This window comes from Stenella coeruleoalba (assembly GCF_951394435.1).
Source record: "Stenella coeruleoalba genome assembly, chromosome: 3".
NCBI classification, from domain to species: Eukaryota; Metazoa; Chordata; class Mammalia; order Artiodactyla; family Delphinidae; genus Stenella; species Stenella coeruleoalba.
In genome coordinates, this window is record NC_137148.1 from 166700826 (window position 1) to 166981491 (window position 280666).

General features: G+C 52.8%; 10 protein-coding genes across 33 annotated transcripts; 2 read left to right on the forward strand and 8 right to left on the reverse strand.

The window, feature by feature from the left end:
* Positions 1–19533: 19533 nt before the first annotated feature.
* LOC307183302 (GTPase HRas-like) lies at positions 19534–20973 on the reverse strand (the record flags this gene model as incomplete). The annotated part of the gene is made up of 4 exons (XM_079915641.1): positions 19534–19764; positions 20241–20400; positions 20506–20696; positions 20863–20973. The coding sequence occupies 4 exons, from the start codon at positions 20971–20973 to the stop codon at positions 19564–19566; spliced, it is 663 nt and encodes a 220-aa protein (XP_079771767.1). The 3' UTR covers positions 19534–19563.
* An 899-nt stretch (positions 20974–21872) lies between these two features.
* TIMM29 (translocase of inner mitochondrial membrane 29) lies at positions 21873–23925 on the reverse strand. The gene is made up of 2 exons (XM_079915642.1): positions 23730–23925; positions 21873–23653 (listed from the first exon to the last, which is right to left on the reverse strand). The coding sequence occupies exons 1-2, from the start codon at positions 23821–23823 to the stop codon at positions 22965–22967; spliced, it is 783 nt and encodes a 260-aa protein (XP_079771768.1). The 5' UTR covers positions 23824–23925; the 3' UTR covers positions 21873–22964.
* A 49-nt stretch (positions 23926–23974) lies between these two features.
* Positions 23975–29647, forward strand: YIPF2 (Yip1 domain family member 2). 6 transcript variants are annotated; one of them, XM_079915619.1, is made up of 10 exons: positions 23975–24061; positions 24217–24277; positions 25049–25203; positions 25292–25372; positions 26302–26389; positions 27650–27766; positions 27855–28021; positions 28099–28281; positions 28369–28500; positions 28597–29614. In XM_079915619.1, exons 2-9 carry the CDS (start codon positions 24247–24249, stop codon positions 28480–28482), a joined length of 936 nt encoding a protein of 311 aa, XP_079771745.1. In that variant the 5' UTR covers positions 23975–24061; positions 24217–24246; the 3' UTR covers positions 28483–28500; positions 28597–29614. The 6 variants fall into 6 exon arrangements, with proteins under 6 accessions (XP_079771745.1, XP_079771747.1, XP_079771749.1 ...); XM_079915621.1 differs by having other exon boundaries at positions 24010–24051; positions 28597–29619; XM_079915623.1 differs by having other exon boundaries at positions 24023–24277; positions 28099–28276; positions 28580–29647.
* A 181-nt stretch (positions 29648–29828) lies between these two features.
* On the reverse strand, positions 29829–70150 carry CARM1 (coactivator associated arginine methyltransferase 1). Of its 5 annotated transcripts, XM_079915568.1 has the most exons (16): positions 69906–70150; positions 45628–45753; positions 43225–43331; positions 42172–42276; positions 40198–40308; positions 38950–39127; positions 36697–36787; positions 36434–36515; positions 32175–32260; positions 31886–31975; positions 31303–31440; positions 31123–31212; positions 30914–31026; positions 30683–30760; positions 30377–30445; positions 29829–30214 (listed from the first exon to the last, which is right to left on the reverse strand). In XM_079915568.1, the coding sequence occupies exons 1-16, from the start codon at positions 70129–70131 to the stop codon at positions 30072–30074; spliced, it is 1833 nt and encodes a 610-aa protein (XP_079771694.1). In that variant the 5' UTR covers positions 70132–70150; the 3' UTR covers positions 29829–30071. The 5 variants fall into 5 exon arrangements, with proteins under 5 accessions (XP_079771694.1, XP_079771695.1, XP_079771692.1 ...); XM_079915569.1 differs by lacking the exon at positions 30377–30445; XM_079915566.1 differs by having other exon boundaries at positions 30683–31026.
* A 1614-nt stretch (positions 70151–71764) lies between these two features.
* On the reverse strand, positions 71765–82077 carry LOC307183300 (protein HIDE1; the record flags this gene model as incomplete). Its single annotated transcript, XM_079915639.1, has 7 exons — positions 71765–72399; positions 75338–75372; positions 76578–76621; positions 77359–77386; positions 78370–78462; positions 80655–80963; positions 82047–82077. The coding sequence occupies 7 exons, from the start codon at positions 82075–82077 to the stop codon at positions 72253–72255; spliced, it is 687 nt and encodes a 228-aa protein (XP_079771765.1). The 3' UTR covers positions 71765–72252.
* A 5779-nt stretch (positions 82078–87856) lies between these two features.
* Positions 87857–90616, forward strand: TMED1 (transmembrane p24 trafficking protein 1). The gene is made up of 4 exons (XM_079915637.1): positions 87857–88524; positions 89218–89315; positions 89455–89638; positions 90387–90616. The coding sequence occupies exons 1-4, from the start codon at positions 88342–88344 to the stop codon at positions 90603–90605; spliced, it is 684 nt and encodes a 227-aa protein (XP_079771763.1). The 5' UTR covers positions 87857–88341; the 3' UTR covers positions 90606–90616.
* Positions 90617–91448: 832 nt separating this feature from the next.
* Positions 91449–184667, reverse strand: DNM2 (dynamin 2). 9 transcript variants are annotated; one of them, XM_079915532.1, is made up of 21 exons: positions 184386–184667; positions 150808–150881; positions 138045–138194; positions 136478–136681; positions 133958–134056; positions 132186–132346; positions 128627–128769; positions 123923–124058; positions 122629–122696; positions 121879–122017; positions 119410–119496; positions 117103–117173; positions 113207–113258; positions 112253–112264; positions 108325–108438; positions 102569–102678; positions 99684–99795; positions 98974–99138; positions 94852–95084; positions 93503–93757; positions 91449–91541 (listed from the first exon to the last, which is right to left on the reverse strand). In XM_079915532.1, the coding sequence occupies exons 1-21, from the start codon at positions 184544–184546 to the stop codon at positions 91502–91504; spliced, it is 2586 nt and encodes an 861-aa protein (XP_079771658.1). In that variant the 5' UTR covers positions 184547–184667; the 3' UTR covers positions 91449–91501. The 9 variants fall into 9 exon arrangements, with proteins under 9 accessions (XP_079771658.1, XP_079771660.1, XP_079771659.1 ...); XM_079915535.1 differs by lacking the exons at positions 91449–91541; positions 121879–122017 and adding exons at positions 91998–92914; positions 120643–120781; XM_079915529.1 differs by lacking the exon at positions 91449–91541 and adding an exon at positions 91998–92914.
* Positions 184668–187054: 2387 nt separating this feature from the next.
* QTRT1 (queuine tRNA-ribosyltransferase catalytic subunit 1) lies at positions 187055–199063 on the reverse strand. The gene is made up of 10 exons (XM_079915638.1): positions 198795–199063; positions 198484–198552; positions 198250–198388; positions 191814–191892; positions 191552–191667; positions 188261–188399; positions 187952–188027; positions 187740–187849; positions 187565–187652; positions 187055–187475 (listed from the first exon to the last, which is right to left on the reverse strand). The coding sequence occupies exons 1-10, from the start codon at positions 199035–199037 to the stop codon at positions 187323–187325; spliced, it is 1212 nt and encodes a 403-aa protein (XP_079771764.1). The 5' UTR covers positions 199038–199063; the 3' UTR covers positions 187055–187322.
* Positions 199064–208709: 9646 nt separating this feature from the next.
* ILF3 (interleukin enhancer binding factor 3) lies at positions 208710–243077 on the reverse strand. 4 transcript variants are annotated; one of them, XM_079915523.1, is made up of 21 exons: positions 242360–243077; positions 241060–242325; positions 228767–228864; positions 227976–228205; positions 227604–227781; positions 225590–225737; positions 224077–224168; positions 223592–223687; positions 222861–222972; positions 222341–222438; positions 221679–221790; positions 221464–221574; positions 220900–221099; positions 220375–220542; positions 219818–219955; positions 219533–219709; positions 219282–219435; positions 219080–219133; positions 215294–215662; positions 214375–214503; positions 208710–213489 (listed from the first exon to the last, which is right to left on the reverse strand). In XM_079915523.1, the coding sequence occupies exons 3-21, from the start codon at positions 228767–228769 to the stop codon at positions 213353–213355; spliced, it is 2706 nt and encodes a 901-aa protein (XP_079771649.1). In that variant the 5' UTR covers positions 228770–228864; positions 241060–242325; positions 242360–243077; the 3' UTR covers positions 208710–213352. The 4 variants fall into 4 exon arrangements, with proteins under 4 accessions (XP_079771649.1, XP_079771650.1, XP_079771652.1 ...); XM_079915524.1 differs by having other exon boundaries at positions 219818–219943; positions 241060–243077; XM_079915526.1 differs by lacking the exons at positions 208710–213489; positions 214375–214503; positions 215294–215662 and adding an exon at positions 217182–218623 and having other exon boundaries at positions 219818–219943; positions 241060–243071.
* A 7305-nt stretch (positions 243078–250382) lies between these two features.
* SLC44A2 (solute carrier family 44 member 2 (CTL2 blood group)) lies at positions 250383–278509 on the reverse strand. Of its 4 annotated transcripts, none has more exons than XM_079915559.1 (22): positions 278388–278509; positions 264153–264201; positions 260895–260968; positions 260687–260771; positions 260025–260109; positions 259717–259827; positions 259577–259637; positions 259366–259489; positions 259163–259246; positions 258957–259069; positions 257224–257355; positions 257020–257119; positions 256843–256935; positions 256582–256666; positions 255709–255971; positions 255529–255623; positions 254873–254976; positions 254694–254767; positions 254535–254605; positions 254282–254370; positions 252536–252620; positions 250383–251659 (listed from the first exon to the last, which is right to left on the reverse strand). In XM_079915559.1, the coding sequence occupies exons 1-22, from the start codon at positions 278416–278418 to the stop codon at positions 251553–251555; spliced, it is 2115 nt and encodes a 704-aa protein (XP_079771685.1). In that variant the 5' UTR covers positions 278419–278509; the 3' UTR covers positions 250383–251552. The 4 variants fall into 4 exon arrangements, with proteins under 4 accessions (XP_079771685.1, XP_079771684.1, XP_079771683.1 ...); XM_079915558.1 differs by lacking the exon at positions 278388–278509 and adding an exon at positions 264672–264880; XM_079915557.1 differs by lacking the exon at positions 250383–251659 and adding an exon at positions 251675–252074.
* Between the last annotated feature and the right edge of the window lie 2157 nt (positions 278510–280666).

Here is a 280666-nt window from a genome sequence, read left to right on the forward strand (position 1 = left end):
GAAGAACAAAAAACCCCCAAAGTTAGCAGAAGGAAAGAAATCGTAAAGATCAGATCAGAAATAAATGAAAAAGAAATGAAAGAAACAATAGCAAAGATCAATAAAACTAAAAGCTGGTTCTTTGAGAAGATAAACAAAATTGATAAACCATTAGCTAGACTCATCAAGAAAAAAAGGGAGAAGACTCAAATCAACAGAATTAGAAATGAAAAAGAAGTAACAACTGACACTGCATAAATACAAAGAATCATGAGAGATTACTACAAGCAACTCTATGCCAATAAAATGAACAACCTGGAAGAAATGGACAAATTCTTAGAAAAGCACAACCTTCCAAGACTGAATCAGGAAGAAATAGAAAATATAAACAGACCAATCACAAGCACTGAAATTGAAACTGTGATTAAAAATCTTCCAACAAACCAAAGCCCAGAACCAAATGGCTTCACAGGTGAATTCTATCAAACATTTAGAGGGCTTCCCTGGTGGCCCAGTGGTTGAGAGTCCGCTTGCCGATGCAGGGGACACGGGTTCGTGCCCTGGTCTGGGAAGATCCCACATGCCGCGGAGTGGCTGGGCCCGTGAGCCATGGCCGCTGAGCGTGTGTGTCCGGAGCCTGTGCTCCGCAACGGGAGAGGCCACAACAGTGAGAGGCCCGCGTACCGCCAAAAAAACAAAAAACATTTAGAGAAGAGCTAACGCCCATCCTTCTCAAACTCTTCCAAAATATAGCAGTGGGAGGAACACTCCCAAACTCATTCTACGAGGCCACCATCACCCTGATACCAAAACCAGACAAAGATGTCACAAAAAAGGAAAACTACAGGCCAATGTCTCTGATGAACATAGATGCAAAAATTCTCAATAAAATACTAGCAAACAGAATCCAACAGCACATTAAAAGGATCATACAACATGATCAGGTGGGGTTTATCCCAGGAATGCAAGGATTCCTCAATATACACGAATCAATCAATGTGATACACCATATTAACAAATTGAAGGATAAAAACCATATGATAATTTAAATAGATGCAGAAAAAGCTTTTGACAAAATTCAACACCTATTTATGATAAACACTCTCCAGAAAGTAAGCATAGAGGGAATCTACCTGAACATAATAAAGGCCATATAGGACAAACCCACAGCCAACATTGTTCTCAATGGTGAAAAACTGAAACCATTTCCTCTAAGATCAGGAACAAGACAAGGTTGCCCACTCTCACCACTATTATTCAACATAGTTTTGGAAGTTTTAGCCACAGCAATCAGAGAAGAAAAAGAAATAAAAGGAATCCAAATCGGAAAAGAAGAAGTAAAACTGTCACTGTTTGCAGTTGACATGATACAATACATAGAGAATCCTAAAGATACTACCAGAAAACTACTAGAGCTAATCAATGAATTTGGTAGAGTAGCAAGATACAAAATTAATGCACAGAAATCTCTTGCATTCCTATACACTAATGATGAAAAATCTGAAAGAGAAATTAGGGAAACACTCTCATTTACCATCGCAACAAAAAGAATAAAATACCTAGGAATAAACCTACCTAAGGAGACATAAGAGCTGTATGCAGAAAACTATAAGACACTGATGAAAAAAATTAGAGATGATACAAACAGATGGAGAGATATACCATGTTCTTGGATTGGAAGAATCAACATTGTGAAAATGACTACAGATTCAGTGCAATCCTTATCAAACTACCAATGGCATTTTTCACAGAACTAGAACAAAAAAATTCACAATTTGTGTGGAGACACAAAAGACCCCGAATAGCCAAGGCAATCTTGAGAAAGAAAAACAGAGCTGGAGGAATCAGGCTCCCTGACTTCAGACTATACTACAAAGCTACAGTAATCAATACAGTATGGTACTGGCACAAAAACAGAAATATAGATCAATGGAACAGGATAGAAAGCCCAGAGATAAGCTCATGCACATATGGTCACCTTATCTTTGATAAAGGTGGCAAGAGTATACAATGGAGAAAAGACAACCTCTTCAATAAGTGGTGCTGGGAAAACTGGACAGCTATATGTAAAAGAATGAAATTAGAACACTCCCTAACACCATACACAAAAATAAACTCAAAATGGATTAAAGACCTAAATGTAACGCCAGACACTATAAAACTCTTAGAGGAAAACATAGGCAGAACACTCTATGACATAAATCACAGCAAGACGTTTTGTGACCCACCTCCTAGAGTAATGGAAATAAAAATAAAAATAAGCAAATGGGACCTAATGAAACTTAAAAGCTTCTGTACAGCAAAGGAAACCATAAAAAAGATGAAAAGGCAACCCTCAGAATGGGAGAAAATATTTGCAAATAAAGCAACTAACAAAGGATTAATCTCCAAAATATACAAGCAGCTCATGCAGCTCAATATCAGAAAAACAAACAACCCAATCCAAAAATGGGCAGAAGACCTAAACAGACATTTCTCCAAAGAAGAGAAATACAGATTGCCAACACACACATGAAAAGATGCTCAACATCACTAACCACTAGAGAAATGCAAATCAAAACTACAATGAGGTATGACCCCACACCAGTCAGAATGGCCATCATCAAAAAATCTACAAACAATAAATACTGGAAAGGATGTGGAGAAAAGGGAACCCTCCTGCACTGTTGGTGGGTATGTAAATTGATACAGCCACTATGGAGAACAGTATGGAGGGTCCTTAAAAAACTACAAATAGAACTACCATATGACCCAGCAATCCCACTACTGGGCATATGCCCTGAGAAAACCATAATTCAAAAAAAGACATGTACCAAATTGTTCATTGCAGCTCTATTTACAATAGCCAGGACATGGAAGCAAACAAAGTGTCCATTGACAGATGAATGGATAAAGAAGATGTGGCACATATATACAATGGAATATTACTGAGCCATAAAAAGAAATGAAATTGAGGTATTTGTAGTGAGGTGGATAGACCTAGGGTCTGTCATACAGAGTGACGTAAGTCAGAAAGAGAAAAACTACCACCATATGCTAACACATATATATGGAATTAATTTTAAAAAATGGTTCTAAAGAGCCCAGGGGCCGGACAGAAACGAAGACGCAGATGTAGAGAATGGACTTGAGGACACGGGGAGGGGGGAAGGGTAAGCTGGGATGAAGTGAGAGAGTGGCATGGACATATATACACTACCAAACGTAGAATAGCTAGTGGGAAGCAGCTGCATAGCACAGGGAGATCAGCTCAGTGCTTTGCGACCACCTAGAGGGGTGGGATAGGGAGGGTGGGAGGGAGATCCAAGAGGGAGGGGATATGTGGATATACGTATGCATATAGCTGATTCACTTTGTTATACAGCAGAAACTAACACAAAATTGTAAAGCAATTATACTCCAATAATGATGTTAAAAATAAATGAATGGACCCTGGGGCTTCCCTGGTGGCACAGTGGATAAGAATCCGCCGGCCAATGCAGGGAACGCGGGTTCAATCCCTGGTCAGGGAAGATCCCATATGCCGCGGAGCAACTAAGCCCGTGCGCCACAACTACTGAGCCTGTGCTCTAGAGCCCGAGAGCCACAACTACTGAGCCTGCGTGCTGCAACTACTGAAGCCCACATGCCTAGAGCCAGTGCTGCGCAACAAGAGAAGCCACCACAATGAGAAAGCCCGCACACCACAACAAAGAGTAGCCCTGCTCGCCGCAACTTAGAGAAAGCCCGTGCGCAGCAACGAAGACCCAACACAGCAAAAAAAAAAAAAAAAAAAGCCATATGGAGACATAAAGAGCCCAATAAAGGTAAATACATGGGCAATTATAAAAGCTATTGTTATCGTAATAATATTGTAAATAATGGTTTGTAACTCCACTATTTGCTTTCTATGTGATTTAAGAGATTGATACACTTTTTAAAAATAAATCAATTACTAGTCTAAAAGCCAGTTTATATATAATTTAAGAAACTAATGTACTTTAAAAATTATTTGTTGATGTTTTTGGTCACACTATGTATGCAGATACGATTTTGTGACAGCAACAACTGAAAAAAGTGGGATGGAGCTGTAAAGGAGCAGTTTGGTGTGTTATTGACATTAAGCTGGTATAAATCCAAATTAGAGTGTTATAACTTTAGGATGTTGAATGCAATCCCATGGCAACCACAAAGAAAATAGCTGTAGAATATACACAAAAGGAAACGGGAGAGGCATTTAAACGTTTTACTTAAAAAAATAAAAACTAAACAGAAGAAAACTGTAATGCAGGAAATGAGGGACAAAAAAGCTATACAGGGGCTTCCCTGGTGGCGCAGTGGTTGAGAGTCCGCCTGCTGATGCAGAGGACACGGGTTCGTGCCCCGGTCCGGGAAGATCCCACAAACCGCGGAGGGGCTGGGCCCGTGAGCCATGTCCGCTGAGCCTGCGCGTCCGGAGCCTGTGCTCCACAACGGGAGAGCCACAACAGTGAGAGGCCCGCGTACCACAAAAAAAAAAAAAAAAAAAAGTTCCAGCTTCAGGAATTCCCTGGCGGTCCAGTGGTTAGGACTCCCCGCTTCCACTGCAGGGGGCACAGGTTCCACCCCTGGTCGAGGAACTGAGATCCCTCATGCCTTGAGACACTGATAAATAAATAATAGAAGTTCCAGCTTCACTCAAGTTTTCATGGGAACACTTACATGGCTTTAAATGCATAATCGTCCCTCAATACGATTCAGTGTGTAATAAGTTATCATGAATTAATTAAAAACTTATTTGTAGGCATAAGATTCCTTATTCTGAGCCCTTAATAATACATTCTGAAAAAATCGATCTGTGTTTCTGGAACAGGCACTATCTTCCCTAAAGAGCCATAACTGAGAACACAGGGTGAAGACAAGGCACGCATCACCTGCCCTGAATCCACGCGGGGAACCCTGCACACACCCGGGAAGGCAGCTCTGTCTGCAGCCAGCAACAGCAGTTTAACGTAATCAATAGATAGAGGAACGGGGGGTGTCCCTCGGACCAAAGATTCCAGGCCATCACCCCTTCTGCTGGGCCCCTGATTTCTCATCCAACCAGATGCAAGCAGCCTTGGGCAAGGGGTTGCTGGCACTGCAGTCATGGGAAATCAGGCTCGGGGCTGCTTTTCCTCCCCCCTCCCCCGCCCCCGAACAGCTAAGTTCATCTCTACAGAGGGCAGATCCAGCTGACTCTTCAGTTAACTTCTTTGGGGGAGAGATTCTGGACAAGCCCCCATAAATGCTCAACAAAGTACCACCCCTTCCCCGCCCCCTGTCATGCATCTAGTCATGAAACCTTGGTTTTTAATCCGAAGGAAACAAGTCCAACTTAATTTTTCCCACAAGTGGTTTCCAGATCAACCCTAGTTCAAGGAAAAGACCCGATCAACCCTAGCACAGGGAACAGTGGGGTTAGGACAGGGGGGAAATTGCTGGTGCCGTCCTGGTGAGAGAGAAGGGGGGATCTGGCGCCCTCTGGTGGTCACCACGCGCCACAACTCGTCCTGCTGTGCCGCTCCGTGGTGTCTGCCGTAACCTGCCCAGTCAGCTCTGAGGATGTCTTTCAATAGGTGAGCGGATACACACACGATGGTACATCCAGACAATGGCATATATTCAATGATAAAAATAAACGAGCCATGGTGGAGGGATGGATTGGGAGTTTGGGATAAGCAGATGCAAACTATTATGTAAAGAATGGATAAACAACAAGGTCCTACTGTGTAGCACAGGGAACTATATTCAATATCCTGTGATAAACCATAATGAAAAAGAATATGAAAAAGAATGTATTAGAATATATATTTGTAACTGAATCACTTTGCTGTACACCAGAAACTAACACAACATTGTAAATCAACTATACTTTTATATATATATATATATATATATATATATATATATATATCTGTTTGTAGGTTCATTAATTGTAACAAATGTTCCTGACTAAAGCAAAATGTTAATAATAGGGGAAACTACTGGGTGGGGGAACGGGGGCTGGCAGGGAGTCTGTGGAGACTTTCATTACTGTATGCTTAGTTTTTCTGTAAACCTAAAACTGAAGCCTATTAATTTTATTTAAAACAGCTTTATTGAGGTACAGTTGACATACAGTAAACTGTGTATACTTAAGGTGCACAGTTTGATTCATTGTGACGTGTGTATATACCCATGAAGCATCTGTGACCCACACTCCCCTCTCCCTCCAGACAACCACTGATGTGCTCTCTGTCACTAAAACCGGCTGCGTTTTCTAGACTTTTAAATAGCTGGGAATCATCCACTATGTACCGTTTTCTTCCGGCTTCTTTCACTCCACCATGTTACTCAGACAGGTGGCAGCTTGGATCAGGAGTTGGTTTCTTTTCACTGCCACGTGGTATGCCCCTGCGGGGACATCCTCCCCTGTGTTCACGCATTCCCTGCGAGGGCCACTCGGGTGGTGTCTGCCTGCCCTGGTCTGCTTGGACTCTCAGCTCCCTGGGCGCTCAGGGAGAGAGTGGTGCATAGGCTCAGTAGCTGTGACGCACGGGCTCCGAAGCACGTGGTCCCCAGCACCACAGCCTGGAACTTTCTCAAGCAGCACACTGGTGCGGTCACGTGGGTCTCAGGAGCCACTGTCCCTCCAAGACATGTCCAGTGTCTTGAAAACCTTCTTTCATACATCTTGCCCAAGTTGGGAGTTGTGTCAGATGGGAGAGGAAATCTGGTCCCTGTCACTCCCCTGGCTGGAGCAGAAGCTTCATCCCTCAGCTCTGGACCCTTCTCCTCCCCTTCCACCTTCCATCCTGTCCACTGTACCTCTGTGTCCCCAGCCCCCTCCCTTGTTACCAAAGCATCCTCTAGTCTACTGCCAGCTCTTTAATATTTATTTAACTTGAATTATAGAATTACATATTTAATGTAAAATACTTAGGAGATACTGGTAAGCAACAAGGATATTGGTAAGCAACAAGGAAAAAAATCCTAATTCATTCTCCCACCACAGGCAAAGGACCGCTGTTAGCTTTGGTTCCCATCCCCCCAGATGTGCTGTCCTTTCTGTGAGGGTGTCTGACTGCCTTGATACTCTGCAAGGCAAGTGTTATATCATCCTGGTGTCCCCAAGATCTAACATACAGTCTGGCCTGACCCGGCACAAGTGGATGGTGACTGACTCAATCCCCTGCTCTCCTTTTCACACGCTTTATTTTGTTTTTTAAATAAATTTAGTTTTTGGCTGCGTTGGGTCTTCATTGCTGTGCGCGAGCTTTCTCTAGTTGTGGTGAGCGGGGGCTACTCTTCGTTGCGGTGTGTGGGCTTCTCATTGTGGTGGCTTCTCTTGTTGCAGAGTATGGCCTCTAGGTACGTGTACTTCAGTAGTTGCGGTGCATAGGCTCAGTAGCTGTGACACATGGGCTTAGCTGCTCCGAAGCATGTGGGATCTTCCCAGACCAGGCCGTGTCCCCTGTATTGGCAGGCGGATTCTTTTTTTTTTTTTGGCCCCGCTGCGTGGCACGTGGGGATCTTAGTTCCCTGACCAGGGATCAAACCCGTGCCCCCCGCAGTGGAGGCGTGGAGTCTCGGAGTCTCAACCAATGGACCACCAGGGAAGTCCCGGCAGGCGGATTCTTAATCACTGCGCCACCAAGGAAGTCCCCCACACACTTTAAATACAAGGGAGAGGGACTTCCCTGGCGGTCCAGTGGTTAAGACCCTAGGCTTCCACTGTAGGGAGTGCAGGTTCAATCCATGGTCGGGGAACTAAGAGCGCATAAGCCGCATGGAGCCAAAATACATACATGCAAGGGAGAATCATGTCATTGCCTCCTTTCTGTGACTTGTAGAGTTCAATCAGTAGAGTATCTTGGAGAATTTAGTGAGAGAGAAACCCAAGGCATCCTTAGCTGAACGGCAGAGAGGAGTGTTGGATTTTTCACTTAGGATGAGCCTGGGTCGTAGGGCAGGGGGATTAAAAGGTCAGTATGTGTTTAAATTACACCAGTGTTTGCAGCAAGATGGGTGGAACTAGAGATTATCATACTAAGTGAAGTGAGTCAGAAAGAGAAAGACAAATACCATATGATATCACTTATATGTGGAATCTAAAATATGACACAAATGAACCTATCTACGAAACAGAAACAGACTCACAGACATAGAGAACAGACTTGTGGTTGCCAAGGGGGAGGGGGAGGGGGAGGGATGGATTGGGAGTTTGGGATTAGCAGATGCAAACTATTATAGAATGGATAAACAACAAGGTCCTACTGTATAGCACCGGAAACTATATTCAATACCTTGTGATAAACCATAATGGACATATATATAAACTGAATCATTTTGCTGTACAGCATAAATTAACACAACATTGTAAGTCAACTACACTTCAATAAAAAATTAAAAATTAAAAAAAATTACACCAGTTGGGTCCTTTGTGGAGACGTGGATGGATCTAGAGACTGTCATACAGAGTGAAGTTAAGTCAGAAAGAGAAAAACAAATATCGTACACTAACGCATATATGTGGAACCTAGAAAAATGGTACAGATGAACGGGTTTGCAGGGCAGAAACAGAGACATAGATGTAAAGAACAAACATATGGCCACCAGCGGGGGAAAGCGGCGGGGGGTGGGGAGGGATGAATTGGGAGATTGGGTTGACATGTATACACTAATATGTATAAAATGGATAACTAATAAGAACCTGCTGTATAAAAAAATAAATAAAATAAAATTCAAAAAAAAAAAAGATTACACCAGTGTTTAACGCAGTGTGGAAAGATTTCCCTAAATTGCTGCATGATGCTTCAGGACCTGAGGGGTAGAAAAACCCAGTACAGTTACTGCTTGGTATCCAGGGGGATTGGTTCCAGGACAACCCCCCCTGCCCACGACCTGGGGATACCAGAATCCATAGATGCTCAGGACTCTGATATAAAATGGCACAGTGTTTGCATATAACCTACACACATCCTGTCATAAACTTTATTTTTTTATTTTTATTATAAATTTATTTTTATTTATTTTTGGCTGCATTGGACCTTTTTTGCTGAGTGCAGGCTTTCTCTAGTTGCGGCGAGCGGGGCTACTCTTTGTTGCGGTGTGTGGGCTTCTCATTGCGGTGGCTTCTCTTGTTGCGGAGCACGGGCTCTAGGCGTGTGGGCTTCAGTAGTTGTGGCGTGCAGGCTTCAGCAGTTGTGGCTCACGGGCTCTAGAGTGCAGGCTGAGTAGTTGTGGCGCATGGGCTTAGGTGCTCCGCGGCATGTGGGATCTTCCCGGACAAGGGCTTGAACCTGTGTCCCCTGCATTGGCAGGCGGATTCTTAACCACTGTGCCACCAGGGAAGCCCTCTCCCATATACTTTCCTTTTTTTTTTTTTTTTTTTTTTTTGCGGTACACGGGCCTCTCGCTGTCGTGGCCTCTCCCGTTGCGGAGCACAGGCTTCAGACACGCAGGCTCAGCAGCCATGGCTCACAGGCCTAGCCGCTCCGCAGCATGTGGGATCCTCCCAGACCGGGGCACGAACCCGTGTCCCCTGCATCGTTAGGCGAACTCCCAACCACTGTGCCACCAGGGAAGCCCTCCCATATACTTTAAATCATCTCTAGATTACTTACAACAGCTAATACAGTAGAAGTTCTATGTAAATAGTTGTAAATGCAATGTAAATGATATGTAAATAGTTATAAATTCAAGTTTTGCTTTTTGGAACTTTCTGGAATTTTTTTTCTCCTGAGTATTTTCCATCCATGGTTGGTTGCAAGGCAGGAGATAGATGGGTCCCAGGCTGGGCTGGTGGAGTTTGTCCCCTGTGGACAGACACTCCAAAATAGCAGGAGGGAGGAGAAGCTAAGCACTGCCCAGATAAGAGACCACATATTTCTCATTCTCGAGGTCAAGAATACCTTCCTGACTACACACGCACAGAAACGCTCCTTGAAGGTCAAAAAGGGAGGGAGTGCCACCGATATAGTAGGTGATGTCAACCTACCCATAGGCCACTTAGCCAGAATCCATCTGGCCTAAGATGTGCGCCCACGCATGGGAGGACCCTGAGATAAACCAAATTTGGACTCAGAACCAGGCAAAGCAAGATGACGGGCCAAAGGAGACCCAGAAGAAATGCCCCATATGAGTGATTCAAACTACCACTAGGGCGCGACTTTTGCTCTGAGCCCGCCCATGTGTCTATCCACACATACCCTTTTTCCTCCTAATAAACACTTTACTTGCTTCACTACTTTCCGTCTCTAGGTGGAAATTCATTTCTACACAGCGGATGGGCCAGGGCCTTGCCACCGGCCACTGGTCTAGTGGCTAGGATTCAGCGCTGTCCCTGCTGTGGCCTGACTTCAATCTCTGGCCTGGAACCGAAATCCTGCTTCAAGCCTCTGCAGGCTGAGGCCACCCGAGATCAGTTGGATCCCAGCATGTGGAACCCGTGGATACCCAAGGCTGACTCTAGTGCCAAGCCCCTCATCCTGCCACCCCTGTGGCTCTCTAGTTCTGGCCAGAATCTTTGCTCTCACACCTCCTGAGTCTTAAACACCTTGTAGGTGAAGCCTTTCCTGAGGGGAGAGGGCTGTTACCACTTTGCCTTCAGACAAGAAGTCCTTGAAATTTGGCAATAATGCATCAAATGTCTTAAAAGAATGCAGAGCCATAGGACATAAATCCCTCAAGTCATGTGTCATTTACAACCCCAGCTATCTTTTTTCCCTGTTTAATTTTGGTTTTTTTTTTCTGGCTGTGCCATGCGGCTTGTGGGATCTTAGTTCCCCCATCAGGGATAGAACCCGGGCCCTTGGCAGTGAGAGCATGGAGTCCGAACCACTGGGCCGCCAGGGAATTCCCTCCCTGTTTTAAATTTCTGAGCTTCTTAAGCCTACACGCTTTCACTGGCTTCAGGCTAAATAAAGGAATTTCATGTTTGGGCCTTAAAATACCATCTCCAAACTGCTAGTAACAGAACTCCTAGCAAGATAAGGAGACAATTGTCTCTCTCACTATCCCTTTTTTTCACAGCTGTAGAAAAGCAGGCTGCCTCGGAAATATGAATTTGCAAATGTATCTTACAAAGGGAGGCCTGTAAGACACCCATACCACAAAGATTATTTCTACGTCCCATGAAAGTATCTTTAATCACTTAACAAAAAAATTTAATTCAGACTATTTATCTTTTTAAGTTGTTGTCCTGGTCATATTAAAACCATCAGGTAGCTTCAGAAGTGTTTAAATACTCCTGAGTTTTCTTTGCTAAACCTTAAGATGATTCTCGATGTTTCCCTTTTCCCGTTTGGAATTGAAAGCAAACAGAACTGAAGACTCTGCTAGATTTTTTTGTTTAAATCAATTTCCAAAGTCACCCCATTTAAACGAGCAATTCTAGGTGGACCGGGGGGGGGGGCGGGGGGGGGCGGGAAGCAAAGATATATGTACAAGAATATTCATTATAGCTTTCTCTAGAAAGAATTAGCCGATAACAGATTAAGTAAATTGTAATGTAAAACTCACTTTGTAATACAGGTATTTAATAGATCATCAAGACGGCATCTCAACTGTAAATCAACTATACTTCAATAAAATAAATTTTCTTTTAAAAAGACGGTATCAGGAATTCCCTGGTGGTCCAGTGCTTAGGACTCTGCACTTTCACTGCTGAGGGGGTGGGTTTGATCCCCGGTTGGGGGACCTGCATGCCGCACAGTGCGGCCAAAAAAAAAAGAAAAAAAAAAGACAGCATCTCAAAACTCTGGAGAAAGGACAGAGGGTTCAATAAATGGTGTTGGCATACGTGAAATAACAGAAAATATATTGGTCTCTTGCTCTGGCTCCTGAACCTGTTGTCATTTCCTGGGTGACAGGAGTCCCTTTTGTTCTAATGAGGCGACTGGGGTGAGGCCCTGGATAGTTTCAGGATGGGGGCTGGGCGCCAGTAGGATCAAGCCATGGTGAGAAGCTTGGAACTTCAGCCCCACCCCCATCCTCTGGGAAGGGGAGAGAGGCTGGAGATTGAGCTAATGATCCATCTTGCCTTCGTGATGAAGCGCCATAAAAATCCCAAAGGTTTGGAGTTCAGGGAGCTTCTGGGTTGGTGAACACGTCCACGTGCCAGGAGGGTGGTGCACCCCAACTTCATGGGGACAGAAGCTCCTGTGCTCGGGACCCTTCCGGACCTCACCCTATGTATGTCTTCATCTGGCTGTTCATCTGTATCCCTTATTATATAATAAACTCGTAGGCATGAGTAAGTGTTTCCCTGAGTTCTGTGAACTGTTCTAGCAAATTATCAAACTTGAGGAGAGGTCGTGGAAACCCCTTCTTCTTTTTTTTTTTTTTTTTTTTGCGGTACGTGGACCTCTCACTGTTGTAGCCTCTCCCGTTGCGGAGCACAGGCTCCGGACAGGCTCCGGACGCGCAGGCTCAGCGGCATGTGGGATCTTCCCAGACCGGGGCACGAACCCGTGTCCCCTGCATCGGCAGGCGGACTCCCAACCACTGCGCCACCAGGGAAGCCCGAAACCCTTTCTTTAGCCACTGAGTCAGAAGTACCAGGGGCAGCCTGGGACTTGCAGTTGGCATCTGAAGTGGGGACAACCTCGTGGGACTGAGCCCTGAACCTGTGGGATCTGGGATGTGAATATTTTTTCCTAGTAAGTTTTTGACTTTGGCCACAAAGAAGTTTATTTTATGGAGTCGATTATCCGTGTTTCATCTTCTGGCTTTAGAGCCATACTTAGGAAGGCTTTTCCTAAGAAAAGCTTAGAAAGGGATAATCCCATGGTTTCCTCAAATAACTGTATGATTTCCTTTTTTCCTCTAAGTAGCTTGTGTGTAGGGCTTCCCTGGTGGCGCAGTGGTTGAGAATCTGCCTGCTAACGCAGGGGACACGGGTTCGAGCCCTGGTCTGGACGGATCCCACATGCCGCGGAGCAACTAGGTCCGTGAGCCACAACTACTGAGCCTGCGCGTCTGAAGCCTGTGCTCCGCAACAAGCGAGGCCACCATAGTGAGGGGCCCGCGCGCCGCGATGAAGAGTGGACCCCGCTTGCCACAACTAGAGAAAGCCCTCGCACAGAAACGAAGACCCAACACAGCCAAAAATAAATTAAAAAAAAAAAAATAAGTAGCTTGTGTGTGTGTGATAAAATACGCATAACATAAAACTTAACATCTTCACCATTTTTAAGCTGCCAGTTCAGTGGCATTAAGTACATGCGCATTGTTGTGCAACCATCACCACCATCCATCCTCAGGTCCCTTTTCACCTTGCAAAAGGGCAACTCTGTCCCCATTAAACACTAACTCCTCATCCCCCCCCCCCCCCGGAAACCTCTAATCTACATTCTGTCTCTATGACTCTGATTACGCTAGGGACCTCATATAAATGCAATCATACCGTATTTTTCCTTTTGTGACCAGTTTCTTTCACTCAGCATATCTTCAGGTTTCATCCACGGTGTAGCAGGTGTCAGAATGTCCTTCCTTTTTAAGGCTGAATAGTATTCCATTGTATGGATGGACCACGTACATCTGAGGATGGACACGAGGGTTGTTTTTACCTTTTGGCTATTGTGAATGGTGCTGCAATGGACATGGTTGGATGAGTATCTGTTGGATTCCCTGCTATCAGTTCTTTTGGATACACACCTAGGAGTGGAATTGCTGGCTCATACAGTAATTCTACACTTAGCTTTCTGACACTTAGCTTTCATTTTACATTCCCACCAACAGTGCATTTTGTTGGGTTGCATTTTCTCCACACCCTTGTCTACACTTGTTATTTTCAAGCTTTTTTTTAAATTGTAGCCACCCAAACAAGTGTGAATGCACACATCTTTTAACCCAGCAATTCTACTTTGGGGAATTTAAACTCTTCCAAACTTGCTTTTGTTAGTTCATGACATAACCTGGCCATCCTTCCATGTCGTGCATATAATTCTCGCCCTCCTGTTGATGACTGTGCTATTTCCTAAGAAGGATGGGCCTGGGGTTAACTACTGTTTCCTCCTGGACATTTACACTGATTTCAATTTTTAGACACTGCCACACTGCAACAAATATACACTTTATGGGACTACTCCAAGAAATACAGTCCTTAAAACCTACTTCCAAAAACCCAGCTTTCACTCCTTAATTTGCTAAGCACCCCTGAAAGACTGGAGTCTGTGGGCTGTTTGCTTTCAGACCGTGCTTACAAGAGAGCTCCCGTACAGTCGGTACGTCTCTGCAAACTCTTCCCCCAAGTAATAGAGCTTTGGTGCCTGGGCCCAAACTTCTGCTGAACATTTTGGAAAAGGGAATAGAGGTAGTTTCACGCTCATCTTTAATTCCAAACTGTGATTTCCCAGAGACCCTATGCCTGGGCAGTACTGAGCAGGCAGCAGGTGACCTCATCCGGTGAAAAATGAAAGACCAGCCAGCTACTCGGCTGCTGTTCCCTTGACCCACTCCCAGTTTCATCCGATGTTCCACATTTCACTATGCAAAATTTAAGAGATGCAAAACTATGAAGACTCACACAACAGACATCCACATACCCAGCCCCCCAAGCTTTTCCAAGAGAGCTCAAGTCTCCAGCCCGCCCCTCCCCAAAGGCCAGAGACAGTGGCTGTCTGTCATGAATCACACCAGTGTTTAGTATGCCCTGACTCCCTGTATATCACCACAGAGAATTGGGTTTTGCCGGCTTTTAGATTTGTTTTTTTTTTTTGCTCTTATTTAAAAATTGAAGTATAGTTGATTTACAATGTTTCAGGTATACATCAAAGTGATTCGGTTATATGTATATATCAATATCTTATTTTCCGGGGAGTGACTGTAGCCGGTACGGTGTCTTTGGTTTCCACGCCATTGATCCTTGTCAGCAGGGAGGCACCGGTTGACACATATATGGGTTTGCTGAGCCCTCTCTGTCTTTCTACACGTGTTTTTGTCGATATCCTGTAATTTTCTGAAGTCAACCATGTCCTATGCAAACAGGGAGTTTTATTTCTCCTTCCCTCCAGGGAGGAGGCTTAGACGCCCAGAGGTGGGACAGGATGGACGGGGTCCATGGCCCGTGGGGTCTCCAGGCCAGGGTGGCTGCTGTGCTGGGGCCGGGGTTCAAGGGCGGGAGCAGGGGGCAGGAGAGGGCCGGCTGAGCAGGGTCCGGGCCCTGGGGGTGCCGCCCCTCGTCCCTGCCCCTGGGGAGTGAGGGCCTGGGCTGTCACTGCCTGTCCCATCCCTGTGGGTCGGGGGCTGCACAGAGGGAGGGCCGTGGGCGCAGAACCGGCTGAGGCCACAGTCATTTCCAATTCTGTCCTGTTTCATGTCCTATGGGGCCCCACCTGACACCCTGACTGTGGGGCAGAAGCTGACAGCGAGTGGTGAGTTCACATCCCCGGTCCCCAGCCACCTCGACCGCTGGGACTGGTCAGGGGCGCCTGGCACGGAGGGTCCACCCAGTCCTGTTGGCTTGGGCTCCGGCCCTTCCTGTCATGAGGACGGAAGGCAGGGGTGACGGATGGGAAAGTCTGCTGATTCCTGCCCTTCTGGGCAGTCCTGGAGCCCGTGCCCCCGCCCCTCAGTCTGTACCCCCAGCCACTCCTAGACGGAGTTGGGGGACAAATCTGGGGAGCACCCATCTGCTCCAGCTCCTCTGGGTGCAGAGGAGGAGTGGGACGCCCCCCACCCCACCCCAGGCACGCACAGGCCTCCTCGGGAGCCAGAGCTGGAGGGGGACACCGGCGCCAGGTGACGTGGTGGAACCAGGCCGACAGCACAGGGAGGCTGGTGTGGTGCCCACGCAGGGCCTTATTCACGTTGCTGTGCTTTAGTGGGGTCTTAGTTCTGAGAAGTTACAGACCCCCGAGGGCCCTCCTTGCAGGAACTTGACCACGTGCCCAGCCTGCCGACCCCTCCCCACGACCGGGTGTGGGGGGGAGTCAGAGACCACACGGGGTGCCGTGCCCTGAGGACGTGCACGACCTGAGTTGGTGACATGGAGGAGCCCCAAGAAGATGTCGTGCCAGCTGTTTCGGGACTTAGAGGAGCTGATTCGAAAGTTCACATGCAGAGTAACTAAGCGAGAACTGCTGGGAAAACCCTGTAAAAGCATGCAAGAGGGACTAGGCACGCCAGCTACAAGACATAGATAAAGGTTACACTAATGCTACCGTAATTACCAAAAGCCTTTCTAAGTCAGACAAAATCCTAGATTCCACTTTAAAAACTGGCTGATTCAACCACATGAAAATCAAGTATCTGCATGGGGGAAAATCCCTAATCAAACTCAAAGAAACTGTGAAACTGGGGAAAAATATTTACAGTTCTAATGCCCTTAATGGATGAGGACTTTCTACAAATCAATTTCTTACAAGGCAAAAATATGAGAAATGATAAGGGAGAGTTCACAAAAAAAAGGAAGGAATGATAAAATATGCTTGTTCACCTCGCTCCTAAGAGATGTGCACATTGGCACCAAATCAACGTCACCGTGTCCGTCTCACCTCAGCAGGGAGGTCACAGCTATGAGGGAAGGTCGAGGAATCTCAGGGGGTTCTGGCTGGGGGTCATCAGGTACCATGAACACACTGTTAAAGCTAAGAGCATGGAGGTGACAGACAGCATCCTCTACAGGTGGGAAGAGCATGAGCTTGGAGCCCTCCGTTGGCCCTTGTGCATTTGCCAGATCAGAAAAACACGAGTGCCCATCAGTAAGGAACTTCAATAAAATCATGATGGAAAGCAGCGACAAGTACAACCGTATCTAAATGTAAAACTGTCATTCTGCAAAAGGCACAGTTAAGAAAATGAAAAAGCTACAGAGTGGGAGAAAAGATTTGCTAATCGTATACCTAATGAAAGCCTCGTGCAGAATAAGAAGCAAAGCGCTGGCGAGGACGTGGAGCAACAGGAACTCCCGTCCAGCACCGGTGGGGATGCATATGGTGCAGCCACCGTGGGAGACAGCTTGACCGTTTCTTACAAAACCGCACACACCCTCACCATGTGCTCAGCAATCATGCTCCTTCAGATTTACCCAAAGGACTAGAAAACATACACCCACATAAAACCTGCATGCAATCTTCACTGCTCTGCTCATGATCGTTAACAACTGGAAGCAACCAAGATGATCTTCAAAGAGGGAATGGAAAAACCGTGGGATTCCATGAAACGGACTACGATTCAGGGACACAAGGGAACCAGCTATTGATTCACTCAAAGCACGGGTGAGTCTTAGACTTGTTTTGCTCAGTGAAAGAATCCAGACCCATGTATGACTCCATTCACAGGACGTTCTGGAAAAGGCGCAACCCCGGGAGGATAAGGAGCAGTGGCTGCCGGGGCTGCGAGGCTGGGGGCTGACGCTGGAGGGCGGATGCAGCGGCCCCACCCTGTGTGAAAACCCACAGGCCGTGCATCCCAGAGACTGAGCTGTTACGTGTGCAAACTGAAAAAATAAAGAAAATCAAAGCTCATCACACGGTACACCTGGAATCTATGCGTTTCCTTACATGTACACTTTACCCATGAAAAATGTTTCACACTGAGGTGTCCTGAAGAGTTCACTGCTTTTTTTCCTTATTTCTTAAGCACACCTGTTTTGTCATGAGGGTTTGTCAGACAATATGAAACCAAGAGCATCAGCATGAAACAAGCACCCCTGTGTGCCCTTCCCCAGGCAGCAAGCCCTGTTCCACGTGCTGGCAGCCTACTCCGTGTATGACACCGTGAGTATCCCCGCGCCCAGGCCCTGCCCCTTCCAGGGGGTTCTACGCGATGGTAAGGATGCAGGCGCACAGGGTCACAGAGATGATGTAGGGGGCTCCCCAATCTTAGACTGAGCAGAAAGGCTGGGGTGCAGACTCCACGTTTCAGGACAGAAACAGCACCTAATTCCTGGGTTGATGAGACCCGCACTTGATGGGGCTGCCAGGTGCTCGCCGCAGCGGAAAGATTTTTTAACAATTAGCTCGAGGCCTAACAAGCATTGCTGTTGTCATGAAACTTGAGTTTTGATCCTGAAGATGCCACATTATTAATCGAAATCTTAGCAGGGATGAACGTTTCCAGTAACCCAGACTCCTGTGGGGCCCCAAGGGAGGTAGCCCCCACCCCATCTGCTCTTTCCAGAACATTCCCTCAAGGAACATCAGCTCCACATCTGGCCTGCCGGTCCACAGCCCGGGACAGCCCTCAGGATTGGCTGTTGCCACGGCGATGGAATTCCCTCCCAAACCTCCCAGTGAACCATGAGGCCACAGGCAAGTGGCCCGCGGACATCAGCTTTCAGCCAGAAGGCTGGGTCCCTTCCCCTGCAGCGCCTGGCCGGACCACCCCCAGGGCCGTACGACAGGCCTGGCCCTGCAACCCCACTGAGGCCCCCTGCCACTGGCTCTGCCCAGCCTGCTGAAGACAGCGCTGCCAGGCCCAGGACGCTCCTCCTGCCCTGTGGCACCTGCAGCCAGCGCCCCTCCCGGGGCAGTGACCAGCACGGCCACAGCGGAGCCAGGGCAGCGCCCCAAGAGCTGCCCCAAGGCCGCGCACGTGCCTACAAACCCCTGACGTCTGTGTCCCCAGAGAAGCTGGACACACAGGGGCCTCCAGAAGACAAGGTGACTGTGAGTACAGTGACCCCGAGGCCCCGGGAAGCCAGCGACACGCCCTGCTGCTTCACGCTGGCCTTCCCGCGGGACGGTGCCCCCCTTGCACGGCACAAGGTCCTGACCCTGAAGGGCTTGGCCTGGCCTGCATTTGGGCCCCGGGAGGGCAGGCGCGCCATGAGCACCCCGCCAGCCAGAATGGTGCCTAAAGGGGCCACCCGGGCCAGTCCAGAATTCTGGCCCAACGCTAGGCGGGCCCTCTCGGAGCCGCACATGACCAGCTGGGGCCTAGACATGCCCCACAAGGACACTTCGGTGACCTGACGTGGCTCTGGGAGCAACAGGCCACCTCCACCGAGGGGGTGGCAGGGGCAGGTGGGCCGACCGCACCCCCATACACATAAGGAGGCAGGGCTGGCCCGATACCAGAGCCCACGGAGCCATCTGGGCCCCACAAGGCAGAGCAGAGGGCACTCTGGGCGGGCTGGACCCAACAGGCTGCACCCTTGCCTTTGCCAAAGTCAGTTACTGCCTTTCAGGGTCCCCAAAACTCAGGAGATACGACCCCAGCCGGAGTCCAAATGAGCTCCCCGCCCCCAGAGCCCTTCCCTATGAAAGCCTCCCTCCCAGAGGAAGGGACACCCTTTGTCTTAGTTTCCCCCTTTGCTGGTTGAAGGTGAATAAAGTTTCATGTGTTACGTGCTAGACTGGCCCATTCTTGCAGCACCCAGGGGGTCTCTGCAGGACGCACCCGGGGCCCCCAGAGACAGAGGGGCCACCAGCAGGACCAAGCTGAGGTTCCCACATGCCTCCTGGGGGGCCACACGCACAACGGCCTCCCAGACTCAGCTCAACACCAGGGTCAAGCCCATCAGATTCTCTACAGTGACTCAGCATGTGCCCAGTGGGCCAGTATGGGGCTGAGAAGAGTGATAGCTGGGGGGCCAGTGGCATCAGTTCACGACAGTCTGCGCAAGGGGTCCCGGCAGACCCATGGTCCCTCCGTCACCTACCTGGGCGGGCCGGAGCTTCCTTCCCTGCATCCTCCCTGCGGGTGCCTCTTCCACGCCTGTCGCCTGTGCCTCAGTTGGGAGAGCAGGCCCTGCAGCTCAGGCAGCCCAGGCCACCCCTGTGGGGTGGGTGGGCCCAGCTTGCTCACCTTGTGCTGCCGGTTCTTGTGCTCCAGCTTGTAGATGGCATCCTCCACGCCCTGGCAAGAGGGGGCCAGCTCGTTGTGGGGACCACCGCCTTGGCCTCAAGTGGAACCCCAGCCCCTTCCTCACCCCGCCCCGCAAACGGGGAGCTGGGCCCTGCCCGTCTTGATCCCCAGGGCCACCCTGTTGGGAGGCTTGTCCTCAGCAACTCCCCCACGGCCTCCTGGGGGGTTGGGCCGATTGGGACCTCCTTGCTGCTCTGGGGGTACAGGGGTTGGGGCCCCAGGGTCACCGCTCCAGCCTGGTCAGGGCAGCTCTCTCTAGGGACCTCCACATCCCCCGGGAGCTGTGTCGGCCCAGACCCAGACGCTGGCCTTCCTCGCTGTCCTGACGTCCAGGGAGACTTACAGCATGAGGGGCTGCTGGGCAACAGAGGGTCCCAGAGGGTCCTGGAGCTACAGCCAGAGCCAGAGCGGCTGCTCTGCATCGAGGGAGCTGCCCCTGGGCGGGGCGGGGGGTAGCTCCGGCTCACCTGGCCCTTCTTGGCCGAAGTCTCCATGTAGGGGATGCCATAGCTGCGGGCCAGGTCCTGGGCCTGCCAACACTCCACGGTACACGTGGCCAGGTCACACTTGTTCCTCAACAGCACCCTGGGCATGTCGTCCGAGTCCTTCAACCACTCAATCTGCTCCCTGCAAGGGGGAAGGTGTGAGTTGGCCGGTGGGCTGTGGGCTCGGCTGCACCCGGGACACGCAGAGAGCGGACGGGAGGCCCCCGAGGGTTGCCGGGCAGCTCACCTGTACTGGTGGATGTCCTCGAAGGATCTGGCCCTTGAAGGACTTGGCGTCGTTGACGGCAAACAGAGGAAGCCCTCCCGGGTGCACGTGTACTGGGCCCGCATAGCGCTGTACTCCTCCCGGCCCACTGTGTCCAGCATGCCCAGCAGGCACATCTCCCCATCGATGACCACTTGCTTCCGGTGGGAGTCCTGGGGAGGACACTGCTTAGAGACAGCCGGCCCTCCAGGGCTGGGACCCTCCCTCGCTCCTCTCATGGCCCCCAGGACCAATGACAAGGAGACCCCTCCTGCAGTGTGGGTGGGAGACAAGCCCGTGTCAGGAGCTGGGCTGTGGACGGGAGCCGGGTCGGCTCACCTCTATGGTGGGAAAGTACTCATCCACAGAGTGGTTCTGGACGCGCTGGATGGTCAGGGCACTCTTCCCCACGCCTCTGGCACCCACCACCGTGAGCTCATACTCCGTCATCAGTCCTCAAGGGACCACAGCACAAGGCACTGCAGTGGTCTCCTGTCCCGCCCGCCAAGGAAGCCTCACGCACCACGGCCTGACCACACAGGGCACACCCACTGAGTTCCCTGCGCCAGCATGCCCAGGCCTGGCCTGCCCTCTGTGCCCAGACAGGTAACAGGGGCCCCAGCCAGAAGGGTGGCCCAGACGCTCATCTGTGGCACCTCCAGCCCAGAGGTGGGGGGGGTGGTCCTACCTCCAGCTACACTTAATGACTGTGTGAGAGAAGCAGGGAGCCGGCCCCCCCAAACACAGGGCAGACAGCCGAGAGCATCTCCCAAGCAAGCACCTGAATTAGAAGCTGCTGGGTAGGCAAAAAGCCTGAACTGGAGGTGCCGCGGGCTGAGGATACCAGTGTCCCCACGAGAACAGGCCTTGCCACAGTGGAGGGCACAGCAGTGTGCCGGGACTGGCAAGTGGCAGCCGACAAGCAGCTGCAGCCACCCCCCACCTGGCATGCTGGTGCATCTGACAAGTATTCACTGAGCGCCTACTGCACGCCAGGTGCTGCTCCAGGCAGAGGGCGACAGGCAGACAGAAAGAATCCCTGCCCTGGCAGGATGGGGCTCTGCTCCAAGGAAAAGATCTACATAAAGGGGAAATAAAGGGAAACCCACGAGGCCCCAGTGCCAGAAGAAGTTTGGAAAACATAAGGCAGGTGACGAGGTGGGCAGGCGGGGGCCAGAGCTCCAGGAAGCAGAAGGTGATCACAGGAAAAGACTCAAAGGAGGTGTGGCAACAGGGGACAGGTAAGAAAGGAAAAGGGCCTGGGGCCAACGCTCCTAGCTGGGGTGTCCCCATTCTGTGATACTTAAAGAAGGAGGTCCCTTGCAGGGTCAGTGGGCAGTGATTTTCTAAACTCCAGGCCCGCCTGGTGTGTGTCATGGCCATGCGGTGCCCGAGCTCTTCGCAGGGGTCCATGGGGCTCTGGCGGGTGGGAGGCCTGCCTTGCCCCATGATCACGGGCGGGCCTCCTCTCGGGGGCACCCAGCACACTTGTGGGGTCCCGGAAGACAGGGCCAGGGACACACAGCCAGAGGGGCTGGCCTGGGTGAGGCAGACCAGAGCACCTCTGCCCGTGTCTCACCTGTGCCCCCGCGTGCCTGGCGAGGACAGTAGGCACCTCGCCCGGCCCGGCTCCTGCAGCCCCTGAGGACATCTAGAGGCCAACTCCTGGACTGGCCTGGAAAGCTGAAGTGATTCAAGCTACTTAAGTATGAAAAGAAAAAGAGAGAACTGGAAAACGTTCCTGTTATAGCCAAGCATCCTTTTGTTCTGAGAGAGAAGCGAACCCAGGCTCCCAGCTCTGTGGGCCTCCGTTTACTGAGCACTTCCCGGGGCGGCCCTGCGGGGCTGCAGGTGAAGCTGGGGAGCTGTGCTCCCTTCCCAGGGGCAGGCAGGAAGGGTGTGGAGTCAGAGCTGCAATCCTCCCCACTCAGCCCCACTGCACACCGCGAGGGCCTGCTAGGTACCAAGTGCATTCTGGTGGTCTCTGATTTTGCTAACACCCCGAGCAGATTGTGCTCCCGTTTACAGAAAAAGAATCTGAGGTGTGGAGAGGGCACTTGACCTATCCCAGGTCAGTCTCAAAGTTCTTCGTAGAACTTGGGAGTTACCTAACACCTGTGATACCTCAGGCTGTGAAGCCCAGTGAAAAAAGGCTTATTTCAGTCTAATGCTCCTTGCTAACTCTGGCAGTGCTGAACATGACGTGGCATGCCGCTCTGCTCTCCCCAACTCCTAGACCAAGGAGGCTCTGAATTAGCGTCAGCTCACAATCAACAGGTGAGAGGGAGGCCCCCGATTTTGTGAAAACGCAGGGAGAGAACAGTGCAAATAATTTATTTCCGTCACTCCGCGTTTGAGGCTCACTCGCACCAACTGCACAATCCCGGGCCAACAGTCTGCCGGGGCTCAGAGCCCGATCGGGACCCAGGCTGGTCTGGGTTTCATCTCGCGACTTCCGACGGCACCAGCGGGTCGGCCTGGCTCAGGGCGAGCTGGTCCTTCTTCTCCTTCTGCAAGACCTGCTCCTCCCACAGCGCCTGGTCCACCTGATCGTCGGTGAGCACCACGGGCTTGAACTTCTCGTCGAAGAGCCGCTCGTTGGCCTCCGAGTGCAGCTGGTGGGGCCCGACGACGCGCAGATGTGCCGGCAGGTGCAGAAACTCGTCGTCATTGATGTCGCAGTCGCGCATCCGGGTCCCCAGAACCCACCAGCGGCCCACGAAGCCCACATCCAGGATCCGGTCCGGGAAGTCGACCCAGCGGGGCTGCAGGTAGCGGCAGCGGGCCTGGTAGAGGCTGGCCTGGGCGTCGAAGGGCGCCTCGTACACCAGCGAGCAGAGACCCAGGCTCACGTGGCGCAGGCAGCCGCGACCCCGCAGCCAGAGCAGCCGTTGCACGAACGCCTCCGAGTCGCGGTTGCGCGTGGCGGGCGCCAGCAACAAGAGGGTCCCCGACGCGTCGAGCAGCGCCTCCTCAAAGGCCGCCTCGCTCGGCGCGAGGGCGCAGCAGGCCGCCGCACCACCCAGCAGCCCCACGTACACGGCCGCCCGCACGGGTCGGGCCCTCGCCGCCGCCGCCGCATCCCCGCAGGCCTCAGCGTAGTCCCGGAGCAGCGCGCGGGCCCAGGCGCCTGAGGGGAGAGAAGCGCGGTGAGGGCGGTGCGGCCGCTGCGGCCGCCCACCCCGCCGCCTCCCGCCGCTACTCACCCAACCGTGCCCACACGCCGGGCTTTGCGGCCGCAGTGTCACCAGTCTCTGCACGGCTTCGGGGCCAAAATCTCTTCCGAACGGCCGCCGCCATTGTCTTCCGGCTTTGCGTCCGTACTCCGAAGAGAAACGCCAGGTAGGCGAAGCAGAAGGCCCGGGGAGTCTCTTCTGCGCAAGCGTCAACACTGCCGGAAGTGGATTCCCATCGGAAGAGGGTAGAATACGGACCGACGCCGGATGTTCCTGTCAGATCGGAGTACGGTCGTCTGTGGCTGGCAGGCGGGTTGCGCAGGCGCAGAGAGCCGGGGCCCCGCCGGTTGAGGTAGCCGAAGGTGAGGGGGCTGTGGGTGCACCTGTGGGGCAGGAGCGGCGAGTTCACGCCCCGGTGGGTGCGGTTAGCCGCCAGACCGGGCTCGGGGCTGAGGCTAGCCTCCAGGAGGGGCCCCGAGAGAGGTCGGGGGCGGGCCTGATTGGCCTCTGTCCTCAGAGCGGGATGCGGTGACGGCCCTGAGCGACCATGGCAGCGGCAGACGAGCTGGCCTTCCACGGTGAGTGCATCCGCGACCGGGCCCGACTCCTGCCCCCTCCGCTGGCCTGAACCTCCCATCCAGGTTCCAACTCAGATCTAACCCGAACCCCAGTCAGCTGTGAACCCCGGCCCAGGCATGAAACCCATCCCTAACTCGAATCCCGCTCCCGCCCTAAACTCAGGCCTCAAACCCGAGCCGCCACCTCATTCCAGGACCAGCCCTCAATTGCGGGCCCATGTTAGAAGGGAGGGGACACACCTCTTTCCCACTCACCAGAGTTGAGGAAGACGTGCCCTGAGTTGGGGGTGAACACCCAGGTGGTTACGGTTAGCGTTGGCCCCTAGATGAGCAGTGGGCAAAACCAAATTGTTTTGTTTGCTTTTGATATATTTATTTATTTATTTAGTTTTGGCTGTGTTGGGTCTTCGTTGCTGTGTGCGGGCTTTCTCTCGTTGCGGCGAGCGGGGGCTACTCTTCGCTGCAGAGCGCAGGCTTCTCATTGCGGTGGCTTCTCTTGTTGCAGAGCACGGGCTCTAGGCACGTGGGCTTCGGTAGTTGTGGCGCATGGGCTCAGTAGTTGTGGCTCGCGGGCTCTAGAGCGCAGGCTCAGTAGTTGTGGCGCACAGGCATAGTTGCTCCGCGGCATGTGGGATCTTCGCAGACCAGGGATCGAACCCATGTCCCCTGTATTGTCAGGCGGATTCTTAACCACTGCACCACCAGGGAAGCCCCGAAACCAAATTGTCTTGACTCCCAAATATGCCTGTGTCCCGTATGCCTTCTTGACAGAGTTCGAGGAAGCTACTAATCTGCTGGCCCAGACCCCAAATGAGGCCACCACCAGAGGTGATCAGCTGGTTCCCCAGCAGCACGTGGCTGTGGCCATGGACTCAGGTGGCAGCTACGGAGCTGAGGACGAGGTGGAGGAGAGTGACAAGACCGCGGTGAGTCCCATAAGTCCCCGTGCCCTGCCCCTTGTCCCAGCCACCCACCCCTGCCACCCCCCAAGTGCTGAAAGCCTGCACTGTGCAGCTCCTACAGGAGGAGAAGCAGCAGCCTGGTTTCTGGACCTTTAGCTACTATCAGAGCTTCTTTGACGTGGACACCTCACAGGTCAGGCCGGGAAAGCTGGTGGGATGGGACTTGGAGTCACGCTTGGGGTTCAGCCACTAGTCACTGAGCACTTCTTGTGCACCAGGCCCTGGGCAAGTGCTGGCAATATGCACCTGGGAGAACAAGAGCTCCTACCCAGGCTGGTAGGTGTGACTGTGTGTGCTGCAAGGACGTGGCATGACCAGGACTCTTGGGAACATGGGGGACACAAGTGATATGGTGGGTTAGGGAAGGGCCCACTGGAGGAGGTGAGGAATTTGCTGAGACTTAGAGGAGAAGGCAGACCTAGCCAGGAAGAGTGGAGGGAAGCATAAGTATGTTCCAGGCACAGGGAACGGCACATGCGGAGGACCAAAGGTGAGAGAAGGCACACACTACTGCAGAGGCTACCTGTCACTCAGGCTGGAGAGTGAGGTGGGGGACTGGCGGAGAGAAGCCAGATCACCAAGGGCCTCATGAGCTATGTTAAGGAGTCTGGGTTTTATCCTAAGGGTGCTGGGGAGTCATGGAAGGGTTTAGAGCAGGAGACGCTTGAGTAGCATGGAACATGGATCGGAGGCCCCAGGCCAGGGTGGGAGATGGTAATAAACCAGGGCTGCGGAGTAGGGAACACGTTGGGAGAGATGGGGGAAGGAGAACGCCCAGGACTAGGACTTGTTGACGACTGTTAATGGGGAGGGGGGAAAGAGCCAAAAGGGGAGTCCGGGGCAGCCAAGCTGGAGGCAGAGGAAGCAAAGAAGAAGATGGCAGGCCCTGAAGCGTCCTTTAGAGTGGTGGGACACTGGGCTATTGAGTGGGGGCTGCCCGGGGAAGGGGCGGGCTCCAGGCCATAGGAAGACAGGAGCCCCTGAGGAGCTTGACCCCTTTCCTCCTGGGTGGTGAAGAGCCCCAGGCGGGCTTCCATCCTAGGCCCCGGCCTTGCTCCCCAGGTCCTGGACCGGATCAAAGGCTCGCTGCTGCCCCGGCCCGGCCACAACTTTGTACGGCACCATCTGCGGAATCGGCCAGACCTGTATGGTGAGTGAGGTTGTGCATTCAGTTCATTTGATTATTCATTGGGCAAATGTGGACTGAGTGCCAGGCCCCAGTATACAGCTGAGAACAAAGCAGAATCACTCACGGAGAGCGTGAAAGTTACACTCTGTTCAGGGAGATAGAGCCAAATGAGGCTGCAGAGGGCGTTGGGGCTAGGGAGAGCAGCACAGGGTTTAGAGGATGGGAACTGTGATTTCGCACGGGTTGGTCAGGGAAGACCCCTCTGAGGAGGGTGAGAGAATGAGCCTGGTTGGTGTCAGGGCGGGGTGTGGGGAGACCCCGGGGAAGAATTACAGAAGTGGGATGTGGTGGAAACAGGCCTGCACTGCAGGGCAGCACTGTCATTGGACTGGAGTGAGCTGCCAGGAGGCCACAGAGGTGACAGGACAGATCACACAGGCCTCCTATGCTGTGGTGAGAAGGGATCTTAGTTAAGTGTCCTTAGGTGCTCTGGGCCCGGGGCGGGGGCGGAGTGGGGGGAGGGCAGAAGCTGGGAGACCAGGGAGGAGGCGACTGCTGAGGTCCAGCGTGGGATGATGGGCCTGGCCTGGGGTGGAGAGCGCCGGGTGTTGGATTCTGGCACACGTCAAAGATGAAGCCAGCACGTCAGATGTGGGGTGGAAGGAGAGGAGATAAGGAGGCTCCAGAGTTTTTGGCTGGACTACCAGAAAGCGGGAGTTGCTATTTACTGATGCGGAAAGGCGTGCGACTCGGGGGGAAAGGGTGAGTGTGGTGGGGTGGAGTGGGAACGTTGAATAGGAGCTGCAGGTTCAGGGCAGATGCCCAGACTTGAGACATTTGGGGGTCGTCGGCACAGAGGTGGCATAAGGCCCTGAGGCTGAACGAGATCACACAAGGGGTGAATGAATGCAGAGAAGAGGTTTGAAGACTGGGCCCCAGGCCGGCTCCCCGCTGTTAAAGAGCTCAGGGAGTCAAAAAGGTTGAGGAGCTGCCAGTGAGATGAGACAAAAGCAAAAACGTAAAGTCCTGGGAACCACATGGAGAGTGTTTCCAGAAGGAGGGCGTCAGCTATGTCAAAGGCCATCGATGAGTGCTGGGCGCCAGCACTGGATTCAGCTGCCAGTTTGTTGCTGGTGTGACGCCGGGTCGATGAGTCGGGTCGATGGGGGGGCGGAGGGGGTGGAGGCAGCCCGGAGCTTGGGAAGAGGCTGGGACAAGATGGGACGAGTCACCTGTCCTGGGAGGTCCCACCCTGGGACCCTGAGCATGCCCCGCCCGCAGGCCCCTTCTGGATCTGTGCCACACTGGCCTTTGTCTTGGCCGTCACCGGCAACCTGACCCTGGTACTGGCCCAGAGGAGGGACCCCTCCATCCACTACAGCCCCCAGTTCCACAAAGGTAAGTGAAGTGGGCAAGGCCTGGTACCGGGCGGGGGGGGGGGGGGGCGGTGCCGTGGCCCAGGGGCGATTACCTGCCTTGCCCGCAGTGACCGTGGCCGGCACCGCCATCTACTGCTACGCGTGGCTCGTGCCGCTGGCGCTGTGGGGCTTCCTGCAGTGGCGCAAGGGTGTCCGGGAGCGCATGGGGCCTTACACCTTCCTGGAGACGGTGTGCGTCTATGGCTACTCCCTCTTTGTCTTCATCCCCACTGTGGTGAGTGGGGCTCAGGGACGGGTGGGCCCCAGGCACCACGGGGACAACCTAGTAGCAGCTGCCTGTGTCGTCCCCAGGTCCTGTGGCTCATCCCTGTCCCATGGCTGCAGTGGCTCTCCGGGGCCCTGGCCCTGGCCCTGTCAGCCGCGGGCCTGGTGTTCACCCTCTGGCCCGTTGTCCGTGAGGACACCCGGTGGGCGGCTGTGCTGCTGCTCTCCGTGGTGGTGCTGCTCCACGCCCTCCTGGCCACGGGCTGTAAGGTACCGGGCTGGGGTGGGCACAGGCTGGGCCTGGGGTAGGGGTTGGCTTGCTGGCTCTGATGCTCACCCAGGCTTCTCTCGGTTCAGTTTTACTTCTTCCAGCCGCTACCTCTGGAGCCCGCAGCACCTCCCCACCAGGCCACATCTCAGCCCCCAACCGTACTACTGTCACCGCCCCCACCAAGGTCCGCAGCAGCCTAGGAAGACTGGAGCCCGCAGGTGAGGAACCGTTTCCAGCTGTGGCTGAGGGGGTCTCCGGCCCCCATCCCAAGGTTAGAAGTCATGGGGCCACTCCTAGGAGTTTCTCTCTTTCAGGCCCAACATAAGGGGGTGCCTCTGCCTGCCCTGCCCCCCAGACGGTGACTGAAGGCTCCCCTGAGACCTCGAGATGATTTTGCTACTTTCCAGACTTTTCTTACAAAGCAAACACTTTTATTTTCTATGCAAAGGTGATTCAAAGAATTTATATAAAGGCGGGAGAGGGGCAGAACAGGGAGCTTCCAGGGCAGCCATTGCCCCACAGGCCACCTGCCAGGATGGGTGGGCAGCACAGGGGGCCACCCCAGCCACGGCTGTGCCTGCTCTTCCTGGGGGGCCCAGTTAGTGGGCCTTGGGCCTAGCCTGAGCTCCACCACATCCGAGTTTTGGGGTGTTAGAAACGGGGAGCAGAAGTAGAAGAAAATTGCCTGTGCTGAAACATACATTTCCTTGTTTATTAGGTTTTTTTTTCTTTTCTTTTTTTTGGAGAGGTCCCTGCAAGGCCCCTTCCCAGGCTGGGGAGGGGCCAAAATGCCATCATAGTAGTAGGGACTGGAGCATCTACAAATACTGGAGGGGATACACAGGCCTAACGTTAGCTACAAGGAAAAAGGATGCCTTCCACGACAGACCCTTGAGGTTTCTGTGTCTGCTCAAGCGGCTGACAGTGACCCTTCCCCCCAGGGCCCACGAGGCCACCTGTTCTAGCTCTTGGTGTGGGTGTGGGACCTGCAGGGGCTCAGGGACAGGACAGCAGCAAGTGGCAGGGGCCGAGGACGGAGGGCCTTCCCGACAGCCGGGTGGGTTGTACATTCAAGTGTGAGGTGAACCCTTTGGTGGGAGGGGGCCGAGGGGCTCCAGAGGCCCGGCCCCGCCCCATCCTGAAGACTCGGCAGGGCTGCCCCTCGCCACTGAGCCTCTGAGTCGGGGAGAGGGGCTGCTGGCTCGGCTCGGCCGGCCTGATGTCTCGGAGGGTCTGTGGATTGACACTGGTTCTTTTCGTAAAAAAATAAAATTAAAAAAAGCAGCATGTCACGCCCATTGTGACCAAGGCCTGGTAGTTGAAGGGGAGGCCCCGCCTGGCCAGGACTGCCTTCCCACTGGAGACAGGCAGGGGGCAGGCCTGAGGGGCCGGGGGATGGCGGGGGGTAGGGGGGGCGCGGGCGGCAGCTGCTCCCCTCCCTCCCTGCCAGGCCTGCAGCTGTCAGGCCCGGACACACCTGTTACAGAAGATTTCAAACCCAGGTCAGGGTGGAGAGGGCAGGAGCGGGTAACAGGGCTCCCACGACACGATCGTGTGTAAAATATGGCAGCGACACGCGCTCAGGGCCAAGATGATGTGGGCGGGCAGCGGGCTGGGGGCGGCGGCAACATCGTGTAAAAAAGTGTTCAAGTTCCCATAGCAAAGAGGGCTGTGAGCGGGTGTTTGGGCTTCTCCGGTACAAGGGTGAGAGCCACCCGGGTGGAGGGGGGGTGGGCAGGGTCTTCATTTGGTTTCCTGGTGCTGTCAGTCCGTTCCACTCCGGAGGGCCCTAGCTCCCGTAGTGCATGGTGTTGGTTGGGATGGACATGGGCGAGGCCATTGATATGGCGGGGCCGCCCATGGTGAACTGGCTGTTGACCGCGTAGTGGGCGCTGGAGCTGCCGCCGCTGCTGCCCTGGGCACCGGAGGACCCTGTGGGGCGGGGTGTGGGCACTGAGGAGCCAGCTCTGCCCCCTCGCCCGCCCAGACCCACGGCAGAGTCAGAGAGAGAGAGCGCAGGCGAGAGGGCAGGCGGGCGCCCGGCGGTGGGCACCCTCACACCCGCGGGACCCTGCTCCCCCCGCCCACCATTACCTTGGACAATCCCCGTGCTCATTATGGAGCCCATCCGGGAGTGGGTGTGATTGACAATCCCCGTGTTGGCTGCGCAGCAAGAGGAAGGAAGGAAGGAAAGGAGATGGTGTCACCGCCCCCAGCCCGCCCGGCCCACGTGCCTGGCGTAGTGGGTGCTCACACTCGGATGTGGGGAGTGTGGGCGCGGTGCTGGCAGAGCGAGGCAGAGAGGAACGGCGCGGGGGACCTCAGCCCCCGGGAAGAAGAAAAGGGGGTGAGGCCGAAGGCCTGAGCTCGCCCCAGCGCGCCCACCCCCCATGCGCTCACCTAAAGGAATCAGGTTGTTGTGCCCCACGCTGGAGCCGCCGGCAATAACACTGCTCAGGTCGTAGGCGGTCGGCATCCCTGTGCCGGGGAGGGACATGTCAGGGGCGGGGGACAGTGTCCTGGGCAGGGATTCGAGGGGCCAGAACTGCCAGCGTTCACTCAGGAAGCACCGGCAGGTGTGTCCAGGAAGTGACACTGGCACCTGCCCCACCCACACACGGGCCTGCTCACCAGCCACGGCCATCCCGCTGCTGAGGTTGTAGGTGCTGCCGGTGTTCCACATGTTCTCCGAAGGGGACGTGTAGTGGGAGCCAGGCGGCGGGGAGGGCGTCGTGCCTGTGTATCTGTGGCAGAGACGGACCGGTCGACAGGGCTGAGGGGCTGCAGGCGAGGAGGGGCACGCCCCCTCCCACCACGTGCAGGCCAAGGGCCCATCCTACCTGAAGAAGGGGTTTTTCAGATCCAGGAGGTTACTGGATTTGGAGCCTGTCTGGTCTACCTGGGCCACAATACTGATGTCGTAGCTCTGTCTGTAGAGAAGGCAGGAGGGGCCGGCCATGAGCCGGCTGCATGGATGGACTGGAGCCCTGCCTCCCCTAGCCCCGGCCAGCAGCTCACACCTTTTGTTGGCAATAAGCAGACATGTCCCTGAGAGCGTGTCCCCGGCCTTGGCGAACAGTGGTGACTGGAACAGGCACCGGACCTGGTACCAGTGGGTCAGGGGCTCCGTCGGGGCCGTGGACAGCCACACGGTCATTCTGCCAAGCAGGAAGAGGCATGCGTTTGCCCGGGCTGCAGCCCCCACCTTGTGCACCCTGAGCTCTCCCCAGGCATCTGTGCCCTGCCACCCAGGGGTCCCCTGGGGCCCTGGAGCCGAGACAGGTTGGCTGTCCAGGAAGTTAACACACAGCCCCACAGCTATGGGGCACCCACTCACCCTGACATACATGCCAAGAGACACAGTCAGGTCCCATGAAGAACAGTCACTCAGAACAGGGTAGACACCCACCCTGCCACAACAGCCTACTGCTTGAAGGCCAGCGCCTGCTGCCTTTGGAAGAAACAGTGGAACCCAGAGGAGTCGGGTCCTGCCCTCGCAGCCCCCAGTTCATCATCTGAGCCAGCCAGGCCTGGGCTTCCCAACTGCAGGCAAGTCCCTGGGGCCAGGGGCAGGGGCCACCTGCTCTGCCCTGTTACACTCACATGGAGCCAATGAAAGCGACGTCAAACCAGAAGGCCAGACCGTGAACCAGCCCGGAATGCAGCATGTGGAATTTGAATGGGATTTCTATCCTGAAAGGCAAAGGGCAGTGATTGCTGGGGAAGCTAGCTGAACAGGGGCTGCCAGGAGAGAAGAGGGGTACTCGGGTGTTGAGTCTCGAGGGCCCTGCCCGCCTGCCCTGGGGAGGAGAATTCTGCCTGAGGGAGCCGGCTGCGGCCTTGACCTCCAGCAGGAGCCAGACCCAGGAGGACAGGGCATGGGTGCCAGTACCTGTGCAAATCTCCTTCTTTGGCTTCTAAGAAGTTCACCGTGTACTTGACAGACTTGGCCATCAGGATCCGGATGTCAAATGTGTCCTGGGAGAGATCAGAGGTGTGACCTGACTTCAGGCACGGGGTGAAGTCCTGAGTCTGGCCATGGCGCCTAGGCCACTCAGCTAAAACCAGTTTGCCCTTCTCAGACATGCTAGGGGGAGGGGGAATTAGTACAACACAATGGAAGGAAATTAGGTGACAGCTCGCAAAATGACAACCATTCATCTGCATTAAAGACTTGGCAGTTCCACTTCTGGGATTTTAACCTACGGATCTACGTGCACATGTACAAACTTACACATGCAGTTACAGATTGCCTATAGCAGCGACACGCTGGAAACCATCTAATGAAACAAGTAATGGCCCAACAATAAAAGATTATGTACATGAAAAAGAATGAAGAGGCTGTTTATGATGGGGAAAGATCTCTAAGGTAAACTGTTAAACAAGTTCACAAAAAAAAGAAAAAGAAAAAGTTAGAGAACTGTGCACTGACGTCCACTCCCAGCCATGACGGAGATTTCTTATCAGACTAACACTGCTGCCAAGAACTATACGAACTGAATAAAAAACAAAGGAAAAAAACCCCAGTTGTCTGAAATCACTGGAGAGCGACCACAGCAGCTACAGCTTTGGGGCCAAGATCCTAGAGAGAGGAGAGATGCTTTTCGGCCTGTGCCTTTCCCCTTGGGACGGGGCCTTTCAGCAGCCTCCCTGGGTGGGGAAAGCAAAATGGGGGTTCGGGATTACCAAGGCAGCTAGCACTCAAGGGGCCAAGATGCTAAAGAAAACGGAAATGTGGAAATTTGAGGTGGACAGTCTGCCCGTGATTTCACTTCGTGGCATTTGCCAATTCCTGAGCTACATGTGGGATGGGGGTAGGGAAATCAAGCAGAAAGCTACTTCTATGAGATTAAAAAGCTAATGAAAGGTTCAGCACCATGTTGGTGCTCGGAGTATGGAACAAGGGGCCCTGTGAACCACCAGGCTCACCGAGACCATGAAGACTATGCCCTAAAGCAGTGGTTCTCAAAATGAGGTCCCTTCCAGAGCACCCTCAAGGTCAAAACTATTTTCACCATATAACACTGTTTTCTGCCCTTTTCATTCATTCACTCACCTGTGATACCACAACAGATTGAATGCAAAAGCAGAATCCAACTGTCTTCTGCTAAGCCAGCCATTAAAAAGATTTGCAAATTTAAAATGTCGCTAATTCTTGCTGGAAAGTTTTGCAGTATAGTTTTCTTTTTAAAAATGCTATTTATGTTAACACGTAATGGGTTTTTATTGTTATCCTTAAATTAACTAATGTGTATTTTTAAATTTCTTGGGTTTAGTTTTCAATGTCAATAGATATTGACGGTACATCAATCAATACAATGCACACAAAACTTCTTTGGGATCCTACATTTTTGAGAATGTAAAAGGGTCCTGAGACGAAAATGTTTGAGAACTGCTGCCTTACAGGGAAACCGGGCGATATGCCAGTTAAGCAGAGTCTGAAAAGCAACCTCCAAATGTCTTAAATGCCTCATAGGACCAAGGTAATCTGTCATTATGGCTTCTTGCCTGAACAAAAACGAATCCTTGGAAAGAAAAACATCATCCAGAGCCTCTATAATTTTTCATTCTGGCATTCAATGACCAGGCATACCAAGAGACAGAACCAAAGTACCAAAAACCAGGAGAAGAAAAAACAGAAATACACTTACCACTTATCCAGATACTAAAAGTGATCAGAGACTTAGAATTAACATGTTTAAGGAAAAAAGGTGAACAAATTTCACAGAGAACTGAAATAATAAAAAAAAAAAATAAGCAAAATGAAACTCTAGAACTGAAATTTTAGAAAACCATGGGGGAGGAGGAGTTGGATGGGCAGTCAAAAGGAACTACAAGCTTCTAGTTATAAGTACTAGGGATGGAATGTACACCATGATAAATATAATTACCTCTGCTGTACGTTATACATGCAAGTTGTTAGGAGAGTAAATCCTAAAAGTTCTCATCACACACAAAATTTTTTTTTCCAAAAACAACAAAAAAAATTCAGATTAGACATAGTGATGAGAGGATTGGAACTGGGAGATGGATAAGGAGAAAACATGAAAATTATGCAATTGGGATAGAAAAGTATAAGTATAGAAAAGAGTATAAGAATCATCTGAGAAATGGTGAAAAGGTCTAATGTATACATAATCAGAGTTCCAAAAGAAGAAAGAGAATGGGACAGAGGTAGTGTTTAAAGAGATGCTGGGCTTCCCTGGTGGCGCAGCGGTTAAGAGTCCTCCTGCCAATGCAGGGGACATGGGTTCGAGCCCTGGTCTGGGAGGATCCCACATGCCACGGAGCAACTAAGCCCGTGTGCCACAACTACTGAGCCCGCGAGCCACAACTACTGAAACCCCGTGCACCTAGAGTCCGTGGTCTGCAACGAGAGAAGCCAGCACACCGCAATGAAGAGTAGCCCCCGCTCACTGCAACTACAGAAAGCCTGCGCGCAGCAACAAAGATCCAACGCAGCCAAAAATAAATAAATTAATTAAATTAATTAAAAAAAAAAAGAGAGATGCTGCCCTAGAGTCTCCCAAAACTAGTGAAAGACAATCAAGAGGGGGATAAATAATATATACCTTATTAAAACAAAAGAAAGCAAGAAAAGAGTTAAAAAGAAACAACAGGATAAATAGAAAAATAGTAAAATGATAGATTTATAGCCATAAAGAGCTGTAATCACATTAAATACAAATGGTCTAAATATTCTAATTAAAAGACAAAAACCTGTCAATCTGGTTAAAAAACAAAACCCAAATATATGATATTTACATGAGGTAAACCTTAAGTAATAGGTTATAAGAAGGCTGAAAGAAGAAGGATGAAAAGTATGTATCCTATAAAGATTAACCAAAGAAAGCCTGAGTAGCTAAACTATTGTCAGAAAAAAATAGACTGTAAGGATTTCCATGGTGGTACGGTGGTTAAGAATCTGCCTGCCAGCGCAGCAAACACGGGTTCGAGCCCTGGGCTGGGAAGATCCCACATGCCGCAGAGCAACTAAGCCCGTGCGCCACAACTACTGAGCCCGTGCGCTCTAGAGCCCGTGCTCTGCAACAAGAGAAGCCACCACAGTGAGAAGCCCGCGCACCGCAACGAAGAGTAGTCCCCGCTCGCTGCAACTAGAGAAAGCCCGCACACAGCAACAAAGACCCAATGCGGCCATAAATAAATAAATAAATAAACTAAAAAAAAAAAAAGACTGTAAGGCAAGAAGTACTACTAGAGATAAGAAAAGACACTTGTTATAGTGACAAAAGGATCAATCCAACAGGAAGATATAAAAATAATCCTAAACCTGAATGCACCTAATAACAGTAATGTCAAAAAAAATAAGGCAAAAACTATCAGAACTAAATGGAAAAATAAATCTACAATCAGTAGTAGATAGGAGAAGCAGACCAAAAAAAACAGTAGAGAGGGAGAAGACTTGACCAACATGATTAACCAATGTGACCGAACTGATATTAATATAACAATGTACACAACAAGTGATTGGTATACAGTTTTCTCAAGCACAGAGGGAACATAAACCAAGAGAGACCACATACTGGGCATAAAGCAGCTCTCAACAAATTTCGAAGGACCAAAATCATACAGTGTATATCCTCTGAACACAGACAAACTAAGGCAGAACAATATGTTGGTTATGCTATACTTTGAAAGGAGAAAAGGTTAAATATATGTATATTTGTATACGCACATTTAGATATAAGACTTCTAGAAAAACACACAACAAAGACTGTTTGCCTATAGGAAAAAGAACTGTGGCTGGAGATGGACGTAGGGAGGCTTTCCACTTTTATACTTCTTTGATTTTTGAACCATGGGTCTATACATCAGTTCAAAAATCTCAATAATTAAAATCAATCAAATAAAATCAGTTCACCAAGGATCAATTCATCTAATGACAGTAAACACGTTACTGCGTGCTTACTATGCGCTAAGCACTCTACATGCTTTGCTACTTAACTCCCAACATCCCTGTGTGAGAGCTCCGTGCAGGGGCAGAAGCTCAGAGAGCAACGGTGGCCTGCCTAGTGCTGCACAGCTTGCATAAGGCCTTACAGGAAAGCCCATGCCCCTCTCCTGTCCCCCCAGAGGAGGGCCATGCCCAGTGCTACTGTGGTAGTGAGTGCCCTGGGTGCCCCCACTCACCACCACAGGCTGCCGGAAATACTCGTCCACCGCAGCACCTCGAAGAGCTGACAGGTCCACTCCGTGGAAGGATGGCTGGTACCTGCAGAAAGCCCCCGCCCCCCATGGCAAGGTCACCAGCAGCAGGACACAGTTGGGGCAGCCTGCCTTCTCTCCCAGCTGGCCCTCATCCAGCCCAAGTCTTTTAAGTCCTACTGAGGATAAGGAATAAGAGAAAGGTGGGGCCATCCCTGAGAAGGCAGGACACCCAGGGGCACACTCACCAGAAGTTGGCCTTGGTGAACTGCTCCATGTAGAGCTGTTCATCCGTGAAGGGTGCGAGGTGGACATCACCAATGGTGGGGAACATGTTTCCTGGGAGTGGGGGCAGGGAGGGGTGCTGGCGTCAGGGTGGGACATTCAGCAGGACCTGGCAGAGCCTCCAAAGGGCCCCAGGACCCCAGCTCTGGGCCTTCCCAGCCTCTCACTCATCATTCACTCATTCATGCACTCAGGCAATGAAGAGATACTGAGCACCTACTCTGCCAGCGGCCACTGAATACTTGACGTACACCTCCTCACTAAACCTGTACAGCTAGCCAGGGAGGCAGGGGGGCCTGGCCTCAAGTCCCATTACAAGGGCTGGGAGACAGGAAAGCACCTGCCAGAGCCTCAGGGGTAAGTAAGCAGTGTCTGGGGTGTGGCCAGGCCTCCAGGGGCCCTGCTCCGTCAGCCAGACCGTGTCTCTTGGAAAGGCGTGCAGCAGGGAAGGCAAAGGAAAGTGCTGTGGACAGAGCAAGGGTGAGCCCCAGGCTATGGCATCATGGGCCCCAGCTGAATCCCCACCGCAGGACTGCCCAGGCTCTGGCAGGCAGGGTGGACCACTTGCATGGCCTGAAATGAGAGGGGGACTCAAGGAACAGACAGATGAGTCAGAGCCAGTGACAAGGAGAGCCAGGGCTCAGGAGGCCCCGCCTACTTCTAGAGTCTAGGGCCCCAAGTCACCTGGCCTCCAGATGTGGGCCTCCCTCCCTCCTCTTATTCCAGGGAAGAGTACCTGAGGTGCTGCAAATCTGCCTTCTCAAGCCTTCCTTCAGCTGTAGCCACTGGGGTGGGGAAGGGAGGGGCTCACTGGCCCAGAGGCCACAAGCCAGGCCCCCTGCCCAGGAGGAGCCCATCAGCCCCCCAGAGCATCATGGAAAAGCGCCCCCAGCCCTGAAGGCACCTAAAACTGTGCAGCTGCGGGGAGGGTTCCCTTAATCCCCCAAAAGAGCTTCCTGAGATGGAATGAAGCCACACTCATGCAGGCTGAAGGGGAAGAGGTTAGCCCCAGGCCTCATCCCGGACAGGCTGCTTGACCAGTGGGATGAGTATGCAGCTGCCCACTGGAGCCTGACTCCTGTCTGTCCTTCCGTCCCATAAGGAGGAGTCCACATCCTGCTAGGGCTGCTGCTCCCCACCCCCCCCGACTCCCACCCCCCCCCAATTCCCCCCCACCCCACCCCCGGCTAGCTTGGCCCATCAACAGGGCAGAGCATGAGAGCAGGTCTAGGACAAGCCTTGGGGCAGCCTGGCTTCCCACACACCTGGATCGCAGGACAGAGCTGTGGGGAATGGCAGCCACCTCCTACCTCCCACCTCTCGGAGTGGAGCCTGAGGCAGGTCCTTCCCCACAGACCAACTCCTCCCCTGCCCTCCATGGGGCCGCAAGTGCACGGACCTCCCGTGCTCTGCCCTGGCGGGGGTCGTCTTATACCACACGCACACACACACACAGCCCCTTTCCTGTACAGAACTACTCAGAACGTGCCCAGAACTGAGCAGAGAAACGGACACATTGGCAGATGTTCAGGGCCACGCACAGAGCAGACCATCAGTGACACAGATGAGCAGGTGTCAACAGTGACCCAATGACCCCAGAGCACAGACAGGCAGGTAGTGACACAGACAGGAGACCACAGCCATCAGCTGCCCCCCAACACACAACCCCCATTCCCACTCTCTCTCTCTTACACACACACACACACACACACACACACACACACACACAACCCCACCCCATGGTGATGAGTGCAGGAGTCTGTCAGGCTGAGGGCAGGGTCTACAACGCTAGGAATGAAGACGACAGGGCAGTTCCTCGGGGAAGGTGCCGGCCACAGAACATGTCCTGCTCCGACCACAGCCCAGCCAGATACTGTCCCCCATGGGCCATGAGATGCCAGAGGCAGCCCAGTGGCTCTCTGCGGGCCTGAGGGAAGCCCCTCCGTACCCTGACCGAGCAGACCGGGCAAGTGGACACGTGGCCTCGTTTGGGGCCCAGCCAGCTGAGATCAGGTCTGGGTAGGGAGCAGGGGTGAAGGCCCAGATGCCCTCTGTACCCCAGGCCGCCAGCTCAGGCCAGTGGGGAGCTGAACCACACCCGTGCTGACTAAGCGGCAGCCAGGGGCTCTCTGAAGGGGCCCCCAGGTGCGCACCCCTGGCCTCGGGCCCAGGGAACGCCCACCCGGGCAGTGGCCCGCACCAGCAGGGACACTCACCCCCAGGCCTCAGGTACTTCTTGGCATGGAGGTAGCTCTCGAGCATGCGCTCGTTGAAGAGCATGTAGCCCATGGGCTCCGAGATGATGATGTCCACCTGCTCGGGGAGTGAGACCTCCTCCACCTTCCCGGGGATGACCACGATGCGGTCCGTGAGGTTGTTACTTTTCACCAAGACCTGAGGGCGGGCGAGCCACAGGGGTCATGGGGGTCCTCGCGGGGGAGGGCCTCCGTCCACACTCGGCCACCAGATTCCCCTCTGCCTCCCTGTCAGGTCGCCCCTCCTGCAGCTCCGCAGCCTCCTGATGTCACCTTGGGGACGAGGACAAGTAGGCCTTGCTACAGCCGCCAAAGCTAAAGCTGGACACACCTTCCGACCCAGCGATTCCAATGCTAGGAATCTGCCCTACAGACGTGACCTCACACGGAGAGGGGACACGCGTACAGGGGATTCGGTGCAGCGTTCGTGCTACGGACTGAGAAGCAGCCTCAGTGTCAGTTACAGCCTGTGTCTCCACACACAATGGTTCGTCCAGGCAGAGGGATGCTCTGCAGCCACTCGAAAGAGTGAGGAAGCTCTTTACACGATGACACAGACGTATCATAAAGAGAGCAGAGCCAGGTGCAAGACGGTGGCGTGTACATTCGTGTGGGAGCTGGCGGGTGGAGAAGCCCATGGGGGCTCATGGAGCGGCTCTGGGGAGCTTCTGCATACATCTCTCTCCCTCCAGTGGGGGGGATCTAGGTGGTTGGGAGCCAGAGGTCAGGGAGGGAAGCATCCTCACTGTTTACCTTTGTAGCTTTTAGGTTTTCAACTTTGTGAATGAGGGCTTCAGTGCCAAAAAAGCATCAACTGACAGAATGAAATCCTGTTGTCATCACCTCTCAGGTGGGGCTCAGAGAGGTGGGGGGCTTGCCCCGGGCCGAGATCCCACCCTGGTCTGTGTGACTGCACAGTCCACCCCTGAAGCACCAGTCCATCAAGCTCCTGAAGGCCCCGAATCACCCCTGAACCCGGTGGGCCGCCATCTGTCACGGAAGGGAGACTACCTCAGGCCCAGCAAGCCCCTCCCCCCGAAACCACTCAGTTTCGGGGACAAGAGACCAAAGTAGAGAATGATATTCCCAGGCTCCCCTGGACCCGGGGGTCAGGTCTCCTGGGGGCTCCCAGCAGGGCTGGCTTCCCCAGGCTGGAGCAGGCACAGAGCTGGGGCACAGAGACAGGTTGGGACCCCGAGGGCCACGGACCTCGGCGTGCTGGGCCATGGTGCTGGCTTCCACCGCGTAGATCTTCCTCGCTCCAGCCTGGGCGGCGAAGAACGACAGGATCCCAGAGCCGCAGCCGACGTCAAGAACAATCTGAGGGAGGAGGGGGCAGTGAGGACAAATTAGTGGTAAAGTGACGTGATCGTAAAGATGTGCGTGTCACGGGGCGCTCCCTCCCCGCAGACCCACCCACGGAGCACGCTCTCCGGCCTGCGGCCTGCTTCCCCTCTACACCAACAGCTGCCCACGAGGGTGCTTTCTGAGAGCCACAGGAGCCTGCAGTTTGGATCCGAAGGTGGTAGAGTGGGACTTCTGAGGACAGCTAGGATGTTAAGACCAGTACACACTCTCAGACCCGATTCAAGAAGGAATGGGCTGTCTATGCAGCACGTGGGAATGAGTGCTCACTGGGTAAGGACACCTCTGAGCCCCGTAGCAGAACCACTGAGACGCAGGGCTGACTGGCCAGGGCCACGCGGCCAGCAGGAGGAGGGCAGCCTCCCACCCCAGGCCCCACAGGGCAACCCCGCAACCTGGGAAGAGCCCCGGGGAAAGCTCCCACTCGGGTGCCCTCTCCAGGGCTGCTGGGCCCCAGAGCACAGGCTCTGGGAGGAGTCCCGGCTAGTGTGTGGTAGACTGTCCCACAGTCTGGATTCGTCTGACTGCTTCTGCACACAAGCGGAATCAGGATAAACATTTCTGGTGCGCACGCGCTAAAGGAGGCCTGCTCTGGGCGCGGTGGTGGGGCACAGGGCGAGCGCCCAGCAGGGGGGCTGGTGCTGTCGGGTGGGAGGGCCTCGGGTGCCTCTCAGAGCTCTGGATGAACTAGGAAATGGATCTGCGTCCTGGGAGAGCTGGAAGAGGCCGTGCTGAAGGGACACGGGCTTCCCGGGCCCCAAACACTGCCCCAGTGCTGCCCACGCCAGCCGCCAGGGCATAGGGATGGCCGCTGTGTCGAGGATGACTCCTCCCCAGCCTGTGGGGCTCAGGCCCTGGGACCGGGAGGCTCAGTCACCTGAGGGGATTCTCAGCAATGCTGGGGGAGTGTATCACCAAGGCGCCGGATGACATAGATCCACGTGGATCATGTGGAGAGTCCCCTAGATATGTCGAGAAAACCACAAGCTTTCATGTGGTTAAAAGGGAAAAACAAACTCTAGGCCGTGAGAAGAGAACAGAATAAAATTTCACCTCCGAATATATATACTCTAGTCTCTTTTTAATCACGAGTATATAGTTGATCCTTGAACAATGCGGGAGTCGGGGACGACGCGAACCCCACCACCCAGTAGAAAATCTGAGTATAACCATACGGTTGGCCCGCCATATCTACGGGTCTGCAGCCGCAGATGCAACCAACTGTGGACCGTGTAGCACAGTTGCTCCTATCTATCGAAAACAGTCTGCATATAAGTGGACCAGTGCAGTTCAAACCCATGCTGTTCAAGGGTCAACTGCTCACTACTTGGTAACAGTAAAAAGATTTAAATATATTTTAAATATATTTAGGGAAGTGACTTCACCTAGGGAAGTGACTAGATTACACTACCTCCACGTAACTTAACAGTACATGCCACGACACAACATTAAGTGGGGGAAAAGTATTTTGCAGGAAGCGAATGTAGAATAATCCTATTTTGTATATCTGTATTTTAAAAAGACTATAACCCTAAAATATATATGCTGGTATACGCATGGGGAAAATTTTGGAAGAAGAGAGCTTTACTGTTGGCAGTGGTCATTCTGGAGGGAAATGACAGAGGCCTTTCACGCCCATCTGATACACACTGGGCTTCTACAAAAAGTAGATTTTGCTTTTGCAATCTGAAAAAATTAAAGATAAAATCAATGAACAAAGGGGGGAAAAAAATAGAGGCTACTGAGCCAGTGAGGTGGGCACGGAGCCTGAGGGAGAGGGAGGAAGGCAGCAGGGTGGATGCAGCCGGCCCCGCTCACCTTGTCCTTGAAGTCCGTGTGGTTCTGCAGGATTGCGCGCTGGTAGGTGCCTGTCCGCACGTAGTCCTGCATCATGTTCTGCTGCTGGGACAGGTAGCCATAAAACTGGAACAGAGACATGCCAATGGCACAGGGCACGCAGCAGACAGACGGCCGAGGCCCTGGCCGACGCTGTGACAGAGGAGGGTCCACTTCGGGCAGAGATCTCCCTGGGGAGGCCACACCCCCTTTGCTGGCCTGGACTCCCCGGCTACCTGCTCCAGTAGAGGGAGCTGGAAGCTAGAGGCAGCCCCCAGGGAGGACACCACCACCGTCACTGTGGCCAAAGGACACAGTTGGTTGATACCTGGTCCTGGAAGCCACCCAGGAGAACTCAGGATATGCCACACGCAGGGTTCTGGGATCAAGGGCCACCTGCCCCATCTTAGGGGCCCCAAAGAAGTGGAGGAGTGGGTCAAACAGAACCCTAGAACTCAGAGCGCCAGGCAGGTGAGGTGCTGTGGGGTCTCTTTGTAAGACAACAGGCGATCGGGAGGCAGCGTGGCACCTGGGCAGGGGCACAGGCTTTGGCATCAGGCAGACCTGGCTTCCCATCTTGGCTCTGTTGCATAATAGCTGTGTGACTTGGAGCAAGTCACTTAACCTCTCTGAGCCTCAGTTTTCTCATCTGTAAAATGGGGACAACAATAGTACTTACCTCCTAGAGTTGTTGGGAGGGTTCAAGTACTTCTGTACGTGTCAAAGCGCTGGGGCCAGTGGCTGGCATGCCCTACGTGTTCAGGACATTGTAACTATGCTATCATTACTCAAAATGCCTGTGGACCTGAGCTTCACCTGCACTCAAATCTTTCCAGCAACCCTCGTAGGCAGGCACTGGCATCTCTGTTTCACAGATGAGGAAACTGAGGCCCAGCAAGCGGAGGAAACCTGCCCAAGGTTACTCAGCGAGTAAGGGGCAGAGCCAGGACATGAACCCGGGTGGGCCTGCCCTGTGCCGCATGGCCTCTGGGGGCCACCGGGGGCAGTAGCCTGGCCCAGGCAGTATGTACCCACCTGGAAATACTGCACAGCAGAGGACTCCTCCGTGCGCTCACTGAACACCGACCGCTCCAGGGTGTGGCCCCGGCAGGTTTTCAGGATGTTATAGAAGGAACAGAAATCTGGAAGGGGGAAGCCGGCTCAGGGGTGGCGGGCTCTGCCTAGGCGTGCACCCCGACTTTTCTACCTTGAGCACGAGTGATCTGAAACCGCCTCCCCGACACACACATACACACAAATGTTGAAGTTGAAGGAAAAGAAGAAGGGCAGCCAAGCCTGCCCTTGGTGACTGGCACGGGAGAAGGCAGGTGTCAGGGGCGAGCGTGCTCCACGCGGCTGGCGCTGCTTCGCCAGAGGGCAGCTTGGCCAAAGCCTTCAAAGGATGACCCGGGCATCAAGTCTCTGGGACTCACCCCAGCAGACACCCGCGGGTCCACCCACAGCTCACGGCAGTGTCTGTGGGTGGCAAGTGGACACAGGGACACTACCCCAGTGTCCGGTCAGAGGGGACTGGATGGACCCCAGTGGACACTGAGAAGCACATGACAGAACCAGTCAGCAGGGGTCTGCAGGACCAGGTGTTACGTGGCAAATGAACTATGTTTATGAACACAGACCACTAAATAGCATCAAGAAAAAGAAGCAAACAAAATCATGAAGACAGATAGGATGGTGGGGGCCAGGGGCTGGAGGGGAGGGGGGAGGGGAGGGGAAGTTAGTGTTTAATGGGAACAGAGTTTCAGTTTAGAAAGATGAAAATGGGCGATGGAGATGCGTGGAGATGGTTGCACAACAACGTGAATGTGCTTTAATATCTCTGGAACCTGGACACTTGAAAATGGTTGATGGTAAATTTTACGTTAGGCGTATTTTAACACAATTAACTAAAAGACAGGACTTCCCTGGTGGCGCAGTAGTTAAGAATCCGCCTGCCAATGCAGGGGACACAGGTTCGATCCGTGATCTGGGAAGATCCCACGTGTCGTGGAGCAACTAAGCCCATGCGCCACACCTACTGAGCCTGCGTGCCACAACTACTGAGTCCTCACGCCACAACTACTGAGCCCGCACACCTAGAGCCCGTGCTCTGCAACAAGAGAAGCCACCGCAATGAGAAGCCCGCGCACCTCAACGAAGAGCAGCCCCTGCACACCACAACTACAGAAAGCCCACGTGAAGCAATGAAGACCCAATGCAGCCAAAAATAAATTTAAAAAAAAAAACACCTAAAAGACAATATCTTAAAAATATACAGTTTGGGAAGATAAAACAGTTCTGGAGCTGGATGGTGGGGATGGTTGCACAATGTGCATGATGAATATACTTAATACCACTTAATACCACTGAAATGTACACTCAAAAAGGGTTATTAACATGGTAGAATTGTTGCTATGTATACTTGACCATAATTTAAGAAACTGATAGGATTGAAAGGAAAAAAATCAGAATATAACTATCCATGAAGCAGAAAAAGACTAGGCGGATCTAAAACATCAACTCTTAATGACAACCCTGGTGGTGTTTCTGTAACTTATTTTTTTAAACATTGAATTGGGATTGATTTTGGATAAAAAAGGAAATGGAATGTGGAGCTCTGGCAGGAGGTGGTCAGCCACCTGGCTGCTTTCTCCCAGCCCGGCCTTCTCTCAGCTCTGAAGCCAGGCCACCTGAGGGCGGGTAGTCCTGAGGGTCTGGGCTGGGGGAGCCTCCTCTCTCCAACGGGGGCACTGAGACAAGTAAGAGGGCTCTGGGGAAGCTGGGGGCAGCCGTGGGCAGGCGGCCTCTCCATCCTGGGCTCTCCTGCCCCAGCCCCTGCGCCGACCACCAGGCCCACTGACTTCGGCTCTGCAGGGACCAAGCCCGGTTGCTGGACCCTTTGAGGGGTCTCCAGCCCAGGGCGGCTCACCACCTCCACTGCTGACCCCCACCCAGAGCCACCAGCAGCACTCGCCTGGGGCTCCGCAAGCCCTGTTCATGTGTCCCCCAGATGGGTCTGCTTAGAACCCTCCAGAGTCTCCTCTGCGCTCGGAACAAAGCCTCTGCCAACCTCGGGACCTTGTCTCACCCCATCCACTGCTGCGGGAGGGCTGGGCCCCTGACTCCCATGTGACCGGCTCCTCCAAGAGGCCTGGGGTGTGGGCAGGTCAGGACAGGCCTCTCAGAGGAGGGGACATATAAGCAGAGCCCAGAAGGACCCAAAGGAGCCAGCTAGGCCTGGGGCAGAGTCCAGGCAGCGAGCACGTACTCTTACCGTGGACATATTTCTACTTGGGAATATTTCTGATGTTGGTGGGGCATTCGCTGGGTCAGATGAATGGGCTTTACCCGGGCTCCAGGCCCCCCGCCCGCCACGGCTGAGAGCCTAAGCCCCCTGGCTCTGGGCGCTCTGTGTGCTGCTGGGACAGAAGGGAGACGTACCGCTGGGCGTGGCGAACTGGATGAGGACGCTGTTGCAGCCCAGGGTGATGATGAAGGACTGCTTGCCCACACGGCTGCACTCCGTCTCCCGGGACACCGAGCACTTGAACACACAGACGTCTTCATCTGCGAGAGGAGGGAGGCGGGCGTGAGCCGCCAGGTCCTGGGGCCACCTTCCCCCCCCCTCACGGCACCCCAGATTCTTCCAGGGTGCCACAACACCCGCCCCACAAGCGCTGCCATGTGCCCTGCCTGCCCAGCCTACGCTGAGGACGAGGCGCTGGCTGGTCAGCATCCCCAGCGGGGACACAGGATGCAGTCTGTCCAGCAGGAGAGGACAGGTGTCCACAGGGCAACCGGGGCTGAGGGGAGGGGACGGGGAGTTGCAAGGCACTGGGGGGCCCAGGGGGCACGTTCCCTCACGGAGCACCTGCTGGTGCCAGCCCCATGTCACTCCTGGGCACTGAGGTGGGAAGACACAGGGGAGAGAAGGCCAAGCCTGGCAGGGTCAGAGGGTCACGGGAACCCAGCAGGCAGCCCAGGCCCAGCTGAGGGAGTCGGGCCTTCAGCCACCAGCCCCTCCGTGTCACATGGGGGCGTCGCTGGCCTTCAGAGCTGAGCAGGGGTGGGCGGGGGTCAAGAAAGAAATGCCAGTGGCGCCTCTGCTTCCTCCCGCTGAGCCCCTTCCTTCTTGCATGTATTGTGAGTGTGGCCACAGGACCCAGACGGTCTGTGTTCACACCCCACCTACTCCACTTAGTGTGTCACCAGGGCAGGTCTGAGTCCTCAGTTTTCTCATCTGTCAAGCGGGACTAACGGTGGGGCAGGGGTCAGGCCTAACACACGCATACAGGAAGCACTGCATCCCCGCACCCGCCACTACTACTGTTACTAGTCATTCACTCAACAAGCATGGGGCACCCCACCTCAGCCGAACCGTGAGACACGGCATCACCAGGAGACAAACCGACCCGAAGCTGTAGCCCTGACGTGGGGCAGCGGGACAGACACCCTGGTCCCATCACGAGGGGACAACAGACAGTGCCAGATCACAGGGCAGTCTGCAAGACAACCTCCCTGGTTGCCTCAAAACGGCCAAAGTCAGGAAAGGCAAAAATTGCTGGGAAGTATTCCAGAGTGAAGGAGGCTAAAGAGACGTGACCATCAGATGCCAGGTGTGGTCCTGGACTGCAGCCTAATGAACGCTGTTCAACAGCTACAAAGGCCAAGTGGGGAAATGTGTGGACTGCAGGAGCCATAACTTCAAATGATCTGGATGTGACAGGAGCATTATTCTGCAGAAGAATGTTCGTATTATTGAAAGATACATATGGAAGGAAAGTGAATTGTTGTGATGTCTGCAACTTGCTTTCAAGTGGTTCACCAAATCAACAACAACGACAAAATATATTTATAGAGAGAAGCATGAGTACAAATGTGCGAAGTGTTCCCAATCACCCTCACAACAGCCAAAACAATCTTGAAAAACAAAACCAAAGCTGGAAGACTCACACTCCCCGATTTCAAAACGCACTACGAAGGTATGGTAATCAAAACAGAATAGTATTGGCAAATGGAGAGACACATACATCAATAGAATTAGAGTCCAGAATAAACCCTATGTTTATAGTCAATTGATTTCTTTGTTTGTTTGTTTTTTATTTTTTGGCCATGCCTCATGTGGGCCATGGCTCACGGGCCCAGCCGCTACACGGCATGTGGGATCTTCATTCCCCGACCAGGGATCGAACCCATGCCCCCTGCCTTGGAAGCACAGATTCTTAAACACTGGACCGCCAGGGAAGTCCCGTATAGCCCACTGATTTTTAACAAGTGTCCTGAGAACATTCAAGGGGCAGAAAATAGTCTCTTCAACAAATGGTGCTGGGACAGCTGGGTCTCCCTGTACAAGAGAATGAAGCTGGACTCCTACCCTCACACCATATATAAAACCTGACTCAAATTAATCAATGACCTAAACGTAAGAGTGAAAACTATAAAACTCCTAGGAGAAAACAGAGGGGTAAATCTCTGAGACCTTGGGTTTGGCAATGGATTCCTAGATATGACACCAAAAGCAAGAGTATCAAAAGAAAAACTATGTAAACTGGACTTCATCAAAATTATAAACTTTTGGGGGAATTCCCTGGCGGTCCAGTGGTTAGGACTCGGTGCTTTCACTGCCAAGGGCCCAGGTTCGCTCCCTGGTTGGGGAACTAAGATACTGAGAGCCATGCAGCACGGCCAAAAAAAAAAAAAAAAATTTTAAATAAACTTTTTGCATCAAAGGACAGTATCAAAAAAGCGAAACGGGGGCTTCCCTGGTGGCGCAGTGGTTGAGAGTCCCCGTCTGCCGATGCAGGGGACACGGGTTCGTGTCCCGGTCCGGGAGGATCCCACATGCCGCGGAGCAGCTGGGCCCGTGAGCCATGGCCGCTGAGCCTGCGCGTCCGGAGCCTGTGCTCCGCAACGGGAGAGGCCACAACGGTGAGAGGCCCACATACCACACACACACAAAAAAAAGCGAAACGACAACCTACAGAATGGAAGAAGATATTTACAAATCATATACCTGATAAGGATCTATTGTCCAGAATATATAAAGAACTCTTAACAACAAAAATATAACCCAATTCAAAAACGGGCAAAGGACTTGAAGAGATGTTTCTCCAAAGGTATACAAATGACCAGCATGTGAAAAGGTGCACATCATCAGGGACCTGCAACTCAAAACCACAATTAGATACCACTGCACACCCAGCAGGACGGCTGTAATTTTAAACAAAAAAGGGGGAAATAACACGTGTTGGCAAGAAATTGAATCCCTCAGACCCTGCTGGTGGGAACTTAAAATGGTACAGCCGCACAGAATTACCATTTGACTCAGCGATCCCACTCGTTAGGTATATACCCCAAAGAATTGAAAGCTGGTATTCAAATGAATACTTGATGCAAATATTCAAAGTGTTACTATTCAAAACAGCCGAAAAGTAGAAACAACTCAGATGTCCATCAACTGATGACTGGATGAACAAAATGTGGTCCATCCATACAATGGGATATCACTCAGCCATAAAAAGAAATAAGGTCCCAACCCACGGAGGAGCCTCAGAAACATTGTGCTGAGTGACGGAAGCCAGACAGAAAAGCTCACAGGTAATATGATCCCATATATATGGAACATCCAGAACCAGTAAGTTCATAGAGACCGAAAGTAAAATTCGTGGTTGCCAGGGGCTGAGGGTGGGAGAATGGGGAATGACTGCTTAATGGAAACAAGGTTTTTCTCTTTGGACGATGAAAATATTTTGGAAATAGAGGTGATGGTTACCTGATACTGTGAGTGCACTAAATGCAACTCAATTGTTTTACGCTATGTGAATTTCATCTCAATAGAACAAGAAAAATGTTCCCAATGGGTGAATCTGGATGTGAAGGGCCTACGGGTGTCCGCTGAGCCCCTTGCTCTCCTCTTGTTTAGTGTGAGCCCTAAGCCTGGGCCACAGCCTGGAGGAGGCTCCTGGGGCCACAGCCTGGGTTTCTGCCAGATGACCTCCCACCTCTGGAGCCAGGTACCCCTCCTGGAGGGAGCGGGGAGCAGGGCACAGGCAGCCTCCTGACAGCGGGCAGGAGGGAAGAACGGATTGGGAGGCCAGCCCCAGGCTCACAGCCACGCCGCACCCACAGGGGACCCAAGACGAGGTGCTCCCAAGTCCAGCTATAAATGGGTCTCAGGAAGGGACCCGAAACCTTGACGTGGTACCCATGCCCACTCCTGGGGCAGAAAATAAAGCCGATCTGTCAGCTACTCCTGTGTGGCAGCGAGCAGACCAGGGAGGGCCTGTTTACAAAGCAGCCTGGCAACCCGACCAGCTGCCCTAGGCAGCCCCTGCAACCTGGCGCCAGGCAGGCGACCACAGGGACCTGTGGCTAAGGGAAGCTTGGCCGCATCCAGAGGCTCGGGCCAGGGAAGCCAGGGCTAAGGGCAACCTGAACTGTCCCATCACAGGTGGGACCACCAAAGCCCATGGTGCCAGCATTTTGTATAAGTCACAGCTATACACCCACAGGCCTGTCCCTGGCACACAGGGGATGCCAGGTAAATATATGACAAACCAAAAAATAATTTTAAAAAGCCGGACCAGGCGCCTACCTCTTTTAAAGTCTCAGGAGAAGTCCAAGCTCTCGGACTGGCAGTCAAGGACCTCCCCTCCCCAGCCCCTTCCCATGGCCACGCTCAGCGCCCCAGTCCCCAGTGGGCAGGGCTCTGCACCTTTGGTCGATCGCTGTTCCCCTCCCCGCCCCCTCACTGGGAGGGGGCCCCCAGGACAGTGGGCAGAAGTGGTGGCGCTGGGCCTATCCCAGCCAGGTGGTGAAGCCTGCCTCCTGGGCCCCGGGGGAGGGGTTCCTGGGGGAGGGCTTCTCCCCCCAGGAAAGGGGCCCGGAGCCCACAGGGCCCAGACCCAGCAGTGGGCATGTGGTGCAAGAGGCAGAACTGCTCTGTGCCCTGCCTCCAGAAACGAAGCCAGAAAGCGCCACCCTGGTCACACCAGCCGGCACATTCGGGGGCTGTTGCATGTACGCGGCCCCGGAGAGGTGGAGACAGGAAGTGGGAGAGGGGCTGGCAGACTGCCGCGTCGCTCTAACTGGGGGTGACCACAAAGGGGGCTGCAGACCAGGAGGCTGTGCTGGGTTCCCCCCGCAGCCAGGTCAGGCAGAGCCGGTGTCCCTCTTCCCTGAAGTGATGGGACGGGAGGGCTGAGCGGTGAACAGGCTCCGCAGAGGCTCACCCAAGACGTGCTCTGAACGGGAAACGAACTCGGCCCAAGGAGTATTAGTCATGCCGCAGCCATCACAAACGTGTCCACCCTGCTCCTGGACCCGGCCTGCCACCCCGGGCTGGCCTCCCAGCCACCACACTGCAGTCTGTCCCGCCCAGGCTCTGGGGCCAGGGGACGAGGGGCCGGAATAGCCAGGGACAAATCCACAGGCAATGCAGCGCTCAGGGTGCAGTGGGGGGAGCTAGGAAAACCACCCCACCTGTCCTGCTCCCTGGGGAGCAAGGCCCCTGAATATCCAAGTCACAAACACTGAGCTTCCACAGGCGGCGTGGCCCAGCACCCACCCACTCACACCCTGCTGAGACCACGATGGGGCTGGGAGGCCAGACTGTGAGTAATAACTTCCCAGGTGCCAGGCTCTGTTCCTGCGCTATCCACGGACCCCTCACAGCACCCCTGTATCTACTGCTACCACCCCCACTGGCTCCGATGAGAAAAGGGGGCTCAGACAGGTTAGGTATCTCGCTCAAGGTCACAGGGCGAGGGGCTGAGCCGACTGGCTCCAGGTCTGTGCTCCTAGCCAGTGTGCGCACCACCCCTCTGGGCTTCTTTCTGTAAAGGACCAGAACATAGATACTTTCAGCTTTTCAGGCCATTTAATCTCTGCTACTGTGACTCAACTCCACTGCAGAAAATATGTAAAGGAACATGGCTATGTGCCAATAAAACTTTATTACAAACCCGGCAGTGGCGTGAGAGGAGACACCCTCCCCATCCCAGAGCGGGTGAGGAGAGCCAGGCGGCCAGAGTGACGAGGACCCCCAGGTGCTGGGCACTGAGGCCAGGGGCACAGGGGCACTGTGGGAGGCTAGAGATGGCACCTGACCAGCCAGGGAAAGAGATTGGGAACAAATGCTCCAGCGAGAGGAAACAGCATGTGGGAAAGCAGAGAGGAAGGGGGGTGGTAATACGGTGATCTATAATACGTATGTTATTTGGTCCTTGTTCCTGGCACAGAGCTCCTAAAACTCTTGGAGTTTCCCAAGTGATAAGAGCGATAAAGGTGTCTTTTATGATTCATGTGAAGCCCCCTTCAACCACCCCAGGATATAGAACTTAGAAAGGCATATGGGGACCAACCAAGTAATTAGAGGGTTGGAACTTTCAGTGCCCCCCTTCTCAGCCTCCAAAAAACCCCAAAAGGACAGGGTTCAGGAGAGCTTCCAGGTTGGTGAGCACGTGGAGGTGCTGGGAGGTTGGCGCCCCCGAAAAGGGCACGGAAGCCCTGCACTGCTTCCCACACGCCTCGCCCTGTTCAGCTCTTCCATCTGGCTGTTCCTGAGTTGCATCTTTCTGTATTAACCAGTCATCTAGTAAGTAAACTGTTTTCCTGAGCTCTGCGGGAGCAAATTAATCGAACCTGAGGAAGAGGTCCTAGGAACCTCTGATTTATAGCAGGTTGATGGAAAGCACAGATGACCCAAGCCGAACTTGTGACTGGCGTCTGAAGTGGGGTGTGTACAGTCTTGTAGGACTGAGCCCTCAACCTGTGGGATCTGACACTACCTCCAGGTAGACAGTTTCAGAATTGAGTTGAATTGTCAGACAGCCGGCTGGTGTTGGAGAATTGCTGGGTGTGTGGGGACACCTGCCCAACACCTGGGGATCAGAAGTGTTCAGTGTGAGTGCTGAGAGCAGGGGACACACACAGGCGCAGTGTTTTTCCTTGCAGGGGCCCAGCAGGGAGAATGGGGGCGACTGGGACTTCCTGGCTGCAGCCCAGAGAGGTTGCAGAGGCTCCCAGGCAAGACGGGCAATTTGTAGGAAGGCGGTGGCGGAGGTGAGAGAGGCCCCGGTGGACCTGGGGCTCAGAAGTCTGGCTCCCCCAGAGCCACGGGCAGTACCGAGAGGGACCCCGTGCCGAGAGAGGGCCAGGGCTGGAGGGCAGCTGCCGTTCCGGCAGGAGACGACAGAGGCTGGGAAGCAGGCGGCTCTCGGGGACAGGCTGCCTGCCCCCACCCAGCACAGCGCCACCTGATGTCCCTCCCAGTCGGTTCCCTGGACAGCACCGTGGGACCCAGGGCAGCAGAATCTGGCAGACACTGAGGCACAGGGGCTCCCCGGTCCCAGGCCTGAAGGCAACACCTTGCTCCCCACCCTCACTCCTGGGCCCAAAGCGGGGCCTGGCACCCAGGAGGGCCTCAAAAGAGCTGGCGGCCTCAGGGAGGGGTAGGCATCCTCTCTCGGGGACACTGACCAGAAGACCCCGGGGGACGTGCTCAGCCTCCAGGCATGTCCCAGTCACAGCATCTAACGCGGCTGATTTGCTGTGTTCTCTTCCCTGCTTGCACCCCTCAGTGGTTCCCCGGAGCCCTCTGGAACAAGTCCAAACTCCTTATGGGGCTCGTGAGCCCCTGCTAACACAGACGACCTCAACAGAGCCCCTCCGCCGCCCTGTCAAGCCACGCTGACCTCACCACCCTCCAGACCATGGGCAGAAGGCCTTCTCTCCAGCCTCCGTGGCTCCGCAGACCCTCCCTGGCACCCTGCCTCTCTTCCCCTGCATCCCTGTCACCTCCTCCAGGTGGAGGAAGACCAGGAAGGTTCTCCAGCACTTCCTGGACGAGCCCTGATCGCAGGCTGACTCCTTATTGAATCCAGGGCTCCGCACGTGGCTGGCCCAGTGCCCAGTCCAGCACCTGGGGATGCTGACCTGCACGGCCCCCACCCCGGGGCCTGGGGTCAGGGAGACTGGGCCCCTTCCCTACATGCAGGAGGCAGCCAGAATGGGGGTCCACTTGCCCAGGCCGAGGGCGTGTGTGGCCTGGGGAAGGTCACTTAACTACTGGAAGACGCTGGGCACTGGGCAGCCCCACGGTAACCTCTGCTCTGGAGGTTCCCCTTCCCCTTTGCTCTGGAACAAGCAGGGGGTCCTTGAGCCCTTCAGGCTGGACAAACTTGTGTCAGAGGGACCCAGTGGAATGGAGATAAATGCCTGGAGTCAAGCTCTCTCCTCCCGTAGAACCTTCCATCCTCGTGTGAGATGAGAGCATCTCTTTGCCTCTTGGACAACAGAGAGGTGGAGGGCAAGACGGGAGAGCAGCCACCAGCTCAGGGGGAAAAGAAAAGCAACCAACCCAAAAAAGGGCCACATTTCAAGTCCTTGCCTTTCTAGCAGAAAAACTATTACAGCCACAAGCAAGGCATAATTAAAGCTATTTACCTTGGCAGACTTGGGGGTGGGGGGACGCCTGTCCATATGTGAGGTCTTTTATTAAATCACCTCCTACTGCCAAATAAAACGCAGGCTGTTCACCTTCCAGAGGAAAATATTCCACAGGAGAGAGGAGGGTTGGGTGAAGAGGAGGACGAGGCGTGGAGAAATCAGGGTGCTCTCCTCGGCCCACCCTCTGCTCGGGGCCATCGGCTCACTGGGTGGCTCGGCCTGCAGCCCGCTCGGTGCCAAGCACGGGCACGAGGGCACCACAGTGAACAGGCCAGCCAGGTCCTGCCTTCCCACGCTCCCGGGCACCACAGGAAGGCAGGTGACACCAGTGAGAAGGCCGGGTAAGAGGGGCTGGAGGGACTCGGGGGTCTGATACGCACGATGCCCTGTGCAATACAGATTGCAGGCTGCCTAGGCGGCGACATCCAGGCCGAGTCAGGTCCCGGGGGGATGCAGGGCTCGCCTTCCTCAAAGGGCCTCCCGTCTTCCAGAGGCACCAGGCCCCACTGCCCCGCTTCCGCAGCAGGGAAGGCCAGGAGGGCAGTGGTCAAAATGAATGGGCATCCAGGGAGACCTGGGCTCAGGGCCAACCGTGCCGCCCTCCAGATGTGACTGCAGGCCTCAGTCTCCTCATCTGTCCAAAGGTGATCGTGGCACAGCCTGCAGGGTGAGAGGACACAGCCCACTTGGAGGGCCCCACCACCTGCCTTCACCCCGAACCTCAGGAGCCCCATCTGTGCAATGGGGATAAAGTGAGGATAAAACCCTCCCTGCCGTGAGGATTCCATGAGATAAGGGAGGCATTAGTAAGTGTCCTATGCACTGCATAATCAGGAGCAGCCATGGTTACGGTCTCGGAAGAGAATCCCACCCCGGGGAATCCTAGCCCGGCTTGGCCTCCCTCTCTGGCTGTAACCTAAGCCGGCTGCTCCAGTGCTGTCCTCGCAGACGCTCCGAGCAGCTGCTGCCGCACTGCCCAGCCCTGGGGTATTTGAGAACCATGAGGTCACCCTGGGCTCCTCTGGCCTGGCCCTGTCCCGGGGTGAATCCCAACCCCTCCCCCAAGCACCCCGGCGCACTGGGCCAGCCCCCATCTGGGCATCTCTGTCAAAGACTTCTGACCCAGAAGTCCCCTTGCGGGGCCTTATCCTACAGTTCTACTTCTGAATGTCTGCAAGGATACACCTAGATACAGCACTGTCCAAAGCAGCAGAAAACCTAAAGAGCCACTGAATGAGTGAAGGAAGGTACAGACGATGGAAAGGCATAGATTTCTGTCTGCAGACGCTGACATGTTAAGATGACCAAGCCGCACTGTTAGGGGCAGATGGTGTAAAATACACACACACCACAGGTGCAAAAATGAGCGGGGGGCCGGGGAGGGGGAGGGGCCAGGCGTGCTGCCTGCCTGGGGCTTGTCTAGAAAGAAACACCACGAAATGACTGCATGGTTTAAACCTGCAGAACCTTGAGCCCAGTGGGTTCCTGGGGAGATGTGTGCACGTGAGCCCGTGTGTGCCTGAAACACCGCGCAGCAAGGGCGCACCAGAAGACGAGCAGCGGCGCGGGGGGCAGGCCAGGATCAGGCAGGACGAAGAGACGGGCTTTTCATGTTACACCCTCCTGAGCGGTTTGAATTTCTACCACGTTCCTGAAGGATAAGCAGACAAAAGGCAATCGTGACAGCCGGGGAGGCCTGGTGCCCACTCAAGTCGCCTGGGCCCTCTCCGAAGTGAGCAGGTCAGACCCTGCTGGTATGGGGGGAGGGTAGTGGGAATGGCTCTGATCCCTCCTCTGCAGCCTCAGGTCCTGTGACCCAAGTGACCTCTAGGGCTGGAGGATGGAGGACACTGGCTTCTCAGCCGGTGACCGTCTTGCCTAGCACAGGCCTGCACCCAACCCTCCCCCCCTTACTGGGTGTGATGGAGGCAAAGCAGCAGGCGGGGCCAGGCTGGGGTGCCCGGGGCCACTAGAGACTTGGGTTTCCTGAAGCCTCCCTGCCAGGGAGGCCACGGCACGTGCAGATCCCAGAACTCCAGCTTTGGAGTCCGTTAGACCCAGCTTTGAATCTGGGCTCTGCCACCTGGGCCTCCACCCCCCACCCCCCACCTTTCAGGTCGAGGAAAATAAAATAATAATGCATCGCTCAGCACCGTCATGAGGACCAACACACCCTGTGCCCAGCCCAAGACCCACAGGCACATAGCAGGGGTTCTGAGCACAAAACATCCACCTCGGGGCCCCATATCCCCATGGCACTCTGACCAGACGCAAAGACTGGAGAGAAGGAATCCCAGAGAGAATTCTGGACACAAGGCCACACTGGGCCCAGACCAGGCATCTGGCCACTGGACCAGCCCGACTGGGCACCCAGCCAGGCTTGGTGCAGGCCACTCAGACCCAGAGCAGCCATCTGGCCGAGGCTGAGAGGCACCAGCTTCATGCCGTGATTGGAGGAGTCTTGCTCCTAGGTTTCCGAGGTGCCAGCTTGGGTCTTTAGGCCACGTCAAAGTGGCCTCGTGTGAAGGCTGACCACCGGTGTTGGCTGAACAGGAGGTTACCTCCCTGGGAGGAGACAAGTTAGGGGGCCCTTTGCTCTATGGGCAACGTTTTATCTCTTAAGGTGGCAGTGACTGCTCTTGGTGTTGGCTGTATTCTTCGAAAATATTTCACAATATAATAGCCACCCACCTCTGCTGGCCCGCCCCTTGTCACCTCTCCCCGCCTTCCAGTGGGGCTGACCACAGGCTGGAGAAGAGGCCCCGCACTGGAGACACCCAAACCTCCTAAGTCAGCTCTGGCTTCAGGGGGTCAGGGGCCGGGGAGGGCGTGTCAGCAGGGACTCCTCTCAAACGGCTGGTCCGTGGGGGCTGGGGGGCGATATCTGCCTTTAGGGGTTGGAGGCTTTGGTCCTGCAGGCCTGGTCTGGAGGGGCCCAAAGATGAGTCTAACTGTGGGGTGTGTGGAAGGGCAACCCCAAGAGAAGAAGGACCAAAGAAAGGGCTTGGCTTTTCTGAAAAGAATACTAGGGGCTCCGACTGGGCAGGAGCCATTACATGCAAATGTCTGCCCCCTCCATGCTAATCAGCCTGCAGCCCTGGGCTTTGTGAGCTACAAAAGGAACAGCAGATGTGCGCCTGTTCCTTGGCCCATGAAAGCACGGGGGCTTAGCGGATAACTGGGGGCGGGGGGGCGGGGGGGTGGAGGCAACTAAACCAGCAGCCCAGCCCCTCACTCCATGCGCTGGGCTGCCGGCCTCCTCTGCCAGCCTCCTCTGCTGGGCCTTTCTTCTCTGGCCATGACTTTGAAGCTGTTGCTATATGTGGTACCAGGCAAACACCTAACGCAGTGCAGCAGCTCAGCTAATGCTCCCACCCACCTGCCTGGGCACACTTAGCTCACTTTCAAGAGGGGAAACCAAGGCACAGAGAACTGACATGCTGGGAGCGGCTCAGCCTGGGGACTCAGCAGCTCATGAAAGAGAGCCGAAGCCCATCCCAGCCTCTGGGAGGAGAGTTGGCCCTGGGGGGCTGTGGGGACCACGCTCAAGGCCCTGGGAAGGACATGGGCCCTGGGCCCGGGCAGAGCCAGGCCTGGCTGGTTGACCATGGCTGGCAGGCACCACCCCGCTGAGCCCGCTGGAGCCTGCCTCCCAGGGCTGGAAGGGATCACTGAGGGCGGCCACCACCTGTGCCGGCAGGAGCTGGGCTGGCAGTGCTCCGTGAGGACGGAGGTGGGCCGGCGAGCTCTGTCAAGGGCAGCTGCAGGACCCCCTCAGAGCGGCTGGTACGCTCCACGCTCTGGCTCCCGCAGCTGCCGGGGACGCTGCGCCAGCATAGGCAGCTGAGCCAGTCGCTGTCTGGGGAACTCAAACATGTCCCTCCTCTGGCCAGCTGAGGGGCCTCAACCCTCAGGTCAGGGTGGCTCCAGGGAGGCCAAACCGGAAGAGGCCGGAGGACGGGGCAGAGGCAGCCTCGGCGGCGGAGTGATGGAGGAAACCAGCTCAGGGGGCTGAGGCCCACTTGCAGTCCCAGTGGAGGGCCCATCGACAAAGAAAAAGGTGAAACAGAATGTCCTGGGGCCTCACGGCTGCCGGAAGGGCCTCCGCCAGGCCCCCGGAGCTCCGGGAGCCCCTCCGGCCTCAGACAACAGGATGTTTGAGGTAGGAGGGCCCCTTCCCGCCCACCCGAGGCTGCCTCACCAGATGCTGACTCCAGATGTGGCCCAGGCGAGAGGGGACAGAGGCTGCCTGACACCATGACGGAATCGGCAACGAGGCAGGAATGAGGCAAGACTGGCTTCAGGCTCCAGAAGAATCCACCGGGGCCACTGCCCCGACACAGGACAGAAACCACAAGGGCCAGGTGCTACCTCTCCTTTACGGCATTGACTCCTCACCTGCGCCCAAGGGGTGGCAGGGCTGAGTCGAGACGTCAGGGCCAAAGCTGGGTTGGCATCCGACTGCCGCCCACCACTGAGTGCCTCAGTTTCCTCCCTTAGGAAACGGGGATGAGCTGTGGCTCCGGTGGCTCCCCAAGGGTCTGTTCTGACGGCGAGGCAAGTCAGTGAACGTAAAGTGCCTGGCACGGCGCCCGCCCGCCACATGTTTGGGCTCAGCCCACGTCAGCCACGGTAGGGCCTCAAAGCGGCAATAGGCAGGGCACGGGGGTGGCGTGGCGGTGGAAGGGAGTCAAGGCCAGGTGACCCGTCAGCATCCCCCACCCAGGGCTCATCCATCCCTAGGGACGCCAACCTCCGGTCACACAGAGGGCTCAGAGCAGAGCCAGGCTGTGCGGAGGTGGCCTCCAGGACACACAACAGAAGTCTGGGAGCCCCAGCCTGCCTTTGCTTTCCCCTCCAGCTCAGAGAAGAATGTGGCAAGCTCCTGGAATGTCCCTCTTGGGTCTGCAGGACGCCCCCCAGTCTGCCTTTGATTGTATTTACTCACGTGCCCCCTGTGGGGGGATTAAAAGAGCATCCTTTTTTCATTAGAGCACGGATCTGCCAGGGTCCCTGCGGCCGACCCGGCCAGAATCTCACCAGTTCCTGTGTTGGCAGGCAGGTTTCTACACACAAAACCGTTACACGAGTAACACATCCAGCCAAAAGGAACCCCAGCCACGGGAACACAATTCGCGGGGGAGCAAATACGCCAAACAATCTTAAAGGAAAACAGCTCAGACCCGCTCTTACCGAAGCTGTGGGCGATGAATCAATTGAAAGAGACAGACAAAAAGAGGGAAGCAAAGGGGTTCTCCTCTCACTACGCAAGGAATGGGGGGTGGTAGGAGACGGAGCACACCCGCCGGCCCCCCCCCCGCCCCACCCCACCAGTCTGGACCTGTTTTCAAGTATGCACTGCCTGGCGTCAGGGGACAGACCCACCTGACCAAACAAAACCCACCCAGAGGCTGGGGGACAAGTTCTAGGTCTGGCTTTGGGTGGCGGTTACGTGGATGCACACACTGTCAAGTGCACCTAAGGCCCAGGCGTCTGTGTGTGTTGATTAAACAACCATTAAAGTAAGTGATCTAAAGAATAACCACCAGGGGAGACGCACGAGGGCCACAGAGCCTCCATGTCCAACTCCTGCAGGCGTGGGTGAAGCCTGGTCTCAACTTCCTTCACAGAACTGGTTTTCAGGGAACAAAAGAGGTGGGTGTGGGAGAAGTCAGGGACTCGGGGTTCTTAAACCAAAGGTCGGAGCTGTGTAGCGTAACGAGCGTCAGGGCAAGTGCCATGGTTTCTCCGGGCAGACGTGAAGGGTGCCAACAGCCCCGGCCGGCACTGTTCCTGGGACCCCGAATCCTGAAGCTTCCCAAGCAAGTCCCGGAAGTGAGAAAACAGGAGGGTGAACGCACAGAGTGAGTCATTCGGGACCTGGAGGAGCTTGGGCGGGATCTCCAAGGCCACCTCCTTGTGCCCTTCCCAGCTCCTCCTGTACCTGTCTGGGGGTTTCACCATCACCTCTTCCAGACCACACAGCAGGTTTAGGAGACCAATGATATCTTACACCATGTCATTCACCTGCTGTGTGTGTGGGGCTAATACCAGCCCCCAAGACCACTCTCCATGCTCCAGGAAGAAACGAGCGAGAACTAGGGTCACTTGGCCAGGGTCACAAGGTCAAGTCAGATAAGGCTCCACGGCCTATGCTAATCATGACCTCCAGCTGCTTCTGACGCTCAAGAGGACTGCTGCAGACCAGGAGGGAGAAGGGCGGGCATTCCAACCCAGGAATGCAAAGCAGGCCCGTCCCTTGGCCTGGCCGAGAGACAGGGACCCAGGAGAGCAGGACTGACCCAGAGATACAGCAGACCCCAGCTAAGCCACCGCCCCCTGCCCCGGGACTTGCCTCCTTCCCACCTCAACTCTCTCCGGTTGGTGGCCTCCTGCCCCACTCTCTTCAGACTGGCTCCTGGGCCACTTCCCCCCCGCAACAATGAGAGGAGTTCTTACTCCGCCTTTTCTCTGCTCCCCGAAACTAGGAGCGTGCCTACAGTCCGAGCACAGGTGATCACCTGGCACCAGCCAAGCCCCTCAGTGGAACCTCCCCACCGACAAGGAAGCTGAGATCTGTGAGGCTGAGTCATTCGCCCAGGATCACCCTGCCAGGAAAGGACAGGGGACAGAACTGGGCTTGAGCCCAGACACAACCACAGGTGTCGCTTCCCTCCCCAACACTCTGGGAATAAACGCCAAGCCCCTTGCTGGGGCCCGGCCCTCCCCCTACGCACCCTGCTCCAGCCACACTGGCCCCCGGCTGTCCTTGGCCATGCGGGCCCACAGGCTCACTCCCCAGCAGCTCTTCCTGCCTGCTGAGCAGCAGACACTATTTTAAGCACTTCTTCTATTAGCTCACAACTCATAACAACCCTCCAAGGTAGAGGATACCAAGATTCCCGTTTTACAGCCGAGGAAACTGAGGCACAGAGCAGTCATGCCGATGGTGAGGCACTGCCTCACCTGCGCTTCTCCTGGTGGCGTTAACGCCCCATTTTGAGCAGGGACCATCTGTGGCCAACCCCTTCCTGCCCCTCACTCTGAGCAGCCCCGCCCCGAGCACTCGCAAGCCTCAGTGCCTTTTACCTCCTCCAAGGCGCTGACCACTAGCGGGTGCCTGCTGACTTAATGCCTGTCACACACACCCCCCAAGACCCACAGGTGTGGGCCCACGTGCTTAACCCCAGCTCCTAAAACAGAACCTGGCACACAACGGATGCTCAGTAAAGCTCTGCTGTTTAAAGTTAGACAAATGGTAACGACCACAATGCGACAGCAAGTCCACTCTGAATACGCTTCTGGTTGAAAGAATGAAAGTTCAGGTCTCCCCATTTTCAGAGAACTGCTGGTGGGCCCTGCTGTCCCGGGTCGCCCTCCCACTCTCCACCCAGCCTTCCCCAGACCTGCCATCTGCCTGGGTTCCCTCCCCCACCCCAGCCCTTGGATGGGGCTGCCCCTCCTGAAATCCAGTGACCTGCCCTTGGCATTCCTGCCTTTCAAAGTCACTCCCCCTGTCTGAGGACGGGACACACACACACACACACGCACACACACACACCGCTTCTCCCACTGACCATCCCTTACAAGCCAGGGGCATCCACTTCACTCCCCAATCTGCTGCTGAACTCAGTGGCTGTCAGCCTTTCTTGGGTCACAGATCCCTTTGAGGAGGATCAAAAGCAAGGGAGCCTCTCCCCCCAAAAATGCACAGAGAACCAACTACAGCGTCACAGCCACAGTCTACCAGGAGCACACAGACCTAATAGGCATTTTAGAAGTGTTGCCTCTGGCGAGGCTCCTCTGAGGTCCCAGCTATGGACTCTTGTTCCTCTACCCTTATGCAAGCGGCATATAATTTCAAGGGATCATGGGACAACCCCCTCCCAGGGGCCATCCAAGGACTTCGGGTTGAGAGCCTCAGCTCTGAGCTGCCTGAAGCCCCTCCCAGCCTCCACTCTCCATGGGAGCAGCCAAGTCTGGCCCAGGTCTGGCCCTCCAACCCCCCCTCCCCCCATCTGGGATGGGTATTTCTCCCGACGTCCTGGCAAACACACCACCTCCTCAGGTGCCTCCTCAGGCTCCCCAGGCAAGGAGCCTTGCCTGCCGCCAAGGGTTCTCTTGCCTCCCCCATTCTGCTAGATATGACCTGCTCCCAGAAGGCAGCACAGAATCACCTGAGTTCACACCATACTCCTCCTTCTGCCAAAAGGCCCTGCACGCCCACCTCACGCAGGCCCCCACACCTTATGCCTGTGCTTCCTGCCAGGTGCTGCTCACGACGCCGGCCACTTTCCACCCGTGATCTCACGTATGGGCCCAAACAACCCCAACGGGGGTACCAGGTCCTTAGTCCCTGCCTGAAACACGTGCGGCCCGGTGTGTTTCAGATTACAAACTCTTCAGATCTGAAGAAAGCTAACAAGGTTCAGATAACATGGATTATCCCCAGCAAACTATAGGAAACGTCCAGAACCGAGCACAGTCTTGCAGCCAAAAGCGGGAACGGTCATTCTAAACTGGATACCCAGAGATTACAGGGAGCCCCACATGGCAGCTCAGGGGGGAATTGTGCCCCAGTTTGGGTCAGGTTAGAGCTTGCTGTCAAATGAGTAAGAAGTTAGGTTTTCATACCTTTTAGACTTCCAAATTGCCAGTGAGGGCCTGTGGGCTACACAGGTGCAGGGAGAGGTGAGGAAGGGGAGGGGCTTCGGAGGTGGGCAGTGGGCGGGGCTCGGGACTGGAAGCCAGGTCAACTTGGACTGGGGTAACAAGCCCCCAGCTCCACGGGGCTCCAACTCAGCGGCCTAGAGAAAGGGATGGGGGACGAAGAAGGGTGTGGGCTAAGGGTAAGAAACATTTTCCCACCCCCGATGGAAACCTGGGTTCAGAGAAATGCCTCTCTATTTTAAGAAACAAACCACTGCACAGATCCCACATCCCGCAGAGCAACTAAACCCGTGCACCACAACTACTGCGCCTGCGCTCCAGAGCCCATGAGCCACAACTACTGAGTCTGCATGCCTTGAGCCCATGCTCCACAACAAGAGAATCCACTGCAATGAGAAGCCCGCGCACCGCAACGAAGAGTAGCCCCCACTCATCGCAACTAGAGAAAGGCTGCGCACAGCAACAAAGACCCAACGCAGCCAGAAATGAAATTAAAAAAAAAGAAAAGAAAGGAGACAAAGCGCTGCGAGTGAGAGGGCAAATGGCTCCTGGTGCGAGGCCTGTGCTGCAAGCAGCAAGCAGGGAAGGGACTCTAGCCATGTGGGGTGCCTGCCCCTTCTGAAGGCGGCACTGCCATCCAACTCAGCCTCGGGGTGTGAAGGCCCAGGACTGCCAGCCTTTCTGCTTTTTCAGAAGTACAAAGCCAGATTTTGATGTGAAATCCTCTGATTTTTAAAATACTGGGAGTCTCCTTTTAACCACACAGTGGAGCTAACCCTACAGGCAGGTCACTCACGACCCCTGGCCATGGGTCATGGCCTCTGCCATCTGCCCTTTGCCTTTGCCCTGGGCAGAATTCACCTTTTGTTCCATAACATGATTCCTGGCCTCTGACACGCTTCAGGGGCAGACTAAGGTGAAACTATTCGGTTACATTTCTGTTGCATTCTCTCGCCTGGAAGCTTCTGCAGGCTTCTCTCTCCTTGCTCCCGTCTACAGCGTAACCTGCTGCCAGAGTAATCTTCAGAAATACCATTCTTATCATGTTAGGCCCCCGTGAAAAATGGCAGGCCGCTCCTGACCGCATAAGGGAAAAGGCCCTGTCACTCGGGAAAGTGACCTGGGCCCAACCTTGTGACCCATCCTTTAGCTCCTCCAAGGGACCCTTTTGCTCCACACCAGGCTACTGTCCCCACCCCCCACTTGAGCATCTTTCCACAATCCAGGAGTATCCTTCCCAACACTGGTGGCTACATCCACATCCTACCTACTGTGGCCAAGGTGACTGTCTCCCAATGTCTGTTTTCCCTTTCTCCCACTGAAAGAGAAACCCCGAAATTAGCTGAGTACAGGGCTGCTCAGACTAAAGACTACATTTCCCAGGCTCCCTTGCAGCTAGTGGTGGCCATGTGACTGCATTCTAGCCAATGGGATGCAAGCAGAAGCACAGCCCTGGGAACCTTCCCTAACAGACACCTGGCAATGCTCTTGGCATCCTTTGTCCCTTTCTTTATCCTGCTGTCTGAAAACCAGGGTGTAATAGCTGGACTCCAGCCGCCATGTTGATCCATGATGACAAGACCCAAACCCCGGATGTGGGAGAGGGGTTAGCTGGAAGGACCTGGGTCCAAGGACGTCCTGGAGCAGAGCTTCCACACCAGCCCTGGTCTGCCAGCCTCCAAGGCTTCAGGACGAAAGCACAAGAAATGAATTGCCATCTTGTTTAAGCCATTGCCACTTTGGGTTTCTGTTATGCACAGATAAACTGAATCCTGACCACCCTTTTCCACTGAACCACTCTGCAGTGAGCAGAGGGTCCAACAGCTGTGAACTCCAAAGCCAGCTCTGCTGCCTGCCAGCCATGTTATTTGGTCAAGCCCTTTCACCCCTGCTTTTCCAGCAGTAAAATGGGAGTGGTGTGCCGACCTCCCAGAACTGTTCTAAAGACCAGTGGTAACACACAGCAAGGGCCACACCTATTAGTCTAACTGACCCACACAGTCCAGAAAGTGTACTCTATCTGGCCTGAGCAATCAGGACACTTCACAATCAAAACAAACAGATCTACACAAAGAAGGGCTTTTCAGTTTCTCTTAAGCTGTGGCAGATCTGCCAACCCTGGCTGGGGCTGAGTCCCCAAGTCCCCCCTCCTCCTGCCTGTTTCATTCATTTATCCCAGGGGTCTGCAAGCTTTTTCTGTCATGGGCCAGTAAGTAAACATCTTAGGTTTTGCAGGACTCTATGGTCTTGGTTGAATATTCTTCCTTGGGTTGTTTTTTTCTTTTTAATCAACACTTCAAAAATGTACAAACCGGGACTTCCCTGGTGGCTCAGTGGTTAAGAATCCACCTGCAGGCTTCCCTGGTGGTGCAGTGGTTGAGAGTCCGCCTGCCGATGAAGGGGACACGGGTTCGTGCCCCGGTCCGGGAAGATCCCACATGCTGCGGAGCAGCTGGGCCTGTGAGCCATGGCTGCTGAGCCTGTGTGTCCGGAGCCTGTGCTCCGCAACGGGAGAGGCCACAACAGTGAGAGGCCCGCATACCGCAAAAAAAGAATCTGCCTGCCAATGCAGGGGACACGGGTTCGAGCCCTGGTCCGGGAAGATCCCACATGCCACGGAGCAACTAAGCCCGTGCACCACAACTACTGGAGCCCACGCGCCTAGAGCCCGTGTTCCGCAACAGGAGAAGCCACCGCAATGAGAAGCCCGCGCACCGCAACGAAGAGTAGCCCCCACTCGCCGCAATTAGAGAAAGCCCGGGCACAGCAACGAAGACCCAACACAGCCAAAAATTAATTAATTAATTAATTAATTATTTTTAAAATGTACAAACCGCCCTTAGCTATCACCGGTTAAAAAATTGGCCACAGGCCCGATCAGGTCCACGGGCCATAGCTTGCCCACAGGCCCTGCTTTATATTATTATCCTTTCCCCAGCTGCCCCCAAAGTCAAGCATTTGAGTCTGTCAACACTGGTTTAAGCAGGGCCTGGCACACAGTAAGTGCTCAATAAATGACTGCAGCCAGCAGCAACTAGCAGGCACCACTGAAACGTGAATGCCTTTTGGTGTAACTTTCTGGGTCTTCCCCCCAGCTTGACACTGAATGTCCTCAAGGCTGGGTGGAGGACAAACTCTTCCAAACCCTCTCACTACCACCCCCCTGCCGCAGCTACCGGGGGTGTGGGCTACCAGGAGGGTGACTGAAGGAAGTCACAGGGTCCTGATTCCAGAACAGCAGGTCATGCTTCACCTTGCTTTTATAGAGGGTTTTTCTCTGGGGTTTCCACCCCTGGCACGTCCCCCACGAACTGAAATTTAGCCCTTCAGAGCCAGCCCTGCCGTACATCCCTTCCTAGCCAATGCAGCGGGGACAGGTCAGAGGACTGAAAGAGAAAAGCAGCACAGTCAGCTCCAGAAAGGCCGCCACGGGGCTGAGGAACTGAGAGTCTGTTCTGCTCGCCGCCCCACCGCCCCACGATGGGCTTTCCGAGGAGCTGCCTCCCTCCAAGGGGATGGCAGCCCATGTCCAAGGGCTCCAGAGCCTGTGCCAAAGCTTCCTCAAGGCCCGGGAAGCCAGCAACTCTGCCCAAGGAAAACGGCCCAGTTTCGGTAGTTGCCATTTAGCCAATCTCATGGACGCGGGCCAGGTTGACATCAACTGGCAAGAAGGGGTGGGGAGGGAATTCCCTGGTGGTCCAGAGGTTAGGACTCTGCACTTTCACTGCCGGGGGCCCAGGTTCGAACCCTGGTCAGGGAACTAAGATCCTGCAAGCCACGAGGCCAAAAAAAAAAAAAAAAAAGAAGGGGTGGGGGGGGTCACCATTCACTGCAGGGTGACTGGGACAGGATCTTCCTCAGCTGTCCTCTTTCCCACAGGGAGGGGGCAAACGTCAAGGAAAGGGGCTGGCTGTCCTGCTACCCACACCCATCTCCCAGTCCTGCTGCCTGAGACAGAGGTGGCAGCCCAGGGGCCCCCCTCCCATCTGCTGGGGGTGCAAGGCAGCTGGGCAGCCCCACAGCATAAGGGACTCCCTCCTAGAAAAGCCAGCTCTTCACCATTCCACGCCAGTAGCACCACGACTGATAACATCTATAGACAGATCTACCCTTCACCGCCGGACACCCTGCTCCACAACCCCGTGCTGCACCTCCCCCACATGCCCGGGACCCCAGTGGCACTATTCCCATCGCAGGTGAGGAAACGGAAGACGTGTACAGGTGTCGCTACAGGGCTGCTACAGGTGAAATGGCTAGTTCAAGGCCGCGTAGTTGGTGACTCACACCAGTCACACTCCACGTTCAGGACCCTCAGCTCCCAGATGTGAGACACTGGGAGGTTCGGGCGGATGTCTCGGTCGACCGCCCACCCGCCCCCACCCCAGCTCCACCCACAGAGGCGAATGCCCGGGATCTGGAATCACCAGTGGCTCGCAAGACCTCGCCTCACGAGGGACAGGTGAGCACAACAGGGTTCCTGAAGCCTTCTCACCTGGCCAAAGCATTCGGGTCCCAGAAGGGTCCAGGTTGGGAAATGCTGAAGCCAGGGACGAAGTTCATCCCGAGAGAAAGCCTAAAGCTCCCAGCAGCAGCGTGGTTCACCCCTAAGTCCCCCCAGTGGCTGGACCATCTCTGCCTTTTTCCAGGGGACCATCAGCCAGCCCTCCACACCCAGCAGGCCGGGCCTGATCTCTGATCCAGGACTTTGCACTCCCCCCGCAGACTTCTGAGAAGTTCTTCCCTGGAGGCCCGTGCTCCCCAGGCGGAGCTGGCTCAGGAACCAGGGCTGCCCCGCCCTGAGCAGTAACCCGACCAACTCTGAGGCCATCACCAGGCCTTTACCGGAGCAGGTGCTGCTTCCAAAGAAGAAGTGTTCGTTCATAGAGCAAACACGCTGTGCCACAGTCCTGTCATCACCTCCATTCTACCGTCGAGGAAACTGAGGCACAGAGACCCACAACTACCCTCAGGGCACCAGTCTAGCCCACGTAGTGGATGCCCCCCAAAATATGTCCAAGCCCTAACCCCCGGAACCTATGGATATGACTTTACTTAGAAAAAGGGTCTTTACAGACATAATTAAGGATCTAAGATAATCCTGGATTTAGGGTGGGCCCTAAATCCAGCAACAGGTGACCTTACAGGAAAAGGCACAGAGACACAGGGGAACAGCCATGTGAAGACAGAGGCAGAGACTGGATTTCTGTGGCCTCCAGCCAACCAACGCCTGGAGTCACTGGAAGCTGGAAGAGGCAAGAAAGGATCCTCCTCTAGAGCCTGTGGAGCTAGTGTGGCCCAGCCGACACCTTGATTTTGGACTTCTGCCCGTGAGCTATGAGAGAATACATTCCCGTTGGTTTAAGCCACCAAGTTTGTTACGGCAACCCTGGAAAACGAATACAACCAGCTGTGGCCAACTCCAGAACCCATACTTTCACACTCATACCTCACACTAATGTTACTTGAGCCTAAAGAGGAAAAAATTATTTCAGACCTCTGAGACTTTATCATCAGGGGTCTGAAATAATTTCAGACTGAGGCTCTCAGTTTGAGAAACATGGACTTTCTCCTCTTGACGATCGCTTCAGTTATGAATGACCTCTAAAAAGGGAAGTGTTCCCTTTGTAACTAGCAACAATTCCAAGTAGATCCACAAAACAAAAACACAGAAGTAAAAACTCTCCTGGAGAAACATGTAAAGAGAGACTATGTGTAGAGTACATGAGAACGCTCTGTATTATCTTCCTAGTAATTCTATCAATCTAAAACTGTTCTAAAATCAAGTTTATTTACCAAAGATAAACCACCTCCCCTGGAACTCCTTTGCGGATCAGCCCTGGAACCCTAGTTTGAGAAACACTGCCCTTCTTTGTTCTGTATCCCATTAATGCGAGTTGAATGAATGGCCATGCTTGTGATCTGGGGGATCCTGCTGAGCTTAAGTGTCTTTCCTGAGCTCCGATGCCCACCGAGGATACCCTTCTTTCTCCTCATCTGATCCAAGAAGACCCAGCTCTGCCCCAGCAAAAAGAGGTGCGACGCTGGGGACAGACGCACAGCTCCTTTATTTTGGGTTTTCCAAGTAGAGGTGTGGAGAGAATCCTGTGTGGGAACCAACTGCTCCACACACTTCCCTTCAGAAAATCCCCGTTCCCGAAGTGGCAAAAAACTCACACAGGCCAAAGCCAGTAGAGGCCCCCTCAGTGACTCCACAGAGCATCAGTGCAAGAAACCCGGAGAGACCAAGCTGAGTGTAACAGAATAACAAAATGTGAAGGAGGAGGTACTTCCCTGGTGGGGCAGTGGTTAAGAATCTGCCTGCCAACGCGAGGGACACGGGTTCGATCCCTGGTCTGGGAAGATCCCACATGCCGAGGAGCAACTAAGCCCATGCGCTACAACTACTGAGCCTGTGCTCTAGAGTCGGCGAGCCACAACTGCTGAGCCCACGTGCCACAACTACTGAAGCCCGCGCGCCTAGAGCCCAGCACTCTGCAACAAGAGAAGCCACCACAATGAGAAGCCCGCGCACCGAAACTAAGAGTAGCCCCCGCTCACCACAACTAGAGAAACCCCACGCGTAGCAATGAAGACCCAACACTGCCAACAATTAATTAATTAATTAATTAATTTTTAAATGTGAAGGAGGAATCGTGACCAGACAGAACTGATAAGAAAGAGTAACAAGAGAAAGAAAAAGGATGAACTACAAAGACGCGAGGTCCTTGGCAAACACATTTGTGATTTTTTTTTTTCCCACCTTAATGTCAGTTTTGAAACTAGCTTCAGAAAATGTAACCAGCTTCTCACATCCCCAGAAAGGAAGATCGGAGGTCCGTGGCCAGGGAGGAGTCCGTGTTACCTCTTACTTCGGAGCTGGGCATCCAGATAAGGGCCCTCCCCGTCCACGTTTCCACGAGGCGCACACACAGCAGCTCGCACCACCCTCGCAGGACCCCTCTCCCCAGATCTAGAAGTTTCCCACTCGGGGGTCCGGAACGCCAAGCCCTCCAGATGAGTGGCACAGGGTGCTCCAGGTCCCTCCAGACTGGGCACCACTTTCCAACCGTCCTTGGCAGTCCATAGGGTCCCCTGAGATAGCCAGAGGCTGCCCTCACTCCTCCCTCCTCCCCGCTAGAGCGGCCACACCCGCACACAGACTCCCACCTCTCCCACGCCCAGGCCCCCTCCCCTCCCACCCAGCCCCCCCCACCCCCGGCTTCCTCCGAATTCTTACTTTGCACTCTCGGCCCCCCACTTCCTGCCCACCCCCTCCCAATCTCAGGGCCCTCACTACTCCCCCATTTCCCGCTCGGGGCACCTCACCTCTGGCCACCACTCACGCCCTCTTTTCTCTTTCTGCCTCTTTGACACCGTTCCTCCACACCCCTCACTCGGGGGCCCCTCACATCCAGCTCCCTCGGCCCGGCCCCACGGAGCCCATACCAGGCCCCCAAGGATCAGGGCCCCTCACCCTCGGGACCCCGGTCCCCTCACCGCGGCTGCGTCCGGTCCACCCCGGGCCCCCCGCCCGTCCGGCCTCGTGCGCAGCCCCCGCGCGCAGCCCGGCCCTCGGCCCGGCCCTGGGGCCCCGCACTCACGGCTGTAGAGGGCGATGCCCGCCGCGTCCGGGCCGGCGCGCACCTCGAGGCGCAGCGCCTGCTGCTCCGCGTGCCGCTGGATCTCGCCGTTCGCGTCGCCGATGGTGAGGAGGCGGGCGCCGGGGAACACGGACACTGCCCCGCAGGGCCCCGTGACACCCGGGCCGGCCGCCCCTGCGCCGCCCACGCCCGGCCCCGCCGCCGCCGCCGCCGCCGTTCCTGCCATCTTAGATCCGGCTCCAGGCCCCGCCGCCGCCGCCGCCGCCGCCGCCGCGCCCGGGCCCAGGCCGCCGCCGCTGCCACCGCCGCCGCCGCCGCCGCCGCCGCCGCCGCCGCACAGGCCGAGGCCGAGGCCGAGCCAGGTAGCGCCGCCTGATGGCCACGCGCCGCCTCGCCGCCACCGCCGCTGCGGTCCAGCCCCGTGACGCAGCGCCCCCTGCCGGCGGCCCTGGGCTCTGGGAGGAAGCACGCTGGGGGGCGGGGCCGGCCCGGCCCCGCCTCGCCCCGCCCCGCCCCGCGCTAGCGGTCGCAGCTTTGTGAGGTGACTCCTTGGCCCAGGAACAGCGAGGGCGGGAGCGTACGTCAGAAGTGGTGCTCGGCCGCGCGGACACGCCCCTAGGGCTGGGCCCCGCCTCCAGCCCGGCGCGGCCCGAATGGCCGCGCTTTGTAAGGCGGTGCGGCTGCCCAGCTCGGAGCGCGCGTCAAAGGGCGGTGCTCGGCCGTGCGGACACACGCTGGAGCCCCGCCCCGCGCAAGCGGCCGTGCTGTGTGAGGTGGCTCCCCCAGCCAGGGGAACGGTGGCGGCGGGCCTGACGCCCGACAGTCTCTAACACGCCCCTGAGGGTGTGCTCTTCCCCTGGTCCCGCCCGGCTTTGTACGGCGGCTCACTGAGGGGCGGGGTCCAGCTGCGAAGAGGCCCCGCCCCTATACCGGTCCTGCTCCCCACCCCACCACTGGTCTCGCTTTGTGAATCTCTGGGTTCTTGGGGAGGGCCGGAGTGAGGGGCGGGGACAGGACGTAGGGACACGCCCCAGCCTGTGGCTCCACCCCCAGCGCGCCCTCTGGGAAAGCAGTTTGAGCATGGACTTGGCCTCTGCACGCCACATTTGCCCCCTCTCGGAGCACTCAACCTCTCCTTCTCTCTTCCCCATCATCTCCAGCCGCTTCCCCCAGTGCCCTCCTCCTCCATCCTTGGCCCTTCACTGTCTTCGCCCCCACAAAAAAATTCTTAGACCTCTCTTTTAGCCCCTTCCCCCCCACCCCAACTCACTCACCCTTCCCGCAGTGATGGCTGACCAGTGAATCCAGCAGATTAGGGCCTAGTGCCCCTTTCAATACACAGATACACACACCCATCTTCCCTCCAAGTCCCACCTCCACTGCTCCAAGGCCCCCATTCTCCTCCTCTTTGGTGGCTTCCAAAGGTGCTTGCTGCCGCCCGCTATCTCCAGCTGCCACTCTTCCCGGTACCTGCTTTTTTTTTTTTTAAGGCCCCACCGTGCCGCTTGCGGGATCTTAGTTTCTCGACCAGGGATCTAACACGTGCCGCCTGCATTGGGAAGGAGGAGTCTTAACCACTAATCCGGCGGGGAAGTCCCTGGACCTGCTCATTTACTACTCATTCTCCTCAAGCATTCCATCATTCCACCTCCTGTATTCACCAATGCAAGGACTTTAGCAGAGACCCCACATGGCACTGCCCCCTCCCTACACCCCCATGGGCCTCCCAATACACCACCCTGACTGCATGCAGTTGAGGGGTACTGCCCCCTCCCCCCCCACCCTGCAATCAGTGATTGGACCCCAGAGGTCCTGAGCTTGAAGGATTACACTCCACAGAGGCCTTGGGAACAGCTCCAAGCATTATAATTAATAACTTAGGCATGCCAGCAGGGCACATAGAATATAACCCCCAGGTACCCTATGCTCCAAAAACCCAAGTCAGGTGTAATTGGGTTTTTGCATGGGACAGTGTGCATGGTGTCCACACCATGCATGGGACGAAGGAAAGCGGAGGGGTGTGTGGAGAGCTCAGACTTCATAATGGCCTGGCTGAGGGATCCTAACAGCTCCTTCCGTGGTGGTCTGAAAAGCTGGCAATCCAGAGAGGCTTCCTGCTTTCTGTCCAGCCTCCAGGCAGATGCTTGCATCCCCTCTCCCACTCCTGCTCCTCTGCAAGGAAGGTCCCAAGGCCAGGGGGTCCCCTTCATTTCCTCTGTTCACTGCCCTGAGGAAGCAGCAGCGAGAAGTCCCCAACGTAGCTGGAGGGAACTGAGACCCTGCAAAGCCCAGCCAGCTCAAGGGGGAGGGCTGAACGGAGGGCACGCAGACAGAGGGAAGGGCTCCCCTAGCAGGCCCGGAATGTGCTGAATTCTGGGGGCTCAGGTGAGGATGACGTGGAGGTGGGCCTCTTCCGGGTCCCAGAGTTGCCAGGTGTCGCAGCAGAGCCTGAGGGAGCATCCTGGGTGGCTGCGTCTTCTTCTGAAGTCATTTTCTTTGTCCGTGGAGGAAAAATAGAGAACCGGGTGATTTGGGGTTTCAGGATCTCGGGTTGCCCCATGTTCTGAGCCCGAGACTCCCCCAGTCCATTGGGTCTCACCTCACCCCACACACACACAGCTTCAGCGCCCTGATCCTGCTGTCTGTCCTGCCTTCCTCTCTGCTGAATAGGGAACCAGACAGCCTGGGATCGAATCGCAGCTCCCCCTCTCCCTGATGAGGTGTGATGGCCCCCTTTGTGCCTCAGTTTCCCCTTTTGTACAATGGGGGAGAATGCCAACACCCCCCCCCGGGGGTGGCTACGACTCATAAATATGAACACTGTATGGCATAATTTCTTTGTAAAATCCGGAATAGGCAAATCCATCAAAGCAACAGAAAGTAGAATGGTGGGTGCCAGGGCCTGCAGTGGGGGTGAAACAGGGAGTTGGTGTTTAATAGGGACAGAGTTTTATTTTTTCTGGCCACACCATGCGGCTTGTGGAATCTTAGTTCCCCAACCAGGGACTGAACCCAGGCCACTGCAGTGAAAGTGCTGAGTCTTAACCACTGGACTGCCAGGGAAGTCCCGGGACAGGATTTGTTTTGCGAGATAATGTTCTGGGGATGATGGTGGTGACGGTTGTACAACAATATGAATACACTTAATGCCACAGAACTGTACACTGAAAAATGACTAAAATGGTAAATTTTATGTCTATTTTACAATGATTCTTTTTAAAAACTAGCAAAGATCACTAGAATTTACTGTTAAGGAAAAGAAGCATCGTTCATAACAGTGTGGCTAGCATGCTGTCATTTGTGTTAAAAAGAGTGAGGATATAGACTTGCTATTTTTGCCTTTGCTTGTATGTGCAGGAAGCTCCTAATGGTGATTTACCTGTACGTCTGTGTGCAGAGGGGGAGACCAGTGGGTGGAGAGGGATTAAGAAAGAGAAGAGAATTTTACTATGTATATAATTTTTACATTTGGATGTATTTCATAGTCAAAAAAAATTTAACTAAAAAAAATATATTTTTAAAGTCACCAGGACGGAAATAAGTTATTTTTCTCCTTCCTTTTCTCTGTTTTCCACCGTTTCATTTTAAATGCCTTAAAAAAAAAAAAAAAAAAAAAAAAGGGTGCGGGAGGGGGCGGGGGAGGCAGTAATCACCAGGCTAGTGCCTTGAGCGGTGTGACTTCTCACAGAAGGTTTCAGAACTTGCCCCGCCTGCCAGGCTTTTCTTAACAGCTCAGGATTTGTTCCCTGAGCTGCGATCTCAGAGGGCTGAACAGGCCGGTGCCAAGCCCCTTCCTTCCCACCATCTGTATACCAGTGACTGGGGTCCAGTCTCCATCTGCTCTGTGGCAGCACTGAGTGAGGTGACCTGTCTCTTGTCTCTCCGGAACTCCGCCACGCCTCCTTCTCCCTCGGCCCACTCATCCACTCCAAAATCAGTGCCGTGTTTCCCATCCCCTGAATCTACCTGACCTGCATCTGTTCGCTTCTTCCACCTCCGCTGCCAACACACTGGCCCAAACTACCCGCCACGTCTGGCGCCTGAACCATTGCCGGGTCCCCCAGCTCCCGTCCGTCCACGGTCCCCCACAGTCTATCCTTCACGAAGCCGCCAGAGGGCGCCCGTGAGCACATAGAGCACGTCAAGTCCCACCTCTGCCCTGAACCTTTCATGGCACACCCTTCACTTGGGGTCAAAGTCAAAGTTCCGCGCGGCGCCCCTCTCTACTCCTCACTCCGCTGCACCCCTACTGGGCCGTGCCAAGAACGTGTCCTGAGCCTGGATCAATCCTCCGCAGCTACCTCCTGCTTGTCGCTAATCCCAGAGACCTCCCGGATCTCCCACCTAAGTGAGCTTCCTGGTCACTCCTACCCCACATGGCATTGTCTGTCTCCCCCTGTAGAATTAAGAAGCTCTGAGGGATGAAGGGCCTCATCTTGTTCTTGTCCAGATGCCCAGGAAGGCTATGTTGAACCCATCCAAACCTCCCCCCACCCCCCTCCCCACCATGGTGCCCCGAGCAGACTGACTCCACCCCAGGCTCCCTGACTGAAGTCCCAAAGCGTCCACTTACACAGATGGAACTTCTGAGGCCGCCTCAAGGGGGACCACCTGCACCCCAGACCTGTACCCCTCTCTGCATGGAGAAGAGCTAGCTGCACATTTTCTTTTCTTTTTGTTTTTTTGGCCGGGCCATGCCGCACCAGGGATCAAACCTGGGCCCCCTGCAGTGCAAGTGTGGAGTCCCAACCACTGGACCACCAGGGAATTCCCCTAGCTGGACATTTTCTTGATCCATCGTGTCCAGGGGTCGGATATCTCTAATTTAGTAAACTAATAATAATAAGTACCCCAAGGCCATCACAAGATGCAGCTGTGTAGAAGAGTCCCATAGACCTGGGTGCAAATCCCAGCCAGGACACTGTGTGATCTGGCGGAGCAACACCCCTTGCTAAGCAGGGGGTGGGGAGTGGGGATGGGAATGAGGGTTGAGACCCTCCCCCTCGAAAGGGAGACGCATGTCTGGGACAGCTAAGCTGAAGTTCCCGAAACTGAACACAAAAGTAGGCTTTTCTTTATACCGGGAGCGAACCACAGTGTGCACCAGATTGTCACAAGGCTCCATGACCCCAAAGAAGCCACCAGGTCACCCTGAGTCCCTTGTCACCATTCTGAGTGCAAAGGCAGTGCTGACAACCAGGGGCCCGCCCACTGCCCCACGAAGGCCTGGACAACATGCCTACCTCCAATCCCCTGGCATCTTCCAGTGCCAACTCTCAGCTCACAAACAATCCCTGCTCAGTGATTCTGGGCTTTTCCCAGACCCCAGAAGCTCAGAGACAAACAGGTCAACCCAGCCTGGTGGTAGCCCCAAACCTCCCACGGTCATGACAGTCAGTAGAAAATCGGGACCGAGAAACAGGACGACTTACGGAGATGGTGAACAGGGAGTTATCGAAGGACATGTCTGCAACAGAAAGAGAAGACCAGGATGGGGGCCGGTTCAGATTTCCTGCTCACCGCCCTCCCCAGGCCCTCCCCGCAAGCCCACAGGCCCCAAGTCAACCATGAGGAAGGGCGTAAGGTCCATCACCCCTCATCCTCTTTGCCCCCTTCCAGCCCATTCTACAGGGTGCACTGTGCACAGCTACAAACTGAACTGTGTCCCTCCACTGCTCAGAACCCTCCCTCAGGGACCTCTGGCTGACCTCTGGGAAAATGGTGCCTTGTCTCACTTCCACTTTCCAGAACACCTCTCAGCTCCTCCCCCACCCTGGGTTGCCCGCTCTTCACCCAGCTACTCCCTGCTCGCCCCTATAGGTCTCTGATTCAACACCACTTCCTCTGGGGACTAGCTTCCTAGCCCAGACAGGGTCCGGCCCGCCATGGGCTGTTTCCCCACCGGAGTATGGGCTTGTGGACAGAAACCACCTCTGTCTTGGTTATCTTGGGAGACCCCAGACCTTAGCACATAGTCGGGATGCTCAATAAATACGTGAGACAGTGAAAGAAGTACAGAGAATGGAGTTTTCTCTGCTTGGAGCCCCTTCCTGGGCATCGCACTTCACAGGCTGGGTCCCTCTCCCCCCCCCCCAGCAGAACAGCACATTCTGGACCACAAGTGGGGCTCCATTTAAGGACGGTGCCAGGCACTGTGAAAGCCGGGTGCCCTGATGGTGGACAAGACAGATGCAGTTCCCCACCCCCTTGGAGCTGATGGTCCAGTGGTGGAGGCGAGTGTCACACACCCAAGCACGCAATGATTACTTAATTGTGTTTCTACTGAGGGGGTAAGAAGAACGACAGGGCTCTGGGGGCATGTAAGTAGAAAGAGTAGATCCTGCCTAGGAAGTCAGGGAAGGCTTCCCGAAGGAGGCGACCTTTAGACAGACCACAGGGAGGAAAAGTATTCTAGGCAGAGGGCAGAATGAGTGAAAGGCATGAGGATGGGGCAAGGAGAGGTAAGAGGTGAAAGATGTTCACACCAAAAAAAAAAAGGTGAACCTGGTCGGGAAACGGCAGGGGATGGGGGAGAAAGAGGGGAGCGTGTGTTCTCAACTCTAAGGGAAGTGAGCAGCTATAGAAGGGGCTCAGTAGCGAGTAGTGAGACCCGATGGCATTTTGAGGCAGTGACCCTACCCCGGTGAGGGACGGGAACAGGGAGGCACAGACCTGTGGTGGCGAAGTTAACCTGGGCCCAGAAGGATTCTCGCTCCCTGCAGAGGGTTTCAGGAGAAAGTGATGACTTGTCTCAGGCAGGAGGCTCGTTCCAGGTAGCCCTGGTCAAACTTGGCCCTTCCTCCCCACCCCACCTCCGCATCCTCCCTGAATCCCCTCAGATGGAAATTCTCTCGCAGGAGCCCCACAGCCAGGTGAAGTCAGGATTCCATCACCGGGGCTACTGCTAGTTCTCTGCCACTAGGCAGCACGGTGTCCACCCCTCTCTCAGAGGGGAGAAACCGAGGCTGGAGCCAGTAGATTCTGATGCCCAGGAACCAGGGCCACTGTCTACAGGCTACAAGTTGGGTGCTGCACAACCCCAGGGGGCGCCACTCGCCTCTCCCACAATTGTGGATTTCTAGAATGATTACTTAGCAAATTTTGGCAAATGGCCGTAAAGGGATGCGAGGAAGCCTCAGCTTCCTCATCTGTAAAATGGGGCCATTCCTAGGGCCTGCTTCCAGCGCTGCCACAAGGATCACGTGAGCTCAGGGTCCAGAGTCCCGCAGCACAATGCTGGGCACACCGTAGGCGCTTCCTGAATAGCACCTGTTTCTATTAAGCCAGCCTCCCACCAGAAGACGCTGTTTGGGGTGGAGCCCTGGAAGGACCCTTCTTCCCCCAGAACCCGGCCAGCTATCAGAGTCTTTAATGGCCATCAGGAACTCCTGCCTTGGGACTAAGTTTTCTTTCCCCAAAACCACCCTCTGAGGGTCTCCAGGGATGGTCTCACCGTTTCTTCTGCAAGTTTTTTACTTTAACTGGGAGAGAAAAAAAAGCGTTTGTTAGATTTTGGTCCTGGTTGCATCCTGGTTGCAAAAAGCCAAGAAACCAAAAGGCCCACATACATTTGTAGCCCAGCCTTTCCTTCTTCGCTGGCAAATTTCCCACTCAACAGGGGAGCTACTGAAGACACTTTTTCCCCCCCAATTTCATGATCAATGTAGGTTGGTAAAAACTTCAAACAAGGTATGAGCATGTAACATTGTTGGGTTTTTTGTTGTTGTTTTTTTAAGTCCACGCCATGTGGCTTGCAGGGTCTTAGTTCCCCGAGCAGTGATAGAACCCATGGCCCCTGCAGTGAAAGCACAGAGTCCAAACCACTGGACCACCAGGGGATTCCCGCTTAATTTTGTTTTTAAAGACTGAGTTCAGTGGTGCCAGGGGCTGTGGGAAGGGGGAACGGGGAGTCGGTGTTTAAAGGGGACAGTTACAGTTTGGGAAGATGAAAGAGTTCTGGAGATGGATGGTGGCGACGGTTGTACAACCAAGTGAATATACTTAGTGGTGCTGAACTGGACACTTAAAAAGGGTTAAAATGAAAAAAATTAAAAATTTAAAAATAATTTTTTTAAAAAAAGGAATTCCCAGGCGATCCACTTTCACTGCCAGGGCCCGGGTTTGATGCCTGGTCAGGGAACTAAGATCCCACGAGCTGCGCAGCGTGGCCAAAAAAATAATAATTTTTTAAAAAGGGTTAAAATGGTAAATTTTATGCCATGTATATTTTACAACAATTTATATATATATATATATATATATATATATATATATATATACACACATATACATGTATATATACATATATAAATTGCCCTTGCCCACCACCATCATTGAAATTCTGGAAGGTTCTTCACTGCTAGACCTTTGTAGTAAGGACTCCCAACCGTGCTCCTAAAAATGGGTATGAGTGGGAGTGCATACACAAGTTCTGGTGGGCCATGCTTTCTCTGCCTGCCGTTACCTTTCCTGACGACCAACGCAGTGGTCACCAGCCCAGCGAGGAGGAGGAAGGCTCCAGCCAGGCTCAAGGAGAGTGCCAGGATCCAGGTGGGCACTAGAGGAAGATGGGAAAAGAGAGATTGGGCAGGTCATGGAACTGTGGGGTTGCAGGGAGAAGGTGGGACTCCTGTCATTCCTCCATTTGGTTTGGGTGTTGCTAGACCCTGGGGATCTAGCAAACCTGTTTCTGGCCAATTAGCATATTCCCTCCCCCTGGCCAACCTGATTGGTTCAGGGAGGGGTATGTTGCCCAAGCTGAGCCAATGAAAGTAATTTCTGGACTTTGGCTAGACCACTGGGAAGAGAGGTTTACTCCTCAGGCCAGCGTTACAAAGCTGGTAGGATATACACCTGGGGCTCCAAGGTACAATTTTGACACCCTGAGAGGGAGGGCCTGCCTGAGAATAAGACACAGAAGAAAGCGGAGCTGAGAAGTGGCACATGATTCCTGACATCAGTGAGCACCTGGATCCAGCCATGCCTGAAGTCAGTGCTGTTCAGTGACCCAACAAATCCCCTTTTGTCGCTGAAGCCAATTTGAGTCAAGTTTTCAGTTACTTGTGGCCTGAAGAGTCCTGCTGGCTGGGTAATAGTGAGTCAGACAACATCCACTCCCAGCCACATGGTGGACCCTGAGGCCCACGTAGAGGTCAGCCACAAAAGCATGAAGCCCCAGCTCCAGTTAATGTCTCTGCAGAAGATTCGGCTGCCCCTCCCTGGAGAGAGAGGGAAGCCAGCAGGAGATGCCCTGATCCCAGTGGAGGTCAGGAACTAGCCCAGAGGGGAGGAGAGGCACACACTTAGTGTTCTCAGTGTTAGCCCTTGTCCATTCATTCACCTGGGGCAGGAGGGGTGTCACTTCCCCACTCTGAGACCACAGGACCAAGGTGAGAGAAGGGGGCCTTTGATTGTGGAACTTGAGGCCGGGGAAGGACACAGAGACTGTTCTGTCATCACAGCCGGTGGGCCTCTGCTGGCAACAAAGTTCTCTTTGCAGCAGGAAAATTCTGACTGATGGTGAAGCAGAGACTCCACCCAGAGGCTCCTCCTTCCCTCCGGCTCCTTGATCCAGAGCCCAGGCCCAGCCCCCTCTCCTGGAAAGACCAGAGGAAGACATCAGCCTTCCCAGGGCTTCTGTCTCAGACGAAAAGCCAGAGCCCTTGCTGCAGCCACAAAACCCTGCACAGTCCTCGTCGCCTCCCCCCTGCCCTCATCTCCCCCACCTTTCCCCCTTGCTCATTATGCTTCAGCCGTATGGGGCGCCTCTATGTCTCTCAAACACACCAGGCACGCTCCAGTCCCAGGGCCTTTGCACAGCCTGCTTCCTCTGCCTGGAACACTCCTGCCCCCGACACTCACGTGGCTGACTCTTCATCCTTCAGGTCTTTGCTCAAACGTTTCCTCCTCAGAGAGACCTTCCTTGGCCACTCTCCTCTCTATTTAAAATGACACCCTTGGGGGGCTTCCCTGGTGGCGCAGTGGTTGAGAGTCCGCCTGCCGATGCAGGGAACACGGGTTCGTGCCCCGGTCCGGGAAGATCCCACATGCCGCGGAGCGGCTGGGCCCGTGAGCCATGGCCGCTGAGCCTGCGCGTCCGGAGCCTGTGCTCCGCAGCGGGAGAGGCCACAACAGTGAGAGGCCCGCGTACCACAAAAAAAAAAAAAATGACACCCTTGGGAATTCCCTGGCAGTCCAGTGGTTAGGACTTGGCGCTTTCACTGCCAGGGCTATATTTCATCCCTGCCACTTTCCTTGTCCCCTGTTGGCAGACTGAATGTTTGCCAAACTCCTTATTTATTGTTTGTCCCCATCCCTCGGAATGTCAACTGTGAGACATCAGGGACTTTGTTTCATTCACTGCTGAACCTGCAGTGCCAAGGACAGTGCCTGGTACATAGCAGGGGCTCAAGGGAGGGTGCAGGAGAGCATGCAGGTTTAACGCCTGGATTTCAGGGAGGGTGAACGCATGCCAGGTTTAACGCTCTGCCACCTGCTGGCTGGGTGACCTGGGCCAGTCTCTTCATCTCTTGTGCCTCAGTTTCCTTATCTGGAAAATGGGGAGAATGGCTGTACCCATTGCATGGGGGTGACTGTGAGGATTAAACAAGGAAAAGTGAGAAAGTCCTGGCAAGTTGCAAGAGGTGGCTCGTCCTGTGATGACTTCCAGGTGGAGGGAACAGCACCTACAAAGCCTCGGAGGTGAGAAAATGGAGCCCGGGGCAGTGAGGAATGATGGAAGGGCCTTACCTGGGAAGGAGACGTGCATGGGCTCACTGAGGTTCGACAGTTGAGGCTGCCTGAGCTCGCCGAGCACGCCATACTGGCAGCGGAATGGTCCCCCTGGAACCTCCCTGCTGCCACCACTCAGGTTGAAGATGACCTCGAGCTGGTCCACGGGGGCCTGCAGGAGCTGCACCACCTCCTCCCCTTGATACAGTGTGAAATTCGCCCCCGGGAAATCCCTGGGGGCCATGCATGCGATGTGGATGGGGTCCTTCTGGCTGCTGGGATGTGGGGGCACCAGCATGATGGATGGCGCCGGGATAGCCAAGGAGCCTGCGAAGCAAGATAGGGGAGGCTGTCTGGGTGGTTAGAGCAGAGGTCAGCCTGGCTGTGTAGCCTTGGGCAAGTGGCTCACCCTATCTGGGCCTTGGCTTTCATGTACAACCGGAGGCTAGTCTTCCCTACCCTACTGTGATGTTGAAGGGGTAGAGTGCCCAGCACATGGTGAGAGATCGCTGCATTTGAGTCATTTTATTATAATAGCCGTGGATGTTACAGCAGCGCAATTATACTCGTACTGCTTCGATCAACAGAATTGACTACGTGCCAGGCCCTGTTTAGGTGCTGGGGATAGAGCAGCAGACGAGATAGACAGATAGAGGGACAGATAAGGTATGCGGACAGATAAGGTATGCCTGCCCCGGGGAGGGGTGGGGGCTGACTTTCTCAGGGAGACAAGGGTGGTAGGGTAGCCACAGAAGGCTTCCATGGAGACACGGCACAGGAAGAACTGGGGGCGAGCATTCCAGGCAGAGGGACAGTCTGGGGCAAAGGCCACAGGCTGGAAGGGATGCGGTGTGTTCAAGGAGCCTGGGTGGCAGGAGGGAGGGTGACCGAGGGGAGAAGGGGAGGGCAGAGGGGTTCTATCTTGTTTTCCAGGCTGTGGTGAAGAATATGATTTTGGGGCACGACTTCCTGCAGGAGGGACCAGTGTCTCCCCAGCTGCTCACAGGCTCCCGGGCAGAGTGCCTGGCTCAGGTGAGGTCGACACAAGCCTTCCCTTATCTAGCTTCCCTGCCCCACCCTCTGAGCCCCCAGCAGATCCTCCTGTTGCCCCAGCCCTGGAGGTAGGAGCCTGCAGAGGTCAAGTAGGGCTGAGTCATGGGGCATGGGCACTGCTGTCTCTGGTGGGCTGGCATTTCTGGTACCCTTGATGTGGGTGGGGATAATGAGACCTGACAAGAGAAATCCGTGCTCCTGGGGCATTTCCAAGGCTCTGGGGCAAATCGGTCAGGGCTCAGCTTCTCCAGCACCTGGTTTCTGCACACACACACCCTCCCTGCCACCCCCCAGCAGAGGCAAGGTTGGGGAGGTGGAGGGAGCGGAGCAGGGGTGGCACAGGGGCACCAGGCTCACCGGCTGCAAAGAGCAGGACGGTCCAGGGCATCTCTCCTCGCGCGTTTGGCCAGGAAATCTGGCTGAGACCAGCGCGGCCCACGGCTCACTGCCAGCTCCTCCTGTGAGGCCAGAGCAAGGAAAGAAGAACCAGGGCTGATTTAAGCCGAGTGTTTCCTCATTGGCAGGAAGTTGCACACACACACTTGGGCGCTGAAAGGGACTCTCTCCCCTCCCCACCCCTTCCATGCACGCACATCAGACCCTGGCACCTCACTGTTCCTTAGGGGCCAAGGTTCGGCAGATGGGAGGGGAAAAATGAATGAGATGGTCCAGTGCGTGGTTTTTTTTGTTTTTTGTTTTTCCCCTGAGAACTCCTGGGCATGAGGAAGCACAAGGAACATAGGTTTTTTGGGAAACCCAGGCCCAAGTCACAAAATGTGGCCCAACCAGTGCTGAAGTTGAAACATGTGGGGTGGAAGTTGGTAGGGCATGGTGGTTAGGGCTTGGCCTCTGTGACCTCAGGCAAGACAAGGTCCTTCTTGGAAGCCTCAGCTTGCTGCTCTGAAGAATGGGGCTAAGAGTAGTGGACACTAGCTCCAAAGAATTCATGTCATGAAGTGCAATGCCTAGTGTAGTGTGAGCGTTCCCAGTGTGAGGCCACAGGGGAGGAAAGCCTCAGGGGCTTCACCAACCAGGTGGAAGGAAACACTAGCTGCAGAACTGAGGAAATGACATTGTTTGCAGCATAAATTGCCTCCCGTTGATAGCCCAGAAACTTCCAAAGGTCTGTCTTACCAGATTTGCTTTGGTCTCCAAACATTTCTGGTCAAGTCCAGCAGGTAGGTCCACCTGGAGGTTTACACCCAGGAAGGATGTAAGCATGTAGTTGCCAAATACGAAAAAGGGCCATTAGCGTGGACTTTTTTTCTTTGGATACACAAAGCTCATTTCAACCTCAGGGCCTTTGCATGTGTTCCATCATCGCTGCCTGGAACACAATTCTATAGACCTGGTCAAATCCCACTTCTGCTTCAGGTCTCAGTTTAAGTGCCATTTTTAGGAAATCTTTCCAGATTCCTCTGGACTTAGAAAAATGCCTTTGCTGAAGCCTGCCATAGTACCTTGTAATTTTCTTTGATTCCAACTAGCATGCTTGTATTTTCATGTTTGTCCATTTCATCTAACTTATCAAACGTATTGCTATAAGCCTGTTCACTCTCCCTTGTTAGGCTTTTAATATCTGTGGGGTTTGTAGTGATGTCTCCTCTTTCATCCCTGATGATAGATATTTGTGTTTTTTCTCTTTTTTTCTTGATTAGCTTTGCTAGGGGTTAATCAGTTTTATTAATCTTTTCCAAGTACCAACTTTTGGCTTTGTTGTTTTCTCTATCTTCAGTTTTCTATTTCATTATTTTGTTCTTTCTTCCAGTTACCATGTGTTTAATTGGCTCTTCTTTTCCTAGCTTCTTTTTTTTAAAATTTATTATTTATTTTTTTGGCTGCATTGGGTCTTCACTGCTGCACGTGGGCTTTCTCTAGTTGCGGCGAGCGGGGGCTACTCTTCGTTGTGGTGCGCGGGCTTCTCATTGCAGTGGCTTCTCTTGTTGCGGAGCACGCGCTCTAGGCGTGCGGGCGTCAGTAGTTGTAGAGCACGGGCTCAGTAGTTGTGGCTTGCGGGCTCTAGAGCGCAGGCTCAGTAGTTGAGGCGCACAGGCTTAGTTGCTCTGCAGCATGTGGGATCTTCCTGGACCAGGGCTCAAATCCGTGTCCCCTGCATTGGCAGGCGGATTCTTAACCACTGCGCCACCAGGGAAGTCCCTATAACCTGGAATTTTGAATTCAGAAATAGCCACACATACCTGTATTGGTCAGCTGACACACAGATTATGCCCTTAAGAGACAGGACTGAGGAGTCATGGGCAGGGTGAAGGGAAAGCAATGACGGATGGTGACTCCCTGGGGTCAGGGAACTGTTAGCAGCCAGTTGTTGGGTTGCTGAAGTTGCTGGGGAGAAAACAGTTCTGGAACTTGGAGAGAGCTGGAGTTACAAGCTTTGGTGGAAAGATGCAGACCAACAGGGTAGGAGCCAGGGAATAGATACCTAGACCTTCCTTTCCTTCGGCCCTCAGATATCCTACCAGGGCTGAACCCAACTGGAAATAAGAGGAAAAGGAAGCCAAGTTGACCCGGTGCGTAGATATCAGCTCCCTGCCTCCCACTGCGAAGCAGTACAGGGAATGGTAGAGAACAGCTCTGGTGGGGCAAACAAACACAACTACTTCAAAATGTCCAAGTAGTGAGTCTGCCCAGCACATGGTCTTGTAATCTTTTGGTTATAATTTCAGGGGATTCCTGACCTCCAGAAGCCAGTCTGCTAACTCCCCATGGTTATAAGAACCCCAGGCTAAGATCCTAGGCCAACATTACAAACGGAAGAGGGACTCTGTATGATGTGGCCTCTGCCGAAGGCTCCCATCTCTTCTCTGGCTACTTCTCTCACCCACCCCACCCTCATCTCCCTTCTGCCTCTTGAAGTCTCTGAGAGCCTTTGACCTCAGAGCACTGTTCTTTTCTGCTTGCCTCTTCTCCCTTCTATTTCAAACCTGAGCTTCAATGCCACCTTCTTGGGGAATCTCTCCGACTCCATCCAGGTGAGATGAACCATCCCCACCTACCCACCTAGCATTTACTTCTCAGTGCCTCTGACTTCCTGAAATCATTTAGTGGAGGAGCACTGGGATGACAGCTCCATGAGGACATTGTCTGTTTTATTCAGTGTCACTCAGTAAATTTTATTGAATACTTGGGGAGGGGGATGGTTTTGTTTAATTGAGGGAAACAAGAATCACCCACTCACCCCAGACAACAGTGAAAATGGCAGAGCTCGTAGCTCCATGGGCCTCTACCTCCACCGAAACATCGACCAACTGAGCAGAAGTGGTAAGAATTAACTTTATCCAAACTCTGGAAAACAGCTCAATGTTGATGCCAACCAAGGAAATGCTGAATCAAGAAGAGGCAACTTGATCATGGCAGGAAAGCTTTTTATGGTGTTTTCCCTGCCCTTCCTCATCTCCTTTCCCAGCACAGTGGAGGACTTGAAGACAGCAGCCTGTGTCTTCAAGTGAAGTATAGGGCCCTGGTCCCCAGTTTCTAAGGGAGCAGAGCAGCCCTCGTTCTCACAGTATTGTGTGTGTCTGTTCTAAGATGTCTGGGGGTTACCTGAGGGACTGCCTCAAGGTGCTTGTCTGTTTAACTCAGAACACATTCTTGGAAAACACAGTTCTCTGGGGCACAAGATTACAACTGACTTACCAAAAGCTGGGAGGAAAAGCTGGGGCGAGAGTTTCTTTGGGTAATTAAGGCATTCAAAAGTACCCATACACACTGGGTAACTTAGAGAGCAATGTGCATGCCCAGGGCAGGACAAATGCTCAGAAAAGACCTGAGAAGACCCTACCCTTTCATCTCTGGCTGATTTCTAAACTTGGTGCAAACAGGAAGAGAAGACTAAGGCAGAGTTATAAACAGGTGAAGTATGGATGTGCCCCAGCAGAGACTGGCAAAGAGTGGGAGAGGTTTTTCATTGTTTTTCTTTCTTCCTTTTCCATTCCATAATATATGAATCAACACCACCCCAATTTAAAAATGTACAAAAGACTTGAACAAACATTTTTCCAAAGAAGATATACAAGTGGCCAATGAGCACATGAAAGGATGCTCAATATCATTAGGAAAATGCAAATCAAAACCACCATGAGCTTTCGGGAGTTCCCCGGTGGCCTAGTGGTTAGGATTCCGGGCTTTCCCTGTTGTTGCCAGGGTTCAATTCCTGGTCGGGGAACTGAGATCCCACAAGCTGTTTGGCACAGCCAAAAAACCCAAAAAACCAAAATCACTATGAGCTTTCAGAGACTGTGAAGCTGAGAAGATCCCAGGGCCGGGAGAAGGATGTCAGATATCACTGTCCTCCCAGCTCTAAGGCCCTCTCCCGATGCCCCTCAATAAAATGGCTTGATCCCCCAAAAAGAAACAAACAAACCACTATGAGATACCACTTCACATCCATTAGGAGGGACATACTAAAAATAAAATAGAAAATAACAAGTGTTGATGAGGATGTGGAAAAATTGGGACCCTCGTACATGGTTGGTGGGAATGTAAAACGGTGCAGCCACTGTGGGAAAGTTCGGCAGTTCCTCAAACAGTTAAGCATAGAATTACCATATGACCCAGCAATTTCACTCCTAGGAATACACCATAAAGAACTGAAGGTAGATACTCAAAATACCATGTTCTTAGCAGCACTACTCACGACAGCCAAAAGGTGGAAACAACCCAAGTGTCCAACAGATACCCACACAATGGAATACTACTCAGCTATAAAAAGGAATTAAATACTGATATTATGAACATTAAAAACATGCTAAGTGAAAGAAGCCAGACACATCCCATTTATATGAAATACCCAGAATTGCTAATTCCATAGAGGAAGATTGGTTGCCAGAAGCTGGGGTGAAGGGGGAATGAGGAATAATTGCTTAATGGGTACAGGGTCTCCTTCTAGGCTGATGAAATGTTTTGGAAGTGGGTAGAAGTAGTGGCTGCACAACATTGTGAACATACTAAATGCCACTCCACTGGGTTGTTCACTTAAAATTATTAATCTAATGCAATGTGAAATTCATCTCATTAAAAAAAAAAGTTATCACTCGTTCTCCACAACTACTTCAAAATGTCCAAGTAGTGAGTCTGAATGATAGACAAACTTGGAACGAAAAGGAGTACGAAGCGTGATCATACATAAACTTTGACATTACAAAGTGTTACTTCCCCAAGCTCTCCAAACGCCAAAAACAGTTGACAGCCACCAGCTGTATTCGAAGAGTAATTACCACCACCTGCCAACCTCTCTCAGGCCTATCTTGAAAGACTCAGAATTTCCATCTGAGCATTTTTCTTATGTTTAGATGGAATCACCAGAGTCCACTTCTCCAGCGACATCTTTGATTATCTGCTTAGGTCGCCTCCAAATCATCTAAGCCAGACTGAGGGAGAGGTTAATTGGCGGCATGCCCAAGGAAGGGCGATAAACCTGGAATATAACGGATAATATTTACTAAGGGCCTATGATATGCCATGCACTAAACAAGCATCTCACTTAATCTTCACAACAGCCCAGTGAAGGAGGACTAGTATCACCCGCCCCCGCCTTTTCTTTAAATATGTATTTGGTTGCGCCAGGTCTTAGTTGCGGCAGGTGGGCTCCTTAGTTGCGGCACGCAAACTCTTAGTTGCAGCATGCACGTGGGATCTAGTTCCCTGACCAGGGATGGAACCCGGGCCCCCTGCACTGGGAGCGCCGAGTCTTAACCACTGAGCCACCAGGGAAGTCCCCACACCCCTTTTATGGATGTGAAAAGTGAGGCTCAGCAGAGTGATGCCTCAAGTAAAGCGTGAGGCGTGCTTTGAACTAGGCAACCTGCCTCCCAAACCCACAGTCTCTTCTCCTCTCTTCTCTTCTGACGCTAAGCACCTCGGCTGTTATTCTTCTTACCCTGGGCCACTTCAATCACTGTTTACCTTCTAGCCCTCGAGTTTGAGGCCATTGGGGTGCAGGGCGGGGCCAAGCCGCCGTGCTAACTATATGCAAGAAATGCGGGGCGCTCACTATAGACCAGGTCTCATCTCAATTCTCATCACCTCTAATTCACAAACGAGGAAACTGATAAAGTGACGGTTCTAAGGCGCCAAGGAATGAGTGGTTAGGCATCCGACCCGGGACCAAACTCACAGACCTGGCACGAGTCGCCCCCCACGTTAACATAAAAGGGTCTCCGCCCACCCTAGCTGACCCTTTCTAGACGAGCCCTACGGGTCGCGTGCAGGGCCATGCCCTATCTCTATTTCCGATCCGCTACACCCAGGCTGGATCGCACAATCCTCGTCGCGCGCGGGGTACTCTGGGAAAACCGCAGGAAAGACCCGGCCACCTCCACTACAGTTGTCTTAACTTTTGCCTGAGAAGAATGTACCATCGTGTCTTACTTTTGTACTTTTGCCCCCCCCACCAGCATTTGAGACTAGAAGTGGAGACTTTGCAAAGAAAACGTCTGTAGAAAGTCGAGTGTTTTCAGGCGCATCAGTCATTCATTCGGGCAGCTATGCTCTCAGGGGGTCCTTCACTCCTGGCTCCGCGGGCTTCGGACAACGGGCAGAAGCGGCTGCCAATGAGTCCCGCCGAGTAGCAGAGGGGGCAGGGCTAACTCTTTAAAGGAACCGCGACCTATTAGCAGACCAGAGGGTGACCCGGATGATGGCGGCCGGCGCGGCCTTAGCCTTGGCCCTGTGGCTACTATTGCCGCCAGTGGGGGTGGGAGGGGCAGGGCCCCCGCCGATCCAGGACGGCGAGTTCACGTTCCTACTGCCTGCGGGGCGGAAGCAATGTTTCTATCAGTCCGCGCCGGCCAATGCAAGCCTTGAGATTGAGTACCAGGTAGAGTGTCCCGGGCCGTAGAGCGAGCGGAGCCAGGGAGAGAGGGCGTGGCCATACAGACCAAGCAATGCATGCATTGAAGAGGGAAGGAGGAGGAGCCCGTGCGTAGGAGCGCGGGGGCGGAGCCAGGGAGAGCTAAGCGGAGGGGGCGGGGACAGCGCGTGGGAGCGGAAGAGATGGGAATGGAAGAAGGCGGGGCTAGAGTGGGGCAGCGGAGAGGAGGGGCCATCGGGAGAACGAGGGAGCCCTTCAGAAGGCAGGACCCTCAAGGGTGGGCGTGGCCAAAAGGGTTTGGTCGATTGCGGGAGTTGCAAGGCGAGACCAGAATGCTGTACAAGAAAGGGCGTGGCCAACCTGAGAATTTCTCGGGGGTTGGGCTAAGAGAAGAAGGCTGGGCTCCGTCATCTCATTTGGGGTGTGGCCAAGCCGGGACGTGGTCTCTAGGGGGGGCGTGACCAGATAAAAGAGCCGGTCCTGAGGCCATCAAATCAATGGGGGCGGAGCCAAGGCAAGGGGCGCGGCCAGAGGCACGGGAGAGGGGCGGGACTGGCTTGCAGGTGTAGGTGTCGGAGCTCAGGTAGGCCCCTGGTGGTGGTCGGTACGGGTCTGTGCGGGTCGGCCGAGCCCTGGCCTTCTCTGGCAGGTGCCCTTGGCCTACCCCTAGCCCTCCACCCGCTCTTACCTGCCCCCCAGGTGATCGGAGGTGCTGGGCTGGACGTGGATTTCACTCTGGAGAGCCCTCAGGGAGTGCTGCTGGTCAGTGAGTCCCGCAAGGCAGACGGTGTGCACACGTGAGTTAAGTCCTGCTGGCTGCCCAGGTTCAGTTACAGCCCTGCCCCTCACCAGCGGCCTCGGGTTACCACCCTGCCTGCCTTGAAAAGTCTGGCTGGCCGGCCACTCAGGGTCATGTCTGTGTGTCTGTCTGCCCAGGGTGGAGCCCACGGAGGCCGGGGATTACAAGCTGTGCTTTGACAACTCCTTCAGCACCATCTCAGAGAAGCTGGTGTTCTTTGAACTCATCTTTGACAGCCTGCAGGATGATGAGGAGGTGGAGGGTTGGGCAGAGGCTGTGGAGCCCGAGGAGATGCTGGATGTCAAGATGGAGGACATCAAGGTGCGCCCAGGCCAAGCTGGGGCCACTCCTCCCAGATCTCTGGCATTGGACCCTACCCTCTCACCTTGACTGGGGTCCGCCTTGGCCTGACCCTGCCTTTCCTACATACTGGTGCCCCCAACCTAGTAACAGAACATTTCTAGGTGTAAACCTTGTTCTAAGGGCTTAAATAACTTATTAAATCTCCATAACCACCTTATATGTAGGGAGTGTGCTCTAATTATCCCCCATTTTACAGTTGGGGAAACTGATGCACAAGAGGGCTAAGTAACTCTTCTAAGGCCACACAGCCAGCAACTGACAGAGCCAATATCTGAACCCAAGCAGTCTGGCTTCACCTACTGCTATTTATTAACCACTAATATGTTCTCTATACTTAATTAGGCACTCAGGAATTTCCCTGGCAGTCCAGTGGTTAGGACTCCAAGCTTCCACTGCCAGGGGCCGGGGTTTGATCCCTGGTTGGGGAACCGAGGTCCCGCAAGCCATGCGGTATGGCCAAAAACAAAATTAGGCCTTCAATTCTCATGGCAACTCTGAGGTTTAATTCTGAGGAGGAAACTGAGGCCCAGAGAGGTTATTTACTTGCTTATGGTCACACAGCCATTGAGTGGCAGAGGGATTTAGACTCAGGCAGCCTGGCCACTGAGTCTGTGCTCTCAGCTGCCTCTCCCTCTCCCCCCAAACATGAACTCTCACCCCGTTCTGCAGGACAAAACCTTGACCTCCTTCTCCTTCTGTGCCATAGGAGTCCATCGAGACCATGAGGATCCGGCTTGAGCGCAGCATCCAAATGCTGACTCTGCTGCGGGCCTTTGAGGCACGTGACCGCAACCTGCAAGAGGGCAACCTGGAGCGGGTCAACTTCTGGTCTGCTGTGAACGTGGCTGTGTTGCTGCTCGTGGCTGTGCTGCAAGTCTGCACGCTCAAGCGCTTCTTTCAAGACAAGCGGCCCGTGCCTACGTAGCCCACTGCCGTGGAAGAACAGGCGAAAGGAAGAGCAGCAAGGCGCATGCGTGTGAGACTTAGTCGGGGGTGGGGTCCCTTCCCCAGCTTAGTTTTCTACGGGAGGGGAGGTTGTGCAGTTCGGGCCTGAGGTGTGGGTCCCCCTGCATCTCCTCCCTTCAGGGGCTGGGTAGGGAATACCAGCTGGCTTGCAGACATGGACGCTCCAGGAGGGGTGGCTTAGCACCCGGAAATTGTGCATGGGGGGGCACTGCAGCGTTCGAATGCAACCCTTGCGTTTTCTGGCCCTGCCTCTGTCCCCTACTGTAAAACGTGCCTTAGCCGGAGCCTTCCAGCCTGCGCCAGCCCTACGCGGTACGGACGGGGCCCAGGAAGCAAACTCCCCCTTCCCTCCCCACTGGCCCTCCAAGCCAGGTCCCGGTAGGAAGGGGCTTGCTGTGGGATGCCATGCCTCCCTTCTTCTCCTTGTGGCTCCGCCTGAGGGCTGTGCTACTGCTAGGGGTGGCCTGCTCGTGCTAGGGGCCGGGAAGGAGACGTGGCCGCAGTGTTCTTGCGAGAACAGTCACTTTATTGACAGGAAGGGGCCCGGCCCCTCGGCCCAGCTGGGGGCAGGCTGGGTGTGAGGTCTGGTAACAGAACTCCAGGAGCGGGGCCTCCAAGACCACCTGCCCCTCCCGCTGTCCCTGCAGGGGCCCCAGACAGGGCTGAGGGGTGGCCTCGGCCAAGGCCCGCACAGGAGCCTCATGGAACAAAGGGCAGTCTGGCCTGGGCACCAGAGTCAATAAATTATGGTCAGAAAAATCACAGAGCCTGGTGATTGGGGCTCAGGGACACCAGCCGGGACAGACCTGCCCCCAAGGGGGCAGCCAGGCAGGCGGGAGGGGTCTCCCACGAAGCTCAGAAGAAAGGTCGGGCAGGAGCCGATGGAGGTGGTCGCCTGGGCACAAGAGAAAAATCAGAAAAAGCAAAGCTTAACTGTGTCCCCGGCTGGGCTGGAAGGCCTGTGCCCCGAAGAGGGCGAAGGGGGCCTCTGGGGAAAGTCCTCAGGAGACTGCGGGTGGGGAGGGGGCCTGACTGCGGCACAGTCTGGGGCGCAGGGCCAGGAGGCCCTCTCCCCTCAGTAACTGCAACGCCTGCCGCAGGCCCCCGTCCTGGCCTCTGTAACCAGTGCCGTCTGGGGTGCAGGTGGGGGGACAGCCAGGCCTGTGTGTGTGGCTGTGTGAATGTCTGCTCCTACTCCTGAAGTGTTAAGGCAAGTAAAAGCTCTCCCCTCCAGAAGTGAACCCTCTCCCCAAGAGCAGTGCCGTTGGGGGTGCAGGGGGAAGGGGGAAGGCCAGCAGCCCCCGTCCTCAGCCTGAAGGTCAACACAAAAGGCCCACACAGCAGCCACCAGAAGCGTCTTCCCTTTATTTTAGTTTATTAATAGGATACAGAGTGCAGGCACTTACAGTGGTCAAACCGAGCGAGCGAGAAGGTCTGCTCACAGAGAGGCCACCTGGGCCCGACCCGTGGGGGAGGCCTGAGTGGGAGCCCAGAGGCCCCCGAAGCTTCCCCACCCACTCAGCCCTGAGCCCAGGCTGCCCCGGGGACCCAGGAGGAGGAGATGGCCCAGGGAGGAGAGAGCGAGGTTGGCCGGGCCGAGTGTTCCGGACCTGGGAAAGGCACCTCCGGCAGCCGAGGCTGGGCCGTGCAGTTAATACGGCCAAGGAAGGAATATGTACAACTTGGGCGGGCGGGTAGCGCTGGGCCCACTGGGCCTGGCTCGCCGCTGGGAGCTCCCACTGCTGAGAAGCAGACACACTCCTTGTGCCCCAGCAAGGACTGGGGGTATGGACACCCTCGGTGCCGTTTCTAGAAAGCCTGGCCTACTCAGGCTTTCCTGGCCAGAGAAGCCCCTGGGTGAGCACCGCCACCCCAGCCTGGACCCCTCATTCAAGATGGCACTCAGGACGCAGCTGCCTCCTCTGCTACCTGAGACCCCATCCCCCAAAGTGCAACACCCCGGCTCCCCTCATCCTGGGGCTCCAGGGCCCCTCCATTCAGTGCTGTGTCCAGCTGGGGATGGGGGCCAGGCCAGCCCCTGACTGGGGCCAGGGTTAGGGAAGAGTCAGGGGCTGCCTGCAGGGAGCCTGGTCCCGCGTGGGGACTGGAAGGCCAGGGGTGGCGGTGGATGGGCCCGGACCACCGAAGCTCCTGCACCGAGGGTCCTGCTCGAGGACCCCCGAGAACATGCTGCCCGCAGCCTAGTCGAGCAGGGATGGCTCGGCTGGGCGGATAATGGTAGGCCGGCTGGGCGCAGCAGGGGGTCTTCTGCTGCAAAGAGAATAGAGATAGACGGGGAAGGGGAGAGGGCAGTGAGGCCGGAAGCAGGGCAAGGAGGAGGACCCAGGCCCCACCACCGCTGCCCCAGGCTGCTGCCCGAAGCTGGCTGCTCCTCTAAAGGCTGCTCGGGTGCTGGAAAGGAGTGTGCCAAGCCTGGACATCAGTACCCCTGCCATTACTCCCTTACTCTGTGACCCTGGGCAAGTCCCCCGCCCGCCCTGGACCTCAGGTTACTCACAGGAGAAGTAGGGAGGAAAGACCCTGGCCTGCAGGGTGGGGAGAGGCAGGGCTGGGGCGGGCGCAGTGACTGACGTGCGTATCCTCAGAAAGGGGACAGGTGAAAACCGGAAGGGGCCCCGTGGGAGGGGACCCAAGCTACGTGGTGGGCCCATTTGCTCACAAAGAGGACAGGCCCGAGAGCCTGGGAGTCACCCTGACTCCACCACTCCGTGAATTTGGCCTCTCTGAGTCTCAGTTTCCCCACCAGCCCAATGGGGATGCCAGTGACTCCTCTGCTCCCTGCAGGGCACAGGCTGGTGGCTCTAGGTGGCAGGCAGCGAGGGGGTCCAGCCTTACCTGGGCACTCCAGGGGGGATGCCGGGTGGAATCCGAGCTGGCCGAGATGGGATCTGAGGCGGGGCTGAGAAGGGGTCATTGTTGGCAAACACGCTGGGGTGGGGTCCGGGCCGGGATGGGATGGGGGGCGCTGAGAAGGAGGCTGCTGCCCCCACCGGCACAGGAATCAGGGGGGGCCCCGGGGTGGGGCCCCTCACTGCTGGGGGCCGGCCTGGGGGGTGCATGCTGGACACAGGCCGGCGCTGCGGAGTGGGGCTGTGGAGGAAGGAGAGGGTGTGAGCTGAAGATGGGGGGTGGCAGCACTGGCCGCATCCGTGTGGCCGCAGAAGCCCGAGGCGGGGCGTGGGGTGCTGGCCACGGTGGCCTCCTCTGTAACATGGGCTGGCACCAGCTACCACCCAGCCAGATGCAGGTGACTGCCCGGTCCTGGGTGTGGGGCAGCGCAGATACACTGGGCCCCTCCGTCCAGCCCCAAGACCTGAGCCAGGGCGCAGCACCTGTCCTCAGCTGCGAAGGGCTCCTGCTTCCCTCTGGCCTCGTTCCCGTGGGCATTCCCCTCTCACTGGCCCCATTCGGGCCTCCCCCGCTCCTCTAATCCCCCCTCTATAGCCAAAGATCCTTTCAGAGCCCAGCCCTGCCCTTCAGATCAGGTCCAAATGCCTCCAGAGGCTGCAGGGCCCAAAGGCCTCTGTCCCAGGTGCCCCCCCCCACCCTGCCCAAGGCTCCCCTCTGGGGCCAAGCACTTGATGCCCCTCAGGCTGGTTGCTGTGCCCTCTCCCCGAGGAACTCCAAGGCTCCCCAAGGGCTCAGGAGGGCTGGCACCTTCTGAGATTTCCCTGACCAATCCTCTCTCCTCCCACTATCTGTCCTGTCACTGGTTAGATGTCCCTGCCCAATGCTCTGACTTGCCCATGCCAGGGCCTTATTTCCATCTCAGCTCCAGGGTGGACAGGGCGGGGGATGCTGGTTACACCCTCCACGTGTCCCTCCAGTTCCCCCCCGCCCGCCATTCTCAGCTATGCTCTATGCCCCAGGAGGCTCACCCGTATGGCCGGGGTTGCCCAGGCCCCTTGCCCTCTCTGGCTTCTGTTTGGGGCTTAACCAATGGAAGGCACCAGGAGACAGGCAGGCCTTTAACCCTCTGTCTCCAGTCCCTTCAGGCCTAGGCGAGGAGGCAGTCCCACACTGTGGCTAGCCCTGGGTGCTGAGCCATCGGTGGTCGGGGGCCCCCGCACCCCGCCCACCCGTGGGTTGTGCCCTGATGGACACATGGGGGCGTGGCAGGGGGTGGAGCTGGGATCCCGCAGGCAGCAGCCTCTGCAGCCTGCAGGCGACCAGGCCTCGCAGACCTGTGGCTGCTGGTGCTCTGGAGCCAGGTGTCATCAACGGGCGGGGGCACGGGTGTGGACACTGTGCTGGTGCTGATGTCCCCGATGATGCTGAGCGCCTCCTTGAGCGCGTGGTACATGCGCAGCATGTCGTCCCGCCGCTGGGCCTGGTCAGCCGACTCCTCCATGAGGCTGCTCTGGTCCGCCGATGAGTACAGGTACGCCAGCAGCTCATGGTGGATGAAGGCCTTCGTCTGAGGACAAGGGTTGGAGAGGTCAGGGCTTCCCACCACACCAGCCAAGAGCTCAGCCAGCCTTGCGAAGGGCCAGAAGAGCACCCAGCATGCTGGGCGGGGCTTCGTCTTTCACCTGACTGCAGAACGTGGGAGATACTTACAAGGAGGTGAGCTCTCCACTCAGTTGTCTCCCGAGTCCCTCAGGGGTGCTTGCAAGTGTTCTTCCAACCCATTTCATCAGATTCTTGTGAAACTTATTCCTAAAATCTTATCTTTTTTCTTTTTTTCCTTCCACATGGCTTGCGGGATCTTGGTCCCTGGACCAGGTATTGAACCCAGGTCCTTGGCAGTGAAAATGCGGAGTCCTAACCACTAGAATGCCAGGGAATTCCTGAATCTTATCTCTTTTATTGCTATCTTTTCTCCCATTATATCTTTTTTTTTTGGCTGCATTGGGTCTTCGTCACTGTGTGTGGGCTTTTCCCTAGTTGTGGCGAGCAGGGGCTACGCTTTGTTGAGGTGCGTGGGCTTCTCATTGCGGTGGCTTCTCTAATGGAGCACGGGCTCTAGTAGTTGTGGCTCGCGGGCTCTAGAGATCAGGCTCAGAAGTTGTGATGCACGGGCTTAGTTGCTCCAGAGCATGTGGGATCTTCCCGGACCAAGGCTCGAACCAACGTCCCCTGCATTGGCAGGCGGATTCTTATCCACTGTGCCACCAGGGAAATCCCTTAGTTACTTTTCTTGGGGTTTCTAAGTATACATGTTCATGTTTACATACAAACAGTTTTTCCTATTCTTTTTGACGTTCACAGCTTTAAATTATTTTTCTTGGGATTTCCCTGGTGGCGCAGTGGTTAAGAATCCGCCTGCCAATGCAGGGGACATGGGTTTGATCCCTGGTCCGGGAAGATCCCACATGCCGCAGAGCAGCTGGGCTCCTGCACTACAATTACTGAGCCTGCACTCTAGAGTCTGCGAGCCACAACTATTGAGACTGCGTGCCACAACTAACGAAGCCCGCACGCCTAGAGCCCGTGCTCTGCAACGAAGAGAAGCCACTGCAATGAGAAGCCCGTGCACTGTAACCAAGACCCAACACAGCCATAAATAAATAAATAATTTTTCTTGTCTAACTTCATTGCCTAGTCACCCTACAAGAAGATTAAATAAAAGTGGAAATAGCCAACTTGTTCTTGATTTTGGAGGGGATGCTTCCAGAGCTTCCCCGTTAAGGGCAAGAGTGGTTTTGAGACTGAAATATCAATTCAATGGATGTATGAGATCTCATAAGAGAAGTCTCCTTCTACAATTGTCCTTTTAAGAATGGATGTCGGGGACTTCCCTGGTGGCGCAGTGGTTAAGAATCTGCCTGCCAATGCAGGGCACATGGGTTCAAGCCCTTGTCAGGAATATCCCACATGCTGCGGAGCAACTAAGCCTGTGTGCCACGACTACTGAGCCTGCATTCTAGAGCCTGCGAGCCACAACTACTGAAGCCCGCGTGCCTGGAGCCTGTGCTCCGCAACAAGAGAAGCCACCGCAATGAGAAGCATGCGCACCGCAATGAAGAGCAGCCCCCACTCGCTGCAACTAGAGAAAGCCCACACGCAGCAACAAAGACCCAACGCAGCCAAAAATAAATAAATAAATTAATTTTAAAAAATGGATGTTGATCGCTAATTATAAGAGAAGTGCAAATTAAGACTACAATGAAGTATACCTCACACCAGTCAGAATGGCCATCATCAAAACGTCTACAAATAATAAATGCTAGAGAGAGTGTGGAGAAAAAGAACCCTCCTACACTGTGGGTGGGAATGTAAATTGGTGCAGCCACTATGGAAAACAGTATGGAAGTTCCTTAAAAAACTAAAAATGGAATTACCATATGACCCAGCAATCCCACTCCTGGGCATATGCCCAGACAAAACTATAACTGGAAAAGATACATGCACCCCTATGTTCACAGCAGCACTATTTACAATAGCCAAGACATGGAAGGAACCCAAGTGCCCATCGAGAGATGAATGGATAAAGAAAATGTGGTACATATATACAATGGAACACTACTCAGCCATAAAGAAGAATGGATATGATATCACTTATATGTGGAATCTAAAATATGATACTGGGCTTCCCTGGTGGCGCAGTGGTTGAGAGTCCGCCTGCCGATGCAGGGGACACGGGTTCGTGCCCCAGTCCGGGAAGATCCCACATGCCGCAGGGCGGCTGGGCCCGTGAGCCATGGCCGCTGAGCCTGCGCGTCCGGAGCCTGTGCTCCGCAACGGGAGAGGCCACAACAGTGAGAGGCCCACGTACCACAAAAAAAAAACAAAAAACAATAAAATATGATACAAATGAATTCATTTATAAGACAGAAACAGACTCATAGACACAGAAAACAAACTTATGGTTACCAAAGGGGGAAAGGGTGGAGGGATGGATAAATTAGGAGTTTGGGATTAGCAGACACAAACTACTATATATAAAATAAACAACAATGTTCTACTGTATACTGCAGGGAACTATATTAAATATCCTATAATAAACTATAATGGAAAAGAACATGAAAAAAATACATATATGGATGGATGAATTTTCTCGAACTTTCAACACATACAAAGATGACAGTGCTGGATAGTTTTTCATTTGCGAACCACGTAAATACACTAGCTAGTCAAACATTTAAATTCTGAAAAATGAGTAAAAGGGAAAATAAAATATAACCTAAAGATACAGTGAAAACTCCTTTGTCCACTCTGGCCTCCTTAGGCCCCCTGAGTTCTCCCTCTAGGGAGCAACTGGTCACTAGGTCCTTGTACAAACTTCCAGATTTCTAGGCATATTACAGATAGACAGATAATTTCCCTTCCGTTTTTACAAGGAGAACTGCTGGGTCAAAGCATACATGAATTTAAAAGTTCATAGCTGCAGCAAATCCCATCTATACGTGAACAAGGTACTAGGACACCCATGAAACTTAACACTGACCACCACTGAAGAAGAGACTGGGAAGAACGGAGTGAAAGGGAAGGGACATGGGATTTTTGCTTTAGACTCTGTCGTATTTAGAGGTTTTACAGTCACAACATAAACTGAACCTGGGTTACATAGCTTTCTGAGTGCCTAGTGCTGAGCCCAAGGCCTGAACCCTCCCAGCAGCCTGGAGCAGGAGACATCAGTACAGCTGCATTTCACCGAAGAGAAGCCTGATACCCTGAGAGGTTCAGGAGCCCCGGAGGTAGCAGGTAACACCCTGGGATGAAGGCAGGCCGGGCTGCAGGCCACCAGGAGGTCACAGCTGGGGACAGACTCAGCCTGGGTTTGAATCCCACCCCTCACTCTTCTGAGTGACTTGGGTCAGGCTTCTTGACCTCTCTGGGCCTCTGTTTTCCTGTCTATAAAATGGGGATGATAGCAGGCCCTCTCCCAGGGTTACTGTAAGGCTGGAAAACTTTAGAGCAAATGCACAAGCGTGGTGATAGCTTCAATGACCCGATTAAACGGGGGTGTGAGCCCCATGTGTCTGTACCTTCTCATTTCCCAAGAGAGGCTGAGGATCCTGACTGTGATGTTTAAAAGGTGGTGAGACTCACTCTCATTTTTTTTTTTTTTGTGGTATGTGGACCTCTCACTTTTGTGGCCTCTCCCGTTGCAGACCACAGGCTCTGGACGCGCAGGCTCAGCGGCCATGGCTCACGGGCCCAGCCGCTCCGCGGCATGTGAGAACTTCCCAGACCGGGGCACGAACCCGTGTCCCCTGCATCGGCAGGCGGACTCTCAACCACTGCGCCACCAGGGAAGCCCTCACTCTCATTTCTGATTTTATACAGACTGTGATCAGCCCAAATCTGGCTGTGGCCGCCCCGTCTTGGGGGAAGGGGGACCTGGAGGGGCAGGCACTCACATTGTTGATCATGAGGTGCATGATGGTCTTTGGCATGAGGTCACGGATGGACTTGTTGATGATGGCCACATAGGAGTCCACCAGGTTGCGAATGGTCTCCACCTGCCGCTCCAGCTGCGGGTCCATGGAGAAGGTGTTCTCCTGGGCTCCGTCCTCATTTTCTGCCTGCAAGCGGGGAGGGGAGGCCATGAGGGGTGACTGCAGCCTGAGTCCAGCGTGGGGAGCACCCCTCCTCTGGGGATTGCTTGCCCTACCCCACCCGCAGCTGACCCTCTGGGGCTGGCCCCTCATGGCCGCGTTGGCACCACGTGGCCCTGCCTGCCCCTGGGCTGAGCTGCCCGGACCTGGGGGTGACCACAGTCCAAAGATGGGCTAGTGCCTCTCACCTGGGGATTGGAACATGTTAATTTGGGGGCCATGTTCACTCCGCCTCAAGGACAGGAAAAAAGGAGAGAGAACAAAGCAGACAGGATCCTGGTCCACGTGTGTCCCTGTCCTTGACTTTAGTTGGAGAACCTTCTGGGCGCCGATGACAGAACCCTCCCCAGCCCTTTCTGCTTTGTCTGCTCAAGAGGGTATGGGCTACATGCCCTCAGAGAGTGCTGGCAAACACAGCCTGAAATGACCCATCCCGTGAGATGCTGGCCGCCCTTCTCCCAGGTGGGGTCAGCTCAGCCCAAGGTGTGCCGGCCGGGCAGGGCGCTCCTCACCTGGTCCTTCTCAGGGTAGACCCCGGCTCGGAGGAATGAGGCCTTCCAGCTGTCCACGTCCTCCTGGGAGTCACAGGCCAGCTCAATCTGCCGCAGGTCCTTGTAGACGTTCCTGCGGTGAGAGGGAGGGAGGGAAAGGCGCATGCTTGACCCTGCCCGTGGGCCCGGTGGGTGCAGTGAGCTGGAGCTCAGGCCCTGGGGTTGGCCTGACTGACCAGGATTCACCCCTGACCGGGGGCACTCGTGACCAGAGGCCCCAGGATGGCAGCAGCCCCTGCACCCCGTTGGGCTGATGGAGGTACCGTGAATTCGTGCCTGTAACACCCAAAACCGTGCCGAGAGCAGGGCGTGTGCTCAGCAAGAGTCTGCATCTAGCGGCATCTGCAGTGTTTTGTTTGTGGGCTCAGCTACTCCTCTCCTTCCCCTGGGAACTGCCCATCCCCTCCTTTATGCTCTCCTGGGGGAGCCAAAGGCTGCCAACGACCCCTCCAGAAGTGGGCAGTGACCCACGACACCCTCCGCCAGTTGGGGAGCTCCCGTCAAGGTGTTTTCTAGAGAAGCTACAGCCGCATCATCCAAAAGAACGTTCTGGCCTGACGCAGCAGCCACGAGCCACAGGTGGCTTCTTTCTGAGCGTCAGGAATGGGGCCAGCGTGGCCGAGAAAGTGAATGTAAATTTTTATTTTATTTCCATCAATTTACATTTAAATAGTCACATGTGGAAATCCAAAAAAGAGGGAATATATGTATACGTATAGCTGATTCACTCTGCTGTAGAGCAGAAACTAACACAACATTGTGAAACAACTAAACTCCAATAAAAATTAATAAAAATAAATAAACAGTCACATGTGGCCAGTGGCTGCTGCCTTGGACAGTAAAGGTCCAGCATGTGCCCCGATTCCTGGGAGGGAGGTGGAACTGGCCAGGGCAGGACTGAAACTCCCAGCAAAGGCTTGTGAACTGCTGGGCAAATGTGGGTCTGTGAGCGGAAGGTGCAGAGCCAAAAGGCTGGGGGAACAACGGACAGACACTAACCAGTGTTTATCGGCAGTGTTCTCCATATATAGGCCAGGATCCATGCTACACGCATGCCATCCTGTCCCACAGGGCAGGTGTGACTGAGACGGCCAAGCTGTCCCAAAGTCTTCGAGTGAGATCTGGGTCTGAGGTTAGGCACGGATGGCCTCACAACAGTGCTCAGGCCAACCAGCAGTCAGTGAGTGGCTGCCCTGAGACTTCTGGAAGGAGCTGAGAGCAGGGAAAGGGAGCATGTCTTTGTTGCTCCTCCTCCTTCCTGCTGCCTGGAACATCATCATGATGGCTGGAGTTTGAGCAGCCATCTTGGACAAAGAGGAGGAGAGCTGAGAAATAAGAAGGAGGGCCTGGGCCTGGATGCCTGTGGGGTTGTCCAACCTGCACCAGATGGTAAAGTCTGGACTTGATTTACATAAAAAACCCCAACTTCTATCTTGTTTCTGCTACTATCAATCTGGGTTTCCCGAACTCACCACTAAATGATACATTAGGTAATATCTTCACCGCCCCCCCCCGCCACCGCCCGCTGCACAGGGGATCACAGGGCCAGGGAGGTGGGATGGCTGTCTGGCGTTACACAGCCAGGAAGAGCTTCCCAGCAGGCCTGTCCCATCGCAGAACCCAGGGTCTCCCACACACCCTAGGGTTTCTTAGGCAGGGGAGGTGGGGGGTAGGGAGAGATGAGCCTAAAAGGGTTATAAAGGTTTTTGGAGCCAGCTGATGGTCAAAGTGGGTCTCAAGAGTTTTAGGCCAGCCCAGAGCAAAGCAGGATAGAACGATTCTTGCACAAAACAGGTGGCTCAGCTGGATCTGGTGCGTGTGGATGGGCAGTGGGGAAGGTGGTCCTGGGGCCAAGAGGGAGGATGTCACTGCCTGCTGGCCAGTCATGAAGAACCATCAGGCCCTGGCTGACAGCTGACCCCTGACTTGGGGGTTCCCTGGATGAGGGTGTGAGTCTGGGCAGGGGCCCTCCTGGGTCCATGCTCAGCCCTTCCGCCTGCTCTCAGACCTCCTGCCAACTGGGTCTCTTCCTGAGCTGAGAGAAGTATCTTTGCTTTTGCTAAAGTCTCCCACCAACGCCCCTTGGCGTGGGTTTACTGAGAGCCTCCTGGGCCCTTCTCTTCTCTGTTATACTGGCCCAGGGAATCTCATCCCATTAGACTTGAAACACCTCCACACAACAACAACTCCCCAAATTCACGTTCCTGCCCGGAGCGCACTCCTGAACACCAGTCTCTCATACTTACCCAGCTGGCTCCCCTGTGCCCCACGTGGTGTCTCACAGGCCCCTCTCCCTCAGCATCACCCCAACCCAGACTCCGACTGGCCCCGAGCCTACTCTGCCTCTGCCTTCCCCATGTCAGCCAATGGCAGCTCAGTCCCTCAGCGACACCTTTCTTGCTCTCATACCCACACCCGCCAGGAGTTCAGTCGCTCTACTGGAATCCACCCCTTCCTCCTCTATGTCCTCAGCCCCACTTGGGTCCAGCCCCACCATCTCCCACCTGGGCCAGTGCAGGCGTCTCCTCCCTCGTCTCCCACGCTCGCCTCCTCAGCCTGTTCCCCTCGTGGCCACCAGGGGGCGCCGGTGAGCACCAGAGCCAGGTCCCATCCCTCCTCTGCTCAGAACCCTCCACGGCTCTTGCATTGTTTCAGCCTCCCCACCCCGCTGACCACCCCACAGAAGCACTTTTCTGTTTCTTGACTGACACCCTTTCTGGAATGTGAGACCCCAGGGTAGGGACTGTTCACAGCAAGTGCTCGGTGGACACTGAAGAATGATTGAACGAGGGCCATTGGTCTCCCTGGGACCTTGGGGGATGGGGGTCGGGGTCGGGGGCACTCACCTCTGCTCCGTGTTGAAGATGGCGAAGACGTGCTTGTTGGACATGAAGCCCTTCTCCACGTCGCGGATTTTGAGGTTGTCCAGAGGCAGCATGTACTTCTTCTCTTTCTCCTGAGGGTGAAAGGGGAGGGGTCACCCTGGGCTGTTTAACTGAGGCCCTGAGGCTGCCCTGGGCTGGACTCTACCAGGAGGACCACCGCCAACACCTGACGCCTCCCATGCTGCTTTTCCTCGGGTGAGCTAGTCTGGCACCGCCCTCTCCCTCGCTTACCTGCCCCAGCCACGCTAGCCTCTGAACATCCCAAGCGGGCTCCTACCCCAGGGCCTTTGCACCTAGCATGCCCCCCCCACCCCCGCCAACACCGGCCTGGTGCCCTCCTTGCCTCTTTTGTACAGAGGGACCCTCCAGGAGAGGCCTGCCCTGACCCCACCCCAAACTCTCCCCCTACTTTTCCCCTTGGCGCTTCCCCTCATGTAACACAACACACCACGTATCTTTTTTTTTTTTTTTTTGGCTGTGCTGCGCGGCTTACGGGGTCTTAGTTCCCTGACCAGGGATCAAACCCACGTCCTCGGCAGTGAGAGCACGGAGTCCCAACCACTGGACCAGAGAAGTCTCCCCCGCCACCCCGCATTTCTTGCTTATTGACCTAGGGTCACCTAGACCGACTCATTGGGTCCTCGGGGGGTGGAGACTCCTGTCTGTTTGGTTTACTGCTGACACACAGTGGATGCTCAAAACTGGCCAACTCTGACTCTACCCAGATTCCAACCACTGAGTGAATGAAACCATTAACATGACTACTTCTTCACGACGAGCCTGCAAGTGAGTTACCAATATGATCCCATTTTCGAGAGAAAGAGACAGACAGAGGCACAGAGGGGCAGGCAGTGGGGGCGGGGGAGGGAGCTGGAAAGCGAGGCCCCCCGTGAGCTGATGGCCGGGGTGGCCCTGTTCAGAAAGTGCCAACCGAGTGCTGGGCATGGCAGTCCTGACGGCTGCTGGGGAAAGCAGCTCAGAGAGGACGCGTCCCTTGGTCAAGGGCACGGGCCTGGTGAGTCTCCGAGCTGGGAGTCCCACTCCGCAGCCCACCTCCTGTTAGCTAAGCACCTACGATACGCCTAGGCCCGTGCAGATGCATTGCTATTAACCTTTACTGGGGGCGGGGGGAGGAGGTGGCAGTGCATTCACTGGGTTTTCTACACCAGGAAACCAAAGCACAGCATCAGGGTACCCCCCCGCCCCTCCCCGACTCCCACTCGACCCACAGCAGCTCTCAAGGGCTGATGGGAAATGCTGCTTATCCAGCAGCTCATGGAGCCCTCTCACGCATCCCTGCCAGGGAAGCATCGCGCTCAGAGAGGGAAGTGGGCCGCCCTGGGCCACGCAGCGGGTGGACTGGGCCGCGGTGGGACTTCAGAAGCCAGGTTCTCCCCACGGCCCTCCTGGTCTTTGACCTCCTGGGCATCTCTGGAGAAGAGAGACCTGCCCCCCTCACACAGCAGCTCACTTCCTTTCACCCATCCTACCCCTGACCTCCGGAAGGCCTCAGAACAAAACCCAACGTGGCGGTTCCTCCCCAAATCAACAGCAGCCACAGTGGTGGCGGGGAAGGGGCCCAGGGGCCCTCCCAGAGGGTGGAGGGCCACTTGGAGTTTCAGGACTACTCAACGGGAGGCAGGAGCGAGTGGCAGGCTCGGTGCGTGGGCTCAGTCCTGACTGAGGCGAGAAGCTCAGCTGGGCCTGGCCCCTCCCCAGCCATGTGCCCTTGGGCAAGTCACTGCCCCTGTCTGCCTCAGTTTCCTCAGCTGTCAAAGATGGGTAGGAGTCTCGTCCTCCTGGTGCAAGGTGAGGACGGACACTGTGAAAGTCCCCAGCACATGCCCACCCCAGAGCTGGTGCTTGCGAGGCACCAGGGGTTTTCTTTTGTCTGTCTGTCTGTCACTCTTATGCTCCAGGGTCAGTCAGTCCACCGGGTTCTGGGCAAGGAGAGGAGCCAAGGAGGTGGGAACCCCATTCATGCTGGAAGCCAGGGCAGGGGAGGAGGGTACAGGCAGGCCAGGGAATGCGGAGCCCGGGGCCCTCCAACCTCTCAGGGAAGAATTTGGGCGGGGGGCTTTAGAAAGGGCCAGGGCAGGAGTTCCCGGCCCGGAAGTTTGTGAAGAGCCTCTGCTGCTCCCACCCTATCATGTCATGAGGCAGGAAGCTTCCAGTTGGCCGGCTAAGGCCAAGTAACTGAGTCACAGTCCTTTTGGGCCCCGAGTGAGACACCACATCTGGAAGTGTTTATAGCGTGATTCCGCCCAGAGCACAGAGGCTGCCTTCCTGATGCTGCCCGCACGCACGCATACACACTCTCTCTCTCTACACACACACACATACACACACACACACACACACACACACACACACACGCACGACACAAACACACACCACACAGACACGGAGGCGTGCATGTACCCCGCCCCCACCCCCAAAGAGACCTTCTCCTGCACACAGAGGCCACGGACCCAAACCCTCCCTCCCAACCCCCCCGCCCTCCCCCCCGCCCCCCCACCCCGCCTCCTTAGGATTTCCTGAAAACCCACAACTTTCTCCAGATGCGCGCTGGCCCCGGCCGTGCCACGTCAGAAGAGACGAAGCAGATCGTCGCGGGCGGACCAGTGGCTTCCTCGCCTGCTCGGAGGTGCTGGGGCGCTGTGGCCCTGCTGCTGCCCAGGGGGCCCGCAGGACAGACAGCCGGCCCCGCCAACCCAGTGTTCAGACTACCTGTTCAGGGGGCTCTGAATGTGTACAGTAGTCTGCACATTGGTTAGGCTGGGCTCGGGCGAGCGGCGCGTCAGGATGGGCCCCCCACCCAAACTTGCTGCCACCCACGCAGCGAGGCAGACCAGGAGGTGAGTGCCACTGCCCACCGCCCTCCTCCCCACAGGCTGGAGGCCTGGACAGAAGATTCTGGAATAAAGAAGAAGGGCTTGGGCGGGGGCGGGCGCCGGGGAGGAAAAGAGGCGCCGGGCAGAGGCAAAGAGAGCCCCGACACCGGCTGAGGGGTCGGGGGCTCTGGTGGAATCAGTCTCCTATTCCTACCCTCCAGTAACCACCTCCTCTTGTTTATTTTTTTTAATAAAGAAATATGGTGTCTTGCCTCTCTCTGAGGCTTCTCTACGATGGTGGCCTGACCCCGGGGGTGGCCACCCTGTTGTGTGATTTTCAGGGCCCTTGCTGGGATCCTAACTTGGCGGGGAGGGGGGAGGGCGGGGGACGGACAGACAGACAGACAGGATTTCGCGACTGCCCCTCCCCAATCTCAGGCAGCTCTGTGTCTGGGGTGTACACAGGGCCCCATTCACAGGTCTGCTGGTTCTCATTACCGCCGGCGGCGCTCGACCCTCCTCCCAGCACTGCCCCTGCCTCTGCTCTGGGGCCCCGAGGGAGGGTCTGGGGCTCCTGCTTTCAACCCCTAGATGAAGAAGAAACGAAGGGCCCCTCCTTAAGTCAAAAACTGAGCTCCCGATGATGCCATACAGCGAATCGCCAGGCTAGGGTTTGGGCCCAGAAGCCCCCTCTCCAACCGCCCGAGGCCCGGCATTCCTGCCCCGGAGACCCCCAAAGCCCAAAGGTGCGAACCAGCTCTCAGCTTATCTGACAGCTGATGCAGCACAGAGCAGACTGAGCTTCAGACTGCGGGGGAGGAAAGAGAGGGAGAAAAAGTGCAAGCGTCATCCCCACCCACACTGCACCCCGGCCATTTTGAGGAGCGGATCTGGCCACGCAGGTTCCTTGAGAAATGCCCAGTCCCACCCACCCTCCCTCTGCATCTCGACCCAGGAAGGCGCCAGGGTCCTGGACAACCCCAGTTTAGAAGCAGCCACCCAGACAAGGTCCCTTGGGGGACTCGGGGCTCCCAAGCCTTCACGACATTCCAGCGGTGAGCTCTGGCCTCACGGGGAGTGGGATGATGACATTCTACTCTTAAACACCCGCCACTTGTGGGAACCGCTTCCTGCCTGGGCAGTGGGGAGTGGTCCAGGTGTGGGGCTGAGGTGCCTCGGGTCAGGGAGCCTGTGTTCTGTACCCACCGCATGGGGACACTTCCCCACGCCGTGACATGGGGGCAAGTCACTGCTCAGAACCTCAGTTTCCTTCCCTGACAAAAGGAATGTGAGTGTCTACTGAGGAGGAGGAAGAAGACAATGCTCTCCGTGTGGGACCACGGCAGGCTCTCCCAGCCAGTGAGCCTGGCACAGGGCAGGGGCTTCATAAACAAGACAGGGCTACCCAGGGGCGCCAACAGAGTTCTACCTGTCTTGTCTCTGAGCCTGGGTGGAAATACACATGGTTGGGCACAGGCCTGCCTGTCCCGGGATGGGGTCAGCTGCCAGTGAAGCCCCAGGTGTGGGGGTCACCCCAAAACCCCAAGGGGGGAGAGCCAGGTAGGGCAGCTCCAGGGGCGACCAGAGAAGCCCGGCCTCTCCTCTGGGGGCACCTGGGCCGGGCTGGAGGCTGTGCCATCCCATGTGGGCAAAGCACAGAGTGGAAGCAAAGATCCCGGAGCATGTGTGCAGAGGGATGCGTGTGCCTTCCTTGTCAGGCACCTCCTTCCCTCCTGTGGCCACGTGGTGATGGGCACGGGGCAGCCATCCTGGACCACGAGGAGGAGCTATGTGTTACGATGGCCATGGGGGAGGCGGAGCCAGGGCCCTGGCCAGCCTCACGGCACAGGGCTGCCAAGCTCGCCGGGCGGGCAAGAAACAGACCACCTCTGTAAGTGCCTTCATTTGGGACCTCTGTCACAGACGCAAATCGAGAGCCACCTAACACCACCTTGACGACAGGGAGTGCCTGTGTTATCTCTCACAGGGCAACCCAGAGAAATACACTGGCCCTCGCTGGTGGCCCCTGGAAGCCTGTGTCAGAGTGGCAACAGACAGTCACACCAGAGGAGTGGCTTCACTCCCAGGCCACTAAGCCACAGTACTGTCGTTCTGTTAAGAGAACTAAGCCACGAAATGGGCCACTCAGGACGGGAGGATGGGCCGAGGCGGAGGAGGGACCTGCACGGCAGCACCCGGTGGGGCTGCCCGCTGGGCCAGGGAACAGGGGTGCACTCACTCACAGCCCCGTCCACAGGCTCAGGGAGACCATGGCACGAGGCAACGTGCAACACCACGCCCTGTGCTTATTATTCCTGGTGCTGTTCCCAGAGGCCTCCCTCATCCCTCTGAGGAGGCCAAGCACATGTGGAATGATCTCAAGACAGACACCGTGACGGAGCACCTCAAAGATGCAAGGGCCGTTCTACCTCACTTCACGGATGGGGAAACTGAGGCCCAGAGAGGCTAAGGGCCTGGCTGAGCCTGGGTTAGCTGTAGAAAATGGAACCCCAGCAGCCTCAGCGTGAACCTGAGTCCCCGACCCCCGGCCGTGCCCCCTCTGAAAGCCTCCACCTTGCCATGATTTTGAAGGGTGGGATCAGTTTGGAGCCTCCCCCGTGCCCCTTTCCTCCTCAGGGAGCCCAGCCCCCACGAGGCACGACCGCACGGGGGGCCGTGAGGGGCTCGGATATGATGCACAGTGCCTTTGGACACCCTGCGGCCCTGGCTGATACCATCCTAATGGTAAGCTTCGGGGTATGGTGGCGCTCAGGGAGCCTTTCCCGAACGAGCAGTAAGTTGAGGGAGCGCCACCCAGAGGAGGGAGGTGTGGAGAGCACGACCCACCATTGCCCAACCGTCCCACCCCTGCCAGCCACTCACCTCCTCATCCTTGTACCAGGACAGTGACTCGGCCGTCAGCACAAACCAGTACTCCTTGGAGCCGCCCTTCATCAGGCTGATGTTGTTGATGGTCAGCCAGCCCCTGCGGATCACCTGGGGGGGGAGGGCGGGGCTCAGCAGGGGACAGCGGCCACCACCCAGCCCGGCCTGCCCCAGCGCGGTGGCCAGCACCCTCGCCCCTAGCAAGGCGGGAAAACGGGGACCACGGCAGAGACACCTCCAGCCCAAAGCCAGGCACCCCGATTCCAGGCCACCTTGCCCCAAGCACTTCCCAACGGAGACCAACGTGGGGCCCTCGGGTGGGCAGACGTGGACTCACTCACAGTCCCCAGGGTGATTGGGAACTGGGTCCCTGGGGAGCCCCTCTGCGCTTGGTGTTAGGTTGAATTAGCACAGGTGGCAAAAGGTACTCCCAGCTGGAAGGGGCCCAGAGGAGGGCATCCCAGGCTTGTGGGGGGGGGGGCATGTCACGTTGGATGTGACTGAAGGAATCACACTTGTCTTGGTGAGACGCGGTACCAGCGACACCCTTGGGCCCTGCCCCTCGTGCCCTGTGGAAGGCGGCTGTGGATGTAGAGCTGGAGGAGTCGCCCAGGCAACGGGCAGAGGCTTGATTCTGCTGCCCGGCTCACCCAGGCAGGCGCTCGGTGGGCACAGGGACCTGCTCTGACCAGGAGTCGAGGCCAGCCCCCGCCCCAGGGCTCCCCTCCCCACAGGCTCTTTTCAGAATACGAGGATGAAGAGACTCCTCCACCCAGAGGGCTGGGGACAAAAGTTTGAGCCCAGGGGACCCGCCAAGGATCATGCCCCACTCTGGCTTTTTCTCTGACTGGCACATCCGGGTTCTGGGCTGTGAGACCCCCTATATGGGGCTCGTCTGGCCACTGCTGTCATCTGAGCAGGAGACGGAACCCAGGCCTGCGTGGGGGACTCACCTGACAGCTAAACGCAGGTAGCCTGGGGGAGGCCACACTCCCATGTTCCCCGGGCCATGGAGGCGCTTGTGGGATGGAGCCTCCCACCACTCTGGACTGGGGATCCCGGGGTGGCGGGAAGCACGAGTCTGCGCAGGCAGGGACACCCGGGGCCAAGGCAGCGACAAACTGGGCTAAGCTGCAGGAGGTGGGCTGCCAGTGGCCATGGACAGCGGGGAAGGGCTGGCGCTGTACCCCCAGGGTGGGGTAGGGCTTTGGGGCTGCCTCTGGGGCCCACATGCCTCCCTAGTGGATGCGGCTCAAGAGGGCCTTCATCCTGTCTACTCTGTCCTGCCCCCGGGCACACCAAATCTTCACAGGGCCACCACCTGCCTGTGGCTGGAAATGAGCTCTTAAGTCTCAGAGACCAGGAAGGCAGAGACGGCCACAGAGCGGCCAGGGACCTCTGCACCACATAGAAGTCCCTGCCCAGGCTGTGCCACCGTTGAAATGCCACCTGGCAGCCCGTGCTAAGGCTTCTCCCTCCCTGAGATGACGAGACAGCACCTGGGAGTCTTGTGGCCGTCAGGCAGCAGGCAGAGACTGTCAGCCCCAACGAGGTCATGGTCTCAGTCCTGGCAGCAGGGTGACCGACCCGCCCTGGCTTGTCCAGGAGGTCCCTAGGCTTAGTCCTCAAAGTCCTGGGAATGCCCTCAGTCCCGGGCAAAGTGGGACGGGTGGTCAGGCCGGGGGCGGAAGGAGCCCCTGCATCTCCAGAGCTGCGTGGGTGCCTGTCCCCGCCTGTTCCTCGCTCCCCCAGGGGCAGGGTAGGGCCTGCCTTGTCTTAGTCCAGGTCTAAAGTGGGTGCTTCTAAACTTCAGTCATTGATCGACAGCCAGGGGCAGGGGGGAGGCTGTGTGTGTTGAGTGCTCCCCAGAGAAGAAGTCCTCACATGGCAAGGCCTCCACGCTTCCAGGCCCAGCCTCGTTCCCAAGGGGGCAGATGTGCCCCCCACCGCCACCCCTTGGTGGCCGAGCTGGCTCGCCTGCCTCCACCCTGGGTCAGGTAGAGGTCAAAGCTAGCAGATGGGGCCCTTGTCATGCTCCAGGGCATGCGGCCCTGCTGGAAATGGCACCTCTGAGCCTTGGGGCAGGAGGTTGCTAGCTAGGCCTGGAGAAGCACTGCCCCCCTCAGGTCCCTCTGCCCTTGAGCCACCCAGAGAGCTGCCTGTATGGGAGCCCAAGGGGATTCAGAGACAAAATCCCGCCCTGGGGAGGGGCAAGCTGCCGGTGGCAGACACAGGCGCTGAGTCTAGAGGAAAAGGAGTGGTCGGGCCTTCTCATCCAAAAGCCAGATTTGTGCCCAAGGGACTGGGCTTAGAAAAGGCGGGCAGGGGCGGCGGGAATAGGGTCAGCTGGGGAGATAGAAGAGGCAGGCGGAGTTCCCGTGCTCCGGGGGGGCAGGCATGCTGGGGGAGGGAGGAAGGGCTGCCAGGAGAAGTGACGCAGCTGGGGCCCACCTCCTCCTCCCTGGGTGAGTCGCCTGGGCAGGGATGGAAACCATGGCTGGAAGACCCAGGAGCCACAGCCACGCACACGGCAGGGCTGGGCTTCGTGGCTAGGGGTGTGGAATCTGGCAGGAAAAGAATGACTAAACTTCTCAGGGTGTGGGTGTGGGGAGAAACATGCCTCTGGGCTGTTTGGAGGAAAGAAACCATTCAAAGGGGATTGGGGTGACACATGGGAAAGTGGGAACCATGGGCCCAAGGACGATCCATTCCTCCCGCAACCGCCCCCAACCATGGCAAGCTTTGGCCTCTTCTGCATCTTCCAGGTCCTGTTAGGGGTTCAGCTCAGCTACTGGAAAGATCCCGGGGTCACCAGAAGATCCCTGCCAGAGGGCAGCAGTAGGGCCCGCCCAGTGTGGGGGGAGAGAACCCGGGAGAAGGAGGCCTCGGTTAGGGCTGGTGGCGCAGGCCATGGTCTCCAAGGTGGAGAGCTGGGGCGGAAGCCAGCTGCCCAAAGGCAATCACCTTGAAAAGAGCTCAACTCTCAGAAGTGAGCATTGCCTGCTCCCTGCCGGGCTGGGCTGGGCCACACACAGAGAGGAGGTGTTACCTAAAACAGGGATGGCAAATACCATTCGCCAATCAATGGATAGCACTGTGGTGAGAATTCTGGGCACTGTGGGAAAGGACACTAGGATCAATTAGTGACGTTTGCCATTGGCAAAGGGACGGGGCAAGTGCAACAGAACAGCCTAATCAATCATCGTATCTGCTATGGAGGCAGGAGGATAGTGGCAGCATCCAGGAGAGAGTCTCCTGATCAATGTCTGTCACGGGTACAGGAGGGGTATCACGTGCAAAGCTATCACATGGGGGAAAAAATTCCTTGACCAGTTAGTCACATCTGCCACGGAATGGGGAGTAGTGACATGCTTAGGAAACAAAAATGCCAGGATCAATTAGTGATGTCTGCCAGGGGCACAGGACAGGAGAGAGGTACAAGGAAAAGAGTGCTGGATCAATTAAGAATGTCTGCCTTGAGTGCAGGAGGGGAAAATTTCTGCATGGTGTTGTCTGGAGACAGAGTGGTGGCAGTGGCAAGAATAAGCTCTTGCAGGGCTTGAGCAAAATCATCCCCGGCCAGGGAGGTGAAGGGAGAAAGGCCTGGGGTGTTAGCTGAGTATTTGCCATCCCTGACCTACAGGAAACTAGGAAACCGTGTCAGGAATGGGCTGGAGGGGTGGGCGCCAGATGGGAGCAGTGGTCAGGTTAGTGTCTGTGTGAGTCAGCTTAGCCCAGGGCAACACGAAGCCTGGCAGGCGGCAGCCACGGCAGAGGTTTTTAAAGGTTAGCTGGATTTTTAGTTGTTCTGTTATTTATTTATTTATTTTTGGCGGGGGCGGGGGGAGGGGATATTATGGGGTGGCATGGTCTCCACCACTACCAAGTTCTCTAATGTTTGCTACCACACTAAGTGAGTACTTACCAAGATCTCCCCCTTTGAAAATGCAAAGTTAGGGTTGTGGGGAAATCAAAGAAGAGCAGGCGGAGGAAAAGAGACGTAAGGGACATGAGGGGATGGAGAAAAAGCAGGAAAGGCACAAAAATGAGGAGAGAGAAGAGCAGGGGGAGAAAACAGCAAAAGAAAAAAAAATTACATGCTATTAATTATATTCATGGTGTTAATATTTAATTCATTATCATCTCCCGAAATGAAAAAGCAACAATATATGTATTACCTATGGCAAGCGCAAAAAAAAATCATGCAGTGGTTACACCCTTCTTTTCCAGAGGGCTCTGTCATCGTGCAAGATAAAGAGCAGAGCCCCCATCCCCACCCCCGCCCGATGTGGAGAAGGCAGGGGACACCGGCAGAAATTTTTGCAAAGATGATGTGTTTTCTTAAGCAGGAAAAAAAAAAAAAGGGCACCTAATACTGGCCTATATAAAGCTGTTCTTACTTCACAAGGCCTCTGGCTGGGGCATGACATCAAGGTGGAGAACCCCCCATACAGCTCTGGGTTTCCCCAGGTATGGGGATCAAAGCACCCCCAGGCTCCCCAGACCTGCCTGTCACAACCAGCCTCCCCCCAGGCTCCGAGTCTCCAGGGCTGGGCCCGGGAACCCAATGTGGCTGCAGACACCAGAGGGACTGGGCTGCCCCCCTCCTTAGTGTCAAGTTCTAGCCGTGGCCTTGGATGTCAGACAGGGTCTTCTGCAAATCTGCCCCCTAGGCCCTGCCAGAGCTGCCGCTCAAAGACCGGTTTCCCAAAATATTAAAACCTAAGTGGATTTGAGAGGCTGGAGGGGTGGGGGTGGGGGTTTCTGGCGGGACATGCTATGAGCCAGGTGCCATCGCTGGGCTTGGTGGTCCCTTAGTGCCCTCCCACCCCCGAGGGTGGAGCTGCGGGCCGCGGAGGGTGCAGGGGTGGGCAGTTACCTGGTTGGGGATGGCTCTCTTCTTGTTCAGCTGGGTGCTCCTCTGCTGGGCGCTGAAACCAAAGCACAGAGAGAGCTCATGCGGCAGGAAGCCCATGAGGGACGAGGAGCAAGAGGCCCTCGTGGCCCAGGTGGGGTTCTCTCCTGAGTGGGGGCCAAGGGCAGAGGCAGAGAGAAGCCCCCCGTGTACGAAGGGCTGCCCAAGGGAAAGAGAGCGGGCTCATGGAACGAACGAGATACCAAATTAAACCCTGACTTCTCATCCCTGATCTCGGCCACTCCTGAGAGCGCCAGCTATTTCTAGGAGTCACTGGGTCCTGGTACTTCCAAGAGGGGGCATGGGAAGCTGGATTCCCAAGTGGCTGGGAGGTAGCCATGCTGGCTTCAGAGTAACCTTCAGTGTTTGGGGGCTCAAACTTGAGGCTTCTTCCCGCTTTCTCCTCCCATCCTGGCCCGGGCACGAGGCCCAGAGCGGCTCTGACCACAGGGCCATCCAGACTGGGAGATGAGGCTATGGGACAGCTGCTCGCCATGAAAACGCTACTCATCTTGGATGGCTCCTGACCCAAGTCAGAGGACAGTCAAGGTCAATGTGTTTCTGCAAGGCCCCTTATTTACCTATAGTCCCAGATCTCTTTACTTCTTCATCTATGTTGTTTCCTGGCTAGTTCACAACAGACAGACGAAGTCTCCTTTATTTTGTACGTGGGCACCTACTCAGCTCCCTTGTTTGTCCTAATATATTTTCTACTCGGACCATCATTATCACCACCGGCAACCAACTGTTAACTCCTGTTACTTAGGGGTCATATTGTCTTTTCTTATCATATTGTTTTAGCTGGAACTTTTGAAACAACATGAAAAGGCAAAACATCTTGTTTAATCCCTTTACTGAATGCCTCTGGGATTTTACCTTAAAGTTCAAGCTGGTTGTTGGATAAGGTTGTGTGTGTGTGTGTGTGTGTGTGTGTGTGTGTGTGTGTGTGTGTGTGTGTGTGTGTGTGTGTGTGTGTGTGTGTGTGTGTGTATGTTAAGGAAGTAGGCTTCGGTTCCTAGATCAGTAAACGGTGGAACATTAAGAATGGAAATGAGGGACTTCCCTGCCGGTCCAGTGGCTAAGATTCCGCGCATCCACTGCAGGGGGCATGGGTTCAATCTCTGGTCAGGGAACTAAGATTCCCACATGCCGTGTGGCTCAGAAAAAAAAGAAAAGAATGGAAGTGGAATTTATCCACTGATTTCCCTAAGATCAATATATTCACTACAAGGACTTTTTCTCTGGGCCTTGTTTTTAGTGTTTTGAGGGCAGTGAGAAAACACCCCAGAACTTCTATGCACAGCAAGGAGGTGGATCAATAGTGTCTGAAGGACACAGAGCTAAGCCACTCACAGTGATGTCTGGGTGCTGGTGAGGTCCCAGATGCTCTACCTCCTAAGGGCTTCCTGGGTCTCACACATGACTCGCAGCCCCTCTTTCCCTTGCCTCCTTTGTGTGTGTGTGTGTGTGTGTGTGTGTGTGTGTGTCTGTGTGTGTGTGGTGTACGCATGTGTATGTGTGTCTGTGTGTGGTGTGCGCGTGTGTATGTCTGTGTCCGTGTGTGTGGTGTGTCTGTGTCTATGTGTGTGGTGTGTGTGGTGTGTGTATGTGTGTCTGTGTATGTGTGTGTGTGTGTGTGGTGTGTGTGTGGTGTGTGTATGTGGTGTGTGTGTGTGGTGTACGCATGTGTCTGTCTGTGTGTGTGTGTGTGTGGTGTGCGCATGTGTGTGGGGGTGGTGGTGTGTGTGTGTGGGGTGCGCGCGTGTGTGTGTGTCTGTGTGAGTATGGTGTGCCCATGTGTGTGTGTGTCTGTGTCTCTGTGTGTGTGGTGTGTGTGTGTGTCTGTCTGTGTGGTGTGTGTGTGGTGTGTGTGTGTGTGTGTGTGTGTGTGTGTGTGTGTGGTGTGTGCTGGGGGGAAAATCCAAAGTGCTCCCCTTGGCCTGAGGCCCTCCTGTGACGAGGCCGTGACCTCACCCCTCCACCTTGCCTTGGCCTTCATGCTCCGGCTTCTCAGCCTTCCTTCCCTGTCTCCAGTGCTCTCTGACCCCGCTCCGCTCCGGCCCCACCGCCTGGCTGTCATGACTTCCTTGGGAAGGTCTCTCCAAGCCTCATCCCTCACTGCCCTCTCCCACAGCCCCTCCACCTGCCTTCCTTTCCCACTGTCATCCTCCTTATGAGAACTGGCTTAACGACAGCGTGTGGGTTCTCAGCCTCGGGGTTCTGAAAAGGCAAGGCCCAAGTCTGGCTTGTTCACCGTCCTAGGACAAAGGCAGTGCTCCGTGGCTATTCCGGGGGCCCCTGCGACATCCCACCCAGGGCCGGGGCCTGGGCCTGGGCCTGGGCCTGGGCCGGGTGGAGCCTGGCACCCTGGGCCCCGCCCCCAGCCAGGGCGTCCCCCGTTCACACACTAGGGAAAAGGCACACAGCAGGCAATACCCACCCGGTCACCAGCTGCTCAGTATAGTAACAGCTGGGGGAAGTGGGAAGGCCCAGGAATCCAGAGGAAAGAGTGGAGTGGTCAAAGGAAAAACAGGAGAGATTGTGAGAAGGAACTGTGGATGAAGTGTGAGAAGCAGAGACATCAAGGTGAGGAAAACAGCAGCAACGTGAAAAGGGGGACCGGCGTTTCCAGGCCCCACACACCCGGCTGCTGGGGGAGCAGGAGCAAGTGGGGCTGCGAGCCCAGCCTGAGGGGCAGTGCCCGGCCAGGGCCCCTCAGCCTTCCCCACAGCAGGGACAGTCCGGCCGGGGCCCTCAGCTCACCTGGGCTGGGGCAGCAGCTTCTAATCATGCCCCCCATTCATTCGCTCACTCATTCATTCATTCCACTCACCAACCACGTGTCCAGCACAGAAGAGCTGAGTACTCAGCCAGCAGAGACCCTGGACGGGAAGACCCTCATGCCCAGCCTGCTAGCCCCTTCCTCCCTGCACCCCCAAGGCCAGGCCACAAGGCCACCCTCCGGACTCCCACGGGCGGTGGACAGCCCCACCCCGGCACTGACCACACTGTGTCTTAACTGCCTGAGGGCAGCTCTGTCCCTGGCGCAGGACCTTCCTTTCAGGGTGGGGACCTGGGTCTGGGCCTGCTCACTGCTGTTATCACAGGGCCTGGTGCAATGAAAGCACACCAGCGATACCGGCTAAACAAATACAAGGACGCTGGCTACCAACCGCCTGTTATTCTATCAGGCTCCGGAAAGAGGACCTTCGCGAGCCATCAGAACAATCTGTGTGATACTCACCGAGGCGGGGGGCTGATGGCATCAGCGGGTGACACTGGAGGCCACCAGCATTTATATTTATATCCTGCTGAAATCAGCGCCCTGCTCTTCTGGCCCCTTATCCGGGTGCCGTGGAAGGTTCTAGTTTTAAATCTACAGCATATGGACAGAAGCCATGCAAATCCTGGCAGCACTTCCCCAAGAGCAGCCCCTGGAGCCCTGAGCCCCTGAGAGGCTCAGTGAAAGGGCCCAGTGCACGTGGGGGAGACTGGGAAAGCTGCACTGAGTCTACGAAAGGCTCTGAGAAGCCCTGCAGGAAAGGAAGCAGTGAACGCTAGTTAGCCTTGCCCTTTCTTGAAGTCTCTGACCACTGGACCGCCCTTTCCTCCTTAAACTAACCATGGGGGTGCCCCACAGGAGGTGCATTGGGGACAAGGAGGCTGGGGGGTCGCTGCTACCCAGCAAAGCTTCCAGATGCTCTCCGATGGCCCCGTGCTTCACCTGGGGACCCATGACAGAGAGACCTTCGTGCCCCGGCCCAGCAGCGGAATCCCAACTTGACCGCCTTTCTCAAGGAGTGGCTCTGAGGGTGGACACTCATGCCACCCCACCAGCCGCTATCTTGAAAAGTACATACTTGGCAAATCCAATGAAGTCTTCGTGGTTCGTGTTGATGTAGGACTGCTCGATGTCGATCAGAAGAAGAATCTGGGGGAAAGCGGGGGTCATGGTGAGAACAGAGCCCAGCGTGGCAGGGAGGGGCTGCTGCCAGAGCACTTCCCGCACCCGCCAGCAGGGGGTGCCCCGGAACAACCACACTGTTTCCCAGTTAGAAGAGGGATCACCCACCCACTCCTTCCCATATCCTGGGGTCCATCTGCAGGGGGAAGGGGGCGTGGGTGCTTCCAGACACCAAGGCCTCACAAGTGAGAAAGACTGGGCCAAAAGAGCAGAGTGAGGCAGCCCAATGTGGTAGCCACAAGTGCGGCCTCCGAGGCCTGGAGTAGGGCAGTAAGGCCTCACTGCAAAGGCTTACGTAGGTCACAATATGTCCCGTTGAGAGTAGTGCCTGGCATGCTATAAGTGCCTCATTAAAACGGCAAAGGTGGAAACTATTGAATATCCTGTGATAAACCATAACAGAAAAGAATATGAAAAAGAACGTATATACATGGAGAACTGAATCACTTTCCTGTACAGCAGAAATTAAACAACATTGTAAATCAACTATACTTCAGTGAAGGACTTCCCTAGTGGCGCAGTGGTTAAGAATCCACCTGCCAATGCAGGGGACACGGGTTCGAGCCCTAGTCTGGGAAGATCCCACATGCTGCAGAGCAACTAAGCCCGTGCACCACAACTACTGAGCCTGCTCTAGAGCCCGCGAGCCACAACTACTGAGCCCATGTGCCTACAGCCCATGCTCTGCAACAAGAGAAGCCACCACAATAAGAAGCCCGCGCACCGCAACGAAGAGTAACGCCCGCTCGCCGCAACTAGAGAAAGTCCGCACGCAGCAACCAAGACCCAACGCAGCCAAAAATAAATAAAATTAAAAAAAAAAAACAGAAAAACTATACTTAGGTAAAATTAAAAACAAACAAAAAACTGGCAAAAGTAATTTGGCCAGGTAAGGACATTAAAATGAAACACACGGGCACAAAGGCACACACCAGCCAGCCAGGATGTCGTCTCAGATAAGACACGGGCCCTTAAACAGCCCTGTCACTTCACTGTGCCTCTGAACCCTCAAGCATAAAGCGGGCCAGGCACTCGGATCTTGGGGGGCTGTTGGAAAATGCTGGGGTGCTCCGTCCACGGGAGACACTGTCACTGGTTTAAAAGGTCTGAGTCCTGTTGCCCCAGAGCCCAGCCATGACAACAGTGGGGCAACCGGGGGCTCTGGTGTGTATGGAAGGGACAGTAGCATTCTTGCCAACCATGACAACAAAACAAATTAGAATCTCTCAAGCTTTTCACAAAACTTCCAGGTTACAGAAGCTTCGAGGGAATGGGGGACCCTGTGAAGGACAAATGAGTAAGTTTCTTCTCCGTCAATGTCAAGGGGAGAGGAGCTGTTCTAAACAAGGTGATCTCACAACCAAATACAACAGGTGGGCTTGTTTCGGTTCCGGTTTGAATAAACAGTGGCCAATCTCCTGGGATAAACCACAATGGAAAATAATATATATATATATATAAAACAAATCTATATGTGCATAACTGAGTCTCTTTGCTGTACTGCAGAGATTGGCACACACTGGAAATCAACTATACTTCAATTTAAAAAAAAAAAAAAGAGAGAGAGAGAGAGAGAGAACACAGTGGACCACCGTGGGGGAAATAACCCAAACCAGGTGTCGGGCCACATGAAGGCAGGATGACAGCCCTGGGCTGAGCAGGTGACAGGTGAGACTTGAACTGTGGCTGTGTGGGGCATCTCACTCTCTACCTTTGGGTATGCTTATGCAGTCTTCGTAAGACAGTGTGAAAACACAGAGAGCACTCAAACATGTTCTGGTGGGTGAATGGATAAGCAGGCTGTGGTCCACGTGCACCATGAAACACTACTTGGCAGTCCTAAGAGACACACTTTGGCTACACCACAAACAACAGGATGAGTCCTGAATGCATGGGACACAGGATCAAAAGGCTACCACAGGGCTTCCCTGGTGGCGCAGTGGTTGAGAGTCCGCCTGCCGTATGATACAGGGGACACGGGTTCGCGCCCCGGTCCGGGAAGATCCCACATGCCGCGGAGCGGCTGGGCCCGTGAGCCATGGCCGCTGAGCCTGCGCGTCCGGAGCCGGTGCTCCACAACAGGAGAGGCCACAACGGTGAGAGGCCCGCGTACCGCAAAAAACAAACAAACAAAACTCACACTGCACGACCAAGATCTACTGCACATAAACTGTATCTGAAGAATGAAACAAAAAGCCAGTACCTGGTCCTTGGTCCTCCCCTCCCGTTCCCGGATGTAAGTGGTGACGATTCGTTCAGTCTCCTCTCGCAACCGGGGGTAGGAGCTGAGCTGGAGGGAGAGCAGAGTGGCGGCGTCGGCTGGGTCCTCGTGGCTTGGGCAGCAAAGTGAGCCAAACGGAGAACATGGGAGGAGGGGGGGTGGCGTGGAGTGTGCCCACCGGTTCCCCACCCCGCTCCTGTCTCAGAGCTGCTCCAGCCGGGAGACAGGAAGGGGACGGTGAGGGGACGGTGGGCCGGAGAGACCGAGAGGGTGTCCGCACACAAGCAGAGGTGCTTTTCGAGAATGCGTCTCGGAGGTGGAAAGTGGCAGAAAGTGGAGAAAGCGGGTGACAGCCACCCCCCTCCCTTGAAGTGCTGGGTGAGAGCAAGGACACAGTGTAATTAAAGCCCCTGGGCCGCCAGGGCGAGGGCCTGAGCACAGCTCAGGAGTGCGCAGCAACGCCCGTTCTAGCATAGGGGGAGGGCCAGCATCTGGGCCATCGACCTCGGAGGGACTCCCTTGCGGGGGGGTGGGAAACTGCTCCTAATCATCTCACCTTTGGGATCCACTCCTCTGGCACCCCCACTGCCCCAGCCTTTGCAGCAGCAACCAACCCAACGCACAGAAGCCCACCTTCCATGGTTTGGGGAAAGACCACGAGTTGGGAAAAATTGAGCCAATGGTCAAAATCACTAGAGGAAAAATTCCATTTTCTTTTTTGGCTACACCACACGGCTTGTGAGATCTTAGTTCCCCGACCAGGGGTCAAAACCTGAACTGCAGAGTCCTAACCACTGGACCGCCAAGGAACTCTGAAAAATTCTCAGATGCCTTGTGATGTAAGAACACGCAGACCAGCACACGGGCGAAGCGTTTCACCGCGTTGGTGGCAGTTTGGAAACCACCTTTCTCAAAGCGTTCCAGGGATGGGCATGGACACTCATCCCTGCTGCCTGCTTAGTAAGTGCATCTGGCGACATCAAAGGCCTTCCATCCCCGTCAGAGGCCCAAGATGCAAAGGTGGAACCCAAGTGCGACTGGCCCACCCCCTTGTGTCAGCCAAGGCAAAGTTGAGATGTCTCCAAGCGACCACTGGCCCACGGAAGGGGGTTCCTGCCGAGGCAGAGTTTCCCAGATGCTTGGGTTAAGACTCACGATGGGAAAGAGGAGATGGGGGACAGAGGCATAGGTGATAATAATGAAACCTTCTGTTACCTTCTCAGCACACTTTTTAATGACCGTGGCCAGTTCTGAGACCACGAGATCAACACACTTCAAACTCGGCTCTTTGAGTTTTACAATCTGTTTTTTCACAATGGCTTCAAAGGCCATGTCGGGGGTGAAGAGCCCCGTCCTGGGTCATGCGGAGGGCGGGATGAGGTAAAAAGACACCCAGGGGGCAGTGCAGGCCACACACGCGGGACGGGAGACAGAGAAAGAAGAAACGAGAGTCAGCTGGTTAGTGACATGCATGGAGGAGCCTGCGCCCGCATTTGCCCCGGAAGCTGCTTCGGATCAAGAGGCGACCTGGGTCCAAGGGGTGGGCTCAGTCTGGGGTTTAATTACAAAAGTGCTACGGGTGGGAGTCAGCCTACGAACAGCTAAAGGTTTGGGGAGGCCTTGCCTTTTCGTATCTGTGACAATGGGCTCTAGGACGAACATCTCCAAACCACCTGGGTTTCTTTCCCTTCCCTTTTCCAATCGAAGAAGCTTAAGAAGCAAATGTGGGCTTTTCCAGACTGAGAACAGAAGGATGAAGCAGAAACTCCTGCCTTGGAAGGCCGACCCAGAGCTCCACGGCCATGGGGGACGTGCAAGCACAAACTGGCCACTAGGAAGCGCTTCAGCACCTTGGCCAACACGTGCTGCCCCGGGAACCAGGCCGGGGGTCGAGGGCCACTGCCTGGGGACAGCACTGCTCCTGCGGGAGCTGGTGGAGGCGGTTAGGGGCGAGCCCAGGGCCGAGCACTCCTCAGGCCGTTGGCGTTTGGGCCTTTCACGGCGCCTTGGGGACAGAGAAGTGGCTGGCTCCGGGACAGCCTGAGGGTGCCAGGCATTTGTCAAGAAGGCATTTGTGAGGGGCAGGGAGGTTCAGGGAGCTTGGCCTCCAGCAGGTGACGCGAGGTCCCTCTCTGCTTCCCAGAAGACAGCAAAGCGACAGCCCAGCAAGACCCCCATCAGACACATGCTAAGCTTGGTATCAGGGTCCCAGGGAGCCCTGCCCACCAGTCTGGAATCTGGAGGCCTGGCACCCCCAGGCTGCACCCAGGCCAAAACGCTTCTGCCCCAGCCTCTGGGTAGAGGCCACGTTCTTGGAAACTGAGGCAATCTGGGAAGGGGAGGGAGGGGGACCAGCGGGGCAAAGGCCAAGCAGCCATCGGGAGCCTGATACCAAACTCCCACAGCCCCGTTTCCACAAGGCCAGGAGTCACCCTGCCGAGGGTCCAATACCTTACTGGTACACTGCCTAACTGTATTGATTAGCTCCTGGATAACCAGGTCGACACATTTCAGACAGGGCTCTTTCAGCTTGACGACCTGCTTTTTCACAATGGCCTCGAATGCCAAGTCCGGGGTGAAGAGCCCGGTCCTAAAACCATCCGTACCCGGGGAGGGGGCAGGGAGATAAGTCAGAGAGAAACAAAGCACGGTCAGCGATTTCATAGGCACGGGCTGGGTTCCCGAGAGAGCCAAGGTTGCAGCAAGTCTGGGGGTCGGACGCCCGCGTCCGCTACCTGGAACCCCCCCAGGGCGATGTGAGGATCCCACGGCGACACAAGCGTGGAGGGCGGGAGCAAAACGGTGGGGACCCAGGAGGAGTCCGGGGCACCCATGACGGGGACAAACGCTGGGGCTCCTGCAATCGTGCCTTGGGTCTGACTTCCTCCCCACCCCCCAGGGCAAATCTGCAGTGAGCTTTCTGACTTGGCTGACCACGGTAACTGGGCCCTTTAACCCGTGTTTAACCCAAGGGCAGCGGACAGCCGCAGGGCTTACGACAGATCCACACAGAACTAAGCACATCCACCCTCGAGTGCCTTTGGAGACCCAGAGGGAGAGACTGACAGCTACTGCAAACCATCCCAGAGCCCTCTCCAGGCCCCCCCAGTTGGGGCACCCCAAGGATTGTGGGGACTGACTCGCTGCAGGGTGGCACCATGGAGGTGAAGGGAACACGGCGCCTCCCCCCGTGGAACTTGCCTGACTCCGTGGATATTCTTAATGGCGTAGCTGATCTCCCGTCTTAAGTCCTTCTCGTCGAACTCCATCTGAGAAGAGACAAACCAAACACATGCAAGGAGGTGCCTGAGGCACCGCCACATCAGGTCTGTAGCGAGGGAATGTCACCTCCTGTGTACCATTTACATTCACAGGGCAGAATGTTTAATTGGTCAGAATTTTCAAGAACATTGAAACTCCGTTTCAGCAAGGATGCTCTGAAACTAACACTCTTGCTCTCTTGGAAGGAAAATCAACTCAAACTTTCTTCCGGGCTATGTGACAGTAAAAATCAAAACATACCTATACTGTCACAAGGTCGTTTTTAAGAGCTCTAGGAATTTATCTTGAGGAATTAATCAAGGATTAGCTACATTCACAAAACCAGCCATAACTGCTGAAAAATGTGCAAAGAACCTAAATGCCGCGAAATGGGAGACTGGTTAAATGAACGATGGGACAGTCATAAAATAAGATAGTGCTCTGCCATTGACAACGCATGAAATGTATCTACTAGTTTGGAAAGATGGCAAATCATTTGAAAAAAAAAAAAGAATACAAAGGTGCATAATTAATTTTTTTAAAAATACATATGCACACACTGGTGTGGATGAATATATGTATTGTGTTTGTGGACGCAGGGAGGCTTTTTGCCTGCATTTGCACAGAAATAATTCTCAAAGGACACACATCCAGGGGCTAAGAGGCGTTGTCTGTAGGTGTTAGGATTATGGGTGTTTTTTTCCTTTTAGCTGTTGCTCTTCTATTGAAAAGAACATGACTGGTTTTTACAAAGATGGCACGTGCTCACTGTAAAAAAGTATAAAACTTCAAGCAATTAAAACAAAAAGAAAACCTCCAATCCCAGCACCCAGAGCTGACATTTTGTGAATATTCTTGCAGGTCTGTCTCTGCAAAAAGACACACATCTAGACATGCGTGTATGATTTCATATGAAGGATGTTGTAACTATCATCTGTATGTTCTGTTGTACATGCTGGCTCCATAATCTGCTTTCTCCCTTTCAACCACATGCTGGGGACATTTTCCCGTGTGAGTTTACCTATATTTTCTATGTACTTTGCAAAGAACATGTATTCAGAGGAAGAAAATGGAACTTTTCCTACAGCTCTGCTGGAAATCTCTAAGCTCAGGGAAGGAGGCCCGGGCCTGGAAGTGGGAGCTCGAGACCTCGTGGCCTGGGAGGAGGCCGGGTTCAAGGTGGACTGAGCAGAAGGGTCAAGGCTGACCAGAGGGCCTGGCCGGGCAGCGCTACCTTCACCAGCTCGAAGGGAAACCGCTCGTGGAAGATGCGATTGATCCGGGCACCCCCGGAGAGCTCTAGCGTGTCCACTTGGTCTCCGGAGCCCTCGATCCTCTTTTCGAAGTCCACCCCAAACTGCTGGACCATCCTATGAGGAAACAGAAGACCCAAAGGTCAAAGCAGAGGTTTTAACACAGCTCCGGAATTACGTCCCTGGTCAAGCCGTGGCTTACTTTCCTCCGCAGTGAAAGCACTGTATCCTAACCACTAGGCCACCAGGGAACGCCCATCTTTTTATTTTTTAGCAGCAAAACCAGACAAAATCCAGGAGCAGCCAGTGGCAAGCACTTGCTACACACCAGGCCCGCTCTATAGGCCTGCTACGACTATTCATTCATTGAGTTGGGGGCTCGGGGGGGGGCAGTTATTACTCCCATTTTGCAGATGGCAAGAGGGAGGTGCGGGGTGTGTGTCGGGGGTCACAGTTTAGCAATCTCTGCCCTGAGGTTTGGCCTGATCCAGCAGGACCATAACGTGAAAAGGGAGCCCCTGCACACAATTCAGGTGGCTTCCACTGGTTCCCGCCACCTCCCAGTCTGTTTGGGTCAGGACTCCACCACTGATGGGCTGAGAGGCCTTGGACAGGTGGCTCTGCCCTCTGAGCCTCAGTTTCTTCATCTGCAAAGTGGGTTGGTTGTAACAGCACTTCCACACAGGGTCACTGTAATAAGGATTTAAGGAGTTTCTAGATTTCATCAACTCAAAGCAGGCATTGGTCCCCAAATGCACTAATGGCCCTGGACACCCGCCAAAAAGAAAAATGTTGCCAATTAATGGTAACTCATCTGAATCATCTGGTTTGAGAAGTTAAAAAAAAATTTTTTTAAGTGCACACCTAATTGATGAAATGTGGTAAACGCCACGCGTGGCCCCTTAGAATCCAGCCCAGCCCTTAAAAAAAAAGTGTCTCAGAGTATTGCTGATTAGTGCTGTGAAGAAGTGAACAGTAAAGAACCAAGATATTTATCAGTGTTTTGGTCTTCTTTAGCATTTCTAATTGTTTTCCCCAGTCCCTTGCACTGTCTGTCTGAATCATTTCCTCATTTCCATTCCCCCAATTCTGGATCTCCTCAAGTACTGTGTGGAGGTTCCCCAGAAGAGGAGCTGCTCCAATCGGGACCAGCCCCGCACTGGGCTGGCAGCAGGGAGCTGGCAGTTCCCTGGCACAGAGAAGCCCGGCTCTTACGGGCAAATACAGCTGATGCCTGCAAGCTGCCAGGGCGGCCAGCCTCGGCCACCAATGGATGGGGTTCTTCCAGAACACCCAGGGGGTCACGCACAGGGCGTCCCAGATCCCCAGAAGCTCTCTGCCCACGTGAAGCAGACAGCGCCCACGCTTGACTTCCTTCCCAGAGACACAAAAAGGCCTACGTTAATGCTGCACCTGGAATGGGGACCTTGAACGGTGGCCAAATCAGGGCCAAGGTCGTAAAAGGCTGAGCACTACAGCAAGGACAGAGTACGGAGCAGGGAGTGGTTTAGGCAGCGGGATGAAGACCACGCCAGCTGCCGCCAGACTCGGAAGGGAAAAGACGCAGCATGCGTGAGCATCAGCCTCCCAGGGGCCCTGGAGTCCGCGCTGCACGCAGAGAGCATACTTACCAAGTGTCATGAGTTAAATTGTGTCCCCCCCAAAATTCATGTTGATGTCCTGACCTCCAGGACCTCAGAATGTGATCTTATTTGGAAACAAGAGTCTTTGCAGATGTCATTAGTTAAGATGGGGTCATACTGGAGAAGGGTGGGCCCCTAAGCCACTGTGACTGGTGTCCTTAGAAAAAGGGGAAATTTGGACACACAACACAGGGAGAACGGCATGTGAAGATAAGACAGAGATTGGGAACCCCAAAGTTGCCAGCAAGCCACTCGAAGTCCACAGAAGAAAGCAACCCTGCCAACACCCTGATTTTGGACACTCAGTGTACATAACTATGAGACGATACATTTCTTTTTCTTTCTTTCTTTTTTTTTTTTTTTTTTGGACACACTGCGGGGCTTGTGGGATCTTACTTCTCTGACCAGGGATTGAACCCAAGCCCTCGGCAGTGAGAGCACAGAGTCCTAACCACTGGACCGCCAGGGAATTCCCAATAAACTTCTATTTCAGTTTAAGCCACCCAGTTCGTGGTACTTTGCTGCAGCCACAGCAAATAAATACACCAAGGTACAGGGCAGGTAAGATATCTAAAACTGACCAGCGGTCCCTAGAGATGAATGGTCCTGAGTTTAGAGCCACAACTGCACGTCTAGGGAACGTGCATTCCTGATCCTAGTTCTAGAAGGAGAGAGATCCAGGCACAAAACACAAAAGCTGAGGGACAAGGGCTGGTTTGAAAAATGTCCCCGATCACCTCTGCTTGGGGAAAAAAACCTGCCAGGGTTTTAAGTGATCTGTGTTCTATGCACAGGATGGAGCTGAGGTGAAGGTCATTGTATAACTTGGTTCCCCGACATGGAGCAAGGACCAAGCTGTGCCTGGGAGGAAAAAGCTCGACCCAGAACAATCGATCATGGTAACGAGGATGATTAAAGTAGACAGTTAGCTTTCCTATCACTGGTTCCAAGTGAGCCACATACCATATATACCTGTGTGGGACCTGAGGGGGTGCCCAGAACGAGGCCGGGAGGGCCAGCGGGCATGGGGCCCCCTGGAGGCCACGGAAGCGCTACTGATTCAAATTCAAGTTCTCCTCAAGCTAGTGATCCCTCTTTTAGGAGTCTGCCTGCGGGAATCCTCGCTTGTGAGCTCAACAATGAATTTGAGAAGCATCTATCGAAGAAGCAAAAAAATACCCGAATGTCCCCTATGGGCATGGGGTCACGGGAAGAGCGTATGGGATACTCCAGGCGGCCGTGGGAAATGGAAGGCTCTCGATGCCACTTCCATCAGCTGCGAGAGAGCAGAACTGGGGGCTAGTCTGATGCCACTGTTCTCATTCTCTGGTAAGACAAGAGCCTGGAGACAGGAACCGTGGTGCAGAGGAGGGAGGGGAAGTTTTCACCCTCTGTACACGTGAAGGCAGTCAATTTTATAATAAAGGCCGAGGAGGAGGTCACGCAACAAGCCATTCAAAGGGACGCCCGCCAGCAGGGAAGGAAGAAGCAAGGGCCTCTGCTGACTGCTGGTCTGTGTGGCCCACAGCCTGCAGGAGGATCTGGGATTGCAGATAAGACGCTAAAGAAGGAACACCAGCCCTCGCTGAGGGGCCGCAGATGATAGCAGTGCACCTCGGCTGTGATGTCAAAACCACCCGGGCCCGGGCCGGGCCTCAGGGCACTGGTGAAAGATGACACGAACCTTGGGGGATGGGTGCTGTCGTGGAGGGTGTCCCCTGGCCCGCCCCGCCAAGGGCCCCAAAAGCGTCTTCACAAGATTCCCCAATGGCCACGTGACGTTGAGAGCCGCTGCGGGCTGCGGTCATCATTTTAGGGGCGAAGAAAATGAGGCTCAGAGGGGTGTGGCCACCTGCCTGTGGTTGCCCATCAGGCCCAGGTTTAGCCCCAGGCCGTGGCCTCTGCAGCACGCGCTACACCAGATCTCCTAAAGCCTGCAAGGGGCCAGCGCTGGCGCTGCAGAAAGCTTTTCGGAATGGGCTGAGGCCGTCTGATGTTAAAAGCATTCTCACCCCCGATCCAACCAGTGTGCAGTGCCACTTGGCAGAGAGGGTAGGGGGACGTCAGGGCTATAACGGCCACACAGGACAGTGTCCCTCTGGGAGGGGCCTTGTACGCGGCACCATCTGCCATCTGAGGTGCCAAGGAGCTTCTGGATCCCATTCTAGCCAAGCCAGCTAAGGGTCCCCGGCAGGGCAGACACCTGGAGTGCGGAGGCAGGAGAAGACCCGGGTGAGAAGCTGAGATCACGGGGCACACCCACTCCTCCGACTCACAGCTGGGTGGCTGCCGGGAGCACCTTCTTAGAGTCAGGGTGAGGATTCCAAGAAAGCAAGCAGAAGTAGCTGACGCATGGCTCGGCTCCCTCCCCCCATGTCTGTCCTCCCTGCAGCCGCCAGAGGGCGCCCGTGAATTCCTGAGTCAGGCCACGTCCTGCCAATGCTCAGAACCCTCCATGGCTCCCACCTCAGAGCAAAAACCAAAGCCCTCCCCATGGTCTACAAGGCCCTGTAGGCTCTACCCTGTTCCCTCCCCGCCCTCCCTTCCTCCCACTCTCCCCTCGCTCACTCTGCTCCAGCCATATGGGCCTTCTCCGACATGCTGGATGAAATCCTGCCTCAGGGCCTTTGCACTGGCCGGGCCCCCAACCCCAGGACTCTGCGTGGCCCCCTTCCTCACCTCTTCAGGTCTCTTCCCGACTCTCACTGTCTCAGGGGGGCCTTCACTGGCCACTTTATTTTAAATGGCACCTCTATAACTACCCTGGCACTCTCTAGCCCCTTCCCTACTTCGATACTTGGCCATTTCACAGAGTACACATGTTCTCATCTATTTATCTTGCCTCATCCTTTCCCCCCTCCCCGTTCTGAGCATATGGTGTGTCTGCCCAGCACACTGGGGAGACCCCAGTGCTCAAGACACGGCCTAGCACACAGGGGGCTCTGGCCAAGTGTTTGTTGAACGAACAGACGGACGGATGAGTGGGGGAGCCTGAGGCCAGGTGGAGGCCCCGGAGCGCCAGGCGGGGGGAGGGGCACATACTGCAGCAGGGCTTTGGTCTTGCGCGTGGGGTCGTCGGGCCGGAAGTTCTTGTACTCCTCCACCTCCTTCTCCAGGGACAGCAGCTGGCTCTGCAGCTTGCTACGCAGGGCCGGCAGTGACTCCCGGATGTGGTTGGTCAGTTGCTGCAGGAGAGAGGCTAGAGGTCAGAGGTCAGCACAGGCAGGATGCTGAGAAGGGGCGGGCCCGCTCCACCCCCAGCCTCGAGGGTCCAACAGAAACATCCAGCTGGAGTCACACTGGCGTGAGAGGCAGGGAGAGGTGGCACAGCTCCGTCCACAGCTCGAGATGCTGCAAAAAGCCCACGGGGCCTTGGGAGGGCAGATCAACCAGGCTGTCACACCAAAGAGTACACGCAACTGTTCGCAAGGACCAGGCAGCAGGACCCAAGTGCTGACTGGGAACAGCCTCCCACAAGTGCCGCTCGGTGGGGGGGGGGGGGGGGGGGGGGGGAAGCCTAGAAGCCAACGCAGGACCCAGGTACAGAAGGACTGTCAGACGGGCGATGGTGCATCCACACTGCAGAATGCTGGGGGAACGTACAGATACGGGGACGGGCCCTACAAACTACAACAGAAACAGTTTGCCAAAAAAGGCACGGAAGACACCTATGATGTGCTCCCCTCTGTAAAGACGGGGAGAAAGTAAGAACACATTTTCATTTGCACGAACAGAGTGAAGGATGGTTCACAAGAGAAGGGCAGAATGGACCAGGTGGGTGGAAGGACCCTTCCCTGCAGCCCCCTTTTCCTCTATTGTTCTGCCCTTTGTTTTTGTTTTGTTTTGTTTTGTTTTTTGCGGTACGCGGACCTCTCACTGTTGTGGCCTCTCCCATTGCGGAGCACAGGCTCCGGACGCGCAGGCTCAGCGGCCACGGCTCACGGGCCCAGCCGCTCCGCGGCACGTGGGATCTTCCTGGACCGGGGCACAAACCCGTGTCTCCTGCATCGGCAGGCGGACTCTCAACCACTGCGCCACCAGGGAAGCCCTATTGTTCTGCCTTTGAACCACGGGGATTTGTTCCTTATTCACAAATTTTAAAAGGGGGCAGCAGTGCAGAAAAAGTTAGGCAATGAGCCTCAAGATGGGTCGTTCAAGAAAAAGCTAGTTACAGAGCAGTGGGTAAATATCTTAACTGTTCAGGTGGTGAAAAGGAAGGCGGAAAAGGAAAAGAAGGAAAAGAGAAGCAGGAGGAAAAGGAAGGCTGGCGGTACAGACACATCAGTGTCTAGCGTCTCGAGAAGGAAGCCCAGAAGTGGTGACACTGGCCGCCTCAGGGGAAGAGAGCCATCGCGGGATGGGAGGAAATGGGACATTCACTATATTTGCACTGTCTGACTTTTTTTAATGCTATGATAAAAGAGAAAGAGAGAAGGGAAGAAAAGAATAATAGCCATGACATCAGCTAAAACCCACAAAGTGCAAAGCAGTGTTTTGTGGCCACATCTGTCCTACAAGACAAAAGAAATGACAAACTCTCCATCAAGCTAGAAAAAAACACATGAAGGAGCCTCACACTCCGCGGAATAAATCTGATGGTCACCCCAAAGCCCTATGTGAGCTGGGGCCCCTCCCTGTGGGAGCTGCAGGTCCCTAAGGGTGGCAGTCCACTCCGGCCCCCGACAGCATCCTGGGGCGTTACAGTGGCCCCATTTAGCTCGTGAGGCAAAGGAGGGGTGGGGGGACCAGGATGTGGAGCTGGGCTGCTCACCTGCGGCTCTCAGAGGGGGCCCCAGGCACTTGCAGGGAGTTTTACTTCCCTTCCTCTCCCTCCACCCCCTGCCCAGGCAGACCGCTGCTTCCTTTCCTGGAGGGCCCCTCCCACCAGACACTTACTTCCCTCTTTGTTCTGCTGAGCTGCCTGCTCTGCCTTCCTGCTCTGCGCCAGCTCTCTTCCCGGCCCCATCACTGCCTAACACTCGACTGTGCCTCTACCTGGTGCCCCCACCTGGTGCCCCCAATTAGAAACATCCCTTCCCTAAGGACAGGGCCCAGCTCCCACGTTGCCACTGTGTCCCACTGCAGTCATGAAGGACTCAGGCTGTCGGGCCCTGCCCCATCCGAGATGCTACCATATAGCACTGAGGGGGAATTCCTCATAACCCCGGGGCCACTAAGGACCACACTGCCTGCTAAGATATAGCTACATAATCCCACATTAGGGATTTTACTCTCGTAGAAAGTGGCACACATGCAAAACGATGTTACTAAACAGCAGCCTTTTACTGACTAGGAACATTAGAAACCAGCCTTCCAAAAAGAGCCTGCTTAAACAGACTAAGACCCATGTGTTCAGGGACTACTACAGGGCCACGAAAAAGAGTGAGGAAGCTTTTTCTGTAGGGACAGAGCTCCAGGAGATACTGCTGAGCAAAAAAAAAAAAAAAAACAAAAACCAAGGGGCGGTTATCCATGACTATGCAAGAAAGAGAAATGTGATTCTCAAAAGTCCTTTTTGCTTTTATGAACAGAAAGAAACTCAGGTGGTGTTAACAGTGGTGCCCTAGGGGTGGGAAGCAGGGGCAGATGGGGGTGCTTCACTATATACTTTTTTTTTTTTTTGCGGTACGCGGGCCTCTCACTGTTGTGGCCTCTCCCGTTGCAGAGCAACAGGCTCCGGACGCGCAGGCTCAGCGGCCATGGCTCACGGGCCCAGCCGCTCCGCGGCATGTGGGATCCTCCCGGACCGGGGCACGAACCCGTGTCCCCTGCATCGGCAGGCGGACTCTCAACCACTGCGCCACCAGGGAAGCCCCCCCACTATATACTTATAAACACTGGGTTTTTTTATGAGCCCTGTGAATATACTACCTGTGGGAAAAAATAACACTAGAAAAGCAGTGAGATACCAGAGTTGCTGGCATTTGCTCTGTGCTGCATTTCATGGAGCAGACGCCAGCCCTGGGGGCAGGGATGCGGATGACTCCCGCCTGATGGTCGGGGAGGCTCGGAGAGGCGGGGCTGGGCTTTGCACCAAGGAAGGCCAGACTCCGAAGTCCTCCCACTTGGCTACTGTCGAGCGCTGCTAGCCACCCGGTGTTGGTTCAGGCGAGGCATTCGTAACCCAGGTCATCAGTGTCAGGAACTGTATGCAAACTTCTGGGTACGTGACTAAGTAATTACGGTGGTAATTAAAATAATGGTAATAAACAACAGGGTCCTACTGTATAGCCCAGGGAACTGTAGTCAATATCCTGTGACAGACCATAATGGAAAAGAATATGAAAAAGAATATATATATGTATAACTGAACCACTTTGCTGTACAGCAGAAATTAACCCAACATTGTAAAGCGACTATATACCTCAATAAAATTTTTTTAAAAAATAAAAATAAAATAATGGTAACAATAGTAGTGATGGTAATAAGAGTACCAGTACAGACTTACTGAACACCCACTCTTCTCCAGGCCCTGAGTCAAATGTTCACTGAACCCATTTTGCTAAAACAAGTGCTGCTCTAGACCAAGGCCAATGGCGCTGTGCATGGCAGCTGTTGTGCAGTGCGCAGCCTGAGCAACTGCACAAAACACTTGCCGTACCTGATTCAGAGTCTTCTGCAGGTGTGGGGTGCCCATGCGGTCTGCCATGTGCCGGTAGGCCGGGTGGGAGAGGAAGAACTTCCTCTCCGCCGCCAGCGCTGCGCGGATGTCCTTCTTGCCCTCAATGTCCTTCTGGCTGCGGTTCACCACGCCAATGTAGCCTGTGGGGAGAGAGGGTCAGGTCAGGGCAGTGCCAGGCAAGCCAAGGAGCCCAGATGTCCCCTTTTTTCCACGGGACCGGGCAGTGTGCGGGTGTAGACATGGATCTTGCCCTATAAGTCACTCACAGAGGAGGTGACAAGCCATACGCATTACTCAGAAGCAACACGGGGAATGCAAACACCGAGTACAGTCCTGAAAAGCAACGCCAAGTGTTTGGAGGAAGAAGTTATATTCAGCATGGTGTGAGAGGCTGGACAGAGAAAAGGTCTGGAGAAGATGAATTCCACAATCCGAGCTTTAGAAACGGAAAAAAAAACCTTCAAAATTAAGGGCAATGGGGGACAGCTAATCTTGCTGGATATTAATACCTATTCTACACTGTGCCACAGTGAAAAACAGGAACCAACCTAAGCGTCCAACAAATGGGGTCTGAGTAATGGTCCATGTACCCCCATAGGAGGGACCCCACGGGAGCTTTTACAGTCATCTTGAAGAGTATTCGCCTTCAAGGGAATGTTCACAGGGACACATTCTGCTATTTTGCTAAGTGAAATGGAAAAGCAGGTCACCAGGCGGTGTGGCGCTGGAGAGCTGGCGTTCCAAACCAGCTCCGCCACCTGCCAGCTTTGCGAGCTGGGGCAAGGGATTTAGCCTCTCGGTGCCTCCGTTTCTTCATCCATAAAATGGGGATGAGCACAGAGCCACTGCATTGGATTGTTACGGGGATTAAATGGGTTCTTCCACACCAACAGTGCAGAACCGTGCCTGATATGTAACAGGTACTTAATACATGTTTGCTATTCTCATTTTACTGAAAATAAAAATACTTGGGCTACTCTTGTCAGAATATCTGAAACTAAACTTAAACACGAGCCTCATCAGCCTCTGTCTAGATCAAATGACTGGTTTATAGGGAACTACAATGGCCAGATCCCAAGTGAAGCAGTACAGATAAAGGGGCCGGAGGAGGAGCTGTTTGAACAGAATCGTAGGTATTTATGTGTCAAATGATAGGATGCCTAGGATTTGCTTCGTGATCCCCCAAGGGAGGAAAGAACAACAGGAGAGGATATTGGGGACATTGAAGGTTAGCTGTATGTGATTAGCAGCGAGGCTGGGCCAGTGGTTCTCCTTGCACTTTTCTCTCCACTCGAGAGAATATCTGAAAGCAAGTATTGAACATTAAGAAAAGTTACAAACCCTCGGGAACTCCTGGGAAGGAGAACCACAGAGTATTAAATAGGGGGACAAGCTGCGCTGTGGATGATTTGTTTCCTTCTTCTGGACACTTGTTTTCTGTTGCCAAAGTGAGTAGGCATTCACTGTGTAACTGAAAAATGCACGCAAATCAGAAGAAAAAGCTACCTGTGTTCACTCGGGCAGAAAAAAAGAAGAAAGGCTCTACAATGGAACAGAAAAGCAGTTACTTCTGGGCAGTGGGGAAATGGGATGGTGAATGTATCTGTGAGCATTTGCTGGGGTTTCAGTAAAGATAACAAAAACAAATCATTTTCCAAAAGCAAAGGTGCACCAGCTCTCCTGCTGCTCGAGCCCACCCATCTTGCCTGCCCTCCCCTGCCCTGTAGCTCCCAGGCCCTCTGGGGCCGCACCTCTTCTCAAGGGGAGCAGCTTGTTCTCCAGGATGTCCCTGGCGTCAGTGCCTTCGTCCATTAGGTCGAGCTTGGTGATGACGCCGATGGTCCGCAGGCCTGAAAAGAGCACAGGGGTCAGAGGGCACCATGAGGAAGGAGCACGGGCTGGCGACCCCGGGCCACCTGGGGCCCAGCTGGATCCCCCCACTTCCAGGCCATGTGACCTGGGACAAACCATAACATCACCTGCCTGGACCCTAGTTTCCCTCATGTCAAATGAAGGCAGTAACGCACCAATCTCAGGGGGTCGTCCATGAGGATAAACCTGGCATGTGGCCAATGTTCAATCAATAAATGCTGGCTACCGTCATCACTGGTACGACCAGCGACGGTGTCTTGCTGCAGCATCAGGGGGCAACCTCATCGAACTTGGACCCCAGGTCAGAATCTCCATGCTGTGCTCTCTGAGTGGCATGCAACGTAACACACTAACCCGTGACAATTCTTTCTAGGGTTACCTCTCATCTGAATGGCCAAAATTCCACACTGGAAACCACCCCATGGAATTCCTCTTCGTCCCAAGTTGCCCAGAATCGAGGGAACCCTGCAGATCGATCAACTGCCCATGCTGGTGCCTGAGGGCCCCTCTGTTCTAGCCATGCATGTGGTGTGTGTGTGTGTGTGTGTGTGCAAGCACCCACAAAGCTTGGGGAGGGTAGAGGCAGCCCAAGGTAGAGAGATATGACTGGGGAGGGGGTCTGGGGGCATCTACTTTATTAGAAATGTCCAATCTCACTGAAGCACTGTTCCTAAAAGCTCAGAAACAACCCAAATGTTCAAGAACAAAACAAAGACAGCAGTGGGCTGCATGGTGGATGGCTATGGACCTATGTCCCTGTGGTAATAGGCAAACACACACCACTACAGAAAAATAAGGAAAGACCATCCCATTTCTAAAAATGTAACTTTACGTGGAAGAACAAACTCTGAAAGAATATTTGCCAAGTGTGGCCACCAGTATCTGCAGGGGGAGAGGAGCCGTCACATGTTAGGTCCTACATTTTACAATGGTGACATTTTGGGGATAATTATCAGGAATACTTTCAAAGTTAGAAAGCCACTTTTTTCTGGAAGAATGCCAGCATCAAGTTCACTTAACTGTTTTCAAGCACACATCCTCACTGCCTGATCTAGCCTCTGCAGTCACGGTCACACACTATTTCCTGGGACTGGACTAGGGGGACAGGAAGGCTTGAGCGGGGCGCTGTGGGCAGGGGTGGCCCCACCCAGGAAAGCACACCTGGATGACCCTGGGGAAGAGCTGCCAGAGCCCTGAGCTTTGAGGAGCTCACAGTCCCGGCGGGAAAGGAGCCCCCTTCGCCGACTGTCCCCCAGGCCTACAAACTAGGGAGCGTGAGCAACAGAGCCTGTCTCCCCCAACTCCACACTGGTCCCCAACTCCTTCCAAAACACTGTGGGATCCAGGCAGTCAGCGGACAATTTGGAGAATGTATTTCGGTATGTGTCGTACTCTGCTAACCCCCCGCCGCTCTCAGAGCACACCCAGCTCCCCACCGCAGTCCATGGGGCCTGCTCGACTGGCCCTGGCCCCTCTCAGCCCTCGCTCCCGCGCCCTCCCTTTAGCTCACTCTGCTCTGGCCACACCGGCCCCCCTGCTGTGTCCTGGGCACCCCCGCTCTTTAGCACCCACTGTCCATTTTCCTGGGTTTTGCCTCTTTTTCTCATTCTGATCTTGCCCAGAACCTCACATCTTCAGAGGCCCGTGACTGCACCCCCTTCCACCCCAGCCTCTCTCAGTGGGTTCTATTTCCATCCAGTGCTTACCACTACCAGAAGTTATTCCACTTGCTTATTTCCAGTGGGGGATTCTGTCGCTCCCACTGGAATATCAGCTCGCTGGTGGCAGGGGGCCCCTCTCAACTTTGTCCCGTGCCGGGTTCCCAAGGCCGAAACAGAGCCTGGCACGTAGCCGGGGCTTAACTGACATTTACTGAACGAAGGCCCTGGGCCAGAGATGCCCCAGTCTCCACCACTCTCTCCTGCCCCAACTGGCTTCATTAACTCGTCATCCTTTCATCTTCCCTGCCAGACCCCCCGAACAGTGATGGAGAGACCTCCAGTCCTCTTGACAGCTCTACAAGTTAGGACCGCTGTTGCCATTTCGACAGGAGGGACCAAACCTCGGGGAGGAAGAGGAACTTCTAGAGGTGGGATTTGGACTCGCATCTGTGTCCAAGGAGGGCTGCCCTCTTCCCACCCCCCTGGACTAGCTTTCTGCACAGGCGAAGCAGGGACCAGCTTTCCAAGGAGCAATGCCAACTGCCACACACTGGCCTCCCAAGGGATGCCCCCCGGAACTGCTGGCCCTCATGGGAAATTCTGTGTCCCAGGCCTTTTCCTGGGGAGGCTGTGAGCCAAAGAGAATGCCAGTGACGTGGAATCGAGGATGTGGGGCAAGTCGTGATGCTCCAAGGCGCCGGGAAGAGGGAGCTGCTGCCGTGGGGCTCGGGGGGGTACCTTGGGGGTCGACCTCCTTGGCCAGCTTGAGGGCATCCGAGTTGGCCAGGTCCATGTTGGCGGGCGTCACGGCGAGGATGAGGCTGCTCTCCCGGCTGATGAACTGCAGGATCATGTCCTTGATCTGGTACTCAATGTCTGGGGGCTGGTCCCCCACAGGCACCTTGGTGATGCCCGGGAGGTCGATGAGGGTCAGGTTCAACACTGGGAGGGAAAGCAGAGGGAGAGGCTGTCAGAGCCAGGGCAAGGGAGGCACGCACAGCCCTGCAGGGACCTGGCCCACTTCTCCAAGTGCTGGGGGTCAGGCCTCAGGATTTCTCCTGCGCTCCAACTGGATCCCACCTTTTCACCCCATAACTCCCTCCTAGGAATCCCATCTTACAGACACCCTCCTGTACTCTATTTCAGTGAGACAACTTTGTTTCTTTAATGAAGTGACTACTTTTTTTTACTGAAATATAGTTGAAATACAATATTATATAAGTTACAGGTATATAATATAGTGATTCACAATTTTTTAAGGTTATACTCCATTTACAGTTATCATCAGCGACACAGTTTTAAATCTGGACATTTGCGTTTGCAGACTAGAATTATTCTCAATGGCTGAATAAATTTCAGCCCATCGATTCAGCCAATACCAAGGAACTATTAAAAACAAAAAGATGATACTCCGGTAAGAAACACACTCTTGAGATGCACTCATACAAAAAAGAGGCATCAACGACTTTTATACCATGCTACGATTTGAGTAAAAGCTGTGAAACACACATACACAATATATACATACATGTTCATAACCGCCCACATAGGCATGATGTATCATTTCGAGAACATGAAATATATTTGTAATTTGGGGGGGCAAGGTAGGTTTTCGCTGGATATACCCTTTTATAACTTGAATATGAGCCATGTACAGGCATCATTTGTTCAAAAATAAATAAACTGGGAATTCCCTGGCGGTCCAGTGGTTAGAACTCTGCGCTTTCACTGCCGAAGGCGTGGGTTCAATCCCTGGTTGGGGAAGTAATATCCTGCAAGCCACATGGCACGGCCAATAAATAAATAAATAAACGCATCACAAAGAACCCATACTGAGGTGTTAGGAGTCAGCTGCGATATTCACCAAATACCATTTAAGTTAGCAATCCATGCCTCTGGGTCAGAGGGTATACATGGCTACAGGCTGCTTGCTTTGTTTAAATGATGCAGTTTTAAAATCGGGACGTTATGCAGAAAAATCTGGCTCTCTGGCTCCTCTTGAAGAACCAGAAGACCTGGCTGCCTTGGGCTGGCATCACTGTGTGGCCACCATTCACCTGGGAGCCGAGCCGTGGCTGCCCCTTTAAAAGGAGCGTACGAGCTGCAATTCACCCCAGACTCCACCATTCCTGACAGTCTCCCTGGCATGCTGTTTTTCTTAGAGCTGAGATCAGACGTGGGAAGATACGGATCCAGAGGGCTGTGTTGTGTGTAAAGAGAAATGGGAGGGGCCATATTCTTGAGAGTGAGGCCGACCCGACCCGCCTTCCGCTGCCCCCGTATGTGAGGGGTCCCTGTTGCCTACCGTGTGGTGAGTAGACCCGCAGGTTGATGGGCACTGGGGAGATGCCTTTGTTGGTCCCCGTGACCCTGTCGGTCTCGGCTTCAATCTCCTGCCGGACTTCATCAAAGTCTGTAAACTTTTTGGACTTGCAGTGCAAAAACTCGGCATATTCTGAAGAGGGAAGAAAGATGCTCAAATGAGAAAGAGAAGCGGTCTCGCTGTGCGCGGGGGAACAGAGGGCCTTCTGGGACAGGTGCTTTGCCAAGCAGAGCAAGTGAAGAATCAGTTACAGGCCTTCCAGGAATCTGGGGAGCAACAGATTAATTCTCTTGACAAGTATTTGAGGGGGGCCCTCCTATAGACCATGCCCCCCTTCTAGACCTCAGGGATTCCACAAGGTACAAAACTGGCAAAAATCCTGACTCTGTGGAACGGACATTTTCATGAAACATTTTGCAAAACAACACGTCATGACATATTATGAGTATAAAAAAAAATCAAAACCAAAACAAAGGGCTTTCCCTGGTGCTGCAGTGGTTAAGAGTCCGCCTGCCGATGCAGGGGACACGGGTTCGTGCCCCAGTCCGGGAAGATCCCACATGCCGCGGAGCGGCTGGGCCCGTGAGCCATGGCCGCTGAGTCTGCGCGTCCGGAGCCTGCGCTCCACAACAGCAGTGAGGCCATGCTGTGGCCAACAGCAGAGGCCACAGCAGTGAGGCCCGCGTACAGCAAAAACAAAACAAAACAAAACAAAACAAAACCCACAAAAAACAAAAGACAACAACCAACAGGTGGATGTGACCAGCACTTATCCTTTTTTTCTGATGAACAGGATACGAAGGATAAGCATGCATCACCCAGAGTGCAGTGATGTACGTTTGACGAAGCTTCTGCTTCGGTTTTATATTACATGAGATGGTCCTGGGTCGTGATGCAGAATCTCAGTCAAAAGGGCCGCAAGCCGCTGCCCTGGTGGGGTCCTGAGCCGCCAGCTCCCTCTAGCCAGGTGAGATCCCCGGTGCATGTCCCTGGGACTCACTGTCCTCCTTCCCCAAGGCACCCGCACAGGATGGGGAACAGGCAGCACCACTGGCCTCACCAAAGCCCATCTCGCTGCCCCTCCTCCCCTCCTGGCTGTTCATGGGGCCCCCCAACCTAGACGTGAACCCCTCAAGAGAAAAGCTTTCTGGCTTCTTCAGGCCTTCTGAGCCCGGGGTGTCTGAAAGCCGTTACTGACACTGAGATGAAGGGAAATAAAAGTGACTAACGACAGTGCTGGTCCTATCATCAAGGCAGAGAAATCCAAAGCACAATGTGGATAAAGCAGGAAGAAAAAACGTTCATCGCAGGACACAGGTGCTGAGTCTACAGGCATTCGCTGTACAATTCCTGACTTTTCCATGCGTTTGAATTTTCACAGTATATGTTGGGGATGGGGGACCTTCTAGGCCCAGAGAGCATGGCTCCTGCAAGCGATGCTAAAAAGAGGGAAGTAAGTCTCACTGGCAAACAGCCTAAAGAACTGGTCCATGGCAGAGATGCAAAGATGTTGCAAACAGCGTTGTAGCGCTGTTTCTCACGGTAAAAGACTAGAAATTGCCTCAATGTCCACCAGGAGGAGACCTGGCTACATAAATCACAGCACAGTGTTACCATCAGCTGCAGCAGAAGAAAGGAGGGAGAAAGACCCCTGAGACAGAGAAAGGCCAGGCAGGTGAGGAATCTCTACCCAGACGTGGAACACAGCAGACAGAAATGAATGCAAAGAGGTTCGCCATCCCATCACCATAACCAAACAAACTATGGCCAACAGTCAGGCCTTGCTTGCTCTGGCCAGGCCCTGCATGTGGTCCCATTTGCTCCTCACAAGTGAGCACCTTAGCAGGTAGGCACCTCCATAATGCCCATATCACAGACAGGGAAACTGAGGCCAGAGAGGTGACACAAGCTGGCTCAAGCTCAGTGGCGGAGCTGGGATTTGGAGTTCAGATAATCTGTCTCCAGATGGCGGCTCTCGAGTCACATGGCCTCTGTGAGGCCACAGACAGGCTCTTCACCTCTCTAACCTCTGCTGCGGGGGTCAGGGGGACTCCGCGCTCAGATCACTGAGGATCTTACCCAATGTGGGCGCTGGCCACTCGGGAGCAGGGCAATGAAGACGCTGGCTGGAGGGTACAGGACCAACCACCCCAACCCCTTCAGCTGACCCAGTTCCCAAGGACGGTCGTGCTCCAGCCCTCCACAGGGACAAGAGGAAATACTCCACTGCTCTTCCTGCAGCAGCCACCAAAAATGGAACAGTCCTCCAACCCACACAGAAAACCTCAGCTCTCTTCCGGCTCAAGGCCCTGGGCTCAGCACTTGCAAGGTACCATCCCCCTTCCTAGAGTGCAGGGGAATGGAGGATGGGAAAGGGGCTGCGGACCAGGACACAGGCCCTGTCCCTTGCAAACCTCTGCCCTGCCAGGCCGGCCTGCCTGTTGCCTCTTCCAGGGAGCCTTCCCTGACTCCATGCCACCTGGAACCCCACTGTGCATCTTGGACCTCCTCCCCTGGCAGAGCCAGGTCACCCTGGATTGTGTTCATGGGACCAGGACCTGCCAGCTGTAGCCTCCCAGAGCCTAGTGTGTGTGGCAGCCTTCCCTTCTGCCAGACCCTTTGTGCCTTTGTGTGACTGAAAGATGTGCAGGAGATGGTGCTGGAGAGCCACAACTTCTTCCCCAGAGGGTCAGTGGACAGCAGAAGCCATACCCTCTGTGCCTAACAGGAAGGTCAAGGATTCCGCCAGGCCCATCCCTCACAACCTGCCTTCTTTACTGGGCTCCTCGTCACTCTGGAACCATGGGCTAGATTCCAGGCTCATACCAACTAAGAAAGGTTCTGCCAACCCTCCTTCCTCTCCGCCCACAAGCACTGACCCTCTTAAAGCCAGACCTCAGCCTCTGCTCCTTGAAACCCTCACAGCTCCCACCTCACCCCAATAAAAGCCAGTCTTGGGACTTCCCTGGCGGTCCAGGGGTGAAGATTCCGCGCTTCCAATGCAAAGGCTGCAGGTTCGATCCCCGGTCTGGGAACTAAGATCCCACAAGCCACACGGTGCGGCCCCCCACCCCCAAAAAAAGAGCTGAAGTCTTCACCACATGTCACTATAAAATTTCCTTCCCCCCAGCTTCTGACCCCAACTCCCTCCCCTCCAGCTACACTGGCTTGCCTGGTTTCTCACACTCCAAGCCCTCCACTCCTGCCTCAGGGCCTTTGCACTGACTCTTCTCTCTACCTACAGATACCCTTACAGGTCCCTCCCTCTCCCCCTCTAGGTTTCTGCTTGAATGTCACCTCTCCTTCTCCATGAGGCCTGCTCTGACCCCAAAGTGAGATGACAAACCTCCTCAGTCTCTTTCCCCCTTCCCTTCCTTAGGATCGTCCAAGTACCTGCCACCTTCTAATATGGTTTACCTGGTCAGCCTATGTATTTTCTCTGATCCCCAGGAGAAGGTCCACCCCACGGGGCAGGGATCTGAATCTGTGTTGTTCTGTGTCCCCGGGGCACAGTACTCTGAGCACACAGTAGGTGCGCTGCAATTACGTTTACAACTAAAATGACTGCCGGAAAGGTAGCATGGTCCCTGCTCCAGCTTCCGTGAGGTGGCCCAGCACCACCACGGCCACCAAGCTGGATATACGGGAGACTAGACAGGAACAGGGTCTGATGGGACCACCTGCTATCTCCCCCTCCCTCCCTCCTTCCCAATGCACTTCTTGACGGCACAGGTCCAGCCCAGAGCCAGGGTCCTGGTCTGACGAGGAAGATGGACTCGGCACAAGCATGTCACAGCAAGTGCCAGAGGCGCTCAGAAGAGAGACTCAACGTACCAGGAACTAGGAGGCGTCTCCTGGAGGGGCGGCCTGCCCGACTCAGCCCTGGCCTACCTCACGGCCGCGTGATCTTTCTGAAGTGGACACCTTTCCCCATGCCCTGAGGATGCTCTGGACACAGGGGAGTCTATAGGAGATGGAGAGAAGGTGGGGGGGATGCCCACTGGCCAGGCTCCCCCTCTGTGTCTCAGTTTCCCCGTGAGGAAAATTAAAATATGACATGGGCTTCCCTGGTGGCGCAGTGGTTGAGAGTCTGCCTGCTGATGCAGGGGACGCGGGTTCGTGCCCTGGTCCGGGAAGATCCCGCATGCCGCGGAGCAGCTGGGCCCGTGAGCCATGGCCGCTGAGCCTGCGCGTCCGGAACCTGTGCTCCGCAACGGGAGAGGCCACAGCAGTGAGAGGCCTGCGTACCGCCAAAAAAAGAAAAGAAAAAAAAAAAAGAAAAATAGGCGGAGTGTTTAGCCTGGGTTTCCACAGCCCTGTAAGTGCTTGGATGGGGGAGGTGATTTTTTTTAACGATGTACGGTCTCAAAGAATAATTCAGGGGCCTTGAGGCTGAGCTACGGGCCTGCAATGCCTGGAGAGCGCCCTCTCAACTCATCCCCAGCAGCCCAGGTCGAGCCACCACCAGCTCTGCCTGCCCTGGTCCCCGGACCCCGCTGCATCCATCCCCAGAGCAGCTGCAGCGTTTTCAAACCTTCCTTTCCTTGTGCTCAGATAACAAAGCCAGTCCCTCAGGTCCCTGGGCCCTGCCACAGCATTTCGACGGCCACACAGGCACCCCACTGGAGCCCGGCAGCAGGCTTCCCTGGAAGGAGGGCCAGCCACATGTGATCAGTCCCCGGAGGCTCCACGGGACCAGCCCAGGGCACAGCAGGAGTCAAGGATAAAGCGGGCCCTCGGCGAGCAGCTGAGCTGCCAACTCCGAAGAGCCAGCCACCCTTAGCCACTGCAGGGCATCCCACCCGCGTCCCATGGGGTCAGTGAACGCACTTGCAGTTTTTTTCTAAAAGGAGGTTCTGCCCTCCGCCCAGGACTTGTTCCCTGCCTCCTTCAGGTCTTGGCTCTAAACAACGCTGCTTGGGGAGGCCCACCCAGACCAGCCGGCCCTTCGCGGCACTCCTCACACTGACCCACCATGTGCTTGTGTGTCCCCTGCTAAAGTCAGAGCTGCAAGAAGGGACTGCGAGGGACTTGGTTTTGGTCTTTGTACTCCACGGTGCCTGGTGCATAGTAACTGCTTAATAAAACTTAATTACTAGGTGGCCTGTTACAAAGCATTAGGTGCCGAAGTGTAGGAGGACTTCCCCCACCCCATGACTCCCATGTGGGTCCCCATTGTGTTCAGTAGCCAACACCCCGCCTCGGGCATCTCCCAGGCATGCCCTTCAAGAAGGTGCCCTCAGGACTTCCCTGGTGGTCCAGTGGTTAGGACTCTGCGCTTCCACTGCAGGGGGCCCGGGTTCAAGCCCTGGTCGGGGAACTAAGATCCCATAAGCCGAGTGGCACGCCCCCCCAAAAAAAAGAAAAAAGAAAAAGGACCAAGGATATAGAAAGAAGAAAAAGATAGGAGAGATGTGTATTAAGAAGAAAACATTTACTGGATATCTTTAAGAATACGGGGGCTTCCCTGGTGGCGCAGTGGTTAAGAATCCACCTGCCAATGCAGGGGACACGGGTTTGAGCCCTGGTCCGGGAAGATCCCACGTGCCGCAGAGCAACTAAGCCCGTGCGCCACAACTACTGAGCCTGCACTCTAGAGACCACAAGCCACAACTACTGAGCCCGTGTGCCACAACTACTGAAGCCCACACGCCTAGAGCCCGTGCTCCGAAACAAAAGAAGCCACTGCAATGAGAAGCATGTGCCCACAATGAAGAGGAGCCCCCGCTTGCCGCAACTAGAAAAAGCCCACGTGCAGCAACGAAGACCCAATGCAGCCAAAAATAAATAAAATCAATAAATTGATAAGGAAAAAAAAATACAGAATGCTAAAACTTGATAAAGCATTAAAAAAACGAATTTTTTAAAAAAACAGCCCCTTTTTAAAAATTTTTTAAAAAAACAGGCCTGGAGAACACAAGTCAGGCACCACAGCACGACTTGGGGAGGTGACAGGAAGATGAGAGGGAGGTGGGAGCGCCTCAGTTTCCCCACAGTGAAACAGGACAACACAGAGCCCAGGGTTAGCGATGTGATAAAGCAATCAAACAGTGCCAGGCCCAGAGACAGCATGCAGATAGCTCAGCTGCCGGGCTTAGGGCAACTTCCGATGCTCCCTGGGGTTTCGGTGCTTCAGGGGTGTGTGTGTGTGACGGTTCTGTCCTGACCTTTGGGAGCACGTCCCATCCCTTCTCCATTCTCAACCCAACGAAGAGCAGAACAACCAGGCCGACCCCGGGCAGCGGAGATGGGAGTCTGCCTTCCCCAACCTGTCAACAAGCATGCTGGTCTGGCTGACACAGCCCAGGAGGAACAACCTGGGGCTCAGAGACACTGGGCGACCCTGCGCACCACACAACCGAAGGGATCCAAACTTGAGGAACTCTTCAGAGCTTTCAGTTGAGCAGGAAGGGGGCAAAGCCCGTGGCATCTCCGAGTCTGTGTGGTCCTCAACCACCCCCCCACCCCCAGATCTGAGACAAGTCGTGAACACCTCCCATCCTAGGACACGTTCTGGCCACTGGGAAGGTATGACATTACGATTTATAATAAGAAATATGTATTTGGTCTTCCCTCCACTTCTGACACAGAGCTTCTAAAATCCTTGGAATGTTCTAGTGATAAGAGTGATATTCATAATAAGCCCCTCTCAGTCATACCTAAGTTTATGTTAATGAGGTGACGTGGAATGCACCTAAGGATGGGGGCTGGTTATCAGGGAAACCAGCCAGCTGTGATTAGAAGGTTGGAAACTTCAGTCCCACCCCTTGACCTCTGGGGAGGAAACAGAGGCTGAAGGTTGAATCAAGCACTAATGGGAATGATTTAATCAACCATTCCCTACATCCTCCAGAAAGCCCCAAAAGGATGGCGTTCAGAGAGCTTCCAGGTTGGTGAGCAGGTGCAGGGACCGAGGGAGCAGCGAGCTCGGAGAGGGCGCAGAAGCTCCTTGTCCCTTCCGCATAACTTGCCTCATGCATCTCTTCCACCTGGCTCTTCCTGAGTTATACATATCTTTTTATAATAAACCGGGAATCTGGGGAGTAAAATGTTTCTCTGAGTTCTGTGGACCACTCTGGAAAATCGATTGAACCCAAGGAGGGGCTCACAGGAACCTCTGATCTGGAGTCGGGCGGTCAGAAGCACAGGTGACAGCTTGGACCTGGGATCGGCATCTGAAGCAGGTACGGGGGTACAGTCTGGTGAGACTGACCCCTTGACCCGTGGGATGTGATGCTGCCTCCAGGTAGGGAGTGTCAGAACTGAGTTAAACTGGAGCACACCGGACCAGTGTCCACTGACAACTGGAGAACTGGCTGTTGGTGTGGGAAAAAACACACACTGGAGAAGGTGACAGTGCCAGCCTGCCATCCTGACCGGCTCCCACCTGACCCTCACCAGCTCCCAGCTTGGTTTCCTTATGCAGACACAAGCCCACACCCCGACCGTGGCAGGGTCTATAGGCTTTATAGAAAGGGCCCTGCCAGGGCCAGGCTGGCCAGGGAAAGGTGCTGCACACACAGTCGTGGACACTCTCCCACGGGAGAGAAGGAGCCCAGCAGCCGCCCTTAAGAGCATGGCTAGCCACCTGTCCCATGATGACGGAGCACCTACTGGGTGCCAGGCCCCATGCTGGGCACAGGGGAGAGCGATGGACAAAGCAGGTCAGCGGCCCTGCTCTGGTGGCACTGATGTTGAGGCACGGGGAGAGAGAGAGAGAGACCATCAAGAAAATACGAGGGGGGCTTCCCTGGGGGCACAGTGGTAAGAGTCTGCCTGCCAATGCACGGGACACAGCTTCAAGCCCTGGTCCGGGAAGATCCCACATGCTGCGGAGCAACTAAGCCCGTGTGGCACAACTACTGAAGCCTGCGTGCCCTAGAGCCCACGTGCCGCAACTACTGAGCCCGCGTGCCTAGAGCCCGTGCTCAGCAGCAAGAGAAGTCACCGCAATGAGAAGCCCGCGCACCGCAATAGAGTAGGCCCCGCTCATCGCAAGTAGAGAAAGCCCACGCGCACCAACAAGGACCCAACGCAGCCAAGAATAAATAAATAGATAGATAGATAGATAATTAATGAATTAATTAATTTAAAAAAGAAAGAAAGAAAGAAAATACAAGGGACTCCCCTGGTGGTCCAGTGGTTAAGTCTCCGCACTCCCAATGCAGGGGGCCCAGGTTCAATCCCTGGTCAGGGAACTAGATCCTGCATGCTGCAAGTAAAGATCCCGCATGCTGCAACTAAAGGAACCCGCATGTGGCAACAAAGATCCTGCATGAGGCAACGAAGATCCCGCATGCCACAACTAAGACCCGGCACAAATAAATAAATATGTATTAAGGGAATAAAAAAAGGAAGTACGAGAACAGGACGGTGCCTCATAACGCACGCTGTAGAAGAACTAAGGCAGCAGTGACTGGGGTGGGGCCCACCCAGGGGAGGAGGAGGATGGGGCAGGGTGGTCCAGGCGGGACACACAGTGAGGGTGAAGGTCCAGAGGTGGGAACAATCGAGCTGGTCCTGAGGATGAAGAGGAAGATTGTGGCACCAGGAGGAGGTGAGGTCCCAGAGGCCAGCAAGGCCCCGTGGGAGCCACGAAGCCTCAAGGAGGCTGAGAGCCAAGCCCTGACATCCCCTCTCTGGCTCCTGTGAGCACAGGCCAAGGTCAAGGCTGGGAGGGGAGGCTCGTGCACATTCCACACAAGAACAGTCCCCAGCACCCAGGGTTTACGAGGTCCAGGGGTGGTTCCCAAGGAGGAGCAGGGTTCCCCCGTGAGCCACCAAACTTCCTGGTGGCTGCGGTCTAACGTAATTTTTAAACTAAGCCAATTAAAAGTAATGGCTCACTGAGACCTACCTGGACGAGGAGAAGCAGGGCGCCACTGGGCGCTGCCGAAGTCAGAGAATTAGGAACTTATGGTACCAGGGACTCCAGACCCTACAGGAGGCGACAGCCACACCACAGACTCATGGGGTGCCAGGGCCACGAGGAAGTCACCACTACCACCCCATTCCACAGACGAGGAGGCCGAGGCACAGAGAGGGAAGTTACTTGCCCGAGGTCGCGGATAGGAAGGAGTGGCAGCCTGGCTCTGGAGTCCTGTCCCTGAGAACCACCTGAACAAAACTTTAATCTCTAGGAGCAATGCAGCCCCGTGTAGCCCCTAGAAAGCTCTAAAGCCCCAGCCATCACCAAGTCCCACACTGCGCTCAGCTTCCTCCCTCTTATCAGTGTCACCCTCAGCCCTGGTGCCTTGGTGCCTGTCACCTGGGCTCCCCACCTCGAGATCACTGCAGACTCTGCCCTCGCCAGCACAGCACGGCCCTGGGCCAGGCCCCAACACCTCTCACCTGGCTCCAGGCCAACCTCTCCCTGGCCTCCCCACCCACACTCCTGCGCCTGTCCATCCCTCCTCCACAAGGCAGCCAATGGGCTAAGCCGGTCTCTACACACCCTGAATGCCACTCGGGTTCCCAACGCCTGAACCCCTTATCACACCTGCCAGGATGTGCCACCTGCCTCCCAGGCCCTCCCCAGCCTCACCTCACAGCTTCACAACACAGCTGTTGCCCTGCCTAGAATATTCTCCCCGGGCCCCTGGCCCAAAGTAGATCCAGTGTCTGGTATACTCTCCCACAATCCCCTGTGCTTTCCCCTCTCAGCTGGACCACAGCAACCCCGCGTGTGCCGCACCCAACAGGCTGAGCTTAGGAAGGGCCGGGACCCTCGGAGTGCTCACGCTGCCTCCCTGGCATCTGGCCAAGGCCCAGCTCACATCTGCTTGGGACATCAAGAGACTAGGAAGGGACTTCCCTGGAGCGCAGTGGTTAAAAATCCATCTGCCGATGCAGGGGACACGGGTTTGATCCCTGGTCCGGGAAGATCCCACATGCTGCGGAGCAACTAAGCCCGTGCGCCACAGCTACTGAGCCTGCGCTCTAGAGTCTGTGTGCCGCAACTACTGAGCCCGCATGCCACAACTACTGAAGCCCACGCACCTAGAGCCTGTGCTCCACAAGAGAAGCCACCGCAATGAGAAGCCCGCGCACCACAAGAAAGTAGCACCCGCTCGCCGCAACTAGGGAAAGCCCGCACGCAGCATCGAAGATCCAACGCAGCCAAAAAAAAGAGAGACTGGGAATGCCATGGTCGGTGGCGGGAGACTGTGCAAGCTGGGACACAGCAAGAAGCACTCCCACGTGGGACACCCTGGACCCCTCTCCCCCACCCCACACCCCCAGGCCCAGCCCAACAGGATCCAACTATATGTCTCCATCTCCACGGATGCCACCCCATCCCTACTTTCTGGGTCCCCCTGCCCCAGAGCTGGTCCCTGTGGTCTCTTCTCCACCAGTGGCCACAGGATCTGATCAAACCACACCTCGGCCTAAGGCCACACTCCCCCAGAATGAGTTTAAGCCTTGGCTTTCAAGATGGCCCTCCCATGTGCCCTCAGGCAAGGGGCTTGGAAGCTTCAGTTCCCTCCTCTGTAAAGTGGGGTGGCAGGAATGGAGATTTCAGCATCATCGGGGCAGGCGTTGGGCAGATGTGCTCCCACAGGGCTGTCACTTGTCATGTGCTTCTCTTCTCTCCCCCAGCAGAAGGAATTTCAGTTCCTCCAGCAGGCCACACTGGGCCTCGCTGCCTCACGGTCTTCACGCGTACCACTCTCTGCTAGGAGGGAGAGTTTCCCCTCCCCCAACACACCCCAAAGCACCTGTCAGCCTCGGCTCAAACATCACTTCCTCCGAGAAGCCCTGTGATGCTCCCAACCGATGGACTGCGTCACCCCACCACCACCACACATATTCGCATCTGGTGAGGGCCATGTCTATGTGTCTCCCTCCTGCTCTCAACCCAAGTCTCCCCCTACACTGTCCCTCAGCACCAAAAGAAGTACCAAGAGGCAAGGTGACAGGTGGTGGCAGCACCCCTGGTCCTGCTCACCACTGTGCCCCAGCCCTGCGCTAGCTTGCGGCATGCAGCAAGTGCTCACTGGATTATTGCTGGGTGACAGCCACTGGGGAGGTGATGGGGGAGCCCTCCCGCCACGACAATGCCACGGACCTTCTGTTGCAGGAAGCCAGCCAACCTGTTCCCCAAACAGCAAGCTGTCCCCAAACAGGCTGGCAGCAAGCACAGACCCACAGCCAATGGGATGGTACCACTACTGTTCTACGGGCTGTACGTGTACTGAATAATACGGTCTTCATGGCAACCGACAAAGGCAGTACTATTATTATCTTCACTGTCCAGACAGGAAACACAGCTGTGAGCAGCAGTCCCTCCCCAGGGACCAGACAGCCAGTAAGCTACAAAGCCAGGATCTGAACCTGGGCAGTATTAGCTCTCAGCCCCCACCCACCAGGGCAGAGGTTTTCCCAATGTAGTTTTCCCAAAAGCATCAGCATGACCTGGGAACTCATTAAAAATGCAGATTCTCACCCCTCCACCCCCCACCAACCTACTGAATGTGAAACAGAAACCCAATAGGCCAAGCCCTATGTGACTCTAACCCCGCTGACATCTGAAAACCTGCGGCCCTGTCGCTGCCCTTCCTGGCACAGCTGATTGGACACCTGAACCCAGAGGAGGCAGCCTATTGGCTTGCCCGTGGCGGGCGCTGGACCAATCAACTGCCGTCTCTCACTGGTGTCCTGCCCTCCTGCAGGTGGATTGGGTGAAGGCCCGGAGGATGAAGGTGAGATGAAGGGACTAGAACCAGCTGAGAGTGGAGTCTGAGGTCTGACCCCACCTGGGTACTCATCCCAGGTGAAAGGCAGGTAACCTGGTTAAACCTCAGTTTCCCAATCTGTAAAATGGGAATATGTCAGCTGCCTTCCCCGAGTGGGGGTGTTTAACATGGCCTGTGGTGACGCTGGCACAGCGAGTGCGGAACCGACCATGGCTGACATTCCAGGTCAGTGGGGAAGCAGCATGGAGACCCCCTGAGGGCTCTGGAGAGAAGAGAGGCCCCACCCCCAACGGCTCCCCTCTCCCCTTCCAGCCTCTGACCTGAGATGCTTTACAAGGAAGCCAAGTGGGTTTCAAGCTGGGAGAGATGCCCATGTTATGTCAGAATTGTGTGGGAAGAACGGAGGCCGCCGAGGGAAAGACAGAAAAAAATCTACATGTGGGCCACTCTATATTCAACAGGCTGGGTCTCTCCCAAAAGTCAGTGTTGTAGTTTAAAAAGAAACGGTGGGGGAAAAAAAAAAAGAAACGGTGGGGATGCTGCTCTAATGAAAAGAGGAGACACGACAATGAAGGGTAGTGTGGGACTGATCAGAGCAGCTGTAGAACCAGCCAGGGAAGATATCTGGGGGACAATTGGCAACATGAGTATGGACTGGGTGTAAGATAACAGGCAGAAATGATGACTTTTCTTGGGTGTGGTTCTGTGAGTGTAAGAGAGTGTCCTTATTGCAAAGGGAGATGCACTGAAGCATTTCGGGTTGACGTGTCACAGTGTCTGCTATTGATTCTGAAAGTGTTCAGCAAAAACGTGTCATGTACGACAGAGCCAGAAATATGGCACCTGATGGCCTGGTCACAGCTGAGGATGCTGGGGGCGGGTGGAGGTGCTCAATGAACTGTGCTTCAACTTCCCTGCATACAAGGAAAAAGTGAATTCAAACCCAAATGGCAGCCTAGGACCCGAGACTCATCAGAAGGCCCCTGGCTCCCGCTGGGCACCGCATCCACGTTCGCTTCCTGTTTGGGCTACAAGCCACCCCATCGTACCTGTTTTTGAGAAGATGAGCTGCAGGATGAGAGGCCGCCGAGTGACGATTCCTGAACCTCGGGGAAGGAAGTCCCTGTGGGAGGGGGAAAGGGTCAGAAATTACTCACGAGGCCAGCTTGCAGGGGGGGCAGGAAGTGTGGCCACATGGAGTGGAGCAATCCCCTCTTGCAATCTGGGTGATCTCAGCAAAGACACCAACCCCAGCAGGGTACCCGGGAACGCTCTGGCCTTGGAGGGTCTTGAGGCCACAGAGGAATTGGGGAGGGGCTGGATTGGAGGTTAGCGACAAACGGAACCATTTCCCTCCAGCTGGCTATGCTCCAGACCCAGCATGCCCAAAGAGCCCTTTCCCTGCCAAATATTTGAACCCCCAGACCCAAAAGAGATCAGTACATTTCTTCTTCTTCTTCTTTTTTTTTTTTTTTTTTTTGCCACACCGTGTGGCATGCAGGATCTTAGTTCCCTGACCAGGGATTGAACCCGTGTCCCCTGCGGTGCAAGTGCGGAGTCTTAACCACTGGACTGCCCGGGGAAGTCCCCAGATCAGTACATTTCCCACCTACATTTTTAAAAGTAATATAATGCCATACATATGATATAAAGACTAAAATAAAAGGAAAATATTTAATGACAAAACACGATGTGTTTCATGTCCCAAAAGGACAAATCGATAGAGGCGTGGAGTGGATCAGTGGTTGCCCCAGGGGTGGGAAACTGAGAGCAGAGAGGCTTTCTGGAGTGATGGAAATGTCCTAAAGCTGGACTGCAGTGCTGTTTACTAATACTTACTATACATTTACTAAAAATCACTGCATTTGAAATGGGTGAATTTCCTAGCATGTAAATGAGCCCTCAATAAACCTGTTTAATAAAAGTATATATATATGCTATGTATTTCACTATGGAAATACACAGGCACTACCTGCACTGACTTACACTAATACACCTGGATTCATGCAAAGTGGGAAAGCCGGGAGCCACCCTGGACCATTAAGAAAGGAAAGCAAGGGAATTCCCTGGCAGTCCAGTGGTTAGGACTCCGCGTTTTCACTGCTGAAGGCCCAGGTTAGATCCCTGGTGGGGGAACTAAGATCCCACAAGCCGCATGGGCGCGGCCAAAAAAAAAAAAGGAAAGCAAAAGAGCAGGGGTCCAGGCAGGCACAAAAGAAGCAACATTTTCAGAGATCACCAAAGCCAGGCAAAGGATTCTTTGTTGTTCCATGTAAAATGGAGCAAGGTTCTGGGCTCAGGGAATTTTAAACAAGTTTTGCACCCAGATAAACATTCGGATTATCTGAAATTTGTGCAGAACACTGGGCAGGTGTGTTTCATACAGGCAAGCATCCTTGGTGCCACACCACTCCCCGGAACTGTGACAACCAGTGTCTCAGGGGCACCCTACCTGTATCGGGAACACCAGAGAGAGCCCCAGGGGAGGTTGCTGGTTCTCAGCATGGGCTGGGCGTCGGAACCCCTGGGAACCTGTTAGCCCAGTGGGCGGAATGAGGGAGGAGGCGCGCCCTCACCGCACGCCAAGCACTATGAGGGTCGCGCCCCATCGGCCTGTGGGCGGTCCCACCACGCTTATGCAGCGCCTCCTCTGGCTGGGCACAGGGACACGGCAGTGACCACGCAGCAGGTCGGCCTGTGAGATGAGGGACATCCCAGGGGCAGATCGGCTCCGGAGGTCCTATGGGGGTGCCGCTGTGAGCAGCAGAGTGGGGCGCTGGAGTGGACAAGTGAACGGGCCCAGAGAGGGGTGGGGTGACGGTGGTGCTGGAGGTCACGGGGAGAAGGCTGGTCGTCATTCTTAGAGCAAGGCCACTTGCTGTCACTGTTAAGGGACAGTCAGATCATAACCCTGTGTGCTTTTAAAGGTATGTGGCTTTAAAAGACCCCTCCGGGGACTTCCCTGGTGGTGGTCCAGTGGTTAAGACTCTGCGCTTCCAATGCAGGGGACACGAATTCGATCCCTGGTCGGGGAACTAAGATCCCACATGCCACGTGGCACGGCCAAAAAATAAAAACAATAAAAAATAAATAAAATAAAAGACCCCTCTGGCAGCTTCAGGGGTGAGGGTGGGAGCCAAGAGGCAGGCAGTAGGCAACTGCACACAGAGGGAAGAATGCCCCAAGGGCACACATAAGCCCCAGGGGGGATAAAGCCCACAGCCCCTGGCGGCAGGCATGGTCAACCCTCCACAGGCCTCAGATGCTCCCCATGGAGCCACATTCCTGAGGATGACAAAGAACCCTGCCCTGCTCGGGGAGTACTTCACACCTGCGTGAAGCCCTGAGCGTGACTCCCATTCTCCCATTTGGCAGGTGAGGAGACTGAGGAGCAGCAAGGATTTGTGACCTGGCCAAGGTCACAAGCTTGTTCACTCAAGTATTACTCACACGTACTGAGCACCTTGGAGGTGCTGGGGACACCAGTGCCAACCTCCTGACAGGAACCACGTGAGACGGTGTGGGTGGGGACAAAGAAGACACATCATGGGGGTAAGAGGGCTTTGGTCAGTGACCGAACAAGACAGGAGCAGCATGTGAATGGAATCCCCAATGTCCCGCCCATGCGGCTCCTCCACGCTGTCGTGTGTGATCAGGGCCGGTTCCTTTTCCTAGCTGACCCGTGAGCCACTGCGTGGATGGTCCACAGTCTGTTCATCTGCTCGCAAGCTGATGCGGCTTTTGGTGGGGAGCGAGGGGTTGTCTTTCCAGCTCGGGGCCATTACAAATAAAGCTGCTATGAACATTCTCATCCATGCCTTTTGTTGACATATGCCCTTGTTTCTCTTGCTGAGTCACAGGGCAGACCTAACCCTGAACAGGCAAAACTAGTTTCTGCTGATAGAAATCAGAGCAGTTGGTCCCCTCTGGTGGAACTGACTAGACAGGGCAGGAGGGGACTTTGTGGGGTGATGACAACGCCCTCTATCTTGATCTGACCAGTGCATGCATTTATTTTTAAAATGAAGGTGTACATGTAAGATTAGGACAATTTACCATATCTAAGTTCAATCTCAAGCTCACAAGCACAAGGAGGCCCAGGAACACGCACTCGTGAAGACTTCAGATACAAAGCACAGAGAAAGCAAGCACTCCATTAAAATTTGCCCACAAAAACATTATAATCTGGGCTTCCCTGGTGGCGCAGTGGTTGAGAGTCCGCCTGCGGATGCAGGGGACGTGGGTTCGTGCCCCGGTCCGGGAAAATCCCACATGCCACAGAGCGGCTGGGCCCGTGAGCCATGGCCGCTGAGCCTGCGTGTCCGGAGCCTGTGCTCCGCAATGGGAGAGGCCACAACAGTGAGACACCTGCGTACCGCAAAAAAAAAAAAAAACACATTATAATCTTACTAGTTTCCCAGTAATAGCTCAGATGTAAAGAACTTTAAAGCCCATGGGGGAGACTAATTATATTATGGCCCATTCGTGTCACTGTGCAGCCACACACACGTACACACACACACACACCCAAAAACAACAACAAAAAAGAGCTTTTTATCTCCTGACATGGAATTTCCTTCTGGGTGTATTAAGTGCGGAAAACAAAACGTGTGGAACAGTGTGTTTTGTAAGTAAATAAAAAGCCTCAACACAGAGCCCAGGGTGGCTGGGGCCTGTTGCAGGGGGTTAGGGTGGGGGAGAGGCACTGCACTGTTTTGGAACATCTCTGAATTCTGCATCATCCGCATGGATTACTGACTCCAAAAAACAATTTTTTTAAGAGTAGCTAACAGTTGTCGAGAGCTCACTGTATGCCAGGCAAAACGCTGAGAACTTTCCGTGCCCCTAAATGGGTTCATTTAACCATGACAAGATCCAACAAGGTGGTCTGTGAGCTCCATTTTACGGAGGTCACTAGGCCCAGAGGTTGGGCAACTGCCCACGGTCACTTGGCAACCAGGGGTGGCAGGAGTGTAGACTGAAACCCATGGGGTCTGAGCTTCTGACCACCAAGGCCCCCGGCCTCTGGGCCTGCATGTCTGCCATGGAAGCTACAGGCATCTCCCCGGCAAGGACCAGGCTTTCCGCCACTGGTGTTGACACGTGCTGTCCTGTGACTGCTCGGGGTATGTCCAGGAGGCCCAGGCACCGTGAGCACGATGGTGACACCACACACAACAGACAATGCGAGCCTCAGAAGAACACGAGGGCCAGAGTGATGAGAGCTCTGGGCCCTCGCAGGGGAAGGCTGCGACTTGGGCTGGGACGTGTATCCAGAAGCCGACGGACTGCAACACCCACCCTCAGCCTCAACAGTCCCTGAAAAGCAGCCCCCCAGAAATCTCGGAGGGGCTCAGTAAGGAGGCTCCTGCCCGGCTGTGCCGTAAGGCCCACCCACAGGGTTTCCTGGCACGCAGCAGCAGGAGCACCCTTGGGGCCCTCCTGGCCTGGGTGGTGGAAGGAGACCGCCTCCCCCAAGCAGCTCTGCCCGCAACACTGACTGTCCACTTATCAGGAGGCGACTTTCAAGCTTCAGTCATCAGCTTCCTCCTCCCTGACCCCACCCACACTCCACTGGTCACCAAGTCCCTCCCTCTGACTCAAAGTGCCCACCCCCTCCTCTCTCTTCCCAGCTGCTACAAGGGCCACTGTGCCCCGAGGTGGCCCTGCATGCTGTGTGACCTTGGGCCAGCTTCCCAGCCTCTCTGATCTGGGTTTCCTAGTTAGTAATGGGGAAACTCCTCTCACCTCAGAGGGCAGCTAGGTAGCAAAACAGGCCGCCCATGACTCGTGCCCCACAGCTCTGGCTCAAACGACACCTCCCTAGGGAGATTTCTCCCACCCTCATTCACTGCTCCACCCGCCCCCCCATCTTCCTCCCGTGCCTCATTTTTCTCCAAAGCACTAACCCCTTGTATGTCATTTATCTGCTTCTTGTCTGCCCCTCACCACCCCCATGTCAGCTCCCCAGAACAGGATCTAGGGTTTATTCTGCTCCCTGGTACACAGTAAGTGCTCAATAAGTGTTAACTATGGTCATTTAAGCACCATCCCTGGCCTCTAAGCCATTGGGCCCACCCCTGGTCCCAGGCTTCTGACCCATCCTCCTCTCAGGCTATATGTGGTCATCCTCCTAAAACAGAGACCTGGGCCTCCAAGCCTCCCTCCTGCAGAGGTCACATGACCAATCCCAGGTTTGACAGGGTCCCCCACCTGCCCATCCCACCACCCCCCCAGGGCTGCCCCCTGGTAGCCGCCCCCCACCCACCGGCCCGAGCCTCTGGGTTGTTCCCTGCACTGCTGGCCTCCAAGCCTTTGCAAGGGCTGTTCCCTCTGCCTTCCTCTCAGGCTCTGCAGATGCAGCGGATCGCACCTCTCCCTCCCAGATGCATGCCCCTTCCCACTACCACCAACTTGGCCTCCAGTGGAGGTCTAGTCCTGTGTCAGGATGGGACCTCTTCACCTAAACTGGTCACCACTGGATCTCCAGCACCTAGAACAGAGCCTGTCATACAGCAGGTGCTCATTAAATGTTGAATGGACAGAAGGAACGTGGACGCTGGAGCCAGATGGCCTGGCTTCAAAGCCCAGATCTGCTCCCACCCTGGGCAGGTCTCTGTCCTTTCTGGGCACTGGCCCAGCCACCTGTGGGATGGGAGGACGCCGCCCATCCACTGGGATACGTGACCTGGCAAAAGTCACTTCACCCTCTTGGAGCCTCAGTTTCCAGGCTCTAAAATGGGCTGTCTCTCCCTAGAAGGTGATGAGGGCTCCGGGAAAGGCAGTAGGGGGCAGGGAGGGGAAGGGCGCAACAGGAGGTGGCACCGTGGGCCACTCAGAAGCCCAGGCTGTTTATTTACTGTCTTCTGAATGGAGCACAAGGCCTCTCCAGGAGCACTTTGACTTGCAGTCCCCAGGAGGGTAGAGATGCAGGAACAATGGAGACTAAAACCCCAGGAGAGGGAAAACAAACACAAAAGCCGGCAGAGGATGAGTCAGCCCGAAGCCAGAGCCTGTGAGGGCCCAGGCAAGGGCCCCACGCTGGGATCCCCTCCTCCTCATCAATTCCTCAAGGGTCACCCAAAGCCTCAGTGGGGCTGGGAGACCACACACAATGCCAGCCACAGCAAGAGCCCCTGGGCAGAAGCATGTGCCCCAGGGTCATGTCTGGCCTGACTCTCTCAGGCTCTCACAAGAGTCCATACAGGGAACCCTGGCCACCCACCCGGCCCAGCTCTAACCCCATTTTAGGTAACATCTCAGTAAACCCCCTAGCAACGCCAAAGGAATGATGCCAGGGTCAATACGCCCATTTCACAGATGGGTAGACTAAGGCTCAGTTTCGAGACCTGCAAAAGCCACTCAGCAAGGAAGGAGCAGAATCAGGATGGGAACCTGGGTGGGACACCAATGAGTCAGAGCCCCCAGTCACCCCCACCTGCCTGGGGGGACTCCTCTGTAGTTTTTTTTTTTTTTTTTTCGGCTCCGGACGCGCAGGCTCAGCGGCCATGGCTCACGGGCCCAGCCACTCCACGACATGTGGGATCCTCCCGGACCGGGGCACGAACCCGTGTCCCCTGCATCAGCAGGCGGACTCTCAACCACTGCGCCACCGGGGAAGCCCCTCCTCTGTAATTTTGCTAGAACAGAAGCAGAGGTCATCATCGCTCAGTCTCCGAGGCCACAACATCCGGCCTGTGCACACGCCCTTGGTCCCTGCCCTGGTCCCTGCCTCGTCCACATCCCCTCTCGATACCATCCAACAGTAACCATCGGCTACCTGGAGCCCAGCCTGCACTCAGTGTCCCTAGCATGTGCCACAGTGTCCTTGTGGTCCCCCCAAGGGCCAGGTACGGTGATTATGCCCCGACTCAGACCACAGACCAGGGGGTCCTCCTGTCTCCCATCCCCCACCCCGCCAGGCGGCAAGTCCTGCAGATTCCACCTCCAAATGGAGCCTGAATGGGCCTACTTTTCTCCACATCCAAGGCCTTCAGCCTGGCCCACCAGCGCTTGCCTGGACCAGTGCAGTGGCTGCCTCTCAGGCTGCCCACCACAAGTCAGGGCATGACCCACTCTGTTCAGAGCCCTCCCAGGGCTACTACCTCACTCAGGTTAAAAGCCCAAGCCTGAGGACTTCCCTGGTGGTCCAGTGGTTAAGACCCCGCACTTCCACTGCAGGGGGCACGGGTCTGATCCCTGACAGGGGAACTAAGACCCTGCACGCCATGAAGTTTGGCCAAGGGGGAAAAAAAAAAAAAAAGTTCAAGTCCTCCCTGTGGCCCATGTGACCCGCCCTGCGTGATCTTTCCAGTCACCTCCCTGCCCTCACCTCCTCCTTTTCTCCCCTCAATGACTTAGTTCCTGCCACACTGGCCTCCTCCATGTTCTCCAAACACACCAGGCACAGTGTGCCTCAGGGCCTTTGCACGGGCTGCTCCCTAGACCTGGAACCCTCTCCCTGCAGCATTCACAAGGCCAGCTGGCAACTCCTGGCCAAACGGTCTCCTCCCTGCGCCCACCCCCTGATATGGAGCAGCTCCCCGCTGTCACCCACCATCCTGCTCAATTCTCACTTCTACTCATAACCGCCCCCTTCTGGTTTACTGATTTGTTCACATGGCTGTGGTTTATCCCTTCCCACCTACCCGCCCATTAGAAGAGTGGCAGCCTCACGGGGAAAGGGTCCTCTGCCTGGCACGAGGCAGGGGACCAATGCTTGTGGGACGAAGGACCAAACCTGCCATTGTACAGATGAGGAGACTGAGGCTCGGATGACGATGGGACGATGGGATAGGTTGTGGGTGCCCCCCGCCGGCTTTCATCATCTCACTTCCAGGTGTCACCCTTCACAAAATTCCCAGCAGGCTCCTCCCTGCTCAGGAATCCTGCAGGTTCGCCAGGCACTCAGCCATAGGGTCACTTGCTCTGTGGTCTCATCTGGCAGCCAGGCCAGGAGCAAAAGCAGGAAGTGGCCCACAGTATACAGCAGCCCTGGCTCTGGGCCTTTCAGACCCCGGCTGGAATCCTTTCTGGACAACCTGTGCAGGTGGGGTGACATCTTTGTGCCTCAGATTCCTCATCTGTTAAGTGAGGTAAGGTAGAGTGGAAGGTTTGCAAAAGTTCTTACCACGGTGCCCAAAAGAGACCATCTGCCCCATGCAGTCGAAGAAAAACTCAACACAATATGAGATCACATCCCTCCTCTGCTCCAAAGTGCTCCCTGTGGCTTCCGAGGCCCTGGGCAATCACCCCATCACCTCCCTTCCCTCACCCCTACCTTCACTTCGCGCACTCCCTCTGGCCACACTGGTGGTCAAGGTACAGCAAGCAGGCCGAAGCAATTCCTGCATCAGGGCCTTTGCACATGCTCATTCTCTGCCTGGAATGACCTTCTCCCTGGAGCCTCTCCATAATCCTGGCTTCCTCTGGTCACTCAGGACTCAACTCAGATGCCACCTCCTCTGAGAGGCCTGACTGTCCTCTTCTGACCCTTCCTGCCCCACGTCACCAGGTTTTCATTCTCCTGAGTGGGTCTGCAAGGACGGCCACTCCCTGCGGCAGTACTTTCCAGAGTGAAACCCATTAACAACCTAGAGGTCCGTCAGCAGGCAATTGGCTAAATCAAGCTTGGAACTGGCCCAGGGAGCAATCCAGGCCGTAGTGCTGAAAGCAAAGCGTGACATGCAGAACCGTTTGTGTCCTCCATTTTTTTTTCCTGCCTGTGTAGGGACAGTAAGTTTGGAGGTGACACCCTGAGCCCTTCATGGAGGTCGTCTATGGAGTGAGAATAGAAAACCTTCTGTTTCTTACAGTCTCCAATGTGATTTGGATTTTGGTCTTTTATAACTTTTTAAATAACTTTTATAACAGGCAAGTATTAATTTGTAACTTTAACGTTTTTTTTTCTTCCGGCCACACCGTGCGGCTTGTGGGGGCCCTGGGCAGTGGAAGCACAGAGTCCTAACCACTGGACCACCAGGGAATTCCCACTAATTCATAACTTTCCATTTGTACTGAGGCTCCAAAGCAACTGGTCAGCCAAGCCACATTTTCAAGGGTGATGGGGAAACCACCAGTTTTTGGGGAGCTGAGCTCTCAACTCCACCCTCGCGGGCGTCCCTCTGACACCTCCTCACGGCTCTACACTGCAGCAGGTGGCCTGACTTGCGCAGTGTTGGCCGTGCGACCTTGGCAGCAAAGTCACTCATGTTCTGGGCTCGGTGTCCTCACCCGTAAAATGGGATGTGCTGGGCGAGGGAGGAGACATCGCAGGTGCTGGGGAGGTGGTGGGCGCTCGCCGTGAATCTGTAGCCCCTGGACGGTGGTCAGCCACATGTGGATTTCTAGCTCTGTATACATCGCCACCCAGAGGGGCCCAACCGAACGCAGGGGCAGGGTGTTGGTAAATACGTGGAAAGGAAAGCCAGGCAGCGCCCCAGCCCACTGCCAGCATTCCAGAGCCTTCCTCCTTGCAGGCTTCCTTCAAGCAAGAGGGTGGGCATTGGCCTCTGGGGATAAGTGCACCCCCTCCGCACCCCGTCTCCTTCCCAGAGCCTCTGCCAGCATGATGGGGTGTCACACTGTGAGGAACCCTCAAGGCAGACCAGGGGCACAGGGACACACGAGACAGGACGGGCTTCCCGCCCTTCCCTGGGTGGTCTCTTTCCCACCTCCTAGGGCCCACCTCTCAGCAAATCCTGTCGCCACTGCCTTCAACAGACCCAGATGCATCCCCTTCTCTCCTGCTTGGTCCCAACATCCTTAGGCTAAGTCCCCTGGGTCACAGCCACACTCCCCCACCCACGTCTCCCTCTCCCGGCCCCGTATGTTCTTAGCCCAGCAGCCAGGGAGAGCTTTTCAAACCGCCCGTCACGTGCTTAAAACCCGCCTGTAGCTTCCCGCACACCCTGGGACAAAATCTGTGGCCTCCCCGCAGCCCACAAGGCCCTGCCTGAACCAGCGCCCCACTGCTCCCTACCATTCCCTCCTCTCCCACCTCAAGGCCCTGCTGGCTGAGGCCTCCACCTGGGCTGCTCTGCCACCAGACACGCCAGAGCGCCCTCCACTCTTCCTTCGGACGCTGGCCGGACGGCACCTCCTGGGAGAGGCTGCCCTCACCACCTCCCCGGGCCGGGCTCTGCACCCCTCCACGCTTCCTTCCTGCTCACTGGTCCTCCGCCGCAGACCGTCAGCCCCGTGAGGACAGGGATGCCTGTCTGCTTTGTTCACTGCCGGTGTCTGGCACACAGCAAGTGCTCAGTAAATGCCTGCTGAGGAGCAAACAGCAAGCCCGGCTGGCATCTCTGGGGTACGACATGCAGGCCCTGAGCTGGCCTCTGCACACGCAAGTCCCTGTTTCACTCTCACGGACACTCTCACCCACGCCGTTTCTCAGATGGGGAAACTGAGGCGAGAGAGGTTAGGTCATCACCTAGACCAAAGCCTCACAGCTAACAGCACACCCCTCTTCCCCAACCACTGAGGCACCCATCCAGCTGGACTCGTTCCTGTCCCCACTGTCAGGCACCATCCCAGTCACTATACCACACATCCGGAAATGAAGATGGAAAGGAGCCCTGAATGCTGAAGGCAGGACAGTCAGGCACGGCTGCCTGGGGAGACAGGAGAGCCAAGTGTGGTGGTGCAGAGCACAGTCTGCAGCCAGATAGCTCAGCCACAGCCTTGCTGTGGGACCTGGGTGAAGGTCAGGACTTCCCCGGGCCTCAGTTTCTCCATCTGTAAAATGGACCTAATAACAGTGCCCACCCCGTCAGGTCATTGGCAGGACTAGGACAAGTCACATGAAGCCCAATGCCCGGCACACGTAGGGCCCTGTTCCACAGGACAGTTCACAAGGGTGATGCGGATGGAGGGGGGGTGTCACCCCCTGGCACCACAGACCCTCCTTGGTACCCCCAGAAGGTCTCTGGCAAGATGATCCTATATCTGCTCCCTCTCCAACACAGCAGCCCCCTTCCAGGGATCAGCCCTGAGCCTAGCAGATGTGCAAGCTGGTCGACCCCCAAGGCTCTGTCAGGAGGAGAAAACTGGAAACAACCTAAAAGCTCATTCGGAAAACAACCTTATGGTTACCAAAGAGGAGAGAGGGGTCAGGGTGGGGGGGATAAATTAGGAGTTTGGGATTAACATACACACACTACTATAGGAAACAGATAAACAACAAGGAACAGGGAACTATATTCAATATCTTGTAATAACCTCTAATGGAAAAGAATCTGGAGAAGAATATATACTATATGTATAACTGAATCACTTTGCTGTATACCTGAAACTAATACAACATTGTAAATCAACTATACTTCTACTTAAAAAACAAAAACAAACAAAAAAAACTCATGCAGGAGAGTGACCGGATTTAGTGGGACTGAGGAATACTACACAGCCGTAAAGAAAGCACAGGGCAAGGGAAATACAGCCGAGTCAACGATAATAGTTGGAGACATCAATACCCCACCTTCAATAATGGATCGGGACTTCCCTGGCGGTCCAGTGGTTAGGACTCCACGTTTTCACTGCGTGGGGCCTGGGTTCAATCCCCAGTCAGGGAACTAAGATCCCGCAAGCCGCATGAGGCAGCCAAAAAAACAAACAAACAAAAAATGATAGAACAATGGACAAAAGATCAACAAGGAAACAGAAAACATGAACACCACCATAAACCAACAAGACCTGAAGGCATGTATAGAGCACTCCACCCAGCAAGAACAGAATACACATTCTTATCAAAGGCACATGGAACATTCTCTCCAGGATAGGCCATATTTGAGGTCATAAAACAGGACTCATTAACTGTGAAAGGACTGAATGAAATCATACGAAGTAGGTTCTCTGACCACAATGGAGTCAAGTTAGAAAACAGTAACAGAAGGAAAGTTTGAGACATTCACAAACATGTGGAAATTAAACAATACATTCCTGAACAGCGAATGAGTCAAAGAAGAAATCACAAGGGAAATTAGAAAAATACTTTAAGATGAATGAAAATTAAAGTACAACATACCAAATCTTATAGGATACAACTAAAGCAGGTCAGAGGGAAATTTATAGATGTAAGCTCCTATATATTAAAGAAGGAGATTGCAGATTTCTATATATCAATTATACCTCAATAAAGCTTCATAAAATTTTTAAAATTAAAAACAATTTTAAAATTTTTCTAAAAAAAGAAGAAAGCTCTCAGCCTTAGCGCCATCTTCGGAGAAACCTCCGCGCCATGAGAGCGAAGTGGAGGAAGAAGCGAATGCGCAGGCTGAAGCGCAAAAGAAGAAAGATGAAGCAGAGGTCCAAGTAAACTTGTACACCCATGGAAGCCACAGGAGCAGAAACAAGGGAAGCCAGAGGCCAGGGACGCTGGTACAAATTGTTGGACTGCTTGCCTACTGTCTAGAATTTGTCTCAGTGGATCTGGAACATCGATGGCCATTCTGATCGCCTCGACCGCCTTTGAGAGACCCACCTTGCTCGTATCAAAACGGCCCCTTTTGGCCCTTTGCCCTGGACATTTGACATACTGGACTAGTTCTATTCTCAGTTGTGGCTGAATGTAACATGTAACAATAAATAATATCTTTTGCTGTCTTAGCTGAAGAAGAAAAAAAAATAAAAAATAAATAAAAAATAAAAATAAAAAAAGAAGAAAGATTTCAAATCAAAAATTAATCTTCCACTTAAGAAACTGGAAAAAGAAGAGCAAACCAAACCTACAGTGAACAGACAGGGAAAACAATAAAGATCAGAGAGGATATAAATGAAATCGAGAATAGAAAAATACAGAAAATCAGTAAGATCAAAGTTGGTCCTTTGAAAAGATCCACAAAACTAACAAACCTTTAGCTACGTTAGCTAAGAAAAAAAGAGAGAAGACTCAAATTACTAAAACTAAGAATAAAAAAAGTGGATATTACTAGCCCTTACAGAAATAAAAAGGATTACAAGGAAATACTATGCTAACAAATCAAATAACCTATATGAAATGGACAAACTGCTAGAGAGACACAAACTACTGAAACTGACTCAAAAAAAAAAATGAATAGATCTATAACAAGAGATTGAATTCCTGATCAAAAATCTTCCCACAGGGCTTCCCTGGTGGCACAGTGGTTAAGAATCCACCTGCCAATGCAGGGAACCCGGGTTCCAGCCCCGGTCTTGGAAGATCCCATGTGCCGCAGAGCAATTAAGCCCGTGCGCCACAACTACTGAAGCCTGCGCGCCTGGAGTCCGTGCTCCGCAACAAGAGAAGCCACTGCGATGAGAAGACCGCGCACCGCAACGAAGAGTAGACCCCACTCACTGCAACTAAAAGAAAACCCACGCACAGCAACAGGGACCCAACACAGCCAAAAATAAAATTAATTAATTTTTTAAAATCTTCCCACAAAGAAAAGCCTGGCTCAAGTGGCTTCACAGGTAAATTCTAACAAATATGGAAAGAATTAATACCAGTCTTTCACAAACTCTTCCCCTAAACCAGGACAGTTTTTTTGTTTGTTTGTTTTTGTTTTTGTTTTTGCGGTACACGGGTCTCTCACCTCTGTGGCGTCTCCCGCTGCGGAGCACAGGCTCCGGACGTGCAGGCTCAGCGGCCCATGGGCCCAGCCGCTCCGCGGCATGCGGGATTCCCCCGGACCGGGGCACGAACCCGTGTCCCCTGCATCAGCAGACGGACTCTCAACCAGTGCGCCACCAGGGAAGCCCGAACCAGGACACTTTCTAACTCATTCTATGAGGTCAGCGTTACCCTGATACCAAAGCCAGACAAAAATATCACAAGAAAACCACAAATCCATCATCTTTTATGAACAAAGACACACACACACAAATCAACAACCAAAACTATTAAACCAAACCCAACAACCTAAAAAAAAAATTATGTGCAGGAATTCCCTGGTGGTCCAGTGTTAGGACTCCACGTTCTCACTACTGGGGGACCAGGTTCAATCCCTCGTCAGGGAACTAAGATCCCACAAGCCGTGCAGCGCACCCAAATTAAAAAAAAAAATTACGTGCAATAGTCAAGTGATATTTATTCCAGGAATGCAATGTTGGTCCAAAATTGGGAAAGATCGATCAATACAATACACCATATTAATACAGTAAGTGACAAAACTGTATGCTTATCTCAACAGATGCAGAAAAAGCATTTGATAAAATCCAACACCCTTTCATGATAAAAACAGTCAACAAATTACGAATAGAAGGGAACTTTCTCACCTTGATAAAGGACATCTGCACAAAACCCACAGTTAACATCATACTTAACGGCGAAACACTCAAAGTTTTCCCTCTAAGATCAGGAACAACACAAGGATGCCCACCCTCATTTCTACTCAACATTGTACTGGAGGGTCCAGCCAGAGCAGTCAGGGAGAAAAAGAAATAAGGCATCCAAAGGAAGAAGGAAAACCATTCACAGATGACATGATCACGTCTATAGAAGACGCTGGGAAATCGCAAAATTTTTTAAAATTAGAGGTAATAAATTTAGCAAGGTTGCAGGATGCAAGATCAATATACAAAAATCAGTTATATTATTACATACCAACAGTGAACAATCTGAAAATGAAATTAAGGGGACAATTTCATTTATAATAGCATCGAAAAGAATAAAATACTTAGAAATAAGTTTAACAAAGGAAGCACAAAACGTTTACATTGAAAACTAAAAAACACTGTTGAAATAAATTAAAGCCCTAATAAACGAAAAGACAGCTTGTGTTCACAGATTGGAAGACTTTTTTTTTTTAATTATAGTTGATTTACAATGTTGTGTTAGTTTCAGGCAGTGAATCAGTGAATCAGCAGTGAATCAGTTATAAATATACATATATCCGCTCTTTTTTTTAGATTCTTTTCCCATATAGGTCATTACAGAGCATTGGGTAGAGTTCCCTGCCCTATACAGTAGGTCCTTATTAATTATCTATCTTATATGTAGTAGTATGTATATGTTAATCCCTTCGCCTAATTTATCCCTCCTCCCTGGAAGACTTAATACTGTTAAGATAGCAGTACTCCCCGAATTGATCTAGAGATTCAATGCAATCCTCCTCAAAATCTCAACAGCATTTTTTGCAATAAGTGATAAGCTGACCCTAAAATTCACATGGAAATGCAAAGAACTCAGGATAGCCAAAACAAGCTTGAAAAAGAAGAACACAGTTGGAAGACTCACGCTACCCAATTTCAAAACTTACTGCAAAGGTACAGAAATGACTGTGGGGTACTAGAATCTGGGTAGACATAAACATCACTGGAATAGATTTGAGAGTCCAGAAATATACTCTTGCATTTATGGCCAACTGATTTATTTTATTATTTTATTTTTTTGGCTGTGCTGCGGCATACGGGATCTTAGTTCTCCAAGCAGGGATCGAACCCGTGCCCCCCTGCAGTGGAAGCGTGGAGCTCTAACCGCTGGACTGCCAGGTAATTCCCCAACTGATTTTTAACCCAAGGTGCCAAAACTATTCAATGAGTAAAGAATGTTCAACAACTGGTGCTGGGACAACTGGATAGCTATAAGCAAAAGTATGACATTGGACTTCTACCCCACACCATATATAAAAGTTAATTCAAACTGGATCAGAGACCTCAATGTAAGAGCTAAAACTACAAAATATTTAAAAGAAAATATACGGGCTTCCCTGGTGGCGCAGTGGTTGAGAGTCCGTCTGCTGATGCAGGGGACACGGGTTCGTGCCCCGGTCCGGGTAGATCCCACATGCCGCGGAGTAGCTAGGCCCGTGAGCCATGGCCGCTGAGCCTGCGCGTCCAGAGCCTGTGCTCCGCAATGGGAGAGGCCACAACAGTGAGAGGCCCGCATAACGCAAAATAAATAAATAAATAAAAATTTAAATAAATAAATAAATAAAAGAAAATATAGGAGTAAATCTTCATGGATTGGTCAATGGCTTCTTGGATATGACACCAAAAGCATAGGTGAAAAAAGAAAGAAAAGACAGGAGTTCATCAAAATTTAAAACTTTTCTGCTTCAAAGGACACAAGAAAGTGCAAAGACAACCCACATAATGGGAGAAAATATCTGCAAATCATTTATCTCATAAAGGGCTGTTCTTGATACCAGATGTAAAGAACTTTTGCAAACCAACAAATGAAAAGACAAATAACCCAATTTAAAAATGGACAAAGGGGGACCTCCCTGGTGGCGCAGGGGTTAAGAATCCACCTGCTAATGCAGGGGACGCGGGTTCAAGCCCTGGTCCAGGGAGATACCACACGCCACAGAACAACTAGGCCCGTGCGCCACAACCACTGAGCCTGTGCTCTGGAGCCCACAAGCCACAATTACTGAGCCCGCGTGCCACAACTACTGAAGCCTGTGCACCTAGAGCCCATGCTCCGCAACAAGAGAAGCCACCGCAATGAGAAGCCCGCGCGCCGCAATGAAGAGTAGCCCCCGCTCACCGCAACTAGAGAAAGCTCGAGTGCAGCAACAAAGACCCAACACAGCCATAAATAAATAAATGTTTTTTAAAAATGGACAAAGGATTTGAATAGACATTTCTCTGTAGAAGATATACAAATGGACAATAAGCACATGAAAAGCTTACCGTTAGCCATTAGGAAAATAAGAAAAAAAAACAACCCATGATGAGCAAAATACCACTTCACACCCACTAGGAAGCTGAATTCAAAAAGACAGATAATAACAAGTGTTAATGAGGATGTGGAGAAACCAGCACTCTCCTACAATGCTGGTGAGCGCGTAAAATGATGCAGTCACTATGGAAAACTGTCTGGGGGTTTCTCAAGGTTAAACACAAGGATTACCATATGACTCAGCAATTCCACTCCTAGGTACATACCCAGAAGAAATGAATGCATATGCGCCCACAAAACTTTGTCCAAAAGTGTTCACAGCAGCATTATTCCTAAGAGCCAAAAAGTGGAAACACCCCAAATGTCCATCAGGTGAGGACTGGATAAACATAAGGTGGCATAACCATAGAGTGGAATGTTATGCAGCCATAAAAAGGAATGAAGTTCTGATAGATGCTATAGCAAGGATGAACCTTGAACACATTAATGCAAAGTGAAAGCAGCCAGACACAAACAGCTACAGAGCATATGATTTCATTCATATGAAATGTCCAGAGCAGACAAATTCATAGACAGAAAGTAGATGAGCAGCTGCCAGGAGCTGGGGTTGGGGAGTGACTTGACTGCCTAATGGGCACAGTTTCTTTTGGGGACATGAAAATGTTCCGAAATTAGATACTGGTGATCACTGCACAACTCTGAATACACTAAAATCAGCCGGATAGTACCCTTTAAAAGGATGAATTTTATGGTCTGTGAATTATATCTCAGTAAAGATGTCATTTTAGAACAGAAAGCACAAGAGCCACCTATGTACCAACAAGGGGAAAAGTCCATCTTAAAAAGCTTTAAGATAAAAAACTACTGCTGAGGGACTTCCCTGGTGGTCCAGTGGTTAAGAATCTGCCTGCCAATGCAGGGGACATGGGTTTGATCCCTGGTCTGGGAAGATCCCACATGTCGCAGGGCAACTAAGCCCGTGCGCCACAACTACTGAGCCTGCGCTCTAGAGCCCGCGAGCCACAACTACTGAAGCCCGCGTGCCTAGAGCCTGTGCTCCAAAACAAGAGAAGCCACCGCAATGAGAAGCCTGCGCACCACAACGAAGAGTAGCGCCCGCTCACCGCAACTAGAGAAAGCTCACATGCAGCAACGAAGACCCAGAGCAGCCAAAAAACAAACAAAAGAACTGCTGGGCTTCCCTGGTGGCACAGTGGTTAAGAATCTGCCTGCCAATGCAAGGGACACGGGTTCGAGCCCTGACCCGGGAAGATCCCACATGCCGCGGAGCAACTAAGCCTGTGCGCCACAACTACTGAGCCTGCACTCTAGAGCCTGCAAGCCACAACTACTGAAGCCTGCGCGCCTAGAGCCCGTGCTCCGCAACAAGAGAGCCATGACAATGAGAAGCCCGCGCACCGCAACGAAGAGCAGCCCCCGCTTGCCGCAACTAGAGAAAGCCTGCGTGCAGCAACGAAGACCCAACGCAGCCAAAGATAAAAACAAACAAATAAATTTATTTAAAAAAAAAAAAAAAAAGAACTTCTGCTGACCCACACAAACCAGTCTAACTCCAAGTGGTGACCAGCTCTGTTTGGCCCCAGCTGAGCAGCGGCTGGGGTCAGAGCTTGGCACCGAACAGGCTCTGCTACCTTTGCTGAGTGGGTCCCACTTCGTGATGGAGACGCAGATGGGTGAGTTTACACAGAAAGGGAGATGGATTTCGAGAGCATCTAATACACGCCAGGCACAGTACAAGGGGCTGGCACACACCTAGGAGCAAGGCCACGCCATCAGGGCACTCACCTACTACTGGGTGGTAGGATAATAAACCAAATAAACAGGTAGGACAAGGACGCGGAGTGACAAGTGCTTCCAGGAAAAAATAAGCAGAGCAAGAGGATGTTGTAATAGGGTGGGGACATTTTAGCAGGGTGGCCAGGGAGGGCCTCTTGAGGAGGAAACAATTTGAGCAGAGGCCCAATAGAGATGATACACGAGCCACACGGCTATCTGAGGGAAGGAGCTTTCCAGGCAGAGGTAATAGCACATGCAAAGGTCCTGAGGTTGGACTGTGTCTAACATGTTTGAGGAATAGTGTGGGGCCCTGTGTGGCTGGAACAGAGCAAGAAAGAGAGGAATAGGAGGAGGTGAGGGGAGACAGGTGATGGGGCAGGGGGAGGAGGGTAAGGATATCATGCAGGGCCTTCTGGGTGATAATGACGACTTTTTTGGCCGCACCATGCAGCTTGCAGGATCTCAGTTCCCTGACCAGGGATTGAACCCAGGCCACGGTAGTGAAAGCCCAGAATCCTAACCGCTAGGCCACCAGGTAACTTCCAAGGACTTTAGCCTTTACACTGAGGGAACTAGGAGCCATGTTGGGTTCTGAGCAGAGGAGGGGCACCTTCTTAAAAGGCCCCCTCCCACCACTGTAGGAAGAACTGCCTGGGGTGGGGGTGGTGAGTGGAGTCAGAAGGTGCAGGACCTAGCAGGAAGTGACTGCAATGGTCCAGGTCAGCACCCATGTTAGAGGGAATAATAACGGTTACAAAAACTAATAGCGGGACTTCCCTGGGGGCGCAGTGGTTAAGAATCCGCCTTCCAATGGAGGGGACACAGGTTCAAGCCCTGGTCCGGGATGATCCCACATGCCGCGGAGCAACTAAGCCCATGCGCCACAACTACTGAGCCTGCACTCTAGAACCCTCGAGCCACAACTACTGAAGCCCGCGTGCCACAATCACTGAAGCCCGCACACCTAGAGCCCATGCTCTGCAACAAGAGAAGCCACTGCAATGAAAAGCCCGTGCACCGCAACGAAGAGTAGCCCCCACTCGCCACAACTAGAGAAAGCCCGCGCACAGCAACAAAGACCCAACGCAGCCAAAAATAAATAAATAAATTTATTTTTTTAAAAAAAACAACTAATAGCAAAGCTCTCCATGTACCAAGGCACAAGTACCATTTTTGCAGAAACCAACAAGCTGATTCTAAAATTTACATGTAAAGGTAAAGAAACTAGACTGGCCAAAACAATTCTGAAAAAGAACAAGGAATTCCCTGGTGGTCCAGTGGTTAGGACTTGGCTCTTTCACTGCTGGGGCCGGGTTCAATCCCTGGTTGGGGAACTAGGATCCCACAAGACGCGTGGCACAGCCAAATTTTAAAAACTTAATTAATTCAAAATCTCTCAAAATGCATCACAGTTATAAGGCACACAGAAACGTGCAGATAAATATTTGTATCAGCATTGATCATAAGCACCCAGAACTGGAGACAACCCAGCATCCGTCAGCATCCTTCAGTGGGTGAACACTTCAACAGCCAGTGATCCAGACACACCATGAAATGCTCCTCAGCAACAAAAAGGATCAAACTATCAAGGCACACAGCCTTGGATGGCTCTCAAAGGTGTTATGCAGAATGAAACAAGCCAGACTCAAAAGGCTGCATGAGTCTATTTATATGACATTCTGGAAAAGGCAAAACGATAGAATGGAGTGGGGCGGGGCGGGGGGGGGGGTGACTGCAAAAGGACACAGGGGATTTTGGAGGGTGATAAGAGTGTTCTATATTGTTTGTGGTGGTAACTCTTTGTGTGTTCACTATATGTAAATTTTATACCTCTAGGGTGGGGGGAAAAAACCCACAAAAATGAGCATGCTCTGTGTTCTGATACACTAAGATCTCCAAGAAATACTGTTAAGTGACAATCTCATCGTTCACAACAGGGTGTTAAGCTGGGCGGGAGAGGGAAGTGGATACACACACATTCGTATTTGCTTCCATTTGCATTGAGAAACTGGGAGGACGCAGGAGAGGAGCGAGGGTGGTTAGCCATGGCTGTAGAAGTAGGAGGACAGGAAGCAAGCTTCTCTCTCTCCATTCTTTCTGATATTTTTGAACTTGGTTCCATGTTGGAAATACCACCTATTCAAACAATTATATTAAAAAGAACACTCGGACTTCCCTGGTGGCACAGTGTTAACCACTGTGTGTTGGCAGTGTTAATCCACCTGCCAATGTAGGGGACACGGGTTCGATCCCTGGTCCGGGAAGATCCCACATGCCGCGGAGCAACTAAGCCCATGTGCCACTACTACTGAGCCTGTGCTCTAGAGCCTGGAATTCATAACTACTGAGCCCGCATGCTGCAACTACTGAAGCCCGCGCATCTAGAGCCCGTGCTCCGCAACAAGAGAAGCCACCGTAATGAGAAGCCTGTGCACCGCAACGAAGAGTAGCCCCTGCTCACCGCAACTAGAGAAAGCCCACGCACATCAACGAAGACCCAATACAGCCAAAAAAAAAAAAAAGAATCTTCAACGCTTCCAAGGGATAGTGTACAAAAAGGAGAAAAAAAGTAACTTTGTGGCAAGGAAAGCTGACAGACATGCCATCTCACCCAAAAGATCAAGGTCAACATCACCCACGGGAAGCTTTATTGGTATCACGGACCACGGATAGGATGTGAGAAGAGTACCTCATCTTTGTGGTCCTCTTCCCCACAACCCACAGCCCCACTCAAACCATGAGAAAATACCAGATAAACCCAAATTGCGGGACAGTCTATAAAATACCAAGGTCATGAGGGCTACCCTGGTGGCGCAGTGGTTGAGAGTCCGCCTGCCAATGCAGGGGACACGGGTTCGTGCCCCGGTCCGGGAAGATCCCACATGCCACAGAGCAGCTGGGCCTGTGAGCCATGGCCGCTGAGCCTGCACATCCGGAGTCTGTGCTCCGCAGCGGGAGAGGCCACAACAGTGAGAGGCCCGCTTACCACAAAAAAAAAAAAAAAAAAAAACCAAGGTCATGAAAAGCAAAGGCTGTGGCGCTGTCATAGCTGGGCGGAAGCTAAGGAGACGGGATGACCCAATGCGATGTGGGATCCTGGATGGGGTCCTGGGACAGAAAAAGGACGTATTGGGGACAACTGCGGAAATGTGAATCAATTCTGGCTTTCGTTAATAATGATAATATGCCAAGGTTAATTTCTTAGCTGTGAGAAATACACCACGGCAAGGTAAGAGGTTAACCTTAGGTAAAGACGGGTGAAGAGTATACGCGAGCTCTCTGTGCTATCCCCATAGCTTTCCTGTATGTTTACAGCTTGCTTACTTTCTGTAAATCTAAAGTTATGCTAGCATAAAAAATGTCTTAAAGAAACGAAACAAAGGCAAAAACCCCTCAAGACACTAAATAGCAAAGAACTTGGCGTGAGGCATGACACATTCCAGCGAGATTTTGGACTATCAAAGATAAGACCTGGGAATTCCCTGGCGGTCCAGTGGTTAGGACTCAGAGCTCTCACTACCAGGGCCTGGGTTCAATCCCTGGTCAGGAACTAAGATCCCGCAAGCTGCACGGCACGGTCAAAAAAAAAGAAGAACACAAAACCAAAACCAAACAAAAAGACAGACTTAATCCTGGCATTTAATGTGGTGGTGGGGGGGCATTCACACATAAAAAAAAATAAAGAAAAAGAATCTGAGAAGAGCTACAAGCTGATGAAGGTGGTCCCAAGCAAAAGGCAAGAAGAACCTCCACCTTACTCTTCCTATAGGAGAGAACTGTATTTTACAGCGAGTAAACAGTCCAAGAACTCTTGTAATTAAAAATCAAGCTAGATGGACCTAGAGACTGTCACACAGAGTGAAGTAAGTCAGAAAGAGAAAAACAAATATCGTATATTAATGCATATATGTGGAATCTAGAAATATAGCACAGATATTTGCAAAGCAGAAATAGAGACAGAGATGTAGAGAACAAATGTATGGATACCAAGGGGGAAGGGGAGGGTGGGAGGAATTGGGAGATTGGGATTGACACATATACACTATTGATACTATGTATAAAATAGATAACTAATGAGAACATACTGTATAGCACTATGTTAACTCTACTTAATGCACCGTGGTGACCTAAATGGGAAGGAAATCCAAAAAGAGGGGATATATGCATATGTATAGCTGATTCATTTTGCTGTACAGCAGAAACTAACACAACATTGTAAAGCAGCTACACTCCAATAAAAATTAATTTAAAAAAAATCAAGCTAGGACATCCTTTTGCCAGGAGCGTATTCCAGGTGGGGGCCTCCCCACCTCAGAAAGTGGCCTGCTCTGAGCTTGCTGTCAACCTGCGCCAGGCGGTGCCACCGGGAGATGCCACTAGGGCAGAGGCCGCTGGAGCCGGGCTTCCTCCTGAATGGCTTCCGCCTAGACGAGGGTAAGTGTCGCAAGATGAGGAGACGTGTCAGCCCAAACCACAGGCAGCCTCTCTCAAGCTGAGTGGGCGGCTCACAGCCCCCGGTCACAGGCCCCTGATCTTGACTTATAGATCCCTGGGACTCCATCGCCCCACCAGCCAGAAAAGAACAACTCTGAGGGTATCATCCTCAAAGCCACTGGCTCCCTGGCTGCAGGGCCTGCTGAGGGCCTTGTAGGCAAGCAGGCTGTGACCCTCCAGAAGGATCCTGGCCATGAGCACAGAAGACAGAGGCCCCGTGGCTGGGACAGTAGGGGCTGTGTCCCCAGTCCACCCCGGGGCTTCCTCCAGGGCTGGCCTGGCTGTGCCAGGGCGTATCACCCGGCAAGCAGACGTAACCCCAGCTGGGACTGTTCCTGCCTGCTGTGCTCGCCTGCTGGCCTGCCAGTCCCTAGAGACTCTTATGGCTGGGAAAACGTGTCATGGGGCAGAGTCTCCAGGGTGCCTCGTCCTCCTCCTCTGTCTGGGCATCAGGGTGTCATCAGGGCCCTGGGCAGCTCTGCTGGCCACCTGTCCACACGCTATGGGTCTGTGATCCAAGCGGGTTCAAGTTTAGGCAAAGGAGGTCTCCCAGAACAAACAGAGCATGGTTCTCCATGCTGTGGCATTTGACTGGAATCCCCCTGGGAGTTTCAAGTTGGTCTGGGGAGGGGTCTGGCACTGGGCATCTCCCCGTGACGGACACTAATGGGCTGCCAGGACTCAGAAGCGATGACCCCAGCAGCTTCCTTTCCTTGGTTCTTGGTCCAAGCAGGCACTTGGGTATCCTCGGGCAGGGGGGTGGGGGTGGGAGGGAAGCTGCCTTCAGACCTCGGGTCCCCGTTGAGAGAGTGTGCGAGCGCCCAGACAGAGTGGCTGCCTGGTACCCAGGCAAGAAGCAAGAGTCGGAAGGGATGGCTCACTGGAAGCTGTGCAGGACCTCAGTCACCTCAGCCCAGGGAGGGGGCCCTGCTCGGCCCCATCTCACAGCCAGGAAGCCGGTCCAGAGAGACAGCCATGCCTGGCCGGCCCCGAGGTCTTAGCGTGTTACTGTTATTACCCTGTGCCCAAAGGGCAAATCACAGCCCTCCCCATAAAAAGGATACACTTGCTTCTGTCCCCCCTGGAGCACCCCAAAACCCTCTTCTATTCTCAGTCCCACACAACCCAGGTGGGCTATGAGCCCCTAAAGGCAAGTCACAGGGCTGTCCGCTGGTCCCCTTCTCAGTGGACATCTGTGCAGTGAAATTAATCCAAGTTTGGTCTTAAGGTACCTTCACGGAACAAATATGCGTGCTCCTACCCTGTGCCAGAATGGCGAGGAACGCTCGAAGATCCCTGCCCTTGCGGACCTGCCGTCCGCGGGGTGGGGAGAAAACAACACACAAAACAGTTTCCGGTCCTAAGATGAGCTCTGAAGAAAACACATCTAGGCACGCGGTCTGAGTGCCAGGGCCCTGTGTGAACCAGGGTAGGTCAGGGACGGCCTCTCAGAGGGGTAAGGTTTGAGCAGGGACCCAAGGAGAGAGGGGCAGGGTGTGGAGAACTCTGGACAAAGAGGAGATGTGGAGAAAGGAAGAGAAAGGCCCCGAGTAGGCGTGAGTCTGGGGGGTTCAGGGGCGGCCAGGAGGCTGTGTGGCCGGCGGGATGAGCTTGGGGGGCAGTGGGAGCAGGCGAGGGCGGGGGTGTTGGGGGGCCAGTGGAGGACTTGGACTTTTAGCCCAAGTGTGGGGGCCGCAGAGCGTGGTGGGCAGAAGAGGGACATGCCCAGACTCAGGTGTTCACAGGTACCCTGTGGACACTGTGGGCGGTGGGGGAGGCAGGGCAGGTGCCAGGGGACCAGGGCAGAGGCAGCTGCACTGGTCCAGGTCGTGGAAGGGGTCAGGACGGGTGAAGCGCGGCGAGGACACGCTGATGTGGGAGCCCTGGGATGGACTCTTTGGCCAATCCCAAGTCCACTCATTCAACCCAGGTGAACAGCTGCCGGGCAGCATCCTGGCCTCCACACCCAGGGAGGGGAGGGCCACACACCCAGTGCTGGCCATCCATCTCCCCATGTCCTCCTCTGTGTAGACACGTGTTCTACACAGGTGTCCCATGTCCACGTGCAAATCCTGGGAGTGGGTGACTAGACACAGCCTGAGCATCCATCACCACCAAGAGGCTGGTGAACAAACAAAGGTGGCTTTGTACCATGGAGTACTATGCAGCCGTGACAACAACAAGAAAGCACCCTGTGTAACAGGCCATGAGCCTCGAGCCAGGGCCCACAGCCAGGCAGGAGGGCACAAAGGTCCTCGTGTAGCAGTCACCTACCTGCTTCCAGGCAGCTGCTGCCTGTCCTCGTCTAGACAGAAAGACCTACTGCCTCCTCCAAGAAGCATTCCCTGACCACCATTCCCACCCCAAGGCTCCCTATGGGGCCGCCGTCTCCCACATGCCTCCACTCCCTTCTCACTGGAAAGTACCTCCTCAGAGAAGGACCTCTAGGGCCTCTCAGGTAGAGTGAACAAGTGGGTAAGGATGGGGCTCAGAGCCTCACCCTCACCGCCTGCCCCATTTCTGCCCCTCAACTGCCTCATCTGTAAAATGGGGCCAAGCTGAGGGGACGTACAGACAGCACTCAGTGCCTAGCACACGGTGAGTATGTCAAGGGCAAGGAAAGTCCATTCAGTGTGACAGGAAGACCAGAGCCGCCCCCCAATCGCCACCAGAGGAGGCAACTCGAGCAGCTGAGCCATGGCACCGGGCACCCCAATGGGCACTGCAAAAATCCCCACAAGGGCTTCACTTATTCCTCAACACCCGGCTTTGTTCCAGAAACTTCTGAGGTACAAATGCAGTGCAGAGGGAGGGAAAACTGGACCCTGTGAAGCTGGAGCCAAGGGGAAAAGGGAGGCTGGAAAATCCAACGGAGCCAGGGGTGAGGATGCTACTTCAGGTACAGGACAGCAGGCCTGGGGGAAGGGGGCCACCCATGAAGGCCGAGGCTCTGGGTTCAAGTCTGGCCACTTGGGCAAACCTCTGTGACTCAGTTTCCTCGTCAGTAGACGGAGATCAAGCACTGGCCTCGAAGTAGGTGAGGCGCCTTGTACCCAGGTCCCAGCATGGATCCTGGCAAGCAGCACGTGAGACAGCACTGTCCTCTCTCACCGGGACAGCCGCAGTGACTCCTCCTGGCCCCCCACCTCCATTCTTACCGCTCTGGGAGGGTCAGGAAGCTCCAAGCAGCAGTTACAAACATTTCGACGAAGCAGGACCCCTAGGATGTGCTGCGTGGTTGGAAAACAAGTTTCTGAACGATATAAACAGGGTAGTCCCAGTTCTGGAAAGAAGATGTACCCCCAAAAGAAGCAACCCCGAATAGTGCTGTGTATTTTCTATAGGTACCAGCGTGTCCATATGTACGTAAACACGAGAGGGCTCTGACAGGATATATGCCAAACTGACAATGGTGCTTCCACATGGAGCTGGAAGGAAGGGACAGGGTGGGCAATGTATCCTTCATCTGTCATGGTTTCCCTTTTTCCGAGAACTCAGTCTTCAGTGTTCTACTTATGTAATTAAAATTAGGGGGCTTCCCTGGTGGCGCAGTGGTTGAGAGTCCGCCTGCCGATGCAAGGGACACGGGTTCGTGCCCCGGTCGGGAAGATCCCACATGCCACGGAGCGGCTGGGCCCGTGAGCCATGGCCGCTGAGCCTGCGCGTCCGGAGCCTGTGCTCCGCAACGGGAGAGGCCACAGCAGTGAGAGGCCCGCGTACCGCAAAAAAAACCACAAAAAAACACAAACAAAAACTTAGGAAAAATAGGCATCTGACAGGCAGTTTCCTGACCCCCATGGGCCCAGTGGTCTTGCCTTCGACTCAGGTCCTTTTCCATATCTGAAGGGGGCACCTGTGGAGCCCTCTGCCTGGGACACCCTTCTCTGGGGTCTGCAAGGGGCTGGCTCCATTGCAGGCCCGCCCTGACCACCCCGTCTGAAGCAGCCCCTGCCCAACCACTCTCTCACTCTCCCCATCGTTTTCACTGCACTTCTCCATCTTCAGAATGTCACTGCTCATTTAACCATTCTGCTGACCTCTGTCCATCTCGGTCCCCGCTGGGTCCCCAGCACCCGGCATGCTGTCAGACACAGAGTTAACCTCAAGGATCCGGAAAGCCAGAAATCGCTCCATCCGTCACCTCGGCCCCAGCCCCAGATACAAGCACCGTAGTGTCCACTACTGACCTGACAGCCAAAAGCCATGGCCACAACTTCCCAACCCCACTATCCCCGGGCAGTGGGCTCTGGAGGAGACAGGCCCGGCTCAGGGCCCGCTCCTGCCCTCCTCCCTATGTGACTTCAAGCCAGTCCACCTCTGAGGCCTCAGTTTCCCTACCTGTGAAGCAGGGATGCTAAGGGCAGTATCTGCCCCCAAGGATGGCTGGGACCATGTGGTCAGATTTTAGACATAAGTCCCTGGGGCACGACACACAGTGACTCTCCACAAACATCAGCTCTTACTGTGTTATAAACATCCAGCAGCAGGTGAAACCGAAAGGGCCAACCAGCTCCCTGTTCAAGGTGAGGGTGACTCCAAAGGGGAAAATCCCCAGCATCTAGCAGGGACCTCACTGCCAATACTAACAGGAACCCCAATGTACCTGGAAGCAGGAGCCTTTTCTCTCTAGTGCCATTTTGCCTCGGAGGCAGGGTAATTTTTTTCTTTATTCGGACTGGGGCTAATGGACTATAAATATCTCATTATTGGCTTGCATTTTTCCAAAGCTCTAACAATAAGGGCTTAATTACAGTATGCGGTTGGCAACCCCAGTAAATTAAGGGTTAGCCGACGTCCCCATTTCTTTCTGCAGCTGAGGGGCCTGTAATTTCGGCATTTTCATTCAAATCGGGCAAAAGCTTGGCAGATGTGGCTCTGAACCAAATGCAAACACCGGAGAGACACAGGGTTCCATGCCATGCCCAGCGTTTTCTGCCCGCACTACCTTTGAAAACTCCAAATCTGGAACTGTCCACGAGGCCATCCTCTGCCCTCACCCACAATGAACTGGACTTTTTACCAGAGGATTTCAATCCGTGCACCTAGCAAGGGCCATTATCCCCAGACAAATAACTCTGAAAAGCATTTGGGCAGCCCAGAGCTGAGCTCTGGAGAAATCTGTCTTCCTGGTTATAAACATAATCCCCAAATGAGCCAAAACGAATAAAGAATTATGTGGGGAGACAACCCACATGTGGGGTTCGAAGCTGTACATTTTTCCAGGCTTTTTACTATGAAAATACAACTGTTTGGAATAAGATGGGCTCACACGTCCATTTGGTCTGGGCCCTAACAGGTCTTGCACAGGCTTTCTGGGTCATTCAATTCTCTTCTAGATCACTCTGAGTAGTTATTTCGTAGTTGGTTGTCTGGACACATTGTCTAGTCAATTCGATACTGTTGGGCCTTTTTTGCTCCCAATTTCCCACCATCATATGCTGAATGAGCATAAAAAAACTCTCATGGCCAGTCACCATTCCCACTGAGAAACAGCAGGAACGGGCTCCCACAAGCATTTCAGGACCTGGTTCACCAGCTGGTTCCAGCTGCATCCCCAGAGCTCAAAGTACACTGACAGGTGCTCAATGAGTGTCTGTGCTAAAATGAGGCGTTACTTATATTAACAATCATGAATTCCTTTTCTTTAAGGAAAGAGAAATGAACAACTGATCTTCAGAGTCCTGACCCAGGGCTATACAAAATGCACAGGTCTAATGTTTCACAAGGATTAGCTCATTCGAATGCTCAGCCTGCTCCCAGGAGAGAGGAACCATCATGAACCCCGCTTTCCAGACAAAGAAACTGAGGCCCAAGAAGTGAGGTCATTCAGCTGATGGATGCCACCTTCCCACAGGTGCCTCTGGACTCTGCCTGCTCCGGCTGGCCTGGGTACTACAGATCACACAGGCAAAGGCCCTTCGGCTTTGCCTGAAACGAAGGACCATGGAAACAGCAGCTGTCATTTGAACACCGAAGAGCTGTTAAGGGACAAACCAGCCCAAAGAGCAAGCCATGTGCCCACCCCTCAGTCTGGCAGGGACGTGAGCCAACGGTCATCTGACACGCATTCATCCAGTACCCACTGTGTGCCCCGCAGCGGCCCCATGATACAGCTACGTCTCCCTGCAGGGACCCATCACCCGAGACCAAATGGAAACGCAGCTGGAAACGGTAGAGTCCGTGGGTAGCTGCTTCTTGTCAAAAGAAAAATGGCACCGGGCCCTACATGTGCTCACAGCCACTACTCACTGAGAGCGCCGAGGCGGAGCTGCACATCAAAGGCAAGAGCCCTCAGCTTGCCCAGAACCAGATCCAGAAGGATCACAACAGTGCCACCAGCAGCTCTCCCTCTACCCAGGGCCCTCCCTGGCCTCCAAGTCTCCACGTGGCCTGCACCCCGCCCCACCCCAGTACCCCCCTCACCTCACCTCCCCCCACTCGCCCACTATACCGTGTTCCAGGCACACTCCCACCTCAGGGCCTTTGCCCTGGCTGTTCCCACAGCCTGGGACGCTCTTCCCACAGATCTCCACAGGTCCTCCCTCACCTCTTAAGTCTCTGTTCAAACGTCACCTTCCCATGGAGGCCTTCCCTGACCCTCCATTAAAACCTATAACCTCCCCCTGCCCTCTCCATAATCTTCTCTTTTTTTTTCCATAAAACGGTTATCTTCTACCTTGTTTCTTCTTTATCTGCATCCTGCTGGAAGGTCAGCTCCCCCAGGGCAGGGGCTTTGGTATCTTGCTCAGGGCTGTGTCTGCAGCCCTAGAACAGAACCGGGCACAGAGTGAACATGCTCAGAAAACACTTTTCAATGAACGAATGAAAAATGCATGACCTTTTACCTTTTAAGTGCTTTTTCACACCAGACACTCTTCCGAGACTCATTTAATCCTCACTCCACCCTCAATGCCCTAAGAGGTGAAACACACCCAACCTGGTGGCCTGAATGGAGCCCATGAGGAGGTAATGTTAAGAGCCCCATTTCCCAGCAGGGGAAACTGAGGCTCAGAAGACAAAGACTGACAGGATCAAGTCCAAGACTGGGAGACTCCAAGCTGGAGGCCTCAACCTCTGCCTCCCCTTCCTGCTCTTTTCCCAAGGGAATATTTCTACAGCCCTTCCCTTTGCCAGACCCTGAGGCTAAATGACAAGGGTCACCAGGGAGCCACATCCTCCCCTCTCTTTAGGGCCACAGGTCTATCTGCTGGTACAGGGCAGGACAAGCCCTGGGCCTTAACCTTAAAGGTTTCCGGGGCCAGGAGGCTCCGGACAAATATGAAATGGGCCTGGGCAAGCACTAGGGAGTAGTGGGGACTCTGGCAGCTCAAGGGGCCACTCCTAGTCTGATGGGGCAGCCAGTGGCTGCTGCTTCTGAGACCCAGGCAGTTGGTGCCAGGCACAGGCCCAGGGAGGCCAGAATACGATGATTATAACAGCAGCAGCCACGGGTACAGGGTCCATGCACTCAACACACGTTAGCTCACCCTGTCCTGCAGAGAGGGCCTAGTAATCACCCCATTTTACGGAAAAGGAATCGGGCCATAGTCACACAGCCAAACATGCTAGAGCCAGGCCTAGGGCCCAGAGCCTGTGCTCTACACCACTAAACCCTAAACATCTTTGGGGTTTTTGCTAGCATGACCAAAATCTGATTTTGATGCAAAATCTCACTTTTAAATGTTGACAGCTAATTAAAAACAAAACATTTTAGGGCTCCCCTGGTGGCGCAGTGGTTAAGAATCTGCCTGTCAACGTAGGGGACACAGGTTCGAGCCCTGGTCCGGGAAGATCCCACATGCCGCAGAGCAACTAAGCCCGTGCGCCACAACTACTGAGCCTGCACTCTAGATCCCATGAGCCACAACTACTGAAGCCTGCGCGTCACAACTACAGAAGCCCGCGCGCCTAGAGCCCGTGCTCTGCAACTAGAGAAGCCACTGCAGTGAGAAGCCCGCGCACGGCAAGGAAGAGTAGACCCCGCTCGCCGCAACTAGAGAACGCCCACGTGCAGCAACGAAGACCCAACGCAGCCAAAAATAATAAAGTAAATAAATTTATAAAAAACAAAACAAAACATTTTAAACTCCATGCTGGTGAAAAAAAAGACGGAGCAAGCAGGCTTCGGCCCCCGTGGCCATGGACCTGCAACCCCTGGTACGGGGCTGGGCTATCTGGGCTATTCTCACTCTCGGATCAAGTTCTTAGAAAAGCCACAAGGAGGAGGCAAGGAAACAGAGCAGCCCGTGCTGCCCCCAAGGCACAGAGCTTGATATGCTCTCCTGTTTGTTCCTTGAAACCAGCGGGGAAACCCTCTGTGTGGGTCCAGGGCGCAAGGGAGGAAAAGGGTCTTCAGCTGCAGCACAGTTTAGCCAAAGTCACAAAAAGAAGCAGGCAGTGGGACTCAAAGCGAGGCCTGCCTGCCATCCCCCTATGGCAGGGCTTTGTAGCTGAGAAGCCTTACCCACACTCCAGAAATAAAAAGAAGTTGGCTCCTGTCTGAGCACCCCATACCCAAAGAGAGGCCTTTTTACAGCTTTGGCTCTCGGGCCCTGAATTAATGCGCTTAACGACCGACGTCACGCTGCAGGCTCTAGGAGGAGGTTGCCACAGGAGCCAGCTCAATAGCAGTTGGCCGTTGCCAGATGCCAGGGTGGGTGGGAGGGAAAGGTGAAGGGCAGGGGGCCCGAGAAGAGGTGGGGATGGGAGAGAGGCCCGGGGTCTCCAACCCAGAGCCCTCAATCCCTCACTGAACAACCTCGAGCAAGAATGCGCAGCTCTCTGAGCCTCAGTTTTCTGCTCTAGAAAATGGGATCACAGCAGTGCCAGTCTCATAAGGCTTAAATGAAGTCCAGTGTGTAACTGCAGAGCATTTTTAATTCTGACTAGCCTTTGTTGTCGATACGTAAGGAACCAGCCTGGGGAGTAACAGCCCCATCCAAGTACACCTACTGTGTGCCAGGCACCATGCTAAGTGAGCACTTTCAACACACCATGTCACTGCATCCTTCCAACAGTCTTGTTGAGGGTCCATCGCCCCATTTTTCAGAGGGGAAACTAAGGCTCAAAGAGGTCAAACAATCTGTGCGAGGTCACAAGGCAGGTGAAATGGACAGAGCTTTACAGACGCTCACCGGAAGCCTGGGCAGACGGGAAGATGGCCAAGCAGGGGGCCCACAGCCCAGCCCGAGGCTCAACCCACGCAGCGCTGATCCCAAGTACACACCTTTCCGCCACAGTAGACAGAGGGCATTGAGCCAGAGACAAAGCAGCAAAGGAGGAAATTCGTGCTGCTGGGAGCAAAACCCCAGGCCTCTGGGAAGGCAGGGGCGGGGCTGGGTGCCCAGCTGGGCTCCACTGAGTGCCAGCCTGGTGGCCTTGGGCAAATAGCAAGTCTTTTCTGAGCTGAACCAAGAAACAACTCAGCTTGGGGCCTGCTGGATGAACATTATCTCTTAACATTGATAACAACAATAATAATAATGATGACTATGACATTATTATTTGGCAGCCACAGTCACAAATGGAGTCCTTCCCAGAATGCAGAAGTGGCCACCCATCTGGGAGGCAGAAGGACAAGAGGTGGGGGAAGGGAGAGGGGAGAACCAACCGCCCTCAGTGGCCACAGGGTCCATTTGCATCCATTAGCTTCCTGAATCCTGGAAACAGCCCAGAGAGTGGAATTTGTCCACTGGACAGATGGGCAATCTGAGGCTTCTCAGGGCTGCCTAGGGAAGGCTGTATACCAGCTCTTGCCACCACAACCTGATCAGGCAAGAAGTTCCTTCCCAGGATCCAAGGAGGGCCCCCAATTTTCAGGCTTTAGCTTGGGGTTTGGACCCTATGTTCCAAGGCCCCGGAGGCACCCTGACATGGGCCAGGAGAGACTCCTGGAGGAAGTTCCCCCTGGGGTCCTACTTCCAATAGAAAGGAGTTCAGGTCTCATCCTTCAGCTCCCTTCTCCTCTGCTTGCTCCCACCACCCCCTGCCACAGAGGTGACGGCTAGTGCACTGACAGGCAGATTAGGAGAAGGACAGACACCAGGACAGACAGACAAAAGGGTCCACTTGGAAGAGAGGAGCCAGCGTTCACCAGGCACCAAGTTGAAGAGTCAGCCCAGGAGAGCCAGACAACAGGGTCTCCTAGGTCCAGCCAGCCAGTCAGACAGACAGCAGAGGCCAGGTGGGTAACCCAACAGAGGAATAGCTAAGTGTTAAAGTCTGGGAAGGGCACGGATGGGCAACCAGACAGGACAGGTCATTCTGGATAGCTAGCCAGGCAGCAGGGGGCTGCCCTGCGGTACTGGACAGATGGATAGCCAAATGGTGGCGGCGGGGAAACCTATCCAGGACAGAGAGACAGCCAACCAGACGACAGAAACTGCTCCAGATAAATGAACAGCCAGCCAGACCGCAGGGATCGGCCCAATAGATATCTAGGTGACAGGTTTCGGACAGAGAAGGGGAACCTATCCCTGACCCACAGACAACCAGATGGCATAATTCACCCACTACAGCCGGGGGCCAGAGAGTCGGCGGGGGTTCACCGCACCTCCTGGCCCACGCCCCCCAGCCCCGGCAGGGAGCCCTCCGCCCAGGGCGTCCCACAGGGCCCGCCTCCCTGTCCCCGTCCCCGTCGCGGGCACGCAAGCGCCGCAGTTACGCCGGCGGCGCAGGACGCGCCATTCCCGGTCCGCCCTCCGCGCCCTAGGCCGCCGCCTGCCCGCTGTCGCCGCCCCGCTCGCTCACCGGCCCACGAAGTTCTCGAGCACCGAGCTCTTGCCGGCGCTCTGGCCGCCCACCACGGCGATCTGCGGCAGGTCCAGGTGGCAGCTCTGGCCGATGGAGCTGAAGGCATCCTGCAGCTTGTTGACCAGCGGGATCAGCTCTTCCATCCCGCGGTTGCCCATGGCGCCGGCGGCCCCGGCCCGAGAGCCCAGCGCTCCCCGCCCGCCCCTGGCCCTCGACGATGCGGCCCCGCGGCGTCCGCGGCCGTTGCTCCCCGCCCGCCCGGGCCTCGGCGCGACGCCCGCTCCCGGCTCGGCCTCACGGTCGCCGCCTCATCCGGTTCTCAGGCAACACCCGACCCAAGCGACCTCCCGCCCGGGCCCTGGGGCTGCACCCAAAGCTCTCGCGCCACCCCCGATTGGTCGGCTGCGCTGTCACTCGTGCACACAAGCCAATGAAAGCGAAGCACGGGCCTACGGCCAAATAAGTCTTCCCCCTGGGGACCTTCTCTCGGACTCATTGGACAAAAGAACTGTCGCTATTGTGCTAGAAGCCAATAGCGGCGGGAAGCGAGTTATCCAGGCCCGGAGGCGGTGTTTCGGGAAAAGGCATTTTGGCCCCGCCTATTAGGGGCAGTTCCAGGATAGCAGGAACATCCGCCAATCTTATTGGCAGGGAGACCGCCAGTCAACAAAGCTGGCCAATGATACTAGGGATCGGTTCTTAACCACGGTCTGTCACTTGACGCTACCTAGTTCCCTAAAAATTTCCCATTGGTTTATATAAATATCACCCCGTTTCATCAGCCAACAAATCAAGACAGTGGGACTTAACCTCCGAATCTTGACTCTGATTGAAAACTGTACCTGTCCATCAAAGAACCTCCTCCCGTTCTTGTGATTGTCGTGTCTACTGGAGTCTTCCGGAGCAGAGGGTAGGCCCGCAGTACTCGCCAACGCGCGCCACCTCCTGGTAGGATGCAGTGGCGATCCTCACTTGTGAGTTTCTGGGCTCTAGAGAAAACTAAAAGTCCCAGAATGCGTCTCGGGCCCGGGCTTGCAAATCAGCTCCCTGCGCGGGGTCCCAATGCACTTTGAAGGTGAGAGTCAGGCTGTTAATGGTTCCTAGGGAGAGGCAGTCTAGCACGGCCTCGCTGGCTCCCACTTTCATTCCTATTAAGACGTCTCCATGCCCTTGCAAACGCTGTGCTCTCCTCTAGGAATACCTTCCGCTCACGCCTGTCTTGATGCGGCTAACGCTGCAACGTTGTTCCCCTGCCTCTTGAACTTCAACGCATCTTGGATCTTTTTTTAAAAAATAAATTTATTTATTTTTTATTTTTGTCTGTGTTGGGTCTTCACTGCGTGTGGGTTTTCTCTAGTCGCAGCGAGCAGGGGCTACTCTTCGTTGCAGTGCGTGGGCTTCTCATTGCAGTGGCTTCTCTTGTTGCAGAACATGGGCTCTAGGCATGCGGGCTTCAGTGGTTGTGGCACGCGGGCTCAGTAGTTGTGGCTGGCGGGCTCTAGAGCACAGGCTCAGTAGTTGTTAGTTGCTTAGTTGCTTCGCAGCACGTGGGATCTTCCCGGACCAGGGTTCGAACCGTGTTCCCTGCATTGGCAGGCAGATTCTTCCAGGGAAGCCCCTGGATCTTTTCGAGTACCCGATGAAACTCAACGGACCCTTTCCCCAGGAAAAAACACGTTATTTTGCAGGTAACGTTGGGGGTTCTGGGAACTGGGAACTCTTGACCACTTGGAAAAGAGGCCGGGAATAGGTGGAACAATTTTAAGACAAATGATTTGATTACGCTGGGCATAGATAGGCCAGAGAGACAGCCCAGTAAGGAGCTAGCAGCAAAGGAGGTGGGGAAGTAGTCTGACAGAGCGGGGTGGTAACAGGGGAATGGAGAAAGAAGGAGTAGGAGGATGGCAGAGTGGCCAAAGGTATATGCCTGCTCCATGACCCAAAACTATTAGTCTCAGAGATAGGCAAAAAGACTGACAATGGTTGGCACTGCAGCCTTGACCACGATCACAGAAACCTGGAAACACCCTAACTGCTCATCCATAGAGCTCATTAAATAAATACTATGCAGCATCTGTAAACAAGATTGAGGAAGTTTTCATGTACTGACGTGTAAACAATTTGAGATACACTAAGAGAAGGGAAAAAAGCAAGGTACAGAACTGCATGTATAGGATGCTGACATTCATGAAAAAATGTACACATGGAAAATTTATGGAAGAATACACAAATTGATAATTATGATATTTGAATTGTAGATCCTACAAGTGTTACTTTTTCAGTTTAAAAAACTGTAGCTTCTAAGAGCACCACCAGCTCTGTAATTGGCCATATCTGGATTAGATCCTAGGCCTGTTTATTTGCTGGGTGATAATGACCAAGTGACTTCATTTCTCAGTTTCCTCATCTGTAAAATGGGGAACCATAAAGTTGCAAGAATTAAATACACTTGACGACCATTTAGAACAGTGCCAGGCACAGTATAAGCACCTTCTAGATCACACATGTTATTATCACTGTGTTTACTGACAACTAGATTAAGTCTGAAGAGTCAAGGTCAAGAACCAGAGCTTTGGAGCCCAGGTGCTTCTTCCTTGATGGTGACCTTGGCAAGTGACTTCCCCCTCTCTGGACCTGTTTCCCCACCCCCAGGATGGCTGGGGGGCCTGAGCCACAGGAAAGGAATGCAGCTCCCACTCTGAGCACTTCCTACATGCTCAGTTTCCAGATAACAGCTGCTGCTATGGTTACTTGTTGTTATTATCAGTTGGGGGTGGGGGTGACATGGGCCCCAGTGACACTCAGACCAGGAAGGGAACCTAGACAGGCCACCTCCCCAAGAAGACACGGACACACTCTATGTTATAATTTAAAAAAAAAAAAAAATCCTTCAATATCTCCCATCCCCTCCCTCCCTCCCTCCCCCAAGCGGGGTCATCCCAGTGTGATTCCCACAGAGGCCAGGGCTTCAGTGGCCCAGGAGGGACAGAGGGTGGGGTCCCCATACATGGTGCACATAAAGTCCCTCACGAAGTCGGGGAAGCGCTTCTCCACAATGCTGGCGCGTACAGCGCTCATCAGCCGCAGCTGCAGTGGGGAGGGGGGTCAGCAATCAGCCACCAGCATAGGGGAGACCCCCATCCCCCTTGCCTCACCCCTCCCAGCTACAGGCCCACCTGATAGGCGATGTTGTGGACAGTGAGGTGGTGCAGGGCCGCGGTGTTGTCGCTATGGAGCAGTGTGTGCAGGAAGGCCCGGCTGTGCCTGGGGACAGAAGGAGGGGGGTCAGCAGTGCCGGGTCCTGCCCCCCTCCCTGCCCTCCCCCTGCCCCCAGGCTCCATCCTCCCCTACTTTTGGCAGGTGGGACAGGCACACTCTGGGTCTATGGGGCGGAAGTCTTTCTCATACTGTTTCTTCTTCAGCGGCAGGTTCCCCGTGGGCACCAGGGCAGAGCCAAAGCGCTGGGGGTGGACAGGGGGAGGGGAAGGTGGGTCAACCAGGTCTTCCCCCCCTCCTTGGCCCCCGCAATCCCTCTCCGGTCTCTCCCCTGCCAAGGGCCTCACCGCTGTCCGTGTGGGGAAGACGCAGTCAAACATGTCGCATCCGAGAGCCACGCAGACCACCAGATCAGTGGCATAGCTGGGGGTGGGGCCGTGGGGGAGGGGAGCAGAGAACCTCAAGCCCTGGTCACATACCCAGGGCCCCCATCCCCAAGAATGGCACCCTCAGAACCACCCCCAGCAGAGGGCCATGTCCTCCTCAGTTCCCTCCCAAGCAGGGCTGTGTCCTTCCCCCTCCCCGACCCCCAGAGGCAGGGGTTCCCAGGAATCCCCTCCCCGTAGGCAGGGCTATCTCCCCTCTCCTCCACATACCCGACCCCCATCAGGTATCGGGGCTTGTCCTTAGGCAGCCTTGAGGTGCTCAGCGCCACCATCCTCCAGAACTGGCCCTTGCTCTCACCCCCGCTCAGGCCCCCGATGGCGAAGCCTGGCACGTCTCTCTTGGTCATCTCTAGGGGTGCAGAGGCAAGGTCAGCGGTGATCAGAAAAAAGGAAATAGGCCACAGTCTCCTCCTCTTCTTCCTCCTCACCCTCAGGGCAGACCCTGCCCAGACCTCCACAGGCCATCAGGAAAAGAAAATGTGACAGAGAGAGAGAGAGAGAGTGTATGTGCGGTGTATGTGTGTCTGGGGGCTGCTGGTGATCTCAGCTACCGTTTATAGAATGCCTGCTGCATGTCAGGGCTTCTTCTTCAATCCTCAGGAGAGAGGCCCAGGGCCCACACTCCCTTAGCTGAAACCTAAGATGAAGCCAGATGTGTTTCAAAATTTTCTAGGTTTTAGAACAGTGAACATCCTACATGCTGAAGAACAGCCTGTCATCAAACGCTGTAACATTTTGACAACAAAATGTGTAAAGACTCCTAACAAACTGGGGTCAGTAAGTCTGATCTTGCCACCAAATGAATTGCAAATTCTTGCGTGTTTTGGATATTAGAAGTGGGCAGGGGAATTCCTGGGCGGTTCAGTGGTTAGGGATCTGCACTTCCACTGCAGGGGGTGCAGGTTCGATTCCTGGTCAGGGAGCTAAGATCCCACATGCCTCGCAGTAAGACCAGAAAAAGAAAAAACAGAAGTGGGCAATTAGGCTCCAGAATTGCAGGGCAGGAGCTGCAGATCTGCACTGTGGTTGAGGCATGCAGAGCTTAAACCACTGGCCCCAGGCCACATATGCCAGAGGCTGGATTCGAACCCAGGTCTAGCCTCAAAACCAAGACTTATCTCTGGCCCCAGCTGCCCAGTTCAACTAGGGGGGAGGCCACAGCATTGACAAAGCAGGCCTGGTCTGGGGCTGGGTTTTGAAGCCGGAGTGAGCAGCAGAACCGACTGGGGATGAGTTGTTCAAATGCAGCTTCCCAGGTCCGCCCTGGCCCCAGACTCTGACCCAGTCATAGGGAGAGCCTGGGGGGTTCTGGTGCAGGCGAGACTCAGAGCACTGAGAAGCACCACCGGGACAGTGCTTGTCAAACTGCAGGTGGCTGAGAAATGAATTTGATTTGATGGGATGAGATCAGGGTTGTTGCTGTTGTTTTTTTTTTTAAATGAGAATAGAAAATATTGTATCAAAGATTCTCTCGTGTATAATGGTAAATGCTTCAGGAAGCCTTGGTTTCCACTCTCATATATGTGCACGCATCCAGAGCCATGACACGAAATGTACTTCTGACTGTGGGTCTCCATTAAAAAGACTTACTGGACCGGGGTGGGGGTGGAGACTGGGGGTGGTGGGCAGTTTGAGGACAAAAGGAATTACAACAGGACAGTCTTCACAACAGCATACACTGATGCCAGGTGCAGGTGGGACACCTTGAACAAATTTTCCCATTTATTCCTCACTTCGATCCCATGACATTGGGAGTATGTTCCCATTTTACAGAGGAAGAAAGTGAGGCTCAGAGAGGCCAAACCACTAGCCTAAGGATGCACAGCCGTGAGGCAACAGATCAGGGGGTTGGATCCAGCTGTGTGGACTCCAGAACCCAGAGTCTTGTCCGTGACACCTCACTGCCTTTGAGCCCCCATCTCTGCCTCCACTTTGTCTCCATGACCACGGTCTTGGTTCAGGCCTCACTGTCACCCTCCCCCTGGGCAACTACTCCAGCTTCCTCTATGGGCCTTACGCTTCCTATCTCACTGGGATTTTTCTCCCACTCTCCCACTCAACAGCCTTCCATGGCTCCCCAGCACCTCGGTGTGCTGTCCCAGGGCCTCCACCATCAGCACAATGCCTCGGGCCCAACCCCTTGCTCCTGACTGACTGCATGTCTCACTCCCCAGGGATGGAGCAGCTCCATGTATCTGTTAATGCTGTAGGTTCCAGAGCCCAAGGTCTGGGTTCAAATTCCAGCTCTGCAACATGCACGCTGTGTGGCTGGGTGTAAGTAACTTAACAGCTCTGTGCCTCAGTTTCCCCTCCTATAACCTTGGGAACCTGGTAGTTCCCACCTTACAGGATCTTTATGAAACCTCAATGGGTCAGTCCATGACCAGCGTCTGGCATAGTGCCTGGTGAACACCCGAAAATTGATAGCTATTGGAATTTTTATTCTCCAAACACACTCTGCTCCATGTTGCCTGAGGGCCTTTGCTTCAGCTGTTCCTTCCACCTAGAGTGCTCTTTTGTTAATTAATAACCACTCTTGGACTTCCCTGGTGGCGGAGTGGTTAAGAATCTGTCTGCCAATGCAGGAGACACGGGATCGATTGCTGGTCCAGGAAGATCCCACATGCCGCAGAGCAACTAAGCCCGTGCCGCACAACTACTGAGCCTGCACTCTAGAGCCCACAAGTCATAACTACTGAACCCACGCGCCCCAACTACTGAGCCCACATGCTGCAACTACTGAAGCCTGTGCGCCTAGAGCCTGTACTCTGAAACAAGAGAAGCCACCGCAATGAGAAGCGCATGCACTGCAACAAAGAGTAGCCCTTGCACGCCACAACTAGAAAAAAGCCTGCATGCAGCAATGAAGACCCAATGCAACCAAAAAAATAAATAAATAAAAATTTAAAAAGAGAGAAAAAATAATAAATAAAAACAGGTGTTGCAATATTAACATCAGAAAAAAATAAAATTCAAAGCAACCCACATCAGGGGCCTCCCTGGTGGCGCAGTGGTTGAGAGTCCGCCTGCCGATGCAGCGGACACGGGTTCGTGCCCCGGTCTAGGAAGATCCCACATGCCGCGGAGCAGCTGGGCCCGTGAGCCATGGCTGTTGAGCCTGTGCATCCGGAGCCTGGGCTCCGCAACGGGAGAGGCCACAACAGTGAGAGGCCCGCGTACCGCAAAAAAAAACAAAAACAAAAACAAAACAAAAACAAAGCAACCCACATCAAAAAAAACAAGGAAACTATTAAAAAAAAACAACAACACATAATAATCACTCTTGGGAACTCCCTGGCGGTCCAGTGGTTAGGACTCCACACTTTCACTGCCGAGGGCCTGGGTTCAGTCCCTGGTTGGGGAACTAAGATCCCACAAGCCGCAGCACAGCCAAAAACAAAAACAAAAAAACCTCCAACTCTCTCAGCACCATCGCATGCCAGGCCAACGTGGGGCTCTCTGCAATGGAAAAGCCCTGGTCCTGTTGGCACATGGCTTTACCTTCGAGGCAGGTGGCCCGGAGATCCGCATCCAGCCCACCCTGGATGATGGCGAAGAGGTTCTGTTTGTCCGGCCGCTGATGGGCTGCAATGCACCGGTCCAGCCAGCGGATTGACCTGAAAGAGGACCCTGGTTGTAAGCCATAGGGACTTGGTGAGGGGTAGGGAGAAAAGGCTGCAGGACCAGGATCCTCTCCCTCTCCCCCTCCCTCTCCGAACACACACACACACACACACACACACACACACACACACACACACACCTGTACATGGCCTCTTCCACACGTGGCCCTGTCACAGTGCTGCTGACCACATCATCCAGCTGCATGATGATGTCTGAGCCTGGAGAGTGAGACAGGAACACAGTCACTGGGAAAGCCCCCACGTTGAGGACAAGCTGGACCCCAGGTACCTCTCCAGGTCTTGCTGACTCCCATTTAACCCCCAATCTGCTTATACAGCAACCAGAGGAAGCTTTTCAAAATGCACATCTGATCTTGCCACCCCCCAGCTAAAACCCTGCCCTGGTACTACTGTAGAATAAAATCCCACCTCAGGGATTCCCTGGCGGTCCAGTGGTTAGGACTCGGCGCTTTCACTGCCGAGGGCCCGGGTTCAATCCCTGGTCGGAGAACTGAAACCTCACAACCTGTGCGGTGCAGCCAAAAACAAAAATCCCACCTCTGCAGATTTACCCTTCAAGAACCAAGTGACATGTGTAGCAAGTGATTCTTCACAGTGTGTTGGGTAATAGCAAGATGGGAGTCCAAGTGTCACAGGGGTCTAGTTAAGTAAACCGTGGTCCAGGCCTTAATGGAAGGTTCTTTCCCACAATTCCAAAATCCAGAAACTTCTCAAAATCATAGGATTTTTCTTATGCTTATGGCATCCTCATTTGGCAGCAAAACCTGAGACAGTTGTCATCTTTTTTTTTTTTTTTTTTCCGGTACGCGGGCCTCTCACCGCTGTGGCCTCTCCCATCACGGAGCACAGGCTCCGGACGCGCAGGCCCAGCGGCCATGGCCCACGGGCCCAGCTGCTCCACGGCTCGCGGGATCCTCCCAGACTGGGGCACGAACCCGCGTCCCCTGCACCGGCAGGTGGACTCTCAACCACTGCGCCACCAAGGAAGCCCAACAGTTGTCATCTTTTTAAAAACCTAATTTACTGTGAAGGTTCATAAGTGTTAATGCAATAAATGTGAAGTGTAGGGACTTCCCTGGCAGTCCAGTGGTTAAGACTCTGCACTTCCACTGCAGGGGGTATGGGTTTGATCCCTGGTCAGGGAACTAAGATCCGGCATGCCGCACAGTGCAGCCAAAAAAAAGAAAAAACAAATGGTTAAGATGGTAAATTTTATGTTATGTGTATTTTAACACAATTTTTTTTAATTGAAAAAAAAGAAGTGGGCTTCCCTGGTGGCGCAGTGGTTGAGAGTCCGCCTGCCGATTCAGGGGACACAGGTTCTTTCCCTGGTCTGGGAGGATCCCACATGCCGCGGAGCAGCTGGGCCCGTGAGCCGTGGCCGCTGAGCCTGTGCATCTGGAGTCTGTGCTCCGCAACGGGAGAGGCCACGAGAGTGAGAGGCCCGTGTACCGAAAAAAACAAAAAAAAGTGAAGTGTAATACCACAGGGTACTGCCCCAGACTCAATTGAGGTACTGTGTAATAAATGGTATGTACCCTTTATTATCTTTCTAAAATGTGAGAATTCTGAATTCTGACACCTATCTGGCCACAAGAATTTCAGATTAGAGACTGTGGACTTATAGGTTAGAAATCGCAAGGAAATATTGCCAAGATGTATCATTATAGAAAAAAAGCACAGTGTACCACACTAGCCAAAGATGGGGCGATTTGAGTAGCAATAAGGATTTTAACTGCAATTGATTGAAATGTATCAAATACATTTAAACTCATGAGTGCATGGTGATCCTAAAAAACTAAACATTAGTTGATCATTGCTAGAAGATGCTACGTAATCAACCCATAAAAACTAGTAAATGAGGGAAAAGAATGAATCCCACTCTTCCTGTGTGAACTAAACTGCTTGCTCTCCCAGGAGTAGGTGAGAAATGTTTCTCTTTACAGAAGTAATCTGGCTAATAAATGAAGAAAGGATGACAGAATTGGAACATCACCGGTTTGCAATTCCTAATAATGGTTCCTGGGGAGGAGCATGACAGCTCACTGGGAGAGACAGGCAGACATCAGATGCCCCCTGATGGACAGACACACTGTGAAGACTTCTTGCCAAAAGGAAGAAGGACTTGAATCTGGCTCTAACCTCTAGATCCAAGTACCAACCTACAGGAAATCTAGAGGGTGGAGGAAAACTATTACACGACACCCAGGGGATGCAACCAGCAAAATTCAGACCCGGTGAAACACTATAGGGCAAAGGAACCAGTTTCTTCAAGAAGCAAATTGCTGGGACTTCCCTGGTGGTCCAGTGGTTAAGAATCTGCCTTCCAATTCAGGGGACGTGGGTTCGATCCCTGGTCAGGGAACTAAGATCCCACATGCCGCGGGGCAACTAAGCCCATGCACCACAACTACTGAGCCCACGCACCACAACTAGAGAGCCTGTGTACTGCAACTACTGAACCCACACGCTCTGGAACCCGTGCACCACAACTATAGAGAAGCCCGTGCGCCTCAACGAAAGATCCTGCGTGCCACAACTAAGACCCGACACAGCCACAATAAATAAATAAATAAATAAATAAATAAATAAATCTTTTTTAAAAAAAAGAAGAAGCAAATTGCTGGGGCATCCCCTGGCAGTCCAATCATTACGACTCTGGGCTTCCACTGCAGGGGGCATGGATTCCATCCCTGGTTGGGGAACTAAGATCCCACAAGCTGCTCGGCTCGGCCAAAAAAAAAAAAAAAAAATTTAATGAAAAAAAAGAAGCAAAAAGAAAAAGCAAATTGCTAAAAAAAAAATGGAATTGGAAGGCAAAACTATATGATATGTAATATATATAATATATTAAAAAAGAGAAGAGATCTTTCAAACAACTGCAGTATCTGCACATTATTTGGATCCTGAAGTAAACACACTGTAAGAAAAACTGACATTTATGAAATGACTGGAACGTTGAACACTGGCCAGATATTTGATGATGTTAATGAATTATTGTTAATTGTTTGTAGGTGGGATGATGGTATTGTGATTATGTTTAAAAAAAAAAAAAGGAACTATGGGTCTTCCCTCGTGGTGCAGTGGTTAAGAATCCACCTGCCAATGCAGGGGACACGGGTTCGAGCCCTGGTCAAAGAAGATCCCACATGCCGTGGAGCAACTAAGCCCGTGTGCTGCAACTACTGAGCCTGCGCTCTAGCCCGCGAGCCACAACTACTAAAGCCCGTGAGCCACAACTACTGAAGCCTGCGTGCCTAGAGCCCGTGCTCCGCAACAAGAGAAGCCACTGCAATGAGAAGCCTGTGCACTGCAACGAAGAGTAGCCCACGCTCACCGCAACTAGAGAAAGCCGTGCACAGCAACGAAAACCCAACACAGCCAAAAATAGTGAATAAATTTTTTTAAAAAACTATGTTTTGGAGATAAAAATTAAAATACTTAGAGGTGAAGTGGTAGGACGTCTGAGATTCGGTTTGATATAATACAGATGATCTACGGAGACTAAGAAACTAGAAAAAGAAAACCAATGCAAAACTAGCGAAAAATTTAAAAATAAACAAGATACATAAGATTGCAACTATCAAAAAATAAAATAAAATCAATGAAGCATTTCTATCAACTAGTATGTTATTTGGCTATAAAAAGGAATAAAGTACTGATGCATACTACAACATAGCTGAACCTGAAAAACATTATGTTAAGTAAAAGAAGCCATTCACAAAGACCTCCTATTGTATGATTTCATTTACATAAAATGTCTAGAATACACGAATCTATAGAGACAGAAAGTAGATTACATAGGACTGGAGGAGGGTGGAATAGGGAGTGATTGATAATGGATACAAGATTTCTTTTTGGGGTGATAAAAGTGTTCTGAAATTAGATTGTAGTGATGGTTGTACAACTCTGTGAATACACTGAAAACCACTGAACTGTACATTTTATATTTATTTATTTATTTATTTTTGATCTTCTTTTTTTTTATCTTTGGCCACACTGTGCAGCATGTGGGATCTTAGTTCCCCGACCAGGGATCACACCTGTGCCCACTGCATTGGTAGCATGGAGTCTTAACCACTGGACTTCCAGGGAAGTCCCAACCTGTACATTTTAAATGGGTGAATTGTCTGTATATCATATCTCAATAAAGCCATTTAAAAAAAAAAAACAAAGAAGTCAACAAAACAGAAAACCAACAAATGAAGAAAATGAATAAGCCAGAAGTTGGTTTTTGGAAAAGATCAACAAACTCGAAATCAATAAACCCGTAACAGACACCAAGAAAGAAGAGATCACAAGTTTTTAACATCAGGAATGAAAAAGGAGACATCACTACAGGCACTATAACATTAAGAGGTTAATAAGAGAATATTAATGATCAACTTTATGCCAAGAAAGTTGAAATAAAGTTCAAGGAATGGCCAAATTCCTTGAAAAATCCAACTTATCAAATCTGACCCAAAATGAAACACAAAATCTGAATAGCCAAATCAAAATAAATAATCGAATTCATCATTATAATCGAATTCATCAAATAAATCGAATTCATCATTAAAAACCTTACCACAACAAAACTCCAGGCCCAGGGGGATTTACTGGACAATTCTATGAAACGTAACACCAATCTTAGGCAAATTCCCACAGAAAATAACATGGGAGAAGCAAAGTGGGCTATGATACTAATGAAACATAATGGCTGTGACCTGGTGATTGTTGAAGCTGGGTGACAGGTCAATGGGGTTGTGTCTATTTTGGTATACACTTGAAATTTTCCAAAATTAATAAAAATGCAAGGTACAGAAGAATGTGCCATAAATAGCATGCTCTCATCATGGAAAAAATAAGAATAGATTTGAACTTGCTTGTATTTACATAAACTCTGGAAGAATACATAAGAAACTAGAAACAGTGGTGACTTGTGAAAGAGATGGATAGAATATAGGCATGGGAAGACCACTGTTTCCTGCACACATCTTTATATAGAAATATATACAAAATGTTTTCTTGTTCAAGTTTTTTCTTTAAAGGACAAACCAAAACTCACAAGGTCCTGTAGGACCTGTCCCCAACACCTCCCTGTCCTCACCCTACACACACACACACACACACACACACACACACACACACACACACTCCCCCTAACCCACTCAGCTCCAGCCATGCCAGTCTTGGTCCTGCTTCAGGTCCTTTGCACTGGTTGCTTCCTCTTTCCAGAACATACTTCGCCCCTTTGGACATCTAGTTTATTCCTCCTCATCCATATAGGTTTTAGGCCTAGGGCAACATTCCCTGAGCCTACAGACTGAATCATGCCAAAAGTCCCATGTACTTGGCCTTCACAGTCAGGGTCCCAACCTTATATCTATTTGTGCCTTTAAAACAAATTTTTTTTTTTTTTTTTGGCTGCACCATGTGGCTTGCAGGATCTTAGTTCCCTGACCAGGGATCGAACCCGTGCCCCCTGCAGTGGAAGCACAGAGTCCTAACCACTGGACCACCAGGGAATTCCCTAATAACTTATTTTAATAATAATATATAATTATTCAAAATGTTAAATGCACCCCCAATTTAAAAAAATACAACAGGATATTTGGTGAAAAGTCTCTTGCCCACCAAGGGAAGGATTACAAAGGGGCACAAGTAACCCTTTAGGGGTGATGGACATGTTCACTATCTTGATTATGGTGAAGGTTTCATGGGTGTATACATGTGTCAAAACGTACCAGAGGGTACACTTTAAATATGTGCGGTTTATTGCATGTCAATTATATCCCAATTTTTTAAAAAGGAAAAGAATTTAAATGCTCCCTGTCTACCCAGCTCTTCAGTTCCCTTCCCTCCGAGAACCTATACTAGTTTCTTATTTTTCTTTCCTGAGATACCGTAAGCAAATCATGTGTTTGGGATTTGGGGGTTTTTTTCCCAATACAAATGGAAATATACAATGCACTCTACCTGCACTGCTTTTTGGGTTTTTTTTTTTTCTCTTTTTTCTGCCTTTCTAATTAAGATGTTTTCACCAATGCCTGTCTCCCTTTTGGACTGTAAGTTCCACGGATGGTACGGCACCAGCACCCAGGCCCATTGCTATAAGCAGAAGCCACAGAATCTGTACATAGAGGGGTCTAAAAGCACCAGTCTGTTTGGAAGATGGGAAGTTTTGAACCTGTTTCCATAGCACTTTATGAGATTGAGAAATGTTAATTGTCCTTATCAAGGAATAGGGGATATTGATGGAGATGGGAGGGGTCTAAAGCCTCCCCGATACCTCCCTTGTTGCCCCCATTATTTCAACATATCTTTGCCCAGCTAATTTACTATTTAAGAGAAACAGTAACAAGAAAGATAATACGAAAAGCTACTAATACATGTCAGGCATTGTGATAAGAGATTTACTGACATTACATCGTCATTTTTGTGAACTATCCCCTCAGGTGAGGCTCAGGGAGGGGGAGTGACTTGCCCAAAGCCGAGCAGCACGAAAAGAGCAGGCCCGCCTCACCTCCACCTCCGAAAGGCAGGGGAAGGGGCGGCTCCCCGGTATCCGCTCACCCAGCGCGTTCTGGATCTCCACGGATCTCTCGGGGCTCAGAAGGGTCTCGTCACCATCGTAAGGGGAGCGGAAGCGGACGCCCTCCTCCGTCACTTCGGACAGGGACACCAGGGACACCATCTGGAAGCCGCCGCTGTCCTGAGGGAAACCCCACCGCAGGGCTGACAAGAACGGGACTGGGAATATCCACGCCCAAGGAGGGCTCTCGGATCCCGGCGCTGACCCCGCCTTACCGTCAGCAGGTTGTGCGGCCAATTCATAAAGCCGTGGAGACCGCGGGCTTTCTGGATCAGCTCAGGGCCCTGGGGTGGGGGAAGAAGGGTCAGGCTAGGGGTGAGGGCAACCCTTGGGGCTCATATTGGGGCGACAGGGTTGGCCAACTTCCATCCTCGCTGGTTCCTCACGCCCAGCACAAGGCCTGAGCCATCCGGGACTCTCGATATGCGTTTTGTCGATAGAGTTTAGGAGGCGTGCCCGGGTCTAGGGAATCTCCTGGGCTCCCCCACGCTTCACCGCCGCCCAGCCCGGGGCACAGCCCACCCACCGGCCTCAGACCCAAATGGTAGGTGTTGCCCAGGCAGATGCGGCAGCCCAACGCGTCCAGTTGCTCGGCCGTGATGCCCTTCATGGTGGCCTGCGTGCCCACTGGCATGAACACTGGAGTAGCCACCGGCCCATGTGGCAGCCGCAGCTCCCCTGCCCGGGCCCTAGAGCGGCTACACTCGGCCACCAGTCTCATGATGCGCGGAGCCGACTCCAGGGACGTCGGGCTGACAACTGCCGCCATCTTGCCTGCCGGAACCACGTGGTCCGTGGAACACCCTGGGCGGCGCCATGTTGGCTGAGGTCACGTGGCGCGCGACGCGGGCCGAAGCTTAGGGAGAGCGTCAGATGAACCATGGAAACGGACGTCTGCGAGCTTGTCTCTGCGCTGCGCCCAGTTAGTTCCCACAGGCAGCACACTGCTGCGAAACATTAAAATTGTCTTGGTTTGGAGGCCCGTTCCTGACAATTCCTCGAAGTGAAAGCCTCTCTAGCTATAATTTTATCTTCCATCAAATGGGCCGAATAATAGTATCTAGACATAGGGACGTTGCGAATACTGAATGACAGGATGGATGTATATAGATTTTTACACAGTGCCTGACGTAATCTTTTGTCAATTTTTTTTTTGGCCGCCCCTCTCAGCTTGCGGGATCCTAGTTCCCCGACCAGGGATACAACCTGGGTCCTAACCCACTAATAATAACAATAACAGTATAGATATATATTAATACTTTAATAATCTTATGGTTGGAAATGGAGCTGATATCTGACCTGGCCAGCAGAGGGCGCGTTTGCCCCAGAAGCCTTCCTTTCGGGACCACCCGCCGAAAGCCCGGCTGATCTCAGCAAGAGCCTGACCTAGAAGCCTTGGGCTAATGCTACCAGTTTCTCAGTGTGGTGGAGTCCTCACTGAGTCCACGTCTGGAAAGCGCCCACCAATGAAGCCCACCTCAGAGCCTTTGAACTTGCTATTGCCATTGTCAGCAACACTCATCTGATATTCCCACACTGGCTCATATTTTCACCGTCAGTTGCTCCTGACTCCCCCAATCTTAAAAACCCTCCACCACCGATGACTGTATATCACATATCCTGTAATTGATATGATGCTTTTAAAAACCTCTATACAGGACTTCCCCGGTGGTACAGTGGTTAAGAATCTGCCTGCCAATGCAGGGGACACAGGTTCCAGCACTGGTCTGGGAAGATCCCACATGCCACGGAGTAACTAAGTCCATGCACCGCAACTACTGAGCCTGCACTCTGGAGCCCGCGAGCCACAACTACTGAAGCCTGCGCGCCTAGAGCCTTGTGCTCTGCAATAAGAGAAGCCACCGCAATGAGAAGCCCTTGTACCACAACGAAGAGTAGCCCCCGCTCGTTGTAACTAGAGAGAACTGCAGCGTGCATCAATGAAGAGGCAAAGCAGCCAAAAATAAATGAATAAGATAAACAAATTAATTTTTTTTAAAAACCCTCTATACATTGACAATACCCAAATTTTTATTCTCAGCATAGTCTTCTCTCCTGAACTCCCATCTCCTCTTGAGAGATGCCTCCTTGACACCCCCAGTGGGCATCTGTAGACATCCAAACTCCACATGTCTAAAGCAGAATTCATGATTGTCCTCCCAAGCTTGCCTACCTACCTCCGTCTTCCCCTTCTCAGTAGTACCAGCTCATGCCCTCCACCTCTGGGACTGAACTTAAAAAAGGCCTAAAGGTTTGGAGAGATTAGTGTCACTACTGGCCAGGCTGTGATTTGGAGGGGGCCAAAAAAAAAAAACAATGAAAAGAAAAGAAAGTCCAATCATATAATATTTACTTTCTAATTTATTATATACATTTTATTTCCATTCCTGAAATAAATCCAGCTTGGTCATGGTATTCTTTTTTTTTTTTTTTTTTTTTTGCGGTACGCGGGCCTCTCACTGTTGTGGCCTCTCCCGTTGCGGAGCACAGGCTCCGGACGCGCAGGCTCAGCGGCCATGGCTCACGGGCCCAGCCGCTCCGCGGCATGTGGGATCTTCCCGGACCGGGGCACGAACCCGTGTCCCCTGCATCGGCAGGCGGACTCTCAACCACTGCACCACCAGGGAAGCCCGTGTATATCTTTTTATTTGATATTAAAATAACTACTCCAGGGACTTCCCTGGTAGCTCAGTGATTAAATAATCCACCTGCCAATGCAGGGCACATGGGTTTGAGCCCTGGTCCGGGAAGATCCCACATGCCACGGAGCAACTAAGCCCGTGTGCTGCAACTACTGAGCCTGTGCTCTAGAACTAGCGAGCCACAACTACTGAAGCCCACGCACCTAGAGCCCGTGATCTGCAACAAGAGAAGTCACCGCAATGAGAAGCCCCCGCACCGCAACGAAGAATAGCCCCCACTCGCCGCAACTAGAGAAAGCCCGCACACAGCAATGAAGACCCAACGCAACCAAAAATAAATACGTTAAATAAATTAAAAAAAAAAAAAAACTACTCCAGGGGACTTCCCTGGTGGTCCTGTGGTTAAGAATCCGCCTTCCAGTGCAGGAGACGAGGGTTCGATCCCTGGTCAGGGAACTAAGAACCCACATGCCGCGGGGCAACTAAGCCCGTGCGCCGCAACTACTGAGCCCACACACTCTGGAGCCAGTGCTCCACAACTAGAGAGAAGCCCACTCACCGCAACGAAGAGCCCGTGAGGCACAACGAGAGATCACACGTGCCGCAATTAAGACCCTATGCAGCCAATAAATAGATAAATATTTTTATATTTTTATAAATAAATAAATAATAAAATAAAATAACCTCCCCAATTACTTTCATGTTATGATAACCCTTAAATATTTTTGTATATCCCACTATTTAGAAATTTTCTGTCTCGTTTGTGTATATTTAGAAAACAACAAAAAGCTGGATTTTTGTACTTTTCCACCGTTCCAATGATCTTTGCCTTTTATTGATAAGTTTAGTCGATTTACATTTATAATGGTTACCAATATACATTTATAATGGATCTGATACCATCTTTTTACAGGCTTTCTATTCTTGTAGCTTCTGTGGGTTCTTATATTTGTTTTTTCTTTCCTATCTCTCTTGCCTTCTTTTGAATCAATCAAAAAAATTTTCTCAATTCATTTTCCCTCTTATTTTATGAAACTTCTGTGCACTTTATATTTTTGTGGTAGATGCTCTAGCAATTTTAAGTGGCATACTTAACAAATTATAGATTTTTACCTTTACCATGGTCCCAATCAACTTAAGGTTTCTAGACAGTTGAACTCAGAACTCAGAAGGCTTGTCTGTCCAGTGTTTGATATCTTGACCGGGTTTTTTTTCCTCACAAATTTGGCATTATTGTTGTTCTTGTTGTTTTACGCAATCAATGTTTATAAATATATTCACATATATAGCAATATCTTTGCTTATAACTTCTACTCACAGATCTCAGATCAATTTCTGTTTGTCAGAAGTACCTCTTTGACACTTTTTTCAATAATAAGAACCCTGTGTTGATAAACTTTCTAAATTTCTGTTTACCTAAAAGAAATTTATTTTGCCCTGGTGCTTGAAAAATTGTTTCACCGAATATAGAATTCTAGGTTGACAATTATTTTCTCTTAGCACATTGAATTTATTCCACTTGTGGCTTCTATTATCACTTAAGAAATAGTAAGTGATATTGTAATGTAAATGTAAATGCTATTTCTTGAGATCTGTTTTTGTCTTTCTGGTTTCCTTTAAAAATTATTCCTTTATCTTTGCCAGTTTGCAATTTCACATGATGTATCTAATAATTTTAATTTATCCTGTTTGGGATTCCCTGGACTTCTTGGATGTGAGGATTGTGGTCTTTCCATAATTTTGGCAAATTCTCAGTTATTCTCTCTTTGAAGAGCTGCACTTGTCTGTAACTAAGCCTCAACACAGGTAGCTGTGAGTAGAATGAGAAATACTGACTTGCTGCCCTTCCTGAGAAGTTAGCCCTCCGACTGGGGAGCAACCTCCTGCTACTGGTTACTCCAGTCTGGACTGGAGTTTCCATCTCGCTGAACTGGTATAAAGGAGGGAGGTAGGAGATATCAAATACCAGCTCCCTGGTCTAGCCGAATTTACTCATAGATTTTTTTCAATAGTTGTTTCCTCATTTACTGTATGCCCTTGAGATTATTTCCAGAGACTTTAAATGATTGTTTTATAATACTTTTCACATTTCACTAAGAAGTGAATCTGTGAAGCTCCTCAAGCTAGCATGCAGGAGATCGATTACCTTTTTAATATTTTTTTATGTTTTTATTTCCCATTTAAAAAATTAAATATATTCGCAGTATATACATATGTCAAATCATTATGTTGTACACCTAAACTAGTACAGTGTTATATTATATGTTAATTATATCTCAATAAAAGGGGGGAAAGAAATCTTTTAGAAAATATGAAAAAAGTTTAAAATGGTAAAATTTATATTTTACCACAGTATATGGTAAATATATATATGTAAATAAAACGTGTGCACTAACAAAAAATGTATGAAATACAAAGAAGTTTTTGAGAACTCAGGAATTTAATAAACTTGACTTATGATTCCATTTTAATTAAATAGATTTAAGTTTTTTAAATAGATAATACATGCTTAAAAAATACACATAAAATGTATACTGTGAATTATCTTTCCCATGCCTGTCCCATGTAAATAGTTCTCATCTCTTAATTTTTTTTAACCTCTTAATATTAAGTGATGTTTAGTATGCATTCATTTTTCTTTTCCTTCTTCTTTTTTTTTTTTTTTTTGCTGCGTTGGATCTTCGTTGCTGCGCACCGGCTTTCTCTAGTTGCGGCGAATGGGGGGCTACTCTTCGTTGCGGTGCCCAGGCTTCTCATTTCGGTGGCTTCCCATTTCGGTGACACGGGCTCTACGCACGGGGGGCTTCAGTAGTACGGCGCACAGGCTCGATTGCTCCACGGCATGTGGGATCTTCCCCGACCCGGGCTCGAACCCCTGTCCCCTGCATTGGCAGGCAGATTCTTAACCACTGCGGCACCAGAGAAGTCCTTAGTATTCACTCTTGTCTATACTTACATATTTTTCAGCATATAAAAGAAAATATGTACTTTATTGTTGCAGTTGTCTTGTTTAGGGTTGATTCATCTCAATATACTAATGGTGGAGGTTTTTTTTTTTAATCTTCTGGAATCTTTCATAGACTAACAGAGTGTTTGAACTGTCATTTTCCACTAGTCATGGATCACTGACTCATGGAATTGTCTAAAAATTTCAAAACCCTTACAACTTACTCTAGTATAAGTTTCATAGTAGTTTTTTTTTTAACTCAATAGCAAAAAGGAGGTATGGGAGAAATTGCCGTCTGTCCCACAGCTATTCCACTAATAAAATCATATTATGCCACATCTAGTCCCTGTGATTTGTTTAATGTTCCTTACAAGTATGTTTGTAAAATTCATTTGTGTTGTATGTAGCTGTGATCCATTCATTTCTTTTTTATGTATTGGTATAAATATACCACGATGTACTTATAATTTCTCAGTCAATGGACTTGTGAACTCTTCAGTTTTTGTTTTTAAAGATTTATTCATCATTTATTTATTTATTTATTTTTGGCTGTGTCCGGTCTTAGTTGCAGCATGCGGGATCTTCGTTGAGGCATGCAGGATCTTTTGTTGTAGCACGCAGGCTCTTCGTTGTGGTGCACAGGCTCCAGAGCGCATGGGCTCTGTAGTTTGCGGCACTCGGGCTCTCTAGTTGAGGCATGCGAGCTCAGTAGTTGTGGCACAGACTTAGTTGCCCCACGGCATGTGGGGTCTTAGTTCCCTGACGAGGGATCGAAGCGTCCCCTGTGTTGTAAGGCAGATTCTTTACCACTGCACCACCAGGGAAGTCCCCAGCTTTTGTTTTGTGTGTTTGGTTTTGCTATTATAAACAGTGCTGCTCTGAGTATTTGTGTGTGCATCTCATTGTACACTTCTGCAAGAATCCTAGGAATAGAACTCCAGGACCCTAGATCAGGTGGATATTCAACTTGAAAAGGCAGGACCAACTTTTTTCAAGGTGATCACACCAATTGACATCCACAACAGCAGTGTAGATAAGCTTCCTCATCAGGTTTTCACCAACTATATTTATAGAACTGTTCAATTTTGCCGATCGGGTGACTGAGAAATGGCATCTCCTTTGGCTTTAATGTGCATTCCATGATTTTATGCTGCTGAGATTGAACACATTTTCAGATGTTTGAGCCATTTACTGACATCTTTCATTACGCAGATGATTTGGCAGCAGAATTCAACACAGCTGAGCTGAACACTCCTTTTTAAAATATATATGTACTGGGACTTCCCTCGTGGTGCAGTGGCTAAGACTCCGTGCTCCCAGTGCAGGGGGCCCGGGTTCGATCCCTGGTCAGGGAACTAGATCCCGCATGCATGCCACAACTGAGAGCTCGAATGAAAGATCCCGTAACTAAGAACTAACTAAGATGCCGTAACTAAGACCTGGCACAGCCTAAATAAATTTTAAAATAAAATAAAATATATGTGTGTGTGTGTGTGTGTATATATATATATATATATATATATAAAATCTTCATATGGAACAAAAATACAAAATATTGGTCTTTGGAGGTTGTAACTACAAGAGTGTTCAATGAACGGCACTTTTGTATTTTATGCACTTTTCTGTATTTGTAATATTTCACATTTCTGAATGTATAAAAAATTCAGAAAGTACAAAAGGTGAACAAACTCATCCCCCCCACACTCACTTTCCAACTCAGCCTTTCCTAGTAACATGTTTTATCAGATTCTTGCGTCCTTCTAGTGTTTTTTCATGCAAACAGAAGCAAATATTAAGTTAAATACTTACTTTTATCCCTTTATACACAAAAGGAGGCTTGCTAGTAACCGTGGGGCATGCACTTCCCTTCTTGTGTACACCTTGGAGGTCATCCCATGTCAGTACATAGTCTCCTTGTTCTTTTTCTTTTTTAATTAATTAATTTATTTTTAAAAAATTTGGCCACACTGCATGGCTTGTGGGATCTTAATTCCCCAACCAGGGATTGAACTCAGGCCCTTGGAGTGAAAGTGAGGCATCCCAACCACTGGACCACCAGGAAATTCCCATCCTTGTTCTTTTTCAGAAGTTGTCTAGTATTCCAAAGTATGGGTAGACCAGCTCTCACTTATGGGGTCTCCTGTTGATTCTCACTTGTGAGTAATCTTTTGCTTCTACAAACAAGGCTGCAGTGAATGATCTTGTATTTAAGTCATTTCACAGGGCAGCAAGTATTTCTTTAGGAAGATTTTCCAGCAGCTAGATGACTAGGTCAAAGAGAATAATAAATCCTATTCAATGCCCTCTATAGGGTTTGTGGCGTTTGCACCTTCACCAGCAAGCAGTATATGGAAGTGCCTGTTTCTGCACAGCCTCTCCAACGCCATTTCACCTGCCCCCTTAACAGGAGAACTCTGGTAACTCTGTGTTATTATTATTTTTTTTAAAGCATGCGTTTTTTCCCCTTTTTTAAAAAATTTATTTCATTTAACTTATTTTTTGCTTCATTGGGTCTTCGTTGCCGTGCATGGGCTTTCTCTAGTTGTGGGGAGCGGGAGCTACTCTTTGTTGCGGTGCACGGCTTTCTCATTGTGGTGGCTTCTCTTGTTGCAGAGCACGGGCTCTAGGCGGGCGGGTTTCAGTAGTTGTGGCGCGCAGGCTCAGTAGTTGTGGTTCGTACGGGCTCTAGAGCGCAGGCTCAGTAGTTGTGGCGCACGGGCCCAGCCGCTCCGCGGCGTGTGGGATCTTCCCGGACCAGGGCACGAACCCGTGTCCCCTGCATCGACAGGCGGACTCTCAACCACTGCGCCACCAGGGAAGCCCACTCCCACCTTCTTGAAACATTCTTCCTATAGCTTTTCTAGCCTCATTCTCCTGATTTTCCAATATTTCTTTTCGTTCTCCCAAAAAATTATGATGATTAAGAGCCAACGCTGCCAACACTAATGGAGCAGGTGCCAGTGTGTGTCTGGTGTCTGGTAAGCCATACGCTGTCACTGCCTTATTGGACTCTCACAGGACAATGAGGTGGGTACTATTATCATCTCCATTTTATGAATAAAGTAATTGAGGCAGAGATATTTACTAACTCCCTCCTGGTCACAGGAGTAGTAATCCAGGAACAGGAATTGAAATCTCGGCCTGTCTGAGCCCTGTGAAGCCGCCCTCTCATACAGCTTCTTTTCCTGAAGAAGGCAGTGTTAGGGATTGCAGCACAGAGCAGGCGCGAAGGGGTTACAGCCAGAGGAAGTGGAAGAGGGGATTCAGGCTCTGCCACTCAGAAGCCAGGTGACTTTAGTCAGGCGATGGCCACTCTGTGAGTCTCAGTGTCTTCATCTTTAACTTGGGGTAGAGGGTCATTATGAAGGTACACAGTAAATGCCAACATACACACATGAATAAACATTACGGAGCACCCACTCTGTGTCAGGCACTGTTCTCACAGCGGGCAACATAGCAGTGAAAAAACAGACAAAAATCCATTCCCTGGAGGGGTGAACAAGAAAAAATTGTAAAACACGTCATGTCTCGGGTGGTAATGAGTGTTGGGAATAAAGAGGGCAGGAAAGGAGAGGAGATGGGAGGTGACTATTTTAAGTAGCGTGGTCAGGACCAGACTCACTGAGAAGGTGAGATTTGAGGTAAGGCCTGAAGGAGATGAGGGAGGGGCCAAATGAGATCCGAGAGAGCATTTCAGGCAGTGGGAACAGTGAGAGCGAAGGCTCTGTGAGGTGGGAATGTATCTGGATCGTTTGCAGTGCATCAGGGAGAGCAGTGTGGCTGGAGGGAGTGAACGAAGGAGCGGAAGGTGAGTGTGGCAAGGTCACAGCGTGAGATCCTGAAAGGCCTCTGGTTTGCGGTGGGGACTTTGGCGTTCCTCTGAGCTAGATAGAAGCATGGAGTGAAGGGAGCCTTTTCTATCACCAGAGGTAAAGTCGGGGTTGGAGGTGGGGTGCAGTGGCACCTCCTTTACCGTTTCGGCGCCTCTCAGCAGGGAGGGCTGTGGGGGGGCCACAAGACCGCCCGTTGAGGCAGCGCTAGGAGCGCGGCTTCAGCACTCTGGACAGAGCCGCGCACGTCGCCCGGAGACCAGGGAGGCAGCCGCCCTCGGGGCGGAGCCTGCGGAAGCGGCCTATTAAAAGCGGCGCGCTTTGCGCAAGTGCCCATCCCATAGGAGCGGGGCCATGGGTGAAGCTTGAGAAACTGTCCAATTAGAAGCGCTGGCTCGATGACACAGCGTAGGCTGTCAAGGGGCGGAGCCTGTGAAAAGCACCCATTCGGAGCGGGGCCTGTTGATTGGCCCTGTTGAAGTGTCGGTGCGCCAAGAGGCGGTCCTAGGGGCAAGGAGGACGTCGTTTTTGAAAGGGTGGTGTTTGCACAAGCGAGTCCTCGGGTGATTTCTGCGCCCCTCAAGTGGAAGCCCGCGTACCTTTCCAGGTGCGTGACCGGGGTTGGTACTCTCAGTAGATTCTCCAACCTCCCCTTCCTTGGCGTCCCCGCAACTGCGCAGCGTACCCCGCCCCCCCAGAACTAGACGTAGGGGACTGCCCTTAAGGAGTGGGTACTAAGGTCCAGGAACCCAGAAGGGCAGGAGTTTCTGGGCGTGGAGTGGAAAATCCAGAACCTCTGGATGAGAGTTGGGGGTTTGAATACCTCTGATGTTGAAATAGGGCTCCCAGAAGCCTGGATGGTATTTTCTCTGGTTTATCCAGCTGGGGGTGGGAGCTGTCTTGTGACATAGTCTCGGCCCCCACAGACCTGGTGCCAGGATGCCAGCATTTTGGGAAACATTGGGAAGGCCACAGGGCCAGGACTTGCGACCTGTGCGGAATGACCTCTGTGGCCACTCCTTAAACATTCCTGCTTGTTTTCCCACAGCACAGCAGAGAGCTGGTGAGTCTGGACCCCTCTCCTTCCTGTGTCCTGGGGCAAGGCAATGCATCTCTCTTGGTCCCAGTCAGCTGTCTGGGATATTCAGTTTTATCCCCTCTTGGGTCTGGAAGTTGATCCCTCACCAAGTCCAGTGGACTTTTGCCACATAAATCACTCTGAACCTCAGCTCAGATGTTCCAGAACTCAAGCCTCTTTCCTGGTCTCTCAGCCTCCATTTTCACCTCTCCCACACACATGTTCTTCGCCCAGTAGCCAAAGGGACTGTTCCTGAGCATCACTCGGCCTGGGTTCTTCCCAGCTCAGAATCTTTCCATGGCTCCCCATTGTCCTCAGGATAAAGGTTAGAAGACCTCTGCCTGCCTGTCAAGGCCCAGCACTGGGTGGCTCCAGGATTACATCAAACCACACTTTTTCCTTTTTGCAACCCAAATGCCTCACTCATCTGACTTTAGCTCCTTGCAGTCCATTCCCACCTCTCAGGAGAATTGTTTGAGCCATCTGTTCCCTTGGCATGGCATACCCTTGGCTCACCCCCTCAACACTGTCTTGAGACACAGAAAACCTTTCCTGACACTCCCTGCCCCAGCTGGGACAGGGCCCTCTTGGTGCCTGGAAGCTCCATGAGGGCAGGGGCCAGGTTCACTGCCACATTCCCAGCCTGCAGTACAGGACTGATACGTAAGCAATACCCAATAAATACATGTTGAGTGAATGAAACAAATGAGCACATGAAGTTTCCATTTATTCCGGGATGGGTTAGAATGAGCCTCTCAGCCAAAAACACGTGCTGCCCTGTTGCCCAAAATTGTGTCCAGAGGTCTTGGAACAGGCCAGCAAAGGGAAGGAAGAGCCGGCGTGGCGCTCACACCTGGACATGGACTCCTGAGGCTGGACAGCCCAGCTGCAGAGAGGTCCAGGCCTGGGTCCCTAGGGGCAGGGCCAGCCCTGTTGGTTACACAAGACTGGTTGATGATCGGAGGTCCCTGCCAGGGTAGTCGGGCAGCTGGGTGGTGACTTCAGGTCAGGCTGGACCCCAGGGACAACCAGGGCCCCAGTGACTGCTAAATCTAGAGGCGCAAATCCTGGATTTGTCTCCCCCATTCCTGCTCAGAAGCCCCCTTTCATCCTAGGTCTCTAATCCCCAATACTTCTCCCTGGGATCAATTCAAATTCCCAGCAAGGCCCTGCCCCTCCCTGGGACATCATCTCAACCCGCCATGAGGTGTCAGTCGTGTGCTTTCTCCCTTCTTACCTTCCCTCCAAAGACATCCTCCAGGGTGGTGCCCAGTCCCAGGTCACTGACCCCCAGGGCCTATCCACCAAGCACCCTGTCCCGATCAACTTGCTGAGGCTGTGGGCCATCGACCCTTCTGCTGATATTCCTGGTGCTCTCTGCTGGTGACTCCAGGACGCATGACACCACCCTCCAGCAACATGTGGGCCAAGACATCTCTTCATAAGCCAGCTGTTGCCCACCATGGCCCTGGGAGAAGCAGCTCTGCTAGGACCTCCTCCAGGCTGGCCTCCTGGACTTGGAGAGCAATAGGCCTGGGCGGAGGCCTCAGTCAGCTTTGAAGGAGTGACGCACCAGCAGCAAGGCCTTCTTCATGCTCAAGGTGTCAGCCACATCTTCCTGAACCCAGCTTCCTGGGGTGGTCCTGAGGGCTGGGATACTGTTGTTGGCCAGCTGCATCACCACCAGTGAGGTCCCTGAGCACAGTCAGGGTGCCAAGGATCTGGGCTCACGAGCTGTCTCCTCAGGACAGTTACCTGTGCTGCAAAGATGCTGCTGGCTCTGTGGCGTCCAGACCTGACTACGGTAACCCTGTCTGTGTCCGACAAACTCCCAGGGCTGTGCCTGCATCAATGAAGATGAAACCTTCACCCAGCCTTGTACTGGGCCGAATACTGTCCCCCAAAACAGTATTTCCAAGTCTTAACAGCCGATATCTGTGAACGTGACCTTACTTGGAAAGGTCTTTGTAGATGTTTTTAAGGATCTTGGGATGAACTCATCCTAGACTAGGGTGGGCCCCAAATCCAATGACTGGTGCCCTTATATAAGGGAGGAGATTTAAGACGCAGAGACTCACAGGAAAATGTCATGTGAAGACAGAGGCAGAGATTGGTGCGATGCTGTCACGAGCCAAGGGACGGCTGGAGCCACCAGAAGCTGGAAGAGGCAAGGGGAAATCCTGCTTGCTTCCCAGTTAACGCCCTCTTTTTGGCAATAAACTTGTCCTGACCGTGGCAAAGACTCAGATAGGCATCTGATCAAAGATAAGCCACCCGGGGTCTAGCCCTTCCCCGCAACAGATGAACACGGCAGCAAGTCTCGACTCCCTGAGGACTTGTCACCATAGGTACATATTTTTCCACTGCCTTCCCTAACCTTGAGATTCATTCCCTTGCGGTGAGTCTGCATTCAGAAATGTGAATGGTGGTGGTGGCTGCTGCTTGGGAAACCAATGGTGAAACCTGTGTTGAAAACGCAGGTCCATGGTTGAAGGCATTTGGCAGGCGTCGCAGGAGTGTTCCTCGCCATGGACTTCTCAGTGACACAGCTTCCGTCCACACCTTTATCCTATCTTCTGAAACACAAGGTCCAAGTGATCTTGTGTGGGTCTCTTTTTTTCCATCCCCTGGACCTGTCTGGGAGAGGAGTCGAGGCTGGAAGCCATCCCTCAGGTCTGTCTCTGGTCTCCAAGTGCAAATGCCTGAGGGATCCCAGGGCACTTCAGGCCAACACAAATGTTTGCACTCTGGGACCCGCTCCCAGGGCTGGACCATTTGGCATCCCAGGCCTCCTCTGCTCTGGCAGTAAGCAAAATTCTTCCAATGTTTCCCCTTTTAGTGGAGAACACCTTTCTCTCACCTCCCCAAGAAGGCAAATCTTCATCCTTTGAAGGCACACTGGACTTGCTGCCTCAGCTGAGTGATTCTGAGTCAAGAATGGTTCGCACTTCTCCCAGAGGCCATGGTTAACCAAGCACGGGAGGCCAAGGGGCCACAATCTTTTTTTTTCGTGTGTGTGCCGTACGTGGGCCTCTCACTGTTGTGGCCTCTCCCGTTGCAGAGCACAGGCTCCGGACGCGCAGGCTCAGCAGCCATGGCTCACGGGCCCAGCCGCTCCGCGGCATGTGGGATCTTCCCGGACCGGGGCACGAACCCGTGTCCCCTGCATCGGCAGGCGGACTCCCAACCACTGCGCCACCAGGGAAGCCCGAAGGGGCCACAATCTTGAACAGTACCTGCTCTGAGAGAGTGGAGAGGCAGCAAGACTAGGTGGGTTCCTGTAGAGATGCAGTCCCAGGCCTCAGTGAGGGGCTCGTTCCAGACAGGCGGGTAAAGCAATCCGGGCGCGACCCCCACTTCTCCCGGACGCAGGGCCAGAGTTGCGAAGGGGGCTGCTCTGGGGAGGGTTCCTCCACCTGCGCACTGCTGACATTCAAGTGTAGAATGGTCAGCAGCATCCCTGGCCTCTACCCACTAGGTTACAGACGTCTCCCAACCACTGCAAAATTACCCTGGATCGTGAAGCACGCCAACCGTGCACTCTGTGGAACACGCTCGAGGTGGGGCGGCACCAGGGGAAAGGCCGTGGCTGCTGCAGACACAAAGCGCCACCCTGGCACGGATGCTTCTGTGGCTGGGTTCCCTAGGTCTCGGCATCTTTCAGCCAGATTCAACTGGGCTTTTTTAGGTTACACGTACCCAGCCTACAAGGATGTTTTACTCCGTGGTGACTTGAAATTGCACTTCAAACCATGAGAATTCATGGAGAAAACAAAGCATGCCCAACTGCGTGAGCAAACCCCCTACAGCAGTGTGGGTCTCCGGAAGTCACTCTGCAGCCCAACGGGAGAGCTGGGACTATGGCGCCGCGGGGACACCGGTTCTACAAGCTGCCAGGAAACTGGGTTGCTGGCCTTGGCCGTTCTCTGGTGACCAGGGACTGCCCTGCCCCCCACACCCTGCCTTCCTGTCCTGGGAACAGAGTGGAGGAACCTGCCCATCTTGCTGCTGGTGGCCCAGACACCCAGGCCTACGACAGGCACAGAGTTTTGTTTTTCTTTATTCGTCTACATTCAGCTCAATTCAGATGTACTGCCTGAATGAACCAGACATACAAAAAAAACCCCCACTCTTTCCCACTGGTTTTTAAAATAAAATCTTCACTTATAAAACTGAAACACTAAAGCATTAAAATACAGAAAGCTCGTTTAACTCACTTCACAAAAGCATTAACAGATGAAGTATCCCTTCCGTTACTATTTAAAGACAAACTGAGTTAACACTAACACCAATTGTAAATAGACAGAGGGATACTTAATTGCAAGAACTCAAAAAAACTCTACTCAGACAAAGTTGTAATGGCAACTAACAAACCACTGAAGACACGGAGTCCCAAACACAGCTAAATATGGGTCACAGGACGGGTCACAGGAGTGACCAGCTGCACCTCACAACACAGCAACGTGGACAGGGTAGGGCGGAAGGGGCCTGGAGAGGCCAGTTGACATGTTAACTGTGATGCATAAAACTGAATCTTACAACGGGGGAGTAAGTGCAGAAGGTACAAATCTTCACCCCTTGGGGGCTTTATCTGTACTGGTAGTTCATGCTGTGATCTGCGTTTCTGCCGTAGCCCCCCTGTGACGACTGGTAGGAGCTGGGAGGGCCGCTGTAATTCTGGCTGGACCCCGGGGAGTTGTAGTTCGACTGTGATGAGTAGCCTCCTAAGGGAGAGAGGGGGGAGGGTTAGAGGTGAGAGGCACAGGCCTGCCCCGCGGTCAGAGAGCAGGACGTCAGCCAACACCAGAACTGTGTCTGCCGGAGAGATCGCAGCAGGGCAGCCATGGAAGCTCCACCTTGTTCTGCTAAGTGCCTTTCCAGGGTCACTGGGCCTAGTTGTCCCCAAAACCCTGAGGTGGGACCATCAGCCCTGCGTTTATGAGGGGTGGGGAGCTGCCCAGCCACGACGCATGGGCAGCGGAAGCTGTAACCGGGGGCTGCCTGAGCACAGGCTGAGCTCACCACCCCAAACCAGAGCTCCACGTCAGGCTCTGTTTGGCCCTCACTGTTCTCCGTATTCTTTCCCGTTGGTGCCAACATTTAATAGTAGGGCAGGGCTTCCCTGGTGGCGCAGTGGTTGGGAGTCCGCCTGCCGATGCAGGGGACATGGGTCCGTGCCCCGGTCCGGGAGGATCCCACATGCTGTGGAGCGGCTGGGCCCGTGAGCCATGGCCGCTGAGCCTGCGCGTCCGGAGCCTGTTGCTCCGCAGCAGGAGAGGCCACAGCAGTGAGAGGCCTGCGTACCGCAAAAAGGAAAGGAAAAAAAAAAAAAAAGAGTAGGGCAATTTCTGAACGCCTGGCTCGGGAAGAACCTGACGCTGGAGGTGTGCCTAAGCCCGTGCTCTCACAGGGTCCTGGTGTGCCCGTGTCTCCCACTCCTTGTTCTTACCCCACATGGAAGCCAAGCTGCAGCTGCCACCGGGGCCCCCCTACCTGTGCTGCTACCTGCCCAGGCCAGGCCACGCCCCCTCCTCATGGAATCCGTGCGGTCCCTGCTGGCCCTGAGTTTAAGGGGCCCCATGCTGTGCTGCCTGCTGCCCCAGGCCCACCTTGTTTGCCTTGGTATGAGGAGCCGCCCCCAGAACCTCCGCCGTAGCCCCCGTGTGACCCTGGATTGTAGGACGACCCGCCTGAGCCGTAGCTGTTCCCGCCGCTTCGGCCTCCACTACCACTGTAGTCTGGGGGAGAGAAGATAACACAGTTAAGGGGCTGTGGCCAAGACTGCGGCTGGGGCGATCTAGGTTCCTTGTGCGCGGCCTCGGCAGTGGCAGGAGCTCAGCTGACGCCTGGGCCTTGCCCGATCCCCATCTTGACTGATGAAATTTGGCACCCTCAGTCCAACCACGAAGCGCCGGGGGCCACTGGAGCCCTGTAATGTCATCATGTTCTGAAGCCCAGGTCCATCCTGCCTTCCCGCCTGCTCCTCCATCCCAGGGTCCCCAGCAGCCTCCTCCCCTCTCCCACCCAGCCAGGTACCCGAGGCCCACCGCCAGGCCCACGCACAGGCAGCACAGCTTCTTTAAGGTCCCCGGCACGCAGCTGCCCGCTATCCTGCTGTGCACGAGTTCACACCCACGCTTCCCCAGGCCTGCTGGGTCTGTGCACAAGGTGGAAGGACCGGCAGACGGGGAAGTTAACTCAGGATGTGTCGGGGGCTGTCTCCAGAGCCCATCCCTGGAGATGACCTTGCAGCAGCTGGCCCAGACTCACAGGCTCTATCCACCCTTGGGCCCCAGCCTCAGCCCACAGCCTCCGGGACCTCGGAGAAGGCAACAGGGAGGGACCAGCAAAGACCTGGGCCAGGGGACCCTGCTGTCAGGATTTTCCTAACGCCCGCCCTGCAGCCAGCACCACCCGGCTTCCTTCCAGTCCCTCCACCAGAGGTCAGGTTGGGGCAGGGTGAGCTTCCACCACTCCTTGGGATGTGCTGCTGGCCTGGACCCCTGGAGGCTCTGGAAGCCAACTCACTGAATTTGCTCTCGTAGCTGTAGTCTGATCCGCCCCCGCCTCCGGGGGAGCTGTAGGAGTTTGAGTAGGAGGAGTAGTTGCCTTGTCCATGATTATAGCCTTTCTGCTTGCCCTGTGGGGGGCCGTAGTTGCTGTACTGGCTCTGGTTGTAGGACTGCTGCTGGCCCTGGTGGGACTGGTAGCCCGAGCCGTAGGAGGGCTTCTGCTGGCCCCCGTGCGGCTGCTTCTTCCCGGCGTGTTTCGGGGGCACTGGTGAGTTGTAGTTGTCACCTTGGTAGTAGGAACCGTAGCCAGAAGAGCCACCACCGCCCCCGCCGCCGCCACCACCACCGGCATTCCCAGAATGCCCTCCGTTGCTGTAGAACTGACCTAAACAGGAAGGCAGCGGGTCAGCTGGAGGATCGGGAGACGGGGGAGGGGAAGGAGAGGGAAGGTCACAGCTGTGGGCCCTGAAGGCTGACCCACAAGCCCACTGGCCAGGCCCGGAGAGACGGAAAGAGGCAGGAGAGCGAGGAGCAGCGGCTCCAGTCCTTGAAGCAGCCTGGTATGGACTGGCCCAGCCTTCAGCCCCACTCACCCATCAGCTGACGACAACAATGGCTCTCTGCCCAAGCAGCGGCACGACAGCAGGCCAGCAGCAGCTTTCGCAGCGGATGTCAACATTACAATGAGATGGGCTCCAAGCGCGGGATGACATTCACGACTAGCTGACTGCTACCCAGATGTCCCCAACGGTGAGAGGAAAAGCAAAGCCCCAAAGAAGCAGCTGGCCACCGCCACCTCCCCCCTGCTGTGCTGGGAAGAGGCTCTGTAGTCCCAGGCCTGGGTGACCCCTGGAGCTGCTCTGTAACGATGCCCCTAAAAGCCAGAGTCGTTCCTGGAAGACCAGCTGGTCCAACCTGGGTCTGGGAGGACCGAATGGAGACTTAGCCCAATGACCTAGGGCATCTCCCTGGTGTGACTGCCACAGCCTCGTGGGCGGAATGAAACACTACGGCTGGGTTCAGAACACCCAGGTGGGCCCTCAAGCTACTGCCTTGGGTGGCCCCCCCCAGAGGGCCCCTCCTTACTCCCAGCACAGCTGCCGGGCGCAGGCAGGACCCAGGGGCAGGACTGACAAGCGTGCAGCCAGGCCGCCACATTCTCAGGCCCTGGAGCGGAGAATGTCACGGTGGGTCCCCCCTCTGGTTACTAGGTACAGACCCCGGAAGACAGGTTTCTTAACACAGCCCCACCACTCAGATGAACTGACGGGGCATGGGTCAGCTAAGGTGAGGCGACAGGAAGAGAACAGGTCATGTGGGTGGCTCTCCGACCCAGCCGGGCAATCCCTAGCATTCACACAAGGGCTGCAGAACTCTCGGGCTCCTGGAGCAGGCGGGCCTGGGTGCACCTGTGCTGGCTGGCCGCTGCCCCTGCCACAGACAGCCGGGGCTGGTGCCTGGTGTGGCCACTATGCCCAGGGTGGGAGGACGGGGAGAGGACGCTCCCCACACACCCTGCCCTTCCTTCCCGTATTTAGCACCAAGGATCTCCTGCCTTTTGAATGGGGTTAATTCCTTCCACCCGCTGCAGATGTACGCCCCACACCGCTGTGTCTTGGGTGGTTTGAACAATAATCTGGATAGAACTGATCTGCAACATCAGTTAATTTTCTCTAGACCCTTCCACCCACACCACCCAAAGCCAAAAACACCAAGGAGAAGGACGTGTCCCACAATGCAAGAACGTAAACGCGCGAAGGCTTCTCAAGGAGGCTGGAGGACAGGAGGTCCCCTGCAGACCCCCTCTCGGAAGCCCACCACCTCGGCTGCCCACGACCAGCACTGAGCGCCTCCTCGCCCCTCCGCCAGTGTGGGAATGAATGAAGACGCCAAGGACTGAGGGCTTGTTACTTTAACATGTATTGATTAAAAAAAAATAATAATAATAATAAAGGGGAGGGGAAATTTTCAACGTCATTTCAGGATAACTATTTCCTGGTATAAAAAGACATTATTCTCAAACAATAACTTTCTAGGAAAAAAAAATACATCATGCAATCAAAGTTTTAAAAAGTTTCACTGAATGTTTCAAACCCCTGGGAACAAATTATGTAATAACCGTTTTGACCAATTTTTTGCCTGACTGAATAAACGCAAAATTTTGCAAGTCAACGCAGAGGCAGGCCTTGCTGCAAAAAAACCTGCTGACCAGAGCCCAAACTACACTCATTCCCAAGAAGGACTCCCGCCAAGAGACGGGGGTCTCATTCAAGAGCCAAAACGCCTGTGTGTGCCTCTGCGCACAAAGGAGAAGCCACACAAGCTCAAGCCTGCACCCTGAGGTGAGAGGGCAGCAGCTTTCCGGGCCTTCTGGACTCTGCCGTGGACGTGCGCCCAGCAGCACAGGCCCTGCTGAGGCTTGGCTCTTCACTGGAGAATTGTGCTATGTATTAAGCTCTTCCTGCTGGATTATTTTTAAAGCCCCATTAAAAAAAAGAAAAGAAAAGAAAAGAAAAATGGAAAAAAAACCTCTAGAATCCCATGCATTTGCAGGTGTGATTACGACTTGCAAAATTCCACGTTCTCTCTTCCTTAAAGCCTGTCTGTTTCTTGCACTAATAGTGGAAGCACAGTTTTGATACCTTTGAGAGTTCACCTCTAGCTAAAGCAGCCACAGAACATTGCATCCCGGAACAAGAACCCACCAGAGCATTTACAAAAGGTGGAAGAGGTTAACTTAGCACAATATACAATTCCCCAACGTTCCCAACGTTTCACATGCTTATGAAAAAACAACAAAAAAAAGGCTGGTTGCTCTGGATTCAGATGTGGTGAAATCGTTACTGTCAAAGGCATCAACCAGATTTGGGAATTTGTTAAAAGGTTAAAAATTCATACAAAACCTGCTGTAAATTAAGACAAAGGTAGATTAAAATGCATTATTATCTGTCTCTTAAATAAAGTAATGCTTTCCATAAAAAGCAAAGGTGGGCTTTTGCCTTGATGCTGACCAACGCTGGCTCTAGAATTCTGTGCAATTCTGCACAAAAAACACATTCTCTGAAAATTGTTTTCCACTTATTGTGAACTTCAATATGACCAAGTTCAAAGGCAAATCACGATAAAAACTGCCATTGTCTTAAATTCTGCAGGCTAAGAGTTTCAGACAAGCTGCGGTGACAAGCCACGGTTGAGAAACCCAGTGAAGCACAGGGCACAGCACGGACACTTTGGGTTTTGGAGTTCGAGAAAATTGGAGTAAAAAGTTGATTTTGTGTGCAATACTTTTAGATGCTCTAGGAAGACCCAAAATCATGATAGCCGTAGCAGTCTGTGAAAAAGTCACCTACAAAAGGGGGAGACAGAGCAGAGAAAAAAAATTAGAATTCTTTTGAAAAATGGCACAGAGCGCCACATTTGAAATTCATGTTTTAGATTTCTCTGCTCCTGTAACCCCCCAATGAAGGCTCCTTCTCAAGACAAGAGCTGTGCACTGTCAGGAAAAGTATTATCACAGGATTGGTGCTTCGCATGGCTTAAAGCAGAGAAATTTAAAATTCTGACTTTTAATGAACTTTCAAGTCACACAAGTGTGTGCATTAACATTTAAAGAGTAAATTACACTTTTGCAGGATGGGGGGTGCTGGAGGACCGCCTGACCTAACCACCGAGAATGGGTGCCAGCCGCCCTTAAGCCTCAGGGAGGCTGCTCCTGCTGCTGGGCCACCCTGCTCTAACTCAGGCCACGGGAGCTAAGCTGCAGCTTCTCCCCAAGCTCAGACAAAGAGAAACACACACTTACTGTAGCCGGCGGTCGCCGAGTTGCCTCCATACCCGTAGCTGCCATACCCGGCGCCTGAAAGGGAACAGACAGGGTCACCAGGGCAGGAGGTGGGTCTGCCGGCCCCCCTGCCTCTTCCGGCATCTCAGTTGGCCCCAGGGGTCCCACCCACTCCAGGGAGCAGGCCGAGCCCACTGGGACAGCACAGGACAATGGTCCTCACCAGCATTCATGTAGCCTCCATGGTTGGCGCCACCAAAGCCTCTCCCTCGACCTCGACCTCGGATGTTCCCTCCTCTTCCCCGTCCTCGGAGATTGGGGGGCGGGGGCACTTCGTTGTGCATGGGACCCCCCATGCCGAACCCAGGGTTATGTGGCTGGACGGGAAAGAAGACAGACGGGTTACATTCGCCTCCCAGTCGAATCACCAGAGAATACACGCCAAGGTCAGAGAGTTCCGGGGTGACCGCTCACCTTAGCAGCAAATTTCGGTCCACCTCTCACAGGCACGGGGGCTCTCTTCTTCTTGTTGGCCTCAAGGGCTAGAGGGGCGTCGGGGAACAGCTTTTCTAGCGCAGCAAGGGCGGCATATGCTTTGGCCACCTTTTTGTTTGACCCAGCGCCTTGAAACTTCTGTCCGTCCACCTCGACCTGGGAAGAACACATGCGTGTCTGGGGTGACCCAACACCCACCTTGGGACGGGGAGGAGTCTCCAAGGACTCCAGGCCCCCCCAGGACCCGCCCCCAGGACCACTCACCTCCATGACGAAGCGCTTGTCGTGGCTGCCCCCTGTCTCTGAGATGAGCTCATACTTGAGGCCACGCCTCTTCTCATTAAGTTCCATAACAGGGTTCTTGCCATGCTTGGTCAGGATCGGCCCCTGCTGTTTTACGTTCTCAGGGAAAACAGAAAAGAAAACCAACAAACTCAGCTAAGGGCTTTCCAGCACGTGGAGGAGGGCAGCCGCCCCTAGGTCATGGCTGAGGCCCTCCGCTCCATCCCCCTCGCCACTCCCGTCTCCAGAAATCATCTGTGGCCTTCCCAGCAATGGGACCACCTCCACCCACACCCCATCTCCCGGGGAAACGGCACACCCTCGACTGCAGGCCACCCCAGTGCAGCCCCAGATGCTGGGTCAACACCAGCAAGGGCCTCTTGGTCATGGCTCAATAGCTCACACCCAACTCCCTCCAGAGGCTCCTGGACTGGAAGGTACACTCTCTTGGGGTAAGAGAACAAGGACCAGTAACTGTCCTGGTTCATGGGACCCAGGGCTGCCTGCTCCTTCCTGCCGGGCACCCACCCCGTGCTCACCTCGGCAGTGGGATCTGAGGGAAAGGCAGCGCTGGGGGTCGAGACAGCTTCCACCACAGGTGGAGGGGCCACCACGGCTGGCTTCGCCTCTGTCTCCTCAGCTGAGTCTTCCCCCTTGCTGGAGTCTCTGCCTTCGGCACCCGTGGGCAAGCCCATGTCCTGTAACACCTGCAGGAGGGAGACCCAGGCCCCCAGTGAGGGAGGGCTCAACCACACAGAACCCCTCCCACACCCGGGGTCCTGACTCAGAAGTTCCTAGGGTAGCGTCCAGCTAACTGGAGGAGCTTTCCTATAGCTCCCAAGACCACCTCGATGCCCGGCCACACTTGGGGGCCCTCTGCCCATCAGCCACAGTGATGATGGCATTCTTGCCACGTGTGACTTGGCTACCGTTCAGGAATCTAACCATTGCAGTATGCGCATGCCCTCCTTTAGCCTCATGCTTAAACAGGGGATGATGGCTCTGAAGGGGAGCAAGATGAGGGAAGTGTTTTGCCGTTGTACGACGCTGCCGGCCGCGCTCACCTTAACGGCCACGTGCAACTTGGCAGTCTTTTTGGAGGGCCCAGAAGCCTCGAATGAGTTGCCGTCTACCTCCACAGACATGGTGAAGATGGGGGCATGAACTGGACCGGTCTGGGAAACCAGTTTGTACTGCAGCCCCGGCTTGAGCTGGTTCAGTCTCATCAGGGCATTCATCGCTTGGGGAGGCTCTGCTTTCTCCTCTAGAGAGAACACACCAATGTTGCTCTGGAAAGTCAGTCAATTCTGAACCGGGCAGGGGAACCTGTCCTGACTGCGCCCTGATGCACGACGTGGAGGACTGGGCAGGGGGCTGGGCGGCAACATGTGCCGAGGCCTTGCCTGCCCCACTCCCAGGCGCACACCACGCCTGCGGTCACCAGCTGAGGCACGTCCACCCCACTTGTGCTCCATACCCATGCTGTATTTATTTAATCATTCTTAAAAGGACTGAAGTATCATGTCCGAGAAAGAGAAGGCAAAGGGAGGTATCCCACTCACTTTGGGGTGAACCTTAATTGAAGCCACGTGGAGGGTAAAACAAGGACTATGAATGAATGCTGGTACCTTTCTTCTGAATCTTCTTCTTCTTTTTGCTGGGAGACTTTTCCTCCCCATCTTCCTCCATTGGGCGTTTCATGGGCGTAATGGCGTAGGTGGTACTGGGGGGTATTTGCACTGAAACGAGACAAGGACAGAAGCAGCTGAGACTCCAGTCTGGGCTCTACTGGGAGCGTGCGATGATACCGCCTGCCTGGGCATGGGCACTGCGCCATGCTTACCTGTGTAGTCCACTGGGTTTTCATTCTTTGGTTTCTTGGGCATCTTCGAAGGCAAGGGGTCCATACCCAGGACCTTATGGAGCTGGCCAAACGCAGCAAGTCGCAGAGCATGCTGGAGAAGGGGAAGAGGAACCTGACTCAGCCGCCCTGCGTTCCCAGCCAACGTGTGTGCTCTCACTAATGCCTTCTGGAAGGGGTGGGAGCTGACGGGTTGCTAACGGTCTCCCCTATAACAGCGAGGGGTCCCCAACAGCCAGGGCCCAGCCTTGCTGTGGGGGAAGGCCAGCCTGTGACCACCCCCCTCGAGAGGATTACAGGAGACCCCAACCTGGGGACTGGTTGCCACACGGAGCCACGTGGTGGGCCTGCGAGGGAAGGACTCCTGGAGCAGTCCGCACGCAAACACATCTCCCCGCTGAACTCGGTGTCTGAAAACAGCACTCGAGCAGGCTGAGGGGGCAGGCGACAACCACGCGTGGCGCCAGGGGAAAGAAGCAACCCAGATTGGGGCACCCTGTATCAGGCACGATCCCTTGACCTTCAGAATCCCCAGCCTGAGCCTATGAGTCCAGTGGCTACCCTGAGAATACCCAGTAATGGAACTGGAAGCCAGTGATTACAGACTGGGTAAGGGCTCACGTTGGCAATGGCGATGACTATACCTGCGCACTCTGTGTGATATCTTCCCGTTGCTGTCTGTCTAGATGCCCAATAGCATCAGTGGCTTCTTTTTCACAAGGGTCATAAATGCCAGAACCATCTGAAGGCAGGAAACAAGGAAGATATGCAGAGGATTATCTTTTAGCATCTCCGAAGAGTTGTGCTGGCTGAGGGAACCAAGTGCGTTACCCCCCGCGCCCCATCCACACCCAGCTCTGGAAAACACACCGAGCTCGGTGACCCACTCGGCATCCAGCCTGTGAGAGAAATAATCCACATGTATCTCAGAGCATGGAGCTCGCGTGGGAGTGGGTCACCACTGCCCCGGATCCGCCCTGAGTCACAGCTGCGGAGCCGGCACAGGGCTGGATATGATGGTGCAAGAGGGTAGTCACATGCTTCATCCCTAGGGGGACACGGGGATGCTGCTGCCCTAACCCGGTCAGGGGACCCGCCAGGAAGTGGCCTCAGGGCCTCAATCCCTGTCCTTTCCCTGCAACTTGCAAAGCACAAGGCCCCAACCTGGCATCACGATGCCTGAAGCCAGGCACTCCAGCACTCTCCGCAGGGCCTCGCCAGCACCCATTGGTCTGTTGGCTGTGCCGATGGACTTCTCACAGAGAAGCTCGAGGGGCTGAAAGGCAAGAGGGACAGTTAACTACAGTGTCCAGGAGGGAGTTGGCTGATGCTGAGGAGCTGTTGCCGTGTGTGTGTATGTGTGTGTGTGTGTGTGCGGGCGCGCGTCTAAGACAGGACACCTAGAGTGGGTCTTAACCAACTTCTCCTTAAAGGACCAGACGTTAAAGGGGCAGGCTGTGTGGGCCAAGAGGCAAAGTTGAAGCTGTTACATAGGTACTTATACTTAAAATACAGCCATTTAAAAACATAAAAAGCATTCTTAACTATAGATAAACAGGCAACTAGTCAAAATTGGCCTGTGGGCCTCAGTTTGCTGACCCCTGTCCAAGAACAGCTACAAAACCCTCGTCACGGAGAGCAATCTGTCACAGTAAGTGTGCCACCTGGCCGGCCCCTGCCTAGGTTGAGCTGTGCACCTTCCATGGGAGTCTGGTCTCGTTCTCATCCCCACCCAGGGTGTGGCAAACAGTAGTTGCTCAATGAGCAGCTATGACTGGAGTATCGGCCACACCCTGAAGGGCCACTCCAGCCCATTTACCATTAACATATTCTTGGGATCTGGGAGGTCTCTGCACACATGACCCAGGGTGGCTATAGCTACAAAGGTGCCTTACCCATCCTCTGAGGGGACCCCAGGTGGGAACGCGGGTGCACAGGTCCCTCAGGACCCGGATGACAATGACACACGACTTCAGCCCATTGGCTCTGGCCTAGAGGAACAAAGCACAGGCTTTTCACACCAAGGCACCTCCCTGAACACAAGGCAAACATGAAAAACACAAGTCTCAGGGTGCTACTTTGTCAAGGGTAAACGGTGAACGTTCACAACCATCAAGTGTGTGGTCGGCAGCGACTTCACCGAGTGGACGAGAATGATGTTACTCTTGGCACAAAGCAGCAGCTACCCACCTACTCAGTCACAAGCCTCCTTTGGGGGTGTCAAATTTGTCTATGCGTGCTCCTTTAGCAACTGCACGCCTGCAGGTGCTAAGTCCAGCACGGTGCTCTTCAATGTTACCGAAACTTTATGGTGAAAATTAGCCAAGTTAAAACTTAGGAATTCTCTACCGAAAGACAAATAGAAGAACAAAATGCAAACCTGGAACCACTTGGCGTGTCGGAGGGACGCCAAGGCAGCAAGGCATTTCTGCCTGTCCAGAACGTCCGGGGGATCGTTGACTGATAGCGTTTCTATTCATGGATGGAATAAGAAGACAAGGTACAGTTTGACCAAGGGGTTTCTGTCAGGTGGAAAGGGGATGTGGCAGCTTCCTAAGGGGCAGCTGAGGCTCCCAGAATCTCAAGTCATCTCCACCCTTGACCAGGGAAGGAGACGCTCAAGTGCATTTAACTCTGCCCCAAGAGGAGATGGTAAAAATCAGAGGCCCCCTCCAAAAAAACAAAAAAACAAAAAACCAAAAAAACAACAATAAGAAAAACAAAAACAAAAGTGGGAAGTTACTCTAAAAGGAATAATCCCATGGGGGAGGGGGACAGATAGGTGGATCCTATCTTCTAGTAGAGACTATTACCTTGCTTCCTCCCCAGGATCTCCCAATAAATTAGCTATGCTAAAAAATTCATTAGCAAAAAACGAAAAACAAAACCAAAAACCAAAAACCAAAAAAAAAAAAAAAAAATAGGCAGGGGGTGGGGAGTAGAAATGCACTCCCTCTCTGCTTCCCACAGGCCTTCCCCTGAGGCGTCTATGGCAAAGGGGACCACCTCCGCCCACCAGGCAGGACTGCCCTAGCCCCAGCCCTTGACAGAGAGAGTCCTGTTGGTCAAAGGTCCAGCGTCCCTAAATTGATAAACTAGAAGGGCTCTGGTAGTAAATCAGGTATCGGAACCGAAGGTAATCAAAGAACAGCAACAAGGGCACGGCGTTAGCCTGTGCTGCAGCAAAACCGGAGCGTTTGTCGTTTCCGCCATCTGTGCATCAGGGGTTTGGATAAGGCCTGTCACCTTTACTTTGAGGTGTGAGAGTTGTGACTGAAAAACGTCCACCCAGCGATGTATGAGGAGCCCTGGGTGGACTTTGAATCGTGAAAGCATTATCACTGTCTGAGGTTCAGAGACTTGATTTGAAAATCACTCAATTGTTTAAAACTTTATCCAAAACTCTGCATCAGCTCTTTGCGTTTCAATCACTGCAACTGATAAAAGCAGCCAATGGAAGAGGACAAACGAAGAAGACCTCGGTTCTGCTGCAACACAAGCTGTTTGCACAAGTCCAACGTGATGCTCATGCAGAAACCATCTGGTTGTCTTCCATAATTTAAAAAGCCTATAATCACCAGGGACACACTTTTCCAAGGCCAGAGACTGGCTCAACAGAAAAAAATCACATTTAACACCGATGAGAACATCCAAGGATTAAGACAAACAAAAATGGTGCAATCCTCTAGGAAAAGTGCTACTCACTTTTAGTGCAACCGTTTTGTCAAACTCCCAGGACTGAAATCGAGTGGGAGATGTGATCTCAGAGTAAAAGGTGGTCAAAGCTACACCGCTATCCTTTTATCAAAGCAGTCTAAAACTGAATAGCACGTTTGAATCGTGAGGGAACACCAAGTTGCCAGTGTCCTGCTGGCCTTTCTCAGCCTCCCTACCTCCAGCTAATACTTTCTCCATTTCTTCTCTGACAACAGGGGATGTCAGGTGGATGGTCAGGGACAATGGAGGCTCTTTTGTGTTTTTTATCACAATCGCGGCATCGTCGACAGATTGGAGTATTTCGTACTTGTCATCTGTAACAGCCTACAAAAGAAAATGCAACTTTCAAACGCACTTTCCCCCCAAGGCTATCGATAGTTCTGTTTAGCTCCTGGTTACTACAGCAGACAGGCCAGTTTCTTGGACTGTGACTGACAGCAGTCCCTTCAGCTAGGGGTCAGAACCTCCCTCTTGCAGGACAGGTCTTTGGCCATCTTCCAGGTACTCCAAGGAGGAGGTGACTACTTAGAGGAGTGATTTTCACGGGAAGCTTTATAATGTAATGGTAAGAGAGTTTAGGGTCTGGGAGGAGATGAGGGTGTGAATCCTCATTTTGTTGCTTGGTTGTTGTGTAACTGGACAAATCACTTCATCTCATCAAGATTGTGGTTTCTAATTTGTAAAATGGACTTAGTGACACGGCCGACAGCACAAGGCTGCAGAGGACTTGAACCGGACACTCCGTGGAAAGCACAGCACCCAGCACAGAGTCGGCATCCAGCCACCGCTATTTCCACACCAGGCTGAGCAGCTATCACAGAATGCGGGATGATGGAAACTGTGTGCAGTAAAATAGTCTCATCATATGATGCCTATAAAAGCACACACTTGCTGCAAATGCACGTGTCTATAAGAGGACGTTCACAATTGTGACTTCTGCTTTCTTCTTTATACCAGTTTATATGCCTTGATCAAGAAAACTCGAGCGTTTTTGATTTTTTTCAAGAAAAACAAAGTAAATACATTACGGGGAGGACAAAGGCACTATGGAAAATCTAAGTTGACTTTTCTCCACCTCACCACTACGGACGCTCTGGGCCAGATCACTCTTGGTTGTAGGGCTGTCCTGTGCACTGGAGGACCTTGAGCAACATCTCCAGCCTCTATACCTAGGAGATGCCAGTAGCACCCAACTCCTCCTGCTGTGACAACTAAAACTACCTCTAGATTCGCCACATGTCCCCTGGGGTGCAAAATCTGCCCCAGTCAAAAAACACCAAGCTAAATTGATAAAAATATACTTTCTTTGTATCTATCTTTAAAGACTCTTCAAAAACTGTCTTTCCTTTAGAAACATTTACGTCAAATTAATTTTCTTCACTTAATATACTTTTTATAGACAAAGATTAAAATTAACTGATCAATTCTGACCTCTGTCCTGAATCCCCAGTTGTCAGTCACACGTGACAGTACGTACCTTCACACGTGACAGAACATACCTTCACACGTGAAAACGAACAGTGTGTCTAAGAGAGTCTTTACTTTCTTCTTTTGCTTATCCTGTCACTAAATCCAGGGTAAATGTGTCCCAAAGAGGCACTGAGTGGCAGTGACACTCAAGAGGTTCTGAAGCCCCAGACCTCACCAGCTGGGTATGTGGGGTCAGTTACTGAGCTCCCCACACCTCAGTCACATCTTCGAAAATACTTAGATGATAAAGTCCTATCTCAATCATTACGATGAAATGATAAAGAGCTCTTCTGGCCTAGAGTCTGGTGTAGTCAATGCTCAAGAAATGCCAGAGGCTATTATTTATGTAGTACTTTTGTAATGAGACAAATAAATCGGTTAAAAAAATTTTTTTATGTTCAGCTTTGCATCAGGGAGGAAGAGTCAACAACTGTGCTACCTATTCACCCACTCACCCGCCCATCCATCACTGGAGTCTGGACGTGAAGGTCATGCCCAGTGAGGCCCAAAAACAGTGCAGCCTTGTGCATGGCAGGCACTGGGCCCTTCTTGGCTGCCAGAGCATCTGGGTGGCTCTGCAGCGTCCTGCCTGTCACCTACAGAAGGTGTGAGCACAGCAGGCGCAAGGCTGGGTTTGGAGCGTGCCTCTTGGCGCACAGCGCGGTTGGGCACCTCTTCCCCTGACCACCCTCCAACCCCAGTGGTGGTGGTCACACTCACAGCGAGCTGGATGGCCAGGTTGTCAGCCACCTTGTCCAGGAGGGCGGTCGTGGGCTTCTCCTTACACAGCAGCACCAGCTCCAGGTCCAGGTCCCCCTTGAGCAGCAGGCCCTTTGCCACGAGGCCAACACGCATCACGCCCCTCAGGGTTCTAGTCACATGCTCTGCCTTCTGCTCCCTGAGGGACAGCCCAACACATGCTCAGTGAGAGATTCCATCTGGCCAGAACCCAGGGATCCTGGAAAGGCTGGAGTTTCTTAGAAAAGGAGGTGCTCAACCCTAGCCTGGCCAGTCTCCCTAGAAAGGAGAAAGGAAAAAACAAAACAAACACACAAACAAACAAAAAACAACCACCCTACAAAACCAACTTACCCGGCCCCTTCTTTGGTCTCGTCCTCTGGGGGCACATCCACATTCTCAGACTCGGCGTGATCGCCACTACCTTTCTCCTGCTCATCGATCCAGTCGGACACAGCCTTGAGAGCCCGCTCCGTGTGGGACACCATGTTCTGAACTGCCTCCAGCTCCTCTTGTGTCGGATAAACAGAAGAATGCTTTGCCATCACATGGCGATCATCATTCACAAAAATTCTCACTGGACGCTGGAAATGTGAAAAATTAGTTAAAAACAATGCAACTTGACGCTTATCTTTTAAGCTGTACAACTGAGAATTATTCATATGAAAATAAAACTATATGAACTTATCTGAAAGCCTGAGCAGGACAACCAAACATAACAGCTGTGCTTTCTCTAGGTGGTGGGAGGAAGGGGGCATTTACTTTACACGTTTCTATATTACTAGAATTGTTACACTATGTATTTGAAAAAAGTCCAATGAAAAATGATTACAGAATCAAATGCTTTGGGGATGCGAGACACTGAAGGGGATTAAGAGGAACAAACTATTAAGTATAAAATAGGCAAGTTACAAGGACACAATGAACAGGATTGGGAAGGTAGCCAATATTTTATAAAAACTTTATATGGAATATAATCTACAATAAGTTATCAAATTACTGTTGTACACCTGAAACTAATATGATATTGTAAGTCAACTACTTCAATTTAGAAAAAAGAATCCAATGCTTTGGGGCAACACTACAGACATTTTTGTACATGAATGAAGAAACCGTATCTATGATTAAGAAAAAAACTTTCTTACCATTTTTACTTCTTTTCCTGTAGTGTCTGGAAATCAAATTTTTCCTTATCTTTTCAAATTGTGACAGATTTCCTTGGTGTTATCAATACTTCAACTATCTATAAGATCAGAAAATCTTTTTAGTTTCACATATTTCATCAATGGATGAATCTTAGCAGTCAGATATTCAGCAGGATGCAAACGGCGCTGCCTCAGGAAGGAGGCCCGTCCACACAGCAGGACACATCTTTATTTCCAAGTAACCACTAAGCCACGGTACAAACAACTAATTATAAAATTCCATAAAAATGAAAACAGCTGGTTTCTAGATGGTGCGTCTCACTTCGGGCCCACACTCAGGTGATTTTTACTTTTTTAAAAATCCCTTTTTATCATATCTTTATATAAGTATGCCAATTTTTACAAATAAAAAATAAACCTTTTAACAAGCCTCCAGAAAATGGTACAGGTGAAAATGTTCAGCAAAATCTTGGTATTTGGAGAAGAAAGAGGGAAAGAGCTCTGGTCCTTGAGGGTAATGAAGAGATGGAAGGAAAGCAGGAAACAGAGGGGCTCAAAAGGCTTCTGTAAACTGGAGAGGCAAGAACCTTCTGAAACGTCAGGTGGATGTGGCCACTGCAGCGCATGGACACACACCTGTGGGTTCAATTCTGGAGTGGTTGAGACAACTGAAATACACAACAGAAGTCTTCAAGACAAACGTAGCTATAATTACAATTTTGGACTCTAAATAACATGCTGACTACAACCTACTCAATTCCCACTCTATGCAAACAGTCTGGTCCACACTGAAATCTTCCAAATGAGTAAACAACCAAAAAAACCCCATCAGCGTAATAGGCAACAGATGAATCCACCCATTCCCTCCAGCCACATAACAGCTAGCCCCTTGCATCCACACCAGTTACCAGCCAGGGCAGCAGGTTCATCTCTGAAACGCACCCCCTTCAAGGATAAACTCCGACATGACTAGCCAGAACAAGAATTTCCCACAATGCTTCAGGACTACTTAGCAATCTCATCGAAAACTTGAAGGGTTCCAAAGTAGAACCTGAAAATCTAAGGGTGGAATGACAGGCGATGTCCCTGCAGAGCCAGGCAAAAGGACAGGTGGCGTCAAATTCTTCTTGACATGGGAGGGAGGGAAGGGAGGAGTGGAGGACCAGTCCCTGGGCTCAGCTCCTGGCTGAGCCTGGGCCCTTGGTAGTCACCAAGTGGGAGCTTTTGCAAAGATGTGGGCCTGAAACTTTGCCAGCTGTGCCACTACATGTGTGGCCTTGAAGTTTCGTTGGAGTTTCCTTCTAACCTGCAACATGAATCTACTCCTCTACCTCTTCAAGGAGACTGTGAAAATTAAATGAATTGACCTATGGAAAGCATGGAGCATAAATCCCACAGACCCACAAAAACAGCACCAACTTCTGCTACAGACAAGATGTACATCACTGGCTGTTGTAGGGGCGGAGCACATGCAAAAGCACATCCTGTATTAAGGGAATAATTGTTCATTCAGTTAGGAACGAATGATATTACGGCTGTGTTTGAAAAGAACGTCTTTGGGGCTTCCCTTGTGGCGCAGTAGTTAAGAATCCATCTGCCATTGCAGGGGACACAGGTTCGATCCCTGGTCCGGGAAGATCCCACATGCCGCGGAGCATCTAAGCCCGTGTGCCACAACTACTGAAGCCTGCGCGCCTAGAGCCTGTGCTCTGCAACAAGAGAAGCCACCGCGATGAGAAGCCCGCGCATCACAACGAAGAGTAGCCCCCGCTCACCGCAACTAAAGCCCGCGCGCAGCAACGAAGACTCAATGCAGCTAAAATAAATAATGGCTTAAACTACATGCCTGGTATTTGCTCTAAAATACTCCAGTGAGGTGGTGAGTGGAGAAGGGAAAAGGATAAATCAACACTGGAAAATGTTGATACCTGCTGAAGATGAGGATGGGTATACTGGGATCATTTGTACATGTTTGAAAATTTCCATAATAGTTTTTGGGTTTTTTTAAAAGTGAGTAGTAAACAAGAATTCTTACAAAAGTGCAACCATGGCAGGTAATCTAAAATTTAAAGCAAAGCTCAGAAAACCAATTCTAAACTGACAAGAGGCAGGCCATCAGAAATCACAGCTGACTGGTGAGGAGCCCATGTTAAACAGCCCCCAGTCCTGGCCATATCTATACTGAAACTTCATCAATCTGATAATGAAGGATGATGTTTAAAACTGTATTTACTTATTCAAAAGTATTCAGCATGCACCTCCCCTGTGCCAGGCCTTGAGCTAGATGCTGGGACAGTGATGAACACAGCACGCAAGTCCCCCATTCCCGTGGACCTGGCCAGCGAGTGTACCCTAAAGGAGAAACGCCTTCCCTCCAAATCCAACATGGTGCCCAGAGCCAATGCATCACTGTACACTTACCACCTCTTCATTTTACATTCTTCCTCCACCACAGATATCAGATATAGAGACTCGAAAACAACAGAGCTTAAACTGAGATCCCAGGTGACTAAGACCTTTTTATTCAGGGTTTTGTAGGACCGATATTGTCTAAAATCTTCTAAAAGGAGCTCCTGGAAGAAATGGTTGATTTGGCACCTGATGCACAACTATGGTGGGTGAGCCTGGGTCAGGCTGCAGTGTCAGAAAGCAAGGAAACATGCACAGATTACTGCAGGCTTGTCCAAAGGACAACTGAGCTGACCTATGAAGACTTCCAGTGGCTACATTTGGGGCAACTATCAAAAAAGAAAAAGGAAAAAAAAAGCTACCCAGATGAAGTTCTCAAACTCAGCAAAACAGCCAAAACTCATCAGCGGTTGCCTCTGGGGGATGGTGGCAGGAAACACCTGGGAAGGGGTCCCGGTCATGGTCTACATCTTGGTAATACTGATGGGGACATGCAGTGGTCAAAATCCATTGAACTGGATATTCAAGATCTGTAGGTTTACTTCAAAAGAAAAAAAATGTAAATAAATACTGGACTCTAGTTAATATTTAGAGGAAAGACTACAACTTTCTGCTACTTTGAAAAGCATCGTAAAAATAGATTATGTTAATTATATTTCAATAAAATGAAGTGGACTGAAAGATGAAAAGAATAGAGATGGAGAGATATGTGAAACACAACTAAAGTCAGATGTCAATGGCATATAGGACTTCCCTGGTGGCACAGTGGTTAAGAATCCGCCTGCCAATGCAGGGAACATGGGTTCGAGCCCTGGTCCAGGAAGATCCCACATGCCGCAGAGCAACTAAGCCCGTGTGCCACAGCTACTGAGCCTGCGCTCTAGAGCCCTTGAGCCACAACTACTGAGCCCGCATGCCACAACTACTGAAGCCCGTGCACCTAGAACCCATGCTCCGCACTGAGAAGCCACCACAACAAGAAGCCCGCGCACTGCAATGAAGAGTAGCTCCCGCTCGCCACAACTAGAGAAAGCCCACACGCAGCCACGAAGACCCAACGCAGCCAAAAATAAATAAATAAAATAAAATGAAACATTAAAAAAAAAAAAAGATATTCACTGTGTAAAACATCAGCCCATCAAGCCCACTTGTGCACCCCCAAATGCTGTCTTCAGCAAACGTCCCGCAGCGAGGTCTCCATCTGCTGTCTTCACTGCTAAAACTCAGAGCATGGCTGTGGCCTGTGCTCCAGCAGGCTGCCTCACTTGAGAGGCAGGCCCAAGAAGGGACCCCTAAAGGGGTTCACTGGGCTGTGGCTAACTCTGACCACCACCCTTGGCCCATCTGCGATCCTTTCATCCCCTGGCCCTCCTCCCTCAGGCCAGGCCTTAGTGGCGATGGCTTTTGATTCAGGGGGACAAAGTGAGTAAGAATACTTATTCTGTGAACTAAAACAAACACGTAAAAACTGAAGTCAGGAATTCCCGGGCGGTCCAGCGGTTAGGCTTCTGTACTCTCAGTGCCGAGGGTACGAGTTCAGTCCCTGGTTGGGGAACTGAGATCTCACAATCCGCGAGGCAAAGCCAAAAATAAATAAATAATAAAAACTGGAGTCAGGACTTCCCTGGTGGCGCAGTAGTTGACAGTCTGCCTGCCGATGCAGGGGACACGGGTTCGTGCCCCAGTCCGGGAAGATCCCACATGCCGCGGAGCGGCTGGGCCCGTGAGCCATGGCCGCTGAGCCTGCACGTCAGGCTCCGCAACGGATGAGGCCACAACAGTGAGAGGCCCGCGTACCGCAAAACAAACAAACAAAAAACTGGAGTCAATACTTCTTTGCAGGGCAACAAAACCGGCCTCACTTGCCTCTGCGTGAGCCTTTATCTGTCATCCAAATCAGCCTCTTGGAAGCCAGCTGCTCCAGTCCTGAATACCAGAGAATCCACCTCATTTAACCTCCTTTTCAAGATTTTGAGGAACACTGCTGGCAAGAAACCCACAATACCCACCTATATATGCAACACTCCACTGCCCCCTGCCAATCTAACTTTAAACCCAAGCCTTGAAAGGCTCACAGAGCTGCTCCTGCAACCTCATTCAGGATTCAAACCAGGCCCAACTGAAGCCTGATATTTACCAGCCCAGCCTCTCTGAAAAGAAGTCCAAAAAAAGAACGAGTGAAGAGCGAAGAATCAGGATCTTAAACAACCTGTGTGGTTTTGGGATGTTCTAACATGCAGGGATCAGGTTTCTTTCTTTTGTTCTCAAAACCAGCCCACCCAGAGCACGCAGAGTTACAGAAGTTTAAACGACAGTACGCAGTGAGATGACCACCTCTCTGACCTCTCACTAACTGGAATATGCCGTTCATGACCACTTGCTGTTGGGAAAGAAACGTGCCCAAGTCAGCATGTGTGGATCAACACATGTCTGTAGAATGAATGAAGAGGTGTAGTGACAACACCCCAACAGGTATGGCCCCACCTATCTTCCAGAGTAAATTCCCCCATCCAGGGTACTTCACAAAACCTTAGAGTCCCAGTCACTCCTGGGAATGATCCCAAACTGGATGCTCCTCTTAAAGAGACCTAATTAGGCTTTAAAAGGTACAGGACCCAATCCTGGTTCCCTGACCTCTGGAGATATAATCCTATCCTGGAATGAGAAATGGAATAATACACACATACAACTTGTAAGTGACTCCTTAAGCTTTTACAGATTCACATCATCGAGGATATATGGAAAATAATTTTAACAAAGCAACCCAGCCAGAAGAGGCTAATCTAAAATCTGATTATGGATGCCACTGTGAGAAAATTTTCAATTCAAGACATATCTTAAGTCTAGTGCAATGGTTCCCAGTTCTGTCCCCCACAGTGCTTTTACTGGTCCATAGGGAGGTATAAAGTTAGGAATAAAGATGTTCACAAATATTTTCAATTTAAAGGACTGTCCTTGGGACTTCCCTGGTGGCGCAGTGGTTAAGAATCCGCCTGCCAGCGCATGGGACACGGGTTCTAGCCCTGGTCCAGAAAGATCCCACATGCCGTGGAGCACCTTAGCCCGTGCACCACAACTACTGAGTCCACGTGCCACAACTACTGAAGCCCACGCCTAGAGCCTATGCTCCACAACAAGAGAAGCCACTGCAACAAGAAGCCCGCGCACCGCAATGAAGAACAGCCCCCGCTCGCCACAACTAGAGAAAGCCCGCGTGCAGCCAACAAGACCCAACAAAGCCAAAAATAAAGAAAGGACCGTCCTTTATTCTAAACTTATTTTCTTCCTATATGTTCAGTATTAAAACATCCTTTTTTCTTATGAAAAGGTGGAGATGGAGTATGTTAATTAATTAAAAAGATATTTTAACTGGCAAATGCAGGTCGTTGCCTAAATTGCTTCTGGAACTATAACTGGTCTGTAAGACCCAGGCCTCCAGGCCCAATGACACGGTGGAACAGCCACAGGTCTCAGAAACAGAAGCCCCAGGTTTGTGCCCACCTGGGCTTTCCAACCTGGCCACTGTGGAACCTCCAACAAATCACTTTATCTTTTCAGAGCTCATTTCAAAAATGAGATTAAAACACTACCTACACCTCAGAGCCGCAAACAGTAAGGATTAAAGGTGACAAGGTGGAAAAATGCTCTATCAGCTGTAAAACTACAAATGCAACGTATTGAAGGAGTAATTTCAGCTACTCTTGGATGAACCAACAGAAATATTTTAACATCTGCCTGTGAAAAAACAATATTACAGCAAAAAGGTTTAATGTGACTCCAAGTGGGAATTATTAAACTCTTTTAGCAACATGCCCTTCAGGCAGCAAGGGGGGAAGGGAAGCCAGTTTAGAAATCCTTAAGAAGGAGGGGCAGGCAGAGGCAACCTTCCCCTGTGTTCCCATGGGAAAGCCTCAGATTTTTTTTTTTTAAAATTTATTTTATTTTATTTATTTTTGGCTGTGTTGGGTCTTCGTTGCTGCACGTGGGCTTTCTCTAGCTGCAGAGAGCAGGGGTTCTTCGTTTCGGTGCATGGGCTTCTCACTGCGGTGGATTCTCTTTGTTGTGGAGCACAGGCTCTAGGCCCATGGGCTTCACTAGCTTGTGGCCCGTGGGGTCAGTAACTGTGGTGCACGAGCTTAATTGCTCCACAGCATGTGGGATCTTACCGGGCCTGGGATTGAACCAGAGTCCCCTGCATTGACAGGCAGATTCTTAACCACTGAGCCACCAGGGAAATACCCAGTTTTTTAAAAAACTAGTTTCTAGTTAAGAAACAAAACAAAAAAATGGCTGGCTCTCAAAGGCTGTTAAATATTAACAACATGCAAACTGTGAATTATTTTAGTGGGTAAGTTTCTTTTTCAAATGAAACTTTTAAATTTTGAGATATTGTAGCTTCTCATGCAGCTGTAAGAAATAACAGCGAGATCCCCCATGTACACTACCCAGTTTCCCCCAATGGCAACATCTTGCAAACTCTAGAACAATATCACAACCGCAATCAGATACAGACTGCTGCTGTCACAAGGATCCCTCCTGTTGCCCTTTACAGTCACACTCACCTTCCAACTGTCCCCCCTCCCCAATGCCTAACCCCTAGCAACCACTAATCCTTTTAAGGTTTCTGTAATTTTAGCATTCCAAGAATGTTATATTAATGGAATTGTAAAGCATACAACTTTTCAGGATTGGCTTGTCTGTTGCAGCCTAACTGCCTCAAGATTCATCCAAGTTGTGTGTGTATTGACAGTTTGTTCTTTATTATTGCTAACTAGTATTCCATGATAAAGATGTACTATAGTTTAACCATTCACCCATTAAAGGACATCTGGGTGGGTTCTAGTTCTTGGCTGTTATAAATAAATATTAAGAGACACTATGAACCATGGGGCCAGGCTGGTCATTTCCATATTAGGGAAATTTAGACTGGTTTTTTTTGAATTATGAATAAACAGTAAGAATTATTAACCTGCAAAAGCTCTAAACGTACCACTGAAAAGCAAGCCTAACTTATCACATTCATCCTTTACACACACACACACCACACACACTCAGATAAAAGAAAGAAATCAGTTCAAAGGCAAGCAGCACAAAAGCAAGTGGCCTAGAAGATTATCCCAGTAAGACCTTACCCTTGAGCTTGAACCACAATCCTAATGGAAATCATATAAATGGCTGTTTCCAGGAAAATTACCATGAACCTCAAATTGCCAATAGCACCTCTTCTCACTAATCACCTAAGATTAAAAAAATAATCTGGAATAAATTTACAGACTCTAATAAAAGGACACACATTCAACTTTGTAAATGATCCTTTGTGATCTTATATGGACAAGAAAATATCCCTTGGACAGTAAACTCATTTTATTGTTAAAACTAGAGCCACGTTTTCAATTTCTTCATTATGTGGACATCCAATGAGAAGAGAAAAAAATTAAATTTCAACTGGACATCATTTCACAAAACATCTGAAAACAGCTGATGTTACAAGTCTGAATGAAGGACTTCCCTGGTGGTCCAGTGGCTAAGACTTGGCACTCCCAATGCAGGGGGCCCGGGTTTGATCCCTGGTCGGGGAACTAGATCCCAAATGCTGCAACTAAGAACCAATCTAACCAAATAAATAAATATTAATAAAAAAAAGTCTGACTGAATTTCCAGTTGCTATTTATAACAGTATCACCTAAAAAGTGATGTCTAAGAAAAATCCCACAGAGATTTAACAGAACATAACAATGGCAAGAAACAATTTCTTTTAGCAAGTCAGCACACTGACAAGCCTCCCCAACAAACATATGCCTACCCTGCTTTCAGTATTATTTCTGTAACACTGTTAGCACCACAGAGGCAGCACCAACTTACCCTAAATAACAAAGTAGGAGGGAAACTAGTGGCTTCAGACAAAATTGTCAAATGCTGCAGCAGAAGACTAAAGTCCGCCTCATCTCTTCAGGGCCACAACCCCATTTCACTAACCAACAGTGTGTAGGCTCCCATCAAACCACTATTTGCCTCTAATTCCGAACCCTGCCACTGGAAAAAGAAATCAAATCTTTCTTGCCCAGGACTTGGCTAAAATAAAATATAATATATAATAATATACAGAGGGACTTCCCTGGTGGTGCAGTGGTTAAGAATCCACCTGCCAATGCAGGGGACACAGGTTCGAACCCTGGTCCGGGAAGATCCCACATGCTGCAGAGCAACTAAGCCTGTGCGCCACAACTACTGAGCCTGCGCTCTAGACCCCACGAGCCACAACTACTGAAGCCCACACGCCTAGAGCCCATGCTCCGCCAACAAGCCACTGAAATGAGAAGCCCGTGCACCGCAAGAGTAGCCCCCGCCTGCTGCAACTAGAGGAAGCCTGCACGCAGCAACGAAGACCCAACACGGCCATAAATTAATAATAATAATACACAGAGCCTAAAAATCCTAACTCCTAAGAATATTCGATCAAAGCAACGTGCAAATCAAGTATCACCATTTTGTGGGCCATACCTGCTAATACTAGATGGTGACACTTTACACATCTTTCAAGACTGCACAAAGTTAAGCAACTTAATGACAAAACACAGCAGGAGGGCAAGTTTCCAGGGGGAAGGAATCATTCCTCTGAGATGTAAAAGGTGAAATCAGGAAGAACTGGAGAGAAAGATGAGAAAGGTAAGTAAGAGGGAGCTGCCTCAGCCCAAGGAAAACTTCTGAAGCCTTTTTCAAAACTGAGCACACAGGGCTTCCCTCGTGGTGCAGTGGTTAAGAATCCGCCTGCCCATGCAGGGGACACCGGTTCGAGCCCTGGTCGGGAAAGATCCCACATGCCGCGGAGCAACTAAGCCTGTGCGCCACAACTACTGAGCCTGCGCTCTAGAGCCCATGCACCACAACTATTGAGCCCATGCGCCACAAATACTGAAACTCGCACGCCTAGAGCCCATGCTCCGCAACAAGAGAAGCCACCGCAATGAGAAGCCCGCACACCGCAACTAAGACTAGTCCCTGCTCGCCGCAAATAAAAGAAAGCCCACATGCAGCAACGAGGACCCAATGCAGCCAAAAATAAATAAATAATTTTTAAAAAGTGAGCACACTTCCAACTCCCACACGCTGCTGAAGCCTACAAGTTCTGCCTATGTTTAACCAAAGAGAAGAGATTTATAGACTTGTTAAAGGCTCTTTCCTCATCAGCGACTCCACCTGTCCCTATGTGGCAAATTTAACCAGGGGAGCATGAGCACCATATTTGTGACATCAAAATATTAACAGCCAGTGGACTTCCCTGACGGTGCAGTAGTTAAGAATCCACCTGCAAATTCAGGGGACATGGGTTCGAGCCCTGGTCTGGGAAGATCCCACATTCTGCGGAGCAACTAAGCCCGTGCGCCACTACTGCTGAGCCTGCGCACTATGGCCCGCAAGCCACAGCTACTGAGCCCGTGTGCCACAACTACTGAAGCTGGCGTGCCTAGAGCCCGTGCTCCGCGATGACAAGCTACAGCAATGAGAAGCCTGCGCACCGCAATGAAGAGCAGCCCCCACTCGACGCAACTAGAGAAAGCCTACGCGCAACAACGAAGACCCAACACAGCCAAAAATAAATAAATTTAAAAAACCAAAGTGTTCTCCTTAAACTGAGAAAAGAAAAGATATTAATAGCCAGGACTTCCCTGGTGGCACAGTGGTTAAGAATCCGCCTGCCAATGCAGGGGACATAGGTTCGAGCCTTGGTCCGGGAAGATCCCACATGCCACGGAGCAACTAAGCCCGTGTGCCACAACTACTGAGCCTGCACTCTAGAGCCTGTGAGCCACAACTACTGAGCCCGCATGCCACAACTACTGAAGCCCATGCACCTAGAGCGTGTGCTCCACAAGAAGAGCCACCGCAATGAGAAGCCCGCGCACAACGAAGAGTAGCCCCCGATCACCACAACTAGAAAAAGCCTGCGCACTGCAATGAAGACCCAACGCAGACAAAAAGTAAAATTAAAAATACATAATATATGTGTATATTAGCAGCCACTCCTGCCAATATTTTTTTGTTTGTTTTGACAAGAAAATAATTTAAGAAAAATAAGAGACAGCCTTAGATTCCTCACTCCCAGGAATGTGGGCATCTCCTCGAGTACAGTGGAAGTAGTTAAAGGAATTTTTACCTACAGGCACTGGACAAGTTCAATCAGGAAAAAACAAAGAAAAACTGCAAATGATTAGGCACCACTCCACTCCACAAACAGGGAGATTCCCAGGCTGGCCCAAGCTTCAGCAGGGTAGGGAGACCCTGATAAATTAGTGCCCAGTGCTAGCAAAGCCAAGCCTGGCAGTAACTGCCTGCCTCCAATCAATTCAGACAACGCTAGAGTCTGCACAGATTCCATTCACAAATCCCAGGGACCAGGAGCTGTCCACAAGGCCAAGAGACAGCTCAGGGGTAAAGACCCAGGACTAGTGACAGGGATAGTAGCACCTACCAGTGCCCTGGGGCCTTTCCCCCCCCATTCCAGCTGTGAATGAGCCTCTGGTTCCCACATTTCATTCACAGTCTGAGCGGCTGCTGTAGCTACATCCCATGAGACCACACACAAAGCATAGTGGCAGCACTGTGAGCAATCCGTGGAGGAAAAGAGCCTAAAGTTGTAAATTTCAGTCCTAACTTCGGGTGACACCTTGTGTTTTCCCGTGGACTCCAAATATGCCAACCAGACCACTCATTTTAAAGCCATCACAGTCCTAAGCAATCATAAAAAGATTCAGAATCACTGAAATACCTGGGTCTGGAAAAGGCTAGCCAATGCTTCCTTGCTGATGGATCAGGTCCCCAAGGCAGAATCCCAAGCAACTTTCAAACAGTTTTGGAAATATTGAGAAGAGATGGCTTACTCTCCCTAGGTTTAGACAGTGAACTGGGGGAGAACATGCTGATCACTGTACACCCCAAATAATTCCCCCAGGCGGAGTATTACCCTGGACAGAACCTCAAGAGCAACCCCAAGAATCTGTCACTCAACTACTTGAGAAAATAAGGTAGAAAAGGGAAAGGGTTTCAAGCTCTCATGCTTGGGTCCCAATCTTGCAGATCACAGGACACTCAAATATCGCACCAGATCACAGTTTTGGGGTAGAATGAATGCCAAGTCCGAAGCAATCTGGAGAAAATTCAACATCAATGAAACACCTGAATTAAAAAGAAGAAAAGCTTAAACCCTCCGCCAAATCTGGCTCCTGATCTGGGGGAGGCCTAGGTAGCCAGAGATTTGGGAACCCCATGAAGCCTCCTTTGCAATCCAAATAATGACGGGGTTCCAGGGAGGGGGTCTGCCTCTGCCCCACGTAAGGACAAAGGAGGCGACGTTTCCCGCCTTGGGAACCTGGGACCCTCCTGGAACTCGGGGCGGGACTGGGACAAAGAGGAGGACAGATGGGAAGGGGGGTCGCCCCCGCAGCGCGGGTCAGGATGCTCCTGGCCGGAGGGGGGTGTGTGCTGCCGGCACGTGCGCGCGTGCGCGCGTAGCGCCACAACAGACAAAGCCCGGCCCGGGGGAGGCGGCGGCCGGGGGCCCGGTGCGCGCGCACCCCCCCGCGAGAGGCGCCGCCGCCGGCCGAGGGGCCGCGAGGGGGGGCGGATGCGCGCGCACCGGGCCCTCGCCGCCGCCATTTTGTTTCCTCGGCACAATGGGGGAGAGTAACGGCCGAGCGCGGGAGCAAGGCTGGCAAGGAAGGAATGAGCCAGGCGCCAGAGCGAGAGGACTGGGCGGAAGCGGGGAGCGCGGGGCGCCTCAGGCCTTGTCACCTCGACTCTTCAGCCGATCCCGCGCTGAGTGGGAGGAAGGGCGGGGGGAGGGGAGAGGCGGGAGCGGGCCCGGCCGCCGCCACATTGACTCTTACCTTGTCCGCGTCCCGTTCTCCGACCGCAGCCGCCGCCCTCCTGCCAGATCCCGCCGGGGTCTCGCCCCAAAAGCCACGCGGTGCGCACCGGGCTGCTGAGTCCAACTGCAATGGCGAGAAGAGGAGGAGGAGGAGCCGGAGCCGGGGCCGGGGGCGAGCGGGCGGGCGCGCGCCGGGGAGGTGCGGGGCCACGTGACCGGTCGGAGTCCCGCCCCTTCGCCGCCGCGTTGCCGCTCGACGCAGGCCCAGCCGGAGAGGGAAGGAGGGACAAAGAGAGATAAGGAGGTGGGCCCTAGTCACGTGACAGAACCGTAGGCGTTACGTGGCGTCGGAACGTTTCCCTCCCCTTTCCACGCCTCTACTTGATCATGTGACAGTGGCAAATTCAGCGTTCTCCTTGGCCACGTGACAAGGACCGTGGCGCCTTCCCGTTGTCGTATTGGTAGGCCTGCATCATGTGACAACATCGCGGCTCTTTTTTTCAATGGCGGTTTTTTGAGAGGCCATTACCACGTGAGGCAGGGCGAACGTCTGAGTCTCTCTGCGGTTGCTAGTTTACGCGCCTGCGCGGACGCCATCTTACACTCGTTGAAGTACGTTGGCGGAAACGGGAAGGAAGCTTGCGCGTGAGCGTACTCATAGTGGCTTGTTCTCGGTAGAGGAGGTTCGGCCTCCAATCGAGGGATTACCGCGGAACTTACTCCCCACTGTCCGCATCTCCTGCGAGAGGCCGAGCAGACTCGAGGTGCGTGTGCGAGGAAAGGACGGGCCGAGCTCCTCGTTGCTGCCCCGGGACTGGTGCCAAGCGAGCGCCCCGGGTCTTTGGTGTTAAAACTTTATCCGGTGTAGCGCCCAGCCGGATTGCCGAGCTTCTGAAGGGCAGAACCGAGTTGGCCGGGATCTTCCAGCCGCCCACTCACAGATGGAGAAACGGACGCCCGAACCAGAAAAAAACCCAACTGGAGACTTAACGGTCTTTGGTGGGAGAGCTGGGGCTGCGACAGAGATGCTCGGCCAACCACTTCTCAGGGCTCATAAGTAAAGCTACCGGGGACCGAGCGCCTTTTCTTTACAAGCCTGGTGTCGTTGAATCCTCCCGAGCGCTTCGTGAGATCCCCGATGTACAACCTATGCATAAACTAAACGCCACTCATCTCCAGTGTCAGGATCAAGTTGGCGCTCGACAGGCGTCGTTGTTAGGCAGGTTGTCGTGTGCGAGTCTGTGATTCAGACTGCCGAGATTTGGAGCAAGGAGTAGTTCAAAAGCTTTCCTTCCTAAAGAAGGCGAGAAGTTCAAAACTTACGGCCTAATGACGGATTTTCCTTGCAAAAACGTAGGGATGGTGCAGCTAAATTGTTAAGAATGCAAGATCCAGGGTCGCACTAGGTTTGAGTCTCCCGGTGTGACCAAGAATAGTGCCCCTCCCTGAGCCTCCGTTTTGTTATCTACAAAATGGTGATGATTTATTTTCTTAAAAGCACCTGGCACAATTCTTTGTGCAGAACAAATGCCCCAAAATGATAGTTGTTACTAACAAGGTAAGGTGTAAAAATGTGATTACAGAATGAGTGCATGCTGTACCTATCACTTTTCATTTTTGTTTACACTTAGATCTTGAACCAATAATCTATTCATACGATATAAATAAAATGTAAAATGTGCAAAACGATGTGAGAAAACAAAGTCAATTTGTCTCCTCCAGACACCCTCCTTTTTGGCAACCATTGTAAAGTTTTTTGTGTGTATCTCTCCAGAGATGTTTTAGTTCCAGAGATGCTTAATTATGTTTTTATTAGAGTTTCTCGTAAATAATAGACGCTCTGCATCTTGCTTTTTTTCCCCCGACTTGGAGATCTTTCTTTAAATAAAGCTTGAGATTGAAAAAAGTTTTGGTTAAATTAATGGGGCAGTATTCAGACAAAATTAGCTAAAATAAATTTAATTGTTCAAGGTCACCATGACAATAAAGGTGATAACTTGGCTTTAACACTGAGTTAGAGATCAGCTATTCCTCTGCGTGACACTTGAGGGAAGAGGCTCAGACTCTAGGGGCAAGTTGACTAAGCTAATAGCGCTACCAAGTGGCAGAACAAGGAAGGTTTCTAGTTTTCTGATTGGCAAGCCCATAGGACCTTTCTTGGGAGGGACCCAAGGTTGCTTTTTTTTTTTTTTTTCCTGGCTGCGCCAGGCAGCTTGCAGTATCTTAGTTCCCTGACCAGGTAGCGAAACTGGGCCCACATCAGTGAAAGCACTGAGTCCTAACCACTGGACTGCCAGGCAATTCCCAAGGTTACATTTCTGAAGAAGTGGCTTTTGAGGATCTCATTCCTCTAAGGTAGCCCTTACCAAATTCCTTTGATATATGGGCAGATAAGATCATGATTACAGGCCAAGGCTCCATGGAGGAGCCCAGGATGGACCTGAAGAGTTTTTGAACCTCAAAGTGTTGCTGGAGTGGCTGGCATGGAGTTAATGCTAAAGAAACAGTTGTGTGGGGCTTCCCTGGTGGCGCAGTGATTGAGAGTCCGTCTGCCGATGCAGGGGACGCGGGTTCGTGCCCCGGTCCGGGAAGATCCCACATGCCACGGAGCGGCTGGGCCCGTGAGCCATGGCCGCTGAGCCTGCGCGTGCGGAGCCTGTGCTCCGCAACGGGAGAGGCCACAACAGTGAGAGGCCCGCGTACCGCAAAAAAAAAAAAAAAAAAACAGTTGTGGTTGTGATTGTTACCTATTGGACTGGTGCCCCGTCCAACCAGATTCTTTCAGTGACGTGGTCCATTAAAGTGCAGGTGAGGTGATGAGAAAACCAGAACTCCCTTAAGAGTGTATTCCCGTGGACCCACCCGTACGCCATCCACCAGGAGCTGCTGGGTAAGAGGTTTTCAGCCCGGCCTTCCTTGTCCATGTTCTCACCTTGGTCACCATACAAGATGGAGACCCAAGATGTCATCTGCCCTCTCATCCCTACACCTCCACCCTGGCCCAGCCTCCCACCCTTGCCTTTCCATTATTCCATGGTTAGCAACCCCCTGTATGCATAACAATTCTCTCACCTCCTTGCCTTAGCTGACCCCTGCCCACTGTCATCTGGCTTTACCTTCTGTCTCCATTACACCCACTCCCTCATTAGTTGAAGAGTGAGGTCTGCCCCTCTCCTCTTGCAGTCCCTTGATCTAAATAGATTCTGCCATCCTGTGGGACTTTAGTGTCTTCATGAACATCCTCTCCATTCCTTGCCTTCCTCAACTTAAGAGATTTCTCCTACTTCAGGCCCCCAACCCCAAAGTCCCCTGATCACACCCAAGAACTCCGCTTGAAAGTTTTTTGAACCACACCTGCTGCTTTCCCACCCTCTCAGTAGAGTGAACGTAGGTTGACCGCCGTGCTTTGGGGAACCATCCTGCTCCCTTGCTCAATCTGTAGTTCAGTTGTTGGGTCCCCACTGCTGGACTCTGAAACTAGTCCCATGGCCTGGCTACAATGATTGGCTTAGCAGTAACTGACCAAAGTCAGGCTAGTCAGAGCCAGTGAGCACCAGCCTTGGGATCTGTGGGTAAAAGAAGCCTTTATTTCTCTGATCTTGAAGCCAAAGTACAAGGTGTGGTTGGGGGACAGGGAGTGTTTGACAGAGAATGAAACTGACCTGGAAGAAAGCTGAGCCAAAAGATGGGGCAAGAAAACATTACGGTGTTTACTCCAAAAATTAAACATAGAAATAACATGTCATCCAGCAATTCCACTTTTTATCTCTTTTTTTTTTTTGGCCGTGCCACAAGATATGTAAGATCTTAGTTCCCTGACCAGGGATCAAACCTGCACCCCTGGCATTGGAAGCATGGAGTCTTAACCACTGGACTGCCAGGGAAGTCCTGGCAATTCCACTTCTGAGTATATACCCAAAAGAAATGAAAGCAGGGACTTGACATACTTGTACACCCAAGTTGGTAGCAGCATTAATAGCCAAAAGGTAGAAGCAACTCAAATGTCCATGGATGGATGAATGGATGGATAAACAAAATGTGGTCCATCCATACAGTGGAATATTACTCAGCCCTAAAAGGAAAGGAAATTCTGACACATGCTACAACATGGATGAACCTTGAGGACATTTTGTTAAGTGAAATAAACCAGTCACAAAAGGACAAATACTGCATGAGTCTATTCATTTGAGCCCCTAGAGGAGTCAAGTCCATAGACACAGAGAGTAGGATGGCGGGTGCCAGGGCTGGGGGAGGGGGGTGGGGAGTTAGTGTTTGATGAGGAGAGAGTTTCAGTTTGAGAAGACGAAAAAGTTCTGGAGATGCCTGGTGGTTGCCCAACAATGTGAATATGCCTAATGCCACTGAACTGCACACTTTAAAATGGTCATGGTGGTAAATTTAACGTGTATTTTACGACGGTGTTTTGTTTTTTTTGGCTGTGTTGGGTCTTCGTTGCTGCGCGTCGGCTTTCTCTAGTTGCGGCGAGCTGGGGCTACTCTTCATTGCGGTACGCGGGCTTCTCATTGCGTTGGCCTCTCGTTGCAGAGCACGGGCTCTAGGCGTGCGGGCTCAGTAGTTGTGGCGTACGGGCTTAGTTGCTCCGTGGAGTGTGGGATCTTCCCGGACGACGGATCGATACCGTGTCCCCTGCGTTGGCAGGCGGATTCTTAACCACTGCACCACCAGGGAAGTTCCAACACAGTTCCTCTTCAGTCCCTTGTATCTACTACATGAAGTGCATGGCTGAGCGCACTCAAAGTGGCTGTACGTGGGTCACCCACCGATGTGCCCAAATCAGGCCAACCTCACAGATAAGTAATATAATATTTACCCAATCCTAAGTGTAGAGCTTGGTAAATTTTTACATAGCATACATCTGTGTAAGTACCACCCCAGTCAAGACAAGGAACATTGTCACCACCCCAGGAAGTTACCTCCTGCCCTTCCCAGCCAATTGCCAGGCCTTTTCTTACATCACCAGGGTGAACATTACCTGTTCTAGAATGTTACAGAATTGGAAGACATCTTTGTGTCTGTCCCTTGCCTGGGCCACTTTTGAGTTTTCTGCCAGCTTGTAACTGGCCTGCACATCTGTACCTCCTTTCCAAAAGGGCAGCAGTCCTCTCCCCCTGGCCTGGCCTCATCCTGACTCATTCTATATACCTCTCAGAGAGGCAAACTGCAGCAATGAATGCCGGCCACCAGAGCTGGTAACTTACAGACTGTCTCTGGAGGCAGAGGAGCTGGCCTTAGAGGCCATGCAGCTGGGAGCAGCTGCTGGGACCCAGTGAGAAAACCATCCAATGGGCCTGGCCTCATGGACCTGACCTAGAAAGGGAGGAAGGCAATAAACAACGAGCGAAGTATGTAAGATGTCCATAGTGGCAAGTGCAGTGGCGAAAATAAAGCTGGGGGGTGCAGGGCCAGGGTGGGTGCGATTTTAAGTCAGATGGTGTGCAGAAAAGCCCTTACAGGGAGCCTAAGGACCTAGGCCAAGCAGATTGCTGGGTAGAGAGTCTTCCAGGCAGAGGGAACAGTCAGTGCAAAGTCCCAGAGGTTGTCTGTGCTTGTGGAAGGAGCAGCGAGGAGGAGGCCCGAGGGGCTGCAACAGGGCCAGTGAGGGAGGAGGGGAAGAAGCACCTTGCAGGAAAGGGTGAAGAGGTCCTATAGGGCCCCCTGGACCCACATGGAGACAGTGGCTTTCACTCTGGGTGCCTTGAACTCCAAAGGAGGGTTTTGGTTTGGTTTGGGTTGGGTTTTTTTATTGGAGTATAGTTGATTTACAACTGTGTCAGTTTCAGGTGTACAGCAAAGTGAATCACACATATACATATATCCACTCTTTTTTTTTTTTTAGATTCTTTTCCCATATAGGCCATTACAGAGTATTGAGTAGAGTTCCCTGTGCTATACAGCAGGTTCTTTTTAGCTACGTAGGAGGGTCTTGAGCAGCAGAGAGATAGGATCCATCCTTCATCTCTCCCTTGCCCATACCCTCAAGTCCCTGCTCCTCTCCATTAGCCGCAACTAAATCTAGCTTTCCACCTGCACCTTGTACCCCGGTGAGTTTGGGGGGAGAAAAGAAACTCCCACAACCCTCGTAACATTCCTTGTTCACGCGGTGCTCTCCCGCACGCAAAGATGATTTCTCACACCTTCATTCTTCTCACAGCTCTGCCATCTCCCCGTGCTCTGCTCTCAGCTGATGACCTTCCTGCTTATTTCAAGAGCAAACAGTTGCTCCCATGCATATTCTTCCACCACTAAAGCCATGAGCACTTGTGCCCACATCCCTGTCTTCCCCCAGCTCCCGATGTCCCTCTCTGGCTCTCCTCAAGTCCACTTTTTCTCCTCCTCTCCCCAGGGCTCAGACTGGCCTCTGTCTAGGGCAAGTAGTCTCAGCCAGCCCTGGGGACGTGAAAGACCATCCAAAACACTGAGCACTCTTGATGGCATGCCTGCAGCCTGAAATTCTCCCCTGTGGTCCAGATCCACCCATGCAACCATCTATGTGACAGCTTCCCTTGGAGGTATTGTGTTCAATGGGTCCAAAATGAACCTACCTGGGACTTCCCTGGCGGTCCAGTGGTTAAGACTCTGCGCTTCCAATGCAGGGGGTGTGGGTTCGATCCCTGGTTGAGGAACTAAGATCTCACATGCTGCGTGGCGCAGCTAAAAAAAAAAACCAAAAAAACCCAACCTACCTACCCAGATCCCTTCGGGTCCACTTTATCATTTCTCTGCACCCTTGCCAGGGCTTTGTGTGGTTTTGCACCACTGCCTGTACCTGCAACTCTTCTTCAGAGAACTACCCCTGGGCTCTGGACCACGTTGCCAATGCACCTTTGCTAGCACACTCAGAGAATCAGAAGTGCCTGGGAGCTTACCTTCCCCTGGGGCCACCTCTAATCAATGACTTACCAGTGCAGGCTGTAACTCAACCTCCAGAGCTCCCTGGCAATCAGGCGACATGTGCCCTCTGCAGGACTCTGCCTGGGCTTGCCTCCACTCAGAGCTGTGCTTCCTCCTGCTTCTTTGGCTCTTTTCCTTTTTTAAAAAAATATTTATTTATTTATTTAGCTGTGCCAGGTCTTAGTTGAGGCACGCGGGATATTTGTTGCTGCGTGCCGGATCTTTTAGTTGTGGCATGCAGGCTTTACCTAGTTCCCTAACCAGGGATCGACCCCAGGCCCACTGCATTGGGAGTGCAGAGTCTTAACCACTGGACCGCCAGGGAAGTCCCAGCTCCTTTCTTTCACATTCCACGTGTAATCAATCAGGTCAGCTTCTCTTCAGATTATATCCAAAATCTGCACATGTTTTATCACCAAGACACATCAGAGCATGTGCTGGGACTAGAGCAGTAGCCTCCTCTTTGGTCTCCCTGCTTCTACTTTTGCTAACACTGGGCACTTTCCAGATCAGGCACTGTGCTAAACCCTTTACATTCATTCAGCTGTTTCATGCCTCTATACTGAGTGCCTGCTCTGTCCCAGGCACTCCGCCCAGCCCTGGGATAAAGTCTCAATACTAAAGAATAGGCAAGATCTCACATTCTGGGTGGGGAGACTGACAGTTAGCAAGTGAAAATACAAAGAAGTCATTGCAGACTGTGACAAATGCCATGAGGAAAAGAAACAGTGACGTGGTCATCACTAAGAGAGGCCAACTTTTTTTTTTAATTAATTAATTAATTTTTGGCTGCGCTGGTCTTCATTGCTGCATGCAGGCTTTCTTTAGTTGCGGAGAGCAGGGACTACTCTTCGCTGCGGTGCGCAGGCTTCTCATTGCGGTGGCTTCTCTTGTCGCGGAGCATGGGCTCAAGGCGCGCGTGTTTCCGTAGTTGTGGCTCGCGGGCTCTAGAGCGCAGGCTCAGTAGGTGTGGCGCAAGGGCTTAGTTGCTCCGCGGCATGTGGGATCCTGCCAGATCAGGGCTCGAACCCGTGTGCCCTGCATTGGCAGGTGGATTCTTAACCTTCTTAACCACTGCGCCACCAGGGAAGTCCCAAGGCCAACTTTTTTTTTTTTTTTTGCGGCACACGGGCCTCTCACTGTTGTGGCCTCTCCAGTTGCGGAGCACAGGCTCCGGACGCGCAGGCTCAGCGGCCATGGCTCACAGGCCCAGCCGCTCCGCAGCATGTGGGATCTTCCCGGACTGGGGCACAAACCCGTGTCCCCCGCATCGGCAGGCGGACTCTCAACCACTGCGCCACCAGGGAAGTCCCAAGGCCAACTTTTGATGAGCAGGGAAGGCTTCCTGGAGGTAAGCGCTGAGCTGAAGGCAGGATGGGGAGCTAGCTGTAGAAAGAGCCAGGTGGAGAGCGTTTCAGGCACAATCCCTGGGGCCAGGGTGTCTGGATGAATCAGCAAGAGGGTGTTAATGGGGCGGATGGGGCAGGGCCTTGTGGGCTGCCATGAAGACTTTGGCTTTCACTCAGTAAAAGGGAGCAACGGAGGGTTCTTGAGCAGAGGAGGGGTGTGAACTCACTCCGGTGTTAGCAGGCGCCCTTCCGCACCTGTGGGGGAAACAGTGAAGGAGTGGGGACGGAGGAGCTGATAACAAAGGTTGGGAGCTGAAACTATGGGGAGAAGTGAGCAGGTTTAGGAGCTGTTTTGGAGGCGGGGTTAACAGGAGCTGGGGGGTAAGAAAGGAACAAACCTAAAAGATCGAACGAACAAGGAAACCCAAAGAACATCTGTACAGGATAGCGGGTGAGGGCTTTGGAGACCTGACTGTCTCAGCCCCTTTCCTGCTGGGGTCACCTTCAGACACGTCGCCCAACTCACCTGCCTTAATTAGTGAATGGCGACAGTACATAAGCAGATGAGAAGTACTCCAGAAATGGTCGTTATTTAAGAAAAAATTCCGGAGGCAGGAATGTAGGAGGGAGAAAGGCAGTTAACATGGTGGAGCAGTTGGCCCAGAGGTGACAGTAAGCGAGCTGGCACCAAGGGGGCAGTAGCGAGCCTCCAGGTTAGCAGGGTCGGGCAGCTTGGCAGGTCTGAAGCCCTTTAGACGAGACTATGGTGCCCAGGTGCCCCGCCAGGGACAAAGCAGGCCTGGGGGCACATGTCCAGGCTGTGTGATGAGGAGGTAGGCAGGTCACTGCCACCTTCTGCAGTCTGAGGATCGGAGCCTAATAAGGGCTATTTGTTCAGGAGAAACCTGAGCCGCCCGCATGGTGGAATTCAGGCGGAGGCCAGCAGACAGAGGCTTCCTGCCCTCCCTCCTTCTCCCTGGGGAGAGTAGCCCCAGATCAGAGGATCCCAGGGAGGTTGAAGCTGGGGTTCCCCCTACCAGCCTCCCACTCCCCCCACAAACACTCCAGGCTCCGGCTCTGTACAATAGGCACTTTATTAGTGGTTGGAATGCAGTTACAAGTAGGGCTGTACGGACAGAACGGGGGAGGGGGCGGCAGGCACTGGAGACAGAAACCCCAGGCTGGGATTTCTCCAGATCCCGGATTGGGATCCTGGATTGGATTGAGCGGGGGTGGGGTGGGGTGGGGGGCTTGGGATATGGCGAAGGGGGAACCAGCACACCCGTTCCCCCCCGAGTTCAACAAATTTGGCAAAAGGATCCTCAAGGGGAGGTGACTGGGCGGGGGGAGGGGTCCCCCCATTTGCCCAGGGCATCTGCCCATCTCCCCACTTCCTCTGAAATCATCCCTTGGGTGGATTCAGTTTCTTTTCTCTCTTACAAAGAGAGCTGTGTCAATAACTGGCAGAGAAGGGCGGCGGGGGGCGGCGGGATTCGGCCCAACCTGCCAGCCAGCCGGTTTCCATTAAGCCGCTATTAGCGACCTCCTCCCCCCTGTTCCACACCAGCTTGATCCCAGCCTCCCTCCCCGGACAGCCTGCCTTCTGTGCCAGGAGACACCCCTACCTGGCACACCCCCACCCCCACCCCAACCCTACCCGAGGAGGGGACATCGGAAAGCATTCCTCAGTGGCCCCATCTCAGCCGTGATGACAGAAAAAAAGCTAACAGAACCTTTAACGCATGTCCAGGTTAAAAAAATAATAATAAATGCCTGCAGCAGTCGGTAACCAGTTGTTCAGCCCCAGAGACGGGTCCTGGCATCCTGGTCAGAGCAGACACAAGTGAAAAGTGGACTTCCTGTGGCCACCGCTGCTGCAGACACAGACACTGTCCTGTCATAAGAGGGGGACGGGAAGCGGAGGGCAGCCCGCAGAGGGCCCTTGCATGTCAGACGTCAAGAAGCCTCGCTGGGCTTCTCATCCGGGCCAGTGGGGGCTGGAGAGACTCATCGCACAGTTTTTTTGGGGGGTGGGGGGCGGCCGTGAAAACGCGGACTGGCCCTTGGCATAGGGAGGAGATCCCACAAATCCTCCAGGTTCCCGGAAACTGGTGGTAACTGGATGATGGGGAGGGGCAGGAAGGGGGCGGCAGTGATAGGACTTCAGGTCAGCCCGATGGGCTGGGGGTTCTGACCCAGCTGCCAAGCACCCATTGTGAGACTTCCGGGGAGGGGTAGGAGGGCGGGGCCTTTAAGACTCCACCGGCTTCTTGTTGGTCTTGTTCAAAAGCTTCTTGAGGGTGAGAGACATGAAGTAAGGCCTCTCAGCGGTGCCATCGTTCCTCTCCAGGTCCTCCACTGCGGAGAGAGAGGCCCCAGAGCAGGTGGCATGAGGGGAGCCCACGGGCAGGGGCCTTAGGGGACAGGGTGGGCGGACAGGGGCCACAGAGGAGCCTCAGAGGGTTAGGAAGCAAGACATGCTGGGACTGGAGGGGGCGGACTGGAGCAGGCTGGGAACTCGACACACACACACACCCACACACCCACACACATGCTCCCCACTCCCAGGCCAGGAAGCCCCGCGTGCACCCCCGATCTACAGGGAGGAAACAAGGAGGCCTGCGTGGCCTCCAAGCCAGCCTCCCTCTCTACTCCTCGACTTCGCCCCGCTTCCCCTCCTCCTCCGCACTCTCCTTCAACAGGATGTCTCTCAGCTGGGGCGACATGAAGTAGGGTCGCTCCTGAGAGCCGTCATTCCTTTCCAGGTCCTCACCTGGGCTCCCCCCAGGAACCAGCAGGGGGGGAATGGGGGTGGTCAGGAAGGGAGGGAAAGAGGGAGGCAGGGAAGAACAGGGAAGCCAGCAGGCATGGAGGAGAGGAAGAGAAAGAGAAAACAAAACAAAAAAACACAGACAGATGGAGAGACCGGAGTTAGTAGCAGCCACCGATCCCACCCGCCCCGCCGCAACGAAGCCGGAAACTCCGAAGCTGAGGGCCCAGGGGCACAGTGTTCTAGTTGCAGCCTGGACCAGGGGACAACAGGATGGAGAAGCTCTGAGCGCAGGGGGAAGCTGAGAGGGGGCGCGCCAGGGCCCTGCGACGAGGGACAGCCAGGCCCTAGGGGAGGCTGCGGGCACTGGGTTGGCACGTGTACCCCCATCGGAGGGAGACGTTCTGCCCAGAGGGGAGGAGGGAGTCAGGGCCCAGGAAGGGTGGGGATGAGGGGTTACTCACAGAAACAGAGGAATAGTGTGTCCACACACATGCCGTAGACGCTGAAGAAGCCGTGGGCAATCAGGTAGGAGCCAACAATCACCGTCTAGGCGAGGAGAGACAAGCTGTTTCCACCCCAGCTCCTGCTCAGGGCAACCCCCCACTCACCACCACGTCCCTCCCCAGCTGGGGTTATGGCATTTCCCTGCTGATAAGCCCCTCCTCCGGACCTCCCCGGTGGTGCAGTGGTTAAGAATCTGCCTGTCGGTGCAGTAGTTAAGAATCTGCCTGTCGATGCAGTGGACACAGGTTCGATCCCTGGTCCGGGAAGATCCCACATGCCGCGGAGCAGCTGAGCCCACGCACCACAACTACTGAGCCCGCATGCCACAACTACTGAAGCCTGCGCGCCCTAGAGCCCGTGCTCCGCAACAAGAGAAGCCACCGCAGTGAGAAGCCCGCGCACCACAACGAAGAGTAGCCCCCACTTGCCGCAACTAGAGAAAGCCTGCGCGCAGCAACAAAGACCCAGTGCAGCCAAAAAAAAAAAAAAGCCCCTCCTCTTAGGCCTTCCTCTGGCTGCAATTTTATGCATCTTCAGGGCAAGACAGGTTTAATGCTCACAACCCTACTAGACTGTGTCTATCCCGTTTATAACTATATCCCCAGTTAGGACTTCCCTGGTAGTCTAGTGGTTAAGACTCTGCACTTCCACTGCAGGGGATGTGGGTTTGATCCCTGGTCGTGGAACTAAGATCCCGCATGGCACGAGATGTGGCCAAAAATATAAATAATTTAAAATTTTTTTGTTAATTTAAAAATAACTATATCCCCAGCAATCTGGAAACTCACGGGGCCTTGGTAGGTACCTGATAAGCATTTATTGACTGAAGTGAGCAGACTTCAGAGAGATTACATAACTTGCCCAGAGTCACTCAGAACTAGCAAATAAAGAACTAAGATACAAATCGAGGTCACATATATACACTAATGTGTATAAAATAGATAACTAATAAGAACCTGCTGTATAAAAAATAAATAAAATAAAATTCAAAAAAAAAAATCGAGGTCACTGGGCTCCAAGGCCTGCACTCAGATACTGTACTGCTCTTAGGGTGATGACCTAATCCCTCCATGGCCCCATCACCTCCCTGCCCTTATCTCCACCTCCTGGCCACTTCACTCCCTCCACACCAGCCACACTGATTTGCTCACTGTTCCTGGCATAGTCCTGCCTCAGGGCTTCCGTACTTGTTCCCTCTGCCTGGATGTTGCCTGCATCTTCTTCAGATCTTAGGTGTGACATCACTTCCACGGGGAAGCCCCCTGGACTCCCACACCTGCCCACATCCTCCACCACAAGCTCTAACAATTGGTTCCCTGTAATTCTGCCCTGTGGCACACACAAGTCTGCAAGCGTGCATCCAATGCGGAGCATCATTGGTTAATGTCGATTTACTCCTAAACTGTAAGGACTTTTTCTTTTTTTTTGGCTGCACGGCATGTGGGATCTTAGTTCCCCGACCAGGGATCGAACCCGTGCCCCCTGCAGTGGAAAAGCGGAGTCCTAACTGCTGGACCGCCAGGGAAGTCCCAAACTGTAAGGCCTTTACAGGTCATGCCTGGAACGTGGTCGGTACTTAATGTTTGTGTCCTGAATTAACAACTCCCTTCTTCTGAGCCCCATCCACATCTGTCTAGTCAAAGGAAGCTAGGCAAGTCCCAACATCTTCTCCCCAACCCCTGTCTGTCCCCAAAAGTTCATACCAGTATAGGGACCCAGTAATAATTGAGGGGTGGTGCTGTGTCCTGCACGATCCTGATTCGGTGGGTGAAGAAGAAGAAAGCCAGGATCCCTGGAGAGGGGGAGGAAACCGGGATGGTTGAGGGTCCTGGATAAAGGAAATAGCTCCCCTCAAGAAGACCCCAGAGAAGAAGACAGTTATCAGAGAAGACGTGGGGGCCCGACAGCAGCTCACAAGCGGCCCCCAACAGGCTCCCGCAGCTGGACAGCACTCACCCACACTACCCACAATCAGAAGTTTGCCCAACAGGAAGAGGAAGTCGGTAACTTTGTCCAGGACAGCCACCCTGCCGGGGACAGTAGGAAACAGGCATGAGTGCTGGCTCAGGGCCTGGGGGAGGAGGGAGGTGGCCAGAGGACAGTGTTTTCCCAGACCTGATGATGTTTCTCATGAGGAGGAAGAAGGCGTTTCTGGCTGAGGTGCAGAAGTTGGTGCCGTAGATGGCAATCTGGAGGGAGGTGGGAGGGACGGATCAGGCCCAGTGGGTGGGGAATGAGGGCTCCTCCACCCAGCAGGAGCTGGTGGGTTAGTGCCTGGTCCCAGGCTTACTCACCATGATGTAGGCATTCCTGTTGAGGAATCTGATGAATTTCTCCAGGCACCAGAAGCAGCATTTGAGACAGGTCATGAGGAACTTTGCAAACTTGTTCTCCGCAGCTGGTAGATGAGGGAGAGATGCAGAGGTGGGTGAAAGGAGACCCCACTCGGCCTGGTAGGAGCCCCCTATCTCCTTGTTACACACACTTGCCATAGTCCAGGACCCTTAGAGCCCACCTTCTCAAAGAGATGGGGAGAGGAGACTTGATCCAGGACCTCAGGCCCAGCCTCCAAGACAATAAGCGGCGACAACCCACACTGCTATCCTGGCCCCGCCTCCAGGGCAGAAGCCAATCCTTGATGCCTCCTTGGCTCCACCCCAAAGTACAACCAATCCCAGCCCAACCCTCTCGTCAGGAACCAATGGTGGCCCAGTCCTCTTGTTCCCACCCCCTCAGCAGTAAGAACACCCAGTGGGCTCTTTCAGCCACCCCCTCCATCACAGGAACCAATCACTCAAGACCCTCATCCCCACCCTTTCCCCACCATAGGCAGAAACCAATCTCTGTCCTACCACCTTAGCCCCACCCCCCCACAAGAACCAATCCTAAGCTGCCCCTCAGCCACCCCCCCCCACCTCGGGAGTTACTGCCAACCATCTGTGGGCCATACCTTTCAGGCGCTGATCCAAGTACTCGAGTATCACTCGGATGATCTGCACGATGGCCAGAATGAGGGAGCCGAAGGCCAGAGAGCCTGTGTGATACCTTTGGGCCGAGGGAGTGGTCAGTGGTCCAGCCAGGCCTCTTCCACTCCAACTCACCCCTACCCCCAGCCCACCTTGGGCCCCACCTGAGCGCCCGGCCGAAGGCAGAGAAGAGTGGGAAGGCAGGCAGGTCATCCGGCTTGTTCAGGGCCCAGTAGTAGGAGGCGAAGGCGCCAGCTAGCGTGACCTGGCCCAGCGCCAGCACGAAGTTGGCCAGCCAGAAGAACATGAAAGCATTGAAGATCTGCAGGCCCAGCAGGGCCCGGTGGTAAGTCGACTCACCACCGTAGAAGGCGAACTGGCAGTGGGCTCCAGGGCACAGGCGGGATTCATTGGAGGAGAGGAAGGTCTGTGGGAGGGACGCAGAGCCTGGTCACATCATAGGGGCTAGGGGTTCAGAGTGGGCTCTGGGCATCAGGTCAGACCTGTCAGGTAGACCACGAGATGGGACAGGAGTCATGGGGAACAGAGTTAAGTCAAGGAATTGGGGGGTTAGGATAGGGGCTTTCAAAAGGCCTTCTAGAAACAAGATTAGGGATCATCATCCCAATGGGTGTCAGAGAGGCGGGATAAGCTATCTTGGGGATCAATGGAGTGGCCATGTGGACAGATCACAAGTGGCAGAGATCAGTATGAGGACCATGGAAGGCAGGTTAGGGGCTTGTGAAAGGCAAGATGGGGCTCTAAAGGGAGAACTGACCACCACTGGGTTAAGAGAGGGGTGTCGGGGCAGGAAATGAAGTCAAGGGGTGGGGGAAGGTGGGTAGATCAGCACTTAGTGCGTGGGGGGGAGTAGGTGCCAGGCTGGATCTCTTCCTCTCCATGCCACCCACATCTGGCACAGGACATACGGCAGGCACCAAATGTTTGCGGAATGGTCCCCAAGTGGGGATGAGAGGCCTTCAGATCAACTGTGGGCTGCTAGGGAAAGAGCCACCCCGCCACTTCCGGACACCCACCTCAGGGTTGCACGTTTTCCCAGCAACTGAGCAAGCGGTGTCATTGAAGATCTTATAGACAGCTTCGTTGGAAGTGGACAGAAAGCTAGAGGCTCATTAAGGAACCCAACGTCTGGGATTAGGGACCACAGGGGCATGTGGAAAAGAATCCATTCCCACACCAGGTTCAGGCTCTGCCCCCAGGATGTAGGTCACCTCCAGGCAAGTGTGGCACTTAGCCCCCAGCCCCGGGGTCGGAGATCGGGGTCTGACGGTGGATACATAGCGGTGCTAGCCCAGTAGGCGATGCAAAGGCACAGCAGGAAGAAGGTGACCAGCGGGTACAGCAAGGAGCACATCACGTATCCCACAGCCCTGGGAGGAGTAGAAACACAGACATCAAGGCCCGAACAGCCCTGGGACCACCCCAGCCTGACCCCCTGGCACCCCGGCACCCACCTGCTGGCTTCTTTAATGAGTGCAATGGCGATGAGAATTCTCTTCCGTAGAAAGATGAGCAGTAAGATGATAATAACCTCGAGGATGCTCAGAATGATCACTGCGCGGTGGGGGGGGGGGGGGGGGGGAGAGTGATCAAGTCTGCCACCTGCCTGGGCTCCCCACTCCCACCCAGGCCTCACTGAATGGGGAGCTGGGACTCACTGAAGGCCATCCAGGTCTGCCGCAAGTGCAGGTACACGCGGAGGTCCGTCTGGAAGCCAAGGTCCACCAGGGAGATGTCAGAGCCGGCCTCGCCACGCAGTCGAGCGTACTCCATGTAGCAATGAAATATTCCTGCGTGGGGAACCACCGTGCTACGACTGACCTCAGCCCTCCGAGGGCTCCCGCAACATTACAAAGCATGTACAACCACACCCATTTAACAGAAACAAACACCAAGGCTGAGAGGGGCTGCCATCGCTTGCTGCTGCCTCAGGGCCTTTACCTGCTGTTCCTGCTGCCTGGTTCAGTCTCCCCCCAACTGGATCTTCACATCCTCTAGTCCCTGCTCAAATGTCACCTTCTCATGAGACCTTCTGGGATCTCTTCCCCCATTTAGAATCATACCCTCTTACATTCCAATTTCTTATCCCCCTTCACAGCTTTGACATCCCAGAGGTTTTCTGGTTTGTTTCTTGCCCATCTTGCCCATCCTCTCTGGAATATAAGCTCCACAAGAGTAAGGATTTGTCCTGTTTTATTCACTGCTGTAAGCCCAGGACCTAGAAGACTGCCCAGAACATAGCAGCCATTCAGTACATGATGGATGAATGAATGAGTGAATAGAAGTCAGGATGCTGTGTGGCCTGAGGCTTTCCTGACCCCTCTGCCATCCTGGAACACTGATTCATGGGTGGGGAGGGAGGACACGGGTGCTAACGCCCAGTGGGGTAGCATTAGCGATTTTCACCATTCCCCTTAGCTCTGGTAGAAGAAAATTACAAAGTACAGATAAAGTACAAAAAGCTAGTCACCAAAACGGCCAGCACCCAGCTAGAAACGACTATTAACGAATATTTTGGGACTTCCCTGGCAGTCCCCTGGTTAGGACTCCACACTTCCACTGCAGGAGGCATGGGTTCAATCCCTGGTCGGGGAACTAAGATCCCACGTGCTGCGCGGCATGGCCAAAAAAAAAAAAAAAAAAAAAAAAATTTTTTTTTAAATGAATATTTTAACATCTGTGTCTCCAGTGTAGGCTGCACATCCAGCATCTTTCCTCTTGGAAAGTTTCAGTGAATCAACAGAACGTGAAGCATTGGCTTCTGAGCACTGCCTCTGAGTTCCACAGGCCTCAGGCCCTCCCGCATCTCATCCGCAGACTGTCTTCTTCTCATTAAGTCTCCTAACTAGTAAATACTAATTATCCCCAATTTATAGAGAAGGAAATTGAGGCACGGGGAGGTGGAGTCACTTGCCCAAGGTCACAGAGCAAGGAAGTGGCAGAGCCAGCATTTGAACCCTGGGCTTTCTGGTGCCAGAGCATGTGGCCCTAGCCACTGTGCAAAATGGTATAATTTAGAATGCATTTACTGTCGATGAAATACAGATCCAGTCCTGCTTGGGAAGATTATGATGTAATGGTTGTTTCCAAGTACCTGCTCTCATAAACCATGTTGAGATGAATATCTTCACAAATATTCCAAATAAAAGATGGAGGATGTCGGATGGCTCAGGAGAAGTTTTGTTTCGTTTTTTTTCGGCTGTGCCACACGGCTTGGAGGATCTTAGTTCTCCAACCAGGGATCAAACCCAGGCCCCATCAGTGGAAGCGCCAAGTCCTAACCACCGGACCGCCAGGGACAGAAGATCCTTGATAGGCCGATGACAGCTCAAAGGGCATAGGCATTTTGCCGATTGTGGGGAGGGGAGGACACAGGGAGGGAGAGACATACCGTAGCCTAGGACCAAAATCACCATGACAATCATCACCCAGACCATAATGCCAGCCAAGAAGCGGAGCAGGACGATGAACAGGAGGCTCAATACCATGGCGATGACCAGGCCTCTGGGGGATAAAATGGGTGCATGAGCGGACCCCACCCCTTCACCGGTCTCAGACAGGGCAGCCCAATGAGGGCTACCTTCCCTCTCAACTTACATGATAATCCAGTACCAGGAGACTGTATAATCTTCAAATATCCTCATGGCCAGCTGCCGGGCCTCCAGGACTCCATTGGCCTTCCTGGGGGAAGGCAGACAAGGCTTTAGGTCGGACCCCGCTCCCTGATTGGGCCAGCCCCAGGGGATACCCTGTCCCACCCAGGAAAATGTGATGTCAGCATGGTGGGTCACAGTCCTCACTTGGCGCCTTCCACCAGCTCTGTGATGTTTTTCCGAAAGCCATGCCCATCCTCATAGGTTGTCTCGTTGCCCACCATGAGGACCCCCTTGTGGCTGTGGATGTCTGGGAAGCACCGCTGGGCCACTGCACAGAGCAGAGGATAGGACCAGTCAGGCTGAGCCCCTGAAACCTCCCCATGCCCCTCCCAAGCTCATGGGACCCCAGACTCACGGGGTTTGCTGGGGGTGAGGACGGCGGGGCAGTCGCCATCTCGGAGGACCTCAGCCACACCCTGCCAAGAGACAGGGAGGGGGTCAATCCTGCGGGCCAGCACTCTCGACCTGCCCCCACCTGGGCAGTTACCTGCTTACCTTGTTGTTCTGGAAGCCGGGCACACAGAACTGCTTGTAGTACTCAAAGTCCTGGGATCTGTGAGCGTTCAGGTAGGTGAGGTAACGGTCAGGACATTTCTCCACGCAGATCTTGGGGGGGCAGGAGGCAGGGTTTGAGAGGGGTCTGGACAGACACCTGATCGCCTCTCAAGACAGAGGTCCCACCCCCTTCCCCCTATTCACCAGGAAGAGAGAAAGGGCTGGGAGAGAAGCTGCCGCTACAGAGGGAAAAAGGACCTGATGGTGGAAGTGGGGGACAGGAAAGAGGTGGGGAGGGGACAAGTTACCTGGGGGGTGGGACACTGGAATTCCAGCAGGACCAGGGGGCTGGCACACTTCACAATGTTGAAATAAAACAGGAAGGGTTTGTTCCTGGGGTTGGGGAAGGGAGATGGAAACTGTCAAGACTTCTCAATCAGCCTATATAGACTATCTTAACGAAAACAACAATAATAACCACAGCAGCAGCAACTCCATGCCAGGTGCTCTTCTAAGCACTGGACATGTGCTGGCTCATCTAACCATCACAACAGCCCCATGAGAGTGGGACTGTCATGATCCCCATTTCAGAGATAAGGAAAATGAGACCCAGAGAGGTTGAGACACTTGCCGTAGGTCACACAGCCAGGGAATGGCACAGCGTGGATTGAACTTGCTCTTTTACCTCACCTATTCATCACCTGCGGACATCAGATCTGGGACTGTCTCCTCTCTGTCTCTCCCCTAAAATGTGGGCCACCAGAGGACAAGACTTTGAATGTCTCATTTAGTGCTGTGTCCCCAAGGCCTAGAACAGAGGCTGGGGATGGCGGGAGTTTTATAAATACTTGTTGACTGGACTAGTGGATGGATGGAGGCGAGGAAAGCCTAGAACCTTCTCCCCAGTGCTCATGAAGCTCTCCCGCACACTCCTCCCCAGACCCAGCAGGCCCCAAGGAGCCAGACTCACTCATTTTTCGTGCCCTTCTGCCCGCAGAACTCGCCTCGGCTATCAGTGGGGTAGATCACTTTTCGAGGGTCCCCGTGAGTCCAAGCTGTGGAGGGATCCAGAGATGCCGAGGGGCTGCCACTCCTTAGCACCAGCCCCACTTCTGCCCCAGAGGCGATGGCTTGCCCTTCCACCCTGGAACCCCAATCCCATCCCCTCCTTTGCTCACCTATGATGCCTACAGCCACATAGCCCACAATGGCCAGGAGGAGGAACACACAGCAAATGACGTCTGTGCAGCCTCTGGGGAGCAAGAGACCGTGTCAGGGTGGGAGTACTGGTGCCCTGGATATCATGGACCCATCCTGCCTTGTACACATATATAGGTATGTGTTATTTGGACACATGTTCCTGAGTGGTACCCATGCTGTGCCGAAGGGCACGTGCGTTTTAAATATTAATACCTTTCATTGCAGCACTATTTACAAAAGCCAAGATATGGAAGCAACCTAAGTGCCATCCCTAGATCAATGGATAAAGATGGCGTGTACATGTATACAAGAGAATATTACTCAGCCCCCCATAAAGGATGAAATCTTGCCATTCGCGGCAGCAGGGAATAGATCTGGAGGATATTCTGCTACGTGAAATAAGTCAGATGGAGAAACAAATAACGTATGCTTTCACTTATATGTGGAATCTAAAAAAATGAAACAAATGAATCAACAAACAGAAAGAGACTCATAGATGCAGAGAACAAACTGGCAGTTGTCAGACTAGGGGTGGGTGGGGGATGGACGAAACAGGTAGAGGGGATTAAGAGGTACAAACTTCCAACTACAAAATAAGTAAGTCATAGGGATGTAATATACACATAGGGAATACAGTCAGTAATACTGTAACAACTTTGGGGACTTCCCTTGTGGTGCAGTGGATAAGACTCCATGCTCCCAATACAGGGGCCCCGGGTTCGATCCCTGGTCAGGAAACTAGATCTCACATGCATGCCACAACTAAGAGTTTGCATGCCACAACTAAGGAGCCCTGGAGCCACAACTAAGGAGCCCACATGCTGCAACTACGGAGCTGACGAGCTGCAACTAAGGAGCCCACCTGCCATAACTAAGACCTAGCACAACCAAATAAATAAATATTTTTAAAAAGTATATTGTAACAACTTTGTATGGTGATGGGTGGTAACTGGTCTGATTGCAGTGATCATTTCATGATGTATAAAAATATCAAATTACTATGTTGCACACCTGAAACTAATATAAAATTGTATATTAATTATAACTCAATAAAAAAACTAAAAAATAAGTTTTAATACCTCATGCTACACTGTCCTCAAAGCAGGTTGCAGCAATGTTCAGCTCTCTTTTGGTTAAGTGCCCATTTCCCTACATCCTTACCAGCATAGCATATTAATGTTTTTTAAAAATGAAGCTATTTTGTGGTGATCAGTTTGTAATGCATAGAAATACTGAATCACTATGCTGTGCACCAGGAACTAACATAGTGATGTAGGTCAATTATACTTCAAAAACAAACTAACTGGGAAGAGATATGGGAATATATGTATAACTGATTCACTTTGTTATAAAGCAGAAACTAACACACCATTGTAAAGCAATTATACTCCAATAAAGATGTAAAAAAAAAAAACAAACTAACTCATAGAAAAAGATATCAGATTTGTGGCTACCAGAGGTGGCAGTTGGGGAGTGGAAGGGGGCATTGGATGAAGGTATTCAAAAGGTACAAACTTCCAATTATAAGGTAAATAAATGATGTAATGTACACACGGTAAATATAATGTTGTATGATATATGTGAAAGTTGTTTAGAGAGGAAATTTTAAGAGTTCTCATCACAAGGAAAAGTTATTTTTTCTTCTTCTTTTCTTTCATATCTATATGAGATCATGGATGTTCACTAAACTTTTTGTGGTAATCATTTCATGATATATGTAAATCAAATCATTAGGCTGGGGCTTCCCTGGTGGCGCAGTGGTTGAGAATCTGCCTGCCAATGCAGGGACACAGGTTCAAGCCCCGCTCTGGGAAGATCCCACATGCTGCGGAGCAAGTAAGCCCGTGCGCCACGACTACTGAGCCTGCGTTCTAGAGCCCGCGAGCCACAACTACGGAGCCCACATGCCACAACTACTGAAGCCTGCGCGCCTAGAGCCCGTGCTCCACAAGAGAAGCCCTCGCAATGAGAAGCCCGCCTGCCACAACGAAGAGTAGCCCCCGCTCGAGGGAACTAGAGAAAGTCCGCACACAGCAACACAGACCCAACGCGGTCAAAAATTAAAAAAAATTTTTTTAAATTAAAAAATCATTATGCTGTACACCTTAAACTTATTCAGTACTGTATATCAATTATATCTCAATAAAACTGGAAGAAAAAACGAAAACAAAAACCCATAAGTTTCACCAACCATGTTAGCACTTACTAAAAAGAAAAAATTAAACTATTATCATAAGATTAAATACGAACATGATAAAATTTAAACCACACAGGAATGTACATAACCAAGAACTGTCTCCCACATAACCCTCCTCTCCAGGAGTAACCTGTTTTAATGATTTCTAGTGAGTTCTTTAGTCACTGGTACAAATGTTTTCCAAAAAAACTTTTTTGGTTAACTCAAGTATGATTATGATACACCCACTATTTGTGTCTTGTTTTTTTCACTAACATATTGAGAGGGATCCAAGTGACTATTTATAAAGGCTCTTGTACATTTTAACAGCTGTGTAATAAAATAACCTAAGGATGCACTGTAATGTATCTAACTAGTGCCAAGAGATGCAACTCAGATTGTTGGTTTTTGCCATTTTCAAAAAGGCAGCATTATCATACAATTTTGCCCATCTATGCACGGTGTACTGGGAGAATTTTTTTCATAGAATTTTAATCTCTGGAACAAACAGCTGTACATCAAAAAAAAAGAAAAAGTCATATTTCCAAATTCCCTTCAAAAAACACTGTATCAATTAGTTTCAGAGCAGAATATGTGTCAATCTTTTTAAAATTGAGGTAACATTGATTTATAACATTATGTAAGTTTCATGTGTACAACATTATATTTCTACTTCTGTATACCCTAGTGTGTCAATCTTTTTAGCCTCTGCCAATCTGTGATGGGGAAATTCTGTTTGGTTACTGTTTTAAATTACATTCCTTTACTTTCCAGTGAGTTTGAGCATTTCTCCATAACTCCACTGTTTACAGTATTTCTTGTTCTGTAAATGATCTGTTCCAGTCTTTTGCCTGAATTTTAAAAATTCATTTGTAAAGACTTTGTATATTAAGGAAATTCCTTTATCGTTCTTTTATCATTCTTTTAAGTTCTTTTATCGTTAAGTTGCAAATATTTATCACCAGGTTGTTGGAGTACAAATGCGGAGGTGTGTAAAGAAACAGGGGTGGAGGCAGTGTTAGTAGAGACCCCTCCCCTCTCAGGAACCCAGACGGCTTACCTGTTGTAAATGGGTCCTTTGAAGGTGGGGTCATACTTCTGTGGTGTTCCTGAAATTCAGCAAGATTGAGCTGAGTGATTCAAGATGAGGGTGGCAGACCACCCTTCCCCAGATGTTCCTAGGGGTGTCTTGGCCACGGAGAAGTAAGATTCAGAGATCCTGAGGATTTTCTGTGAACAGCCCGATTTATCACCTGACGACCACTCACTGGGAGGGGGCTGGAAAAAAGGCTACCAGCGAGCCCGGTGGAGAGGGGAGAGTCCAAGGTGGGATCTGGAGATGGTTCTCACAGGAGTCCTGGGGAGGCTGCGAGGACAGACCCTTCGGATGAGGGAGTTTGGAGGGACCTCTGGGTGGTTGTTGGGGTGAAGGGTGCTGCCAGGTGACGATGGGGGGTTGGGGGGGTACAGGTCGAGATCTGCAATTCCGCTCCCCCCTCGTCCCCCCATCCCGGGTCCTCCCGCTGCCCCCTCCCCTCCAAGTTGCCAGGCCCGGGCGCGGGAGCGGGGCACTGCCTACCGTGCTTCCCGTAGTAATGCTGCCGCTCGCCCCCCATCCCTGCGGGCGCCCTGCCCCGACGGCCCACTGACGGCTCGCGCTCCCTCTCTGCCCTCGGGTCCAGACGCGCAGGAGTCCCGAGGGAGGGACCGAGGGACCGACGGACGGCGGCCCCTCCCAGCAGAGCCAGGCGGGGCGGCCCAAACCGGTCAGACCGGCCCTAGCAGAGCTGCTGCCTCAGACGGACTGGACCACGGAACGGAACGGAGGGAGGGAGAGAGGGAGGGAGGAGAGAGGGAGAGAGGAGAGGACCGGGCGGGGCGGCAGCTGCTCCCGTCACTCACCCGCAGCCCAATTTAGCCCTCTCCGCACCCCCCCACCGCCGCCCAGCCCCCACTCGGGGAACTCTGTGGCTTCATTCTGTGGCTTCACCCTGTGGCTTCACCCTGCGGCCTGGGCTAGCCCCCTGCCCCCAACCAGGCGACACCGCCCTAGAACATCTCTCAACCCTGGAAAGAGCCTAATTACTGTCCCATTCTCCAGGTATGGAAACTGAGGCATAGGGAGGTCAGTGTCTAGCCAGGCACAGCAAAACGGGCAGCTGGCTTAACCCGAACAACCAATGACAGAGTATTTGGGCTGAAAACTCTCCAACCCGTGGATGCATTTTTTTAAAAAGTAAATGCCAACAGTTAAATATTGGGACAGTCCATATAAAAAGCCACATCCCTGTCTCTGGAAAACTGCCAAATTAGGACTGACAGCCCCCAGGCCAGGGCCTTACCTTCTCTGAGCCTCAGCTTCCTCAACTGTGAAATGGGTCTAAAGCATAAAACCAAAACCAGACAAAGACCAGGCATGGGATACCAAGAAGTATACAGTTGGCATGGACGCAGTATATTGTCAGTGTAAGTATACTCAGCTGATATGGATGTATACAGTAGGTATGGGGGTACTGCCAGCATGGGGTATATGGCCCACATGGAGGTATACAATTTGGGGTGTTTAATCAGTGTGGGGTGTACAGTAGGGGTAGCGGTATACAGCTGGTGGGAGGTATACAGTCAGCGGGGAGTTATACAGCTGGTGTGAGGGTACACAGTCAGCATAGCATTCCCAGTCAGCTGGCTACACCCCCTACACCAACCATCCACCCCTGCGCCAGCTGTATACTCTCTTGATCATGTGCCTGTTCAAACTGCATCTCCCAACAGCCCTTGGGGCCAGTTGTATACTTCACAGTACAACCAGCTCTACAGGTGACATGGCATGATACAGTCGGCGTCAGGGTGTAGTCAGCAGGAAGAGATATCCAGTGTGAAGCATACAGCCAGCGTGGGGTTATAAGAGAACAGTTGGTGCTCAATAATCGTACCTGCTGCCTCAGAGTCAGGCACCCCCTGATGGGACTCTGGTCACCAACTCAGCTTGTGCCTAGAGAAATGTCACACCACCCCCGCAGTGGCTTCTAGCTGTGGAGGCCCCACCTACCCCCTGGCCCACAGGCTTCAGCAAACAGGCGAGGCCCAAGGCTCCAGGCCATGCCCTTGGGTGACCAGGCCTCCCAAAGTAGCCCTGTAGTTGCCACAGTCCCTGCCAGCCCAAAGGCTGGCTGGTCCCACCCTGCCCAGTGCAAGCAGTGCCCAGGCCACAGCCTCTCTCTTCCCAGATACGCTAGGTCCCCTGGGGACACTCTTGCAAACTCCGGCCTTCAGCCACCAGCTCCGCCCTGATGATGCTCAAATATGGGTCCCTGGGGAGGGCCTCGCTCCTGAGCAGCACGACCCTGTGACACCTGCCCCCCAGCACCCTACACGGGGGTCTCATGGGCACCTCCCACTCAGCATGACCACATCGAGCCCCCATTGTCCCCCAAGCTGCTCTGTCCTCCTGAGTGCTCAGGCTGGAAACCTGGGACACGTCTCTCTTTGCTTCACATCAGCTTTGCCTTCAGAATCTATTCAGGATCCAACCACCCTCACCCCCTGTTTGACTCCCACCCTTGTCACACGGCTGTCGTCTCCTGCCTGGACAGCGCAGGTGCCTCCACCCTGGTCTCTCAGCTCCCACACTTGTCCCCCACTGTCCACTCCCCCACAGGGGCCAGAGGAGCCTGTGGACACCCGAGTCAGGGCACTCCCTCCTCTGCCCTGAACCCTCTATGGCTCCCATAAGCCCAATTCCTCACCATTCCCACAAGGCCCTGCCTGCTCTGCCCTATCCCCTCCTCCCTGCCTTCATGCCTCCCACTCTCCCCTTTCCTTGCTCTGTTCCAGCCTCACTGGCACCCTGGTTATACTGTAGGTTATACTGGTTACACTGTATACTGTTTTTTAAACTTTTTCACATTTATTAAAGGTTTTGACCATGAGGGCTTCATAAAATGTCAAGAAATTCTATTTGCCATCTAACCGTCTACTTCTAAATAGGGGACAAACACTAGTATAGCGACTGTTTTAACGTGGAAAATTTTTTAAATTTTTTGAGAAAAGAATGATGCATATATATATTTTTTTCCTTTTTGAATTTCAACCCCCAAAATATTCCAGCAAAAAAATCGGGGGAGGTTGGGCTGGGTCTCCTTCAATGGGCATCTGTTGCCCAGGAGGATGGTGGACTTGCCCTCACCCAGGCCACCACCGGCCCATGTCCCCCCTGATTAGACTATAAACTCACCAGACACAGTCTCACCTCAGGACATTTGCTCTGGCTGTTCCCTCTCCCCAGAAAGCTCTTCCCTGAGACAGCCATTTGGCTCCACCTCCTTCAAGCTCAAACATCACCTCCTCAGAGAGGCTTTCTCTGACCACCCTGTCTAAAACAGCACCCTTGAGGGGAAGAGGTTAAGAATCCTCCTGCCAATGAAGGGGACACGGGCTCGAGCCCTGGTCTGGGAAGATCCCACATGCTGTGGAGCAACTAAGCCCGTGCGCTACAACTACTGAGCCTGTGCTCTAGAGCCCACGTGCCACATCTACTGAGCCCACGAGCTACAAGTACTGAGCCCGCGAGCCTGGAGCCCGTGCTCGGCAACGAGAGAAGCCACCACAATAAGAAGCCCGCGCACCACAACAAAGAGTAGCCCCCGCTCGCCGCAACTAGAGAAAGCCTGCGCACAGCAGTGAAGACCCAGTGCAGGCAAAAATAAAAATAAATAAAATAAATAATTTAAAAAAATAAAATAAAACAGCACCCTTTCCCCCTTCTCTCCTGTTACCCTATTTTATTTTGTTTCTGACTCATTTGCACATTGACTATTGTCTGCCCCCATGTCTGTTTGCTGCACAAGGGCAGGGATTTATGTCTGTTTTGTTCATAACTTTGTCCCCAGCACCCAGCATAGCATCTGGCACAAGACAGGCACTCAGTCAGAGTTTGTTAAATGAATAACCACGATATATAATCCATGTATAATACAGCTAAAACTGAAAATAAAAATGCAGCTTTGAGTTTTCCGGGTGCACGTATTTAAAAAATTAATTTTCGAATTTTATACATATAAGAATTGAATACATGATAAAAGTGGAATTTCCAGTTGGCAGGGAAAGGATAAATCAGTCAGTAGCCTTGACTGCTCATTTGGAAGAAGATAAAGTTAACTCCACTCCCACCACATAGCAAAACAAATTCCACATGGATTAATCATGCAAAAATATAAAACTCAAAACTATGACAAGTAGGATGGGAAAACACAAGAGCATATTTCTACCATCTGATAGCAGGTGAGACAGGTAAGGTGGGTGGGGGAAGAGAGAAAGGAGTGCCGGAAGTTTCTTATGTCAGCCAAACTGGCAGTGGGAACTATCAGATAAGAACAGCTGGGGCTGGGACTTCCCTGGCAGTCCAGCGGTTAAGAACCAAGGAATATCTTTCAGACACTGGCGCAGAGCTCTTTACAATACGGGTGATCCTATCAACAACCCATTTTAGGGAATTGCCTGGCGGTCCAGTGGTTAGGACTCAGCGCTCTCACTGCCGAGGGCCCAGGTTCAATCCCTGGTCGGGGATCTAAGATCCCACAAGCCGCACGGTGCAGCCAAAACACATCAATTTTACAGCGGAGGAAACCGAGGCTCACGGAGAGGAAGCGGCTCCCCCAGTCACCAAGCAACAAGTGGTCAGTCCCTACTCCAGTTTTGATGAATTAGTGGAAGCCACTGAGGGTGTCTGAACAGGAGCATGATGAGGCCGTGCTGGGGAGGGGAAGACACATGGGGAAGTCTCAGACAGCTCTCAGGGAAACTGGTGGCCGTGGATGGGACAGAGGGGCTATGGCCTTCCTGTGTGAACTTGAGTTATCCCTCTTTGAGATGGAACTAAAGAAGCAGAGAGGCACCTGGTGTAGCCTTGGCTCAGGGCATTGCCTTGTGGGTGGCTCAGGAAATACAAGAGGGAACAAGGTACTGTCATCTGATGGGTTCCATTAACTCTCATTTTAACATTAGCCAAGTGGGGACGGAGGGAGGGGCAAGGCAAATACTAATGGTTTGATAATTGAGCCTGAGGATGGAAACTTGCTGAATCTTTGCAAAAATGCTGCAAAATAATAACAGTGGAATGCCCCAGTGCCTCCATATTTCTGACCCCTTTACTGCGTGCCAGGCACTTTTCTAAAACGTTACATGGTTTACCTCAGCTCACCCTTATAGCAACTTTGTGAGGTTGACCCCATCATTACCCCCATTTGACAGATGCAGAAACTGAGGCCCAGAGAGAAACACATGCTGGTGGCCACAAAGATGGTGAGCAACAGAGCTGGGCCACCCAGCTCCTGAGTTAGTGTTTTCTATGGCTGCTGTAAGTAATTAACACCAACTTGGTGGTTCAAAACACAAATTTATTATCTTATGGTTCTAGAGATCAGATGTCCAAAGTGAATCTCACTATGCTAAAATCAGGGTGCTGGCCGGCTGCGTTTCCTTGCCTATTCCAGCTTCTAGAAGCCTCCCTCATTCCTCGGCTCGTGGCCTCCTCCTCCATCCTCAAAGCCAGCATTCTCATTAAGCCCACATCTGCTTCCATTGCTACATCTTCTCCTCTGACTCCCCTGCCTCCCTCTTTTCTTCTTTGTGGCCACACCGCGTGGCATGCAGGATCTTAGTTCCCTGACCAAGGATCGAACACACGCCCCCTGCAGTGGAAGCGCAGAGACTTAACCACTGGACAGCCAGGGAAGTTCCCCTCTTTTCTTTATAAGGACCCTTGTCCTTGGGGCCACCTGGATAATCCAGAATAATCTCCCCATCTCATGATCCTAAATTTAGTCCCATCTGCAAAGTGCCTTATGCGTGTATGGTAACATATTCATAGGTTCCAGGAACTAGGACGTGGACGTCTTTTGGGGGGACCATTATCCTGCCTACCACAGTGTCTTTTTTTTTTAAGATTTTTTTTTTCTTTTGACGTGGACCATTTTTAAAGTCTTTATTGAACTTGTTACAATATTGCTTCTGTTTTATGTTTTGGTTTTCTGGCTGCAAAGCATGTGGGATCTTAGCTCCCCAACCAGGGATCGAACCCACACCCCCTGCACTGGAAGGTGAAGTCTTAACCACTGGACAGCCAGGGAAGTCCCTACCACGGTGTCTTAACCATTTAGGCCAGGGGTTGACAAACCATCCGTCCCGTGGGGCAAATCCATCCACCATGCTTTCATATGGCTCAGCACTAGGAATGGTCTTTCCATTAAGTGGCTGAAAAACATCAAAGGAAGACTATTTTGTCATGTGAAACTCAAATGTCAGTGGCTATAAATCAAGTTTGCTTGGCACAAGCACAAGCTCATTCGTTTGCATATTGTTTTTTTTTTTAAATAAATTTATTTTGTTTATTTTTGGCTGCATTGGGTCTTCGTTGCTGTGCCCGGGCTTTCTCTAATTGTGGCAAGTGGGGGCTACTCTTCATTGCCGTGCACGTGCTTCTCATTGCGGTGGCTTCTCTTGTTGCAGAGCACGGGCTCTAAGCACGCGGGCTTCAGTAGCTGTGGCACGAGGGCTCAGTAATTGTGGCTCGCGGGCTCTAGAGAGCAGGCTCAATAGTTGTGGCGCACGGGTCTAGTTGCTCCGTGGTTTGTTTGATCTTCTCAGACCAGGGCTCGAACCCGTGTCCCCTGCATGGGCAGGCGGATTCTTAACCACTGCACCACCAGGGAAGTCCCCGTTTTCATATTGTTGATGGCTGCTTGCTTTCCTGTTGTCTGTGGTCTATGGCAGACTCGAGTAGCAGGCATAGATTGTATGTGAAAATATGGGCTCTCTGGCCCTTTACAGAAGTTCGCTGCCCCCTGGTCTCTAAGCCATCAACCCACACGTGTTGAGCCCAAGTCTGTGCCAGCATGTTTCATGTGCTCTGCTTATAACAACCGGCAGAGGTAAAGGCATGTCATCCATTCCCGGTAATGTGGGTGGGGAAATGGACAAGCCCTTTCCCTCTCCAGGCTAACGTTTTCCTGTGTGGAGAATGGGACTCATCCTTGCATTTACTGGTAGCTGTTGCCAGGGCTTGGTGCTCAAAAAGCACTTAGCACAGGTCTGGGGTACAAGGCTTTAAGGAATGGTAACCAGGGGAATTCCCTGGTGGTCCAGTGGTTGGGACTCGCTTTCACTGCCGAGGGCTCAGGTTTGATCCCTGGTCAGGGAACTAAAATCCCGCAAGCCACGGCACGGCCAAAAGAAAACAAAAAAATAAGAAAAAAGAAATGCTAACCAGGAGCACGGTACCATTTGACAGAGGGGGCAAACTGAGGCCACGTGCTCAGACCACATAGCTGGTGAGGGATGGAGCTCTGAATCAAACCAAGGTCCCTCCAGCTCCAACCCAGGCCTTTTGTGGGCAGATACTGGCAGAGGCAGAGCTAAAGATGTGACAGTGGTGGAGGAGAAGGCATGGGAAAGTCGGACCGTTAGACCAGGATCGGGGAGGGGAGGCGGCCGTTGGGTCCCAGCCTTGCTGAGTACGACGGCCGGCCCACCCGGTTCAGTGGGTGTAGGAGATAAGGAAACAGATACAGGCTACCCAGTCACGATGCTCGTGCCAGGACATCAAGTGCCACCCAGCCTGAGGCTTCTGGATACAGGCCAAGTCCCCAAAGCCTACAACAGCCAAGGGCCTCGCCCATGCAGCCAGGCCAGCTCACCATTGCCTTCCCAGAAATCTCTGCCTGGGTAATAGGCATCCCAGCTGCCCAGAAAAATCCCTTTGACAAAAGGTTGGGGTAGGAAAGCTAGAAGTGATTCTACTGGCCACCATGATAGGACCAAAGATAGAGCACCTGCTGTGTGCCGGGCACCAAAGCACTTATTTCCTTCTAGGAATCCATTTTATCCTTTCAATGAAGCTCTGAGGACGGATGGCACAATGAAGAAATGGAGGCACAGAGATGCTTTGTGACTTGTCTGAAATCACACAGCCGGCAGGAGCTGAGATTTTGAACTCTGGTCCTGACACCATGCTCTCTTTTTTTTTTTTTTCCAAAAATTTTTTCAATTGTTTTTGGTCGCACTGCGAGGCTCGTGGGATCTTAGTTCCCTGACCAGGGATCGAACCCAGGCCCTCCCTTGGCAGCGAAAGCACAGAGTCCTAACCGCTGGACTGCCAGGGAATTCTCTCAATTTTTATTTTATATTGGAGTATAGTTGATTAACAATGTTGTGTTAGTTTCAGGTGTACAGCGGAATGATTCCATTATACATATACACCTATCTATTCTTTTTCAAATCCTTTTCCCATTTAGGTTATTACACAGTATTGAGCAGAGTTCCTTGTTGGTTATCTATACCATGCTCTTGAAATGTGTGTTCTGTGAATAACTCCGATTAACTAAGCATTTACTGTAGACCCATCTCTGAGCTAAGTGCTATACCCACACGAGTTCACTGAACCCTTGAGGCAGCCCCGAGAGGGAGCTGATACTGTCATTAACCCCATTTTCTGGATGGAGAAATTGAGGCTCAGATATGCAAAAGGTACAGATATGAAAGGTTCAGGGATACTAAAGGTCTCTGCTAGTACAGAGCTAGAAGAATGGAGCTGGGACTGGAACGGAGCCAATCCTGGGTTCCAGAACCTGGCTGAGAGTCAGAACTCTGCTTAACTTTTTTGTAGATGTGTTCATTTATTTAGCCCCTTGCTAGAAGGCGATTCATGTCCCTTGACTAGTGCTATCACCTCTGGTCTGGTTTCCTGGCTTCTGCCATTGTACCCCAGAAAGGCCAGGGGGTACCTGTGAACCCCTGAGCCAGGCTAGGTTCCTCCTCTGCTCAGAACTCAATGACTCCCACCTCTCTCAGAACAGAAGCCCAGGGAATTCCCTGGCAGTCCAGTGATCCAGTGGTTAGGACTCCGCGCTTTCACTGCCCAGGTTCAATCCCTGGTGGGGGAACTAAGATTCTGTAAGCCACGTGGCACGGCCAAAAAAAAAAAAAGAGCAGAAGCCCAAGTCCTCCCATGACCCACAAAGCCCTGTACACTCTGCCCATCCCCTCTCTGCCCCCACCTCCTCCCATTCTACCCCCTTGATCTCCCCACTCCAGCCACACGCGCCTCTTGGCTGCTCCTCAAACACACCAGACACGCTCCAGCCCCAGGGCCTTTGCACATGCCTTGCCCACTGCCTGAAACATTCTGTACAGCTCCCTCTCTCACTCCTCTGGTCACCTCAGGATGACCTTCTCTGATCCTGTCTGAAATTTTAAACCGTGCTTCCAGGCCCTATAGATCACTCCTATCCCTCCTTCCTGCTAAACTTTTCTCCAGAGCACCTTCTCTGACATTGTGAGAATTTTCCCCATTCATCTTAGTATCTTGTCTGGGTTCCTTTCTACAATTTCAGCTTGACAAGTGCTGGATCTCCAGGGTCTAGGACAGAACCTGGCACATGGTACCTGCACAATAAATGTTTGCTGAAGGAAGTTATGAATGAACTTGCTTATGTTAAGTAAACTGTATGCTTATCAACACTAAAACAAAAAAACAACTTCAGGTAGAACAAGCCTTTGGACTAAGAAAAATCCCTCTCCCTCTCACCCCTGGCCCGGAGCCCTCACTTCCTCTCCCTGGGGGCAGTTCCTCTCACTGGTTTCCCTTCTAGACACTGTCCACAGGGCACATACCTAAGTAGATTTCTAGATGTTTATCCCTCATCCCCCCTGTTTTGTTACACACCCTGTTCCTCACTTTGCTATTTCACAAACTAACATAATTAGACATTGTTTTGCATCTGCAAGGCTCTTCATCTCACAAGGGAACATAGTAGCCCACCCTAGGAACAGTACCCTTTCTCATTAAACCAGCCTGAGGAGCTTTAAAAAGATACAGATGCCACACATACACACAGAAATAAACAGTCTAAGCTCTGGAAAGAGTCTTCTTGGCTGTCTTACCTCCGGGGTGAGGACAGCTAGCTGAGGGTATGTGAAGGGTTCTTTCACTTGGAAAGCTAAAATCTTCTGTGCGGCTGAGGGCTTATTTTTAATTTTCAGCCCCTACCCCCAGCCCAGCAGAGAGAATATATTAATTTTGTTATAAAAGAACTTCAAATCCTGTTTAAAAATAATCCTCCCTGGGAACTCCCTGGTGGTCCAGCGGTTAGGACTTGGCACTTTCACTGCCGTGGCCCAGGTTCAATCCCTGGCGGGGGAACTAAGATCCCGCAAGCTGCGTGGTGTGGTCAAAATAATAATTATTATTATTATTCTCCCATTGGGGATTGACTGGGAAGGGGCAGGAGAGAACTTTCTGGAGTGATGAGAAGGTTCTTACAAGAGATCTACAAGTTTTTTCTAAGGGCCAGGTATTAAAAATTTTAAGCTTTCTGGTTCAAATGTCATCTCTATCACATATTCTTCTAAGAACGCTTTAAAAATACAAGAGCCATTCTTAGTCCAGGCCACAGTGCAAGTGTAATAACAATACCTTATACTACTGAGCTATACCCTTAAAAAAATATATTAATAATGATAGGCGCTCGGGCTTCCCTGGTGGCACAGTGGTTAAGAATCCGCCTGCCAATGCAGGAGATACGGGTTCGAGCCCTGGTCGGGTAAGATCCCACATGCCGCTGAGCAATGAAGCCCGTGCACCACAACTACTGAGCCTGCACTCTAGAGCCTGCGAGCCACAACTACTGAGCCTGCATGCCTAGAGCCCGTGCTCCGCAACAAGAAAAGCCACCGCAATGAGCAGCCCATGCACTGCAAGGAAGAGTAGCCCCCGCTCGCTGCAACTAAAGAAAGCCCGAGTGCAGCAACGAAGCCCAAACGCAGCCAAAAAGAGAAAAGCAAATACCGTATGCAGCCAAAAATAAAATTAAAAAAATAAAAACAAAAAAATTAAAAAAAAATAAGGATAGGCCCTCCTTGGGCATGAGGGGATTCAGGAAACTGGTAATATTTTTTACCTGCTCTAGATGCTGGTTACCTCATACATTTAGAATCTATACCCTTTTACGTATGAATTTTCTACTTCAATAAAAACTTTAGGGAGTTCTCTGGTGGCCTAGTGGTTAGGATTTGGTGCTGTCACTGCTATGGCCCAGATTTGATCCCTGGTCGGGGGACTGAGATCCTGCAAGCTGCACGGCAGGGCCAAAATATATTAAATAAATAAAATGAAATTTCATCTTAAAAAAAAATGTTTAAAATATTCCGCTTGATTGGTTCAATGTAAGAGGGTCCACCCACAAATGCACAGCTTAATGCAACCATCAGCAAAGATTGAGGAGGGTTTCCAGGTGCTGATGTGAGAAAGGGATCATCTCCGACATATATTAAGAAAAAGGAAAAAAAAAAGCAACACGATGTGAAACAAACACCTTTTCATTCAACAAATATTTGTTGAGCACCTACTATGTGCTATGTGCCAGGCACTGTGGATACACCTTCAAACCAAACAGACGTGCCTTCTTGCCTCATGAAGCTAGTACTCTAGGGATTTGCTGACATTTTTGTAAAAGGGGAAAAAAGCCACTAAATAAAGAATATGTATATAATTGCATGCAAAGGTCTAAGGCCTAGACTTTGGAAGAAAACACAAGATGTTGTAATACTGATGCATCCCAAGAATGAAGTGTGATGTTGGGAGAGGGAGCAAGAGGGAGATTTTTCATGATAAAGCTTGTTATCTTTTGTTTTTTGAAGCATGTGAATGTATTATCTCTTCCCCTGCAAAAGTTACAATTAACAATATCCTCTTCCACAATATTTTTAACAATTCAGATGCCAGAGCCCTACTGCTGGCTGAGTTGAACTCTCTAGCGAGTGAGCCATGGAATCTGCTTTTAAAACAAGCACCATGACTTTTTTCCCAGTCCCCGAACCCCATCAGAGTCTATTGTTTTAGGTTCTAGAATCTTTTTCCATACTGCTCATGCCAAGAGTGGGCTGGGAAGGATGGCAGCGCCCCTTGTTGACATCCGTCGGGGCCGGGAGCCATTTCCTGGCTTCCTCAGAGATGCTGCCTTTCTCTAGATATGGTGTCTGATAGGGAAGGAGCTTTCTGTCCTGCCCAGTCTTGTCCAAGTATGTGCCTCAACAGATAGGGCTGCTTCTCCAGCAGCTCATGGAAAAATCCATGTCCCCAGTATCACCAGTCCCAGAGCCCTCCTGAGCACGTACAGCTTACCAGGCACTGTGCAAAACACTTCCCACCAGCCAGTACAGTCTCCCCAGCCCTACAGATGAGGATACAGAGTCTCAGAGAGGTCACCAACTCGCACATGGCCACACAGCTTGTATGTATCAGAACCAACCAGGATTTGAGCCTATGTCTGTCTGATATCACCCACTAAATTCACAATGACCGATGGGAAGGCACTGGGGTACAGGGGAGGATTTGTGAGCCACTCTTTCCAAACCACACTGTTCCCAAAGGAAATCTTGTTATCTGATTTCACAGGGCAGAGCAAGGGCCCTAGGTTTTTGGTTCTGATGAGAATGGACTACTTACAAACTAAGCAAGACACCACCACCCCCCGTCCACTCTGAGGATTCAAGCCATGTGGCCCCTCTGGAGGAGTTGAGGGCCTGGCTGCAAGACCCAGCTGAAGTCTCCATCTCACACTCTCCAGCCTCACAGAGAGAAATAATTAAGCAACTGTGTAGTTTGTTTGCTGTTCCCTCTGCCACATTTTGCTTAAATCTTCCCATGGCTGGCTCAACCTCCAGCCCTTGGTCACCTAAAATAATCCCAGATGATCCTCCCCCCACCACACACACTCCTACCTAAAATTACGTATTTCTTCAAGAATTTTTCCACTCTGTTGACTGCTGTGTTCTCCGTGTCTAGACACTGCCTGAAGGATGCTCAATACATATTTGTCGATGGAATGTGCTTCTAGTGCCCAGCACAAGGTCTGTTGGGCACATAGGTCCCCTGTCTCCTGTGTGTTCCTGGCAAGACCATGCATGGCTGGCTCCCTCTGGCCAAATTCAAGGCTGGGTGAATCATTATCACTGTCCACTCTGCCCCCAGGCTTGCCTCAGGGAGACCAAAGATCCCTCAGGTGCTGCCCACAGGCAGGCAGGACCCCAGGCAGAGAATCCCAGATCAGAGACAGCCAGCCACACCGAAGGGACGCACAGCACGGGCAGCCACAGGGTCTGGGGCTTGGGCCAAAACCAAGAGCAAGGGGGCCCCTCAGGAGGTCTGGGCTGGCAGCTTCAAGCAGAGAGGGGAGAGGCTGTGCAGTTGCCAGGCCCTTGGCTGGGCTGGGCAGGGAGAGCCCAGCCTCCCCTATCTGTCTCTCTTTGCAGCCTCTGAAGGCCACAGTCCCTGGGGGGAGGGAGGCACAGCTCTCGCCAGCTCGTTTTTCTTGATTATTTTTGAGCGGTTTCCGGCCCCCTCCCCAAGGCCCTTCGGTCTCACAGTTTCCAGGAAGTTTCAGACACACAAAGAGGGGTGGCAGAGCCCCTTTAGCCCAAGGCAGTGCCACGTGGGCCGTGTGCCCACCTGAGCCCTGGGGACCCAAAATGGAGGAGAAAAGAGAAACTGAGGACCGCACACCCCTCCGTGGAACCCTGGGAAGGGAAGCTCTGCAGGGCGTGGGTGGGGAGGAAGCCTCATCTTTGCCCCATCCCATAGGCCCAGAGGCCGCCCTCAGAGGTTCGCGGGAGGGGGTCCCGTCGCTGGGACCCCTCGAAATGGGAGCGAGCGCCCCCGGCTCCTTGCACAGGGCGGGGAAAGTTTCTCAATTGTTTCCTGTTTCCTTCCTGTCCCTTCGCCGGTGGCGCCCTTGTTTCCGCCCTTCCCAGACGGCGGGCGAGACCCGATCGCCTCCCACCCCAGCACTGGGTCTGCCTAGTCTTGCCTCAGTTTCCCCATCTGGCCGAAAGCCCGGAACGGCTACTTCTAAGGGAGTGTGAGCAGGAGGAAGAAGTGGATAAAGGGAATTGGAAGAGGAGGATTTGGGGAGGTTGGGGCCCTGGTCCTTTTCCGAGCGCCGGTCGCCGTGCCTCCCCTCCCCCGCCCTGCATCGAGCCGCCCAGATAACGGGACCTCCCCGGGCGGAGCATGCGCCGTGTGTCCCGGCCCATCAGCCGGAGGGGGAGCAGGGGCTCCCGAGAGGGGATGCAGGGCGACCTGGCGGGAGCAGGTGGGTGTGGGCTCGGCGCAGAGCAGGATGCAAGGCCGGGAAGCAGGAGGCCCCCAGCTGCAGCGCGGCTGTTTAAGATCTCGGATGTCTCCCCCCACCAAGGCCCCCGAACTCAGCAGAGGCGGCCGCGGGCCAGAGGCGGCTCCTACCGTAGGCTCCGTCCTTCCGCTCGTCCACCATGGCCGCGGCGGGCGGGGAGGGGAGTCTGAGCCAGCGCGACCCCAGCCCGGCAGGGCGAGAGGCTCCGCGGGCTGCAGCGCCCCGCCCCGGGTCCGGGCCCGCCCCTCCCACCTGGTCATCCCCTCGCGACCCCACCAATGGGAGTCCCGAGCGGGTGGGGGCGGGACCCAGGGGCGGGGTCGAGCTCGGGAAGGGGTGGAGCCCCAACCTTTGTTTCCTATCTGGGCTCTCAGAGAGACCCTCTAGGTTCGTTTAGTGGGCAAGGAGCAGTCGTCATTCATTCAATCTATCCATCCACTCATTCGCCAGATAGATATTGAGTGTCGACTGTGTGCCAGTGAACAGACAAAAAGATGCTATTTTTCATTCATCAGATTGGCAAGAATTTTAGAGTTTGGTAACATCAAGCGGGGTGAGCTGATGCTGTGGGTCAGAATGTTCTCTGGCAGAAAGATTAAATCCAAACCGTGTTCACCCTATATGATTCCTCTCTGCCACTGATCCTGGAGAAACCATATGCACGGCGAGTACGTGCCAAAAGGTGTTACCTGCAGTTTTGGGAGTTCTTGTAAAAAATGGTGGAGAACATGTATGTCCACCAATTGAGGGGTGCATACAACACAACACAACAGAAGAGAACACCATACAATGGATGAAAAGAATGAAATCATTAGGGAAATGCAAATTAAAACTTGATAATAACACCACTACATACTCACTGGTATAGCTAAAACTCAAAATACTGAGGGTACCGAGTGTTAGTTAGTATCTGGACCAAATGGGGCTCTCCTACACTGCTGGTGGGAATGTAAAATGGTACAACTACTTGGAAAAAAGATCTGGTAGTTTCTTATAAACGGGCATCAACCATATGACCCAGACATTCTACTCCTAAGTATTTACCCAAGAAAAATAAAACCAAAACCACTAAAAAAAAGAAAGAATAGAAAAGAAACCCGCAAAATGTGTATGCAAATGTTCATAGCAGCTCTGTAATAGCTTTATTCATAATGGCTCCTAGCTTGAAGCAACCCAAGTGTCCAGTGTCCATCAACGGGTGAATGGTTCGTCAAACTATGGTCCATCCATACCATGGAATACTCCTCGACAAGAAGAAGGAATGAACTATTATTGGTAACTGCCACAGCATGGATGAATCTAAAAAAAAAAAAAAGACATTATGCCCAGTGAAAAAGGCCAGAGACTTTGATATGAAGTTCTAGAACAGGCATAGCTAATCAACCCATGGAACATGAATCAGAAGTGGCCTTTGCTGTTGGTAGTGATTGGCAGGGAAGGCCATAGGGTGACTTCCTGCGGGGGCAGAAACAGGACTGTGGTTAAACAGATGGGTTCAGTTTGTCACAGTTACTTGACTTCTGCCCTTTCTTAATATATGTTACATTTTAATAGTGGGAAATATCTCAATAGTTTAAGAAAGAAGGAGGTGGCCCTGCAGGTTAGTGCAAGAGTAAATGTTTAAGGAGATTAGTCAGCATCAGGTGAGGTATTAAGTGCTTTTCATTAAATTTTTATCACCTTTTTCCCATTGGGGAAAATGACACAGGGAGATTAAGCAATTTATTAAGTATTTTGTGTTACTCCTTGCAACCAGCTGCAGAAAGTGACACAGAGAGGGTAACTAATTTACCCACAAACACACAGTTAGTGAGCACTGAGCTGAACAAGAATTTGAACGCGTGAAGGCTAACTTCACATTCCACATACATTCCACACCCCTCAGCCATAACCCTGCAGAGTAGCTCAGCTAGGCTTTCAGGTCCTATTGGTGAGTAAAAATAGCAAGTTGTTTTTAGTCGGTTACCTTTGGTATGAGAAAGAGAAAGAGAGAGAGAGATACATCAAACAGACACACAGACACACATCTGCACATAACAACAGAAAAAGATTTCAACTTTATAGGGGATGTCAGAAGGACCAGGATGGAGGAGGGGAGGCAAAGGGGACTTTTTCCTAATCTATCATGTTCTATCTATCTTTCTCTCTGTCTCTTTAGTGGAAGAAAGTATTCATGCGTTTCTTGGGTAATGAAAACTCTATTTCAAAAAATAGATTCCAGGGGGCTTCCCTGGTGGCGCAGTGGTTGAGAGTCTACCTGCCGATGCAGGGAACACGGGTTCGTGCCCCGGTCCGGGAAGATCCCACGTGCCGCGGAGCGGCTGGGCCCGTGAGCCACAACTACTGAACTTGCGCTGTAGAGCCCGCGAGCCACAACTGCTGAAGCCTG

What these genes read in the sequence shown, in the direction of transcription:
- SLC44A2 (XM_079915556.1), bottom strand. Translation starts at nt 264,708, where the DNA reads ATGGGGGGCGAGCGGCAGCATTACTACGGGAAGCACG. An exon ending in CTCATTAAAGAAGCCAGCAG is followed by an intron (nt 256,936 to 257,019) that starts GTGGGTGCCGGG and finishes TACTCCTCCCAG; the next exon opens with GGCTGTGGGATACGTGATGT. An exon ending in GGAAAACGTGCAACCCTGAG is followed by an intron (nt 255,972 to 256,581) that starts GTGGGTGTCCGG and finishes TCCCTCCCACAG; the next exon opens with ACCTTCCTCTCCTCCAATGA.
- QTRT1 (XM_079915638.1), bottom strand. Translation starts at nt 199,037, where the DNA reads ATGGCGGCAGTTGTCAGCCCGACGTCCCTGGAGTCGGCTCCGCGCATC. An exon ending in GTGGAAGAGGCCATGTACAG is followed by an intron (nt 191,668 to 191,813) that starts GTGTGTGTGTGT and finishes GTCCTCTTTCAG; the next exon opens with GTCAATCCGCTGGCTGGACC. An exon ending in CCGGGCCACCTGCCTCGAAG is followed by an intron (nt 188,400 to 191,551) that starts GTAAAGCCATGT and finishes CTGCACCCCTAG; the next exon opens with AGATGACCAAGAGAGACGTG.
- TMED1 (XM_079915637.1), top strand. Translation starts at nt 88,342, where the DNA reads ATGATGGCGGCCGGCGCGGCCTTAGCCTTGGCCCTGTGGCTACTATTG. An exon ending in GCCTTGAGATTGAGTACCAG is followed by an intron (nt 88,525 to 89,217) that starts GTAGAGTGTCCC and finishes CCTGCCCCCCAG; the next exon opens with GTGATCGGAGGTGCTGGGCT. An exon ending in TCAAGATGGAGGACATCAAG is followed by an intron (nt 89,639 to 90,386) that starts GTGCGCCCAGGC and finishes TCTGTGCCATAG; the next exon opens with GAGTCCATCGAGACCATGAG.
- ILF3 (XM_079915523.1), bottom strand. An exon ending in TTCAGGCATCGTGATGCCAG is followed by an intron (nt 222,439 to 222,860) that starts GTTGGGGCCTTG and finishes TCCTGCCTTCAG; the next exon opens with ATGGTTCTGGCATTTATGAC. An exon ending in CTCGGCGACCGCCGGCTACA is followed by an intron (nt 215,663 to 219,079) that starts GTAAGTGTGTGT and finishes CTTCCTGTTTAG; the next exon opens with GTCAGTTCTACAGCAACGGA.
- TIMM29 (XM_079915642.1), bottom strand. Translation starts at nt 23,823, where the DNA reads ATGGCGGCGGCCGTTCGGAAGAGATTTTGGCCCCGAAGCCGTGCAGAG. An exon ending in CGGCGTGTGGGCACGGTTGG is followed by an intron (nt 23,654 to 23,729) that starts GTGAGTAGCGGC and finishes CTCTCCCCTCAG; the next exon opens with GCGCCTGGGCCCGCGCGCTG.
- CARM1 (XM_079915566.1), bottom strand. Translation starts at nt 70,131, where the DNA reads ATGGCAGGAACGGCGGCGGCGGCGGCGGCGGGGCCGGGCGTGGGCGGC. An exon ending in ACACGGACTTCAAGGACAAG is followed by an intron (nt 40,309 to 42,171) that starts GTGAGCGGGGCC and finishes CTCCTCCCTCAG; the next exon opens with ATTGTTCTTGACGTCGGCTG. An exon ending in GTCGCTTTCATTGGCTCCAT is followed by an intron (nt 31,441 to 31,885) that starts GTGAGTGTAACA and finishes CCTGCTTGGCAG; the next exon opens with AATGACCGTGTGGCTGTCCA.
- YIPF2 (XM_079915623.1), top strand. Translation starts at nt 24,247, where the DNA reads ATGGCAGCGGCAGACGAGCTGGCCTTCCACG. An exon ending in TTGACGTGGACACCTCACAG is followed by an intron (nt 25,373 to 26,301) that starts GTCAGGCCGGGA and finishes CTTGCTCCCCAG; the next exon opens with GTCCTGGACCGGATCAAAGG. An exon ending in TTGTCTTCATCCCCACTGTG is followed by an intron (nt 28,022 to 28,098) that starts GTGAGTGGGGCT and finishes TGTCGTCCCCAG; the next exon opens with GTCCTGTGGCTCATCCCTGT.
- DNM2 (XM_079915528.1), bottom strand. Translation starts at nt 184,546, where the DNA reads ATGGGCAACCGCGGGATGGAAGAGCTGATCCCGCTGGTCAACAAGCTG. An exon ending in CAAGGAGGTCGACCCCCAAG is followed by an intron (nt 134,057 to 136,477) that starts GTACCCCCCCGA and finishes TGCTCTTTTCAG; the next exon opens with GCCTGCGGACCATCGGCGTC. An exon ending in AGGGGAGGACCAAGGACCAG is followed by an intron (nt 117,174 to 119,409) that starts GTACTGGCTTTT and finishes GCTTTCCCCCAG; the next exon opens with ATTCTTCTTCTGATCGACAT.